This window comes from Tamandua tetradactyla, chromosome 12 (genome assembly GCF_023851605.1).
Source record: "Tamandua tetradactyla isolate mTamTet1 chromosome 12, mTamTet1.pri, whole genome shotgun sequence".
Lineage (NCBI taxonomy): Eukaryota > Metazoa > Chordata > Mammalia > Pilosa > Myrmecophagidae > Tamandua > Tamandua tetradactyla.
Genome location: NC_135338.1, coordinates 40837437 through 41106480, shown reverse-complemented (window position 1 = coordinate 41106480; position 269044 = coordinate 40837437). Strand labels below are relative to the sequence as shown.

Here is a 269044-nt window from a genome sequence, read left to right as displayed (position 1 = left end):
TAGTAACTACCAGGCTTTCTATGCCTACTGACCGCAGTCTGTTTGTATTAGCCTGCAGAACCTTTTCCTGTAACCCATCATCTGCCAGAAACTTGAAGAGTTTATTACCTGTAGAGTTGTAAGGCTTTGGTTTTTGAAGTTGAGATTGTATTTAGAACTATATTTAATTAGTTTGTAATGAACATGAAGGCTTTAAATGTGAAATTGTATAATTTTTTGAGTATTATGGGGAACCTGGTAAGCAGACTTTCCTTTCAAATAAATTGCTTCCATATTTGAAGAGGTGGTCACAGAGAGAACTATATGTATAAATTATAAACATATCTGTGAAGGGTAGGAAATTTTACCCTCAAAAGTATTGCTCCGGGCAGCTCTTGTAAATACGAAGACTTGTGTGATCTCCTGTTTGTAGAGATTTTAGTGCAGTTGGTACAATATGTTGGTATCTTTCCCACTGCCTCCTCTCCCTCCCTTCAAAAAAGTATAATCCACGTTTCATTTAGAAGGAACTGTTTTAATTTATTTAAAAGTTAAAAAACCTCTAAGAAGACTATCAGTGACTATTTCCTTTCCTTTTCCATCCATCTAATTTTTCTTTGAGCAGCATTTTTATCTCTGTATTTCCTCCATTAGTACTTTGAAAAAAAAAACATTTATTAAAACTGTGCACTACCTAAGGCCAGATGGGAAAGTGTAGTCATGTTCTTCCTGCAATAACTAACTTCCTATTAGTTTTGCCATATCCTTTTTCTTACTGTTAGTCAAAATAACAATTACTTGTTTTTTCCCACCTCCTATTTTACCCTGGGGTCATTTGTTACCAGAAATTTGAATGGAACATTTAAAATAAACTTAGTTCCTGTGACTTCATTTAAAGAATGTCTCAAAATACTTTGCTCCCTTTTTCTTTTTGTTCTTGGGACATGGTACCTAGTAAAAGGAACTGAGTTTGGTTTTTCTCCTAAAATAATGCTCAATACTTAGCTAATCAAATGGCATCCATTTGAATAAAGCCACAGTTACAAAAGCTAGTTAATGTCAGTGACATTAAACTAACTCAGGGATTCAGGAGTTTTAAAGTTAGAATTTATAGTTAACAGATAGAGTGCGGCTTCATTTCTTCACAGTAGCCCATATCCTCCTGATCCCTTTTATAGTCCGTCTTCCTGCCTTAGAATGCAATGACGGTAGTCATCTGTTTCGCTTCTGTTCTCTCACGCGTTTGGGTTGTTGGTTTGCCAACTGTTTCTGAGTCTTGAGATTATCCATTTTACTTCCGTTTTATGTTACAAAGATAGCATTGCTTATTGCTTTTCTCTTTTTGTGCTTGAAGTTTTTGCTATTTTTCTAGATGGGATTTATCTTAGTTTTGGTTAATATTCAATGGCACAGAAAAGGTAAATAAAAAGCCTTTCTTTTTTTCCCCCAAACTTCATTATTTAGCATTTCAATTAGTTTATCTTGTGAATCATTAAACTTGATATTTGTTACTCTCCTGCATATTAGGATAATTTGTGAGCTTTTTCTTCTAAACTGTTTTATCTCTGTACTATTGGGAAGTTTTAGAGACTTCCACCATGACCTTTTGATCATCTGATACTTATTTAATTAAGGAGCTGCTGTTGCCTCCAGGAAACTTAAGTATTTTGTATAGAATTTTTTTGCTTTTTGTTTTCCCTTCCCTTCCATGCTTCTCATGTTTGTTCTTCAAACTAGTGTTTTGGAAGTGTGCATATAGGCCTATAAATGAATACCACAACTCTTCTCGTGTGTATCATGTACACTAATTTCTAACTATATCTGCAGAAGACATCTTTTACAGAGCAGAGGTTTTTGACTAACATTTCACATGCACCTTTCAAAACAAGATGCTTCAGGTAAACAGCCCCTTTACCTACCAACATGGCAATGTGGATGTTTGCTCCAATGACAGCCGGTATTGTTTGTTGTGAAAGTGAATTTAATATGTTGCACAATATTATGACTAGAAGTGTGCAGGAAATAATCAGAGCAAAATAACACTTATATTTTCATGTAAATGTTTTAATCAGTCATTGCTCTCAAATGTGCATGGAAATACAACATTTTGAATGCCATATTGTCTGAGGCACAGGTTTTTAAATATGTAGTATCCATTGAAAAGAAGCTAAATTTCTCCTTCCATTTGGCATTTCAAGAAGATTTTAAATGATCCCAAGTAAAAATGATTCATATTTTAGAGTGACTATTTGCTCAAGTAAAAATCCTATTTTTTGTGCATGAGAAGATCTCTTGGGTATGTGCAGGGAATCATCTCACATGCACTGTTTTTTCCTATTTGGATTTACAAACAGGCAGACACTATTCTCTGAGTTAAAGAAAAAGAATTCATGTCATTGATATGATCAAGGTCTAACCACTATATTGAAAAGGAAGTTTTAAAAGACCATATACAAGCATTGTGAAAAAAAGCCGTGGTAGACTTTTTGTAAATTTATTTTGTATTTAGCGAAATGCCATATAAAGGCTGGTGAAGTGTAATATAATTGTGTAAACAAACAAATCCTGTTAATAGAGAGCTGTACAGATTCGTTTTGTACTGTATCTTGAAACTTGTGAAATAAAGATTCCACCTCTGGTTATCCTGTATGCTGTAATATACTATGGCAAACCACCTTTCTGTTTAGACTTTTTTTTTAACCCAAATGCTTCATCTTTAAAATGAACTTGATTGGAATATCAGAAGCTTCTGGAAGGGCATTTATTTGAGGCAGTTTTAATCCATCTTTCATTTGTTTTCAACTCCTAAAATTCAGATTCTTGTAAGTAGACTGTTACCCTAGGCAGAAGGTGAATGTGCTAAAAATTGTTGCCATTTTTTTATCCATGACATCTTTAACCTGAATCAGCCTGCAATATAAATAAAATATAATTCACGTTCGCCTATTATAGTATAAATTATCTAAAGTTTAATTTATTTATGCATTGCCTTGTCCCAGAAAGTATTTGAGGAATTAGGGATGCATAAAAATAATGTGAAAGTGAATTTAATATGTTGCACAATATTATGACTAGAAGTGTGCAGGAAATAATCAGAGCAAAATAACACTTATATTTTCATGTAAATGTTTTAATCAGTCATTGCTCTCAAATGTGCATGGAAATACAACATTTTGAATGCCATATTGTCTGAGGCACAGGTTTTTTAATGTGTAGTATCCATTGAAAAGAAGCTAAATTTCTCCTTCCATTTGGCATTTCAAGATTTTAAATGATCCCAGGTAAAAATGATTCATATTTTAGAGTGATTATTTGCTCAAGTAAAAATCCTATTTTTTGTGCATGAGAAGATCTCTTGGGTATGTGCAGGGAATCATCTCACATGTACTGTTTTTTCCTATTTGGATTTACAAACAGGCAGACACTATTCTCTGAGTTAAAGAAAAAAAATTCATGTCATTGATATGATCAAGGTCTAACCACTATATTGAAAAGGAAATTTTAAAAGACCATATGCAAGCATTGTGAAAAAAAGCCGTGGTAGACTTTTTGTAAATTTATTTTGTATTTAGCGAAATGCCATATAAAGGCTGGTGAAGTGTAATATAATTGTGTAAACAAACAAATCCTGTTAATAGAGAGCTGTACAGAAATATATAAAACAAATGAGAATATCTAAGGAAAAATAAAAAAGAAAACAGTATTAAACCAGGAATGAATTTTGTCCAGAAAACGCATGTTAGAAGTGACTACAGATTTGACCCTAGGGTGCATAGGTGGTTCAGTGGTAGAATGCAGGGGAGAGACCTGGGATTCCCAGCCCATGCAACCAAAAAAAAAAAAAATTGACCCTAAATGTCCAAGCAGCCAACTCGAAGGACTTCAGATAAAATGTTCCAGCTTAGAAGCATCACTTCCTTGTATAAAAAGTCTGGAGATTCAAATTGTGGCAAGTGGGAAATTGCATCTCAAATTTTACTTCTGGGAACATAGCCAATCCAGAGTCTGGTGTTGGCTAAAAAAAGTTGTGGAAAGTCAGATGTCAGAGCTATAACTTCAGCAGTTTGACCTTTCACCAAAAGCTGGGTGGGGTGCCTGATACCACTTGCCCTGTTTCTGACAATTCGTTAAATGAGTCCTCCATCTGGATTGGCTGTGGCTTGATGATGAGAAACAGCCTTTCTCCTTTAACTTTTCTTAGGATACTAATTTTGATTGGTTATATTTGCCTTGAAATTTGCTTATACTAAGTTACAGCATATACGTGAATATATGCAAGTGAAAATTAGAATATCTGCAGTAGAAACTATGAAAACAGAAAATGGAAGATTTTAAATTTTCAGGTATTTTTCTGTGAATACATAAGTAAAAATGAGCTTTGGGCAAAAAATGTTTATTTGGTACAAAATTTATATTTTGACTAGTGCATTTCCTAATATAAGTTATGTAGACAGCTTAATTGAACACCATAAGTACATGGAACCTTGAGTAGGACATGAGATTTTGTGGGTTTGTCCAGAGTGATGCCCTGATGAATCCCAGAGTGATTTGAACAGTGAATTAAAAAAAAGTATTTGCAAAGTCCCCTTCGAGGAATGGTGAGAAAGGGAGAAAATTCAACTTCCCCAAGTTGAATTCTTGGTATTCTCACAAGCAGTGTGGACAACCAAAGCTATAGGCTGAGCCCCCAGTCTTGGGGGTTGTTCATATGAAACTTAACCCCACAAAGGACAGGTCAAACCTACTTAAAATTAGGCCTAAGTCTCACTGGTATGAACTGACATTAGTGAATAAGCTTGGAATATTTCACTGGTAACAGAGACCATCAGGAGATAGAAATAGGGTAAGATATTGGGTAATTGGAGCTGGAGGGATACAGACTGTGCAACAGGACTGAATACAAAAACTCAGAAATGGGCAGCACAACACTACCTAACTGTAATACAATTATGTTAAAACACTGAATGAAACTGCATGTGAGAATGATAGAGGGAGGAGGGCTGGGGACATAAATGAAATCACAGAGATAGATGTTAAAGATTGAGATGGTATAATCTAGGAATGCCTAGAGTGTATAATAATAGTGACTAAATGTACAAATTTTAAAAATGTTTTTGCATGAGGAAGAACAAAGGAATGTCATTACTGCAGGGTGCTGAAAATAGATGGTAATTAATATTTTAAAATGTCACCTTATGTGCGAGACTAAAGCAAAAAATGTTTGTTACAAAATTTGTATTTTGACTAGTGCATTTCCTAATATAACTTATGTAGATAGTTTGATTGAACACTATAAGTACTTGGAATCTCAGGTAGGACATGAGATTTTGTTGGTTTGTCCAGAGTGATGCCCCGAGGAATCCCAGAATGATTCGATCAGTGGGTGGAAAAGTATTTGCAAAGCCCCTTTCCGGGAATGGTGAGAACGGGGAGAAATGCAACTTCCTCAAGTTGAATTCTTGATATTCTCACAAGCAGTGTGGACAACCAAAGCTATAGACTAAGCAGTCTTGGGGTTTGTTCATATGAAACTTAACCCCACAAAGGATAGGTCAAGTCTACTTAAAATTTAGGCCTAAGAGTCACCCCCAAGAGAGCCTCTTTTGTTGCTCAGATGTGACCTCTCTCTCCAGCCAAAACAACAAGCAATCTCATCACCCTCCCCTTGTCTACACGGGACATGACTCCCAGGGGCATGGACCATCCTGGCAACGTGGGACAGAGATCCTAGAGTGAGCTGAGACTCAGCATCAAGAGATTGAGAAAAATCCTAGAATGAGCTGAGACTTAGCATCAAGGGATTGAGAAAACCTTCTCAACCAAAAGGGGGAAGAGGGAAATGAGACAAAGTGTCAATGGCTGAGAGATTCCAAACAGAGTCAAGAGGTTATCCTGGAGGTTATTCTTACGCATTAAGTAGATATCACCTTGTTATTCAAGATGTAATGGAGAGGCTGGAGGGAACTGTCTGAAAATGTAGAGCTGTGTTCCAGTAGCCATGTTTCTTGAGGAGATTGAATAATGATATAGCTTTCACAATGTGACTGTGTGATTGTGAAAACCTTGTGTTTGATGCTCCTTTTATCTACCTTGTCAACAAAGGAGTAGAACATATGGAACAAAAATAAATAATAGGGGGAAGAAATGCTAAAATAAATTTAGTTTGAAATGCTAGTGATCAATGAAAGCGAGGGGTAAGGGGTATGGTAGGTATAATCTTTTTTTTCTTTTCTGTGTTCGTTTTATTTCTTTTTCTATTGTCTTTTCATTTCTTTTTCTGAATTAATGCAAATGTTCTAAGAAATGATAAATATGCAACTATGTGATGATCTTGTGAATTACTGATTATATATGTTGATGTTTTATTTGGTTTGTTAATTTTTTTAATTAATAAATAACTTTTTAAAAAATTAGGCCTAAGAGTCACCCCCAAGAGAACCTCTTTTGTTGCTCAGATGTGGCCACTCTCTCCAGCCAACACAACAAGCAAACTTACCACCCACCCCCTGTCTACGTGGGACATGACTCCCAGGGGTGTGGACCTTCCTGGCAATGTGAGACAAATCCTAGAATGAGCTGAGACTCAGCATCAAGGGATTGAGAAAACCTCGACGAAAAGGGGGAAGAGTGAAATGAGCAAAGTGTCAATGGCTGAGAGATTCCAAACAGAGTCAAGAGGTTATTTTTACGCATTAAGTAGATATCACCTTGTTATTCAAGATGTAATGAAGAGGCTAGAGGGAACTGCCTGAAAATGTAGAGCTGTGTTCCAGTAGCCATGTTTCTTGAGGAGATTGAATAATGATACAGCTTTCACAATGTGACTGTGTGATTGTGAAAACTTTGTGTCTGATGCTCCTTTTATCTACCTTGTCAACAGAAGAGTAGAACATATGGAATAAAAATAAATGATAGGGGAACAAATGTTAAAATAAATTTAGTTTGAAATGCTAGTGATCAATGAAAGGGCCGTAAGGGGTATGGTATGTATAATTTTTTTTCTATTTTCGTTTTATTTCTTTTTCTGAATAGATGCAAATGTTCTAAGAAATGATCATGATGATGAATATGCAACTATGTGATGATGTAGTGAATTACTGATTATATATGTAGAACAAGTGATCAAAATAAGAATGTTTGCGTTTATTTGGTGTTTTTTGGTATTTAAAAAAAATTTTTTAATTAAAAAAAAATTTTAAATGAGCTTTGGAATCTACAAATTCAAAAGGAGGTACTGCTTTATCATGGGCCTTACTTATCCTCTTGTCATTTCTGCCACCACTTAGTCATCAGATTGAACAGCCTTATATAATCGGTTCCTGAAAATTCCACCAACCTTGTACCAAAATGTAGTATGACTTTTTGAGCAAAACCTTTATTTTCCTAGAGGCCGAATTCTTTGTCTGGATTAATTTCTTTTACACATGGCCTGCCTGATGTTAATGCCGAATTGTGGATTAAATCTCACTTCTAGAAACCCCACAGATTTTTTTGTCATGTTGAGTAGAATGTGGTCAGTTAACTGACTTCAGAGTATTCACATAAGTATTTTTCGTTGTTGCTCAATCCAGTTTCCTTGTTCCTTTTCTACCTCAAAATAGGACTCTACTGAAAGTAATTAGCCTCTTGAGATTGAAAATAAGTTCTTGTAAGTCTTGTATTAGATATGAGATTCAAGCATCCTAAATAAGTATTCTAACCTTGAAAATGAAGACGTCATTTGGGTTTACATAATTCAAGATTTACATGTAAACAACAGAAATCTCCATTGCTTGGAAACAGACTTATTTCAAGATGTGAAAGTGCAGCTGTGAGTTTCAGGGTCTGTCCATCTGGGTTTCCCCATTCTTTACTCTTGGCCTTGCCCACAGGTATTTTTCTTAGGAATATGCAATTAATTTAGAACTTTTCTGTTCTAAATGAAATCTTTTAAGACACATTAGAGACTAATAGTGGTTGGGGGGAGAGAGGTGCCATCTGCTGGTCTTGTTCCCTTTATATGCTAGTAGAGAATTTGCTTGAATTTTCCCAACCTTCACGTGTGTGTTATTTTACATACTCTTTGGAGAGTGTTCTTTGGCTGGTGATATCTCACACAAGGCACGGAAATTTGCATTCAGAGGTGAGTACGGCACAGTATGTTCCCTACAGTCCTATTTTGACTGATGTTCTGCAAGCAAAACAACGGCCTATATTATTTCAAAGGCAAGCAATAAGGTAATTGAAGAAGCCCTAAGTTTGTTTATTTGATATCTGTATTTCATCACTCATTTTGAGACTTTAACCTCACAACTGGCTGAACCGATGCTTTGTGCACTTCTCAGGTTGCCTAAACCAAAAAAGAATCTATTGTTTTTTAGTGTCTCACCAAACCCAGTTAGGTAACCCAGTCAGTACATGTATGCCTTAGAGCTGTAAAACAGAAGAAAGTTCTATGAACTGGGGAAACTCCAACCTTAACTGCAGAAAATTAAACTACATCCATCCCGTTAGACCTTTTTCCACTGATGAAGAGGGTTTCATAATTGCAAGTGAGTCACTATTTCAGTGTACCATGTGACAGGCACCAAGTGCTCTATGCGCATTATTGAATTTGAGCTTAGATATTCTAAGATGTAGGTACTAGTAAGGTCATTCCCATTTAGCAGACAAGGAAACAGAGGCTTAGAGCACAAAGCCACTTGCTCAAGGCACAGAATAAATGAGGCTTAAAACTGGAATTCAAATGACTGTCTTGAGTAGAAAACCCAATTTCTTAACTACCATGCTAGGCTATCTCTTTAACGCAACATGGTAAAGTCTATTATAATGGAGTTGTGAACACAGGGCTAAGGGGGGGAAAGGAAAGAGTAATAGCAAAAATCTCAACGTTCTTGAATTTACATGTCAACCTTGTTCTGGCCCGTGCTAAGGTGCTGTTCTCTCTTTGGGATGTACCACTATGGCAGTGTTTACAGTTACCTAATGCTGCTTTAAATTTTTAGAGGCATGAAAGCAACCTCTAGGGCACACCAGTTCACTGGTCTCCACTCCACCAAGTCTGAGGCCTCCACTGGCATGACTTGAATGGGTTGAGAAGCCAAGCAGCTAGGCACTTCCCCCCGTTTCCTTCATTTGGCAACTGCTGGGTCGGGGCCAGAATATCTAAGATGACTCCTTCATCCACAGGGCTCTGTCTGGTGTGGGCTGGCTGAAACAGCTGGGAACGTCCAGCAGTACCCTCTCTGCGTGCAGATCTCAGGGTGGGCAAAATTCTCTCAGAGAGCAGTCCAAGAGAGTGTGTTCTAAGAGCCCAGGTGGAGCTGCAGGGTGTCTTAGGATCTAGTGTCTGAAGTCCTAAAGCATCATTTCCACTGCATCCCACTGGTCAATAAGTCACTTAGGCCAGCCCAGATCCAAGGTGGGCAGGGCAGAGAAAAAATCTCCACCTCCTAGACAGGGAGGGAAGGAATTGACGGTGGCCATCTGGGAGACAGGCTGCCATAATCACAAATTCATTTTCCTCTGTGTCATCAGTAACCTTTGAAGCTAAAAAAATAATTGGTTGGTTAGTCATGGAAATCATCAGTGCTTGACTTGCTTCTAGATAACTTCTCCACATACATATAAACTTGTGCTATTAATTGTGAGACTACAAAGGGGACATAATGAATCGGACATGAGCCCAAACTCAAGGACTTCATAAGCAATGGCCTGCAGGAGCTTTTCAAGACCAAAGCCATTTCTGTGATTTCGATTTTTAAAAACTTCTACTCTAACTCTGACTGCTACCAAAACAGTTTAAAAGTTTAAAGCGAGACCTCCCACGTCTATTTTCCTAAAATAGCTGAGCTCGTTGAAAAAGATTAATAGAGCTAATCGGGGAGGATGTGCACATGCAGTGCTAGTCATACCTAACCGTGTGCAGTTCCTCAAACTGCTCCTGGCCCATCGGCTGGGCTCACGCCCTTCCTTCCCTACCTCTGCCTTTCGACCAGGCGCCCTCTTCCTCCTCCAGGTCTCTGCTCAGCCTTGCCCAACCCCACATGAGATCAGGTCCACCTGTACAACCATTCTGTGCTTTTCCTTTTCAGCACTGCTCATCATTGACTTGTAATATTTGTTTACTCTTGTTCTCCTTACTGGTAAATCTCAAGCATGCAGGCACTGCATCTAACTTACTCATCTGTGTTTGCACAGAGCATGGCACGACGTCCGACATATGAACATTGACATTTCAATTAGTGGATGGACTTTCCAGCAAATAGCATAAACATTATGACATTATAAAAGTGGGTAAGTTTGAATCAGTTCTTGAAAAACCTACCTAATTGTAAATGTAGTTGTAGGATTAGTGATATTGTGTGCCCCACCCACTCTGTGTAGGGTTTCTACAGGGAATGAACTCCATCCCTTATGCTTCCTATTCCCCCACAAGGAGGAGAAATGTGTTCTGGGAAAATACCCCCAGAGAAGGAGAGGAAGGGGAGTGCATCGGGGGTTTGCTGCCTTCACAGAAATGGCGGCTCGTGCCCCTTAGAGCCATGGCAGAAATAGGGACAGGAGATTTCAACATCAAAGGCAGCCCCTCGAACTGACAAACGACTTTACAAAGTGAAAAGCAGGAAACATTTCATACTTAAGATAAAGCAAGTTACAATAACTGCCTCTGCCCTTCGGCGTGACAGCTCCATTCAGTACTTCCTGAATGTTCGTTATGTGCCAGACCTCATGCTGGACAGGAGGGAAGGGAGAGATGAGGATGATGAAGTCAGAGGTCAGGGACTGCTACCTGAAAATGCTGTGGCATGGTTAGGTGTGTGTATAGTTATATGGAAAATGGGCCTCCCCAAATAGATCATTCCTCATCCCGTATGTTGATACTGTCATAAGAACATAATGGCCAAAACTTCCAAGGAATAGAATATAGTTGGAGGATTTGCTTGATTTGGTTTTTTTTTTTTTTTTTCAAAAAGTCTTACCAAGTATTGATACACTGGCCAAAACACTATTAAAAATTTTTTAAATTTCAGTATCTCTTCATTACTAGAAACATCTCAATCTTACCTTAGGACTTCATGTCTGAAAGAGATATAAAGCTGTCTTCATCCTATCCCCTCTTCCAGCTAGCCTCCTTCCAGATTTGTTTTAAGGGCAGGGGCAGGCCATCTCCTACAACTCTACCCATCATCACTTCTCTTGAGGGTTAACAGAAAATTGTAGTGGGTTATAGTATAGATTTTCCAAGCTCCTTTCTTGTTTAATTTCTAGCTTATGTGCCTCATACCTACATGTTTTAAATTTGCAAATACTGAAAAGTATGACTTGTAGCTGCCACAGTGTCCACTAGAGGACAACAAAGGGCCATTGTGGAGGGAGCATTCAGGTGAGGGGGGAGGGCTGTCCTGGAGGATGACAGAGCTCTGAGGAGCATTTGCCTCGGGACAAGAAAACTGGTTCTCGGGGCAAAGAAAGTCAAATATTGCAATAGTTTGTGTGCCTCCAAAGGCCACATTATTAGGGGAATGATAATTTTTAAAAGTTGAGGAATATTGCCCAAACATATGATGTATAGCATCTGGCACTACTTTTCTTTAATTTTTAAGATGATATGAAGAAAAACTGTAAGAAAGAAAGGGAGGGAGGAAAGGAAGGAAAGAAGGAGGAGAGGACAGAAGAAGGGGGTGAAGATAGGAAGGCAGGAAGGAAGGAAGGAAAGAGAGAGTAGTGAAAAACAGCTGGGATCTATGATTTTTTTTTTAATTTTTATTTTATTTCTCACATAAAGACATTATCTACTTCTTCCTCTTTTCTGGCCCCATAAGTATAACAAACTTGTGTGCTCGGTACACAATACAGAAATGAAGAACCACACTTATTACCCCTAAAGAGGGGGCAGACCTGACCATACTTTCGACACAATAGGTAAGAGCTAAGATGGAGGGATGCCCAGGATGGGGTACAGAGGGGGCCCTGCCCCTCCTGGCTGGTGAAGGGGAGACTTCTTAAAACAGGAGTCACAGTGTGGAGGACAAGTTGGAAAAAGCCAGGCAAAAGAAAGGCATGGGTTGCAGGCAAAGAGAATATTTTCATCTGAAAATAGAAACTGTGTTCTCAGATCCTTCCATCCCTCCTCATTTCTGCAATTACCTCCTGGGTTTAGATTTTCCGATCACATCACACCTAAGTAACAGTCTCCATGTCGTCCCTGCTCTCATTCCCATCTTCATAACTTACGACATGCATCTCCACTGCTCAAGAACCCCTAGTGGCTCACCATTAGAGGATAAAATCCTCCCCAAGCTTGCTACTCAAGATTTAACAACCTGGTCCCTTCTTTCTTCTTCTCTACTTCTTTCCCATCTAGCCAATCCTGTGTTTTACCTCGAGACATCATCATGCCAGAGGTGAAAAATTATATCACAGTGACGGTAGCAAAAAGGTTATTTCTTTGGCTCCAACTCTAACACCCTGAGAACTCCGGACACCTCTCAAATTCCCAGTTAGTTTTTGGACTCTGCAAGTAGGCTCAGACACGGTCTTAGAATCTCCTGCTAACTAAAGTAATGTCCTCTCCAGTGGGTGGTATTTCTCTTGTGTGATGGACCCAGTACATGTATTGAGAAATACCGCCCACACCCATGCTGCATACACATCAGTACTAATTTTTAATTTTAAGATGACATGAGGAAAAACTGTAAGAAAGACAGAATGAAAGGGAGGGAGGGAAGAAAGAAAGGAAAGAGGGAAGGCAGAGCGCTCTGACGTACCTCAGTGGGGAATATACCCATCAGTTCCAAAGTGCCCGTTCCATTAAATTGGTTCCAAAGCGGCATCACTGTGTGTTTGCCACATTGGAGAGAGGTGTTAATGAAGCAGCTCTTTTAGTTTTATTGTTGCCCCTCCAACTCCTGTATGAAACCTAGGCCAAGGGACATAACAACACAGTCTAAAGTCCAGACCCTAAGCCGAACTTAAGTTTGTCCCCTCTCCCATCTCTAGCCTATTGTCCTTGGAATATATCTTTGGGCTTTGTCTACTAACTTTCGGTGTGTCCTTTCCGAGAAAGAGCCTGAGATAAGGCTGGATCCTCCACAAATCAGCTTCTGGAATTGAGATCCTCCTGCACCTGCATCTTACCTGGCATTAGGGGCACAGTGAAAGCATTGCCTGACCCTTCAACACACAGGAATTTTTCCATCCTCTGAATTCATTGCATTGATCATCTGAGCCTTTATCTGCATCATCATTGCTCCCTCATGACACATCATGGGTTGTTCTTTGTGCTTTGTTTTGTCTTGTTTTTTAACCACTGGGGTAGCAAACGCTCATCCACCAGATGACCCATCCCTTCCACCCGGTGGTGGAATGCAATGGCCTTAGAAACAAAGATCCACAAGCTATGTACCCTTTCCCCAGAGTCCCATCCAGGCCTCCACTTCTCCCATCTTCCCATCTTACTCCTTCCCCACATCTGAAAAACAGACACAGCAAGCAGGCACTCAACGTGGGAAACTGACAGTGCCAAGAAGTGTCTTCAGCTGCAGAAAATTCAGAGATGGGGGTGGGGGGAACATCTACTGCATAAGGTGATCCCATTTTCTCATAAAGACCCCCAAAAAGCTCTCGGTGCTATTTTGATTTGCATTTCTTGTATGAGTGAAGCTGATCATCTTTGAGGTATTAGAAGTCATATGCACGTCTCTTTCTCTGAGCTGCCAATCATGTTGTTTACTCACTTTTCCTATTCAATTGCTGATCCTTATTAATTTCAATTAGCTTTTCATGTATTTGGGAAATGACCCTTTGTTGTGAAATAAGCTGCAAGTGTTTTCCCAGTCTGATGTATGGTTTTTAAACTTGTACCATAGTGGGTTTTGTGATGAATACTTTCTTAGTAATACAGTTGTTATGGGTTGTACTGCGTTCTTCAACAAGATATGTTGAAGTCCTGACCCCCAGTATCTCAGAACGTGACTGTATTTGGAAATAGGGTCTTTACCATGAAACTGGGCAAGTTAAAATGAGGTCCCACTGGAGGAGTATGGGCCTTTAACCCAATATGACCCGTGTCCTTATAAGAAAGTGAGAGGACACACAGAGGGGAGATGGCCACCTGCCAACAGAGGCCGCAACCAAGGAAGGCTGAGGACCACCAGCCAGGGGGGGCCCACGGATCAAATTCTTCCCTACAGACTTCAGAGGGCAAGCCCCCCTTCCCTAACCTTGGTTTGGGACTTGTAGTCTCCAGAACTGTGAGCAGGTAGTTTTCTGTTGTTTCAAACCACCCAATTGGTGGAAATTTATGGCAGCCCCAGGAGACTGTCAGTAGTCAAATGTATCCATTCTTTCCTTTACGGCTCCTGGGACTTGAGCGATAACTAGAAGATTTTCATCTTTCTAAGGGCATGTTCCCAACAAACAAAAGAGGATATCTAAGGAAATATGAAACGGATTAGGGCTGCATCGAGACACGTGGATGCCCGAGGAAGGTTAATGACGGAGACGTTTCAAACGACCTTTCCTTAAACACGTGCTCAAATTCATTTCCCGAACGTGGAGCAGGCAAGAGGGAAAGGCCTCTGCTCTGCTTTTCTGAGCGGTGCGGCTCTGGCCTTAAATGTGCAAAGCTCATGCGGGACAGAAACGCTCTTAAGTTAGTAGCAGCCAAGCTCCTGAGAAGGCAGCAGGCCCTTGGGGGGGGTGAAGGGCCCTCGGGACCTCGGGAGATAAAGGATCCCTGCCCTCCCCCTCCCCCCTCCCCCACCCGAAACGGCCCTAGCGGAAGATTCCTGCCCGTCGCGCAGAGCCTTCTCCCTGAAAGGAATTCCTATAAACCCCTTTCCTTCTGGTTGTGTTTGGGGGGGGCGGGGGGGGGCATTGGTCATTGGTTGCCTCTCACGCCCTCAGGGAGCCTGAGCTGGGCGGCCCGGTGGGAACAGCAGCAAGTGCTTCTCGGAGCGGACGCAGGCGCAGCCGTCCCCAGGGAATGCTGCGCAAGGGCTGCATCGGGAGGAGGAAACCAAGTCTGGTGGGCTAGAAGGAAGTGGCTTCCTGGCCCTGGGGTGGGGGGGAGCAGAGAAGGTTCTGGAAAGGGCTTGGCACTGGGGTGACCCCCATACAGCTCCAGTGCATACAATACTAATTAAGTCGCGTGGCTTATCAAATCGGCTGTTAATTAGAGAAGGACTGCAAATCATTTTTAAATGACTGTGTTTTGGTCATTACCCCCTCCATCCCTCTTTTTCCTTACAGAATGTCAACTGCAGTTAAAAGACAAGGGGAATTAAGAATTGCTTTAAGCTGTTTTGTAGCTAATGAGAGGGAGGAAGGAATAGAACTTGATCAAGTGGCAGCATTCGCTTGTTTTTTTTAAGACGACAAACTCTAAAACCAAGAGAAAACTGTTAATACTTCAAACGTTTTTTAATAAGTCCAGAAAGAAAAAAAGATTGTCTTTGGAAAGCTATGTTCACTCGTTCCTTTCCTGTCCTGCTCCACACACCGAGAGAGTCTGGGGGAGGCTCGGGGTCCCCGAGCTCCTGGTAAGGAGAGCACCCCTGGCCCAGCTGGCCTCAAGACCACACCTATTCATCCTACAGGTCCCACTACAGAATCTGCCACATCTGAGCCAGTCACAGCAATCCTGTATCCCCCTGAAAGCGGTAATTGGGCTGGGGCAGCATTTCCCAACTTGATTTCATCATTGGGAGCCTAAGGAGCCATTGGAGGCAGGCTCCTGCTGACCGCCTCCCTCTTTCAGGTCTCAGAAAATAAAACTTAACATACGAAATGGATCCTGTGGCATAGGGGCACTTTCAGTGTCTCTCCTCAGCAGCTCGTCTGACAGGACCTGATGTGACAGCAAAATAGTGAGGACAAATGTGCCAACACCCCACCGCCCAGAGGCCAGACCAGATACCCACGAGCATGAAGTGCTGACCTGCACCAGCCTGACATCTCCCGGTGACGCCTGAGGCCACATGTCACCCCCCACCCCCCTCTTGACACGGTTTTTCCTTTAAAACCACAAGCTGTCAGGAGAGTTGGAGCCATTTTTCCTGGCAAGTTTTGCTACTGGCATCTCCCTGCTTTACCTTTGCTCTCTGTCTATTTCTTTCTAGTAATAAACCATTAAGCTTTAACTCGCTGTCTCATGTGGCATCCTTCAGCGACCCCGTGCCTAACACCTTTGTGAAATTTTATTACCATAGACATACTGTACTTTCATGTACTGTACATTGTATACTGTGTTTTATCAGTTAAAAAACTAATATTTTTTTGCCCCTCCAAAGAACCAATTTCCACCACCCCCCCAGGGGGGGCGCAACTGTCCCTGTTGAGAATGTCTGGCACAAGGGTGTTGCAGGACCGTTTGTAATGGCAAAGGATTGGAAATAATTTAAATGTCCATCAATAAGGGCTCGTTAAGTAAATTATGCTACATCCAAGGAATATGGGGCTATGCAGTCACAAATGAAGAATGAAGAGTCTATCTTTTATGAATCTGAAAAGATCTTCCAAATATATTAAGTAAAAACTGTAAGAAGCAAATGTTTACAGAATGGTGCCATTTTGGTAAAAATAGAGAGGAAAAATTTATATATGTATTTGTATGTACCTAAATTATCACAGGGATGATACATATGAAATTAGTGACATAGGTGTGCTTATAGGAAAGAAAACTGAGTGACAGCAGGACTGAGGTAGAAGATAAGCTTCTGACTGAGTACCCTAAATCACGTGATTGTGTTACCTATCAGACATTAAGTTAAAAGTAAAAGACCTGAATTTAAAGTTTACATTTATGCTTTTTGGTGCATTTTCTTAAAATATTATTGCAAACAAAATTAGTAGTGTTCTGTCTTTATATTACCAATTTAAAGTTCTCTCGTTAGCTGAATTTAATAGAAAAGCAAAGGAGTTTTGTCTCCATTTTCTGCTTCTACATTGAAGTAAGGTTTTATTGCTCTGGGTTTTTTCCATGACACTTCCACAAATGGAAGAAAACTCTATGCTGAACTCGAAACTGGAACTTCCCTGAATCCTCATTTTCATCTCTTTGCCCACATAAGCGGTTCAACCTTGTCAGTCTAGCTAAAGTTTTGTCAATTTTATTGATCTGTTCAAGAACCAATTTTTGGGTTTTGTTGATTCTATTGTTTTTCTATATTTTATTTACCTTAGGTCTGATATTTATTATTTCCTTCCTTCTCACTTTGGATTTACCATGCTTTTCTTTTTCTAGTTCCTCATGTATGTTAGGTTATTGATTTGAGATCTTTCTCCTTTTTTTAACTTTTTATTTTGAAATACTTTCCACCCTACAGGAGAGTTACAAAAATAATACAAACCCTATACATACAACTCCAATACCCCCCGAAACCTCTTCAAATACTCAGAGCCAACAATTTTAACATTTTACCTCATTTGCTGTATCATTATTTGCTGTATCATTCTATTTATCCATCTCCTTGTCTATCAATACATATTCTGAACACTTGAGTGTAGTTGTATATATCATGCTCCTTGAACACTTAGTGCTGCCATGTACATTTCCTAAGAACGAGGGTGTTCACTTCCATAAGCACCGTAAGTGCAATTATCAAGTTCGAGAAATATAGCATTGATATAAAACTTGCAGCATATATTCTATTATGTCCAAATAATTTCCTTATGAGCCTTTTCTCTTTCCTTGCCTAGAGCCCATGCAGGATCATATGCTGCCTTTAGTTCTCTGTTTTTTTCAGTTGCGGGAACCTATGACGTAAACTTTCCCATCTCAACCATCACCGAGCATACCATTCAATTGATTAATCACATTCACAATATTGCAGTACCCTCACTACCTTCCACCACTAAAACTTTCCCATCAGAAGCCCTACATCCATTATACACTAACTCCCCATTCCTCCTGCCTGCCCTCCTGCACCTGGCAATCTATACTCTAATCTCTCTTGCTGTGAGCTTGCATATTCTCTACTATTTTCTTTGTAGTTATCATAAGCCTTAAATTTCATATCCTAAATAATTAACAATTTCATTTGCTTTGATAACAACTTAACTTCAACAGTATACACAAGCTACTTTCCTATATGCCTCAGTGCCCCCACTTTTATGTAGATCTTGTCACAGGTTACATGTTTGTACAATATGAGTCCTAAACTACTGATTTATCATTACATTTTATGCGTCTGCCTTGTAGATACTGTAGGAAGTAAAAATTGAGTTAGAAACAAAAATATAAGAGTACTGGCATTTATATTTACCTGTATCATTACACTTATAAGAAATCTTTATTTCTTCATGCAGCTTTGATCTATAGTCTTATTGTTCATTCCCACCAACCTGCCAAACTCTCTTTACCGTCTCCCGCAGGGCCAGTCTAGTGGTGACAAATTCCCTCAGATTTGTTTATCTGGACATGTTTTCACGTCTTCATTTTTGAAAGACAGTTTTGCTGGATACGGGATTCTTGATTGACAATTTTTTTTTTTTGCTTTCAGCACTATAAATATGTTATCCCACTGGCTTCTTGCCTCCATGGTTTCCAATGAGAAAGCGACACTTAATTTTCTTAAACCTCCCTTGTACATGACATGTTGCTTCTCTCCTGAGGCTTTCAGAATTCTCTCTTTATCTTTGGTATTTGACAGTTTGATTACAATATGCAGTGGTATGGGTCTATTTGGGTTTATCCTGATTGGAGTTTATTGGAATTCTTGGGTAGTTGTATATATCATGCTTTTCATTAAATTTAGCAATCTTCAGCCACTATTTCTTCAAATGTTCTCTCTGCCCCTTTCTCTCTTTCTTCTCCTTCTGGGACTCCCACATTGTGTATATTGGTATGCTTGATGGTTTCCCACAGGTATCTCAGACTCTGTTCACTTTTTTCATTCTGTTTTCTTTCTGCTTCTCTCATAGAATCATTTCAATTGTCTTATTTTCAAATACACTTATTGTTTCTTCTGAAAGATCCAATCTATTCAAGAACACTTTCAGGAAATTTTATATTTGGGCTAACCACGACCCCAGCTCTGTTTTTATGATTTCTATCTCTTTATTGATAATCTCTTTTTGTTCCTCTATAATTTTGTTTAATTCTTTGTCCATGTTTTCCTTTAGCTCTTTGAGCATAACTACAATGATTTTTTTAAAGTTTTTGCTGTGTCCCAGGTCTTGTCGTCCTCACTGAGGGTTTATAATACTTTATCTTGCACCTTTGCATGAACTATCGTTTCCTTTTTCTTTTCTTACCTTGTAATCTTTTGTTGCACACTGAACATTTTGATATTTTAATGTATTATCTCTGGAATTTTTGTCTCTGAGATGTCTTTTCCTCAAACTTGTATCCAGCTAGCATTATGACAGATTTCCTTGAATGCCAGGAGCGAAAAAAAAAAAAAACACACACAAAGGAAACACCTTTTCCTTTCTTTGCAGGTTGGCAAATGCCTAGCAATGAGTTTAAAAACAGCCCCACCCCACCTGTGGTAGTTAGATTCAGGTATCAACTTGGCTAGGTGAAGGTGCCTAGTTCTATTGCTGTGGACATGATCCAATGGCATGTGAACCTCATCTGTTGCTGATTACATCTGCAGTTGGCTAGGAGGCGTGCCTGCTGCAATGAATGATGTTTGATTTAATTGGCTGGTGCTTAAATGAGAGAGCTCAACATTGCACAGCCAAAGCAGCTCAGCATACCGCATCTCAGCACTGGTAGCTCAGCCCAGGCCTTTGGAGATGCAGAAAGGAATCACCCCAGGGAAAGTTGTTGGAACCCAGAGGGCTGGAGAGAAGGCCAGCAGAGATCACCCTGTGCCTTCCCACATAAGAAACAACCACAGTTGAAAGTTAGCTGCCTTTCCTCTGAAGAACCAACTAAATAAATCCCCTTTTATTAGAAGCCAATCCATCTCTGGTGTGTTGCATTCCAGCAGCTAGTAAACTAGAACAGCACCCCACTCTGAGCCCAGACTATCGGCAGCCCCTTCCAACATGAAAAAGTTAGAATGGCTGTAGCCCAAATAGCCCTAAAGAGTGGGAGAAAGATCAAAAGTGATAGTGGAGTTATACAGGGAAGGTAGGGTTTAACAAATGAATATGTTTGCTGAATCCCTACATTGATATTTCTTTTAGTCTCCAGTGTTTTAGAGCAAAAGTTAACCTAAAATTGTGGAATTGTAACCCATACCAAACTCTGGAATCTGTTCTACAACTAATTGTTGTGCTGTGCTCTGAAATTTATTGCTTTTTTGTATATGTTATTTTTCACAAAGAAAGAAAAAAAGTTGATTGTGATGATAAAAAAAAAACATTTATTCCTTCTAGCCTCCTATATTCTGGAGCAACTAGAAGGAAAAATCTGAGAAGACTGTATGGTGGCCCATGACAAACTCTGGAACCTGTCCTGTAACTCCTTGTTGACGAGTGCTCTGAAAATTATTGCTTTTTTCTTTCTTTGCTTTGTATGATATGTTATACAATTTAAAAAGTTATACAATTTAAAAAGTTAAAATAAATAACTAAATAAAAAAACAGTCCCCTCCCCCCCAAAAAAAATATAGAACCCATTATTTGAATTCTAAAACATCTTTTGTCAGCAAATAATATATTTACCTTTGGGAATTCTAAGAAGTTCTGCAAAATAAGACAAGAATGCAATCTTGCAGAAGTATGGAAAAAGAGCAATTATGTTTCAGAATAAAAAAAGAAATTGTAAATCTTTTGTTGGAAGAATGCCAGAGCATTTAATAACTATTTAGTAAATACACCAGCCAACAAAACACAGCTCAACCTCAGGCGGTAGCTGGATGGGGCTACCTCCCTATCTGTGTCCCTTGCTTCGCAGGTCAAATCTGAGCTGCAGTCTAAAGAATGAAAAACAATAGACAAATTGATTGACAGTGGGAAGGAGGAAGGAATGGAAATTGGCCTCATCCATGGCAAAGGCAGGGGACTCATTGCCACCAAGCTGTTCTCCGGTGTGAGCCTGGAGGGTGAAATACCAAGGGGAACTTACCGAGATTCCCTTCGCCAGGAAGCAGGCGGCTCTGTATGCCCAAGACGCCTCCACAGGCTACCACGTGGACCGTTTTTCGGTATTTGAGGAAAATCTACGGCGTGGAGGCAACGAATCGCCTGGGAAGACTGTTCAACCACAGCAAATATGGGACCTGCCAGACCAAACTGGCGGACCCTGGCTGTGTGCCTCCCTCCTGTTCACCGCATCCGGAGACATCGAGGCCGGGGAGGGGCTCCCCTAACCCGAGGCGGCTTCCGTGGAGCCTCCCGCGGCCGCAGCAGTAACCGGCCCGCCCTCTGCCCCACGCTGCACACACCACCCCCTCCCACTGGACAACGTGCCCTCATGGGGAATTTCTTTTTTTTTACACATTTAACCTTAATGGATTACTTCAGATGTTTTTAAAACGTATATTAAGATGCCTTTTCATTGTAGTATTTAAATATTTGTTACAGGTTTCCAAGGTGGGCCTGAATGGACTTGTACTTCCAAAAGTTTTTGTACCTTTTTTTTTTTTTTTTTTTTTGCATACACTGCAAAAGTCTGTGCTTCTGTGTGTAAAGAGGAAAGATTCAGACATGGAAGCGGACGCTGAGCGATTCTCCAGCCTCGCAATGAAGATGTCCAGGCCAGGACGTCCCCCCACGCCCCAGTGTCGGAGGACAGGGGGGTGCGAGGAGCACGCTGCCCCCCGCCGCCCCGTCGGGATGTCTCCACGCTCTTGCTCAGCTCACTTCTCCACCGGCACACGTCTACGTGAATAATTTTTCATAAGGTTTAGCAATAAGGTAGCCTTCCCCTCTGCTTCTTCAAAAGCTTTCTGACCCCCTGGCCCGTGAATGTGGACCAGCATATGTTACCCCTCGGCAAGGGCTGCCCTAAAGCATCCGGCGGGAAATCAAGTTAGATGTGGTCAGGGAAAAGCATTGCTTACCTAGTCCGCTGGGGCAGGGTTTTTCTGAAACTGGGTAATTCTTTATAGAAATGTGAACACCGAATTTATTTATTTTTTAATAATTAAAAAAAAGAACAAAGCCACAGATAATAACTTACATGTATATAGGTCTTGACATGAGTGAATTGGCTGTGCTTTTTTTTTCCCCTTTCTTTATTTCATTTTCTTTTGTAGAAGATATTTGAGATGGCCCTCTATTCTAACCAAAAATAAAGTTTTGTGGTGGGACCAGAAATTACTTACCCGATACCCCCCAGCCTACCTCACCTCCCACCTGTTTTGCTGGGTTGAAGACTGGAGACCTGTTTGTCACGCTCCCTGGGTCCTTTCTGCAAACTGGAGCCACGGTCAGCCTCCAAAAGGCTGGGCAGCGGGCAGACTCTGGTGTTCAGGGGTCAAGGATAAAGCTAAAAAGCTTTTGCCTTGATTGTGATGGAAGGAGGAGTAGGTGCTTTCCTCCTCCCCCCCAGGGAAGCTGAGTCTCACTCCCTGTCCACCTTGGGCTTGGGACCGCCCCCCTGGTCCCAGGTACACATGAATGGAGTCAGGTACAAGAGCCTGTCCTCATCCTTGCTTCCCCCACCCCGGGCCTTGCGACAGTGCTGCCTAACAAAGTCCCACACCCCATACCTCCACCTGAATCAGAGGAGCATCCGGCAGGAGTGTACAAACATGAGACAAAATGTCTTGGTTGCACCTCTGTGTGGTTTAGCTTTGTATTTAAAACAAAGGTAATAAACTTGAAAATTGTCATCATAACAACAAAACAAAAAATTAAAATATTTATTGCCAGGTGTAAAACCAAACCAAACGAAATACATAGAGAAAGAAATGAGAAGTGACTCAAAATGGTACAATATATCCACAAGGGTTCTAAGCACTAGAGTAACTTGCCAGAAACCTACAAACTCCAGATGGGTCCCTCGTCCAGATAAGTCCTGAAACCTAGCCCAGCCTCTCCAGAACATCAGAGAGTTCCATCTCCCTACCCCATATTAGTGACGCACCCTTCCAATATAAAAAATTTAGAACTGCCATAGCCCAAACAACCCCAAAGAGAGGTATGGAAAGATCAAAGGTGATGGTGGAGTTACACATAGAAGATAGGACTTAACAAATGAACATGAATGCTGAATAATTAAATTGGTATCTCTTTTAGTCTCCAATATTTTAGAGCAGCTAGAAGTAAAAATCTAAAATTGTGAAATTGTAACCCATGTCAAACTCTGAAATATGTTCTATGACTAATTGTGGTGCTGTGCTTTGAAATTTCTAACTTTTTTGTATATATGTTATTGTTCACAAAAAACGAAGGAAAAAAAAGTCGATTGTGATAATAAAAAATATTTCAGCCTGCTAGCTTCCTATGTTCTGGAGCAGCTAGTAGGAAAAATATGAGAGGATTGTATGGTAGCCCATGACAACCTCTGGGCTCTATCCTGTAACCACATTTTTTTTTTCTTACATGGGCAAGAACTGGAAATCGAACCCTGGTCCTCTGGCATGGCAGGTGAGCACTCTTGCCTGCTGAGCCACCGTGGTCCACCTCTATAACCACTTTTTGAAGAGTGCTTTGAAAACTATTGCTTTTTTATTTCTTTGCTTTGTATATGTGCTATACTATACAATAAAAAAAGTTAAAAAAAATAAGAAAGTGGAAAGACAACCCACAGAATGGGAGAAATTATTTACAAATCATATATCTGATAGGGGACTTGTATCTAGAATATATAAAGAACTCTTACAATTCAACAATAAAAAGACAAGCAACCCATTAAAAAAAGGTACAATATATATATATAAAAAATCAAATCAATATGAAAGTAGACATTAACAGAAGAACTGAGAGAGAAAATGGTACAAAACCAAGCAGCCCAAGGTGAAAGCATAATTCCTCCCCAGTTGTGGTGAAGCTGTATGTTCCCCAGAAAAACACTTTCTTAAATCTAATCCAGTCCTCTGGGTAAGTAGGCATTTTTGAGGTGGTTACTTCAGTTAACAAGCTGTGGCCCACCTCAATTAGGATGCCTCATAATCCTGTTACTGGAGTCCTTTATTAGTGGAGTGAAATTCAGAGAAAGAGAAAGCCACAGGAAAGAAAAGGCTGGACATTAACGGAAACCTGAAAGAGAAGGAAAGACGAGGAGATGCCACCATGTGACTTGCTATGTGACAGAAGAGCCAAAAATCACTGCAGCCAGCCTCAGAATCTAAGTCTTCAGGAAGAAAGCATTGCCTTGATGGTGCCTTGATTTGGACTTTCTTTTAGCTTCAGAGCCATAAGCCAATAAATTACCATTGTTTAGCCAGAAAAAAAATTCATGGTATTTGCTTGAGCAACCCAGGAAACTAAAACACCCCTTCTCTGAATATGTATCTTTTCCTGGGCATGTATGTGTGGCCCTTAGAACTCTCCCATTTTCGCATATCTGAATGTATGCTTTCCTCCTAGGGAATAGTCTTTCCTCCAAGTCTTAGGTTCTACGCTGTATATCCCACAGCTGGCAATCCTTTGCCCCAGGCAGCTGCAATTTGACTGTTGTACAGCATTCCAGCCAGCAGCATTCTAACCACCTACATGCAGGGCAAGTTCTGGGGCAGTAAGCCTGGCACAAACGTCCTGGTTCAGTCCTGCAGGCTGACACCAGACAGGCTGGTACAGACATACGTGCATCCTAATATGTGCACAAAAGTTACTCTGCTCCTTCCGGAAGATGGGCCAGGAATCTCCGCTGGGGAGGGATTCCTTCCTTTTTCTGTCATTAAGATTGTCACCCAATTGGACGATACTTTATACTTGCCTGAAACTTGGGCTCTTGTCTAAATTTAGTCACTAAGTTTCCATTAACAAGTATTAAGCAAGTGCCAACTATGGACTCAGCCCTGGTACCACTCGTAGTAATGACCCATGGGCTACTCCAAAAGCCCCTGTGAGGGCTTTTGGGTGATGTTTAACTTGTATTCATTGTGGGCTAAACACACACACACAAAACTGTGGGGGATAATAGACATCATTTTCGTAGGGTGTGGAAGCGCTGTGAAATGGCAGCATGTCCACAACTATTCACTGTCAACAATGGGCATCACTGTGTTGATTATCATTGTTGTTATGACACTGAGAATTCATCAATATTTAGTTTTTTCAAGCTTGCAAATATGACCTTTCCTCAGAAATAGCTCGGTCAATAACCCTGGCTTTGGCGATCCAACTCAGACTTCTCTTGGGTCTGCGTGGTCCTGGAAAGACAGCGGGTGCAGCCTGGGATGTATGTGTAAAGGGCCATTGGTGAGGTGGCCCTTCTTATAGAGGTATATGGGGTGGGGGTGGGCCAAGAGCATGGGGCTGGTAAGGAGTGAGGAGTGGGAGTGGGTGAGGAGGGGTCACGGGGGTCACAGGAGTAGCTAAGGGGTCCTTTTGGTTGTGGAAAATCTAGTCCCTCAATTCGACCTGCTGCAGCCATGGATGATGGCTGAAAGGGGTGCAATGAGGGACTCCAGCAGATTGGCTGGCTTGAACAGGTGCTGATTTCAAGCTGTTCCAGATTCTTCACCAAGACCACCAAACTGAAGTATAAGATTTTAAAATCCAATTTTTACCAAATTGGTTGTCAGTTTTTCATTTGGCCCTCTAGAGCTGTACACTTAGCAATGGGAAGTTTTCCATCTCTTTAATATCTGTGAAAACCTTGCTTAAACTTCCACATTGAAGTAAAATTAAATAAAGATGTAATATACTATATTTTAGATTTAGTCTGGTATTAATGGAAAAAGAAGTTATTAGGATGTGGGGTTGGTCTCTCTATCACGCAAAAGAGTAAAAAAGCAGCAAACTCTGATAATCAAGGTAACTGAAATTGCTAACCCTGCCGCACTGCTCCTTGTTACTCCATTTCAAATTCCAAACTCCAGGCCAGCCCTTACCCAGGGAGGGGCAAGGAACTTGACTGATAGCTTCACTAAAGCTGCCTGGATTGGTGGAGGGAAAGAGAACCCTGGTGCTGCAGCTCAAAGCAGGGAAAGGGATTCTGAGTGGGGCAAAGTCAAAGTGAAAAGATTCTATTACAAACACCATGTCTATTTTTTAAACCATTTTTCCAGGCAGTCACCAGTACTCATTCACGTGCCCAGAGTGTCCAGAGTCTTAAATTACGGGTTCAAGTCTTTTCTTTTGGATAATTGATCATATAGCTAAGGAGTGGACGCGCTAGCAAGCCCACAAGTAGCCTTTGAAACTGAGATATAGCCAAATAAAACCGAACACGCTTCCAAAGTAATGACATAGCTGCAGCAGAACCTGTAACTCGTATCTGTCTGTGACTGTCCCTCTTCTGTCTGATGCAGAAGACTCTAATGAAATGATTACCTCCATGTAAGAATGGTCATATTTTCCTGTCTTCAGTTAACGAAATAAGGTCCACAAATCGCAATACCCCAACTTCCACAAGGGGTCCCCAGCACACAGGTTTTTAACTAAGTCTACAGAATGGGACAACACTTAGATTAGTTCCACTTGTGACATCTGATAATTTACTTAACTTGCTGACAGCTGGATAGCTGCACCTCTGATGTAAGGACAGACTTTGAATAATTGTCTTGGAGACACCAACGGGATACAATCAACAGTGTAGGCTATGCTTATGGGCTATGAGACCCCGGCAAATCACATAAGGCTCAATCTCAGGGTGAGGCAATGGACATAACAGAACCCATGCTCTACCTTCTCATGGGATTGTTCTGCAGGGAAATTGAGTTCAGACATGTTTTTGCAAAATTTTATTCAGTCAAATCACGGGCAAACATTGCCCCCCCTCCCCCAAAGCTTCACCTGTAAACATTATCCCCACAATGTGGGAGCTCGGACTTCAGTGCTGATCCCCAGCTTTCTCCCTGCACCCTACCCCACCCTCACTTAATATTACCTCTCAAAATCCTAAATTGTGGGCAAAGGATAGGAACTCAGGACGTCAACATGGTACATGAAGCGGCTTCCTTATAAGCAGTTAATGGCAATGGATGTTAAATGTTGGTTCAAGGACAAGACATTTCAGTTGCTCCACAGCTTTAGTTTTCCTGTCTCCTATAAATATCCTCCAAGCAGAGTGAAAGCTCTACATCTGTGCCATCCAATACAGTAGTCACCAGCCCCATGTGGCTATTGAGCGCTTGAAACGGAGCAGGTCTGAACTGAGATGTGCTGTAAATGTAAACTCCACACCAGTTCTCAAACACTTAGGAAAAACAGGTGTAAAATATCTCATAACTAATTTTTTAAACTTTTTAAATTGTATAGTATAACATATATACAAAGCAAAGAAATAAAAAAGCAATAGCTTTCAAAGCACTCTTCAAAAAGTGGTTACAGGACAGATCCCAGAGTTTGTCATGGGCTACCATACAATCCTCTCATATTTTTCCTTCTAGCTGCTCCAGAATATAGGAGGTTAGAGGGCTTAAATACCTTTTTATCATCACAATCAACTTTTTTCCTTCATTTTGTGAACAATAACATATCTAGAAAAAAGCTATAAATTTCCGAGCACAGCACCATAATTAGTTGTACAACGAACATATTTCAAACTTTGACATGGGTTACAATTTCACAATTCTAGGTTTTTACTTCTAGCTGCTCTAAAATACTGGAGACTAAAAGAGATACCAATTTAATTATTCAGCATTCATATTCATTTGTTAAGTCCTATCTTCTATGTATAACTCCACCAGCACCTTTGATCTTTCCATCCCTCTCTTTAGGGGTGTTTGGGCTATGGCCATTCTAACATTTTCATATTGGAAGGGTCTGTCACTAATATGGGGTAGGGAGATGGAACTATCTGATGTTCTGGAGAGGCTGGTCTAGGTTTCAGGACTTATCTGGACCAGGGACCCATCTGGAGGTTGTAGGTTTCTGGCAAGTTACTCTAGTGCCTGGAACCCTTGTGGAATCTTATAAATTGCCCTAGGTGTTCTTTAGGATTGGCTGGAATGGTCCTGGTTGGGGGTTGGCAGGTTATGATAGGTAGCAAGGTCTACCTGAAGTTTGCATAAGAGCAACCTCCAGAGTAGCCTCTCGACTCTATTTGAACTCTCTCTGCCACTGATACTTTATTAATTACACTTCCTTCCCTCTTTCAGTCAGGATGTAATTGTTGATCCCATGGTGCCAGGTCTGCATTCATCCCTGGAGGTCCTCTCCCACGTTGCCAGGGAGACTTTCACCCCTGGATGTCATGTCCCATGTAGGGGGAAGGGCAATGATTTCATTTGTAGAGTTGGGCCTAGAGAGACTGAGGCCACATCTGAGCAACAACAGAGGTCCTCCAGAAGTAACTCTTAGGCATGCCTGTAGGTAGTCTAAGCTTCTCCACTACCTACATAAGCTTCACAAGAGTAAGCCTCGTGATCGAGGGCATGGCCTATTGATTTTGGTGTCCCTAAAGTTTGACATAGTATCAGGGGATTCCCTGATGGTAGTTCCATATTCTTTCTCCCTCCCTCAGAGGACTTTGTCAATACTTTCTGATTATCTGATTAATATATTCTAAGATGTTTCCAGGCATTACAATAGTCTATACAGGATTAAAGGACCTCTTTCTCATTCTGTGCTGTCTGTGTTTCAGTTGTTCAAATGAGCTATACAGATAGGTTGAATTAGATTATGCACTACAGAAAGTTTCAGTTCCAGATCAAATAAAACTTTCTTTCATTGGTCTCAAAGAGTATGTGTGGTTCTAAAATATAGACACTGTCTTCCTTACCCCTATGTTCTGAATTACGTTAACCCCAACCTGTTTGGCTTCATGCTTATCCCTAAATATCAGATTATATATATAAAACCACCTTTCAAAATCCAGAAATAATAATCACCACTCCAGATTTATGGTGTCTGCTCTAAAAGCTTATAGTCTAGGTCCCAGTTTTCTTATAAGCATTTTCTAAAGGTGACCATACCATTGTTTTTTTGTTTCTGGCTTATTTTGTCACACCAAATGTCCCACATGTTCATTAACATCATTGCATGCCCATGACTTTGTTCCTTTTTGTAGCAGCACAGCCTTCATTCATAAGTATACACCATCGTTTGCCAATCTACTTCTCCATCAGTACATCCTTCAGCCACCTGCATTCATTGGGCATCATGTAGGGGGCCCAAAGTCCACAGTCCATCAACCTTCTCAATTTTAGATAATTTCATTGTTCCCAAGAGACAGAAAACCAATAAACACACCCTCACCAAATAGGAGATCTAAACCTCCTCTTAACTCTTGGCCCTTCCCCCATTATTTACCTCTGCTGTTGCTGTGGTAGTGCTGATGGTTTCCTTTTGAACATAGCTCATAGCATGCAATAGTGGTTTTCCCTCTGTACCCTGGACTTAAAAATTCTTTATACAAGAATCATATCTTTGAAGTAATTCTTACAAGAACTCATTCATACTTCTAGTGTGAGTCAGTGGGACACGTAGTTCTCTACAACCCCTTTTAATCTTGTTCATCTTCAATATGGTAATATTACTTCTACACCCACTAGAGAGAATCACCTTTGCTCCTATCTATTCCCTTACATTGGAGTTCAACCTCATTAGTTAACAGTTCACCCAACTCTAGTTTCTATGTATCTCTAAATCCCCTGTACTCTGTGCTCTGTATTATAAGTCTCTGATTATACCTTTATGCTGGTCATAAGAGTGGAATCATACAGTATCTGTCCTTTCGTGTCTGTCTAATTTCACTCAGCATTATGTCCTCAAGGTTCATCCATCTTGTCATGTGCTTCAGGACATCAATTTGTCTTACTACTGCATAATATTTCATAGTATGTATATACCACATTTTGTTGATCCACTTGTCTGTTGATGGGCATTTGGTTTGTTTCCATCTTTTGGCGATTGTGAATAATGCTGCTATGAATATTGGTGTGCAAATCTCTGTATATGCCGTTGCTTTCAGCTCTTCTGGGTATATACCAAGTAATGCTATTGCTGGGTGTTCTAGTTTGCTAGCTGCTGGAATGCAACACACCAGAGATGGATTGGCTTTTAATAAAAGGGGATTTATTTTGTTGGTTCTTCAGAGGAAAGGCAGCTAACCTTCCACTGAGGCTCTTTTCTTATGTGGAAGGCACAGGATGGTCTCTGCTGGTCTTCTCTCCAGGCCCCTGGGTTCCAACAACTTTCCCCGGGGTGACTTCTCCAAAGGCCTGGGCTGAGCTGCAAGTGCTGTGATGAGGAATGCTGAGCTGCTAGACTGTGCTACATTGCGTTCTCTTATTTAAGCACAAGCCAATTAAGTTAAACGTCACTCATTGCAGCAGACACGCCTCCTAGCCGACTGCGGATGTAATTAGCAACAGATGAGATTCACCTACCATTGGCTCCTGTCCACAGCAACAGAACTAGGTGCTTTCACCTGGCCAAGTTGACAACTGAATCTAACTACCACACTGGGTCATAGGGCAGCTCAATATTTAGTTTCCTAAGGGACCACCAAACAGTCTTCCATAGTGGCTGCACCATTGTACAGACACAGCAGTGTGTAAGTGTCCCAGTTTCTCCATATCCTCTCCAACATTTTTAATTTCCTGATTGTTAAATAGCAACCATTCTTTTTAGGTGTGAGGCGGTATCTCATTGTAGTCTTGACCTGCATTTCCCTTATAGCCAGTGAACATGAGCATCTCTTCATATGCTTTTGAGCCATCTGTATTTGCTCTTCAGAAAAATGCCTATTCATATCTTTAGTCCATTTTATAATTGGATTGTTTGTTCTTTTGTTTTGAGTTGTATATTTCTTTGTATATACAGGAATCAAACTTTTGTCTGATATGTGATTTCCAATATTTTCTCCCATTGAGTTGCCTGCCTCTTCACCTTTTTCACAAAGCCTTTTGAGGTGCAGAAGCATTTGATTTTGGTGAGTTCCCATTTATCTATTTTTTTCTTTTGTTGCTTGTGTTTTGGGTGTAAAATTTAGGAAGCTACCTCCTATTACTAGGTCTTGAAGATGTTTCTCTACATTTTCTTCTAGAAGCTTTATGGTGCTAGTTCTTATATTTAGCTGTTTGATCCACTTTGAGTTAACTTTTGTGTAGGGTGTAAGGTAGGCGTCCTCTTTCATTCTCTCAGCTATTGATATCTAGTTCTTCCATCATAACTAATTTTTATATTGAGTATATGTTGAAAGGATAGTATTTTGGGTGTATATTGGGTTAAATAATTATATTATTAAAGTTAATGTGGCTATTATAAAATTTAAAATTATATATGTCTCAAATTACATTTCTTTTGAAGACGGTGGGTCTCGACTGCAGGTTTCAGGTTTCTGTCTCACTATAAGGCTACGTAATTCAAATAGGAACATTCGTAAGGGGGAAAAGAAACTACCCTACAGAGACATATACACAGGTACGTGTACAGAGTATATATATTTGTAATATTGTTTATGACAGAAAGAAAAAAACTGGAAACAATCTTAATGTCCAAAAGTAGGGGACTAGAGATTCTGATTCAGCCAGTTTTGGATGAAACCTGGTCATTTCTGTTTAGTAAATGCCCCCAAGAGATTCCTATTTCCAGACAAATTTGAGACAAACTAAATTAATTTACAATTAATTTAAATGCAATTTCATGGAAAGATACCCAAGATAGTTCAGAATATCATTGGGTGCATTTTTGTTTATAAAATAGGATGTACATGTGCATAACGTACATATTTTTGCAGAAAGATATTTGGAAGGGTATGAACCAAACTTCTAAGTGTAGTTGCATCTGGAAAGTGTAAGGGAATGAGGACTCATCATTTTTACTTACAGACGTCAATGTTTGTTTGTTTACACAACTTTTAAAGAGAGGAGGAAGAGAACCCCCTAGCGATTTCATCAGTATGTGAGTGTTTGGGGCGGGTGGGCAGGGGAGGGAGGCAGAGGGCTGGGCACAGCCTGGCCCACGTACCCAGTGGAGACCCCGGATGGGGCTGGGGTCCCTCCAGCAGTCGGAGCTCTGACCTTGCCCAACTGCTCCTCTGCAGTACAGCTCTTCTCCCTCCTGCTGCCCTTGGCAGGCGCCCCGGGGTAAATCCTAGGCAGACTTGAGAAAGTGACTTGGGAAACCAACTTCCCAGATCGTAGCCTGGCTGGCGGCAAAACGATGAGGTCACCGTGCACAGCTGTGAACTATTTCAAGGAAACAGGTGGCCGCTCTGGCCTCTTCCTAAGCTTGGGGTTTGCTGGGAGAGGCCTCTGCAAGGGCGACCTCAGAGCCCCGCCATAGACGTTTCTGCGACTGGGAAAGGGGAGCACAGGGTAACCCAGCTTTCTTAGGAGCCTGCAGACACCGCCTTTGGCCACAACAGTCTCAGCTCCGTGGCTGCCTATTTTGTTGTCACCAGGGGAGCTTTAGACATCCCGTGCCCCCGCTGCTCCCCAGACCTATTAAATCAGAATCTCCAGGCTGGGGCCCAGGCACCAGCATTTTAAAAGCCCCCAGGCGATTCCAATATGCAGCCAAGATGGCGATAACGGTATAACCCTTGTAACTAAAGCCAAGTCCCCAGAACAGCAGCATTTCATAGGAGCTTGTTAGAAATGCACAAACTCAGGCGGGCCACGGTGGCTCAGCAGGCAAGAATGCTTGCCTGCCATGCCAAAGGATCCAGGTTCAATCCCCAGTGCCTGCCCATGTATTAAATAAAAAAAAAAAAAAAATGCAGAAACTAAGAATCTGAACCTGTGTTTCAACAGGATCCCCAGGAGATTCGGGTACACAATAGGATAGAGAAGAGCTGCTGTGGAGGAAGGGTGCAGGCTCTGGGCTTGCCGAGATGGAGTGCTGGCGAAAACTCCTGACTCCCATACATCCAGAAAGACTCCTTAGCTCTCTGTACTCACTTTCCTCATGTAATAAGGGTAAAAAACCTTCCTCTTGGATTGCTGTGATGATTAAGCTTGACCACGACCCCTGTAAAGAACCTGGTGTTTAGGCTCCATAGATGTGCTATTTCATTAGAACCGTCACTGTTATGAACTGAATAGCAGCCTGTGCAGTTGGTTGGCCCATATCCTGTGTGGTGGCCGTGCTCCTTGTCCCACTCAGCCCCATGTCCTGCCAGCATCAAATGTCTTCTCTCTCCAGGGACTCAGACATGGGAACCAGAAAGCCCATGGCTCGATCCAGATCGTCTCCGGTTCCAGAGTTGTTTTTCCTGTTGAAATCATGTGATTGCTCCATCATTATGAAAAGAAAAACAATAAAAGGGTGTAGGTTCTCGTAATTGCCGTGAAAGCTGCAAACATGGAGCTTTTCTGTGCCAGCTGGAGAGGAGAAGGGTTTGCGGGGAGACAATTGCCAAATCCCCGCCTACTGGCCTTCTGATTTCGGATTAACTCCAGGTTGACAGACTGTGCAGCTGTGTGAAGGCGGCCGTCATGATTTGGGGAATGATTTTCAGATAAGGACAAAAAGAGGACAACGCTGAGCCATGCTGTGCTTCACCCAATAACGGTCGTTTTAAAGTTGTCTTCATTCAGTTAACAAACATCAATTAAGCATTGTCTAAGCACCAGGTTCTGTGTTCCCTTATTTCATCATCCTTTGAGGCTGGGATCAGCTTCATTTTATAGGTGAGAAAACGAACTCAGAGATGGTTGATCCCAAGGTTAACTTGCTGTTGAATGACAGATCTGGGGTTCCAGCACAGTGGTTCTGGGGGTGGCCCCACATAGGGTCACTCTACCACACTGATTCTGCCCAGTCCTTCTGGACATGTCTTTGGGGCTGGAGCTCTTTCCAGTCCAAGACTGGATTGTTTGCTATTCTTTGCATTTTTCCCTCCTAGTGTTGAGAGCCCATCTTCCTAAAGCACTCTGCCAATCCCTTCATCATTTGGGGAAGGCCATGAACTGCAGTGCTGTATTTATCTGCAAACTTTAAAGTTTAGTCATTTCCCTTTTTCTTTCGCTTTTGCATTCAAGAAACATCTGTTGAGGATGTCAAATTCAACGGGCGCTTGAAATGAGCAAGTGAGTGAAAAGGAAAGAGAAATGAATCCCATTTGAGGGGAAGGAGAGGGAAAGGAGCCCAGCTGCCCGGGGATAGGGAACACCTGGCAGCTTTGGTGGTCAAAAAGGAGGGATTTCAGGCAAAAGAACCTGTTCAGGCAAAGGCACAGAGGCAGGGGTTCTATCCCTGTGCTCCTCTGCTGGAAACCACCTAAACAATCTGGAAGGGTCGCTAGAATGCAGGCCCCTGGAAATAAAAGCCGATTGGAATTTTTAAGAACAAACTACATTTTGAATTTTACATGCATTCAAATTAATAGTATTATCTAGTAAGTTCTAATATTATGCACCCAGCACTGTCCTAAACATTTGATGTACATGAACTTTGTTAAATTCTCATAAAAGCCCAATGAGATGGGTATTATTAGCCCCAATTTAGGGGATAATAGAGGTATAGAGAGGCTGCAAAACTTGCCAAGGGTCTGCAGAATATTTAGTGACTGAGGCAGGATTCAAACCCAGTCTGCCTGGCTACTGAATCTGCTCTTATCCATACATTATATTCCTTCGAAAATGTCAAACTATCTAGCCTACTGTTGCAGCCTCTGGCAATTTCACTTTGAAAGGTTTCCCCCCTCCCTACCCCCTCATAACTCATTTCTGATACAGAACAATGCTAAGGGTCAGGAGACTGTAGATAACCCTGTTACAAATATCTGTGTAATAAAATAATAATACTTCATATTTATTGAATATTTACTATGTGCCAGGCACAGTACTAAATGTTTGACATGCATCTCATTTAATGCTCACCAAAACCCTCTGACTGGGTATGTTATTATTCCCACTTGATAAATACAGAACTGGGGCTCAACCCTGACCAACATCATGCAGGTAGGAGGTGGGAGAGCTCGTCAGTCCCAGGCCATCTGAAGTCAGAGTTTACTTCCTGTAAACTTTCCCAAGGTGCTTCTCTACCTTGGGAAGGCATTTAACTTCCCTCTTCCTTAGTTTTCTTTTCTTTCCTTTTTTTTAATCTGTCAAATGGGACTAATAAAAATAAAGTAGTATATGCAAAATTGTGTAGATATAAAGGACTTTCAGGTGTATAACCTCATTTGGATCTTCTAACAACCTCATCAAGATAGGCAGAGCTGGAATTATGACCCCTGCCTGTCCCTCCCTGTATTTTACAAAAGAGCTCACACAAATTAATGACCTACCCAAATCCATGTGTCTAATAAGTATTTGCATTAAAATTTTTTTAACTTTGAAAAGTTAAAATTCATTTTACCAATTAAATACATCATGTAAGGACATGGCAGATGGTTGGTTGTCTTTCAAAAAGCCCCTTGTAGTCCTTTTATCCCTTGCCCAGGCTGGCTGAGCTAGAAGTACTTGCCAGTATTTGGGTTCTTCTCTTTTCCCAAGCACACATCTTGACTGCATGTTCCAGCCTTCTGGCAATTAGAGGTGGCCCTGCTCCTGGCCAGTGATGTACGTCACCCCCTTGCCTAGCCCATAAAACCTTCCAAGCACAGTCCTTCCTTCCTTTCTACTTATACTGACTTAAAGAATCTAGAGGAGTCAGAGGTACAAGAGGAAGGAGCCTGGGTCCCTGAATGTCCACATGGAGCAATGCCTGCCACTATGCCAGCCCTACGCCAACCCCTCACCACCTCAGCCACTAGCCACATTGGAGGGGACAAAGTGAGAGTAAGAAAATACTTTTTTGTTGCTGTTGTCACTTAGATTTTGTTTACCTTTTGTTATTTAAATTTTATTGTGTTGGGTCTAAGGTAATGTTATTTATATTAAATAACAGTAATCAAGGTTATCCCCAGGATGTGCAGGGACCTAAGCAAAAAGATTTTTTCCAGGGTCCCTGTCCATATAAATAATTTAATTAAAAATTAATTTCAAAATTCATGGGCCCATTTGAGGAATGGTTATTTATCATCAAAGATTTAGAAAAATGGGTACAAAAGAATTGCTTACTATTTTTTGTGTGTGTAAGGAGAAGAAAATAATTTATTCACGATCTTGCAAGAACAGGTAGGCAACCCAAAAATAAAGCCATTATTTATTCCCTAAGTCTAGCAGGCTTACAGGTTGCTTACATTTTTGTTTATTGTTCCATTAGTGTGTGTGATGATTCTTTGTGGTGTCCATGCACTTATTTGGGTCCAGGAACCATCTCTTCATATTCTCCATCGTCCAATACACCATTCCTGGCTAATTTCACATCTGTCCTTGCAAGATAAAGGCAGCAGTGCCATCATTACTCACAGCCTATGGCTCTTCAGAATCTGTTTGTACTGAAACACTGTAAATCTTCTTGCCTCTACAGTTCTCTAATACCATTTTAAAATATGGTAGCATGAGTTATGGCACCAAATTATCCATCTTGCTGCTTGTGAATACTGACTTCCAATGACTCTCTTGAAGGTTGTTACCATGCTTCATTAATGATTATCACAAATGCAAGCCTTACTCACAATATGCAGGAAAACGAGGATGATCATTGGTTTTCTAGCCATGTTAAAGTTGCTGTTGGGAATTTTATAATATTAAGGTAGTACAAAACTTCTTCCAACCAGGTCTTCTCTTGAATTCTTTGGGACTTAATTGTTGCACTCCTAGAATGGGATTTCTTTCAATGCTGACTGCACCCTGCCTTCCACACACGATACCACTGGAGAGGGTAAGAGAGGAGCCACGGGTGAAGAGTGGTCTCATTCACGTAGGAAACATCCATCCCTCACCTGCACAGTTAAGACTAACCAGGGAGATCCTGGTGTCACCACACTGATTGGAGGACATGAACCAGAAGAGCCTGGATTGAAGGTACCAAAAAGATCCCATACGTGCAAGTCTAATTGCTTACTGGGGCCTCTGGTCATCTCCATGTGCAAGATAAAGTCTCCAAGAGTGCTCTAAAAGAAAGAAGAAGAAGTAGGCAGGCACACTTGGGTTCTGATTTAAGCTCAAGTTATGACATCTGAATAGCAGTCAGCTCCAGCGAGTCTGAGACATCAGAGCAGAAAATCATGAGGGAGGTACTCCAAAGTTGGAAGGACCTCTGAGGCCCAGGGCCTGGGTGAGTCAAGGTGTGGCCCAACCGAATCAGGCTGTACTTTAATCCAATTACTAGAATCCTTTATAGGTAGAATAAAATTCAGACACAGAGAGAGAAAGTCCCAAGAAGAAGCAAGAAATCAAAGGAACCCAGAAGAGAAAAGAGAAGACATTATCATATGCATTGCCTTGTGACAGAAAGGTCAAGGACCAAGGATCGTCAGCAGCCATCCACAGAACACCATGGTCTTTGGATGAAAATATGAAAGCATCAATTTTGGAGTTATCCTAGTTTCAAAATAATGAGTCAATAAATTCCTCTTACTTAAGGCAACCCATTTATAATATTTGTTTTAGCAGATGGGAAACTAAAACACCGATATAAAGGAAAGCCTCTTTTCCATCCCAGTCTACTTTCTTCCTTCCTTGAGTATTGTTCTAGTTTGCTAGCTGCTGGAATGCAATATACCAGGAACGGAATGGCTTTTTAAAAGGGAAATTTAATAAGTTGCTAGTTTACAGTTCTAAGGCCAAGAAAATGTCCCAATTAAAACAAGTCTATAGAAATGTCCAGTCAAAGGTATCCAGAGAAAGACCCCTTGGTTCAAGAAGGCCGATGAAGTTCAGGGTCTCTCTCTCAAGTGAGAAGTTACATGGCGAACATAGTCAGGGCTTCTCTCTCACCTGGAAGGGCACGTAGCGAGCATGGCATCATCTGCTAGCTTTCTCTGCCTTCCTGTTTCATGAAGCTCCCTGGGAGGCGTTTTCCTTCTTCATCTCCAAACGTTGCTGGATGGTGGTCTCTCTGCTTTGTGGTGCTGCAGCATTCTCTGCTCTCTCCGAATTCCTCACTTGCTCCAAAATATTTCCTCTTTTATAGGATTCCAATAAACTAATCAAGACCCACCTGAATGGGTGGAGACACATCTCTACCTAATCCAGTTTAACAATCACTCTTGATTGAGTCACACCTCCACATCTCCAGGGAAATGATCTAATTACAGTTTCAAACATACAGTATTGAATAGGGATTAGAAGAAATGGCTGCCTTTACAAAATGGGATTAGGATTAAAATATGGTTTTTCTAGGGTACATACATCCTTTCAAACCAGCACAAGTATGCTTTTTTGAAAATATGATATCTGGAGCTGTGGCAACTATCTTGCAAACATGAGGCAACAAGCCCGAGATGAAGAGCTGAAAAGCTAAGAATGTGAGAACAGAAAGCCTGGGTTGTTTAGCCATTATAGCCTGGGACGGGACTGCCAACATCCAGACTATGTCAGAAAATTAAATATGTTTATAACTTCAGCCATTATAGCTAGTTAATCTGACACTTACAGCTGAAAAGCATTGCTAACTTACATTAGGGTAAAAGCATCAAAGTCCTACTCAAGAGTAGGCTAGATTCTGATTCTCGTCCAAGATGCCCAACATGCAACCATTAGGAAAAAGTATCTCTTTTCTCAATGAGCTTCCAGTCTAGAAATAAGAAAAATATGCAAACAGATGTAACTTCCCTGGCATGTCAAGGAGCAATGGAAAGGGTTCATATAGGTACAACCAATTACCCCAAATAATTCAACATTATTTAGCCAAGTAGTATTCCAATTGGAGTCCATGGTAGTAGAGAATATTTACTTTTCTCATGGAGTTGCCTTTTAATTCACAGAGATTCAATGCAGCTCAATTCACAGAACTGCTTTTCTTTCAGATATCCCTTTTCCCTCCAGCTCTCACTTCTACATGTTCTTCAGTGTTTTCGACCTTTCTCTTCTCATCTCTATGTACTGGCTCCATCTTTGGCTGCTCTCTGTTGAGTCATGGCCAAGGGCATCTTCATTTCTAGGTTTGTCCTGGAAGAAGAGCAGAGGAGAGATACTTATAGTTGGTAGATTCATAAAGTTCTTAGAATTAAGCTTAGCTAATTCTAGCGGAAGCAGCTAAAACAAACAAAGATTTTTTATTGCTCATTATTAACTTTCTTTAGAAGATGTTGTCAATAGGTTGTTATGCTCTAAGACTCCCTTCCCATCAGAGATAATAAATGGAACAATCAAAATAGTCCATAAGGACAGAATACTCTGTATTCTACTCAAAAACTGCCAAAATAACATCGATGATTGCTAAAAAAAAAGGGTGGGGGTGGGGGTGGGGGATACCCAGGATTACAAAATACAGAAGGTTATAAGAGAAGAGGCAACTTTGTCAGCTTTAAGAAGTCAGGGAATGTTGGGACTTCAAGGGCTATGAGGAATATGCTAGGACACTTGGCTGCAAGTGACAGAAACTTAATTCAAACTAGTTAGAAAATGAGACTTGATTGTGAGGTTACTGGAATCTCTTTCACAAAATAAAAGGAAAAGTTGAAGTTGAAAGACAAGAAAAAAGGAAGAGCAAATAAATAACTGTCTACCTCAACAAATGGAATGGCGACTCTTTCTGCATCTCAAAAAAGAGAGTCAGAGGCTCCAATTTTCTGTTCCTGTTATGAAAAACTCAAGGACTCTGATTGGTCCACCTTGATTCAATTGCCCACCAATCAACTGAGATCAGAGATATGAAATTGTATAAGAACTTGTCGGTCCCTGCTAGAAACATGTGATTGAAGGCAGAGGATGAAGATTCCTCAGAAGGAGGAAAAGATAAGGATCTAGAAGGAATGTTGTTGTTGTTGTTGTTACTGTCATAATTGTTGTTGTTGGGTGTTTGTGTATGTGTGAGTGTGGTTACAGAGAAGATGAGACATGAATGAGCAGCAAAGGGAACTGGAAAACGGGAACAGGGGTGGAAGGAAGTAGCTGAGGAACAGCATACAAGGAAGAGGGAATACCATATTTAAAGGCACAGAGACACGAGAGTACCTGGTACATTTAGGGAGTTACAAATAGTTCAGTATTAGTGGAATATAAAGTTTCTTTTTTTTCAATTTTAGACAATTTTTATTGCTCTCAAGAGAAAAATAACATACCCTCACCAAATAGAACATCCAAACCTGCTCTAAACTCTTGTCCTCCCCCACCTCCACCAAATATTTACCCCTACTATTGTGGTACTGTTGACGTCCTCCTGTTATACATAGACCATAGCATGCAATAGTATGCTACACCCCTATACCATGATATTATTTACTTTCTAAAATTTTATTTATTTGTTTATTTTTAATTGACAAACCAAAACAACACAAAAACATGAACTTTAAAAAAATTTATTTATTAATTAAAAAATATTACTAATGAACTAAAACATTGACATATATAATCAGTTATTCACAATATCATCACTTAGTTGCATACTCATCATTTCTTAGAACATTTGCATCAACTCAGAAAAAGAAACAAAAAGACAACAGAAAAAGAAATAAAACGAAAACAGAAAAAAAAAGATTATACATACCATACCCCTTACCCCTCGCTTTCATTAGCATTTCAAACTGAATTTATTTTAACATTTGTTGCCCCTATTATTTATTTTTTGGAATATGAAGTTTAAGAGAAAAATGTGAAAAGTTGAGGATGCAGATATAGGTTAGTCCTGATCAAGGAGGACCTTGAATCCCATGTTAAGCAACTAAGATTTTATCCCTTAGGTAATGAAGAGCCATCAAAAGGTTTTGAGTAGGAGAGAAAAAGGATGATATTTGTGTAAGATCATTCTGACGTCAATGACCATGAAGGATCAGAACAGTGTGTGGAGTTGTACATAGAAAACCACAACATTGCTAAAAGACATCAAAGAACACCTAAATAAATGAAAGGACATTCTGTGTTCATGGATTTGAAGACTAAATACCGTTAAGATGTCTATTCCACCCAAGGCGATTTATAGTTTCAATGCAAGCTCATAAAAATTCTAGCAATCTTCTTTGCAGAAATGAGAAAGCCAATCATCAAATTTACATGGAAGGACAAGGGGTCCCTAACAGCTAAAGCCATATTGAAAAAAGGATTCATACTTACCGATCTTAAAATGTATCATAGAGCCACAGTAAACAAAGCAGCATGATACTGTATAAGGACAGATATATAGATCTATGAAATTGAATTAAGAGCCCAGAAATCAACCCTCACATTTATGGCTAATTGATTTCTGACAAGGGGGTAAAGATACTTTGTATTAGTTATGGTTCTCAGGGAAACAGAACCAACAGGAGACACCTAATATGAGATTTATAAAAGTGTCTCACGCAACCATGGGGATGAAAAGTCCAAAATCTGTAGGGCAGACCGTGAGCTGGCAGTTTCAATGAAGGTCCTCATGAGAACTTCCCAGGAGAGGCTGGCTGGCTGAAGCAAAGAGAAAGAGATTTTCCCTTCTGAATTCTTCTTAAAAGCCTTCAGGTGATTAGATTAGGCATCACTCATTGCAGGAGACACTCCCTTTAGTGTAGATGTAATCAGCCATGGATGCAACCAATGTGCACATGATTTAAGTCCATAAAATGTCCTCACAGCAACAGATAGGCCAGAACTTGCTTGAAAAGACAACTGGACAGCATCACCTGAGTACAGACTTAATTGGGAAAGAATAGTCTTTTTAGCAAAAAGTGTTGGGAAAACTGGAACTCCATTTGCAAAAATCAACTCAAAATGGATCAAAGAACTTAAATATAGAAGCAAGAACCATCAAACTCCTAGAAGAAAATGTAAGGAAGCATTTTCAGGACTTCATGTCAGGCAATGGTTTCTTAGACTTTACACCCAAAGCACAAGAAAAAAAATAGATAAATGGAATCTCATCAATATTAAAAACTTTTGTACTTTAAAGGACTTTATCATGAAAGTAAAATGACAACCTACACTATGGTAGAAAATATTTGGAAACCACATATCCAACAAAGGTTTAATATCCAGAATATATAAAGTAATCCTTCAACTCAACAACAAAAAGACATACAGTCCAATTAAAAATTTGCAAAAGACTTGAACAGATTTCTCTCCAAAGAAGATATACAAATGGCCAAAAAGTACAAGAAAAGATGCCCCATATCATTGGCCATTAAGGAAATGCAAATCAAAACCACAACGGGATACCATTTCATACCCATTGGAATGGTTGCTATTTAAAAAAAGAGAGAGAGAGAAAATTAGAAGTATTGGAGAGGATGTAGAGAGATAGAAACATTCATTCATTGCTGGTGACAATGTTAAATGGGGCTGCCACTGTGGAAGACAGTTTGATGGTTCCTCAGAAAGCAAAGTACAGAACTATCATATGACCTGGTAAACCTACTCCTAGGTATATACCCAAAAGGACAGAAAGCAGAGACTTGAACAGATATTTACATACCGATAATCATAGCAGCGTTATTCACAATTGCCAAATGATGGAAGCAATCCAGTGTCCATCAAATGATGAATGGATAAATAAAATGTGGTCTATAATATAATGGAATAATATTCAGCCATAAAAAGGAATGAAGTCCTTATACATGCTACAACATGCATGAACCTTGAAGATACCATGTAAAGTGAAATAAGCCAGATACAAAAGGACAAATATAGTATGATTTCACTGATTTGAAACAATTAAAATTAGCAAACTCACAGAGTCAGAATCTAGAATATAGACTACCAGGGTATAGGATGGGGATAGGGAATGGGAAGTTAAGTCTAAAATGTACGGGGGTTCCTATTTGGAATGATGAAAATGTTTAGGTAATAGATGGTAGAGATGGGTAACAAGACTGTGAACACTATTAACAGCACTGAAATATATATCTGAATGTGATTCAAAGGAGAAATGTTAGATTGCATATATGGTAACAGAATACAAATCTGTGGACTTTAATTAACAGTACATTTATACAAATTTGCTATCATCAATTGTAACAAATGTCTCACACCAATGCAAGGCGTTGGTTGTGGGATGTATACGGGAATCCTATATTTTATGCATGGTTTTTCTGGAAACCCACAACTTCTCTAAGAATAATAATAAAAAAAAGTGTGTGGTATCCAGGATGAACTGATTTTATTTGGTATAGGAGTTGGTTTTAATTGGTAGTCAAAGAAGGCAATAAATATTATTGATTCACATAGTGAGAGTGTTTTGTCTGTGTGTTATTATTATTATTATTATTATTTTTGCTTTTCATTTTCTTTTAATCTGATTAAGTCAGGGAGAAATGATCAATCTGGGACCAGTATGTCTTTTATACCTCTGTTGAGACTTGCCAATCTCCATTTTATCAAAGAACGAGTAGGGTTTCTAACTCAGAATCATCAGTAGCCAACAATATCCAAATAAGAGTAAATAACATTGTTTGATTTTCACATGTATTATTTTTGTGGTTAATGCTCTACTTATGGCAAGTGACATGGATTTTTCATTGATGAAAATGATATGAAACTTCTTTATAATAAATCTGAGCAAAATTAGAATCAATTAAATATACAATTGGGTGGGTCACGGTGGCTCAGCAGGCAAGAATGCTCGCATGCCATGCCAGAGGACCCGGGTTCGATTCCCAGTGCCTGCCCATGTTAAAAAAATAAAATAAAAATAAAAATAAACAATTACGTTTAGTAATAGTATAATAGTATAGGTGATATAAAATTCCTTTATAATAAATCTGAGCAAAATTAGAATCAATTAAATAAACAATTAAGTACGTAATAGTATAGGTGATACATGGATTGGTAAGAGTGGTTATGGTGAGACAAAAATGACTGAGATTTTGGTACACTGGACTATAAGAAAATAAGACACCAGTAAGAAATAGATTGCAATAGTACAGGTGCAAGATTCTAAACTCCTTGAGATTAGAGAGCCTCATCTTATATCCACTTTGCTTTCCTCTCACGATAAGTCTTGCAGGCAACAGGAGTGACTCTCCAGTTAGCACCCTTGACAGAAAGGTGAAGCATTGTCACAGGTGCTGAGCTAGGCCTTGATGTTAATGCATTCTTTCCAATATGGGGCCCAAGACTTCTCCTGACACACCACCTTAAATTCAAGTTTGGAAGGCAGACTGTATAGGGGAACTAGATAAAAATAACTGAATAATAAAAAATAACTCATTCATCCTTCAGTTCAAATGTCACCTCGTCTTGGAAGCGTTTTCTGATTTCTCCACATAGGAGATCATACAGATCTCCCCAGCAAAGCAAAGCTCTTATAGAATTATTTATTTATGTGTCTCCTCACCAGACTGTAAGTTGCACAGTGACCCCATCTTTCATTCTTTTGATCCATAGCACCTAGCACTGTCTCTTGCACAAAGCAGGCTAGAGCTTGACAAATATAACGTTACAGAAAAACACTTAGAAAGTCATTCTACTCTGTACAATCGATTTCAAGTTCAACAAAAGTTCTTGGAAGGGAAAGCGCAGTATGAACTGGAAGATGTATTGAAGATGTTAAGGTTATTACAAAGCTTGAGTTGGCAACCAGAAATCTAAATAAAGCCTGTTCAACTACACTTTGGCATCTTAATGGCAAGATTTCCCACTTGGAAGAGCACGGGAGGGTGGAGAATGGGGAGGGAAAGAGGCGGTGGAGGGAGAGGCTGGCGGAAGGAGCCAGTTCCTCATAGGAGGTTCCTCTTTCCCTTCTTCCTCTCACACTTCCCAAGACCAACTTTTGGAATTGTCTACGTTGTCTGCACTGATCATAGTCCCTGACTTCACACAACGTGCAACCTATAAACATTTGCATAGTGGAAGCACCTTGCCACAAAGACAAAACTGACGTGCAGAGAAAGCGTTCTGACCCTGCATTGACTGCAGGTCACTAAGAGTTCATTGAAGGGAGAAGGCTGGATACAGGGAGAACTTGTTGAAGAGTACAGGCTTGAGCTGGGCTGTGGAATTTAAGACATAGACCCCTCCACCCTCACACCCTCCACTATTCTTTCCAAACTGCCAATTAAGATGGCTCTAGTCATCTGAAACATCTAAAGCTGCCCTGCCAATAAAGTCACCGCTAGCCACATGTGGCCTTTTAAATTTAAATAAAACTGAAAATCCAGTTCCTCCATTGCACTAACCAGATTTCAAGTATCCCACAGCTACGGGCTTCAATATTAAACAGCTCAGATAAAGAACATTTCCTTCACACAGAGTTCAATTGAACAACACAGATCTAAGACGTAAATATCCTCTGGGTGGCTGAAGACAGGATCTGGAGGGGGAGACAGGCTGACTTTAAACTATCTTTCAGGGGCTTTTCTATTCCTCCACCTTTTAGCTCCTATCCTTTAGGATTTGACTTACATTTCCTTTATTGACAATCTCCACACTCTCAGAATGGAGGCTGTGTACTGTTTTAAAAAATAATTCGGTGGGTTTTTTTTAGTGTATTCACAAAGTTGTGCAACTGTTACCACTACCTAAATTGCAGAGTGTTTTCATTGCCGCAAAAGGAAACCCCATACCTATTAATCAGTCATTCCACATTTCTCCCTCCCTCCCACCTGGCAGCCACTAATTTGCCTTCTGTCTTTATGGATTTGCCTATTCTGGAAAGTTCATATAAAAGGAATGATACAATATCTGGCCTTTTGTGTCTGTCATCTTTTACTTGCATAATATTTTCAAGGTCATCCGTATTGTAGCATCTATCGGTGGTTTATTCCTTTTTCAGGATAAGTAATATTTTATTATATGACTATACCACATTTTGTTTATCCATTCATCAGTTGATGGACATTTGGGTTGTTTCCACTTTTTAGCTGTTATGAATAATGACACTATGCACATTCATATACAAATTTTTTTGTGGACATACTTTTTCAATTATATTGGGTATATACTGTTTTGATTTGCTAAAGCTGCCAGAATGCAATATATTAGCAATGGAATGGCTTCTAAAAAGGGAATTTATTACATTGCAGTTTACAGTTCCAAGGCCATAACAATATCCAAATTAAGGAATCCAGAGAAAGATACCTTAGCTCAAGAAAGGGCTGATGATGTTCGGAATTTCTCTGTTAGCTGGAAATGCACATGGCAACTTCTACTAGCTTTCTTTCCTAGCCTCTCATTTCAAACAGCTTCCTGGGTCCATTTTCTTTCTTCATCTCTAAACATATCTCTCCATGTCTGCTCTGAAGCTTTTTCCAAAATGGTTCCCTCTTAAAGAACTCCAGTAAGCAACCCCACCTTGAATGGGCAGAAATACATCTCCATGGAAACCACCTAACCAAAAGGTCCCACTCACAATTGGGTGGGCCATATCTCCATGGAAATGACTTAATAAAAAAGATCCCACCTGATGGCACTGGAGAAAAGCTACTTTGATTAACTTAATCTTATCCAAAAGATTGGTCCCTCAAAAATCCTTATATAAATGAAGAAAGTGTTTTATGTGTGGTTTGTTTTTTAGTTATCTGTTAATGAATGCAGTGAGTCTAGTCTTTAAGAGGGATAATACTAAAGTTGTCAGTTAAGGCTAATGTCACAATAGTCACTATTTATCTTGAACATCGTTTAAATCACATGTGAAGTCCAGTTGTTTTAGTCAGCCAAATAACAACACACCAGAGAAGGATTGGCTTTTAATAAAAGGGGATTTATTTAGTTAAAACATATAGTTCTTCAGAGGAAAGGCAGTTAACTTTCATCTGAGGTTCTCTCTTACACGGGAAGGCACAGGGTGATCTCTGCTGGCCCTCCCTTCAAGCTTCTGGGTTCTAGCAGCTTTCCCCAGTGTGATCCCTTTCTGCACCTCTGAAGGCCTGGGCTGAGCTGCAAATGCTGAGATGAAGTATGCTGAGCTGCTTGGGCTGTGCTGCATTGAGTGCTCTCATTTAAGCATCCTGCTAAATAAATCAAACATATTCATTGCAGCAGGCACTCCCCCTAGCCGACTGCAGTTGTAATCAGCAACAGATGAGCTTCACATACCATTGACTCATGTCCACAGCAACAGAACTCGGCACCTTCACCTGGCCAAGTTGTCACCTGAACCTAACTACTACACCAGTATTGAACAATTTCTCAATGTATCCAGTTTACCACCAGTATTGAAATAGAGCATCTGTTTGAGCACCAGAGGAAGTGAGTGAAAATCTGAAAAAATAACAGAAAAGAAGAAATAATAGCAAAAATCCACATTCCCACCATTCAGAAGTCATAATTGTTAATATTTTATTGTATTTGCTTTCCTTTTTCTATGAAGATATAGAACATCAAGACAAAAAGTCCCCTTAACCAGTTTAAAAAAAAAAAAAGATGCCACCCAGCTACATTGAATCAGGATTAAAGAACATGGCTTCTCTGGGGTACGCAACAGTTTCAAACCAGCAAGTGTACCTAAAAGTGCAATTTCTGGGTTATATGGTAACTCTTTGTTTGATCTTTTATGGAGCTGCCGAGCTGTTTTCCAAATCAGCTGCACCATTTCATCTTGTATACATTTAAGAAAGGGCTTATTCTTCTCTTTACCTGACGGTGCCTGACATATAGCAACTACTGACATATACCATGTTGAACTAACTGGATATCACTTTGACTCACACCAAATGTCCATCCAGCCTGGAACTGGAGGATGCCTTAATGAAGACCTGTAAGATAAGAGTGTGAACCCAGTCACTTTAATCCCTCCTCATTAGCTCATCAGGACTAGAGTCAGTGAATTCATGTTTATTGGGTTCCAACTGTATTCCACGTATTAGTTCAGGCGTTGGGGATGCACAGCTGAGTAAGGTATGGTCATTTCGCTGGAGTGGCGGCTGTGCTCACTAACATTGCCTGTGAGAGTTAGTGAAGGACTCACAGTAGAAAGGATAGAGTCTTGAGGGCTGGGTAGAAGTTGCCAGAGAAGAAATGTGATACAAGAAGCAGAACTAAGCAAAGCATTTTGCTGTGAGATAGGCAGATATGTAAGTAATTCCTGTGCACAAGAATATTCCACAGAGGATATGGCGGGATCCACACTCTTCTTTCACTTGTTATCTGTCCAGAGGGCTGCGTTTGGGAGATGCAACCAATTGAGCAGTTGGAGAAATTGCCTTGGGTCAACCTGGTTCTTCAGTCACATGGTGCTGAAGCAGCACTTCTCTGGAGTGAAAGAGTGACCAATTCAAATGGAACTTCTGCTTTGGCAAAAGCCACAGCTATGGCAAGTGAGCAGCTAGAGTTATGGGCTGATTTCTTCATGTGCTTCTGATGTTTAGGAGAGGAATGCCTGTGAAAGAATCCTCCCCACACCCTGTTCTGTTCTGGTGTCCTACCAGAACACTTACTTAGCAGGGTACAGCCAGGAACGTTCCCAGTGGGTCAAGATGGTTATCATCAGGTTCTTTAACTACTTTAGCCATGTCAAATTTCTCACACAGCTTCTGTCATAGATAATAGAACTGAGAGAAAATACCTATAGAAAAATGGTTTTTGTATCCAAGATATCAGTGCAAACAAGTTAAAGATCCTTAAGTACATTCTGTGCTATTTACATCCTCTGTTGCCTATCCTTGTATCTAGAGGGGGCCCTTTTATGAGCGGTGGAACAAAAGTGCTGGCATCTGGATTTATAGTGGTGGTTTTTATTACTTAGAAAGGTTCAGTGCAGGTGGGAGAAAATGTCTGGAGGACTAAAGGATCATGGGAGAAGAAATGGAACAATTAATTCCCAAAAAGCTCTCTTTGTTCTGACTTGTCTCCCCAACCCAGTCTATCTAGTGGTATGTTTTTCAGATGAAAATTTCTCCATACTGAGAACTGATGCTACTTGTTTTTACGGTTCACAGGACATTACGGATGCTCTTATGACAGCCTTTTCCTATATGTGTGTGTGTGTGTGTGTGCTGTGTTTGGCAATAATATGGGCTGAACAAATGTTGGGGTGATTACAATTATTATTTTATTTAGCTTCATTTCTCTAGCTAGATATTAAGCTGCTTGTAAATAAAGATCTCACTTTTCTTTCCCCGTCCCCACTCCCCGCCCCCAACACCTGGGGCAGTGTCCTTGAAATTGTGAGGACCTTAAGACCTTAGATAAGTCGCTTCCCCTTTATGGGCTCGGGTCGGACCACATAGAATAGAGATTATGAGTGTAGTACAACCTGAACCCACCAACATTATTGGGCACTCGCTGTTTTACAAGCCCCACGGCCCCGAGCCCTACGTCCTATACATAGCAGATAAGTTTCAAAATGAGGTAACGAGTCAAAATCCCACGTAGGAGTGACGCCCGGCAGCAACGGTTCCCATGCCTCGGAGGCCCCCTACCCCAGCGAAGAGCGTGAGTGGGACCCCAAGGCGATTTCCCACTCCCCGCCGCCTGCCTTTTACTCTCAGTGACGCTCTTCGGGCGCCGGGTGCCTGGACCGCCAGCCTCACTAGGCGCGGAGCGGGCGGGATCGCGATGTCAGCACCTTGATGCGGGTCGCGGGAGGCGTGGGGAGCAGGTCCCCGCAGCGCCCGGCCCATCCCTCCGCCCCGCTTCGGGCGCCCAATCAGCGCGCGGCTCGGATGAGTCCTGCGGCCAATCAGCGGCGGCGGGAGCGGCGCCCAGGGCTGGCGGGCGCCGGGCAACCCCGGGAGTCGGGAGCAGGGAGCCGGCGGCGGCGCTGCGCCGGGGAGGGAGCGCGGCGAGAGCGGAGCGGGCGGCGGGGGAGCCCCCAGGCCTTTAGAGGAGGCTCTGCCGCTGCAATCTTCCGGCCGACGCTCGAGACCTGAGGGAGGCGTCTCAGGTAACCGTGCTTCCGTTAGCGAGACCCCCGAGAGGGGCCGGGAGGGCCTCGGAGCCCCGCAGGTGGAGCGGGCGGGAGGTGGCCGGCCGGCCGTGAGGTCCTAGCGCCGCGGGGCTGCTCGCACCCCTCGCCCCGCGTCCGCCTTGGCCGGAGCCCCCGGAGAGGCGCGGCAGTTCGGCGAGCCGCGGGCGCTCCGGGCGCCCCGGGCGCCCCGGTACGGTAAGGGGTGAGGGGAGGCTGCCCAAGGTGGGGATGGCCCCCAGTGCACATGCACTTCTTGCCACCCGATGCCTTCCCCCGTGATCCGGAGCGCTCTGGGCGGGTAATGAAGAGTGAGGAGGCGACAACAGGTGTCCCTGGAGACTGGTCCCTTCTCCCCACCCCCCCAAATCCTGGTCTTGGCGATCCTCCCCGCCTCCAGGAGACGGGACCCCAGACTAGCCTCGCAGGCTCGTCGCCCGCTGGACAGCGCCCAGGAGCGGCCGGGACCCGGGCTTTGGAGGCTCCTTCAGCGTTGCCAAGCAATTTGCTGGACACCGCCTCTTGCTGGGATGGAGAGCGTTGAAGATGAGACTGTGTGTGTGTGTGTGTGTGTGTGTGTGTGTTGTGTGCAGCCTCTACTGAAGGGAGCTGCCTGAGGGCTGTGAGTGAATCATTAACTATGGTCTTGTACAGCTACTGGCCCCTGCCTGTCTCCCTCCTTCCCTGCCTCCCTCTCCCACGCGCACACACACTCCCTGGACAATGTGCTGTGCCCTGTTCACATTCCTGCCAGGAAAACCCAGGCGCTACCCCTTTCTTTCAAGCAGAATCTACATTGTAGAGGAAGTGCTTTCTCACACCAGAGAAGGGAAAGGTTGAAAACGCATTTTGTCGACTGTTCTATAACAATCACACACACACACACAAAGATAGTATTTTCTTGTCTCTTGAGCTCTCCCACATGCTCCACCGCGGCCTGCTTTCAGTTGAGTAGCTGAGTTGGTTGATGCCCGCTCCCCAGCCTCCTACTCTTCGGTGTGTGTATTTGTGTGGAAGTGCGTTTCTGTTTCTCTTGTAAAGTCTACAGGTCAAGGTTATGAACTTGGGCTTTGGAAAGCCAGTGGCCTGGTTACAAATCCCAGTGTGGCCTTTTATCAGCTTTGTGATCTTAGGCAGGCTGCTCATCTCGGTGCCTGGCTCTCCTCACCTGTGATAACGATTGCACTTGCTTGATAGTGTTGTTTTGAGGTTTAAATGAAGGAATGTTTGAAAAACGCTGAGCACAGTGCTAAGTGCATGATAAATCCTGGCCCTTCTTATTTATTTTACGGGCAGCTTTACTCTGAGTAGATGGTCAGTAAATCAGACACGTCCAGACTGGTCCAACAACAATTTGGCACTCTGAACAGCTTTCTACACTTGAAGGGGAAAAATGCCATTTTAATGTTGTTGATGGTATGATTTAAAGTTAATATATTCTTTTGGGGGAAAATGCACGTTTGGAATGGTGTGAGAGATAAGTGGATTCCAACTAGTAACTGAGAAAAGCCTTGTGACACTTGAAAAAATTGATATGAATGTTTTGTGAAAAGAATTTTGTGGCACTTTATTAATAATGTAATGCTGGTCTTTCATTTGTATGGAGGGAAATATTTAAGGATTCTTACATTTTCTTCCCCTCCCTTAAACACACAAGTAAAATTTAAAAGAGAGAGAAAGAAAGAAAAACAAACACCCCAACTACTACAATAAAATGCCAACAAATCATAGAAACCTAAAATTGCAGTAGCCACTTCCAGTGTTTGCTCCCATCTGACTTGGGATTGTTTGATTCATTTCTCTGCCACTGTGTCACTTTCCTTTCCTTGGGTTTTTTTTTGAAGTCTAACATAATATATAGCAGACTTGCTTGGAGTTCTTAACCTTTTGCTACTTGTCTTCTACCCTAAAACAAACCCAAACGACCTCCCTAAAGGTCTGTTCTTGAGGTTGATGTCAGTAGGAATCTTAGTGTCTTATCACCGAACACTACCCGCATAACCTGGGACCTGGGAAAGGGACACAGACAAAATACTTGCTCGCTTAGGGTCTTCAGTGTCTTTGTCAGGAGCCTTAAAATAAATGCATCCACGTGGAGAAAATAATTATCTTCTCAGAGGGTAAGAAGCCCAATTCCAGAGGAAAATGTTTAAAGTCTCAGATTAATTTGATAGCCCTTTCAGTTGTTGATGTTGATGAAGAGACTTTTACTGTCTCCACTAGCGTGGAAGGACCTGAAATCTCTCTGCTGAGGGAGAGTGAGAGGTGTGTGAGTCAGTGGAAAGATTCCCGAGTTCAGAGCCTGCCCCACACCTGGTGAGTACTCTGTGGCTGATGAACTGGGAAACTTGGACGAGTTACTTTGCTTTTCTGAGCCAATGTCTCCCTCTCTATAAAATGAGGACTTGAATATCTTTTTAGAGAGGTTTTCTAAAATAATGCTGATGAATGGAAATCCCCTAGCCCAGTTCCAAGGCATAGTTACAGGTCTACAGATGTATATTAGATTCAGAGAACTTTCTAATGGTGGTGAGAGGGATCAGTTAGTTATACCTGGGGAGGAAAAGAGGCTTGATTGAGGGAATGACACTTGAGCTGGCTGTAGAATGATGAGCAAGTGTTTATGTGCACACAGCAGGAGTGAGGTGGGATTGGAAGGAAGAGTAGAACAGAGGGAAGAAGCCATACCAGGCAGACCGGATACGGGAAGTCAAAGGTGCTGTAATAGCTTAGGCTAAGTTACCATGCAGTAAAAATAACCTCAAGTCTCAGGGGCTTACAGCAATAATGGTTTATTTCTCACTCATGCTGCAGGTCCAGTGTGGGTCAGCTGTAGTTCTGCTTCTCATCTGTTATGCTGGGGTCTACTGAGCCTAATGAAATGGCCTCTGGGATGTTGCTGATCTCATTTATGGCAAAGAGGAGAAAAAGAACATGGCAGAACAAAACTGTGGCTCTTAAGATCTTCAAATTACAGATGTTACTTTAACGCTCATGCTACTGGCCAACGTAGGTCTCATGGCCAAGCCTGATGTCTGTGGCGCGCGGAAGTGTTAGCCTTCTGCAGACCAGACGGTGAGGCATGGCCGAGGAGGAGGGAAGGTGCCAGGGTAGTGGGGCATGGGGGCTGGGGGGTGGGGGCGGTGCCTCAGAGGCAGGTGATGAAGGGCCCTGGGTTCTGTGTCAGGAATCTGGACAGCCAGAAGAGTTTTAAGCAGGGGCCCGACAGGCACAGTTTTTCAGGCCAAACATACATCTCTAATGTTATGTGGAGAAAAAAGTGGAATTAGAGAGGCTAAGGGCAATAATGATGAGAGCCTGAATTAAGACAGCACCCTTAAATCACTCTCTCTCTCACATCCCCCTTTGTCATGTGACTTGAAATGCCACTGTTAGAAATCGATTCATTTGGCATTTGAGTGGTTCTTCTTGGCACGTCCTCTTCTAAAATGCGTGTGCTTTCCAATCTTGAAGTTGTTGTTTTATGCACCTAAAGCAGCTGTTCTCCTACTTTTGTGTGTGTCAGAATCACCTGGAGGGCTTGTGAAAACACAGATTGCTGACCCCTACCCAGAGTGTTTGAATCACTAAGTCTGGGGGTCGGGCTTATGAATTAGCATTTCTGACAGGTTCTCAGGTCATGCTGCTGATCCAAGAGCCACACTTTGTGAGCCACTGAACTAAAGGGAGGAATAAAAATGCGCTGGAGGAGAAGAACTGAATGGAAGGAAAAGCAAAGCTGGGAGGTCTCAGGCAAGCATTCTCTGTATGACAGTTTTGCCAAAAGCTTGCTCTGACTTGAGCACTGGGGTCTAAATGAGTGAATTGGTCTTTAGATTTATATTAAATTGTAGATGCAATTCACATCAGTGAAGAAATGTGAGAAAGGCTGGATTTGGAGAAGCGTACAAGTACTGCCTTATCTTCTCCCTTTGTAATTCTGCCCAGACTCCCCATCCTGTCATGAGCATACACCCTTTTGTCTGGCTCAAGACCTCTCACTCAAGCCTGTCAACATACTCCAGTCCTGATCCATCATAATTCTTGTCATTCCGTTTTAATTTTTTTTCTGGAGTTGGGTTTGCCCACTGGGTGGACATTTGGGTGAATTTTAATAAAGTCAGACCAAGAAATTGCTCGATTCCCTTGTCGTCACCTTCATTAATCAGCATCACTACTTTGTGGTTACTTTAGCTTTCATGCTGTTGGCCAAGATAAATACCACCCCCTCTCCCAAGATATCTGCTCCCTCTTCCCCCAGGAACCCAGGATCATCCATGGGTTGGCTTATGATAATGGGTGGAGCAAGTCGGTGGAGCAAGTCAGAGCAATTCCCCTAGCTGTGACTCACCAGTTCTGCAATGACAAAGCATTCCAAAGGAGGAGGTTAAAGAGAAAATATGTTGGGGCGTACAACATGACACAAGAAAATAAAACACTGAGGTCTTGTTTTCCTTTTGCTATATTTTTCTCAATCCTTGATGTGGCAAAATTTGGACTCCACCAGGTGTCCACCAGTGTGCCTGGCCAACAGGCAGTATGTAAGTGCATGAAGCACTTACAGGGTCAACATTTTGAGTGCTGTCTAGCAGGTTAGAATATTTGTTTCAAGATGAGGTGAGTATAACATGGTCCATTGGACTGTTGACAAAAAAATAATAGAAATTTTATGCATATAAAATTTGTATAAAATAAGAAATAACCTGTTGGGTCAAAATTATAAAATAAAATGAGTGTTTGCAAAGACCCTTCTCGCAGTTTAACTTGACAGAGAAATGAACACCTGAAAGTGTGCTTTTGGAGACAAGAGAATTTTCCCAGGATTCTGTGCACCTCTAGATGTGGATGAGAGAGCTGGGAACCATAAGCTCTCTCCAGGAGGCTTGAAGCCAGCTAGGTTTGGTTAGATCTATTTCCCGTTCCAGGTAATTTCGGAAACCCAGCCGTTTCCCCTCCTTTTGCAGGCTTGACCTTGGTACTGTCTGTCCTTGGTTTGTTCCACAAAGAATTACGGCAGTTTGTTCAATCTCAAGTTTCCAGGAAACACGCCCTAAAATTTCAAAGGATACAGCAAGCAACCCTAGGCATAAGAGTGAGAGCAAGTGAGAAAAAGGGCACTTAAACTAGCCAGGAGGGATTAAAAGCCTGAACAACACATTCATGGTTAAGTGTTAATATCTCTGTTGGATTGTATTTATCTAACAATTGTATATTTAAGAAATGCAAGTTTCAAATCGCTAGGTAAATACTCTCCTCTCTGTACATTTATATTGGATAACTGCTGTCATATCCGTCATATACATTTTTTCCGATCTCTAGCAATCTCAGGACATAGGTTTCTAGTGTTAGTACTGTCTTTCTGAAATGTGACAATTTAGAAGCAGTTGGCTAAAATTATATAGATAAGAGCAAGACTAAAAACTCAAGGTCCCTTGACGTTTTAATTTACTGTATACTCCTCCATCGTCCCAGCTGGCCCCACGCTGACATGAACTTGTGTTAGCCTAACCAGCAAGAGATGGTCAGCATTCCGTGTGAGGTTTACTCACAGTGAGGAGTGTGTGAAGCTACTTTGCAGATTGCTCATGTCCCAGTAAAACCTTTTGTCAGGTGGCTCCATGCAAATGGAATTAATATCTTCTAGATGTAAAGAGTGCAAACACTCATTTTATTTTATAATTTTGACCCAACAGGTTATTTCTTATTTTCTACATATTTTATATGCATAAAATTTCTATTATTTTTTTGTCAACAGTCCAATGGACCATGTTACGCTCACCTCATCTTGAAACAAATATTCTAACCTGCTAGACAGCGCTCAACATGCTGACCCTGTAAGTACTCCATGCATTTACATACTGCCTGTTGGCCAGGCACACTGGTGGACACCTGGTGGAGTCCAAATTTTGCCACATCAAGGATTGAGAAAAACATAGCAAAAGGAAAACAAGACCTCAGTGTTTTATTTTCTTGTGTCATGTTGTACGCCCCAACATATTTTCTCTTTAACCTCCTCCTTTGGAATGCTTTGTCATTGGCAAAGATGGCATTAGGATTTCAGAGAGGTGTAATTGCCTCCTCGTGTAGCCTTGAAGCATAACATTTGTATAACATTCAATAGTAGTTTGACATCAGTGAAGCGAATGGTAAGCAAATAACAAAAGCATGCACTCAGAGCTGTGAATTCAGAGAATGGGAATCTTTCTGAGGCTGTGCTGATCTGGGAAGGTTCACGGAAGAGCAGCTGCGCTGGCTGGGAAATAGAAGTAGAATTTGGCTAGGTACAAGCATTGGTCTTTAGGGTCTGTGACTGGACGGGTATATCTGGAGCAAAGGAACAAGCAGGAGGAGAGAAGGGACATCTGAACCAGCTGACTTCTTAAATTCTGACTGCTTGCATCACCTCCCGACAAACAAAGCCATTTGATCTTTTCAGTAGTAGGTGAGTAACACCGGACTCCAGTTAGTCTTCTTAATACACTCGTTTTATTAATAGAAAAGCACTCTGAAGCTGAGGATATCAAACCTCTTTATAAATACAATCTAGTCTTGTTATATACTCTGACAAACTGGCAGGCAGTAGGTGTCTTTCCACTTTCAAAATGACCCAGAAAGGTCAAGTGACTTGCTTGAAGTCAGGCAGGAATTCCCTGGCACCTTTGTGTTAACTGACCCCAAGTCTCCTGACATTTGGTGGTGTCCAGCTTAAGTTGCCTCACAGACCTCCAGAGGGAAGGTGACACCAGAAACTTAGGGCCCTGTCATCTAGTTAGGATTTCCTCAACTAGTATAATACCATACGGAGCCCTCCACTGTCACCCTAAAATAGTCCTCGTTAATTTTGATTTGGGGGTGAGGTAATTACACTCTTTTCTTTCAAGCTTAACTCTGCCTCTCATTAAAAGAAGGCACCATTTTAGTACCGTGGGCCTTTGCAGGCAAACCATCTAACTGAAATGGGTGTTCTCAGCGTTTTTTACTCCAGATGCCAACAAGTATAGCAGAACTATCAGTGCCTCTCAACCTGCCTAAACTTTGAAGCAGGACACCAGAACCTCACCCACTTGATAGAGTCACTTCATTGGCTGCCTTTTAAAGCTAGCTAATTGCTTAAAAAAAGAAAAGTGAATGCTTTAAATGAAAACATTTTATTTCAGTTTGCTTTAAAACTGAGTATATTTGTCAGCCTTTTCTGATGTAAGCTTTTAAAAGAGAAGAATTATAATGTCATGGGCTTATTCACTTATGCATTGTTTAATTTTGTCTACTGTATGAACCCAGAGCTATAAAAACAGTTTACATGTGTATTTCCCTGCCCTTAGCAATTATAAAGTATTAATTTATGCATCACTCCTTGTCCTCACATTTCCCTCCATTTTGGACTCACTTTGACTGTTGAAGGGTGTGAAAATTTTTATTGTTATTAAGATTATCAAAATCATTATCAATAGTTATCCTTCATTGAGTTTTACTATGGGCCAGGACCTCTGCTAAGCAGTTTATGCCATATTTTTGTATGCAGTTTCTACCCAGCTCTCTAAGATCTGCAGTAATATCTCCATTTTTACAGATGAGACAGAGGCTGGGGGTTAGTAGCTTGCCAGAGGTCGTGTCAGAGCTGGGCTTCAAACTCACATCGCTTAATCTCTTGCAGCTAGAAGCTGTGCCCTTAGTCACTGTGGCATCTGGAAAAAGCATCAACAAATTGGTCTAAAGAGGAGTTAAAAGTAGCTCTCCATCCACCCTAGCCACATGAAGATAGTGTAGAAGGAAAACTGTCCTTGTTTTGGCCCTGCCATTTGGCCTTATCAGCAAGGCACTTCATACTTTTCTTATTCCTATCTCTTCCCCTTTAGTATTTTTGTAGTAAAGTAACATTTAAAAAAGGGTGAGTTGGGGATGGGGATCGATTTGAGTAAATGGAGCACATCTTTCAGTCGCTTACCCATCCACCTAATTGGCCCATTCAGGTCCCTGTTTGCAGCAGTCAGGCCTGGGGTTTACTGTGCCATCCACTACCGTCAGGGGCCCTGGAGCTCTTGTGCTCTGCTATTCGTTGGTTTTAAAGTTTCTGTCCTCCAAGCAGGCCTTGGAGAGGCAGTTCCAGGGAGGCAGAGATTGTTTACTGTAACCTGAGGGATGTGACTTATCAGAGCTTAGTACTAATGGGACCAGATGGTTTGATTCACCATCATTTGGTTTCTCTCCTGTGAAGGTAGCAGAGAATATGCATCCAGTCCCAGCCAGGCAGTTCTGCAGAGGCGGGTCCAGGTCATATGCAAACTAAATAAGTGTGTAGGTTGATGTATGCATATTTGACCTACATACAGGAAAAGAACCCTCCATTTCATGGATGGAGCATGGCCCAGTGGTTAAGAGGCCAGACTGTCAGGTTTGAATTGTGTGGCCTTGGGCAAGTAATTTAACCTCCCTGTGCCTAGGTTTTCTTAACTCTAAAAGGGGATAATTATTTGTACCTACTTCGTAGAGTAGTTAGAAGGATTAAATGAATTATTATTTGTAAAAACACTTTCAGATCAATGGGAGTCAGGAAGTATTACTAAGTATTTATCAAAAAGCATTTAGGATTAAAGTGGCAGCCGAACCTCACTGTATGTTGGTTAGACAGTGCCGTGGTGGATGAAGCTTTCCTAACTGCTTCAGCTGAGGTACTTTTGATGAGTTAACATGCAAATGAAATCTTATGTGTACTAGAAGAATTTGCCATTTCGAAGAATCCTATGAGAAATATGTTCGTAAAATACCTTTTTTTGTAAAACGAATGTTAGAGAAAGGTGTAAGAGATAGAGTTAAGTAAAGGTTGGCTTAGCCAAAGCTACTGAAAAAATGGAGCCTCCATCGGCTTGGGGGGAAGGGGAGGCTTTTGGTGGGATTGGTTTGGGGGAGGAGGATTAGTCATCCAGTTTTTAAAGTGTTAGGTTTGAGAGGCCTATTAGACATCGAAGTGAAGATGATCAGTGGGTGTGAGGTGGGAACAAGGTTGGCTTACAGATGGGATCCAAAGCCTTGAGAAGATGATTGTAGACTGAGAAGAAAAGGATTCAGTTCTAGGGCTGAACCAGGGGGCATTCCATCTCTATGGAGAAGTCAATCTGGCTTTAGTTTTTAAGATATATTAATTTGCCTTTGTTCTTTTTTGCACTTGGAAAGTGTAAAATGAAGTGTGGACCTGTTTGATGAGATTTTCTTTAGAGAGTTTATCATTTGAGCTCTCTCAAGTGTCTCCCTTTGTTTTAAGTCTTCTCTTAGACCTAGAAGAATTATAATGCCTTGGCTAAGTACATGGACTTTAGACTGAATAGCTCAGAGTTGGAAACCATTTGACCTCTTACTGGCTGCATGCCCTTGGGCAAATTGCTTCTGACATTCAGTTTCTTTCTCTGTGTGATAGGAATCTGTAATAGAAATGCCTGTCTCTTATGTGAATGCTCAGTGAATGTAGCTCTAGTAATGCTATGAAGCTTTCATTGCTCCATCCCTGTAAAATTATCGCTCTTCATGCCAAAGTGTTAAAAGAGGAACAGTGACAACTCGACAACATTTTTAAAAGCCCTCTGAATTTTCCCTGAACTGAAAATCACATTTTAATTTCACTCATACTGCTACTAATTTCTTTTTATCAAGGGAGATACTGTAAGAAATTTTGCACACATATGTCATCCACTTCTGTTTTCTCTGTAATGGAAATGCAAGGTCCAAAGATCAAGTCTGGTCTATATATGTGGCAATTGCTACATGAAACACTGATGGACACACCTTCAGAGGACTGATAACTGAAACAAAAAAATTGATGTCCCTGGCAATGACAACCTCAGACTTTCTATTAACCCTTGTGAGCCAGGTAAGAAGGTACCCTCTCATTTTGAACAAACTGTGATGGTTAGATTTATGTGTCAACTTGACCAGATCATGGTGCCCCCCTGTCTGGTCAAGTAAGCGCTGGCCTAATGGTTACTGTGAGGGCATTTTGTAGACTTAAATCATCAATAAGTTGATGGCATCTGTCATGGTTAGGGACAGGTGTCAACTTGGCCAAGTTGTGGTACCTGTTCATCTGATTGGGCAAGCGCCGGCCTGTCTGTTGCAATGAGGATGTTTCATAGGAATAGGTCATGATCACGTCAGCTACATCCACAGCTGATTCCATTTCTAATCAGCCAAAGGGGAGTGTCTTCTGCAATTAGTGATGCTAAATGCAATCATGGGGAGCCTTTTAAGGAGGACTCAGAGGAGACAGGTTCCATTCCTGCTTTGGCTGGTGAGCCTCCCCTGTGTAGTTCATCCAGGCCATCCATCGGAGTCAATGGCTTTGCAGCCTGCCCTGTGGATTTTGGACTCTGTGTTCCTACGGTCACGTGAGACACTTTCATAAATTTTATATTTGCAAGTGTTCCCTCTTGATTCTGTTTCTCTAGAGAACCCTAACTAATACATCTTGGTACCAGGAGTGGTTCTTAAGGAACAGAATCTTAAAAATGGGTTTTTATGAATGGTTTTCTACTCTGACTGGACTCAGAGACACTAAGGACTCTGATTCCCGTAGTCAGAATGACACTCCCAATCCATGGACTGAGTTGGCAAAGGAGATAGTCAAAATATCATCATTCGTATCTCCTAATGCTTCACTTGTACGAAGCCAGACTCTGGGGGATAATGTTTTTGACACCTTTACAGAGTTTTGTAGAAATAAGAGTTATAGAGATGTTGGTTGGTTGTTGTTAGATACACTGTCTACATTAAAGGGTGAAAGGGATGGGCTTAAGGCTTCAAACAAGAAGCTTAAGTGCCGTCTGAAAGATGTAGAGGTTTCTATGAGTATCCTGAAGGAAAATTTTATTTCCTGTAGCTGTAGACTTGAGATCTCTGAAAACCAGACTCAGAATCTTATTGTTAGAGTACCAACTTTACAACATAAACTGAAATCTCAGTCTTGCATGGTGTCTGCCGTTAAAGTGAGGACGTTGATTGGAAAGGAGTGGGACCCTGAAAAATGGGATGGTGACATATGGATTGATAATGATGTTGGGGGTGAGGTTGAAACCCTAGACCATGCTGAGCCTTCTTTAGATAACCCTGTAATAGTCTGCCCTGAGGACATAGCCGCCCCACCTCCAGCCTGCCTTGAGGAATTGGCCACCAACCTCCTCCTGAAGGGATTAGCCCTAGAGTGATTAATCTTGTTTCACCAGATGAAACTGCAAATGAAAGCCCTGAAGCAAATGGCTTGGAAGATATTTCTAATTCTTTTCATGACCCACCCCACCACCCCTCATTTCTTCTAGACCTATAACTAGACTAAAGTCCCAACAGGCCCCTAAAGGTGAGGTACAAAGTATCACACATGAGGAGGTACATTATACTCCAAAAGAACTGTGTGAGTTTTCCAATTTATATAGACAGAAATCAGGGGAATATGTGCGGCAATGGATTTTAAGAGTGTGGAATAATGGTGGGAGGAATATAAGGCTGAATCAGGCTGAATTTATTGATATGGGCCCACTAAGCAGAGATTCTGCATTCATTGTTACAGCTCAAGCAGTTAGAAAAGGTGTTAACAGCTTGTTTGGGTGGTTGGTTGAAACATGGATCAAAAGGTGGCCAACATTACCTGAGGTTGAAATGCCAGAACTGCCCTGGTATAATGTAGATGAGGGAATCCAGAGGCTTAGAGAGATTGGGATATTAGAGTGGATTTATCATGCAAAGCCTGCTCTTACACCCCAGGAATGTCCAGAGGATATACCTTTTACCAGAACAGTGAAAAATAAGTTTGTGAGACTAGCACCATCATCCCTCAAGAGCTCTGTGGTTGCACTTCTCTGTAGGTCAGATATTACTGTAGGAACTGCTGTCACTGAGCTGGAATCCTTAAACACAATGGGGATGACAGGATCCCGAGTTGGCAGAAGCCAGGTGGCAGCACTTAATCACCAAAGACAGGGTAGACGCAGCTATTATAATAGACAACAAACTCAAAGGAGGCATCAAAATTATATGACACGCAGAGATTTGTGGCATTGGCTAGTAAATCATGGGGTGCCTAGAAATACAATAGAAGGGCAGTCTACTAAATTCTTGTTGGAGCTGTATAAACAAAAGGGTTCTAGGTCAAGGGAACAGAAGTCTAACCTGAATTACAAAAACACGGAGTCACAGCCCCTTAATCAATTTCCAGACTTGAAACAGTTTACAGACCCTGAGCCCCTTGAATGAAGGGGAGGCCAGGTCCCTATGGGGGAGAAACCTGTTACACTGCCACAAATTTATACTGTTAACCTTCCTCTAAGTCTTCCCCAAGGAGACCGACGGCCTTTTACCAGGGTAACTGTGCATTGGGGAAAAGGAAATGATCAAATATTTCAGGGATTATTAGACACTGGTTCAGAAGTGACATTAATTCCAGGGGACCCAAAACGTCACTCTGGACCACCAGTCAGAGTGGGGGCTTATGGAGGCCAGGTGATCAATGGAGTTTTAGCTCAGGTCCGTCTCACAGTGGGTCCAGTGGGCCCCCGGACCCATCCTGTAGTTATTTCCCCAGTTCCGGAATGTATAATTGGCATAGACATACTGAGCAACTGGCAGAATCCCCACGTTGGTTCTCTGACTCGTGCAGTGAGGGCTATTATGGTGGGAAAGGCCAAGTGGAAGCCACTAGAACTGCCCCTACCAAGCAAAATAGTAAATCAAAAGCAATACTGTATTCCTGGAGTGATTGCAGAGATTACTACCACTCTTAAGGACTTGAAAGATGCAGGAGTGGTGATTCCCACCACATCCCCGTTCAACTCTCCTATTTGGCCTGTGCAGAAAACAGATGGGTCTTGGAGAATGACAGTGGATTATCATAAACTCAACCAGGTGGTAACTCCAATTGCAGCTGCTGTTCCAGATGTAGTGTCATTGCTTGAGCAAATCAATACATCCCCTGGTACCTGGTATGCAGCTATTGATCTGGCAAATGCTTTTTTCTCAATAGCTATTAGTAAGGAACCAGAAACAGTTTGCTTTCAGCTGGCAAGGTCAGCAATATACTTTCACTGTCCTACCTCAGGGGTATATCAACTCTCCAGCTCTATGTCATAATCTTGTTCGCAGAGACCTTGATTGTTTCTCCCTCCCACAAGACATCACACTGGTCCATTATATTGATGATATCATGCTGATTGGACCTAGTGAGCAAGAAGTAGCAACTACTCTAGATTTACTGGTAAGGCATTTGCGTGTCAGAGGATGGGAGATAAATCCAACAAAAATACAGGGGCCTTCCACCTCAGTAAAATTTCTAGGTGTCCAGTGGTGTGGGGCATGTCGAGATATCCCTTCTAAGGTGAAGGTTAAATTGCTGCATCTGGCCCCTCCCACAACCAAAAAAGAGGCAAAACGCCTAGTTGGTCTTTTTGGATTTTGGTGACAACATATTCCTCATTTGGGTGTGCTACTCCGGCCCATTTATCGAGTGACCAGAAAAGCTGCTAATTTTGAGTGGGGACCTGAACAAGAGGAGGCTCTACGACAGGTCCAGGCTGCTGTGCAAGCTGCTGTGCCACTTGGGCCATATGATCCAGCAGATCCAATGGTGCTGAAAGTGTCAGTGGCAAATAGAGATGCTGTCTGGAGCCTTTGGCAGGCCCCTATAGGAGAATCACAATGCAGACCTTTAGCATTTTGGAGCAAAGCCTTACCATCTGCTGCAGATAACTACTCTCCTTTTGAGAAACAGCTTTTGGCCTGCTACTGGGCCTTAGTAGAGACTGAACGCTTAACCATGGGCCACCAAGTTACCATGAGACCTGAGTTGCCTATCATGAGTTGGGTGTTGTGTGACCCACCAAGCCATAAAGTTGGGCGTTCACAGCAGCACTCTATTGTAAAGTGGAAATGGTATATACGAGATAGAGCCAGAGCAGGTCCTGAAGGCACAAGTAAGTTACATGAAGAAGTGGCACAAATGCCCATGGTTTCCACTCCTGCTGCCACATGACCTTCTCTTTCCCAGACCAGAGCTATGGCCTCTTGGGGAGTTCCTTACAGTGAATTGACTGAGGAAGAGAAAACTCGGGCCTGGTTTACAGATAGTTCAGCACGATATGCAGGTACCACCTGAAAGTGGACAGCTGCAGCATTACAGCCCCTTTCTGGGGTGTCCTTGAAGGACAGTGGTGAGGGGAAATCCTCCCAGTGGGCAGAACTTTAAGCAGTGCACCTAGTTGTTCATTTTGCTTGGAAGGAAAACTGGCCAGAGGTGCGTTTGTATACTGATTCATGGGCTGTTGCTAATGGTTTGGCTGGATGGTCAGGGACTTGGAAAGACCATAATTGGAAAATTGGTGACAAAGAGGTCTGGGGAAGAAGTATGTGGATAGACCTTTCTGAGTGGGCTAAAAACATGAAGATATTTGTGTCCCATGTGAATGCACACCAGAGGGTGACTTCAGCAGAGGAAGATTTTAATAATCAAGTGGATAAGATGACCCGTTCTATGGATACCAGTCAGCCTCTTTCCCCAGCAACTCCTGTTATTGCCCAATGGGCTCATGAACAAAGTGGTCATGGTGGTAGGGATGGAGGTTATGCATGGGCTCAGCAACATGGACTTCCAGTCACCAAGGCTGCCTTGGCTACAGCCACTGCTGAGTGCCCAATCTGCCAGCAGCAGAGACCCACACTCAGCCCCCGATATGGCACCATTCCCCGAGGTGACCAGCCAGCTACATGGTGGCAGGTTGATTACATTGGACCACTCCCTTCATGGAAGGGGCAACGATTTGTTCTAACTGGAATAGACACATACTCTGGATATGGGTTTGCTTTCCCTGCACGCAATGCTTCTGCCAAAACTGCTATCCGTGGGCTTACAGAATGCCTTATCCATCGTCATGGTATTCCACATAGCATTGCTTCAGATCAAGGAACACACTTCACAGCAAATGAAGTGCAGGAATGGGCACATGCTCATGGAATTCTCTGGTCTTACCATGTTCCCCATCATCCAGAAGCAGCTGGATTGATAGAACGGTGGAATGGCCTTTTGAAAACTCAATTACGGTGCCAACTAGGTGGCAAAAACTTGAAAGGCTGGGGTAATGTTCTCCAGGAAGCTGTATATGCTCTGAATCAGCGTCGGCTGTATGGTGCTGTTTCTCCCATAGCCAGGATCCATGGGTCCAGGAGCCAAGGGGTGGAAATGGGTGTGGTGCCACTCACTATTACTCCTAGTGATCCACTAGGAAAATTTTTGCTTCCTGTCCCTGCTACCCTAAGTTCTGCTGGTCTACAGGTTTTAGTTCCATAATGGGGTGTGCTTTCTCCAGGAAAAACAACAGTGATACCACTGAACTGGAAGTTAAGATTGCCACCTGGTCACTTTGGGCTACTTATGCCTCTGGATCAACACACCAAGAAGGGGATTACATTATTGTCTGGGGTAATTGACCCTGCCTATCAGAAGGAAGTAGGACTGCAACTACATAATGGAGGTAAAGAAGAGTTTTCTTGGAATATAGGAGATCCCCTGGGGCGTCTATTAGTACTACCATGCCCTGTGATTAAAATCAATGGAAAACTGCAACAACACAATCCAGGCAGGACCACTAATGGCTCTGAGACTTCAGGAATGAAGGTTTGTGTCACCCCACCAGGCAAAGAACCACGGCCAGCTGAAGTGCTTGCTGAGGGGAAAGGGAACATGGAATGGGTAGTGGAAGAAGGTAGTGATAAATATGAACTTCAACCACGTGATCAGTTACAGAAACGAGGACTGTAATGCTGTTTTGTTCGTGTTATACTATTTAAGTTGTAAGATATCAAGTTTAAGAATGAATGTTGCCCAAGGATTTGCACCCTATTCTGGAGAGATTTAATGTGTTTCCAGTTATATGCAGGACAGTTGAGTATTGTCAGGTAAAAGAAAAAATGTGTGCTTATTTGTTTTCATTTGGAAATTAAGTATGGTCTAAGGTGATATATATATATAGGTGCCAAGTTGACAAGGGGTGGACTGTCATGGTTAGGGACAGGTGTCAACTTGGCCAAGTTGTGGTACCTGTTCATCTGATTGGGCAAGCGCCAGCCTGTCTGTTGCAATGAGGACATTTCATAGGATTAGGTCATGATCACGTCAGCTACATCCACAGATGATTTCATTTGTAATCAGCCAAAGGGGAGTGTCTTCTGCAATTAGTGATGCTAAATGCAATCATGGGAAGCCTTTTAAGGAGGACTCAGAGGAGACAGGTTCCATTCCTGCTTTGGCTGGTGAGCCTCTCCTATGGAGTTCATCCAGGCCATCCATCGGAGTCATCGACTTCGCAGCCTGCCCTGTGGATTTTGGACTCTGCGTTCCTACGGTCACGTGAGATACTTTCATAAATTTTATATTTGCAAGTGTTCCCTTTTGATTCTGTTTCTCTAGAGAACCCTAACTAATACAGCATCTTTGATTGATTATAGCTACAGTCAACTAAGGAGAATGTCTTCAGCAATAAGAGGCATTTAATCCAATCAGTTGCTGGCTTTAAAAGGAGAAGTCAGAAGACAATCTCTCTCTCTGGAAATATATGAAAAACCCACAGCTGATATCATCCTCAATGGGGAAAACCTCTCTTTCCACTTTAGCCAGCCAGCATCTTCTGGGGAATTTATTGAAGACCTTCATTGGAGTTACCAGCTTGCAGCCTGCCCTACAGAATTTGGCCTCATGCATCCTTACAGTTGCATGAGACACTTTTATGAAATCTCATATATACAGACATTTCCTCATGGTTCTGTTTCCCTGGAGAACCCTAATTCGCTAACTGATCTTCCTTACTGTTTTACACCCAACCTTTATACTTGGTGTTTTAGTTTGCTAGCTGCCAGAATACATCACACCAGAAATGGATTGGCTTTTAATAAAAGGGGATTTATTTTGTTGGTTCTTCAGAGGAAAGGCAGCTAACTTTCCACTGAGGTTCTTCCTTATGTGGGAAGGCACAGGATGGTCTCTGCTGGCCTTCTCTCCAGGCCCCTGGATTCCAACAACTTTCCCCAGGGTGATTTCTTTCTGCATCTCCAAAGGCCTGGGCTGAGCTGCTAGTGCTGAGATGAGGAATGCCAAGCTGCTTAGGTTGTGCTACATTGCAATCTCTCATTTAAGCACCAGCCAATTAAGTCAAATGTCACTCATTGCAGCAGACACACCTCCTAGCTGACTGCAGATGTAATTAGCAACAGATGAGGTTCACGTTCCATTGGCTTATGCCCGCAGCAACAAGACTAGGTAAGCTCACCTGGCCAAGTTGACAACTGAATCTAACTAACACACTTGGATACAAAAATGTGTCTAAGATACTTTATTTCACTCAGCAAATAATATTATTCTGCATCTTTTTTTTTTAAGTCTCTCCAAGCTAAATAAAAATCCATACACTTGGAGAATCAAATTGTAAAGTCTTGTCCCTCAGTTCCCTAATATAATGTCTGCTGTGTTGGCATTTATGGTCTATGTGCTTTGAATTTGTGGTTTTTCTGCTTTACAAGAGTTACTGCCAATGAGACTTCTACCAAAAGAAAAACTACCGTTAGTGGTGGCATGATCAAATCTGTGCAGCGGTGTGGTTTGTTTCTAAATCCCGACTTGACTTCTTGACAAACCAGATGGAGGTGGGTGATGGGAGGACAGAAAGAAGAAAACATTATAATTACCAATGCAGAAAAATTAATAGGAAAGGTTTTCCAATGATTACATTATTCTCTCTGGTCTTTTATAGATGGAGGAAGTAAAGGGATTAGGCATAGATTGTAGGAAATTCCCATGAACTTGGAAAAAACAACAGAATAAATAATTTTTAGCCTTCAAGGTGAAAGCCCAGTGAGTCACAAGGTCAAAGAATCTTATCCCCATTTTTCTGTGGTGACAGCTTCACCGTTAACAATAGAAGTATCCCTGGGAAGCTGAAAAGGTACTCACAGATAGATTTTTGTAAATCAAACCATTTTAGAAACACACCAGTGGTTGTATTTTCCAAGTTTTCTTCAGGGAGAGTGTATTCTTTTTTCTAAGAAAAAATACGTAAATTAGAAAAAGAAATGTAAAAGAAGGGGATATACTAGGCAGGTGAGAATAGGTGGGCCATCAGCATTTGAAGTCACTATGTTTGAGAAATTTTGTGTGAGAATTTTTTTTTTTTTTTTTTTTTAAAGGAAAGACAGAGAGAAGGAAGGAAGGAAGAAAGGGAAACATCTTTAAACATTTTCTTGTTTTATTGTATTCTGTTTCTCCGTTTTTGTTACATGGGCTGGGGCCGGGAATCGAACCGAGGTCCTCCGGCATAGCAGGCAAGCACTTTGCCCGCTGAGCCACCGCGGCCCGCCCGTGTGTGAGAATTTTTTTGTCCTGTAAGCTGTAACACTTCCTAACATTTATGCTATCTAAATTTAAAAGTGTTGGGTATTCCATATAGGAGTTGTTTAAAAGTTGGAAAAGTGATCAGACTTTGAGTAGTGATATGAATGAAACTGATCTGGATAGGACTAAGGTATATCAGAATACAGGGTAAAGGATGATATCGTCCATATTTTAAAACTTCATCTTCTGTGTGAGACTAAAGGGAGAGATGTTTATTGGGTACAAAATTTTTATTTTGGGCAGTGTATTTCCTAATTTAAACTTTATAGTCAGTTTAGTTGAACACCATAAGTACATGGAATCTTGAATAGGGCGGGAGATCTTGTTGATTTGTCTAGGTTGGAGTGATGCGACTATATCCCAGAGTAATTTGGGCATCTAATAAAAAAGTATTTGCAACATCCCCTTAGGGGACTGGGGAGAAAGGAGGAAATATTCAACTTCCCCATTTGGAGAATTTCTGATATTCTCTCAGGCAGTGGGGACAACCAAATCAACAGGCTAAGCCCTTGATCTTGGGGTTTGCCCCTATGAAATTTATTCCTGTAAAGGATAGGCTAAGTCTAGTTAAAATTAGGCCTAAGAGTCAGCCGCAGCGAACCTCTTTTGGTGCCCAGATGTGGCCTCTCTCTTCAAGCCAATGCGGCAGTGGACTCAATGGCCTCCCCACCATGTGGGCCATGACTCCCAGGGGTGTAAATCTCCCTGGCAACGTGAGACAGAACTCCTGGGATGAGCTAGTACCCAGCATCATGGGATTGAGAAAGCCTTCTTGACCAGAAAGGGGAAGAGAGAAATGAGACAAAATAGAGTCTCAGTGGCCGAGAGATTTCAGAGTTGAGAGGTTGTCCTGGAGGTTATTATGCATTATATAGATATCCCTTTTTAATTAATGGTGTAGTAGAGTGGCTAGAGGGAAGTAACTGGAACTCTTGAGCTGTGTTCCAGTAGTAGCCTTGATTCTTACAGATGATTGTATAAAAATAAAACTTTTACAATGTGACTATGGGATTTTGAAAACCTTGTGTCTGTTGTTCCTTTTATTCTGGGCATGGACAGATGAGTAAAAAATATATGGATAAAGAATAAATAAATAATAGAGGGACAAAGGGTAAAATAAATGGGGTAGATGGAAATACTAGTGGTCAATGAGAGGAAGGGGTAAGGGGTATGATATGCATGAATTTTTTTTTTCTTTTTATTTCTTTTCCTGGAGTAATGGAAGTGTTCTAAGAAATGATCGTGGTGATGAATACACAACTATGTGATGATACTGTGAGCCACTGATTGTATGCCATGTATGGAAAGTATGTGTGTGGAGATTTATCGATAAAAATATATTTTTTAAAATGTGTGGAATATCGGTAGTGCATTGATATCAAATTACAGACCCTGCTCTACCAAATCAAGGCCAGCTCTCATTCAACAAGTATCTATTTGACTCTCGTGCAGTACCGGGCCCACCCAGTGTGTCCTGGATTCTGACTGCTGTCTCTGGCAGGGACCCTGCCTAAGTGAGCAGACATGAACTTGGGATGTTTTCTGTTTGTGGGGAGCCTGGTTCAGAAGGATAATGTATATAGCCAAGGGCCGCTGCTGCAGCTGTAGCTGATAAAGCCAAGGGCTATGACCTGCGTTTTAACTTTTGGCTGTGTTGTTTTAGTTTTATGCCTGTGCTTTTGTTTTATTGGGGCAAGAGGGAGGGAGGGAGGGGAGAGAGTCTTAGAAAAGGGAAGGAGATGTCCTCCACACTGCTGAAAACGGAAATAAGGAGTTATCAGTTCAGGCTCAGCAGAAGCCACAATGCCTAGCTTCCTTCTGCTGAACTCCTCTGCAAAGACTTTGTTTTGAAAAGCCGGAAAGCAGCTCGAGATAGATAAATTGTTCTAGGGTGGGAGTTCCTAACTGAGAGGCCAGAGAATCCTAGAGGATTTGTGGATGGACTTTGGGAAGAGTGTCTGTGAAGCATCTTAAATTATAACTTATATTGTATACATGTGCATTTTCCCTGAGATGGGAATCTAGGGCTTAAATTATTCTAGGGAGTGGCCCTCTACCTTGAGTTGTCCAACTAAGGCCTTGGCCCCAACTGGTGGACTATTCCTCTTGGCTGACATGTGAAAGTGTTGTTATGAATGTGTAAGTCCATGATGCAAAAGAATGAAGAAGATTTCACTTCGAGTGCTGGGAAGCTGAAACTCCTCAAACCTTGGGGTTCTGTCCTAATACCTCCTGTTCCTCTCCTCCACCCCCTCACCATCCTGTGTGCTGATAGAATTATTGGGTTCTCCTGGGGTGGTGCTGATCACACTGTATTGTGATTGTTTATTTGCCTGTCTTCCTCTCCAAGACAGGGGCTAGGTCTTAGACCTCTCTCCATCCCTAGATTCTCACATATGTCCAGCAATAGGAGATGCTCAATAAATGCTTATTGAGTAAAGAACCAGAAAAACAAATGGGTAATGCTCTGTGATAATCAGAATTCCATAGGTCTGTAGCTCAGTGAGCATGAATAACTCTGACTCCAAAAGACCTACTGGATCATCTCTTCTATTTTCAGTTTATGTGAGATTGCATAATAGTATTGATTGTGTTCTAGGTTTAAGCTTCCTGTATTGGCTATCTCTTAGGCACTACCTCATACCCTCTTATCCCACTGCTGGACTGCTGTGGTGACTGACTCTATGGGTCTGTACCATTCTGCTATCTGAGGCCACTGCTGGGTACTTCCCAACACTTCATGCGTTGCACTGTAGGGTGTGGGACCTGGCTTCCCATAGGCTACTGAAGGTGTCAGATATTGTTTGCCAAAAGTATGAGGAAGTTGGGTCACCATAGAGTGAACTTTGACTAATGGGGAATAAGAAATGGGAGGGGGCTAGAAGATACAGTCCTACTTCTAGTGCCAGTCCTTCTAATGGATGCTTTTGAGATGCAGTAATTCTTATGGCTTCTTTGGAGATGTTCCATATAACTAAGCAACCTGCTGTGTTTTTTGTGAAGCCATGGCCGGCTCAGTCCCCCTCCATCTTATATTTGCTTTCCCTCTGTGGTAGTTAGGTCCAGGTGTCAACTTGGCTAGGTGAAGGTGCCTAGTTCTATTGCTGTGGACATGAGCCAATGGCATGTGAACCTCATCTGTTGCTGATTACATCTGCAGTCGGCTAGGAGGCGTGCCTGCTGTAATGAATATGTTTGATTTAATTGGCTGGTGCATAAATGATAGGACAGGATTTATCTGGGAGTCTTAGCCTTAAATTGTGCATCCCTGTGCTTCTTTGTGCAGCGCTAAGCGATACCGCCTACCTTCATTTAGTGGAGCTAGACAAATGGGTCCAGCAGTAGAAAAATATCCATCATATGGAACCTGCGAGCTGGGCCTTATGTGGACTGGCTATGTCCATGTTTTCTGTGCCAGTTTGAAAGTATTATGTACCCTAGAAAATCCAAGTTTTAATTTTTATCCAATCTTGTGGGAGCAACCATTTCTTTTAATCCTGATTCAATACTGTAGGTTGAAAATTTTTTATTAGATTATCTAATATGACATACCCAATTGTCGGTGTGACTTTTGGTAAGATGGAGATGTGACCTCACCCATTCCAGGTGGGTCTTGATTAGTTGCCTGAAATTCTTTAAAAGACTAACTATTTTTGGAATGACAGAAATGATAGAAGCCTCAGAGCCAACAGAAACATCACAGCAGGGCTGACACAGATGTGGACACGTGGAGAACAGAGACACAAATGTTTGAAGATGCTTGGAGCCCAGCAGACATTGCCATGAGATGTTAAGAAGCCAGAACCTGGAAAGAGCCAAGAGAAACCAACAGATGAAAGCCAGCCCTAGAGAAGTAAAGTGAGGAATCCCCACAGGAACAGAGGCTGAAAGCAACAGAGTCCAAGAGAAAGGGACCAGAAAGGGACCAGCGTGACTTCCCAGCTGACCGAACTGTTCCAGACCCATCAGCCTTTCTTGAGTGAAGATCACCTCTTGTTGATGCCTTAATTTGGACATTTTCATAGGCTTAGAATTGTGATCTTGTAACCTTATTAAATCCCTCCCCCCTTTTTTTATTTTGGTAAACAGCTTTTAATTTTGAAATACTTTCAAACTTACAGGACAGTTACAAAAACTGTGCAAACCCTACAGAGAACTCCAACCCACTTCTATTCCCCCGGGGGGGGGGGGGCAATTCACCAATTTTAACATTTTGCCACTTTGCCCTTTCATTCTTCAGCTATCCATCCATCTTTCTGGCTATCTACTTATCAATCCATTTTTCTAAATACTTGAGCATAGGTTGTAGGCTCCTTGAACACCTAATACTTCTTTGTACATTTCCTAGAGAAAGGATAGTCACTTAAGTAATCACATTGAGTGCAGTTATCAAGTTCAAGAAATTAAACATTGCTATAAAGTTTAAATTCTGTATTTTAAATTTTTCAGTGTTTTTCTGGTTCAGGGAATTCAAGCAGCATAAGTGGCTGCCCTCCTTCAGGGAATTCAAGTTTCCCTCCTTCAGGAAAGCAGAAGCAACCTAAGCCCACCTTCTACGTCAGACTGTCTCAGCCATACCACTGGCAGGGAAGAAGCTGCTGAGAATTAAAGGCATGGCATCACTTTTCACTGGTGGGGAGCTGTGGGCAGACAAGCACCACATGCTGACCAGGATAGGAAAAGCACAGAGTCTAACGGCTTCATAGGAAAGTCTAACAACCTGCTGGGTCACACCCTCAGGAAAAGTTGGTACTGTTTATTTTTTCCACCTGAGATGTGGGCCTGTGTGGTCTGGGAAAATCTGACTGGGGTCGATTATATCTGAGGAGACCCTCCTCAAAAAAGGTTTCATACAGGCAGGGCAAGAACCAGAAAAACAAGAGCTGAAAAATTCCGATCAGTTACACAGAAGCTATGCTAAAGGTCTAGAATAATTTGAACTGAATGTCAAAGAACATATAGAAAACAAAACCAATCAACAGAATAAACAAGTTAAGGAAATCACATACTTAAACACCAGCAAAAAAATAATGAGTCATACTAGGGAAATCAAAGATATGGTCCAGTCAAAGGAACAAAGCACCATTTCAAATGAGATACGAGAGTTGAAACAACTACTTAAGGATGGTCAAACAGACATGCAGAGTCACATGAAAAATCAAACTAATAAGTTGAGAAAAGATATGGCAAAAGAGATGAAGGATAATAAAGAAGACATGGGCAAACATAAAGAACTCAGAAGTTTGAAAAAACAAATGCAGATCTTATGGGAATAAAAGGCACAATAGAAGAGATGAAAAAAAAAAAAACAATGGAGACCTACAACAACACATTTGAAGAGGCAGAAAGGATTAGTGAACTAAAGGACAGGACATCTGAGATCCTACATACAAAAGGAAAGATAGAGAAAAGAATAGAAAAATATGAGCAGGGTCACAGGGAATTGAATTACAATAGGAAGTGCACAAATATATGTGTTATGAGTGTCCCAGAAGAAGAAGAGAAGGGAAAAGGGGCAGAAAGACTAATGGAGGAAATAATCGCTGAAAATTTCCCATCTCTTATGAAGGGCATAAAATTATAGATCCAAGAAGTGCAGCGTACTCCAAACAGAATAGATCCGAATAGACCTACTCCAAGACACTTACTAATCAGATTGTCAGATGTCAAAGACAAAGAGAGAATTCTGAAAGCAGCCTGACTGATGCAAAAAAGGCATTTGATAAAATTCCACATCCTTTCTTGATGAAAATTCAGAGGATAGGAATAGAAGGAAACATCCTCAACGTGATAAAGGGATATATGAAAAACCCACAGCTAATATCATTCTCAATGGAGAAAGACTGAAAGTGTTCCCTCTATGAACAGGAACAAGACATGGATGCCCACTGTCACCATTCTTATTCAACATTGTGCTGGAAATTCTAGCCAGTGCAATTAGACAAGAAAAAGAAATAAAAGGCATCCAAATTGGAGAGGAAGAAGTAAATCTCATTGTTTGCAGATGACATGTTACTATGTTGAAAATCCAAAAAACTCTGCAGCAAAGCTACCAGAACTGATAAATAAGTACTGTAAGGTGGCAGGGTACAAGATCAGCACCACAGAATCAGTACTGTTTCTACTAGTAATGAGCAATCAGAGGAGGAAATAAGCAAAAAATTCCATTTACAATATCAATCAAAAGAATCAAATATTTAGGAATAAATTTAACTGAGAACACAAAAGACCTATTATGCATAGAAAATTACAAGAAATTGCTAAAAAAAAAAAAAAATTGTGGAAGACCTAAATAAATGGAAGGGCATACCGTGTTCATAGGTTGGAAGATGAAGTATAATTAAGATATCAGTTGTACCCAAATTGGTTTATAGAATCAATGCAATGTCAATTTAAATCCCATCAACATACTTTGCAGAAATAGAAAAAGCAATAACCAAATTTATTGGGAATGATAGGGTGCCCCGAATAGCTAAAAATATTTTAAGAAAGAAAAATGAAGTAGGAGGTCTCATATTATCTGACTTTAAAGCATATTACAAAGTTACAGTGGTCAAAATAGCATGGTACTGGCATAAAGATAGATAGAGATACTGACCAATGAAATTGAATTGAATGTTCAGAGATAGATCCTTTCATCTATGGACAGTTGGTTTTTTTTTGTTTTGTTTTTTTTTTTTTTTTGGCATGGGCAGGCATCAGAATCGAACCCGGGTCTCTGGCATAACAGGTGAGAATTCTGCCACTGAGCCACCATTGCACAATTGCTCTTTGATAAGGCAGTCAAGCCAACTCACCTTGGACAGAGCTGTCTCTTTAAATGGTGTTTGGAGAACTGGATATCCATAAGCAAATGAATGAAAGAGGATCCATATCTCACACCCTGTACTAAAACTAACTCAGAATGGATCAAAGACCTAACCATTATAGCTAAGTCCATACAACTTTTAGAAGAAAATATAGGGAAATGTCTTATAAATCATGTGATAGGAAGTGGTTCCCTAGACCTTAAACCAAAGTGTGAGTAATGGAGAAAGAAGTAGGTAAGTGGGATCTCCTCAAAATTGAACACTTTTGTGCATCAAAGAAATTTTTCAGGAAAGTAAAAAGGCAGACTACGTAATGGGAGACAATATTTGGAGCCCACGTATCAGATAAGGATTTCATATCCAGAATAAAGAGATTCTGCAACACAACGACAAAAATACAACTCAGTTTAAAAATGAACGGACATTTTCCAAAGAGGAAATGCAAATGACTAAAAGACATGAAGAGGTGCTCAACTTAAGTGGCTCTTAGGAAAATGCCGATCAAAACGAAATGAAATATCATCTCACATCCACTAATGGCCGTTAAAAAAAGAAACAAAAACGGAAAATGACAAGTGATGGAGAGGATGTTGAGAAAGAGGCACTATCAGTCTATTCATTGCTGATAGGAATGTGAAGTGGTACAACCATCTGGAAGGCTGTTTGGCAGTTCCTCAGAAAGCTAAGCATAGAATTGCCATATGATCATGCAATCCTATTACTAGGTATATATCCAGAGGAATTGAAGGCAGGGACACAAATGGACATTTGCACGACAATGTTTATAGTGACATTATTCACAATTGCCAAGAGATAGAAACAGCCCAAATGTCCATGAACAGATGAGTGGCTAAACAAGCTGTGGTATATACATGTGATGGAATACTACACAGTGGAAGGCAGAATAAAGTCATGAAGCATGTAAAAACGTGAATGGCCTTGAGGACATTATGCTGAGTGAAATTAGCCAGAAACAGAAGGACAAATACTGTTTGTCCTAGTATGATCTCACTAATATCAACTAACATTAATGAGTGAACTTCAAGAGTTTAAGAATATAGGTTATCAGGAGATAGAGGGTAGAGATTGGGCATTTTGTGCTGAAGGAGTAAAGAATGTGCAACAGGACTGATTGTAAAGATTCAGAAATGGATAGCACAATACTGTGTGATGGTAGTACAATAATAAAAGTACACTGAATGAAGCTGAATGTGAGTATGGTTGAGGGAGAAGGGCTAGGGGCATATATGACACCAGAAGGAAAGATAGAGGATAAAGACTGAGATGGTCTATCTTAGGAATGCCTAGAGTGGACAGTGATGTTGATTAAATGTACAGATATTAGAATATTTTTGCATGAGGGAGAAAAAAAGAATGTCAATATTGCAAAGTGCTGAAAATGGGATGGTATACAGGAAAAAATACAATCCATGCAAGCTTGAGTCTACAGTTAACAGTAACATTGTTACATGCTTCCATTGCATGTAACAAAGGCAGTATGCCAAAGCTAAAAGTTAATAAGTAGGGAATATGGTGGAGAGGTATAAGATTCTTTGTGGAAGAAAAGAAGTGTCCACCTTTAGATTGTGGTGGTGAAGACATGGCTATGTGAATATACCAGGAACCATTGATTTTTTATTAGGTTGGATTGTATGATGTGTGAATAAAACTGTTTAAAAATGAACAGATACAAGTCCTGGAGGAAATGTAGAGAAAGAGATGTCCTATTCACTGTTGGTAGGAAAGCAGAGTATTGCAGCCCCTCTGGAGGCAGTGTGGTGGTTCCAGAGGAGACTAGGGGTGGGGTTGCCTTATGAGCCTGCAACCCCATTGCTAGGTATATAGCTGGAGGAACTGAGAGTGCGGACACGAATGGACATTTGCACACTGGTGTCTGTAGTGGTAGTGTTCACAGTTTGCAGTTGATGGAGGTGGCCTAAGGGTACAACTGAGGAATGGAAAGGGGAACTATGGTGTATACATACAACAGACTGCTGGGTGGCTGCAAGAAGTAATGAAGAGGAAGAAGAAAGGAATGTCAATAATGCAGGATGTTGAAAATAAATGGTAATTAATATTTTAAAACTTTAACTTATGTGTGAGACTAAAGCAAGAAATGTTTATTTGGTACAAGATTTATATTTTGACTAGTGCATTTCCTAATATAACTTGTGTTCAGCTTAATTGAACACCATAAGTACATGGAACTTTGAGTAGGGCATGAGATTTTGTAGGTTTGTCCGAAGTGATGCCTCCATAAATCCCAGAAGAATTTGAACAGGGAACAAAAAAGTATTTGCAAAGTCCCCTTGGGGAAATGATGAGAAAGGGGGAAAATGCAACTTCCCCAAGTGGAGAATTTTTGATATTCTCACAAGCTGTGGGGACAATCAAAGCAATAGGCTGAGCCCCCAACCTTGGGATTTGTTCATATGAAACTTAACCCCAAAAAGGATAGACTAAGCCTACTTAAAATTAGGCCTAAGAGTCACCCCCAAGAGAACCTCTTTTTTTTTTGCTCAGACATGGCCTCTCACTCTCAGCCAACATGACAAGCAAACTTACTGCCCTTCCCCTCTCTACGGGGCACATGACTCCCAGGGGTGTGGACCTAGAAATCCTAGAATGAGCTGGGACTCCGCATCAAGGAATTGAGAAAACCTTCTCGACTGAAAGGGGGGAAGAGAGAAATGAGACAAAATGAAGTGTCAATGGCTGAGAGATTTCAGAGGTTATCCTGGAGGTTATTCTTAACGCATTAAATAGATATCACCTTGTTAGTCAAGATGTAACGGAGAGGTTGGAGGGAACTGCCTGAAAATGTAGAGCTGTGTTTCAGTAGCCATGTTTCTTGAAGATGATTGTATAATGATAGAGCTTTCACAGTGTGACAATGTGATTGTGAAAATCTTGTGTCTGATGCTTCTTTTATCTACTTTATGGATAGATAGGTAAAACATATGGATTAAAAAAAATAAATAATAGGGGGAACAAATGTTAAAATGAATTTAGTAGATTGAAATACTAGTGATCAATGAAAGGGGTATGGTATGAATGAATTTTTTTCTGTTTTCTTTTTCTGAATTGATGTAAATATTCTAAGAAATGATCATGATGATGAATATACAACTATGTGATGATATTGTGAATTACTGATTATATATGTAGAATGGAATGATCTTATGGTAAGAATGTGTTTGCAGGTTGGTACATTTAATAAATAAAATAAATTAAAAAAAAAACAAAGTATTAAAATCTGATTACCCCATGGATATGAATATATATAAAAAAAGAGGTGATGGAGCTGTGAGGCCTGCAGCTAGGTGAATGAACCTTGTGGACTGTATGTTGAATGAAATGTCAGAAGCAAAAGACAAATATTATCATGTCTTCCTCATATGGATTACCTGTAATATTCAAACTAGGAGAATTGAAGTCGAGAGTGTACACTATCAGGTTGGGGCTTATCGTAAAGGTTCCCGTAGTGTAGGCTCTTATAGAATTACATCTATTCCAGAGTTGTAGCTCTTATTTCTGAATTCTGAGATACTGAGCTATTTGTTTATAATTTGGTCGTTCCCTGGAACTTCAAGTATTTGTGTGGTACCTGAGACTCAGAATTAGAGCTCTGAAGTTATAAAAGTCAGCATTATTCCATACGGCAACTGTTAAAAGAGTTGAAAAAGTGATCATATTTTGGGTAGAGATATGAATGAAGCTGATCTGGATAGGACTTAAGGTAAATCAGAATATAGGGTAAGGGATGATATGGTCTATATTTTAAAATTTCAACTTCTATGTCTAAAGGAAGAGATGTTTGGTGCAAAATTTGTATTTTTGCAAGTGTATTATCTGATTTAACTTGTATGGTCAGTTTATTCGAACACCATAATTACATGGAATCTTGAATCGGGCATAAGATCTTGTTGGTTGTACAGGTTAGTGTGATGCTCTGATACATCCAAGAGTAATTTGGTCAGAGAATTTTAAAAATTTTGCAAAGTTCCTTTGGGGGAGCAGGGAGAAAAGAGGAAATATTAAACTTCTCCACCTGGGGAATTCCTGATATTCTTGCAAGCAGTGGGGACAACCAAATCAATAGGCTGAGCCCTCAAACTTGGGGTTTCCCCTATGAAACTTATTCCTGCAAAGGATAAACTAAGCCTACTTATAATTATGCCTAAGAGTCACCCCCACCGAACCTTTTTTTGTTGCTCAGATGTGGCCTCTCTCTCTCTCAGCCAATTTGACAGTAAACTCACTGCCCTCCCCCCATGTGGGACATGACTCCCAGAGGTATAAATCTCCCTGGCAGCGTGGAACAGCACTCCCAGGATGAGCTGGGGCCTGGCATCACGGGATTGAGAAAGCTATCTTGACCAAAAGGGGAAGAGCAAAATGAGACAAAGTCTCAGTGGCTGAGAGGTTTCAAACAGAGTTGAGCGTTATCCTAGAGATTATTATTATACATTATATAGATATCCATTTTTAGTATATGACATAGTGGAGTGGCTGGAGGGAAGTACCTGAAATTCTTGAGCTGTGTTCCAGTAGCCTTGATCCTTGTAGATGATTGTATAAAGACGATTTTACAGTATGACTGTGGGATTGTGAAAACCTTGTGTCTCATGCCCCTTTTATCCAGGGTATGGACAAATGAGTAAAAAATATGGATTAAAAATAAATAAATAATAGAGGGGATAAAGGGTAAAATAAGTTGGATAGATTGAAATACTCATGGCCCATGAGAGGGAAGGGTAAGGGGATCTATGAGGTGTTTTTTTTTTCCTTTTTATTTCTTTTTCTGGAGTGATGCAGATGTTCTTAAAATGATCACGGTGATGAATACACAACTGTGTGATGATATTGTGAGCTTTTGATTATTTACTTTGGATGGATTGTATATGTGTGCAGATACCTCAATAATATATGTTTAAAAAAAGAATCTATTGCTGAATCCCAGGCCATAAAGATTTATTTCTGTATTTTCTAAGAGTGTTACTGTTTCAACTCTTACATTTAGATCCTTGATTCATTTTGAGTTGATTTTTGTATATGATGAGATGTATAGGGGTCTAACTTCATTTTTCTGCATGCGTCTACATCCACTTTTCTCAGTACTATTGTTGAAGAGACTGTCCTTTCCCCACTTCAGTACCCTTATCAAAAAATCAATTGGATTTTCAATTCTGTCCATTCATCTGTTTGTCTATCCCTATGCCAGTACCACATTGTTTTGATTAATGTAGCTTTTAATACAGTTTGACACTGGGAAGTGTGATTTCTCCAACCCTGTTCTTCTTTTTCAAGATTGTTTTGGTTATTTGTGGCCCTGTGCAGTTCCATAGAATTTGAGGATTGACTTTTCCATTTCTTCAGTGAAAGGCTGCTAGAATTTTAATAGGGATTCCATTGACTTTGTATTTTATTTTGTGTAATATTGAGACAAATATAGAAAATATAAATTTTTTCAAAAAAAATTTTTTGTATTAGTAACCACAGCTATACTGAATTTTTTTTAACTTTTTTTATCGTATAGTATAACATATTTACAAAGCAAGGAAATAAAAAAGCAATAGTTTTCAAAGTACTCTTCAACAAGTAGTTATAGGACAGATCCCAGAGTTTGTCATGGGCTACCATACGGCCCTCTCATATTTTTCCTTCTAGCTGCTCCAGAATATAGGAGACTAGAGGGCTTAAATATATTTTGTTATCATAATTGACTTTTCTTTTTTTGTGAAAAATAACATATGTATACAAAAAAGCCATAAATTTCAAAGCATAGCACCACAATTGGTTATAGAACATATAGAATTGATTGTAGAACATATATAGAACATATAGAACATATTTGACATGGGTTAAAATTCCACGATTTTAGATTTTTACTTCTAACTGCTCTAAAATACTGGAGACTAAAAGAGATATCAATTTAATGATTCAGTGTTCATATTCATTTGTTAAATCCTATCTTCTCTGTATAACTCCACCATCATCTTTGAGCTTTCCATCCCTCTCTTTAGGAGTGTTTGGGCTATGACAGTTCTAAATTTTTGATATTGGAAGGGTCTGTCACTATTATGGGGTAGGGAAATGAAACTATCTGATGTTTTGGAGAGGTTGGGCTAGGTTTCAGGATTTATCTGGACCAGGGACCCATCTGGAGGTTGTAGGTTTCTGGAAAGTTACTCTAGTGCATAGAACCCTTGTGGAATCTTATATATTGCCTTAGGTGTTCTTTAGGATTGGCTGGAATGGTCCTGATTGGGGGTTGGCAGGTTATGATATGTAGTAAGGTCTAACTGAAGCTTTTGTGTAAGAGCAACCTCCAGAGTAGCCTCTTGACTCTATTTGAATTCTCTCTGACACTGATATTTATTAATTACACTTCTTTTCTCCCTTTTGGTCAGGATGGAATTATTGATCCCATGGTACTAGGTCTGGATTCATCCCTGGGAGTCATCTCCTACTTCACCAGGGAGACTTTTTTTTTAACATAACAACATACAAACACAAACATTCTTACCATATGATCATTCCATTCTTGCTGTATAATTAAAAACAGTCTCATTGCAGTGATCATTTCTTAGAACAATTGTATCAATTCAGAAAAAGAAATAAAAAGAAAAAAGAAAAAACCTCATAAATACCATTCCTAGCCAGGGAGACTTTCACCCCTGGATGTCATGTCCCATGTAGGGGGAAGGGCAATGATTTCACCTGCAAAGTTGGGTTTAGAGAGACTGAGGCCACATCTGAGCAACAAAAGAGGTCCTCCAGAAGTAACTCTTAAGCATGCCTATAGGTAGTCTAAGCTTCTCTGCTGTCTACACAAGCTTCACAAGAGTAAGCCTCATGACCGAGGGCATTGCCTATTGATTTGGGTGTCCCTAAAGTTTGACACAGTGTCAGGGAATTTCCTGATGGTAAAGTTTCATGGTTCCATATGCTTTCTCCTATCCCTCAGGGAACTTTGCCAATACTTTTTGATTATCTGTTCAGTGGTATTTTAAATATACAAATCTTTTATATTTTTGGTTAAGTTTATTCTTAGATATTTTATTTGTTTAGATGCTATTGTAAATGGCATTATTTTCTTAATTTCCTCTTCAGTTGTGCATTTCTAAAGTATAGGAACACGAATCTTATTTTTGTATATTGATGTTGTACCTTGTTGCATTGCTGAACTCTCTTTTCTTGTTGATTGTAATTTCTTCTTTTTTAAGTACAATTTGGGAGTGCTAAAGTTTTAGTTCCTCTGTAGAAAACAAACTTTGGGTGAGAGGTAGTCCTTAGAGGTTGCGAGAAGTATTTTTGGGTCTGAAATATTTTTCTAGGGAATGAAAATCTCAGGTCCGGTTTTAATCTTGCTAATACAGGTAGAAAGGCTTAATAAGAAGTCCTTCCTTGGAGGTACTGTTTACCTGCTGAGTATTTATTTTCTCACCTCTATTGAAAACGAGTAAGAATTACATAAAGTTTGAGACTAATTAATTCCATTTCCTATATTCCAGGTGTTTTCAAGGTCTTTGCAAATAAGTTTATATCAATCCTAAATTATAAACATGGAAACAAAAGTAAAATGATTTTGCAATTTTGCTATGGTCATTCGAAGAATTTGAGGCGGACAGGATCCCAGGAACTAGCCTCTTGCCCCTCACCTGAGGTGTTTCATTTTGTGCCAGGCAATTAAAAAGTGCTTCCTCCATAGGAGCAAGTAATCAGGATTAACAGTATGTACACTGGTAATTTATTTGCCTTCTTTTACAAAGCTGTTTTAAGAGTCATTAAACTTTAAACTGTAATCACAGTTTTTTTAATTAATTAAAAAAATTTTTTTAAATACCAAAAAACACCAAATGCAAACGTTCATAATTTTTGATCATTCCGTTCTACATATATAATCAGTAATTCACAATGTCATCACATAGTTGCATATTCATCAGCATGATCATTTCTTGGAACATTTGCATCTATTCAGAAAAAGAAATAAAAAGAAAACAGAAAAAAATTCATACATACCATACCTTCCACCCCTCCACCTCACCGATCACCAGCATTTCACTCTAAATTTATTTAACATTTGTTTCTCCTATTATTCCTCTTTATTCCATATGTTTTACTTGTCTGTTGATAAGATAGATAAAAGGAGCATCAGACACAAGGTTTTCACAATTACAGAGTCACATTGTGAAAGCTATAGCATTATACAATCATCTTCAAGAAACATGGCTACTGGAACTCAGCTCCACATTTTCAGGCAGTTCCCTCCAGCCTCTCCACTACATCTTGACTAACAAAGTGATATCTATGTAATCACAGTTTGATATTAACTCTTTGCCATCTAGCTGCCAGTCAAGTTGCTATTCTTTATTCCCCAAATGTCTGTGGCTTTCCTAACGTGTAGCTGGCCCTAAGCATTGAGAATACTGTGAGAAAGGACTTACCCCTTAAGGAGCTAACGTTCCAGTGTTCTTTTCCAGAGTCACCAGTGACCAAGCCCCCTTTACTTCTCACTACAACATTTGATACTAAGGAAACCCACTGTTCTAGTTTGCTAGCTGCTGGAATGCAACACACCAGAGACGGATTGGCTTTTAATAAAAGGGGATTTATTTTGTTGGTTCTTCAGAGGAAAGGCAGCTAACTTTCCACTGAGGTTCTTTCTCATGTGGAAGGCACAGAATGGTCTCTGCTGGTCTTCTCTCCAGGCCCCTGGGTTCCAACAACTTTCCCCGGGGTGATTTCTTTCTCCATCTCCAAGGGCCTGGGCTGAGCTGCAAGTGCTGAGATGAGGAATGCCAAGCTGCTAGGCTGTGCTACGTTGGGATCTCTCATTTAAGCCCCAGCCAGTTAAGTCAAACATCACTCATTGCAGCAGACACGCCTCCTAGCCGACTGCAGATGTAATTGACAACAGATGAGGTTCACGTACCGTTGGCTTATGTCCGCAGCAACAAGATTAGGTATGCTCACCTGGCCAAGTTGACAACTGAATCTAACTAACACACCCACCATCCTGGAAATCCTTTTGGCTTCCATAACCACGGAGGCCTCTGGTTTTTCTCCATTTCTCCAGCTTCTGACTCTGTCACTTTAGACTCTTCCTTTATTCCTCCTCATGCCCCCTCCTCCATATGTAGGCATGCGATATCTTCTTTTGCCTGTCTTTTAGCTCCCTCTGTTGATAACCTTTTCATTCCCTTGGCTTCATATATCATCTTTTCTTGGATCACTCCCAAATCTAACTTTTTAACCCAAATTTTTCTATAGGCCCCAAATCTAATTTTCTCCATCCACCTTTTGTTTCACAATCCTTGTACCGCAACCAAACAAAACTAATTTTCCACCTCCACCCTCAATTAATTCCGGACTTTAACATACCACTTCTGAATTCCTTAGGATATTTCTTGGAAACTTCTCTGCCCTCAATTCAGTTACTAGTGGCACTACCATTCTCCTAATCACCCAAGCTTAAATGATATTTCCTATCGATGTTGTTTCTTTTATTTGGTTGAATGAAGAATAAACTCAAGGATTCCCATAGTTGTAGTTATTGATAAAAATTCAATATTATCCTGATTCTTCTAAAGTGTGGATGCTGGTATATGAGCTTTGTGCCTCTTTGCAGGGCTGCTGGGCTGTGCCACTCCAGGAGGCAGGATTCAGATAAGGGGGCAATATTCACATTGCATTCTCTGTGAATGGGGTCTCCTGGAGTTGTGCAGCACAGCAGGTGTGAGAGTTTTAGGGTGGGAGTGGATGGAGTGTGGTGGGAGGGAGGGATGCTGAAAATTTGAGTTGCAGGAAAAGAGTTGAGTGCAGTTGGCAATTGAGCCCAGGAGGAAAGTCTCATTTCTATGAAAGAAAGAAGGAAGGACAAATAGTTTCTCTCTCTGTCATCCATATGAGGGAAAATAGCTCTACTTTGAATTGAGCTAAGTGCAAAATAGAGTCACCCAGGAACCTTGTGATGTGTGGTCTGGAGCTCTATTTTCTTCTAATCCTTGTTATTCTTACTTATAAGTACTTGTAGGAATTTCTAAAATGAAGGTCTCATGTTCCTATAGTAATACTGATAAATTGGAATTATCCCAGACTTCCATCTTACAACTGGACACCTTTAGGTTATGGTTTTGATATGGCCCAAAGAGGTTGGTATTACCTCAATGGAATCATTGTATCTCCAGGCAGGATCACTCCTCCTTTTGGAACTAAGACCTGTAGACCAGCAGAGCTTAGGTTTTCAGGGACAGGAAGCAAAAATTTTTCTAGTGGATCACTAGGGATGATAGCAAGTGGTGCCACTCCCATTTCCACCCCTTGATTCCTGCACCCGTGAATCCTGGCTATGGGAGAAACAGCACCATAGAGTAGACACTGATTCAGAGCATGCACAGCTTCCTGGAGAACATTGCCCCAGTTCAAGTTATTGCCACCTGGTTGGCACTGCAAATGGGTCTTCAAAAGGCCATTCCACTGTCCTATCAATCCAGTTGCCTCTGGATGTTGGGGAACATGGTAAGAGAATTACATGAGCATGTATCCATTCCTGAACTTCATTTGCTGTGAAGTAAGTTCCTTGATCAGAAGCAATGCTGTGTGTAATACCAAGACAGTGAATAAGGCATTCCATATGTCCATGGATGGTAGTTTTGGCAGAAACATTGTGTGCAGGGAAGGCAAACCCAAATCCATAGTATATGCTTATTCCAGGTAGAAGAAATTGGTGCCTCTTCCATGATGGAAGTGTTCCAGTGTAATCAGTCTGCCGCAAGGTAGCAGGTTGATCACCTCAGGGAATGGTGCAAATAAGGGACTGAGTGTGCGTCTCTGCTGCTGGCAGATTGGCCATAGCCAGGTTGGCTTTGGTGAGTGGAAGTCCATGTTGCTGAGCCCATGCATAATCTGTATCCCTAGCACCATGCCCACTTTGTTCTTTGGGCAATGGCAGGAGTGGTGGGGAAAGAGGATGACTTATATCCATAGAATGGGTCATCTTATCCACCTGATTATTAAAACCTTCCTCTACTAAAATCACTTTATGACAAGCATTCACACGGAACACAAATATCTTCATGTTTCTTGCCTGCTCAGAAACGTCTTTCTGCATACCTCTGCCTCAGACTTCTTTGTTGCCAATTTTCCAATCATGCTACTTCCAGGTCCCTGATCATCTAGCCAAACCATTAGCAACCTCCCATGAGTCAGTATTCAGATGCACTCTAGCCAGTTTTCCTTCCAAGCAAAATAAAAAACCAGGGTGCACTGCTCCTAGTTCTGCCCACTGGGAGGATTTCCCATCACCACAGTACTTCAAGGACATCCCAGAAAGTGACCGTAGTGCTGCCACTGTCCTCTTTTGGGTGGTACCTACATATTGTGCAGAACCATCTGTGAACTAGGCCTGAGTTTTCTCTTCCTCAGTCAGCTGACTGTAAGGAATTGCCTAAGAGGCCATAGCTCTGGTCTAGGAAAGAGAAGGTAATCATGCTCTTGGAGTGAGAACCATGGGCATTTGTGCCACTTCCTCATGTAACTTACTGGTGCCTTCAGGAACTGCTCAAGCCCTATCTCTTGTATACCATTTCCATTTTATGATGGAATGCTGCTGTGCATGCACAACTTAAAGGCTTGGTAGGTCAGGCAATATTCAACTCATGGTAGACAACTCAGGTCTCATGGTAAATTGGTGACATGTGGTTAAGCATTCAGTCTCTGCTAAGGCCCAGTAGCAGGCCAAAAGCTGTTTCTCAAAAGGAGAATAGTTATCTGCAAAGGACGGTAAGGCTTTACTCCAAAATCCTAATGGCCTGTGTTGTGATTCTCTTATAGGGGCTTGTCAGAGGTTCCAGACAGCATCCCTATTTGTCACTGACACTTCCAGCACCATTGGATCTGCTGGTACATATGGCCCAAGTGGCAGGACAGCTCGCACAGCACCCTGGATTTGTCACAGAGCCTCCTTTTGTTCTGACCCCCACACAAAACTAGCAGCTTTTCTGGTCACTTGGTAAATGGGCCACAGTAGCACACCTAAATGAGGAATGTTGTCTCCAAAATCCAAAGAGGCCAACTAGTAGGCATTGTGCCTCCATTTGGGGTCATAGGAGAAGCCAGATGCAACAGCTTATCCTTCACCTTAGAGGGGATATCTTAACATGCTGCACACCACCAGACACATAGAAATTTCACTGAAGTGGATGGTACCTATATTTTTGTTGAATTTATCTCCCATCCACTGACATATAAATGCCTTAACGATAAGTCTAGAGTAGTGGGTACTTCTTGCTCACTAAGTCCAGTCAACATGATATAATCAATATAATGGACCAGTGTTATGTCTTGTAGGAAGAACTATCAAGTTCCCTGCAGACAAGATTATGACATAGGGCTGGAGAGTTAATAAACCCCTGAGGTAATACAGTGAAGATACACTGCTGGCATTGCCAGCTGAATGCAAACTGTATCTGATGGTCCTTACTAATAGCTATTTAAAAAAAAAGCACTTGCCAGATCAAGCCGCATGGTACCATGGGATGTGTTGATTTGCTCAAGCAATGATACCATATCTAGAACAGCAGGTGCAATTGAAATCACTACCTGGTTAAGTTTGTAATAATCCGCTGTCATCCTCCAAGACCCATCTGTTTTCCACACAGGCCAAATAGGAGAGTTGAATAGGGATGTGGTGGAAATCACCACCTCTGTGTCCTTCACGTCCTTAAGAGTAGCACTAATCTCTGCAATCCTTCTAGGAATCCAGTATTGCTTCTCATTTACTATTTTGCTGGGTAGCGGAAGTTCTAGTGGCTTCCAGTTAACCTTTCCTACCATAGTAGCCCTCACACTATGAGTCAGGGAACCAGTGTGGGGGATTCTGCCAGTTGTTGAGTATGTCGATTCCAGGTATGCATTCTGGAGCTAGGGAAATAACCACAGAATGAGTCCAGGGAACTACTGGACTCTGAGATGGACCTAAGTTAAATCTCCTTCAGTCACCTGACCTCCTGGTGGACCAGAGTGACATTTTGGGTCTTCTGGAATTAGTGTCACTTTTTTTTTTTTTAACATGGGCAGGCACTGGGAATCGAACCTAGATCTCCGGCATGGCAGGCGAGAACTCTGCCTGCTGAACCACCATGGATCGCCCTAGAGTCACTTTTGAGCCAGTGTCTATCATGAAATATCTGATGATTTCCTTTTATCCGGTGCACAGTTACCCTGGTAAAAGGCCATAGGTCTCCTTGTAGAAGGCTGGGAGGAAGGTTAACAATGTAAATTGTTGTGTCCTTCCCCTCATTCAAGGGGCTCTGGTTCTGTGAACTGTCTCAAGTCTGGGAATTGATTAAGGGGCCGTGACTCTCTATTTTTGTAATTAGTTAGGCTTCTGTTCACTTGACCTAGAACTCTTCTGCTTATACAGATCAAATAAGAATTTGTTAGACTGCCCATCTGTTTTATTTCTGTTAGCCAATGCCACAAGTCTCTGCAAGTCCGATTATTTTGACTGCTGCTTTGATTCTGCTGTCCATTTTGATAGCCACACCCACCTAGTCTATAGCAATTAACTGTTGCCACATGGTTTCTCCTAATTCAGGATCTAATCATTCCCATTGTGTTTTAGGGTTCCAGCTCAGTAACAGAAGTTCCCGCAGAAATAGCTGACCTACAGAGAAGGGTGACTACAGAGCTATTCAAGAATGATGGACCTAGTCTCACAAATTTATTTCTCAAAGTCCTGGTAAAAGGTGTGTCCTTTGGACATTCCTGGGTGTGTGAGCAGGTCTTGCATGATAAAATCCACTTTAGTATTCCATTCTCTCTAAGCATTTGGATCCTCCCATCTACAATATACCAGGGCAGTTCTGGCATTTTGACCTGAGGTGATGTTTGCTACCTTTTGATCCATGTTTCAGCCAACCGCCTAAACAGTTAACGCCCTCTCTAACCCCCTGGCGCTACAACACTGAATGCAGAATCTCTGCTTAGTGGGCCCATATCATCTTCATCCAACATTATATTCCTTCTACCATTATCCCGTTCCCATACATATTCCCCTGATTTCTGTCTATGTAAATTGGAAAACTCATGCGGTTCTTTTGGAGTATAGTATACCTCTCACAGGTCAGACTTTGAACCTCACCTTTTGGGGCCTGTTGGAACTTTAGTCTTAAAGAAAAGAGGGGGTTGGGTGGGTCATGTAAAGAATTAGAAATGTCTTTCAAGCCAGTTTCCTCAAGGCATTCCGTTGCAGTTTCATCTGGTGAAACAGGATTAATCACTCCAGACAGAGGAGGGAGGGCTGTTTCCCCAGGGGAGATGGTTACAGGTTTAGCAGGCACTAAAGGATTAATCTATTTAGGTGGAGGTTGGATGGCAGACTCTTCAGGGTGGGCTGGAGACTGGGAAGCTGTTTTCTCAGAGTAGTCTCGAGGTGGGATGGCTGTTTCCTCAGGACAGACCATTACAGATCTACCTAGCAAAAACTCAGCAGAATCAAAGGTTTCCAAGTCCCCACTTCCATCATTATCAACCCACATGTCCCCATCCCAAGTTTCAGGATCCCATTATTTTCCAATCAAAGCACTTACTTTAACAGCAGAGACCCTGCAAGGTTGAGAGTTTAGTTTACCTTTAAATCTGCTACTTGCGCAATGAGACTCTGGGTCTGGTTTTCAGAGATCTCATGTCTGCGACCACAGGTCATAAGATTTTCTTTCAGGGCACACATAGAAACTTTTACATCTTTTTTTTTTTTTTTTTTTTTTAAAGGAAAGACAGAGAGAAGGAAGGAAGGAAGGAAGAAAGGGAAACATCTTTAAACATTTTCTTGTTTTATTGTATTTTGTTTTTCCGTTTTTTGTTACATGGGCTGGGGCCGGGAATCGAACCGAGGTCCTCCGGCATAGCAGGCAAGCACTTTGCCCGCTGAGCCACCGCGGCCCGCCCAACTTTTACATCTTTAATATGGTATTTAAATTGCAAATTTGGAGCCTTCAGCTTATCCCTTTTCCTCAAAACTTAATCTAGCATATCTAAGAACATCCAGCCAACGTCATTATATCTCTTAACGCCACAAAACTCCATTTAAGTGTCAAAAACACTCTTACTTAGAGCCTTTCCTTACATAAGCATACAATTAGCAGAACTAAGTGGTGATAATTTGCATATCTCTGTTGCCAACTCATGCCATGGATTGTCAGTGCCATCTTGATTATTAGAAATAGAGTCATTAGTGCCTTTGAGCCTAATCAGAGTAAAAAGTCATTTGCAAAAACCCATTTTTTCTTTATTTTTTAAGTTTACTTTTTCATATTTTTACTGAGAAATCTTCACACACATACAATCCATATAGTGAACAATGACTCACAGTATCATCACATAATTGTGTATTCATCACCATGCTCACTCTTAGAACATTTGCATCACCCCAGGAAAAGAAATAAAAAGCAAAAAGGAAGCACCCATACATCCCATACCCTTTCCCCCTCCCTTTCATTGACCACTAGTATTTCAGTGTGCCCAATTTTTTACCCCTTATCCCCCTATTATTTAATTAATTAATTATCCTTGGTTTTTTTTTTTTTTACTCATCTGTCCATACCCTGGATAAAAAGAGCATCAGACACAAGATTTTCACAATCATGTGGTCACATTGTAAAAACTATATAGACATACTGTCTTCTTCAAGGATCATGGCTACTGGAACACAGCTCAAGAGTTTCAGGTACTTCCCTCCAGCCACTCCAACACTCCTTAAACTAAAAAGGGATATCTACGTAATGCATGAGGATAACTTCCAGGATAACCTCTCGACTTGGTTTGAAATCTCTCAGCCACTGAAACTTTATTTTGTCTCATTTCTCTCTTCTCCCTTTTGGTCACGAAGGTGCTCTCAATCCCGTTACGCTGGTCCTGCGAATCCTGGGTGTTCTGTCCCACACTGCCAGGGAGATTCACACACCTGGGAGTCCTGGCCACATAGGAGGGAGGGCAGTGAGTTCACCTGCTGAGCTGGCTTAGAGAGAGAGGCCACATCTGAGAAACAAAAGAGGTTATCTGAGGGTGACTCTTAGGCAATATTATAAACAGGTTTAGCTTCTCCTTTGCAGGAATAAGACTAACCCTTTTTTTTCTTTCTATTAATTTTAAAATTAAAAAATATATATGTAACAACAAACAAATGCAAACATTCTTAATTTTTGATCATTCCGTTCTACATATATAATCAGTAATTCACAATATCATCACATAGTTGCATATTCATCATCATGATCATTTCTTAGAACATTTGCATCACTTCGGAGAAAGAAGTAAAAAGACAACAGAAAAAAATTCATACATACCATACCCCTTACCCCTCTCTTTCATTGATGACTAGCATTTCAAACTAAATTTATTTTAACATTTGTTCCCCCTATTATTTATTTTTATTCCATATGTTTTACTCGTCTGTTGATAAGGTAGATAAAAGGAGCATCAGACACAAGGTTTTCACAATCACACAGTCACATTGTGAAAGCTATATCATTATACAATCATCGTCAAGAAATGTGGCTACTGGAACACAGCTCTGTATTTTCAGGCAGTTACTTCCAGCCTCTCCATCACATCTTGACTAACAAGGTGATATCTATTTAATGTATAAGAGTAACCTCCAGGATAACCTCTCGACTCTGTTAGGAATCTCTCAGCCATTTGCCCTTTATTTTGTCTTATTTCGCTCTTCCCCCTTTTGGTCAAGGAGCTTTTCTCAATCCCTTGATGCTGAGCTCAGCTCATTCTAGGATTTCTCTCCCACGTTGCCAGGAAGGTCAACACCCCTGGGAGTCATGTCCCATGTAGGCAGGGGCAGGGCAGTGAGTTTGCTTGTTGTGTTGGCTGGAGAGAGAGAGAGGCCACATCTGAGCCAGAAAGAGATTCTCTTGGGGGTAACTCTTAGGCCTAATTTTAAGTAGGCTTCACCTAGCCTTTGTGGGGTTAAATTTCATATGAACAAACCCCAAGATTGGGGACTTGAGCTATAGCTTTGGTTGTTCACACTGCTTGTGAAAATATCAAGAATTCAACTTGGGGAAGTTGAATTTTCCCCCTTTCTCACCATTCCCCAAAGGGGACTTTGCAAATACTTTTTTATTCACTGTTCAAATCACTCTGGGATTAGAATACCCTTTTTTTAAAAAAATTAGTTAATTAATGAATTTCTTTACATGGGCAGGCACCAGGAATCAAACCCGGGTCCTCTGGCATGGCAGGCAAGCATTCTTGCCCTCTGAGCCACTGTAGCCGGCCCAAATAACCCATTTTTAAGGTTCTGTTTTTCCAGAACCATTCCCCATACCAAGCAGTATTGGGGTTCTCTAGAGAAACAGAACCAACAGGTGATATCTAAATGTATGAGATTTATAAAAGTGTCTCATGCAACCATGAGGATACAAAAGTCCAAAATCCATAGGGCAGAGTGGCAACTACAATGAAGAGTCTTAACGAACCCCACAGGAGAGGCTTACTGACTAAAGAAGGTGTGAAATTCTCTCTTCTTCCTTAAATGTCTTCAACTGATTGGCTCAAATTCAACTGATTCTCTCGTTTGTGGAAGACATGCTCTTAGATGATCATAGATGTAATCGGTCACAGGTGGAATCAAATGACCGATGATTTAATAAACCAGCCTTCTGGTTTAACAACCAGCCACGAAATATCCTTGAAGTATCCTTGCGGTAACGGTTAGACCATTGCTTGCTTGACCAGACATCTGGGCACCATCAGCTGGCCAGGTCGACACCTGAACCCAACCGTCACAGCCCTGAGGTTGTACCTTAGGGCCTGTCCCTGATACCTTCTATCACTACTCATTTCCAGGCTAAGCCGTGCCTCACATTCCGCTGACCAGGCTGATTCCTGTCTCAGGCTGAAGCTCACGCCACTACTTCCTTTTTCCCCCAAATTTCTCAAGGTCTCCCCTTTCTTCCACTTTCACTTCCTGAATGCCATGACCGCAGGAATGAAACTAGCAAGTTTTTGCAACTCTTTCTCTACCAGGCTAATTCCTGGTCATCCTTTACTAGTAGTAATAATACTTCTAACAGAGAATGTTTATTGAATACTTATTCACTATGCTAAAAGTTTTATATCCAACATCTTTTTTTTCAGCCTTATAGGAATATCTGAGGCAGACACGATTATATGAAACTCAGAATTTGAGAGTTTAAGAAACTTTCCCAGGATTGCAGTTAACTACTGGGGGTGAGGGTGGGAAAACTTGGCCTACTACAAATGATGCATTAATGTGCTGGTATCCTCCTAAGGACTCAGGTTAGATAGCTCTTTCAGAAAGCCTCCCTGAAATCCTCACACCCCACCACTGTGACCTTTGGTTATCCTCCACAGTAATGTGTGCACTTCTCTGTCATATAAGTTCAGGGCCTCTCAGAGATGGTAGAAAGTGAACTATACTTTTTTTGAGCTTCCCAGTATATTAAAAACTGAAGAAATGCTAAGATAGGGTTAGAAAAAATTATTTATTTTCTATATTTGCATTTTACCAAAGAAAACTTTTGACATATGCTCACACACATAGAATCTCACAACATAATATACCTTTGCTATGTACAAGGCAACTGTGTTAGTTAGATTCAGTTGTTAACTTGGCCAGGTGAGCATACCTACTCTTGTTGCTGCAGACATAAGCCAACGGTACGTGAACCTCATCTGTTGGTAATTACATCTGCAGTCAGCTAGGAGGCGTGTCTACTGCAATGAGTGACATTTGACTTAATTGGCTGGTGCTTAAATGAGAGATTGCAGTATAGCACAGCCTAAGCAGCTCGGCATTCTTCATCTCAGCACTCGCAGCTCAGCCCAGGCCTTTGGAGATGCAAAAAGAAGTCACCCCGGGGAAAGTTGTTGGAACCCAGGGGCCTGGAGAGAAGACCAGCAGAGACCATCCTGTGCCTTCCACGTAAGAAAGAACTTCAGTGGAAAGTTAGCTGCCTTTCCTCTGAAGAACCAACAGAATAAATTCCCTTTTATTAAAAGCCAATCCATTTCTGGTGTGTTGCATTCCGGAAGCTAGCAAACTAGAACAGCCTCTATAGGGGTTATATAAGATATTCACCGTACCTTATACACAGAATGGTCAAGTAATGGATTGTGAATTTAAGGTTATAGGAGGCATGTGTTCTTTCAGTCCTTTTGGTGTATTCCTGTGATTAAATGTATGCCTTCATTTTATTTGAAGTCCTTCATGAATAAGAGGCCCTTGGCTAATTGTTCTTCTGTATTCCATTTTATTTATTTCTCTATCCCAGTATCTGGCATAGGGCCAGAGCTTGGCATGTTGTAGGCTCTTAACCATTATTGGTTAGTTGAATGAATAAGTCAATGAGTGATTGAACTGGAGAGGGAGGGGGAGAAGGAGTTAGAGGGAAAGAGAGGATATCCATGAAATAAGCAACTGTTTGCTTAAAAAAGTGGCCATTGAGTAGGTGTTGTTGTGGGTTTAAGGGAAGCATCAAAGGCAGTCTGAGATCGTGGAATAGAGCACATTTCCAGCAGTCAGAAAGTCTTGAGTTGGAATACCAGCACTATTATGTATTAGCTCTCTAATTTTGAGCAAGTTGCTTAACCTCTCTCTGGACTCAGGAGTTGTCATTGCTAAAAAGGGGATAATAATACCTACCTCATATTGTTGGTGGGAGGAACAAATGAGATAATCACGCAAGTCACTTCACATCTCACCACCTCACCTATGGCATAACAAAAGTGATTCTACACAGGATAGTTCTTGAGTCGGGGGGGCAAATTGGTAGGAGATAAATTGGTGAGCATCATTGTTAATAAAGCTAGAGTCACTCTAGCTGCTTCCCTTCCCTGTGCCTCTGATTTCCTGGTGACTACTGAGTTTGGTTGCCACAGGAGAGTCTCCAGAGCACTTGATTGTTCTTGGAATCCTTAGTCCCATTCCACATTCTACCTACTTGATTGAAAACAATATCCAGACCTTACTCTTTGAATAATAGTGTGCAGTCTAGAAAGCACCCTCACTCATGTTATGTCTCTTAATAACTATTCAGAATTTTAAAATTACCTGTGGTTTCAGGAAATTCCTACCCTTGTTCTAACATCTCTGGCACCTGCCCCTCTCCTGATGGCAGACTTTTCACTGAGTGTGTATGTTCCTATATTTACTGGGTTCTCTGGCAGCATTTTTGTTTTCTTCAACCCTGGGATACAGGAGATCTCATGGAAAAGAGCATGATGTCAAACTCCTCTCCCATGTCCAGTGGTCAGATCAAAGAGCAGCCAGCTTGGCCCATGACTCCTATCTCCAGCGTTCCCTTGTGTTGAAGAGTAGAGCACAACAATGCTCCCTGATTTAGGCTCTCTGGTCTTTTCTGACCATTTCGAGTCACAGGATACTAGGACTGTGATGGGCTTCAAAGGCCCACACCCACACAGCCCCAGGCATATGAGTGCCGCAGCACATCTCCTCTTTTGTTCTAGCTTCTTCCTAGATGACCTGATCCACTTTATATGAGGATGACTTCCCCATTTATGTCTCTAGCACCAAGCTCCAGACTCACACATTCAACCACCTAGTTGAAATCTCTCTTGGATGTCTAATAAGCAGAACAAATGCATCATATTTCAGAAGAAATGCTTATTTACCCTCAAATCTTGACTCTCCCCTCATGCTCAGTTAGTGGCCCTATTGTCTAACCACTAGACAACAAGCCCAGGAGTCACTGTTCCACCCTTGCCCTCCCTCCAGTACAGCATTCATCAGTAAGTACTATTGACTCTACCTCCAAAGTATATCTCAGATATATCACTTTCTCTCCACCTCCATTGCCCTCTCCTAATTCTGGCTACCATCTTTTGTCTCAGCTCTTATAACAACTTCCTAATTGTTCTCTCCTTTTCCTACTCTTACCTCTTCCAAGCCATTATCCACCCAGCTTCTGAAAATGCTAAACAGATTTTGTTGCTCTTGTTTAAAATCCTTCACTCATTTCTCATTGTGCTTCGAACAAGCCCAAGCATCTTAACCTGGCTCACAGAACTCCCTATTTCAGACAACTTCCTAGCTTTATAACCTGATCAGGTACCCCCTCGTCCTTGTCCACTCTGCTTCCAGTTCAAGTGCTTTCTTTCTTTTTTGTTTGTTACTCCCATTTCAGACTCTTTGTGGTTTTGGCTCCCTTTGTTTATAAAATGCTTTCCACTTCTCACCCTGTCCTGGTTGGTACCTTCTTATCCTTGAGGTACTAGTTAAGTACCTTCTCAAAGGTACCTAAGAAGTCTTCTCAAAGAGGTCTTCTCTTAACACTCTAAGTATAAGACCCCCTCCATTATTCTTTGTCATAATCCTGTATTTATTTGCAGGAATTTTATTTATTTGCAGGTTACTTATTTCTTACCTGTTTCTGTCCTCTTGTATGTAAGCACCTAAAGTCAGGGATTATATCCATTTACTATCTCACAGTTCTTTAGGCCATAAGTTGGGACAGCGTAGGTGACTTCTCTGCTCAGAGCATCACTAGGCTGAACTCAAGGAACAGTGAGCTGAATTCTCACCTAGAACTCAGGATCTGTTCCAAGCTCTTGCCTGTTGACAGAATCCAGTTAGTTCCCTGTATTCGTAGGATCAAAGCCGTATTTTCTGCCAGCTCTCTGCTGCAGACTTCTCTTAGCTCCTAGAAACTGCTACCAGGATTGAGAATTGCCCTCTTGTCAAATCAGTGTCACAATTTGAGTTTCTGACTTATTCTTTAATTATCAGCGAGAGAAAATGCTCTGCTTTTAGGGCTCGTGTCATTAGGTGGGTCTTGCCTGGATAATCTCCGTATCTTGAAGTCAACTGACTGGTCACCTTAGTTCCATCTGCAAAATCCATCTGCCCTGGGGGTGGGGGGTGGTGAGGGTATTTCAGTGGTGGAATTCTCACCTGCCAAGCGGGAGACCCGGTCTGACCCATGAACTTCCCAAACAAACAAAGAAACCAACAGAAACAAACAAACACATATTCAACAAATGGTGCTGCAATAACGGGATACTCACATGGAAAAAGAATGAAATGTGACATTCTTATATACAGAAGAAAGAAGAAAAAAATCCGTTTGCCCCGAAACATAACATACTCATGGGAGTAAGGGTGGGTGTGTAGATCGTAGAGGCCACCTTAGAATTCTGCTCACTGTAATTCATCTCTCCGGTTTTATCAGTGAGGGCTGCATTCATCCGCATGTATCAGAAATATAGAGATTGTTGGTCCGGTGGTTCCATGACATCGGGGCCAATGGCTCTTATAATTCTTTCACCCTTTCTTTCCTGACTGTAACCAACTTATTGTTGCTCCAGCCTTCAAGACCATATTTGAAACAGGAAACAAGGGAAGTGAGAAGGACTAGAGCTGCATGAACTACATCTACTTCCTTTATTGGAAAGTAAAACAAGCAAAAAATAATAATGCGCTTCTCCGCCAGCACTCCCGCCGCCATCTAGCCCTCCTCTTCCTCTTTCTTCACCGGCGCTCCCGCCGCCATCTTGCCCTTCCCTTTCTCCTCCAACTCCAGCAGCTCTCCAACCACCACTGTGCCCTCTTCCGCCTTCACCGGCTGCTCCGCCACCGTCCTCGAAAGCCTTGCCATCCTCAACTTTCCTCCTCCAGAACAGCTACTAGGGGAATAGAAACGATACAGAACAGCTCCCAGAGCCACGACAGAGATCAAAAAGACAGCGTACCCCATCCTGGAACGGGTGACTGGCTGGGAGATCGCCGAGGGGCATGGGCTTCCCCGGGTGGGGCGACAAGCGGCCGGAGTCCCTCCCCTCCTGCTTCCCGGGCAAGCTGGCAGAATTGGGTAGGCAGTCCCCTCAAGCCGCGGCGGCTGGCGCCCCCACCACGCGCGCCCCCCCAGACCAGCTGAGAGAATTGGATCGGAAATCCCCAGGCCATGGAGAACGGTGACCGGGGGGGTCCCTTCCAAACACGTGACTCCCCGGTCCGGCTGGGAACGGTGCACTCTCCCGGGCCACGGCAGCTGGCGCCCTCCCGCCACGCTTGGCGCCTGGGGCCAACTAGGAAATTCGGACGGGCGCTCTCCCGGGCTGCAGCGGCCGGCGACCCTCCCCGCGTTCGGACCCCCGGGCTGGCTGGCACTCTTCCAAGCCGCTTCGACTGGCGAACCTCCCCCACGGCGAGAGTTTTCCAAAGTTCAAGGACCCATAGCACCTTTTACAGGTGGGACCCGCAGACAAACGTGTGCCACGAGCACCACCTACTGGGAAGGATAAGAAAAATAGAACCGAGAGATTTCACAGAAAAATCTTTCAACCTGTTGGGTCCAACACTCAGGGAAATCTGACTAAATGCCCAGATGCCAGCAGAAGATAACGGACCATGCTCAGAAAATTGAAAATATGGCCCAGGCAAAGGAACAAACCAATAATTCAAATGAGATACAGGAGCTGAGACAACTAATGCTGAATATACGAACAGAAATGGAAAACCTCTTCAAAAACGAAATTGATAAATTGAGGGAGGACATGAAGAAGACATGGGCTGAACAAAAAGAAGAAGTAGAAAAACTGAAAAAACAAATCACAGAACTTATGGAAGTGAAAGATAAAGTAGAAAAGATGGAAAAAACAATGGATACCTACAATGACAGATTTAAAGAGAAAGAAGATAGAATTAGTGATTTGGAGGATGGAACATCTGAATTCCAAAAAGAAACAGAAACTATCGGGAAAAGAATGGAAAAATTTGAACAGGGTATCAGGGAACTCAAGGACAATATGAACCGCACAAATATACGGGTTGTGGGTGTCCCAGAAGGAGAAGAGAAGGGAAAAGGAGGAGAAGAACTAATGGAAGAAATTATCACTGAAAATTCCCCAACTCTTATGAAAGACCTAAAATTACAGATCCAAGAAGTGCAGCGCATCCCAAAGAGATTAGACCCAAATAGGCGTTCTCCAAGACACTTACTAGTTAGAATGTCAGAGGTCAAAGAGAAAGAGAGGATCTTGAAAGCAGCAAGAGAAAAACAATCCATCACATACAAGGGAAACCCAATAAGACTATGTGTAGATTTCTCAGCAGAAACCATGGAAGCTAGAAGACAGTGGGATGATGTATTTAAATTACTAAAAGAGAAAAACTGCCAACCAAGACTCCTATATCCAGCAAAATTGTCCTTCAAAAATGAGGGAGAAATTAAAACATTCTCAGACAAAAAGTCACTGAGAGAATTTGTGACCAAGAGACCAGCTCTGCAAGAAATACTAAAGGGAGCACTAGAGTCAGATACGAAAAGACAGAAGAGAGAGGCATGGAGAAGAGTGTAGAAAGAAGGAAAGTCAGATATGATATAAATAATACAAAAGGCAAAATGGTAGAGGAAAATATTATCCAAACAGTAATAACACTAAATGTTAATGGACTGAATTCCCCAATCAAAAGACATAGACTGGCAGAATGGATTAAAAAACAGGATCCTTCTATATGCTGTCTACGGGAAACACATCTTAGGCCCAAAGATAAACATAGGTTGAAAGTGAAAGGTTGGGAAAAGATATTTCATGCAAATAACAACCAGAAAAGAGCAGGAGTGGCTATACTAATATCCAACAAATTAGACTTCAAATGTAAAACAGTTAAAAGAGACAAAGAAGGACACTATCTACTAATAAAAGGAACAATTAAACAAGAAGACATAACAATCATAAATATTTATGCACTGAACCAGAATGCTCCAAAATACGTGAGGAATACACTGCAAACACTGAAAAGGGAAATAGACACATAAACCATAATAGTTGGAGACTTCAATTCCCCACTCTCATCAATGGACAGAACATCTAGATAGAGGATCAATAAAGAAATAGAGAATCTGAATATTACTATAAAGGAGCTAGACTTAACAGACATTTATAGGACATTACATCCCACAACAGCAGGATACACCTTTTTTTCAAGTGCTCATGGATCATTCTCAAAGATAGACCATATGCTGGGTCACAAAGCAAGTCTTAACAAATTTAAAAAGATTGAAATCATACACAACACTTTCTCGGATCATAAAGGAATGAAGTTGGAAATCAATAATAGGCGGAGTGCCAGAAAATTCACAAATACATGGAGGCTCAACAACACACTCTTAAACAACGAGTGGGTCAAAGAAGAAATTGCAAGAGAAATTAGTAAATACCTCGAGGCGAATGAAAATGAAAACACAACATATCAAAACTTATGGGATGCAGCAAAGGCAGTGCTAAGAGGGAAATTTATTGCCCTAAATGCCTATATCGGAGAAGAAGAAAAGGCAAAAATGCAGGAATTAACTGTCCACTTGGAAGAACTGGAGAAAGAACAGCAAACTAACCCCAAAGCAAGCAAAAGGAAAGAAATAACAAAGATTAGAGCAGAAATAAATGAAATTGAAAACATGAAAGCAATAGAGAAAATCAATAAGACCAGAAGTTGGTTCTGTGAGAAAATCAATAAGATTGATGGGCCCTTATCAAGATTGACAAAAAGAAGAAGAGAGAGGATGCAAATAAATAAGATCAGAAATGGAAGAGGAGACATAACTACTGACCTCACAGAAATAAAGGAGGTAATAATAGGATACTATGAACAACTTTACGCTAATAAATACAACAATTTAGATGAAATGAATGGGTTCCTGGAAAGACATGAACAACCAACTTTGACTCAAGAAGAAATAGATGACCTCAACAAACCAATCACAAGTAAAGAAATTGAATTAGTCATTCAAAAGCGTCCTAAAAAGAAAAGTCCAGGACCAGACAGCTTCACATGTGAATTCTATCAAACATTCCAGAGAGAATTAGTACCAACTCTACTCAAACTCTTCAAAAAAATCGAAGTGGAGGGAAAACTACCTAATTCATTCTATGAAGCCAACATCACCCTCATACCAAAACCAGGCAAAGATATTACAAAAAAAGAAAACTACAGACCAATCTCTCTCATGAATATAGATGCAAAAATCCTCAATAAAATTCTGGCAAATCGTATCCAACAACACATTAAAAGAATTATACATCATGACCAAGTAGGATTCATCCCAGGTATGCAAGGATGGTTCAACATAAGAAAATCAATTAATGTAATACACCATATCAACAAATCAAAGCAGAAAAATCACATGATCATCTCAATTGATGCAGAGAAGGCATTTGACAAGATTCAACATCCTTTCCTGTTGAAAACACTTCAAAAGATAGGAATACAAGGGAACTTCCTTAAAATGATAGAGGGAATATATGAAAAACCCACAGCTAATATCATCCTCAATGGGGAAAAATTGAAAACTTTCCCCCTAAGATCAGGAACAAGACAAGGATGTCCACTATCACCACTATTACTCAACATTGTGTTGGAGGTTCTAGCCAGAGCAATTGACAAGAAAAAGAAATACAAGGCATCAAAATTGGAAAGGAAGAAGTAAAACTATCACTGTTTGCAGACGATATGATACTATACGTCGAAAATCCGGAAAAATCCACAACAAAACTACTAGAGCTAATAAATGAGTACAGCAAAGTAGCAGGTTACAAGATCAACATTCAAAAATCTGTAGCATTTCTATACACTAGTAATGAACAAGCTGAGGGGGAAATCAAGAAACGAATCCCATTTACAATTGCAACTAAAAGAATAAAATACCTAGGAATAAATTTAACTAAAGAGACAAAAGACCTACAGAAAGAAAACTACAAAAAACTGTTAAAAGAAACCAGAGAAGACCTAAATAGATGGAAGGGCATACCGTGTTCATGGATTGGAAGACTAAATATAGTTAAGATGTCAATCCTACCTAAACTGATTTACAGATTCAATGCAATACCAATCAAAATCCCAACAACTTATTTTTCAGAAATAGAAAAACCAATAAGCAAATTTATCTGGAAGGGCAGGGTGCCCCGAATTGCTAAAAACATCTTGAGGAAAAAAAACGAAGCTGGAGGTCTCGCGCTGCCTGACTTTAAGGCATATTATGAAGCCACAGTGGTCAAAACAGCATGGTATTGGCATAAAGATAGATATATCGACCAACGGAATCGAATAGAGTGCTCAGATATAGACCCTCTCATCTATGGACATTTGATCTTTGATAAGGCAGTCAAGCCAACTCACCTGGGACAGAACAGTCTCTTCAATAAATGGTGCCTAGAGAACTGGATATCCATATGCAAAAGAAGGAAAGAAGACCCATATCTCACACCCTATACAAAAGTTAACTCAAAATGGATCAAAGATCTAAACATTAGGTCTAAGACCATAAAACAGTTAGAGGAAAATGTAGGGAAATATCTTATGAAACTTACAATTGGAGGTGGTTTTATGGACCTTAAACCTAAAACAAGAGCACTGAAGAAGGAAATGAATAAATGGGAGCTCCTCAAAATTAAACACTTTTGTGCATCAAAGAACTTCATCAAGAAAGTAGAAAGACAACCTACACAATGGGAGACAATATTTGGAAATGACATATCAGATAAAGGTCTAGTATCCAGAATTTATAAAGAGATTGTTCAACTCAACAACAACAAAAAGACAGCCAACCCAATTACAAAATGGGAAAAAGACTTGAACAGACACCTCTCAGAAGAGGAAATACAAATGGCCAAAAGGCACATGAAGAGATGCTCAATGTCCCTGGCCATTAGAGAAATGCAAATCAAAACCACAATGAGATATCATCTCACACCCACCAGAATGGCCATTATCAACAAAACAGAAAATGACAAGTGCTGGAGAGGATGCGGAGAAAGAGGCACACTTATCCACTGTTGGTGGAAATGTCAAATGGTGCAACCACTGTGGAAGGCAGTTTGGCGGTTCCTCAAAAAGCTGAATATAGAATTGCCATACGACCCAGCAATACCATTGCTGGGTATCTACTCAAAGGACTTAAGGGCAAAGACACAAATGGACATTTGCACACCAATGTTTATAGCAGCGTTATTTACTATTGCAAAGAGATGGAAACAGCCAAAATGTCCATCAACAGAAGAGTGGCTAAACAAACTGTGGTATATACATACGATGGAATATTATGCAGCTTTAAGACAGGATAAACTTATGAAGCATGTAATAACATGGATGGACCTAGAGAACATTATGCTGAGTGAGTCTAGCCAAAAACTACAGGATAAATACTGTATGGTCCCACTGATGTGAACTAACATTCGAGAATAAACTTGGAATATGTCATTGGTAACAGAGTCCAGCAGGAGTTAGAAACAGGGTAAGATAATGGGTAATTGGAGCTGAAGGGATACAGACTGTGCAACACGACTAGATACAAAAACTCAAAAATGGACAGCACAATAATACCTAATTGTAAAGTAATCATGTTAAAACACTGAATGAAGCTGCATCTGAGCTAAAAAAAAAAAAAAAAAAAAAAGAATTACTGATTGCATATGTAGAATGGTATGATTTCTAAATGTTGGGTTAATTTCTTTTTTCCGTTAATTAACAAAATAATAATAATAATAATAATAATAATAATAATAATAATAATAATGCTTTCTCAGAAAGAACTATACTTCTCACAATACCTCCATTTGTTTTATTGGCCAGAACTTGGTCAGGTGGACGCTAGGTGTAAGGGAGGCTGGAAATTCAGAGAATAGGATTGTTGTATTTGGTTGAAACCTTTGGAGCTGGAAGGTGAAAGGAAGCAGATGCTGGGGATGCAGTTATCCCTGTCTGCTATATACCTATTTTCTGGAAAGCAGAATGCAGAGTAATAGAAAGAGGGTTGAATTTAGAGTCAGAAGACTTGGGATCTTGTCCCAACTCTATCATTGGTTATCTGTGTGACCTTGAACTAGTCACATAACCTCTCTAAGCCAGTTTCCCTCTTATCAAATGAAGAAAACATCTGCCTTAGTTATCTCAGGGTTTTGAAACAGTCTCTGAAGTTCTTTGCATTCTGTAGTTTTTGGCAAGCGTATTGTATAAAAGTAAGTCTATTACATTGACTTTATGAAGTGTCCTTTTCGTGTTTTAACATCTCTAAAGTTAGATGCATTTTACTATTTGTGGCCTTTTAGCTTCAGTGAAATATAATAGTAATATATTAAGTTTTTTGGAAGGCCTTAGTGTTATGCCAGGGAATATGGCCACTATTGTGATCCAGAAAACTCGTGTAAATTCCTAGGAAACTGATAGTCTTGTGTTAGAACAATCAAAGCGATGGATTTAAAATATTGATGAAAAGAAATAATCCATAGCTACCTTTCATACAGGGCAAAAAAATCGTATCTTCAGCCTAACATTTGAAACAAAGGTAAGCCAAGAGTTTACCAAGATGCAGTTCGTTAAGTACCTTCTAAGAATTTAAAGTACTGGAAAGTGTTCTGCAAAGCTTGACCTCCTGTGAGGACCATTAATCGAATGTAGCAAACAGTTCAGGTTCCTGGGGATGTCATTCAGGGCCACGACCTTAGGAAAGTACCAAAGATCAGAGGCACTGCCTAACCTGTTTTTCTAGCCAAAGGTAACTTATATCCTTGACTCAGGGGCTATGGAGTTGTTGGATAACACAGCCTTCAGGGTTGTTTATTTTGAAGAAAAGTCACACGATAGAATATGTTGTAGTCATAATTTTGGGATATATGTATAAGTGTGCATGTACATACATATGGGTGTATCTGTATGTATGTGTGTATGTGTATATGTACATTAACACATACACGCAAGTAATGTGACTTTAGAGGTGGGAAAGTGTATTAGTTAGGGTTCTCTAGAGAAACAGAATCAACAGGAAATATCCATAAATATAAAATTTATAAAGGTGTCTGACATAACCTTGGGAACGTAGAGTCCAAAATTCATAGGGCTGAGAAGCTGACGATTCTGATGGAGGGTCTGGATGAACTCCACAGGAGTGGCTTGCTGACCGAAGCAGGAAGAGAGAGAAAATGTCTCTTCTGAATCCTCCTTAAAAATCTTCCATTGATTAGATTAAATGTCACTCATTGCAGAAGACATTTCCCTTGGCAGCTGTGGATGTAGCCAACGTGATCATGGTTTAATTCTATGAAATGTCCTCATAGCAACAGACAGGCCAGCACTTGCCAAACCAGACAAATGGGTACCACCACCTGGCCAAGTTGACACTTGAACCTGACCATGACAGAAAGAGTCAAGGAGAGCTAGGAAATTGTAGTGTAGTGATTGAAAGAGAGAAAGAGGAGGGAGTATCATCTCTATATTATGGAGAATCATAGACAAATGCTGACTATAGCAAAAACATGATACATGTTCCTTTTGAAATTCTTTCTCTAAGAAAGAACTTGATTTGAGGTTAGGATGTTCATTCTGTTCCCTCATTTCCAATGGAAATTGGAAGAGGAATGATCAGTCTCCTTTTGTTTTTAAAGAATGAAATATTTAAATGAAAGAATAAAAGAAAGAAAAAGTGCTAAAAAGATAGGAAGCGCAAACAACCAGGGTCACTAACCTCCTTTCTTCTTCAGGAGTATCAAGGCACCTGTTGATTAAAAATAGTAATGAAATGTGTTTGTGTGTGTATATGTTCTCCAGTGTTCTAGGTCCATAATCTGATTTAGAACTTTATCAAAGGATAATAGGACCTTCTAGGATTCTGTTTATTCTAATAATTTTTAAGCAAAGTAGCATGATTACTTGAATTCCTGATTAAGCTTTTATGATTTCTGTAGCCCACTGTGACAGAGGTCTCAGAATATAAAAGCACACTTGAGATGATTATGTATCATCATACTGTGCATAATTCTGAGTGCACAATACATGCTCAGTAAGTTGGTCAGTGATGTGGCTTGTAATTCTTTAGAGAAAACCATAAAGAAATACAGAGGATCCATGCAGTCTTTTACTTTCCAGTTTTCCTCTGACCCTTAGATGATTGTCCTTGAAAGGAAGAAGCTGAGGCCTTACTTGGAGTTTGAAATTAGCACCAGGTACTAGCTTAAGATGGTTTGGTGTCTCAATGACAAACAGATGGCTGGATAGCTTTTCCAGTAGCCTCAAAACCTAACTAGTAGATGCAGATATTTTTCAAAGAAGCTGTCTAGTTGAATACATATGACAGAAGAGATGTAAGAGGAAGATAGCCAGATTCTCATATTTAAGTAACCTCTTTTGGATCACTAACCAGGCAAGAATTATGTTGTGGTTGTGATATTATATGGTGTGTTGAACCTAGCAAAATAAGGCCTTGTACCAGCTCTGGATGGATGGAATTTACCCAAGTGACTATATGAAACCTTCCTTTCATTTTCATGATTTATAAAAAGTTTTATGTAAGTTCTAATTAATATTTGCAGGGCATCAATAAAAAAAGTGCCCTTATTTAGATGATCTGAACTGGTCTCTTTTTCTCTTTTAAAAAAGCAAATACAATTCAGAAAGAAATGTTTCAGGGGAATACATCCAGTTCTGGCTATGACTGGTAACAAACTAGCCCTTCTGCAGTAAACAACCACAAAACTGTACAAAATGTATGAAGCAACTGTTTTTAGGAATGGGTCCACAAGCAGCACAAGACTTGGATCCTGAGAGAAGGAGATCTTATGAAGCAAGCCCTGCAATCACCTGGACTTTCTCCCAGCAGAGAATTTCCCAACTGCAGTGCAGTAAGCTAGAGTCTCAGCAGAGCCCAGCAGGAAGCCATGAGAATTTGGGGCCATTGAAGCAGCTGGAATCTGCAGAGCAGGGCACCGGAGATTAAAAAAAAAAAAAGAGTAGCATGGGGGCAAAGAAGGGCACAGAATTCTGTTTGGGTGTTCCCAAGAATCCTTGGGGAAGGCTGGAGTGCACATGTATGAAGTGAAACCTTATTGAAAGTGGCTGCTACACTGTTGCAAATGGAAGGGACAAACAAGGTTAGGTAGCACTGCTGTTAGAACAAAGATCAACACTGCAGAGGAAGATCAGATCCAAAGTATCTTTAACGTATCTTTCGCTATTGCTAGGCATGTAAAGAATTAGGAAAATACTACCACAATCAAGGAAAAAAATATTCAGCAGAAATTAATACAAAGATGGCCCAAATTTTGCATTTAACGGATAAAGACTTTTCAAAGAACTAAAAGAAAATGTGGTCATTCATCGTGTCATCTAGGGCATCTCAGCAGAGGAATAGAAACTATAAAAGAGAATCAAGGGTGGGCCACAGTGGCTCAACAGGCAGAGTTATTACCTGCCATGCCGGAGACCCAGGTTTGATTCCCGGTGCCTGCCCAAGCGTGAAAAAAAAAAAGAGAGAGAATCAAATGAAAATTCTAGGATAGAAATGTCAAATAACTGAGACGACAAATGCACAAGATGACCTTAAAAGAAAAGAGTTGGCAGAAGAGTCTGAACTTGAAGACAGATCCGTAGAAGAGACAAAGAAAGGGACAGGAAAATGTTTGAAGAACTAATGGCTGAAATTTTTCCAGATCTGATGAAAGAAAATTGCTGTACAGATTTAAGACTTCACAAACCTCAAATAGAATGAGTACTAAAAAAAAAAAAAAAAAAAACCCAGAAGACATCATAGTCAACTGTAGAAAACCAAGCATAAGGAGAAAATCTTGAAAGAAGTCACAGAAAAAAAGACACATTATATGAAAGGAAAATAAGAACTATGACTGACTTCTTGACAAAAACAATAGAGACCAGGGGTGTATGGGTGGTTCAGTGGTAGAATGCTCGCCTTCCGTGCGGGAGGCCTGGGTTCGATTCCACCACCACCCCAAAAATAAAGTAAAACCAAAACAATAGAGACCAAATGACAAGATTCTGAAGGAAAAAAAGTCGACTTCTATGTCTAGTGGAAATAACTTTCAAAAACAAAGATGAAATAAAGAATGGGTTGTTTTAGATCAGCACTGTCCAATAAACACATAATGTGAGCCACACATGTATTATTTAACATTTTCTAGTAGCAATATAAAATTATTAACTAGGTAGTTATATATTTTTGTACTCTTTGAAATATGGTCTGCACTTTACACTTAAAGGACAACTCAATTTGGACTAGCCACACTCAATAATCACCTCTGTCTAGTAGTTACTGTATTATAATTGGATAATGTTGCTTTAGATTAAAGAGTGACTATATCAATGACCAGTTATTGCAGGGTACTTTGAAATTTATTGCTTTTTTGTTTATATGTTTTCACAATAAAAATTAAAAGAGTAAATATATTGTCCTATATTCAAATTAACCTTCCTAAAAAATTTACCTGCTCAAAGACTTGAAGAGACTACCTATTAATGTGTTAAAATTAATTAGTTCATACATGATGTCATGGAGACTTCAACATAAAGAAGAGCCTTTTCTCAGGAAGCTCACAGACTAATAGGCATGATAGATATATTAGCAAACAGTTTCATTAAAATTTGGTAAATAAGTATAGGTACGATACATTCAACATATAGAAGATATGGGGAATAAAGAGACAATGAGATTAGCAGTAAAAGAGGGTAGCGTATACCAGGGTTGTTGGTTGCAAGCAACAGAAACTGACTCTGGCTAACAAAGCAGGGAAGGAGTTTATTGAAGGGTAATGGAGAACCGTTTGGATTGGCAGATGGCTGTCAAACTTGATTAGAAAATGGGTAAGAAACATAGGACCTAGCTAATAGTGAACATAGCCAGGGTAATGCCATGAGGCTGGTTAGGATGCTGCACTGACATAGTCCCCACTGAAAATGGGATGTGACTGCCCTGGGCTTGCACTGAAATCCCATTTTCTACAGGCTGCCCTTGTGCCTTTCAGCACCCCCTCATGATTTTGATATCCATTGACAAAGCCTAGATTGATTATCAGGGGTGATGGGAAGGGTGGAGTATGCCCCCCCACCAAAGGAAAGATTTTTGATTATTGAGTGGACAAATAACATGTCAATTATAAGGGCTTCATGGCAAAGGGATTTGTCTCTTTATCTTTGGATTTTGTGATTGCCACTTGGTGTTTGTAGTAAATGATTGTTGAACCACCAGAAATAATGATTGAGCTAAAACTGAAGTTGAGTAGGAACTCATGAAATAAATATGTAGGGAGGATGTAGTTCAAAGAGAATATTTAATAATATTAAATTAAATTAACTATATGAACAGAATGAATAAATAGGGCAAGGTATATGCAAACTATCAGAGAAAAATAATTCAGCTCAGGATAATAAATAATAGGTTTCATAAGGAAGATAATAGCAAATGAGATTAGAAAGGTAGATGAGGCCAGATCACAACTGCCTGAATTGGATGAGGCCAGATCACAACTGCCTGAATTGATTCAGCAACGTTGTTGAGTTCCTACTTTGTACAAGGTAGTATGCTCAACGCTAAGGATTTAGCCGCCCAACTCGCTAATGAGACTTTCCTCTCAGGAGCTTTCATTTATTTCTCATACCCGACTTTATCATATGATGAGTCATTGAAGAGTTTTGACGCAAAGCCATAGCACGGTCATTTTCATGTTTTACAAAGACCATTCTAGCAACAGTTCACTGGTGGATTGGAGGGGGTGATACTGAAGGGAGGGAGACGGGTAAGAGACTGTTATTGTCTGATTGAGAGACAATGAGGGCTAAACCAAGGCACTGGCAGTGGAAAGGGGGAGGGTAGTTCCAAGATTTGAAACTCATTTTGAAATTTAGAGCTGTCACCCCTATTTTTCTAGTGCATTCCAATGACTACTCCCCATCCTTCTCAGAATGTAATTCCCTGTTGGCTAGACATACTAATTCTGTTCCCCCTTCCTAAAATGGCTTTGCCCTTCCATTCTATGGCTCAGGGCCCTCCCTCCCAGTTTAAAGAGCTCAGGACCATCCACTGGCCATGCCCTCCGTGGTTTCTTAATGCTTTTGGTCTCTGCCGTCACTGTTTTAATGGCTGACTGGTCAGAATAGGTTAGAGAGCAGAGGCTATTGTTTTAAGGTTGTTGTCATACCTCTCTGCAAGCAACTGAAAGTTCCTTGAGGCAGTAGCCTGTCTTGCTTCCTCGCACCTCAGGCCCTAGAATGCACCTAGTACATTCTCTTGATGGCTTCTTTCCCTGAGTGGAACGTGCTCAAATACTGTTGTGCCACTAACTTCTCTGACCAGGCTCCTGCTCGGTGCAGGATGAGAAATGTAACTCTCCATGTTTAAACACTTCAATGACTTCCCATTTCCCACCAAACTCTTAGCTTTTTAAAGTAAACTTTATAGTGATAAAATAGCTGCAACATAAAATTTGCCATTCTAAACATTTTTAATTGCACAATTCATTGGCACTTGTGTAACCATCACCACTATCTATTTCCAAAACGTTTTCATCAACCCAAACAGCAACTCTGTACTGATTAAGTAATAACTCCTCCTTCCATTTTCCCTTATCCCGTGCAGTCTCTAATCAGCTTTCTGTCTTGAATAATTAGCTTCTTCTGGATATTTCTTGAAAATGGAATCATACAAGGTTTGTCCTTTTGTGTCTGACTTATTTTGCACACCATGATGTTTTCAAGGTTCATCCATGTTTCAGCTTGTGTCAAAACATCGTTCTTTTTTTACAGCTGAATGATTCTGCATTGTATGTATATACCACATTTTTTTTATCCTTTCATCTGTTGATGGACACTTGGGTTTGGCTATTATGAATAATGTGGCCATGAACCTTGGTGTACGAGTATCTGTTTGAGTCCCTGTTTTCACTCTCTTTAGGTATATTCCTAGAAGTGGAATAGCTGGGTCATATGATAATTCTATATTTAAGTGTTTGAGGGAGCATTGAACTGTTTTCCACGATGGCTGCAACATTTTACACTCCCACTAGCAATACATGAGCATTCCAATTTCTGTTTATCCTTGTCAACATTTGTTAATTTTCATTTTTTTAATGATAGTATATGTGAAGTGATATCTCATTGTGGTTTTGATTTGCATTTCCCTAATGACTAATGCTGTTGAGTATCTTTTCACGTGCTTATTGGCCATTTGTATATCATTTTTGAAGAAATGTCTGTTCAAGTATTTTGCCCATGTTTTAGCTGGGTTGTTTGGTTTTTTAGTTGGAATTCTTTATGTATTCTGGATATTAAACCCTTATCATGTGATAAGTCCTACTTGGTCCTGTCATGTAATTCTTAATATACTGTTGGATTTGATTTGTTAGTATTTTCTTGAGAATTTTTACATCTGTATTCATAATTTTCTTTGCTTGTGATATGCTTATCTGAATAATGCTGGCCTCACAGAATGAGTTAGGAAGTCTTCCCTCCTCTTTACTCTTTCGAAAGAATTTGAGAAGGATTGGTTTTAATTTTTCTTTGAATGTTGGCAGCATTCGCCAGTGAAACAGTCTGATTCTGGACTTTTCTTTGTCCAGAAAGACAAATCCTTTATTATTTATTACGGATTCAATATCTACTTATTATTGGTCTATTAAGATCTTCAATTTCTTCCTTTTTTTTAAAAGTTCATAAGCAGATTTTGTTCATATTCATAAGCAGGTTTTATTCATTGCAACAAAAGCAGTTTTATTTATGTTTCTATGGGATTGAGGTTCACATGAGAACAGCTATTTTTTTCTAACATTAAACAGTCTTAATTATAAAATATTTATAAATGAATATTAAATAATGGATTAGAAAAAACAATATTTGTCAGTAATGATTGTTTTGAAAATGAAGAATTACTATTAAAATCTAACAAAAATACATGCAAAATTTATTGCCTTCTAAACTCTTATTTTGATAGAAACATATTTTAAGATTTACACTAATGTGAAATTGAAAATTTGTTTCCTTTTTTCTCAAAATATTACAAATTCACTGTAATTTTTTATGATACCATAAAATTACTTCAAAGATAGTGAAAACTAGAAATTGTAACCATAGCCTGAAAATTGATGATTTTTCATTTTATAAACAAATCAAATTTTTACTCTAATAATGCCTGGATGTGAAAACTATTTTTAAATGTCTTTGGAAAGAATTGCCAGTGTTTGAAAGTCCACATTCGTTGCCTTAAACAGAAATATTACAAAATGGTGTTAGCTACTGGATATAAGAAGAGATAAAGTTAGACAATCCAAATATTCACCAAATGGTAAATGAATAGATTGTAGTATTCATACATTCGAATCCAGTTAGTGATAAAAATCAATGAACTGTAGCTTCAATCATCTACATGGATGAATCTTAAAAATTCTGAACAAGAGAAGTAGGTCATGGAAGAAAACAGATGGCATGATTCCACTTAACATAAAATTCAGAGGCAAAACTATAAATGTAAACAGTGAAATGATTGACAGAATATTAGGCATAGTGGTTAGCACAAGAGGGAGAAGAGAATGTGATCAGAGAGGAGCCACAGTTGGTATCAAAGTATGGGCAATGTTCTATTTGTTTTTTTTTTACATGGGCAGGCACCAGGAATCGAACCCGGGTCCTCTGGCATGGCAGGCGAGCATTCTTGCCTGCTGAGCCACCGTGGCCCACCCTGTTCTATTCTTAAGGTAGTGGGTGAGTACATGGGTGCTTTTTACTATGTATCTTTAGATTGTCCATATAATTTATACACTCTTAAGAACATGAGAGGTAGGAAAGTGGAGACTGTAAGTAGACAACTCTTTTGAGAGACTTGACCTTGATTGGGGCATAAAGAAATAAAAGTAGTTGGGGAGGAATGTGAATGTTCAGAGGTTTTACCTTGCTCTGGTCCTTTTTAAGATATGAAAATGAGCATGTTCGAATGCCCTAGAATTCTCTTTCTTCTTGAAGGATTTAGGCAGTTTGTATGTTTCTAGGAATTTACCATTTTGTTTAGGTTCTATAATTTGTTGGCATACAGTTGTTCATTGTATCCTTACTATCTTCTATATTTCTGTAAAATCAATAGTAATAGTTATCGTTTCTGGTTTTGTTATTTGTACTTCTTTTTTTCTGTTAGCCTACCTAAAGTCCTGTCAATTTTATTGCCTTTTTCAAAGAACTTCTTGTCTGTCATTTTTATAATCTCTACTTCATTTATCTCAGCTCTAATATTTATTTCCTTCTTTCTGCTAGCTTTGGGTTTAGTTAGCTCTTCTTTTTCTTGTTCCTCAAGGTGATTAGAAATTTTTCTTCTTTTTTCACATAGGAGTTTACAGCTATAAATTTCCCCCTGAATACTACTTTTGCTATGTTGAATTTTCGTTTTTATTTGTCTCTGTGTTTTTTAATTTCCCTTGTGATTTAGACTTAGATCCATTGGTTGTTAAGAGTATGTTGTTTAATTTCCACATATGTGTAAAATTTCCAGTTTTCCTTTTGTTATTTATTTTTAGCTTCATTCCATTGTGATCACAAAAGGTACTTTTATGATTTCAATTTTTAAAAATTTGTTGATACTTTTTTTGGTAGCTTCACCTATGGTCGATCCTGAAGAATGGTTCATATGCACTTGAGAAGAGTGTGTTTTCTGCTGCTCTGGGGTGGACTGTTCTTTATATCTGTTAAGTCTGTTGTGTTTTAAGTCCTCTGTTTCCTTTATTGATCTTCTGTTTAGCTGTTCTATCCATTATTGAAAATGATGTGTAGAAGTCTCCAATTATTATTGTAGAACTGTATCTCTCTTCAGTCTGGTAGTGTTTACTTCACATATTTTTTGGCTCTTGTGAAATGCACATGTATTTATAATTGTTATATCTTCTTGATGAATTGACTCTTCTATCAATATATAATGCTCTTCTTTGTCTCTTATAACAGTTTTCAACTTAAACTCTGATTTTTGGTATTTGTGTAATCTACCCAGCTCTCTTTTTGTTACTGTTTGCATGGAATATGTTTTTCTGTCCTTTTATTTTCAATCTGTTGGTGTCTTTGAATCTGAAGTCATCTCTTGTGGACAGCGTATAGTTGGGTCATTTAGAAAATGTTCATTCTACCAATCTGTGCCAATTGTGAGGTTTAATCCAGTTACATTTAAAGTAATGACAGATAAGGAAATACTTCTGCCATTTTTGCTCTTTGTTTTCTGTGTATCTTATACCGTTTTTTTTTATCTCTCATTTCCTCCACTGCTGCCTTCTTTTGATTTTTTTTTTTGTAGTGAAAATTTTTGTTCTCTTCTCATTTCTTGTGTTTATTTTTTAGATGTTTTCCTTTTGAGTACTGTAGGGATTACGTTTAACATTCTAAATTTATAACTATCGAGTTTGAATTGATAGCAATTTAACTTCGATAGCATATAGAAACTCTGCTCCCATATAGCTCTGCCTCTCCCCTGCTTTTATGGTGTTGTGACAAGTAACATTTTTATACATTGTATGCCCAATAGCAGAGACTGTGTTTTTGAGTTCTGACAAAGTTGGTTCTGACCGTTTCTACTAGTTTTTCAGTGTTTCTGTGAGAAATGAGAGCTTGAAACTGCCTACTCCACTATTTTGCTATTTCTCTTTAACTTTTAAAGTCGTCAATCTTATGCTCTCACATTTCCCAAGTAGACACCTTTGTTTTATCAGCTTAGTTTCTGCACTTTCCCAGAAGCAAGGTAAAGTATAATGCTTAATCTTCACTCATGCTAACCCTCTGTCCCAAGAATTTCCTTTCTCCTCCCTTCCAGCCATTCAGAGCCCAGTCACCATTCAGATCCCAGGGGCTTCGAGAAACTTGCCAGGTCCCTTGTGGTTCCAGCTGTCACATATCTCCCTTATGGCTCAACTACCACAGCTCTTCCTGTGTGCCCATCAGCAGCCAGTCATTCTCAGTTTGTTTGGTTTGGTATTGTTCCATGCATCTTCATCTCACCAGCTAGATTGTGAGCTTCTCAAGGGTTGCTATCTCACGTAGTACCAGGCATATTTCTGGAAATACAGGACTCATATCTATTTCCAAGAGTCCCACCTTATCAGCCAAATTCCCTACCCCCAAATTTTAGTGTCTAAAGGAGGCAGAAAGCAGTGTCTTTCTGAATTGGCACCCGAGAGACTTCAATGTAGTTTTTAGTGTCTCGTTCAGTCCCACGGATGATACTGAGTCACCACTCATTTGTGGTCATTCTGAATATCACTTTATGATTCACATTCTAAAAATGGGGTGAGGTTTTTACCAAGAAACCAATTCCAGTATGAACATAGCCTCATAATTGTTGGGTTCCTCTGTGGGTTTTCAGCTGGCACAGCACTCCCCAAGGCCTAGTGTCTTAGGGTTTGATAGATGTGGCTGTTTCATGAAAAACACCTAGAATCTATTTTACAGGTTTATGATAGGGGGTTCCCTATGATAAATTTGTTCTTCCAAACTTTCTTGGACTACCCATTATCTGTAAGCAGCCCATACCTAGATCTGGGATGGACAAGCTAAGGAAGGATAGGTAAATCTTTGGGGTTCATCTTTCATTCAGACTTTCTGAGTGATAGGCTTGTTTTCTCAGACAGACTGTGCCTGTGTCTGAAGAGGGGGTTTCGGAATCCACCTTCCAGTCCCTGTTACTGAGAATTTGGCATCTGGGAGAACTGTCCTAAAAACTACTGAAAAGGGAAATCACTAAAACCAGAATGTGTATATGACAGAAATGGGATATTGTAATTTATGTTTGCAAAGTACTTCGGTTCAGTGATAGTTTTTATATATTCTGTAGTACTTTTTTTGCAGGTATGACCCAAAGGTTACAGCATTTGGCATCAGAAGGCCTGGGTTCAAGGGTACATCTACCACTTCTTAGCTTAATGAATCTGCAGTACCTGCTTATTATGGCATCTAATTGATCGTTCTTTGGGTAGGATCTTATTTTGGAAAAAAATAATTCCGTTTGTTACTCAACATGTGTAAATTCTTCCACTTAGAAGCCTGGAGAAAGCATCTTAGGAACCGTAGGGAGAAAGACGTGGAAACACCAAAATTGTCACATAAGTCATTTAACTTTTCTCAGTTGGTTCATGAAATCTACATTCTAGTCCCAAGACTTCCACTATCTAACTAACTGTGTAACCTTGAGTGAGGCATTCAACAAAAGTAGTGCTGGCTATAGCTGACATTTATAAAGGTCTGGAATGGAACCTGGACCATTGTAAACCCACATAATGGGTCACCTGCTATTATCGCTTGATGGTTTATCAAGCCCAGTGCTAAGTGCTTGGTGTAACATATCTCACATAATCCTTAGAATTATGAAGAGTTTTGTCATTATCCTGGCACACAGGAATAAACTGGGGCTAATAAATTGGGGGGAGGTATGGGGGAGTAGACTATCGATCTTTAAAAGATCTTTAAAACATTCCAGCTCCAATGTGTCTAGATGCTCTTCCTGTTACCCTCACCCTTTTTTCTTTTCCCTCCCCTCCCCCTTTATTTTCCCACCTCCCACTCATCCAAGAATTTCGCTGGGTTCATCATCACCATGGGATCAGCAGGATGTTTTCCCCATTGAGTTACGACACTGCATGTGTCAGCACCTGGACTTGTATTGTGTATTGTGGCTTTTTTTTTTTCTTTTACTTTTTTGGCCTGGTTTATATGCTGCTGTTGTGGTGAGAGGAGGAATCTGACGCTTTAATTTACCATTTTATCTTGGCCTCCAGCTCTTACCACATTGAGTGACACTAACATTTGATGGGGCTTGAAAAACCTTTCCTGGACAGAAGCCCTGGGATCAGCCCTTTGGGTTTATGGGCTCTGCTTTGTTCTCTGGCAAGATCTAGTTTATGAGCCCTGCATTCTCCCAGCTGTTTGCATGTCTGATCTCTTGGTGTTAAGAACCTCAGGAGAGAGACTTTGGAAAAGAGATTTCTGGGCTTTCTACCTTCCACGTAGCTTGGGTTATCCTGGCATGTTTCTACCTGGGGAGTTTCCCCAGGACATCTCATTAGGAAATTATAGCTCTATTGTAATTTACGTTTGCAAAGTACTTGGTTCAGTGATAGTTTTTATATATTCTGTAGTACTTTTTTTTGCAGATATGACACAAATGTTACAGCATTTGGCATCAGAAGACCTGGGTTCAAGGGTATATCTACCACTTCTTAGCTTGATGAATCTGCAGTACCTGCTTATTATGGCATCTGATTGATCATTCTCTGGGTAGGATCTTATTTTGGAAAAAATGATTCAGTTTGTTACCCAAGATGCGTAAATTCTTCCACTTAGAAGCCTGGAGGAAGCATCTTAGGAACCGAAGGAAGAAAGACCTGGAAACACCAAAATTGTCACATTAGTCATTTAACTTTTCTCAGCCCTTATTTCCTCATCCGTAAAAGAATTCTGGTAATACCAACCAACCCAACTACAATGGTTACTGAATGAAGTGAACATGCTATGAAAATGCAGTTCTGAAATTTATAAATTCTGTGTAAGTATTAGTTGTTTTGAGGATGTGCCATACAACAAAACTAATTGCTTCATCACCAAAAAAAACCCAAAAACAGAAGTTTTAAAGTGTTTCTACTCAGAGTTTTCCTGCTGCAGATAATAACCTGTGATAAAATTTCCTTAAATTTTTTTTTATTGTGTGTCTGTTAAAAGGCTATGAGATATAGCTTTCACAATGTGACTGTGTGATTGTGAAAATCTTGTGTCTGATGCTCCTTTTATCTACCTTGTCAACAGACGAGTAGAACATATGGAATAAAAATAAATAATAGGGGGAACAAATGTTAAAATAAATTTAGTATGAAATGCTAATGAAAGCGAGGGGTAAGGGGTATGGTATGTATAATCTTTTTTTTCTGTTTTCGTTTTATTTCTTATTCTGTTGTCTTTTTAATTCTTTTTCTGAATTGATGCAAATGTTCTAGGAAATGATGAATATGCAACTAAGGGATGATATTGTGAATTACTGATTATATATGTTGATGTTTTAGTTCATTTGTTAAATTTTTATACTTAATAAATACATTTTTTAAAAAAGGCTATGAGATGAGTTGTTTTAGAAATTAAAGTGAATGTTTGAAGTATTCATTTAACAAGAATTGATGCTGTTCAAGGAGGTTAGGCACGCTTCTGTGTATTAGACTGATTTTGTATTAATTCATTAGTAGATCAAGAGCTTAATTCAAATAACATAAACAAAATTATAAGTCAATTAAGTAGCCTTCTGTATATGTAGAACATAACTGCAATGTGAATGAAAGCTAGACTTTTATATACTAATTCAAATTGGCATAAATTGGAAATGTTTCTTAAATTTAGGTATTTCACTAAAGTCAATATTCCCCACCCCCTTACTCCACATCAACTATATGACTTCATTTCTGTTTCCTTTGCTTGGTAAACCGTGCTTGGAGATACCATCTGCAAATTGTTGGATTTCTGCCAGAGATTTAAATCAGACTTACAAAAAGCTACCTGCTTTAGGCAAGAAACTGCACTGATTAAATTGAAAAGAGTATGATTTTATTTTACCATCTGGCAAAGGAGAGTGAAAGTACTTTGAAAAGTTTTATTATTGACTTTGCAATAAGAGCATTGTATTACAAATAAAAGTATTTCTAAAAAATATTAATTGGGGGAATTTAGAAGATCTAATTGGTAACATTTGTGTGACTATTTACATCTGATGTAAAGGATTACTCCATGATGATGCTAAATAGATATTTCAGTATGAGAACTGGGGCAACACATGAGCAGAGAGAAGTAAGGCAAGTTAGAAACCGCCTGAGGCCCCCTGTGGATAGTATTGATATCCTAGACCTGTGTGAATGGGATTTAATGCAGTAGCTGCCATTTAAAATTTTTATTATTTTTTAAACAGGTTTCTGGTTACCCTGATGCAAGAAGAGCTAATCTGGCTACATTCTGAGTGCTGTCCTTTCCAAGGCCCCTGTGAGAGACCTTAGACCCAAGTCTGCTGCGCTACCAGACCCCCACCCCACTCCAGACATTGCTCTGGGGTCCGCCTGAGGCCAGCCGTGTGAAGATGACCAGTGCCTTCCTAGCATGACGACCCTGGACCATGTGATAGCTACCCACCAGGCGGAGTGGGTCTCCTTCAGTGAGGAGCTGCCCTTTCCTGACCCTTCTGAGGGTAAGGAGCGCCTCCATTTCTTAAAGTGCAAAGACTGACAAACACCCATACCTGCTTATTAGAGCTTCTATTTGATCATTCTTCATGTGGGATCTTATTATGGGAAAAAACTCAGTTTGTCGATTTCCCGAGATGCATGAATTCTTCCACTTGGAGGAAGCATCTTAGGAACAATAAGTAGGGACAATGGCCTGGAAACACCGAAAGTGTTGAATCTTTCCTTCCAAGGAACATAAGCTTCATATTTACAAAGCATTTCACTCTCAGCCTTCTGGTTGTTACTCCCAAAAGAAGTTTGGGTTACTCAGTTTTTAAATATTTTTTTGTTGGATTCAAATTGTTGAATTCACCTCCATCACAGGTGAGTAGAATGCCCTCAGGTAGATTATTTCTTTAACCTTTCTGCATATTGGTTTCCTTACCAGTGTGGTAAGGATCATCATAATACCTACTCATGGGTTGTTAGGGGGGTTAAATTAATCAGTATATGTAAAGTGCTTAGAGCAGTGTCCAGCACATAGGAAGAGCTCAGTAATTGTCATCCATGATCATGGTAAAGATGAATATATTGACTTAGGGAACTAGTACTTGAGGATAAAGGTCAAGGTGGGATCAGGTAGTTATTTGCAGAGTCAGGTCGGCTGGTTCTGTTCTACTGCAGCCACTTCTGCCAACCTTCTAGCCCTACTGTCTGAACTCATGCCAGCTCCATTTACAGCTTCTGGAAACTGTGAGTCGGTGCACTGGCCAATATGGTAGCCATGTGGCTACTGAGCCCTTGAAATATGGCTAGTCCAAACAGACATGTACTGTAAGTGCAAAATTCACACTGGATTTCAAAAACTTACTAACAAACAAGTTAAATCTCCTGAATAATTTTTCTATTGATTACATGTTGAAATTGTATTTTCAATATATTGGATTAAAATATGTTATTAAAATTAATCTCATCTGGTTGTTTTTGCTTTTTTGTTTTAATAAATATGTTTATTATTTTGCTTTTTTGCAAAATAATATGTTTATTATTTTATGTTTATTATTTGCAAATAATATGTTTATTATTTTGCTTTTTTGTTTTAATAAATATGTTATTAAAATTAATCTCATCTGGTTGTTTTGCTTCCATGTGGCTACCAGAAAATCTAGAATGACATGTGTGGCTTGTCTTTTCTATCTATTGGCTAATCTAAAGTCTCAATTACCTGGAGGTGGGCCAATTTCTTTGGCTAGTGATATGAGAGAACAGCCTTATCGTCTTTGCTTTTTTTAAGTTATCATATAGTAAAATTACCCTTTTTTGGTACAAATTGATGCATTTTGACAAATGTAAAGATTAACATAACTACTACCATAATCAATACAGTTCTTTTATTATTTTACTGGTTTTTTTTTAAGTGTGAAAGCTTTTAAATGTTCCAGGACCAGGAAAGTGGTACAAGGCTACAGGAAGAGCTTCTGTCTTGCATCCAAGTGCTCATTAGTGCAGGGGTTGCACTTGGTAATCTGCAGACCTGGGTACTTTAGGCTACACTATGCAGTTGTAGTTTGAATTTGAATGTCTTTCGTCCAGGCAGAACTTCTCCTGTTTAGCCTGAGCCTCCACCATTCCCTATTGCCTTTCATTGTCCCACTTGACTCAGTTACGTTTCCTGCTTATCTCCTATAGGTGTTTCCATTTGTGATCCCCAGCACTGGAATAAATTCTGGGATAAGAATAGTGAACAAGACTCCTGACCTCCACCTGACTAGATGTTGATCAGGGGACACACTGAGATTATGGTTTCTATACATTACTAGGCAGACAGCCGTTTAGCATAGAGGTGGGATGGGCATGGCTGCTTCTTCTCCCATGCCCACTATAATGGGGAGTCCTGCATTCACCCTTTCTTCATCCTTCATTTTTGCCTCCCACGAAGAAGAAGAAGAGTGACCTTCCTCACATGATGGCAGTGTTTGATGTTTGTTTCAGGGGGCACGGAAGAGCACCTCCCAAGATTGTCATCTTCCTCAGACCAGTCTGAGGACTCCTCCAGGGAGAGCCATGCGCTGGATGGAGGTTCTCAGGACCTTTCCCACTCGGAGCAGGATGACTCCTCTGAGAAGATGGGCCTCATCTCGGAAGCAGCCTCCCCTCCCGGGAGCCCTGAGCAGCCCACACCTGACCTGGCCTTGGCCATCAGCACCTGGGTTCAGTTTGAAGAGGACTCACCCTGGACTAGTACATCACCACCTCATAAAGAAACAGGTAGGACAGGTGGGGAGGTTAAGAAAGGTCCTGGCTTAGGTTTTTGATCACCAGGGATGCTTTCCCATGAAAAATCTATAGGGCCACCAGGATTCTGTTTTACTTACTCCAATGCCCTGAAGCTTCGGCCACATAGGAGAGAGTGCAGGTAGAGATTTCATCTGGTTTAATTCTATTCCTAGTTTTGATAGATAGAAGTTTATGAAGGAATTTGTGTGTTCTGGGCTGTTTTCAACCTTTTACCCTTGCCACTGGCTACTGATCTGTCTTTGGAAATATGTATGCATATTTGTTTATTAAAGTTTGGAATTATGTTTAGTTAGCACCTGTTCTAGTTTGCTAGCTGCCGGAATGCAATATACCAGAAACGGAATGACTTTTTAAAAGGAGAATTTAATAAGTTGCTAGTTTACAGTTCTAAGGCCGAGAAAATGTCCCAATTACAACAAGTCTATGGAAATATCCAATCAAAGGCATCCATCCAGGGAAAGATACCTTGGTTCAAGAAGGCTGATGAAGTTCAGGGTTTCTCTCTCAAGTGAGAAGGCACATGGTGAACACAGTCAGGGCTTCTCTCTCAGCTGGAATGGCACATGGCAAACATGGTGTCATCTGCTAGCTTTCTCTCCTGGCTTCAGGTTTGACAAAGCTCCCCGGGAGCCATTTTCTTTCTTCATCTCCAAAGGTCGCTGACTTGTGGACTCTGCTTCGTGGTGCTGCAACATTCTCTGCTCTCTCTGAATCTCTCTCATTCTCCAAAATGTTTCCTCTTTTACAGAACTTTAGAAACTTATCAAGACCCACCCAAATGGGTGGAGACATGTTGTCACCTAATCCAGTTTAACAACCACTCTTGATTAAATGACATGTCCGGGGAGATGATCTGATTACAGTTTCAAACATACAGTATTGAATAGGGGTTATTCTGCCTTTACGAAGTGGGATTTTGATTTAAAACTTGTCTTTTCTAGGGGACATACATCCTTTCAAACCAGCACAGCACCTAAATTTTAAAATCCTTATATGTACAAATGAATGTCAAAGTGTGGATCACAGACCATCTCCAACAGAGTTAGCAATGGGACCAGTTAAACCTGGAGATTCTAGGCCCCCAGATCTTCAGGGGTGAGGACTGTCATTAATGTTAAATCCCTTACTGTTTGGCATTTAAACAGCCAGAAACTCGACTGGGGAACTTAGTGAAGCCAGAAGAGTTGTTTGTTACCACCCTGGTGACCTGGCTACTTATCTTATTGCATGCTAAAGCTTACCAAGGCTAATTGGATAATCTTTGAGACTGTGTCAGTTTTCTGTTTGCTATTTTAACAAATTACCACAAACTTAGTGTCTAAAACCCCATACGTTTATTGTCTTATAGTTCTGTAGTTCAGAGGTATAACACAGATGTCACCGGGCTAAAATCAAGGTGTCAGAGGCTCTACTAAAAAATCATTCTTTACCCTTTCCAGCTTCTAGAGGCTGCCCATTGTTCCTTGGCTTATGGTCCCTTCTTGTTTTTAAAGCCAACATTGGTGCATCTCTCTGTGCCTTTTTCCATAGTCGCATCTTCCTTTCAATGGTTTCTGCTTCCCTCTTCTACTTTTAAGGGTCCTTGTAATTTCGTTGAGCCACCCAGATAATCCTAGATAATTTCCCTCTTTCAAGGTTCTTAACTTAACCATACCTGCAGAGTCCCTTTTGCCTTTTTGTAAAGTAACATTTTCACGGGTTCCAGGGATGAATTAGGATCTGGAAGTTTTTCTGCCTACCATATAGACATACTAGTAAAAGAGCTGGGCTGGTTTGTTTTTCTTTTGGTGAGTTAAATGTTTTGCTAATTTTACTTTTAAATAACAATTCCTCTGTTTTTCAAACATTTTTGACACCAATAAAAACGATTTTTAAAAAGTAAAATACAAGGCCTGTGGTGCTGGGCTGTGCCCTGGCCTAGAGTTCATTTTGGAGATGAAATCTGCAGTGAGATCAGCTGAGCCCAACACCAGGGCCTAACAGGTACACTGCATGCACTGCCGCGGGGGGTTGCTCCCTCCTGTCCCCACGTGGAGCTTTGTCGGTGTGGCTCTTCCAGCTCCCCACACCCTGTCAGCCACCTTTAGTCCTTTCCAAGCCCTCTCCTTCCCCTGTCTCAGCATCAGTTGTTTTCTATGAAAACAATGGATTGGTTGGATTTCATGCAGGGTCTTGGGTTAGAGCCACAATGGATTTGAGGATGAGTAATTTTTTTCTTTTAGTTTTGTATATTTTGTACTTTAATAATAAACAGTGGGAAGAGAAGCACCTTAAAAAAAAGTAAAATGCATAATTCTTTCACTTTTGCTTTTAGTTTGCTAGACTGTTAAAAGCAGATACCATGAAATGGGTGGGCTTGACAATGGGAAGTTATTAGCTTACAGTTTTGTGGCTGAGAAAAATGTCCAAATCAAGACATCATCAAGGCAATATTTCTTCCTGAAGACTGGTCACCAGTGATTCTTGGGGCCTCTGCCACATGGCAAGACTTCTGGGTTTTGTTGCTTTCAGCTTCTGGCCTCTGTGACTTTCTCTCTGTCTGAATTTCATTCTTTTATAAAAGATGCCAGTAAAGGTAAGACTCACCTTCGGCCACACATTTACAGAAGTAACTTCATCATAGGTTACTGTGGGTGTAAACCTACTTAAAATAGGTTTACACCCACAGAAATGGATTAGCTTTAAGAGCATGATTATCTGGGGTACATACAGTTCCAAACCACCGCAATAACAAACATTTCCATTTATGCATGATGACTTGCACATTTATGGATGCTTTTCATTTTCAGGTATCTTATTTGTCAGTGAATTGCTGGTGAGAGAGTTCTGACATAGCAGCATGGACAAAGTGATAGGTCCAGACAGGCTCCCCAGTCAGACCAGAATGGGGGGAAGTAACACTAACTGAACATCTAACACTGGCAAGATGCTGGTCTAGGCATTTATACATGTAGGGAAAAGTTACTGAAGAGTGGGCAACGAAGTGGGGTGAAGTATGTATCTTATCTTTAATAGGATACACTTACTAAATACTCTGTCAGGCACTGGTCAATGCTTTAACTACATCATCAACTACAACAATGTATGAGGAAGTTATTAACTTTATATTCATTTCACACATGAGAAGTCTAAGGCAAACAGTGGTTTGGGAACTTGCCCATGTTCCAAGCTCCAGGGACTCCCTCTGGTATGTTTGCCTCCCTATTGCTGCTACTGTGGTACCCTCTGCTCCTCATTTCATGAATGCAGGGAGGGGATGGGGCAGGGCAGGAAGGGACAGGTACAGGTGAATGGGGCAGCATTTCTCCACTCAGTTTTCTTTAATGGCAATACCTTCACTGGTTATATTCATGGAATTCCGTCTCTTTCACATCTTGTTCATACCTTACTTTAGCCTCAAAGATTTTCTGATTGCTTGAAACTAGTTATCTGGAAAATGGTTCCTATAATTTATTTCACTTATTTTTACAAAATTAGTTTTGGAGTTGACCATAACCGTGTTGGTCCCATCTGATTGTGGATCTTAGTTTATTGTTCACGATGGTTTGACATATTCTTAAAATGTTATCCTTTAAGGCAGCAGTTCTCAAAGTATGGTCTGTGTACTTCCAAGGCCTCTTTGAGACGCTTTCCGAAAGGTTTCTATTTTCATAATAATGCTAATATGCTTTTTCCCTTATACACTTCATTGACGTTTGCATTGATGGTGCAAAAGTAAAGGTGAGTATAACTTCTGGCTATCACATAGTCGCAATTTAAAAAAATCATTTTCACTTTAAAGTATCCTCGTTGAAGCAATAAAAATTAGTAATTTTATTAACTCTTGCCTCTTGAGTACATGGCTTTTTAATATTTTCTGAAAAAATGGGAAATATATATAAAGCCCTTTTGCTGCATACTGAAGTGTAATGCTTGTCTTGAGGAAAAACACTTGTGCAACTGTTTGCACTGCCAGCTTAACTTGTGCTCTTTCCATGGGCAGCATTATTCCTTGAAGAAATGATTGACAGATGCCATGTTGGCCCAGATTTGGGTATTTGGAAAACATTGTCTTGTGAGGGAAATAAGCCTATCATTTCAAGGAAAACGACTGGCAGTATTTTAAAGTGATTTAATAGCAATAAATATTTTTTTAATTTCCAAGTTTTAATTTTAAATGCAATGTTAATTACTAAAACCCTTACATAAACAAAAGCTCTTTTCAAAGTCCCCAATAATTTTTAAGAGTGTAAAGTGGTCCTGAGATGAAAATGTTTAAAGAAACCCTGTTATAAGACATTTGGTCCTATTCTTCCACCAAGATTGACTGACTAATGTTATCTGTCCAAGTCTTTAGTCTTCCAGAAAATTATAGCTTGGGTTTAAAGAAAAAAATTATATTTAAAAAATCAATTAAAAAATCAAAATTATTTAAGAGTTATTTTAAAAAGTTGAAATTAATGGAGAAAACCCATGATGGACAAACTATCGATATCTTAAAGACAAGACCCACCTAGCACTTGCATGACTGTGCCTCACTTGCCCCACCGTAATTCTGGCACTAGTTACAATAAAATTTTATTTGAGCTTTTTTAATATTACATTAAGATATTATCTTGTTTGAGTTTCTTGATACCCCCTTACATTTAGCATCCAAGGCCAGTGCCTCTTGTGCCTTGCCCTAGTCCTTGTCTTACATTGTAATAAAGATATGAGATTTATTGATATTACAAGAGAACAGAATTTTAAAACAACAACTTTGAAATGCATGAAAGCAAAATTTTGGCTTGAAAACTGCTCAAGCATTAATACTTCCATCTATTTCTACATGTGAAAATTTAACTAGGCCCTGTGGAGCTGGGGCTTTCTGCCTCAGAAAGAGTCTGTAGGATGGTTTCCCAACAGATTTGATGCCTAAGCTGTAGGCAAGAAGCAGAAATAAACCATGTGTAGGGCCAGTCCTGTTACAAGCCATATTTCTAATGTAAGGACCCAGGAACTATGAGGTCTCTGCAGAGCCTCGGGGTGGTAAATAAAATGGTAATAAATGCAAGGGTAGGATTCAGTCACTCCTCTCCTATCAATATCCCAGCCCATCAATGAAACTTACTGCAGGGTTACCAAAATTAACCTCCCTCACACAGACTGTGTTTAAGAGTGAGGATGAGTGGTTTGTAGAGCTAAGGCCAGAGAGACTAGCTTTAGCCCACTCAACATGGATATTGCAGACATATCCCAAGTTGGACAGTCGTTCCATTCTGGAGGTTGTCGGGCAGCTCAGATTTTAAGTTGAATCTAGAATGTTTGCATACATATGATATGTCAGCAGTATCACATGTGTCAGTGATGTTTGCAGCCAGCATCCTCATAGTGATAGAGACAGGGTAAAACTTTTTGCAGTCACTGCTGTTTGCACTGTTCCTTTGGTAGCACTACATTTTCCTAGTGTCGTAGGCTGAATCATGGCCCCAAAGATAGCAGGTCCTGATTCCTCTTATGTTACCTTATGTGGAAGAAAGGGTCTTTGCAGATATGATGAAGTTAGGGATCTTGACCTGGGGAGGTTATCCTCCATTATCTGGGTGGATGCTAAATGCCATCAAAAGTACCTGTATAAGAGAGAGGCAGACGGAGATTTTACTCACACAATGGAGAAGGCGATGTGAAGTTGGAGCAGAGAGACATTTGATGATGCTTGCCTTGAAGACTGAAATGCTGGGTGCACAAACCAAGGAATGTGAGCAGTCACCAGAAGCTGGAAGAGTAAAGGAATGGGTTCTGCCTTTGCACCTCCGGAGGAAGTATGACCCTGCTGACACCTTGATTTTGGGTCAATGGTATTGATTTTAAAGTTTTGTTGTCTTACGTCATTAAATTTATGATTGTTTGTTACAGCAGAGTTAGGAGATTAATACATTGAGTGTCTAAATTCTTAAAATAGAGCCATTTGCATAAGGCTAAAAGTGAGTAAATCTAGCCTGAGGGCACCTATAAAAGGTTAGGCCATTTCTTAAGCAGATGTTGTGTGCTAGACATTGTGCTTTATTTCCACACCTACAGTGGGCATAATTTATTCAGTGTGTCTCCAAAGATTTGTTAAGCACCTCCTCTCTGTAGTTTTGCTAGGTGTGGATATTCAAAGACAAAGTATGTTGTATTACTCAGAATTTAACCAATATCCATTTAATTTCTTCTTCGATCCTCTAGTAGGAAACCAGAGCTAACCTGTGCTACTGTGATTTCCCACACCTACACCAACTGATTGTCTTTCAACTACTGTATCTTTTTTAAAAATAAAAAAATGCTTTCCATTTCATAGTAACTGAAAATGTGGGGCTGGCTCTGAGGGGGCAAATGAAGAAATGGATGTGGAGAGCACCGTTTGCCGAAAGGGTTCATTGCACAGGCAGGCCATCTACCATGTCTTCCTGTGGGGAATTGGTGTCAGAATTTAAAGCAGCTTCCCTTGACCATTGTCATTTGCTTGTGGGCCTTCCCCAAAGCTGTATTCATTTTTTCCTGCAGATTTAGAGGAAACTAGGGGAGTTACCTCATAACTAGGTGGCCAACTTATATTATTATGAGTGGCCATCTGGTGCTTTTTAGTCTAATCTATTAGCCTAGAAATGCTTTCCATCAATGTCTCATTTATCCATACTAAAAAAATACATTGTGTATTAATTTATTAATTTATATCAGAGCTTGGATCTTTTTGGGGTGACATCTTTTCCCAGGTGTATCAATAAGCTTCTTTTTTTTTTAGTATGGATAATACACAAATGAAATGGAATTGGGGCAAGGGAGCTATTTAATGTGCTGTATTTAAACATTCAAAAATTTGTAATATTTTGACAAAAGGTGGAGTATTTAAGGTATCTCTTTACATGCAGGAGGCAAAGTCCATCCAGTAAAAAGAATCCATGGAAACTTTCAGGCTTTGGCCTTCTTCCCATTTGCAATAGTATCTCCAAAGAAAACTAACTCTTTTCTGTAATGCATTTGCCGTTTCTCAGTTTATTCCTACTTTCTTCCCCGTGTCCTGTTTGCTTCTGAAACTGAATACCCAGCACTTTCTGCTCAGAGGTCTTTGTGCTACGAGAAAGGGAAGTGGCCACAGCTATCCTTTTTTGAAAAGGTCATGATCTTGGCTAAAGAAATCGATGGGAGGATGAAAAAGGAGTAAAATGGGACCGATGAGCACTGTTCGTAGTCTGGGCTTCTGGAAACAACAGTTGGAGCCTTACTTAACAGCTGTTCTATACTTTAACATCCTGGCTTGCAAAAGAGAAGTTGGCAGAGAAAGGATGGTGCACATGCAGGGAGTAGCTGGGTGTAGAAATGTTACCTGGGATACTGCTTTCCCACTAGCCAGTTCCAACCCTCCACCCTTTACCACCATTTTTCTTGCCGATGAAGAGCAAAAGACAAAAGAGCGTATCTTTTAAGCTGTGCCCACCTAGAATAAAGCCAAGTAGGCATTGGATTTCAGCCTGTAAGGGAAATGTACTATTTGTGCTAATTAAAATGCAGGGAGACTGTGGGCCTGGTGGAATTTGGGACAAAGAGACTGTCATTAATGGGAAACCTCTTATTTTTTGTGGCATTTAAATGATCAGAAGCTGCACTGAGAAGTTTAGTGAAGCCAGGGAGTTGTCAGTCCCCACCCTGGTGACCTGGCTACTTACTTTATTGTGCACCGAAGCATACCAAGGTTGATTGGGTATCCAGGAGCAACAGTGAGGTGGGGAAAGCAACTCCGGAAATGCTTAAGTCCATCAAGGGAACAACTTTCTTCAACTAAAGTGGGATTTGAAGTGAATAAATGCCCTCATGGTTGGTCTGGGAAAAACGAGATGCACAGTCTCCCTTAGAAAAATAAGATGAAATTGAATGTAAGTTCAAAGACCTTTTTACAACCACATAGACGAGAGAGAGCTGGCATCAACTCTTTGGACCTTAGGATACTAAGAATGAAGGAGCATGTAATATCATGCCCCTCAAACCTATTATAAAATAGTTTCCTCTATTAAAAACATCTGAAATGTTGTGGAGGGCAAATGTGGGCTATTATTTCTTTGACTAATGAGATTCTTCTAGGTCTGGCCATGTTGATAAATGTTCTCTTTAAAGACAATTTTGCTAAAACCTCAAATGTCAGATACTTAAGGCTTAAGTTAGCCATAGGAATAATACTGTTCACATCTCCAATTTGAAGATGCTTTATAAAGGTACAAGCAAGACGTAAGATTACATGATGAAAAATGTCAAGAAATTTAGCTAACTTATTTGCTGGGTCCTGAACTGTATGCATAGATATTCTGCTAAGCCATGAACAGAATCAAAGTGTTAAAAAAGAAATATGAGCTTCTGGTGAATCTTTTCAAATCTGAAGAGAATCTTTATACTGTTCTCTAAAGAAGTATGTTAGAATCTGAACCTACACCCAGCTGAGTTCACTTTGGGTTCTTTACAGTAGTGTTCCTGAGTTTCCCTAGCTGCAAAAAGTTTAACTAACGTATGTAAGGTCTACTCTGGCTTTAAAATTCCACCATACACCAAGAAGAATGGAGCAGCCAGCTCACCTCTTACGTAAACTCTTTATAAAGATTTTCTCAGAATAAAGGCTGAGTTCAAGTATGTGCCTTGTACAAGTGGGTGGGGGCTGGGTGTTTGGAATATGTTTGCAAATCCATGCAGACAAATCGACTGAAAGAGCAGAGTTCACTCTCAAAATTAAAAATTCAGGCACTGTTATCAGTATGAGGCTTCCTATTCACTTGTCATGTTATGCACTGCCATTCTTCCTTGCAATTTTGCCGCAAGCCCAGGACTGAATTGGACCCATTATCCAGATACTGCAGGATGTGCATAATTACAAACATTAATTTTTTTTTTCATTTCCGGAACGTTTGTCCCATAGCCCAAGCAAAACACTAGTATTTCCTTGTTCTTTAAATGAAGGCCTTCCCTTTGTGTCTGGTGAAGCTAATTATCTAGACCCGGAGAAAGAGCCATTTGTTTGGGGAAGGACCGGCCGTTTTAGAGAGAGGCAGTGGTGACAGCTGAGATACTTAATCCCAAAGATTAACCCAGTGGTTAATTTCTGTTGTGTTTTCGTTCTGGTTCCTGTGGGTGGGTGGGGGTGGGGGTGGAATAAGATCCTAATCATTTGGTGCACATGTAGGCAAGGCCCACTGCATTTTGCATGCGTATGTATTTCCCTCCTCAACAGAGGAGGTCTTATTTTTTTTTTCAAGAACAACACCTTGAATTGTTCTTATCTGCTACTAGATATAGTTAATGATGTTTCTGGAATCCTTCTCAGATGGTGATGTAACAGGAATGAATTTTAACAGAATTCTTTTCCTTACGGCCTGATGTCATCTCTTACCCTCTCCTCTGAGTTCTATTCTGACCTAGCCCAGCAAGTGGGTCCTGTTCTTTGCTCTTGCTATTCCCTTTGCCCTATGACCTCTCCCCCCGCCACGTTCTTCATTCAGATCTCTGCTCAAGCATTGCCAACTCAGGGAAACCTTTCCTGACCTCCCAATCTAAAGCAGCACTCCTCCTTAACCTTTTCTACTTTATTGTTCTTCCTAGCCCATGTCTCTAACTAAAATTAGGTTATAGATTTATTAGGTTACGTTTATTGTCTGTCTTCCCCACTGTAGAAGAGGGACTTTGTCTATCTTATTTACCCTCTATCTCAAGCTTCTAGAACAGAGCCTAGAACTTAGTAAGTTCTAGTATTCGCTTAGTGTTTGTTGTGTTAATGAACAAAAAGATAAAAGATGAAATAGACTGCAGAATGAGTGACTCCAACTTATGGGGCGAATGAGTTGTTCAGTAGAACTTGAAGGATGGCTTCCTCAGTGAAGTGGATTTTTTTTTTTTTTGACAAAATAGATGAGGAAACTAGGCTAACTTCTTACCTATCATGTTATCATGCAGCCAGCTGATTATCATCCATCAGTTTATGATTTCCCATTGTTATACACATATATACACGTACACACACTTATATGTATACATACTTATATGTATGCATACACAGACACATTTTTTTCCTGGAGGCTGCCTTAAAAAACATACTTAAAACTGTTTATTCTATTACTGTTATATTTATAGCTATTAGCAAGCAATGAGGGAGGAAATGAGCTCCTAAAGATTATCCAATTTTTTGGATTAATCCTTTTTCCAGTTATCTAAAAAGGAACTTAAAATATTTTATTAAAATTCCACTATTGGATTTTCTCGACCAAAAGAGGGAAGAGTGAAATGAGACTGTGTCAATGGCTGAGAGATTCCAAACGGAGTTGAGATATTATCTTGGAGGTTTTTCTTATGCATTATGTAGATATCACCTTGTTACTCAAGACGTAATGGAGACGCTGGAGGGAACTGCCTGAAAATGTAGAGCTGTGTTCCAGTAGCCATGTGTCTTGATGATGATTGTATAATGATATAGCTTTCACAATGTGACTGTGTGATTGTGAAAACCTTGTCTCTGATGCTCCTTTTATCTACCTTGTCAACAGATGAGTAGAACATATGGAATCAAAATAAATAATAGGGGGAACACATGTTAAAATAAATTTAGTTTGAAATGCTAGTGATAAATGAAAGTGAGGGGTAAGGGGTATGGTATGTATAATTTTTTTTCTTCTGTTTTCGTTTTATTTCTTTTTGTGTTGTCATTTTATTTCTTTGTCTGAATTGATGCAAATGTTCTAAGAAATGCTCATGATGATGAATATGCAACTATGTGATAATATTGTGAATTACTGATTATATATGTAGAGTGGAATGATTCTATGTTAGGAATGTTTGTGTTTCTTTGCTGTCATATTTTTTTATTTAAAATTAATTTTAAAAATTTAAAAAAACTCGAATATTCTCCTCTTTCTGACAGTATACTGGCACCTCAGGGGTCCTTGTGACATATCTCACCCCGAGTGTTGAACACAAACACAATGAACTACCCAAGCAGGCATCAATGAACTAGTTCATTCATGCAAAAAATATTTAGGTGCTGGGAGTACAATTATGAGAAAGTTGGACACAGTCCCTCTTCTTCCCAAGTTCCAGCTACTTAACAATTGGTCAATCTGTTACTGATGAAGCCTTCTGGTGGTGAACAAGAGCTCCTCTGAATCAGTCCTGGAGACAGCTGTTTCCTATTTCTGCCTATGAAATAGCAGGGGAGCCACAAATGAAGAATGGAATTAAATCTATTTTGTGTTCACGGATGGGCACATTTACAGCATTGGAAAATCAAACGGCCCTAGTGATGAGACACAAAATATGAATAAAGGACATGACATCAGAACATACATATATATTTGAAATTTTACTCTACCCAGGATCCCAAAGTTATAAAAAGAGGAAGAAGTATTGTATTAGCTTTATGAACTGTATCGGCTGACAACTTATACATTTATTATTCATTCAACCAATGTTCAGAGCTCCCACCATGTTCCGGCCACTGTCTGAGGCACTGGTGTTACAGTTGATTATCCGTGCCCCGTGGAGCCTGCAGTCTGCTGGGGGTGGTGCACCAGAAACGTGGGAAACAACTGGATACAGAGTAAAAGAGTGTTAGAGGGTGTGGTAAGTGAAAAAGAGAAAAGTTTGGAAAGGAAGGAACTCCTGCTGAGAGAGGGTGTGAAACCTTACATAAGGGCAGGGAGCGACTCTCTTGAGAGATGGCTTTTGAGTGAAGACTTGAAGGAAGCAGTCCTGATGAAACATGGAGTAGAAGCTTTGCAGGCAGAAGGAATAGTGAGGGGCAGCTGTGAGCCCAGTGCATGGCTGGAGTAGAGTGAATGCTGGGGAAGCACAGGAGATGAGACAGAGAGGTCATGGGACTCAGATCCCTTCCTGGAGGTCCTTGGAGGTCACGGTGCTTTGACTTTGGAGGGAGATGGGAATTTGTTGGAGGGTTTTGAGCAGAGGTGCAGTATGATCGTACTGACTTTAAAAAAAAAAAAATTGTGAGAAATTATACTTTTATTGATCAAAAGCGTAATTGTCCTTGAAACAACATTCAAATATTTGTAGACATGACATATATATTTTCTGTGTGACTTCACAGGCTTTATATAAAAGTATTATAAGTTCAAAGCAGTCTTATACTTATTAATAATTACCAATATTTTCAATTAGCTGTATTTTTATCAGAATTTCTGGGACACATCCAACATTAGAACTATTAAGATTCTAAAAAAATAAATGATGGCAATAACCCTTTAAATAAAAGCAATTTGGAGGTGACATGCAGCTCTCTAGCAATGTAAACCAAACCACAGTATGCATTCAAATTAAAAATGTTTTCTAGTTTAAGAAGACTTTTAGAATTTCCTTGTGAAAACATGCTGATCATATTTTAGATATATATCTTGAATACCTAAAACAAATATTTTTTCCGTTTTACCAAAAAGGAAATTCTAGTGAAACTGATGGTGAGTGTGTGGTGACAAGGCATTTTGAACATGTGATGGTTAGGTTCTGGTGTCAACTTGATCAGATGATTATGCCTGACCATTATGCAAACCCTGGCCTGACCATTGCTGCAAGGCTGTTTTGTGGCTGGTTGATTAAGTCATCAGTCGGTTGATTGCAGCTGTGGCTGATGACATCTTAGATCTACTAAGGCGTGTCTCCCACAATGAGATAATCCAATTGTTTGGAGGCTTTTAAGAAAGAAGAGAGGCTATTTCAGTGCTTTAGCCAGCGAGCCTCTCTTGTGGAGTTCATCCAAACCCTTCATCAGAGCCACCTGCCTGGCAGCTTGCCCTCTGGACTTTGGACTCATGGTTGTGTGAGACACCTTTATAAATCTCATATTTACAAATCTCTCCTCTTGGTTCTGTTTCTCTAGAGAACCCTGACTAACACAGCTTGGTATCAGGAGTGGTTCTTGAGAAACAGAGTCTTAAAAATGGGTTTTTACAATTGGTTTTCTGCTCTGATTAGACTCAGAGGCACTAATGTTTCTGTTTACAGTAATCAAGATGGCACTGATAGTCCAGGGGGTGAGTTGGAAAAAAGATATTCAAAATATCACCATTAGATTCTGCTAACTGTATGCTAATACAAGGCGTGGCTCTGGGTGATAATGCTTTTGACATCATTAAGGAGTTTTGAGAAATTAAGAGGTATAATGATGTTGACTGGTTGTTGTTAGAGATGCTGGATACAGTGAAGAGGGAAAGGGATGAGCTGAAGGCTTCAAATTTGAAATTTCAGTGCCGTGTGAATGATGTAAAAGTTTCCATGTGTGCCCTGAAAGAAAATTCTATTTCCTGTCGTTGCAGACTTCAGATCTCTGAAAACCCGACACAAAAACTAATTGTACGAGTAGCAGATTTACAGTGTAAACTAAACCCCCAACACTGCTGCACATCCGCTGTTATAAAGGCTTTGATTGGAAAAGAATGGGATCCTGAAATGTGGGATGGTGATATATGGTTTGATAATGATGGTGCTGGGGAAATGGGCTCCCTGGAATCTGCTAAGCCTTTGCTAGATCACCTGTAGTGGCCTGCCCTGAGGAAAAAGCTTCCGAGCCTCCAGTTCCCTCAGAGAAGTCTGCCATTCTGCCTCTGCTAATGAGATTAACCCTTCACTGCCTGCTAACCCTGTAACCTTCACTGCCTCCTCCCTTGGGGAAATAACCCTCACTCTTGTCAGAAGGACTAATCCTGTCTCACCAGACAAAACTTGCAATAGAATGCCCAGAGGTAACTGGCTTAAAAGACACTTCTATTTCTTTTCATAACCCACCCCCACCACTCCTCTTTTCTTCACAATCTATAACTTGACTAAAGTCCCAGTAGGCCTCAAAAGATGAGGTACAAAGTGTGACCCATGAGGAAGTATGCTATACTCCAAAAGAACTGCTTGAGTTTTCCAGTCTGTATAGATAGAAATCAAGGGAATATGTGTGGGAATGAATATGAAGGGTGTGGGATAATGGTGGAAGAAATATAAGGTTGGATCAAGCTGAATTTATTGGTATGGGCCCACTAGCAGAGATTCTGCATTAAATGTTGTAGCTTGAGGGGTTAGAAAGGGTATTAACAGTTTGTTTGGATGGTTGGCTGAAACATGGATCCAAGGTAGCCAGCATTAACTGAGTTCAAAATGCCAGAACTACCCTGGTATAATGTAGATGAGGGGATCCAGAAGCTTAGAGAGATTGGAATGTTAGAGTGGATTTATCATGGATGAGCTGCTCACACACCCCAGGAGTGTCCAGAGGACACATCTTTCACCAGAACCTTGAGAAATAAATTTGTGAGACTAGCTCCATCATCTATGAAGAACTCTGTGGTCCCCCTTCTCTGTAGGTCAGATATTACTGTGGGAACTGCTGTCACTGAGTTGGAATCCTTAAACACAGTGGGGATGATCAGATCTCAAGTTGGCAGAAGCCAAGTGAGAACAGTTTGCATTCAGCGGGCAAGGCCAGCAGTGTACCTTCGCCGTCCTGCCTCAGGGGGTTATCAACTCTCCAGCCCTATATCAAATCTTGTCCTTTCAGACCTTGATCATTTCTCCCTCCCATAAGACATCACACTGGCCCATTATATTGGTGATATCATGCTGATTGGACCTAGTGAACAAGATGTAGCAATTACTCTAGATCTATTGGTAAGGCATTTGCAGGTCAGTGGATGGGAGATAAATCCAACAAAAATACAAGGGCCTTCCACCTGAGTGAAATTTCTAGGTGTCCAGTAGCATGGTACATGATGAGATATCCCTTCTAAGGTGAAGGATAAGCTGTTCCATCTGGCCCATCCTATGACCCAGAAAAAGGCACAGCACCTAGCTGGTCTCTTTGGATTTTGGAGACAACATATTCCTCATTTTGGTGTGCTACTCCAGCCCATTTACCAAGTGACCAGAAAAGCTGCTAGTTTTGAGTGGGGACTGGAACAAGAGGAAACTCTGCGACAGGTCCAGGCTGCTGTACAAGCTGCTCTGCTACTTGGGTCATATGAATCAGCAGATCTAATGGCGCTAGAAATGTCAGTGGAAAATAGAGATGCTGTCTGGAGTCCTTGGCAGGCCCCTATAGGAGAATTACAATGCAGACCTTTAGGTTTTTGGAGCAAAGCCTTATCATCTGCTGCAGATAACTACTCTCCTTTTGAGAAACAGCTTTTAGCCTGCTGCTTGTCCTTAATAGAGATGGAACGCTTAACCATGGGCCACCAAGTTACCACGAGACCTGAATTGCCTATCATGAACTGGGTATTGTCTGACCTACCAAGCCATAACATTGGGTGTGCACAGCAGCACTCCATCATAAAATGGAAATAGTATATTAAAGATAGGGCTCGAGCAGATCCTGAAGGCACCAGTGAGTTACATGAGGAAGTGGCCCAAATGCTCACAGCCCCCACTCCTGCCACATTACCTTTTCTTTCCCAGACCAGAGCTGTGGCCTCTTGGGGAGTTCCTTACAGTCAGTTGACTGAGGAAGAGGAAACTTGGGCCTGGTTTACAGATGGTTCTGCACAACATGCAGGTACTACCCAGAAGTGGACAGCTGTAGCACTACAACCCCATTCTGAGTTGTCCTTAAAGGACAGTAGTGAGGTTAAATCCTCCCACTGGGTGGAACTTCAAACAGTGCACCTGGTTGTCATTTTGCTTGAAAGGAGAACTAGCCAGCAGTGCATTTGTATACAGACTCATGGGCTGTTGCTAGTGGTTTGGCTGAATGGTCAGGGACTTGGAAGAAGCCTTATTGAAAAATTGGTGACAAAGAGGTCTGGGGAAGAGATATGTAGATAGACCTTCCTGAGTGAGCAAAGAATTTGAAGATATTTGTGTCCCATGTGAATGCTCACCAGAAGGTGACTTCAGCAGAGGAAAGTTTTAATAATCAAGTGATCAGATGACCTGGCCTGTGTTTGCAAGTCATCCTCCTTCCTCAGCCACTCCTGCCATTGCCAATGGGCTTATGAACAAAATTGGCATGGTGGTAGAGATGGAGGTTATGCATGGGCTCAGGAACATTGACTTCCACTTACCAAGGACAGCCTGGCTATGGCCACTGCCGAGTGCCCAGTTTGCCAGCAGCAGAGACCCATACTCAGTCCCTAATAGGGCACCATTCCCTGAGGTGGTCAACCTGCTACCTGGTGATAGGTTGATTACATTGGACCACTTCTATCATGGAAGGGGCAGCAATTTGTTCTAACTGGAATAGATAGATACTCCCGGTATGAGTTTCCATTCCCTGCATGCAGTTCTTCTACCAAAACTACCATATGTGGACTGCAAAATGCCTTACCCACTGTCATGTTATTCCATGCAACATTGCTTCTGATCAAGGAACCCACTTCACAGCAGATAAAGTGTGGGAATGGGCACATGCTCATCTCTGATCTTACCATGTTCCCCATCATCCAGAGGCAGCTGGGTTGATAGAACAGTGGAATGGCCTTTTGAAGACCCAATTATGGTGCCAATTAGGTGGCAATACCCTGCAGGGTGGGGCAGTTTCCTCCAGGAGGCTGTGTATGCTCTGAATCAGCATCTACTCTGTGGTGCTGTTTCTCCCATAGCCAGGATTCACAGGTCCAGGAATCAAGGGGTAGAAATGGGAGTGGCACCACTCACTATCACCTGTAATGATCCACTAGGAAAATATTTGCTTCCTGTCCCTGAAAACTTAAGCTCTGCTAGCCTACAGGTCTTAGTTCCAAAAGGAGGCATACTCCTTCCAGGAAACACAGCAGTGATTTCATTGAACTGGAAATTAAGACTTCCACCTGGCCCCTTTGGGGTTCTCATGCCCTGAATCAACAGGCATAGAAGGTGATTATTATTTTATCTGGGGTGATTGATCCTATCAAGGGGAAATAAGACTGCAACTACAAAATATAAAGAAGAGGCTTTTTTATTTTTATTTTTTTTAATCTCCTGGAATATAGGAGCTCCCCTAGGGCATATCTTAGTGCTACCATGCCTTGTGATTAAAATCAATGGCAGGGCCACGGTGGCTCAGCAGGCAAGAATGCTCGCCTGCCATGCCAGAGAACCTGAGTTCGATTCTCGGTCCCTGCCCATGTAAAAAAAATCAATGGCAAGCTGCAACAACCCAATCCAGGCAGAGTACCAATGACTTAGAAACTTCAGGAATGAAGGCCTGGGTCACCAAGAACCACGACCAGCTAAAATGCTTGCTGAAGTAAAGGGAACGTGGAATAGGTCGTAGAAGAAGATAGTGATAAATATGAACTACAACCACATGACTAGTTACAGCAATGAGGACTGTGACTGTGTAAATGTTTCCTCCCTGTTTCGTTATGAGTATGTTTGCATATGTACATAAGCAAATATCTTGTTTTCCTCTTATCATATGAGGTAAGTTGTATTGTTCATGTTATAGTATTTAAGTCATAGGATATGAAGTGTAAGAGTGAATGTTACCTAAGAACTGCATCCTATTCTGTAGAGATATAGTGCATTTCTGGTTTTATGCAGGACAGTTGAGTACTGTTAGGTGAAACATATGTCTGTTATTATGTTCCATTTGGAAATTAAGTGTGTTTTAAGGTGATGTGTGTAGCTGGCACGTTGACAAGGTTAGGTTCTGGTGTCAACTTGGCCAAATGATTATGCCCAGTTGTCTGGTTGGAAATACCCTGTTGTTGCAAGGATATTTCATGGCTGGTTGATTAAATTATTTGTCAGTTGATTGCAAAAAAAGTCGAAGGCTTTTAAGGAAGGAGAGAAACTCTTTCACTGCTTTGTCAGCCAGTGAGCCTCTCCTGTGGTGTTGGTCCAGGCACTTCATCAGAGCTGCCAGCTTCACAGACTGCCTTACAGATTTTAGACTCTCCCATTCCCACAGTTGCATGAGACACCTTTATAAATCTCATATTTACAGAGATGGAGTTGTAGCTGAAAGGGTGGAGGAGTTAGTTTGGAGACATAGCAAGAGCTTGGTTTCAGATATATAAAGTTAGAAATGCTTGTTAGATATCTAAGTAGAGATTTCTAGTAGACATTTCCAAATCAGGCTATATATGGAAATAATAACTACCACAACTAACCCTTTTTGAACCACTTTCTATGGAACAACACTTTTCTAAGCACTTTGTTGGTATTAGCCTCATTTCCTTATGAGGTGGGTACTATCAGTAGCCCATGTTACATGTGAGAAAATGGATGTACAAATAGATTGTCACTTAGCCCAGGCTGCTGGACTGGATCCAGGGTGTGTGACCCATGGCCCTTGCCCTTAATCTCATAGGAAAGGAGAGGAGACGGAGATTTCCATCTTTCTTTTGCTTTCCTCCTTGCGGCTGGATATGGCTATGAAGCGTCTCCTGCTGACAGCAGCCTACTGCTATCTGGCTCAATAATCAAAAGTCTGGTGTCGGGAGAAGAGTCAGCTCCAAGCTCAATTCTTCCTTTCGACTAATCTTGTGGCCTGGGGACAAACAAGAACCTAAATGAAATAACTCATTCAAGATTTCTAAGCTTTTATATATAAAGTGTGTTAGACCAAACAAGAACAGTTCTTGAAATACGGGGGCTTTGGCTCTCCCAGTTTCATTATCCTTAGTTTCTCCTATAAGGGCAACATTGGCATTTTATCTAATAAATGTAAAGGGCCCATGTGAAAATACAAATAATTAAAATAGCTTTCTTTATGAACAATTGGGTCTTTTTTTTTGAAGTATGGTTTTAGTAAATTTTATTAACAACTGAATAATACAAAGGAACATATTTAAAATGTACATTCAGTGATAAAGAACAACAGAATAGCCGTCATCCAGTTTATAAATAGAATAGTGTCATAACCACAGAAGCCCCACATGCTTCCCTCCGGAGCACATCCTCCTCCTTCATCACATTATCACCTTCCTGAGTTTTGTGATAATAACTGCCTTGATTTTTTTTGACAGCTTTATTATCTACACATGCATCAAGAATAACATCATTTTTCCTGTTGTTGAACTTATATAAATGGAATAAGTATTATTTTGTATGTATGTATGTAAGTATTATTTTGTGGCTTGCTCCTTTAACTCAGCATTATGTTCCTGAGTATTTTCCATGTTGTCACCTGTAGCTGGTGCTCCCCTCTTTTCTTTTTTACTGTGTTCCCTTATAGTAATACAATACAGTTCATTGACCCTTCCATTACTATTGGCCGTTTGGGTTGTTTTTACTTTTTGGCAATCAAGAGCAGTGCTTCTATGATCACTTTCTTTTTTTTTCTTGTGATCCTTATTAATATATTCTGGTGCATGTGTGTATGTGGTTCTCTTGTATATAGAAGGATGAGAATTGCTGTGCTGTAGGGTATGCTTATCTTCAGCTGTATCGGCCAACAGCAAGGCATTTTCAAAGCAGTTCCAGTGTACTCTCCCCCTAGCCATATATGAAAGACCCCGTGGACCCACAACCTCACCCACACTTGAGAATGTCATATTATTCTATTTTTGTCAATTGGTTGGATGGGGACCATGGTATCTCTTGTGGTTTTAATTTGCGTCGCCTAGTGTTCTAGTTTGCTAACTGCTGGAATGCAACACACCAGAGACGGATTGGCTTTTAATAAAAGGGGATTTATTCTGTTGGTTCTTCAGAGGAAAGGCAGCTAACTTTCCACTGAGGTTCTTTCTTATGTGGAAGGCACAGGATGGTCTCTGCCGGTCTTCTCTCCAGGCCCCTGGGTTTCAATAACTTTCCCCGGGGTGACTTCTTTCTGCATCTCCAAAGGCCTGGGCTGAGCTGTGAGTGCTGAGATGAGGAATGCTGAGCTGCTTAGGCTGTGCTAAGCGTGCGTAAGCGTGCGTTCTCTCATTTAAGCACCAGCCAATTAAGTCAAACGTCACTCATTGCAGCAGACACGCCTCCTAGCTGACTGCAGATGTAATTAGCAACAGATGAGGTTCACGTACCATTGGCTTATGTCCGCAGCAACAAGACTAGGTATGCTCACCTGGCCAAGTTGACAACTGAATCTAACTAACACACCTAGGATCACTAATGACACTGAGCATCTATTCTTTTATTTATTAGCCATTTTGGAATTCTTTTTCAAAAATGTCTATTCAAGTATATTTCTGTTGGGTTCTCTGCCTTTTTCTTGCTGCTTTCTAGGCCTTTTTGGATTCTGTGTAGGAATCTCCTACCTTATGGATGATCTTTTCATTCTTGATGATGCCTTTTGGTGAACAGATGTTCTTAATTTTCATGTTAGAAACGTTTTATGTTTAGTACTTTATGTTTTGGCTAAGAACATCCTTTTCTACCCCAAAGTTGTGAACATATTTAGCTATATTGTCTTCTAAAATATTTCTTTTTAAGCTTCTCACAGCTTAGCATGCAGTCTACCTGAAATTGGTTTCTGTGCGTGGCGTGAAGTAGAAGTCCAGTTTCATTTTTCCAAGTAGATACTCAATTTCTCCAACAACGTATCATTAAAAAGTCTAAATTTCCACATTCATATATAAATATGTGTGATTCCTTTCCTGTGTTCTCTGTTAGGCTTGTCACTATGTCTGTCACGGAACCAGTATCCCTTTACATGAATACCTTAGCTTACTAACAAGTCTGAGGTTCTGGTAGGCCAATACCTCACACCTTGTTCTTCCCCTTTAAAAATATCTCTTGGCTGTTAGGGGGGCTATATTTGAAGTAACACTTCCATATAAGTGTTAAAATCAGCTTTTTAATGTGCAGGGAAACAAACATGCTAGGATTTTGAGTGAGATTACAATAAACCAATAAGCCAATTTGGGGAGAATTAATATCTTTACACCATTATATCTTACAATCTCACCATTATATCTCTCTAATTATTTTGGTCTTATTTACTATCAGTTAATAAAGTTTTATAATTTTCTCTATTGAAGGCTTGCACATCTTTTGTTAGATTTGTTACTATATATTCTATATATGCTTCATGTTTTTTGTTGCTATTATAAATTCTATCTTTTTTTAATTTCCATTTCTAAATAATTCTTGTTGGTCTTCAGAATGCAGTTCAGTTTTATATATTGATTTTAATTACACATACCTTGCTAGAATCTTTTATTACTTTGATAATTTGTCAGTAGAGTCTTATAACTATTTTACGCACACAAAAATATCATATGCAATTAGAGTTTTGTTTCTTTCATATCATTCCTGCCTTACTGTGCAGGCTGTGACCAAAATATGATGTTGAATAAAAGTGTGGTAATGGGCACCATTATCTTCATCTGGATCTCAGAGGGAAAGCTCACCAATATTGCTTGATGTCTACAGTTTGGTGTTTTAGGTTTACTGTAAGGTTTTTTTTTCTTCTATTCCTAGTTTCCCCCAAATTGCTGCCATCAATAGATATTAAAATTTATTCAAATACTTTTTCTACATCTATTATGGTGATAATACGATTTCCCTTTGATATGTTATGGCAAATTATATTAATTGATTTTCTAATTTTAACCCACACATTCTCAGCAGGGTGATATCACCTCTAAGGGGACAAAAATTTTTTACTTTTTTTTATGTATAAAGCATGGCTGTATATACAGTACATAAAAGGGTATACAGCATATCTGTGGTATTAAAATTTCAAAGGAAATTGAGAAATTGGACCTCATCAAAATAAAAACTTTTGTTTCTAAAAGATTCTTGTAAGAGAATGAAAAGACAAGCTATAAATTGGGAGAAAAAAATTGCAAGCCATGCTTCTGACAAAGTACTAGTATCTAGAATATATAAAGAGCCAAAACTCAACAGTAAAAAAATCCAATTGGAAAATGGCCAAAACATAGACATTTCACTGAAGAGGTTGTAGTGATGACAAGTACATGAAAAGATGTTCAACATCATTAGCCATTAGGAAAATGCAAACTTAAACCACATGAGGTATCACACTACACCTATCAGAATGACTAAAATAAAAAAATTAGTGACAACGCCAAATGCTGACTAGGCTACAGAGAAACTGCATCACTCATACATGCTAGTGGGAATGTGGAAAACGTACAGTCACTTTAGAAAACAGTTTGGCAGTTTCTCACGAAACTAAACATGAAATTGCCATATGACTCAGTGGTTGCAGTCTTGGGTATTTATCCCAGAGAAGTAGAAAACGTCTGCTTACACAGAAACCTGCACACAAATGTTCATGGCAGCTTTGTTTATAATAGCTAAGAACCAGAAACAACCCAGATGTCCTTCAGTGGTTAGATGGTTGAACTGTTATATCCATACCGTAGAATACTACTCAGCAATAAAAAGGAATGAAGTACTGATACATGCAACAGCTTAAATACATCTTAAGGGCCTCAAGGGCATTATGTTGAGATTATGCTGAGTTTTTTTTTTTAAAGCCAGTCCTAAAAGGTTGCATACTGCCTAATTCCATTTATATAATATTCTTGAAGTGACAAAATTATAGAAATGGAGAACAGATTAATGGTTTCCAGAGCTTAGGGATGGGATGAAGGGATGAAGTGGTTGCGCTTATAAAAAGCAGCATAAGGGGTCCTTGGAACAACATGGAACCGCTCCATATCTTCACTGTGGTAATGGATATATGCCCTGAGTGTGTATTAATGTTGCATAGAACTAAACACAGACACGCACACACAGTGAACACATACATGTAAAACTACAGAAATCTGGATAAGATGGGTGGATTGCATTGCCAATTTCTTGGTTGTGATGTGGTACTAGAAGGAGAAAAATTCTAGAGAGAGTGCATTTAGGAAGAATAATGGGTAAAAAAAAAAAAAAAAACTCCTTAGGGGAACAATAATGAAAAAAAAAAGATTAGGAAGCTTTGTATAAAACCTGCCCTGCTTTTAGTGGTTAAACCTAAATTTAGTTATGCTGTATTACTTTGCATAAATCACTAGGTTCTCCTTGATAACTTGAAATATTTTACGTTATGTCCATGATTGAAATTGGTCTGTGATTCTCTTTTTAGAGAATGTAAGTATGAATTTTATATACTTTGTTAGATTTTGGTATCAGGGTAGCCTCATAAAATGAATTGGTAAGTGGACCTTTATCTATACTTTGTAATAGTTGGTAGAACTTGTCAGTAAAACCATCTGGCCTGATGGTTTCTGGTTGGGAAGGTTCTAACCACTGACTCAGTTTATTTCATGACTATTGGACAAGCCAGTTTTTAATGTTGTTGAATCAGTTTTGGTAAGTTACATTTTTCTAGGAATTCTGTAATTTTATCTAAGCTTTCAGATATATTGGCATGAAGATGTTCATTATTTCCCCTCATTGCCTTCTCAGTATGTATAGCATTTGTAATTATATATCCAGTTTTCATTCTTAATGTCCTTTATTTTTGTTGTCTTTTCTCAATTTTTAAAAAATAATTTTTCCATTTTATTTGTCTTTTCAAAGAATCAGCTTTTGGGCTCATCTTTTTTTCTATGTGTTGTATTTCTAAATTTCACTAATTTATGCTTTATGTTTACTATTTCCTCCTTTCTAATATACTTTGAGTTTCTTTGCTGCTGTACTTTTGTAATATAGGCAATAAGGCTACAACTTTTTCTGATAATACTTCTTGTCTGCATTCTAAAAGCTTCCCCATATAGTACTGTCATTTCTGCTTTGTTCCAAATATTTTCTAATATTCGTCAAGATTTCTTTTTTGACTATTAAGTCATTCAGAAATGTATCTTGACTTCTGAATTTTTCAGATTTGTCATCTATCGGTTTGCCTAACCTAACTGAATTGTGGTCAGTGTTCATGATCTATGTGATGCCAGTCTTTTGAAATTTGCTAAAACTTGCTTCATTTCATAGCACGTGGTTGTTATCATAAATGTCTTCGACGTGATTATGAAGAATATGAAGACATACATTCTCCTCTCCCTGTTAGATGCAGTGTTTCTATATATGTGCACTAGATCAACTTGTTCGTTTTCTTTAAGTTTTCTGCTTACTTGCTGGTTCTTCTGCCGTTTGATCTTTCAGTTACTAAGAGAAGTGTATTTTAAAATCTCTCATGATGATGATGGATTTTTCCATCGTTTCTTGCTGTTCTTTCAATCCATTTTTTGTATTAATAGCTGTGCAGCTATGTTATTAAATATATGCAAGTTGAGAATATTATGTATTTCTGATGAATTAAACCTTTTATCATCAAATTATAACCCCCTCTGTATGTCTAGTAATGCTTTTTATCTTTAAGTCTGTTTTTTTTCTGATAATAATGTAGTAGCCACTCCAGCTTTCTTTTTGTTAGTATTTTGTCTTGTCTGTCTTTTCCCATTCCTTTACTTTTATCATTAATGACAAAAGTTCCTGTCCCCCAAGTAGTTTGAATTGTGGTGGGGTAGTCGCCCGATTTGGGGTATGTTAGAAGTGATAATTCTAAGGAGAAATATAAAGTAGAAAAGAGGACTTGCACCCTTGGAGGGAATAACTCAGGGTTACCTCACTGAAACAGTGCCGTTTTCTGAAGGAAAGCATGGCAACTACTGCCAGCACTTCAGATGCAGAGAAGACTGAGGTATCTTAGAAATGCCTAAGAAAATGAGGAATGAAATTGTCTCTTCAGTTTTGTATTTATAACATGTCACAAGTGTGCCTTTTTACTCGTCTCTCTTAAATCTCAATTTTATGCTTTTTATCTTTTTACCTAACTCTGTAATTTTGACTCTCCAGTCAGCAGAATTGATTCCCTGTCTTTTGGGCAAGTTACTTACCCTCTGTGGTCTGTTTCCTCTGGGTAGAGTATGACTACTGTGTCTGCCTCTCAGTACTGATGTGTAAAATGATACAGCATTTGTAAAAGTGCCTGACATTTAATGGATACTCAATAAATGTTAGTTTCTTTCCTTTTTATTCTTTCCTCCCTTTGCATATGTCTTAGCCTAATGTTTTTCAGCACATTGTCAGTAAATTTGCGATGATAAAATTCATATGCAAAACCACAGGAAAGCACGAAGTAGGCAGTTAACTAAAGACCAGTCTGGTCATTTGGAAAGTTCATATTAAAACTTTCCATACCGGTTTTGAAAGACCGAATTTGTTGCTTGGCCTCTAATTTTGCAGTACAAGTAGGTGAGTTTTCTTGAGATTGTTGGTGTGCCACTCACAATGGAGGAAATGTGAAGTATATCAGTGAAACTGCTAGACTCATATTTGGGGTTTGAACGAAGCTGGAATGTAAATTTAGAAATCAAATTAGATCCTAAAACCACTCATCTCCCTTTAATGAGATTGTCTTTCATTTGAGTGTCGTGAGACCTTTGTTTTAATACTTGTTCTAGTAACTGACTCACCATGGGGTCTTGGTCAGTCCGTTTTCTGTCTGTATCATGATGATATTGTTCTGTATGTCCTTGTTTTGCATGGCTGTTGAGATTTCATAGGATCTGAGCAACATCAAAATAAGATAAGCACTAAAGATAAAGATGATACAACTATTCATATTGTTTTATACATTTATGTTTTCTTTTTATTCTATCCTCAGCCCTCCCATTGACCATGCCCTGCTGGACGTGCCCTTCCTTCAGCTCCCTGGGGAGATGCCCTCTGACTTCCGAGAGCAGCTGCACCACCCATTCTGAAGACACCAGCAGTCCTAGCTGTGGCCCGTTGTACACAGACCTGCAGCTCACCAATACTGAGGAACTGACAGGTGGCAGGACTTCTGGGGCTGACTCAACTGGTAAGATGGGACACCAAGCCAAATGGCTTTGCAAATCACTTCTAGTGATCTGTTCCCAGTCCTAAAATCCGTACAGCCAGCTCTGTTTGCAGAGTGAGCTCAGATGTGCTCATCTCATCAAAAGGCTGGAATCCAGAGTGGTTTGAAATTACACTGAGAAAAACATGTAAAAGATCTGCTGCCCATTTGACAGTGTATCAGCCTGTGTTATTTTCTGAGTTTTCCATATGAGTGCCATTCTTTGTCAATTTATCTTCTCCATGGATAACTGAATTATATGTAATATGCACAAGGCTGAATCTTTCATCCTGTCTGCTACCACCCACACGTCTTCCCTCTTCAATGAGAGGGGGGTAGATTTAAGCAGAGAAAAAGCAAATGAAAATCAGAACTGAGCCACTATGTTCAGACTACAAATCATTTTGCAGTTATATTGTTTATTTGATTTATTATGCTTTAATTGATCTGCACACCGGTCTTTAAAGTCTCATAATCTTGTTTGTTTAACTTTCCAGTAGACGTAAGATGGAATGCTGGCTTACTTTCAGATGAGTGAGCCCTGTCAACAAGCAATGTATCATGAGCTAGATTTTGGAAGGAATTGGAAAGATACTGTGTATTCTTGATGTTTTAGTTATTTGGGCGAATGGATAGTTTTCCTGTGAAAGTGATGAAATTACTCCGTGTGGGAACAGTATTTGTTTTTCTTTCTCAAGAATGTTTTTTAAGAATGTGTCTCTGGATCATTTCTCAAATTCAGGTAATTTTTATCCTCATGTGGTCCGGTTCCACAAGTAAAAAGAGGAATCCCTCTTGCAGTCTACATGGTTCAGACAGGATTCAGTCTGGTGTTTGATATTATTGCAAATAATCCTGGTTTATTAGATTCCTTCTCTTCACAAACCACAGTTCTTCATAACATTTTGTTTATAAAAACATTCCCCAAACTCTGGCTGATCTCTGGCCAATGATGCCAGTCAGTGGCTGGAACTCTCCCTCTCTGGGGAGCATTTCAGGGGTGGGAAGGCACATCAGAAGCTGCTGATGGCCCCAGAGTCAGCAGACTGAGGCGGTGTGGAGGAGAAGCCGTGCTTGCCTCCTACCCGTGCTTCTCCTTGCTCTCAGCCTCCTTCCCAGGCCTGCCTGTGCAGGGCCATAGAGTGCATTGATTAAGAGCAGAGACTTTTGGAGTCAGACAGCTCAGGTCCCAATTCCAGTTCTGCCCTTTGACAACTATGTGTCCTTATATGAGCTCTTTAATACCTTTATGCCTAAATTTCCTCTTCTGAAAACGGGAATAATCATAGTCCTTGCCTCAGCAGGTTATCGTCAGCTCCAACTGAAACAATTTGTATTGAAAAACTTAAACAGAATCAATGAGCAGCAAGGAGGTGTGGGATGGGGTGCTTCTTTCCCTTTCCTGCCCCAGGCTTCTTACTGCCTTAGAAGGGTGAGAACTGGCCTCTCACTGAAGGACAGTCAGGTGTCCAGTTTCAGGCTGTTTTCTCCATGGCTGCTATACTTTATTACAGGAGAATTCCTTTAATTCCTGGAGGTTCAAATGACGAAAATCAGAGTCCTTCCCTAGACAGATTATTCATCTGTCTCTGTATGAGTTACCAGGGGTTGCACAAACTTGGTGGCTTAAAACAAGAATTTGTTCTCTCATAGTTCTGGAACCTAGAAGAACAAAGTCAGGGTGTCAGCAAGGCCATGTTCTCTCTGGTGGTTCTAAGGAAGAATCCTGCCTTGCCTCTTCCGGCTTCTGGTGGCTCCCTGCAATGCTGGCGTGCCTTGGCATACAGCTGCATAGCTATGGCCCCTGCCTTGCTGTCACGTGGCGTTCTCCCCTGTGAGTGTCGGCCTCTATGTTTTTTTTCCCCTTCTTATGAAGATACCAGTCAGAGAGGATTAAGGCCCCACCCTACCCCAATATGACCTAATTGTAACTAATTACATCATCAAAGACCCTATTTCCAAACAAGGGCACATTCTGAGATACTGAGGTTTAGGACTTTGACATATCTTTTGGAGGGACGCAACTTAACCCATAACAATCTCCAAAGCTTATAACTTATTTTTAGCACCTCGCTTTTCTCTAGTCATTCTAATAGTGTTTGTTACCATTTGCATTAGGAAAACCTCCTCTCCCGTTGTTGCGGTTAGGACCCTGGCATGAAGCAGATGGTGCCCTCAAAATCTGTTATCTGAAGGGAATTTAATGAAGGGATTGCTTACAGAGGCATGGATGCAATTAAAAGAACCACAAAGGATTATGAAGCTCCAGGGTCTGGGAATAGTGGGAGCCATTAGCACCCCTCGGCCTGCAGTGTTGTTGGAGGCAGAAAGAGATGGAATCATTCAGGAGGGGTTATCCAGTCGGTGCCATGGCATAGAAAGGACAGAAGCACTGCCAGAGATTTGGAGAAGCAGGGAGAAAGCTTGTAATAAATACCCAGATACCCCACCCTCAGATCTGTACTTCCCACGGACATCAGCAACCAGGTCAGGCTGCACACAGAGATCAGTGGCCAGGGCACAGAGCAGGTAGAGAAGAGCAGAGAATTGGTCTTGGGATGGGGGCTGAGGGTGGGGCACAAATGGAGAATAACCATTCTACAGGAATTAAATGGCAGCTAGGACAGGGCTCACTCCAGGGATTACATGCAGAGACCAGGATTGAGGGATGATAAGGGATGCTCTTAGTTCTCTCCTTTAGCAGGAGCAATTGCTAGGCCTATAGGGAGAACTGAGATACAGCCTTTCTGCAGGCATCTGTTTTTGCAGAAGTAGTAATAACCATTGACATTGCCTGTTGACTGTGTATTGTGTGCTAATATGGCATGTATTATCTCTGGTCTTTACAGTTTTCCTGCAATGCAGATATCACTTTCCTTATTTTCTATTTGACACTGAATCTGAGAGGGGTTAAAAAACTTGTCTAAAATTTAAAAATGTTTTTGCATGAAGAAGGACAAAGAAATGTTAGTACTGCTGGATGTTGAAAATAGATGGTAATTCATATTTTAAACTTTAACTTCTGTGTAAGACTGAAGCAAAAAATGTTTATTTAGTATAAAATTTATATTTTGACTAGTGCATTTTCTAATATAACTTATGTGGACAGTTTGATTGAACACCATAAGTACATGGAACCTTGAGTAGGGCATGAGATCTTGTAGGTTTGTCCAGAGTTATGTTCTGGTAAATCCCAGAGTGATTTGAAGGATGAATAAAAAAGTATTGGCAAAGTCCCCTTGTGGGAATGGTGAGAAAGGGGAAAAATTCAACTTTCCCATGTGAATTCCTGATATTTTTACAAGCAATGTGGAAGACCAAAGCAATAGGCCGAGCCCTCGATCTTGGGGTTCTTTCATATGAAACTTATCCCTGCAAAGGATAGACTAAGCCTACTTAAAATTAGGCCTAAGAGTCACCCCTAAGAGAACCTCTTTTGTTGCTCAGATGTGGCCTTTCTCTCTCAGCCAACATAACAAGCAAACTCACTGTTCTCCCCCTCTCTACGTGGGACATGACTCCCAGGGGTGTAAAACTTCCTGGCAGTGTGGGACAGAAATCCTAGAATGAGCTGGGACTCAGCATCAAGGAATTGAGAAAACCTTCTCGACCAAAAGGAGGAAGAGAGAAATGAGACAAAATGAAGTGTCAATGGCTAAGAGATTTTGAACAGGGTTAAAAGGTTATCCTAGAGGTTATTCTTACGCATTATATGGATATCACCTTTTTAGTTAAGGTATAATGGATAATGGGGAGCCTGGAGGGAAGTGCCTGAAACTGTAGAGCTGTGTTCCAGTAGCCATGTTTCTTGAAGACCACTGTATAATGATATAGCTTTTGCAGTGTGACTATGTGATTGTGAAAACTTTGTGTCTGATGCTCCTTTTATTTACCTTATGGACAGATGAGTAAAACATAGGGATTAAAAATAAATAAATAATAGGGGGAACAAATGTTAAGATAAATTTAGTAGATGGAAATGCTAGTGATCAATGAAAGGGAGGGGTAACGGGTATGGTATGTATGAATTTTTTCCTTTTTTCTTTTTATTTCTTTTTCTGAATTGATGCAAATGTTCTAAGAAGTGATCTTGATGAATATACAACTATGTGATGATGTTTGATTATATACCAAGAACGGAATGATCTGATGATCTGGGTGGGCCATGGTGGCTCAGCAGGCAGAGTTCTCACCTGCCATGCCAGAGACCCGGGTTCGATTCCTGATGCCTGCTCATGCAAAAAAAAAAAAAAAAGAAGAAGAAGAATGGAATGATCATATGGTAAGAATGTTCGTGTTTATATGTTGTTATTTTTTTAAATTAATTAATTAATTTTAAAAAAGCTTGTCTAAGGAAACACTACTAAGAAATAAATGATGCTGGATTTTAGTCAAAGTTTCATGAGCTTCAAAACTTGCTTCTTTTCCAGTGGTGGCCCAACTTGGCCCCAGTGTCACTTGGAGCTTGTAGAAATATAAATTCCCAGCCTATCCTAGACTTATGAAATCAGATTCTCTGGGAGAATAGCTTAGGAATTCACATAAAACTCTCCAGATGATTTTCACGTAAATGATCCAAGGAACAGAATTTAGGAACTACTACATAATATCATGTGGCGTTTTGGAGAAGAATCTGATACATTTGGAGAAACAGGAAGCTAGAAAGGAACACAACAGTGATTCTCCTGATTTCCCAGAGATCTATAGAGAAGAGTGAAATTTTCTTTCAGGTAGAGTCATGGACAAATGGTTAACAAATGGCTAAAATTAATAGTATGAAATTCACCTTGAATATGAAAATATTAATAAAAATAATATTAACATATTTGTAACGTGCTTATAATATACCAAACACTGTTCTAAATTCTTTACATGAACTATCTAAATCAATCCTTACCATAAACCCATGAGTAACTTATTGTTACAGCCCCCTGTTATAGATGAAGAAATTGAGGCACAGAGAGGTAAAGAAATTACTCAAAGTAACATAGCTCACATGTCACATTGATCATGAGTCTCAACTGCAAGTCCCTTCTACCTTTCATTGTGCAGTGAAACCCTGACGAACTGCTGAAGCACTCTGCCGTGTTCCCTGCACTGCAAGATTTGAATTACTGGGATTGGCTAAAATCTGCTAAATGATGTCTTTCACAAAAAGGGTGGTTTGTTTGGAGATGTTGGGTTCAAGTGCTTTCACACAGGAGGCATATAGAGTATTAGTGCAGGGTATGGGCTCTGCAGTGAGAAAGGACTGAGTTCTGGGGGAGGTGGAACACATGGCAGTCGAGAGCTCCTCTATGGCGGTCACGCAATCTGCGCCCACGTTGTGGCTGATGGCACTCTTTACCCCTGGTCTGAGCTCCTCCTCTGTAAAATGGAGGCAGTCTCTGCCTCCTTGGGTCATGTGGATCAGTAGAAATTACCCAGGTAAAGAGCTTAACAGTGCCTGGGTTGTAGTAAGCTCAGTCATATTAAACCGAACATTTCCTCAAACATAGGTTTGCTCATGTCATGCTCTGTATGAGAAATGTTTACAATACATTTGTAATACATGAACACCCATCCACTGTTTTTTTTTTTTAAATGGAAGTAATACAATAGTATAAAAGCAAATCTATTCCATAACCTCTCTTCTCTATACCATCCGGAGGTCACCATCGTTATCGGTTTACTGTGTTACCTTGCCAGACCTATATATATAAGTATGGAGGATGCATATTAATATATAGCATACTTTAGCATTTATTTTTAACATGAATAGGATCAAGAAGATTTTAAATAAGAGATTTAGCAGGCAGAGCTTGAGAATAAGCTCATATTTCCTTAACAAATATGAATCCTTACAGATGACTGCTGCGTTTCATCAGTATTTTATATATATATATATTTAACTTTTTTATTGTATAGTATAACATATATACAAAGCAAAGAAATAAAAAAAGCAATAGTTTTCAAAGCACTCTTAAACAAATGGTTAGGATGGATCCCAGAGTTTGTCATGGGTTACTATACAATCCTCTCAGATTTTTCCCTCTAGCTGCTCCAGAATATAGGAGGCTAGAGGGCTTAAATAGCTTTTTTTTATCATCACAATTGATTTTTTTCCCTTCTTTTTTTGTGAACAATCACATATATACAAAAAAGCTAGAAATTTCCAAGCACAGCACCACAATTAGTTGTAGAACATGTTTCAAACTTTGACATGGGTTACAGTTTCACAATTTTAGATGTTAAGGTTTAGGTTCTAGCTGCTCTAAAATACTGGAGACTAAAAGAGATATCAGTTTAATGATTCAGCATTCATATTCATTTGTTAAGTCCTATCTTCTATGTATAATTCCACCATCACCTTTGATCTTTCCATACCTCTCTTTGGGGTTGTTTGGGCTATGGCAGTTCTAAATGTTTGCTACTCAAGGGTCTGTCACTAATATGGGGTAGAGAGATGGGACTATCTGATGTTCTGGAGAGGCTGGGCTTGGTTTCAGCACTTATCTAGACCAGGGACCCATCTGGAGGCTGTAGGTTTCTGGCAAGTTACTCTAGTGCATGGAACCCTTGTGGAATCTTATATATTGCCCTAAGTGTTCTTTAAGATTGGCTGGAATAGTCCTGGTTGGGAGTTGGCAGGTTATGATAGGTAGCAAGGTCTATCTGAAGCTTGCATAAGAGTAACCTCCAGAGTAGCCTCTCAACTCTACTTGAACTCTCTCTGACACTGATACTTTATTAATTACACATCTTTTCCCCTATTTGGTCAGGATGGAATTGTTGATCCCACGGTGCCAGGTTGGGATTCATCCCTGGAAGTCATCTCCCAGGTCTCCAGGGAGACTTTCACCCCTGGATGTCATGGTCTGCATAGCAGGGAGGGCAATGATTACACTTGCAGAGTTGGGTTTAGAGAGACTGAGGCCACATCTGAGCAACAACAGAGGTCCTCCAGAAGTAACTCTCAGGCATGCTTATAGGTAGTCTAAGCTTCTCCGTTACCTACACGAGCTTCACAAGAGTAAGCTTCCTACACGAGCTTCACAAGAGTAAGCTTCATGATCAAGGACATGGCCTATTGATTTGGGTATCCCTAAAGTTTAACACAGTATCAGGGGATTCCCTGATGGTAAGGTTTAATAGTTCCATACAGTATTATATTTTGTAAACAATTCTCTGAACACTCCACTTGAGGGAAGCGCTCAAGATAATTGCTTTTTGTGCTGAGGGCTTCCAGGCTCTGGATTCTCTGGAGGGATTTAAAGAAATCTTTTTCTTTAAAAATTAGGAAAAGGGGCCACGGTGGCTCAGCAGGCAAGAACGCTTGCCTGCCATGCCAGAGGACCTGGGTTCGATTCCCGGTGCCTGCCCATGTAAAAAATAAATAAATAAAAATTAGGAAAGGGTCCAAGCTGGACCAGGTGTTGGGAATGCCTCATCTACTGGATGCTGGAGCAATCTCCCTTCACCTCTCACCTCTCTCTGCTCTTCCAGGCATAGACATGGTCAACGGAGTACCTCATTGTCCTCCTTGGGACAATGAGGTACAGTAAGGGGAGAAGGTGAGCAGATCCCCCAGCTATGGGGATGGCGTCTGGGCACAGGCCAAGTTGTGCGAATCCCACAAGGCTCTTTCTAGGCTCTTCCTAAACATCCTGACTTGTGCAATTACGGTGAGATTCTTGCTTTGAAAAGCCTTTAACCCACTATCCTAGGTTGTAGAGGAGAAGGAAGTTATCTTAGTTTCCTATGGCTGCTATGGCAAAATATCATAAACTTGGTGGCTTAAAACAACAGAAATTTATTGTATCACAGTTTTGGAGGCTAGAAGTACAAAATCAAGGTGTCTGCAGGGCCACACTACCTCTGAAATTTGTAGGGGAGAATCCTTCCTTGCCTCTTGTAGCTTATGGTGTTTGCTGGGCTTGTAGCTGTATCACTCTAATCTCTTCTTCTGTCTTTATATAACCTTCTTTCTTGTCTCCATATTCACATAGCATTCTTCTGCCCAAATTGCCTCTTCTTGTAAGGGATACCAGTCATAGTAGGTGGGCCAATCTAGGGTGGGCCCTAATCCAGTTTGGCTTCATCTTAACTAATTTTACCTTCAACTGTACTCTGTCCTATTTCCAAATAGGGTCACATTCGTAGTACCAGGAATTAGGACTGGGAGTTACTATCTTGGGGGTTGGGGAGGAGGCAGGGGAAGGGCACAGTTCAACCCATAACAGAGGGTAAGGAAAAATTAGGTTGGGGAGTATGATCAAGTATTTCTAAGCCTTTGATGTTTATCTAACTACCCCAGCAGTAGAGAATTCAAAAATTGTTTCAATTGAGCTTATTGAGAGCTTCAAAGAAGTCTCAGTGTGCTAGAAAGGTCCACAGTGAGGTGGCTGACCTGCTGTCCTCCACCTGGCACCAGGCCTGGGTAGGGCCAGTCCCAGAGAGAGCTGTGCTTGGAGGCTGGAACAGTCCAATCTGGTTGACCGAGTCCCTCTGGGGCTGGGGAGCAGAGTTCATCTGACCTTTTCTCCCTCATGCATGTCACCTCCCCAGAGCTGCACTTCCTCATCTGGGAAGCGGGTTGAGAGTCCCTGCCCAAGCACTGACTCATGTATTGGTGACAGGCTATGTCCGATGCAAAAGTGCTATAGGAATAACGGAACAATTCCTCATTTAAACTCTCTGTGACTCATTTCCTTTGATATGAGAAATAAGGATAATTACTGCCTGCTTCTTTATTTCTCCAAAGAGGAATGTATGCATGGTGAGATGAGATGGAGTAGGGCTCTGCATTTCTCAGAAGCCAGGGATAGGTAAATACAAAGAGGCACTGTTATTTGTGCTCAGGGAAGTGCTCAAGATAATTGGTTTCTGTGCCGAGGGCTTCCAGGCTCTGGATTCTCTGGAGGGATTGCTTTGGGGAGACTTTTGTCTGTCAATTCCCACCCCTCACCACTTGACCCCCACCTTGTGTCCTTCAGCATTGTGAAAAGAAGTAGGTGGTGACGGGAGCCATGGAATGGCAGCCTCAGTCTGGAGCTCCCTGCCCGACCTGGCCTTTCCCTGGCAGCACTCTGTATGGGGTGGATGGCTGCACCGTCTGTAGGGATGATGGCTGTGGGAAGATGCTCTGTGCTCCGTGTCTTGTGAGGATAGGGGTTACGGCAGCCAGGTCCAGCCCATTTACATTGGCTCCCCCTCCCCACCCCCACCCCGCCCGTAGGCGTTGCTCTGTAAGGGCCACTCCCAGGCAGGAGAGCTGCAGGGATTTGCAGCCCCCAGGGCAATCCCAATTCCAAGCAGGATTGTGGAGGGAAAGAGTCTATGATGAGCCTACACTTTCTTCTCTTTTTCTCACTGAGGGGATAATTAAGGAGAGAAAGGCAAGCAAATCCCGTCAGCTTGGTGAATCATGGTGTTTATGTTTGTCCAGAGTAAATGACAGGAGAGCTGGGAATCGGCAAGATCCTTCCGGGTACTGGTGTCCTCTCTCACCCCCATCTCCCCGGGACGTCCCTTGCCCTAACTTGAAACGCAGGCACCCCCTTCCACCTGGCCAGGGAGAGGAGCCCTATAAAACCCCTAGTTATACATGGCTTGATAAACAGCAAGAGGCTGGAGGGAATAAAAGCGAGCCTTCTAACTTTGAAGTTGATTCTAACCAAGGGAGAGAAAGCACAAAAATATTTGCAGTTGCACGAGCTGCTGTTAAGTGGTGGGCTTCAGTTTTGGTTTTCTTTTACGCACAAGAAAAGTATAGATTTCTTGTGGATTATAGTATTTCAGGCATGTGTGTGAATTGAGGGGTGTCCGGGATGGACCTGGCAGTTGTTTAATACTTGTCTGTTGAATGGATGGAGCGAGTTTACTGGTCTTCTGCTTCCGAGACATCTGAATCCCATTTGGACTTAAAAACCCAGCATTTCCCAAAGTGTGTCCCATGCAGCAGCCCAGGGAAAACCAGGATGCTAGGGAAGTGGGGATGGTAATGTGTTAGGAGATGTACAATATGGATTAGATTATTGAAGATGTCGAGAAGTCCTGAAATACATATAATATTATGTATTATATAATAACATGTATATTTATATAATATTATTAGCTTCCCAGTAACACCCACTATACAGAAACCCACACATACATAAATTGACTGTTTGGTTTGGAAGTACATGCCATTGCTAAAGTGCTGGGAAACCAGAGAAACCACAGAGAAATATTTTGATGAACTTGCCTGGATTAGTTAACTTTATACAGTGACTCCTATTTTCTTGCATGTTCTGCTTAACCTCTTGGTCTTTTATTTTTTTTAATTCTATATTTGGCTGACCCGAAACTACCTTTTGCCACACTTTCTTTGTTTTTAAACCCTTATGGGCTTTTAAGAGAAATTTAGACCAGATGGTCTTGATTCATTTACATTTAGCTGATCAGAATGGAATTCTGCCAGAGTAGTAAGATGTCCTCAGCGATTTCGTGGGTTTTTTTTTTTTCTTTCTTTCTTTCTCTAAAACAAAGTTTATGCTTGGAAGAGAGTTACAGAAGTGAAGCCTCATATTCATGGCGAGAACTTTTTTTAGATGCTCAGGAAAGTTCCCTCATTATTTGTTAAGGGTAGAACAACAGCCTCACCTGGGCTGCATGTGTTTTTATAAGATGCAGCATGTTTCTCCGTTGCCTGTTTTTTCATAATCCTGCTGCTCCTGGAGAACACTAGACCAGAATCAGGGTCAACAGTGATCATGTGTGGCAGGGATTTTTGTTGTTCTCATGGCACATTTGTATTTTATGATTTTTTTTTTCACCTTAAATATATTTTACTAAGGCAAAACCAAATTGACTTATTTTTTAAAATTCTTTCCCCCTAGCTTCACATTTCAGAAAGATTCATATTCTCCCCGGACAACAGTCTCCTCCAAAATGGAAGAATTATGGAACATTTATTTTTCGAATCAATTACTTCTTTTCTCTTTCTTTAACATATGAATTTGACCACATTTCTGTTCTTGTATATTTTTCTCTTCATTTTTTTTTTTTTTGGTATTTTGGCCTTTAATCAGTATTAAAAAAAAAACTCAGATGGAGAGGGGAACTTTCCTTGAAAATTTCTCTAGAGAGGCTCAAACCATTCTCAGAAATGCAAACATTTACGGGGTTGCTACAGTTTGCCCATCACTGTAAACACAAAGACCGTTAAGTTAGATGATATCTCCTTGTGAAGAACTGTAGTCTACAAACAGATTTCATACCATTAGAAGGATCTTTTATATATAATTTTAAAATAATGTTATTTATAAAGCATCAGCTATGTAGCAGAATGTGCTATACACCATTTATGTGCATGTATGCATAAATATGTATGTGTGTGTGTATATAATCTCTTAATCGTCACAGTCTTGAAAGTAGGCATGACTACCCCATTTTATCAATGCAGAAACAATGACTAAAAGAGGTTAAACAATTTGGCCCAAGCAACACAGCTAAAAAGGTAAGAGTTGGATTCAATCCAAATCTCTCTTTCTCTGGCTCATCCTGCCTCTTGCCTGGCAATGTGCGAGGACTGTGTTTGTGAATATGTTGAGTTCTGGAAAGAAGGGACTGTACAGAACCTTCCACAGACCCTGTCCTCCTGCATTTCCCAGGAACTACATACAAACCTCCTTTATGTGATTGTCTCATTGAATGGCAATAATGTGCTTGAGTCCCCCGCTAGACTGGAGATTTTTGGACACAGACGTCCAAAATTCTCACAATTGATTCACTTTGTATCCCCCTGCACACTGCCTAACACATTGAAATTCAGGAGTGGAAATTTGTGGAATAAATCAGTGATTCTGATATAGGTTTAGGAGACTGTATGAGTTTCCTGGACTGCTGTACAAATGACCACAAACTTAGTGGCTTAAAAAATGTAAGTGTATTCAGTCACAGTTCTGGCGGCCAGGAAGGAAGCGGCGCCATGCCTCTCACCAGCTCCTGGCGGCTGCCGACCACCCGCGTGTTCCTTGTTTAGTGGCTGTGCTCGGGTCTCCGCCTCCATCCTCATGTGACCTTTTCCTCTGTGCCTCTGTGTGTCAGGTTGCCTTCTCCTTTCTTTTTTAAGGACACCAGTCATTGGATTTAGGGCCACTGTAAGCCCAGGATGGTTGCATCCCATGACACCTTCATTCCAACAAGGGCACCTTCACATTACCTGGGCTTAGTCAGCACTTGGACATGCCATTTGGGGACCACTATTCAAACCACTACAAAGACCCTTATCCCAAACCTGTTGTTAGTTAGCCAGGCTTGATTGTGCTTTCTAATTGTAGTGGGACTTCATGACAGAGAAGAAATAAAGGAGAACAAGGATGTGTGACTTCTGTGGAAATCGGGCTCATTTTCTGTGTTTTCAGATGTCAGGCTATTATCTAGTAGCCTCCATTTGTTTTGTTTTTCCTGTTCTTACTTGGGTTTTACTATAACCCTTTGAATATCCAAAAATTGATAAATATGAGTTGGGAAAATGCTCTTTAGCAAAGTTTGGGTATTTCAGAATCTACCTTGTCCTATATATTCTTTACCCACAGCAGACATATTTTTCTTACCAGTTTTATTCACCTCAGAGAGTACAAAGAAAATGACTTGTGGAAAGCTTTTCTGTGATATTAAAATGGATTCCTGTGGTTACTGAGCCATGTGAGTGGAGCAAAATGTGAGAAAGAGGGGCATGGTTTAAGATGCTGTGTTTTTTTCAGTACCACATGGATGATCTATTTAGATCATGTGTTTTCTCCAACACAGGTCACTTTTCAAATTGCAAATGCACAAATCCTGAAGAGGAGGTGACAGCAATAATGCCATTTACTCATTACCTTCTATGGTATTCTACGTCATATCCTTAACCCCCTTTCACATAGGAGAACATATTTTTCTTCCCAGTTTTGTTCACCTCAGAGACTACAGAGAAAATTAGTTGGAGAAAGCTTTTCTGTGATATTGAAATGGGTTCTTGTGGTTACTGAGCCATGTGAGTGGAGCAAAATCTGAGAAAGGACCCCCTGTTAGTGATAATTAGGATTGGTATTAGGCACATCTGTTTAGCCTACGTAGCTCTGCCTCTCGTTGGCACCGCCCTTCTGCTCCAGCTCTATAGGGCAGGGACCAGTAACTAGAATCCAGGGTCCATGAATTCTGATTATTTACATCTCTATTGTTTTTAATCTCAAAGGAAGTCAGTGAAATGAACATTTCTCTCAATATGAATGTAGGCCGCAAACCACAATGCTATTAGCAGGACTTAACAGGAGAAATCACAGATGTTTCCATTTATAATTGTGGCTGGTATCTCAAAATATCATTTATCTCATTGCTACTTTGAAATCATGTTAGTTTTTACACTACTGTTAGATCTTGCTATTTAGTGTGTTGATAAAGAAGTACAGATATTGCTATCATAGATTCATGAATTTGGTTTTTAATATTTAATAAGTGTTCCAGTAAAAGTGCTCCTTTTCAAGTTTAAGTTCTATGTACTTTTAATGCATTTAACACACTTTTCCTGTGATGGAATCCCCTGGGCAATATTTGACTGATAAAGAGTGTTTGGCATAAAAACTTAGATAGTTCCTTGGTCCTTGCACAAAGAAGCCCAGACTCTTTGTGATTTAATGCCAGTTATTTTATTTAATAATCAACGAATAAACATAGTCAATGAATGAGTATATTCATATATTCATTCAACATATGAGAACCTACAGCACGCCAGCCGCAGGGCTAGCAAACAAGATGGACATGTCTCCTGCCTTTTGATGGGCTTACGTCTAGTGGGCCTATGGTTAGACTTGCGTAAGCAAATGCTATCAGAGCGAGAGAAGTGCTTTGATAGAGCAGGTCTCACAAGTTAAAGGGAAAAGGCAGAGGGGAGCTGACTCTAAACCTGCAGGACAGGGAAGATTCTCCAGAGATTTGATTTAAAAACTGAAACCTGCTAGCTGAGGTTGGGTTATTTCAGAAGGAACATTTACTGAGGCCCACAAGTCAGAGGCAGCCTGGTGAGTTCAGAGGAAACTCCGATGATATTTTCTCACAAAACATCCTTTCTTTGTGCCAAGCATGGTCCTAAAGACTGAGAGTTGAAGAAAGAGTGAGCCACCCCAAGCAGATTCCCTCCTGAGCTTGACTTTAGGTCATGGTCCCCTTTGCACCCATTCTACTTTCGGTAAGAGAGTTCTTTGCATAGATGTCATCTCCCTGACCAAACTATTAGCCCCACCAGGGCAACGGTGATGTTTTTATCTTTGGATTGTTCCCACAGTGTGATCTCCAGCAGAATGCTGGGCTAAGAAAATTTCCAGTGAATGTTTTTCCGGTTACATTTCCTCTTTTTGCTGTAATACGTCAGCATTATACCACTGCCTCCCACCTCAGAAAAAAAGAGAAGCTTGCCTCAAAATGCTCAGTCCCAAGTACTGTAGTATAGAAAGAGAATTGAAAAAAAAAAAAATAGAAATTCGTTCATCTGGTCATAATTTTGAATTGTTTTGCTGAATATTTTAAACGTGGGTGGCGTTTAGGCTAGTCATCCACTTCACCTGTGAAGTATAGTGTCGCTTGCTGTAACTAGCTTCCCAGGTGAATGGTATAACACCACTTATTTAAATGAGATTAAAAATCGCTCATAGTCGAGCTCTTCTGCAAACCATTGGATGCCCAGAGAATTCAGGCTTCAAAGAGAATTATGAGCTATGTTCTTTTCAGAAAATAAAATGTTAGCTGGAACTCAACAAAATTTCAGTGGATGTACAGTGCTCTATGCACAGTGGCTGGTACGTAGGACCCTGATTATTCCTGAAACCTTTGTAAACAGATGCCTTCTTATTTGGATTGGGATTTTAATGATTGGTTACGGATCTTAGACCTTTAAAGTTAGAAGGGATTTAAGAGGTTATTTAGTAGAATTTCTGCATTCCACAGATGAGAAAACTAAGGCCTAGGAAGTATTAGCAGCAGAGCCAGGACTTGTAATTCTTTGTCCTCCACCCTTTCTGTGAATCATTAAGAAATCTAAACGATTGGCCAGGCACACCGGTTGTCATTTCATTCCTCTCTGAAAGTCATCTTTTTTCTTCTGAATTAAAAATTGATCACCTTTCTTGAGAGTTCTGTTCATTCATGTAAAAAGCTAAAAGCAGTAGCGCCACTGGGGATAGAAGCTTTCAAATTCAAGAAAACATATTTTTTTTCCTTAATTGCAAGCTTGACATCATAATGAGATCTGGCGTGCTGGCCAGAAGAAAATCTGTTGCCTCCCAGGCTGATGTATTTTAGATTGTGCATTCCTTTCTTTGGTCACATCCAGAAGGGCAGGGTCTGAGTTAATGCAAGTCTCTTCGGGGGCAGTGACCTGCAGTCTGTCTTCTTATCAAAGATGTGCTTGAGTAGTTCATTTTTACATTAGAGATCCATTTTCACCTACCTGACCTTACTTCAAGGTCATCTCTTCCTTCTATTCTCAGAGTATTCAAATCTTAGAAAAATTCCTTGTTACTGTTATATTCATATAGGTTTTCCCCAGAATGGGAGTTAATTTTTCATGGTTGTTTCAAAGGAGTGAATGAGTTCACAGCTCAGTCTTGGGTCAAATGAAGAAATGGATCATAAATTGTTCCGAAGGCTGAACAACTACAAAAGAGGCTGAGCTGAAAGAAAAGTGTCTTTGGTTAGAATTCAGCGATGTTGAGCCTATCAGCCATGTGAGTCAGGAACTGATTTATGTCACCACCTTGTGGTGTGTCTGGAAACGCAGATAAGTACGAAAGCAGGGTTATAAACATTGACAAGATGTCAGTCCTTTCCAGTTGCAACATCGAAGTTGTCTGTCAGCTCTTTTTTCTCTGAAATGGACACTTGACTTTTCCTCAATCTTCTATGGAGTGCCAGGCAGGCAAAATTTAGGAAACATTTCCCCTTCCCTCCCCTACCAAGATAACCAGAGTGCCACCTATAAGCCTGTCCTGTATAGGTTTTGTCAGCCATCAGTAGTACCACTGGATTTTGGAACTGACACTCCATTTATAACCTACTCTCCAAAGCTGTGATAAGGAGAAAAGAATTGTATTATGCTTAATAAATCCTTCCATCAGTCCTCTCATTTGCGTTCCTACAAAATGGCTTGGTGGTTCACCAAAGGGCCTAGTTTATAGTACTGGGCTCACTGACTTACATGCCAATGCAAAATTAAATATAGTCACAAAGAAGCAATATAAAGAAATGATATGAAAAGATGATTCATCCTAAACATCAGATATGCAGATTAGACAGTAAAGCCTATGGACTTGTCAGAGACTGAATGATTGAAACATCCAGTGTGGGGGTACAGAGATGGGCATTCACTTGCAGGGCTTGTGGAAAAGCATTTCTGGAGGGCATTCTAGCAATAGCTGTCAGTTTACATGTCATACTCTTTAATTATTAGTTTATCCCAAGGAAATAATTAGAGATGTGCCTAGGTTGCAGTGCAGCACTGTTTTTCAACAAAACCTTAAAAACAAAACCAAATATCTAACCAATTACCAAATAAACCATGGTATATTCATACTGTGGAATGTTATGCAGCCATGGAAAGTTACACTGTTAATTGACAAGTGTAGGTTACAGGACAGAATGTGTAATAGTTTTGTTATATTTGCTTATGTGTATGCATGTGTGTGTGTGTGTGTGTATATATACACACATATACATATTTAAGTTTATAATTGTATAGAAAAAAAGCTTAAGGTATATCCCGAATTGCTTATAATGGTTATTTTGGAGGTGGAGGAATTTTATTCTTTGCTGCATTTATTTTTATAGGATCTGAATTATTTATAATAATCGTAAAACACGCTAAAAGTAAGAAAACCTAAGAATGAATATTTCAATTTAGAAAAAAATCAATGCATTACTGGAGCTATTTAAATTTTTTTTTTTTTTTTTTATAAATGGAGGCTGGCCTATTTGCTTGGGGAGGGGGGTGCTAGAATTCAATCTTTAAAATATTGGTGGGTTTTCTGTGTAAAAGAGTGTTTCTGTTTAACTTTTCACCAGCACAATGCTACTTCCGTATTCTCTGGAGGAAATGGATAAAGTGTAATGAAAAGGCAGTCTTCTGAGACACCAGCTCTGTCCTTCTCAGCTGGGGTGACATTGGGCAAATTATTAAACCTCAATGACCTTTTGCTTCCTCAGCTGTAAAGTAGAAGTAATAGTGAGGACGATGATGGGGGTGGGGTGGGGATAATGAGGAGGATGATGATACTGAACCTGCAGGTTTGTTCTGAGGGTTACATGAGACCGCGGATATAACCTTCTGGGAAGTCATAAAGCGTAACCATTACAGTGATGGCAATATACTGCACCTTTTCAGAATTCCTCATGTTTTAAAGCTTGGTCTTGGTCGGTGGGAAGAAATATTAAAAAGTGGTGGATAAACATCTAAGTTGTGCTAAGAAGTTCCATTTTAAGGCCTTGACCTTTCTGCATTTACAGAATGACGGTGTCTGTTCTTTTCGGTTCTCACGGACTAAAGGGTTTGGCTTAGGGAGAAAGGCCTTCCTTAGAAGAGGTGTGGAGAAGGATGAATGGGAGGGAGGCCTGGGACGGGGAGGGAGCAGCTCCCATGATTATTTTCACCAGTTGTCTCCCTCCTCCTCCTCAGGATTGGTTTGTTTGTACAAATTGGTTACCTCAACAACACCGTATTAGTAATAGCTGGAATGGATCCCCAAAGAATTTCTGCATTCCCTTTTGCCAAGTAATTGTCCCTTTCCCACAGAGGATGCTGGGATTGGGGGCCTTCTTTCCACCTTGATGTATTTCAGTCCAGTCCCCCACCTTTCACTGAGTGCCTGCTGTGTGCAGGACTCTGTACCATTTCACTGCTGTTAGAAAGCAACCAATCTTGAGCTGAACTTCTGAACTCTTTTGTCCCCCCTTAAACCTTCCTTGCCCGTATCTAAAAAAAGAATTATATTGTTCAAAATATTCATTGTCTCTCCTTTAGTGTAGACATCCTGACAACAGGATGATGCATGGCTGTGCCATGTGACTTGCAACTTGCATTGCCCGGTGAAGTGCTAGTGGAAGTGACTGTCTTGGCACAGACATCCCTGCGCTTCTGCCACCACTCTTTTTTCCTCTCTGCCAAAGACGGCGATACTCCCCGCCATGCCGCCCTCAGGTCCTGGCCTGAACCTTCGTGCTCCTCCGGCTCCACCCTTCCCCAGGTCCCATTTTTCTAGACCGTACTCTGCCCTCCGTACCAGGACTCGAGCCCCCTGCCTAGGTGGTCACAGGCCCACTTCCAGACCTCTTCCTGGGTCTGTGCACCCACGTGTGAACCACACTGCTGGTGAAGGTGCTCCTGGGCCTGCAGGAACTGGGAAAGAGCTCGGACGTGTGGACAGCAGGGGCCACATGTGTCACAAAGGAACCTCGTGCTGCAGAAGGGAGTGGGGCAGGTAGGAGGGAAGGGGAGCAGACCTCAGGCCAGGGGCTGCCTTCACAAGAACAAAATTACACAAATTGTGCCTCTCCCCGCACTGCCATGTTTCTGTGTAGCACTCCACGGAGTCCACAAAATCAAAATTTGATTTTGACCTTCTGGGCTGTCAAGGAGGATAGAACATATTTTAATAGTTTTTAGGTTGGTTTATTCTTCTGAATACTTAGACATATGTTAAGAGCCTGTATCTGAACTCTTAGGCCGTTGCCTGGCAATGGTAGGGATGGGTCTGACGTTCTAGGTGGGGGCTGTCTTTCTGCCCAGACCCTGGAATAAAGATGAAGTGGAACAGAGCTGGGACTCTCCAACAGTGGATACAATGGGAGAATAAATATTTGTAACTGTAAGCCAGCAAGATTCTGGGATTGCCTGTTACTGTAGTACAATTTACATTAAATTGACTAATTTCAAAATGAAGAGGTGACGTTCATTGAAAAGTATCTGAGTTCACTCACTTCAAAATGGTATTGGCAGAGCTGTTTGTTACTATATGCATAGTAGCACTTCCCCCAAAGAGTCTGGAAGAAATCCAGGAGTTTACTAGTGTTCTGTGGATGTGTACGTGTGCCACCCCCCACCCCAGATGCTCTCATTTGCTGCTCCTGGAGGATCCTTTTCAATAGTTATGGTTTAGTTTTCAAGATACCTTGTCTTGCTTCACTTCTCTTGTGACCCTCTACAATTAAAATTAAGGTAGATCTTTGAAATAACTTACAAAATGAGAAAACAGAATAAAACTCTTAATGTGAAGAACAGCTGATAGTATTTTTATTTTTAAAAAATATATTCATTATTGAATGTGTCCATCTATCCATCTCCCATCTCATTCCAAAAAGAATTGGCCCAATACATGGTTTTCAGATCTTATCATGAAGAGTTGCTGGAGCTAAGAGTAAATCTTTCTGATTAGGAAAAATGAAGTCACTTGGTCCTCCCAAATCAGATACATGGATATCTGTCATTACATTTGTAATGACAGTTATGATTGTATCTTTTATGTGAAAAGCACATTCATTTTCAAAGACTTTCAAATGCATGATTTTCTTCATCCTTGTTACTGTGAGATAAGCAGGAAATGCCCCCAGCTCTTTTGCCCTTGGTTCTGCTCCAAGTTAAGTAGCAGGTTTAAGCCTAAAATTCAAGGTTTTGCTGTCTCTCATTAGAAAAGTCTTTTCACTCTAGGCTGCTGCTTCCTCACAACAATATTAGTACTGGTATTTGGTATATTAAGGTATCAATTAATATATCAATATATTACATAAAATAATATATTAAGCTACATTAACAATATTTGTGTAATTTTGTTCTCGTGAAGGAGTCTAACTGCTATAACCACTCAAGATTTCAGTGGCTAAACGCAACAAAAGTTTCTTTCTCACAGCGCTGTCCAGTGCAGGTTGGTGACAGGGTGCTTTGCCCCAGAGTTCAGAGACCCAAGTTACTTCTTGCTCTGAGAGCCTCCTGTAGTGGAGGATACAAAGGAGAAGAGTCCTTTCTGTTGGCCAAAATGCAGGCCTTGGCCAGCCTTACTGTCAGAGAAGCTGGGAGATGTGGTTTGGCTGTGTGCTCCAAAAAGAGAGGAGCCAGATATCCATGAGTGCAGACCATCTGTCCCGTAAAAGTCCTAAGAATAAGCTATGGTGTTCCTTTCTTCTGATTATAAGATCCTAAGATCTATGGAAGCAATATGTCTTCCCCACCTTTATTAAGGTATAATAGTTACACAATAAGCAGCACGTATTTAAAATGTGCAGTTTGAGTTTTCACACATGTATACACCTGAGAAAGTCGTGATAATGAACATATCCACCATCCCCCAAAGTTCCTGGTGCCCCTTAGTAAACCGTACCTCTCCCACTTGCCACCCCCCAGCCCCGGCATTCATTGATCTGCTTTCTGTCACTATAGATGAGTTTGTGGTTTCAAAAATTTTATAGAAATAGAATCATACAATAGATTTTCTATTTTGCCTGGCTTCTTTTACTCACCATACTTATTTTGAGATCCATCTACTTTGTTGCATATATCCCTTTCTATTGAGTAGTATTCCATGGTGTGGATTTGTTTTATTTTATCTCATTTTCATAAAAGCAAAAACAAATACAACTTTTTAATATTTGAAGAATAATAAGTTCTTTCTTGATACTTTCTTTTATAGTCTGAAGAGGCTAAAAATGCCCAGCCTTCTTTGGGCAGGTCAGAAAGAAGAGCCCTGAGTCATACATTACTCTGGTCACAAGAAAAGTGATAGAGGGGGATGAGATTGAGCAAATGCCAAGCTTTTCTTGGTTTAGGATTACAAATTAGATAAACCACTAATTAAGTATTGGCTACCTAATAAAGACCTAGCAATGTGCCATGTAGCCTGGAGATACAATAGAAACAAGACAGTTAATCCTGAGAGTTGATTGTCCAAGATCTGCATAGTCACCTGCTGGTCTGTCACCCCTGGGGCTCCAGTCCATGCTGTGTACCAGGTTAATCCCAGGGCGACACGGTTCTGTGTCCCTGCTGCATTTGCAAGTCCCAGATGATTTCCCCTGCCCAAGCGCTGAACTCCTTATCCTGACATCCGTGACTCACTCTCAGTTTTAATCTTTCTAAGCCTCAGTTTGTCATCTATAAAATGGGAGTAACACTGCATTTCAGGCTACCTGTGATTATTAAATGAAATAATACAAAATACTTAGCACTGTGCCCAGTGGATAATACATGTTCAAAACTTCCAGGTTTCCTCTCCTTCTGCCCTTTGTCCCTCCCTCCATATTCTGGTCTTAACTTACCTGTCCTGCCTCATTTTCAATCACTTTCCTCTGCCTAGTATACTCTCCATCCAAACCTCCCTCTTCTTTGTTCCTCACACAAGCCCTTTGCTTTCCTCCCTTCAGCTCATATGCCAGCTCCTCCAGAAACCCACCTTTGATTCTTCATCCAGCCCCCCACCCCCATGACAGAAGAAGTGGAGTAACTTCTCTGTCATAGCAGCTCCCCCACATCACTTACTCCTTTCATATTATGAGGGTCATACAGAACTGGCCTGCTTATTGTTCTTTGCCTCAGGGCCGTGTCTCTTGCTATTCCCTCTGTCTTGAAGGCTGATCTTCAAGACCTTCACGGCTCGTTCCTCCTTCCATTCAGGCCTCTGCTCGATGGTCACCTCCTCACAGATGCCTTCCCAGACTGCTACATCTAAAATAGGGCCTCCTGCAATCTGTTTACTGTCTATCTCCTTATCCTGATTTGCCTTTTCCCATTGCACATAACCGCACCTGATATTATTTGTCCATTTCTTATCGTCTGCCTTGTCCGTTTGAATGCCATGCACATAGGGACTATTGTTGCCAGTGTTGCCTGGCTCACAGTAGTTGCTCAATAATTATTTGATGGACAAGTGAGTATATATATTTACTACCAGCTTATACTGTAATCTGTACTAGATGTGCCTTGAGGGCACATGCAGTGTTAATATGTGGTGCACTCTTAGGTCATGCTTGGCATGTTGCCTGTAATAGTGTGCATCGTAAGTAGTTAACTGAAAGACAAAGGTCAACCATGAGGAGCAAGTTTTCCATTATCCAACATGAGTTTAACCAAAGGTTATTGAGTACCTCCTATTTGCTGGGTATCATTAGTACTTTTACACACATTGGTTCATCTAAAGTTCTCGGTGATTTTCGCACACTCAAGCTAGTATTCCAGTTAGAACATTCAGACTAGGGCTAGGAGCCTTGAAAACATTCTACAACTCCTCCAATAGCTACCTCCTTCCCTTTCACTGATATAACCCCTATGGCTCTCTTGACCCAGTGTCTCCCTCATCCCTGCTGCCAGTGACCAGTTGCCCAAAGTCAAAGACATTCAGGCCCAGCAACTCTGGCTTTCATTCATTCACTCACTTCATGCTGAGCCATCCTGTATCTTCTGAACCCTTGTGATGTTGAGAAAATTGTTCTGCATTCTCTACCAGGTTATTTGTGCTCTGTATAATTTGTTGCCCTGTAGTAATCCAGCTTCCCCTCCTCTACCATGACCCAGATTTCCTGAACCTTGGAAAGAGTGGCATACTCTCCTTTTGCCATAGTTCCCCTCTTGTCATTGTTGAGCTGCCATCATTCCATATTTTAAAATAAACCTCCAGTGTCGTCTACTATTCCCTGCTCAAGTATGTATTTCACATTGTTAACTTTGGCCCTTGACTTAAGTCTTCTCCAAACCTGTCTCTCCCTCGATGATATTTCCAGTTCTCTCAAGTGATGAAATAGTGAAACAAGCATAATCCATCTGGAGGCCTCACATTCCCACTTAAGCAGCTTAGTTTCTTCATCTGGAAAGGGATAATGGTGATACCCTTCTGTGCCAGTTTGAAATTGTTGTATACCCCAGAAAAGCCATATTCTTTAATTCTCATTCAATGTTATTGGGTGAAGGGTGGGCCATGGGTGGCTCAGCAGGCAGAGTTCTCGCCTGTCAGGCCAGAGACCCGGGTTCAATTCCCAGTGCCTGCCCATGTCAAAAAACAAACAAACAAAAGACAATATTATTGGGTGGAATCTTTTTGACTAAGTTGTTTCAATGGAGATGTGACTCACCCAGTTGTGGGTAGGACTTTTTGATTAGGTGGTTTTCATGGAGATGTGTCTCTACCCATTCAAGATGAGGTTATCTACTGGAGTCCTTTAAGAGGGAACCATTTTGGAAAAGTCATTAGAGCTGACACAGACAGGACCTTTGGAGATGAAGGAAGAAAATGCCCCCAGCGGAGCTGTTTGAAATGAGAAACCAAAGACCCCAGCAGATGCCAGCCACGTGCCTTTCTAGCTGACAGAGGTGTCCTGAACCCATCAGCCTTTCTTGAGTCAAGGTACCTTTCTTTGGATGCCTTAGTTTGGACATTTTAATGGCCTTTGACCTGCAAACTTGTAATAAATTCCCTTTTTAAAAGCTGTTCTATTTCTGGAATGTTGCATTCCAACAGCTGTAACAAACCAAAACACCATCCTACATAACTATCTCACAGGGTTTATTGAGGAATAAAGTGGGGCATGCAAGGTCAAGTTAACTTAAAAATCATGGGTATTATCTAGATGTCAGGTATTAGATATTATCTTAACCTTCTGTCAGCTAGTCTTTGACATACCAAATTTTGGATCTTTCTTTCACCTAGAACTTCTTTCTCGGTAATCTTCTGGCTTCACTCACCTTCCAACCCAGCCTGGACCCCAGGGGAAGCTTTTCCTTCGGTACAGTACCAAAAGCCTTAGAATCCTTTGATTCCTTGATCTGCTGCCATATCCCTTTGGCCAGTTCTCAGTCCTAACTAACCCCTGCTAGATACTCATAACCTCTATGCTGTTGAGTTCTAATAAAAACCAGAAGGCCTTGAATTACCGCCTGTTCAAGAACCTTGTTCCTTCAAATAATGTGCCCCCACACACACCTGAATTCCTAAATATGCTCTACTAATGCTTACTTTTAACAAAATAAAACTTTTGGTCCTGCTTCCCTTCATGATGATATTTCTTAATGACTTTCCTCAATTAAGTTTCAAGTTTTAGTACAGATTTTGGTGGAACTCTTGCCACAATAAATTTGAAAATAATATTTATGAAACTTATGAAATCCATAGCCATGGTCTGGCATCCAGGTCATCCTTCAGTTTGGATCGTTGTCTCTTGGATCTTGAAGACTCCCTTTGGGTCTCTCCTTTGTCTCCCTGGTAGATGCAGGATAGTCCAGCTTTTCCACAGAACCAAAAGAGAGAAAAACAGCTCTTGAGAGAGAGACAAAGCAATAGGAGTTGTTTGCTCTCCTAATGTATCCATCTTACACAGCTCAACAGGTGGAAACGGAAGTGTTTGAGGTAGTGGAGGCATAGCCTCAGTTGGAGAGGGTCATGATTAGAACTTGCACTGAGACCATTTCTGTCTACCACTTCCTCCTAGTACTTTCTTCCTGTTTTCTTCCTTCCCATTCCCATACAGAGTCGGTTCTTGGATAGTGTTTGGGGGGAATAGAATGTCTGTGGTCCATCTTAAAAAAGAGAATGAATCACTATTTCTAGCACTCTTTTTTTTTTTTAATATAACAGGATTCGTTAAAAACAAAATTGATAAAGGATGTTAGCAATTATCACAGAATACAAGGCAAACGTATGATTTTTTTATTCTATATTCTTGTTAGAAAAAATGAAATTTGAGAGCTATGGTTTCCACCAAAATAGAAAAAGCAAACATCTTGGAATAATTTTTTGTTAATGCATAAGACCTCTATACAGGAAGCTACAAAACTTTACTGAGAAAAGTTATGGAAAACCTAAATAGTGAAGGGAAATAGCACACCCATGGATCAGAAGATTCAATACATAGAAATGTCAGTTCCACCCTCAGACTATCTGTGGTCCCATGCTGTCCCAGCAGATTTTCATTTTATTAATTCTTTCAGAGAACTGACTTTTGGCTTTGTGTTTTTCTCTCTGTTACACTGAGGACAGAGTGCTGGGTGCTGTTTGTGCAGAGGACAAAGACCAGCAGAACTGGCCTGAGTGCTGAGCAGCCAGGCTGGCGGTCAGCTGAGTACAGTGACTGGGTAGCACCGACTCTTGTAGTTAAAATTGGCAGCACTTCTTTGCTCAAAAGAGTTGCTGGGCTGTCTGAGATGGCACACCACGCTACTGTAGGATGTCTCCTCTCCATTGTCTTGTCATTTCCCAGCCTTCCTTCTACTCTGTTTATGCCTTAGGTTTCCCAGTATTTCTTGGTCAGCCTCATTCATGGAAGTAGCAGCAGCCTGAAGAACTTCAGATTCCAAGAGGACCGTGTCCTCTCTTTCCTCCCAGAAAAGGCAATTTGGAAACAGTTGGCTAAGAAGAACCAGAAGTGGAAAGAAAGGAAGATAATGACAAATTTGCCTGAGACTTAGTATTCTAATTGTTGGCCCTCAGAATAGTAAAAGGGGGTGGCTGTCGCCTGTTAGAGAGGCACTAGAAGCTTGTTCTGTTTATTCTAGGCTGAATTACCCAGTTTCCCTGAAAGCTCCATAGTGAGTCATGAGACTTGAATCGCATCCTAATATTTAAGTAAATGCAAAGAAGGAAAAACGTAGCGAAGGCAAAATGAACAACCTTCAACAAACCTATTATTTCTCCCTTACAGATGAACCCAGTACTTGTAGTACAGAGGAAGTGAATATTGCTTTTGGCCCATTATTAATGCTCTGAGAGTAGGCAGTGATTCCAGAAAGCTGGTTAAGTCGGGTCTCACCTGGCACTTAAGTGTCAGAGTCACCTCAAGCCTCACTGCCATCTTCAAATCTTGACGTTCATTCTAATTGGGACTTGCTTACGAAGCAATGTGAGCGGCAGGTGCTATGTGGCATCTGTCTCACTGATGGTCTTCCTGGCAGTTTCATGGAGCTCTCACAAGCTTTTAAACAGAAACGCTGGCAGAGACATATTTTGCCATCTGGTTCCAAGAGTGAAAAACGGACACAGTTTGGGAACAGCTGTACAAACCTAAATCTTTTCTTTAGACCAAAATATGAATATCAGGGATGCAAGAGTAGTTCATTTGTAGATTTCTTGCCTGCCGTGCGGGAGACCCAGTCCATGCACTTCCCAAAACAATAAACAAGTAAAGCAAACAAACAAACAAAAATCAACAAATTGTGCTGTAATAACAGGACACTTACATGGAAAAATAATGAAATGTGACCCCACCATATAGCATACAAAAAAAATATGAATTATCACCTGTGCTGACAAACTAACATCCCACCAAAGGTGGAAAATGTAACTATAGAATCTGTTCAACGCTAGAAAATAAACTCATAGTAATAGTAAGTAGCTTAGTATAATGGAAGGTGAAGAACCTGGCATTACCAGAGACCTGAGTTGTCAAGGTCCGAAGTGAAGCTGAAGTTCCTGCTATAGCAGTCACTGCCCCAATACCTCTTGTGTTGAAGGACTCACTCTCTGGAAAAGCAGCCCTTTCCATCTTCTGCAATGCTGCAGTGAAATAGGTATCACTTTACCAACTACCTGCCAATTCTTTGGAAACTAACTATTTGGTTTGAATATAACCTTCTTATTGTTTGACCTTGAGCACAACACTTCACTTCTCAGAGGCTGAAGTTCTTCGTTTACAAAATTAGAACAATAGTAGTTATAGCTTCCTAGGGTAGTTGTGAAGATTGGAGAAGAAACTTCACTTAAAGCCCTTAGAATAATGCTTATTATAATAGATGTGCTTACAACAAAATATAATAATGGCATTATTATTGTTATTATTATTATTACCATTTCTTGGATCCATAAAGAACTAATCTAATTTTTCCCATGTGGCAATTTCTTCCCTATTTGAAAAGAGCTAAGCTTCCTCAGTCTCAGAAACATTCTACTTGTCAACTTAGTTCTATGAAGATGATAAAAGCAGTTTAAGCTACTAAGATAGGTTTAATAAATTCACTCTCATTTGGAGAAGTCAACAGTAAAATATTTTTAATATCTAAGTGATGATGATTTCTTCCCAGGAATTTCATTCCCCAAAAAGAAATATTTTAAAGAGCATAAATAAAATAAATCTAGGGCAGGCCATGGTGGCTCAGCAGGTAGTGTTCTCGCCTGCCATGCTGGAGACCCGAGTTCGATTTCCGGTGCTTGCCCATGCAAAAAAAAAAAAAAAATCTAATAGAGAAATGGCTGGGATTTCCCTTGCTGAATTCAAAGATAGTGCTTGCTTATGATGTATATAAAGTACTTACTGATTTTTTTTTGTCATTTATATGATAGAATTGTGAACATTTTCGAGTTTGAATGCCACTTTAAAAAATAATCTGCCCAGACCTGAAAAGCATTCTAGATAGCCTCACTGCCAATCTTGGGTAACAGGCGAACATAGCAGTAAATTCTGGAGACCAGAGGATGGCATGGAGTGACCAATCTGTAACAGCCACATGGTGAGAGCCGTGACCTCCAGAAATCTTCTCATTCCTTGCCGGTGAGGACGCTGGAGAAGCATCTTTAGGAGTTTGCCTTTGACAAGCAGGAGAGCTGGAGAGAAATCCCATCCGCTACTCTAAAGGGGTTATAACCCCATGGATATACTTATGATCCATTTTATTGCTGACTTTTGGCTTTAACGAGGATCTGCTGGTTTGTTTGAGAATAAGTATCAGTCTCTCGCAGACAGCTGTGGAGCTTGTTCCCTGGGAGGTGACAGGCCAAGTCTTCATTAAGCCATTGAGGAGTGGGAGAGGGGGGGCTCCCTTTTTTCCCTTCCCACAGAGGCTGACAGCAGTTAGGCTAGGATGTGTGGGCTCTTTGGAGCCTTTTGTTTGGTTTCTATGGCTCTAACTGCAATTAACCGCTCAGCATGGAAGGGAGGAAGGATGCAGCTTTAACCCTAGCTTGGCTTCTGATTCTGTTTTTCTCCTCTGTCCAAGGCTGGATTTATACATCAAGGCATATGTTTATGGAGTGATTTGAGTGTTTCTGGTCAAAGTTCATTGCTTATATCTGGTAGATGATAGATGGGGGTATGAGAGAGAAATGGTTAAGGACTAACAATTTTGCTTGACACTAGTTCTATTGCTCCTTTCTCTCCCTCCCAGTAGTATTGTACTCTGGTTTTATACAGTGTCTATGTTGGAGTCACCCAGAAATGAGACCAAATACTGCTCTGCCTTTTCTAGCAGATTCTCAACTTGTGGAACAAGGCTGGTACTAGCTGATAGAGTCTCTGAATGGATTAAATGAAAGAACAAATGTGAAGAACTTAGCATAGTTTCTGGTACATAATATTCAGTGTTTCCAAAGATGTATGGGACTGAATTTTCCTTATTACTTCCAGCAAGCACCAAAGTATCTATGGCAGTCATGAAGGAACAATAAATTCTAGAAATCAACAAGAAAGGCTGTTTTGTTTTGTTTTTTAATTGCACTTCAGAAGAAAGCTTTTTAGTTGCCTTAGCCTTGAGGTGTTACACGCAGGCCAGTGCATACGTACACTTATCATAAACACATCCCTGTTTCGCAGGTGCTGGTTTGCTCTTGCTGGATCTCTTAGTTCTACCTGCTTGTTTGCCCTACATTCTTGGTGATGCTGTTTTAGGGTGAGCCAATAGGAAACGATTAAGCAGACCCCAAATTAAGCAGCATGCTACTCATACTCTCTACCACTTCCTTCCTTCCCCTAAAGGTAATTGCTAGACAGCTATTATGGCTATTTTCCCAGAAAAGTAGGGAGAAGTATATTGCACAGTTCCATCTGTAGGGCTGGCTAATCCTGTGGCAAGGTGGGCTTTGAGTGGGTGCTCAGAGACAGGAGGTAATTCCTACCCTGGGGGAGCTGAACTGAGAAAATAAAACCAGCACACCTGAAATAATTAGCCACCAATTAAGTGCTAAATCATATTCTACTGTCCCAGTGTTAAGAGTTCAGAGTGGGTGAGGGTAAATTGGAGGGTGGATGCTCTCTCACTCAATACCTGGAGCTGTGCTTTGAGGAATAAGGTTGAGCAGTGTTGTAAAAGTATACTTTTAATAAGTGCAAGTAACATTCTTTCCCTCTTATTTAAAAATTAGATCAGAGTTTTAAAAATTAAGCCATTTCACTATAGAACATTATCATATTAACAGTCATTTTAAACAAGAAAAAAGAAACCCTCCCTAATCCCCTAGCCCTAACATAATCTATTTATCAAAGAAGGCATCTCATTCTTTGGCTCTCCAGTGCCTAACCCAGTGCCTGGCTCACAAAGGGGCCCAGCAAATGGTTATGAATGGCCATCACTGCTATCTACTATTAGGAATGTCCAGACAATGCCTTTGTAGAGTGCCAAGCGAGCACCTCTTGCATGCCCGCAGTATTGCTTTGAATTGTTCTCAGTGCTGAAAGTGGGTAGTGGTCTGCTGAGAATCAACAAGCTTAGATAACTAGCCAAAAGTCACCAGCTGGGCAGTTCTTAGGAGCATCTCAGTTCAGAGTGTGTGGATGTTTCCCTTGACTGTAGACTCTTCCTGAGATGCAGTAAGTATAGAGAGGTGGGTGTCCAGGAGAGAGTGCTTCCCCCACTATGCTTGGACAATGTTAACGTCTCTCCTTTCCCTTCCACGGAAGAGGATGGAAGCTGCCAAGTTACACAAAGAGCATTCTCATCCCCACGGCATCGGTACCAACAAGTTCTGTGGCTTCTGCCCACCTGCTTTTCAGGTAAAGCAGGCTTACCTGTTGGTACTTGTGCAACTTTAAAGATTCGGCCCTGGGCCCTGCTGATGTAACACAAATAAAAGCTGATTCAGGTTTTCCTATCCCTGAATCCCCTTCTCTGGCTCCCTTTCCCTCCTCCTCCCCCTCCCCATGTCTTTCCCGCTCCCTCCCCCCACCTCTCTCCCTTTCTCCCTCTCTCCTTTAGGCTTAAGCCACATGTAGGCTGACTTTCACGTGTATTTGGTATGGATTTGCTGAAAGAGCCCTGAATGTGTCTCAGGAACAAGCCAGAGGGTATAGCTGTACTAATACAACATTCTTTTGGAGAAAACTGATGTCTTCTCATGTTTCTGGTGATGGAGTTGGGTTGATTCTGCTCCTTTCTCTTGCCCTAATCCTGTGGGTAACCAACAGTATTCATTTTCAAAATAGCTGGCTAGGATACATTGAACCTGGGATCAACTAATGTTCTCTTCTGTTTCCTATATACCATAAATTTAAGTTCGTGAGCAGAGACTTTATTTTGTTCACTTCTAAAAATTCTGCACTTTAAATATTAAAGCAGTCATCAGCTTGGAACAAAGTAAAGCCATTTGACCCTTGAGCTATTCATTTAATTGAGCAGCTCCTGTCTGCCAGGCACTGTACCAGGCGTGGGGGAGACACTGGTGAAACTAGTGTTAACTACAATTTATTGTTCATTTTCCATTTGTCAACATTGTATCAGGCTGTTTGCATACTCTATCATGAATCCTCACAAGAGCCATAAGGCAGGCATTATTATCCCCATTTTATAGATGAGAAAACTGAGGCCAAGAAGATTAAAACCCTTGACCAAACTCAGAGCTCAGCAGTGGCAGAATCAAGTTTGAACCTGAATGATGTGCTATGGACCAGTCCTTCTCCACCCTTTGACTACAGATTTTTAAATAATGTTTCCCACTTTTATTTCCCTCAGAAATCTAATTGAGTAGTCCTTTATTAAACCAAATGATCTTTTCAGGTTAATAGATTTTAATGAAATATGTAAGTTGAAAACCGTTAAATTGTCTGGTATAACATTTCATGTCAATAAAACAGAAATGGGCAATATATCCATTTATTTCAAGCAAATTAAAACATTTAAAAATAGAAGCTATATTTTGACTAGTGCATTTCCTAATATAACTTAAATGGACAGGTTAATTGAACACCATAAGTACATGGAACCTTGAATAGGGCATGAGAATTCATAGGTTTGTCCAGTGTGATGCCCCTGTAAATCACAGAGTGATTTGAACAGTGAATAAAGAAGTATTTGCAAAGTCCCCTTGGGGGAATGGTGAGAAAGGGGAGAAATTCAACTTTCCCATTTGGAGAATTCCCGATATTCTTGCAAGCAGTGGAGACAACCAAATTAATAGGCTGAGCCCTCAATCTTGGGGTTTGTTCATATGAAACTTATCCCTGCAAAGGATAGGCTAAATCAACTTAAAATTAGGCCCAAGGGTCACCCTCAGACAACCTCTTTTATTGTTCAGATGTGGCCTATCTCTCTCTCTCAGCCAACAGGGCAAGCAAACTCACCGCCCTCCCCATCTCTGCATGGGACATGACTCCCAGGGATGTAAACCTCCTTGTCAACATGGGACAGAAATCCTAGAATGAGCTCGGACTCAGCATCAAGGGATTGAGAAAACCTTCTCGACCAAAAGGAAGGAAAAGAGAAATGAGACAAAATACAGTGTCAGTGGCTGAGAGATTTCAAACGGAGTTGAGAGGTTATCCTGGAGGTTATTCTTACACATTATATAGATATCCCTTTTTTTTAGTTTAAGGTGTATTAGAGAAGCTGAGGGAAGTGCCTGAAACTGTAGAGCTGTGTTCCAGTAGCCATGTTTCTTGAAGATGACTGATTGTATAATGATAAAAAACTTCTGCAATGTGACTGTGTGATTGTGAAAACCTTGTGCCCGATGCTCCTTGTATCCATGGTATGGACAGATGAGTAAAAAATATGGATAAAAAATAAATAACAGAGGAAACAAATGTTCAAATAAATTGAGGAGATTGAAATACTAGAGATCAATGAAAGGGAGTGGTAAGGGGTTTAGAAAAAAATAGGGGGAACAAAGATTAAAATATATTGGGTAGATGGAAATATTAGTGGTCAATGAGAGGGAGGGGAATATGGTATGTATGAGTTTTTCTTTTTATTTCTTTTTCTGGAGTGATGCAAATGTTTTAAGAAATGATCATGGTGATGAACGCACAACTATGTGACGATATTGGGGGACCCATTGATTGTACACCAAATATGGAATGTGCATATGTTAAGAGTGTTTATGTTTGTATGTTGTTTTGTTTTGTCAATAAAAATACAAAAAAAAGAATATATAATAATAGTAGCATCCCAGTTAAAAAATTAATAAGGAATGGAAGAAAACCTCGTTTTCCATTTGTTAAAGCAGTTGACCTAGACACTGATTCTCAGTGGCTGCTAAGAGCACAAACACTAATTAGACGTTGAATGGTTCCTGATGGAACTACGAACTTATTCTATTAAAAAAATCAGGTCTGAATTTGAAGTAGCCTTTACTCTTATCAATTCACAGGAAATACAATGGACAGAGGAAGATGTTAAATTTTCCACATGGTGGGTCAGTCCTCAAAATGTGGATTGTAGGTCAATCTACACGACAAAGAACTTCATTCAACAAATTCCAAGGAAATCATAAAGGTGGAAGGACAACCTCGAGCTTAAAAGAAACAACATATGTCAGCCAATTGCTGGATTTGAAAAATGTTCCACATCTTTGAAGCATTTGGGAAAATTTGAATACTGACTGGATATTGAATAATGTTTAGTAATTATAGTTCAATTTGATGTATAATAATATTTTAATTGTGTTTAAAAGCTGAATTCTTATCTTTTAGAGATACACATTGAAATGCCTACGAATGCAATGATATAATGTTGGAAATTTGTTGCAAAATAATCTAGAAGTAGGTAGGCATATAGATGAAACAAGATTTGAAGTGATCATTGCTGAAGCTGGATGATGTGTATATGGGGCTTTGTTATACCTTTCTCTCCACTTTTATATACCTTTGATAGTTTCCATTACAAAATTTTGTTTTTCTTTTTTAAGTTCCTTAAATTTGCTAAAAAGGGGGTAGTTGAGAAGATCTGATAAAGTATGAGGAATAGAGGAAAAGGTCTGTGTCCCAGTTCCATTTTCTACTTGATTATGCCCACCTGCTAGTTCTCTTTCTGCCAGCCCTACTTTGAGCCAGCAGTTGAATAGGCTGGAAACAACTCAGTTCCTCTCCAAAGGCAATTACTATGGCCATAGCTAACACACTGAGAGAGCCAGGAAGCAGTCATAGCTGTTACTTGACATTTGCAAGGCACTGTGTGGTTTGCAAAATGTTACCTAAGTACTTTGTACTTTGTTTCGACTAATCTTCATTACAGCCATAGGAGGTAGATATATTATCTTTACCTGTGGGACCCAAGTCCTTTCTTCAGGTGCCATTTTGCAATGCTGTTTCTACCCTCCTACTGCCTCAAAAAATAGCTACAGCAAGCATTTATGTATTTCAAATGTGTGCATATTTCAGAGCAGGACTTGGTGTCTATACCAAGTATAGACTCCTTTCTGGAGGGAGAGCCATCACCGAATGTAACTGAGAATAAGAAGCAGTGTTTGTCTTTTTACCAGTGATCCCAAATGAGCAAGGTGATGTTAAACTAGAGTACAGGCAGGAGACAAATACCCAAACAAATAAGCACCTCCCGTATTCTATTCTAGGCACTGTATTAGGTGGGGTCAAAGTTGAAGGAGAGAGAAATTCCTTTCTCTGGTGTGTGTTACTTTTTATTTTTAACCTTAATGGTAAAATGCATAGTAGCCACTCATAACTATAATCCTTCTCTAAGTCTGCACTTTTGTGACTCACTTTACCTTTAACCCTTTCCTTATTTGGGGAGGCATGGGGGGGGGAGGAAACAGAGAAACTGGCAGGAGAGGCATGTCAAGGTACCAATACCCCAAACCACCCTAGGGCCCTGAGTGGTATCTCAGAATAGGTAGATGCTTCTGTAATTGTTTTAAGGAAGGGAAAAAAATCCAGTGAACTGATTTTGAATGCCTCTGTTTTTTACAGGAAAAGCTATTGGGAGAATAAGAAGGTATTGATTCACATTATCCCTGGACACTTTTTTAAGAGAAATGAGTCAGTCAAAACTTTCCCAGGTGACCTTTTAAGTTCTAATGAGGCAGGGAAAGCTATTTCTAATTAAATGTTTAATGCTTATTCTAGCCTGCATTAATATTCTGCCAAATTTATGATACAATATGTTCTGTATGTATACCATAGAGTATGTTGGAGTCCCTTGTGCAATTAATATGGGTTTCACATTATGTAAATTTTTAAATTATATCATTACTGAGACAGCATAACAGAGTATATTACCTTGGAGAAGAGTCACACATTTTCTGGACTTTGTTTTTTTCATCGGTCAAAAGAAAGGGTTTATAATAACTAACCTCTCAAAGTCTCTCAGTCTTTGAATGCCATTTTACCATCTAAATGATTATGAGATTTGCTGTTGTGTCTCTATTTTTACAAAATCTTATTATGTCTGGGGTTTATAGGGAGCCAAGGTGGCTCTTAGAATAGAACAGAACCCTGATTACAACATTATTCCTGTGGGAAAATGGATCCACTTTACGTTGCCACTTTTAGGAGCACAGGGTGGCAAAGTCAGGGTTGTCAATATCGAGTTTGCTTCATTGATACAAAAAATTCAAGCATTTATCATGTACTAAGGTGGCTCTTTCAATCTGCAAAGTGGCGATAGTAGTAGCACCCACTTTATAGGATTGTTGAGGTTAAGGCTTAATTAATACCTACAAAGCTTTACGGAAATTGCCTGGTAAGTGCTGGCTGAGGTTGTTGGCATTGTTATCATCATCGTTACTGATCCGTTCAGGGAGTTGCAAGATGGGTCTTAACTGCCGGAGCTGTTCTCTACCGGAGCATCAAGTATAGAGCTTTCACAGCCAGAGCCCCAAGGGGACCCCAAAGGTCTAACATTGAGTCTGTGCTCCCAGCCATGAACCATATTATAACCCATGTAAGGTTTTTATAAAGCAGCAATCCCACATCAGAGACCCAGCTTTTTACTTCTCTGGACTCATAGAATTGCCAGTAGCCATATACTCATATGGAAAATCTCAAATATATCATTGTTTTTAAAAAAATAAATAAAAAATACCTTTTTAAATCTCAGTTGTATTGTCTTTGAAAGGGTACTCACATATGCTTTACGTGCATAAACCCTTCTAAAGAGATGCATGAGAAATTGCTGACAGTAGTTACCTTGGGGGAATGAGGCTGGTTGTTAGAGAGTATAAGGAAATTTTTACTTTTCATTTTATACCCTGATATAATGTTTGAAATTTGTCATGAACTTTATAAGTGTAAAAAAAGGGGGGGGGGCAGGGGGAAGAAAAGCACAACAGTAACCTGTATCTATCCAAAAAATAGCAATAATAAATAAAAGTGTAGTCTGAACAAAGAGCTTTAGGAAACATGGCACAATATAAGTCCCAGGCTTGAAGATTCACAACACATAGGAGCATATCAAAGGCTGTGAGAAGCTACAGCAAAGAAACCTGAATATAACCTTATTTCACTTTTATTGCACCATTGAATATGCCATACAATTATATTCCAAGATAAATCAATTTTAAAATGCCATTAAAAGCTTGAGAAAAGATGATCTATACTTAGGTCAAATGTGAAAGAAAAGTGAATCTTTCTTCAGGAGTGGAGGGGGACATCCCTGGTATGGTAAAATGACTGGAATTCAGGCAAACCTGGGCTCAAATTCTCTGTCTTCCATTCCCTAGCTGGTTGAGCCCTTGTCAGTTTACCTGCTCTCTGAGTCTTAGTTTGTTCATGTGAAAGGAATACTATCCTTCCTTCATAAAGGCATTTTGAGGGTTATACGAGTTAGCCACTGGTATGTAGTTCAGTGCTAATAAAAGGTAGTTCCCTTCTCAGCTTCTACTCCATCAGCTCCATCTACTTCTTTGTAGCACTGCACTTGTTTTTGAGACCCACCCAGTTACCAAAAGAATTCCCTCCATTTAAGAAAGACTTCATTTCAGGATTTATTAAAGGCCAGGCCATCAGGTAACAAGTTTTTGCATTTATAACATGATTCCATTCCTAAAACCTTGATATCCGGATACCATTTCAAGAATGTGAATCTTGTACAAGGCAAAGTTCATAGGCCTTGGGAGGTTGTTTAGATCCTGTTTCTCTAACATTCAGAGTCTGAAAGTTAGAGAAATTCAGAATCTGAATTGCATCCAGGTTTGCTTGTACCAGACTCTTGCAAGCCCCTGCACTACAGTAGCCCCTCTCTCAATTTCCTGTACCACTGTTGATGCTCTCTAACACCGAGGAAGCAAATTTCAAGGTTTAATTAAAGGCATGTGGAGGAAAGCATTGCCTTTTCAAAGTAACCTTTGCATTAAGCTCTTGGAATCTAATTATCCCCTGTGTTATTTGCCTCCCCAAAGTACCCACGCCTGTGCAGACTGAGTTTAAAGTTCAGGAAGCATTAACAAAAGCAATCCGAGGCAAGCTCAGGGCACAGCCTCTGAAGAATCTCCCTGTCTGCCTCTTGCCTCTCCCTCCTCCTGGGTGTGCCTGCCCGGGAAGGCCAGTGAGTAACCTGCACAATTTTTTTCATCTTGGCCCTTCCCACCCAGACGAGAGAACGGAGTGGCAGACAGGCAGGCAGGCAGACAGTGGCGAGTCCCGTTCAAGCATGCAAGGAACACGCCTCCACCAGCACCTCACCCCAGAGGAGCCAGAGCCCCGGCGCGGGTCTGCAGGGTGCTCGCCTCCCAATGGTAAGGGCTGCCAGCCAAGCGCCACGCGATTCATCTTTGTGCTTTGGTACTGGCTTTTCTCTTTGGTTATGTTTAGGTGGGAGAGTTTCTAAGAGTATTGAGGGTGTTGTGTTTGTTTAATTGGTTCATTCTTGGTGGTCCCTAGACAAAGAAATGTCTTTTCCCAATAGGGTTTATTAGAACTTGTAACCTGATAGCCTGGCCTCAGTAGGGAAGTTAGCAGATTAATTACCTTTGTGTAGTGCAACTTACCCTTTGGCCTGGTAGAAAAAAATGGCTTGGCTTACCAAATAGGTTTTGAGGAAGAAAAAGTGCTAAGGCTTGTGAGCATTTATTTCTATATGGAGCAACTCTGACTAATTGAAATGTGGCTTAACTGTCACCATAGCTTTAAAATACAGCAAGGCAATATTTTGCCTCAAAGCCAAAACAGACAAAAGACTATTTGAAAGGTTTCATGTTGAAGGAAAGATAGATGCTCGAGGTAGGATTTGAGGAAAAGAGTTTTAAAAAAAAAGATGAGTTGGTCTGGTTAAATACATATGCACATGGAAATATTAAATTAAGTCTTTGTTGCTCTGGGAGGAAAAACATCTGACATTCAGTGTGGGATTCATCTGGTATTTGTGGGAGAAAACTGAGATCTTTGTATAGTATGCTGACAATTCCTTGAGGGGAGGGTCTGAAGGCAAAAGGGGAAGGCTGGGAAGCAGGTTTTTGTTTTGTTTTGTTTTGTTTTTGCGTGGGGCTAGTGCCAAGAACTTCTCTCTTCGACTGCTGTGGGTGAGAGAGTAATTCACAGTAATCAAATGCTGCATTGTTAACAGACTTCTGTGTTTCAAATATTTATTCTAAACACAAGCCATTAATCGCACTGGCATGCAAAGGAATAAAACTGCTGCCTCTGGTCCATGGCCTAACCTAAACTTTAGTTAGTAGCTAGAAGATTTCAAGAAAAATGTCAGGGGAAGATAAGGCTATGTTGAAAGTTAATTTAATGCTACACACCTGTAGTACATTTGCGGCAGCCACAGGAAATTACATTGTGATTACATTTAAGTGAGAAGATGCTGAGCTAAGGGTTTTATAGGAGGATGTCGCAGGTACGTCCGACATGTGAAAGTTTGGTCCATGTGCCTCTGCAAAGGCAGCGCAGATTGTACCTTTTGGGCACCGCTGTGCAGGCAACTTCAGGATTCTCTATAAGAAACATCTGTAGGTTTTCAGAGCAGCAGTGTACAGCATCCTGCAAAATTGTGTACCAAGTTGGCACATCTGAACTTTCTGGCATTTAGGAAGGGAATGAAATATGTGTGTGTGCATGCTGGAGCTGGGAAGGGTGCAGGCAGAGTGAAAGTCCCCTTAGAGTGTGCACCCCTCTTCTATGTTTCAGGAGAACACCCTATCTTTTGTTGAAAATAAGTCAGTAATTCCTCATCATTTTCATTATCAGTGTTCCTGTGGTGATGATGCCCAGCAGTTTGCTTTCTTTGAGCTTTGGTTTTTAGCTTTTCGCTTATGAATTAAAAGCATAGGTTGACTGCAACCTAATTAGGCAGCTCCTTGAAAGATGATCCAAGAATGCTGCTTACTGTGTTGCTGAGTGAATAAGAGGTGGTGGTAAGACTTGTTATGATGATTTTACCTGATGATGTACAGTTAGTTGTAACTTTATGAATTTTTGGTTATGATTGCAAGACCAAGGGATGCCACTCCATCCTCCCACAGAGTTAACAGCACTGAAAAACATTCTGGCCCTCAAAAGTTCTTAAAAGAAAAAGAAAAACATTCAAAAGAAAAACATTCTTAAGGCCCTCTTAAGAATGGCTGCTGTTTCAGTTTGCTAAAGTGCTTGCGTTTTGGATACTACCTGTTTCCTCTTATCATTTAAAAACATCACTATCTCTACCAAACCTACTTCTTCCCCGATCCAGTGCTCAGGGATAGAATCCAGTTTAGAAGAACATGGCAACATCCCCACCCCCACCCCCTGCCCCCTCCATTAATGACCTGTCCTGCGCGTTTTCAGAACTTCCTGGGCTACCTCATAGATGAAATGCAATGCATTATCTGCTTGAATTAGTCTTTTCTTAGGCATCTTTATGATGAATTTAGCATTTATTTTTATTTCATTGTTAGCTTTCAAACAGAGATCCTACCAAGCAGATTAAAAATTTACCATATCAATAGGAAAGGAACTTTGCACTTACTGCAAACCTAGACTTTGAGCAACTGTACTTTCTCTCCTCACTTTGCAGAGGCCCTCCAGAGAGCCTTCAGGCACTACTTAGCCACCTGGCTACCAGCTTTGTGTTTTCTGGGATTCTTCTCTCTTCTACCCTCTATTGTCATGGACTGCACAAGTGTTTAGGGAATTTGGGTTGGAGCTAACCAAAGGAGCATGGTGACTTTTCTAAAAAATGGAGGGGAGCACCCTAGATATAAGGATTTTATAATAACTGTTGCTATATCCCAGACAAGATGCATAATTCCTAGGGCCTGGGTCAGGGAAAAGATTTGTGGACCAAGTCCTGGTAGTAGTAGTGCATTTCCTAAGTCATCATCACAGCTGGGACAAGGGTGATTGAAATGGGAAGATGGAGAGAAAAGGGCTTAGCCAGCAGCTGGCAGCTAAAATATAATTAGCATCAGCCTGTAGACTTCAGGGAGCTCATATCCTGCTCTTAAGGTCTTCTGCTGGTCTTTTCTTTTTCCCCTATAGTATTTCTTCTTTATCCATCAGTGTTCCTCATATTTATGCCATGCGGCCCTTTTGTGACTGTATTCCTGACAACCATTTGGCTACACTTCGTCTGTAGGCATATCCTAAGCCAGGGAGAGGGGCGCACCCTTCACAGAGAAATTTGACCTGAACAAATCCTCTTAAGAATGGCTGCTGTTTCAGTTTGCTAAAGCTGCCAGAATGGAATCTACCAGCAATGAGTTGGCTTTTTCCATTGGGGGTTTATTAGCCTACAAATTTACAGTTATAAGGCTATGAAAATGTCCCAGTTAAAGCATTAAGAGGGAGTTACCTTCTCTCAGGAAAGGCCATTGGCACCCTGGGGTTCCTGTCACATGGGAAGGCACGTGAAAATGTTTGCTTGTCCTTCGCTGAGCATCTCTGGGTTCTGATTTCTCCTGGGTGCTGATCTCAGTGGCTTTCCCCAAAATGCCTCTAATGAAGTATTAAGACCCACCTTGAATGTGCTGGGTCACATCTCAATTGAAATAGCCTAATCAAAATTCCCGCCCACAATAGTTCCCCCCTCAAAGGGATGGATTAAAAGAACATAGTCTTTTATGGGGTCATCATCCACGTCTTTTTTAAATACCCTAAATGGTAATATTGAATAGTGCTGAGAATAGTTTGCTCTTACTCTACTTCAGACAGGCATTTTAAAGATTCAGGAAGATGAACATGTACAGTGCATGTTATGTGCAATAAAAATGAGGAATATTTGGATGAAGCTTTAACCTGAGAGTAGGGTGAAAATTCTGGCTCTTAGAAAACTACACTTAGTTGGAGGTGGTATTTTTCTCCCATTATGTTGTGTGGTCAATTGATTGCAAAAATATTTCCTCTCTCTAAATCTGTACTCTTGTCGCATGATTTTGCAACTCCTCCCATCAAGAGGCGGAGTCTGTTTCTCTAGCTCTTGAATCTGCCCTTAGCCTTGTAAACTACCTTGGTCAAAAGAATGTGAAGTGAGACTGTGCTGGTCCTGAGCCTAGGTGTTAAGAGGACTCTCACACTCCTGCATATGCTCTTAGAATGCAGCCCAGTAACCTTGAGAGGGAGCCTGGGTTCACCTGCTGAGAGACTCTTGTCACCCAGCTGGGTGTCATCTGGAGGAGTGAGACAATTCTAGGCAGCCAGCTGACTGCGGACACTTGAGCCACTGCAGACACAGTGCTCAGGCAAACTGGTCCAGACCTTCAGACTTGTGAGCAGTGATAAATGCTTGTTTTGAGCTACCGAGTTTTGGAGTGGTTTGTTGTGCTAGCGATAACAAACTGATAAATGTGCTCACCTGGACGTGGTCCCTGGGCTCACTTTCAGGTCTATTAATGTCATCACAAATGCTTAGTGTAAGTCTGCAAAAGAGATCCCATCACAGGATGGAGGAGTTCTATTAGATGAACGCAGGGGTGGGGAGCTGAATGTTAAAGATTCCTTTTTAACAACACAGGTTCTTAAACCTCATGCCAGAGTATCTGATTTAATATTTATAGATGGGAACTTAGAATTTGTAATTTAAAAAGCTCTGGAGATTGGGTCAGAACTGAAAACCGCTTATGTAATTGTGTTGTTGTTGTTAGTCCCTTAACACCTTCTACCACTGAAAGATGCTATGATTCCAGCTTATCTGTACTTAGATAGCACTCAGGTGTTTAGTTCATTACTGACTTGATGTCCTCTCAGCTGCAGAAGTAAACTTTATAATCACCTCTGGGCAAAAACACAATACCCTGATCCTGGATGGGGAAAAAACAAATCACAGGTGCAGTTTGGTTAAGATTGTAAATTGTTTACCATTGCATCCCGCAAGGTTTACAATATGATATGCATTACATAAATAAATCGTAGGCATTGTGGCAAGATAATAGGACCCTGCTTTGTAGGATGTTATAGCCTAATAGGGGAAAACTCAGATCCATCATTTGTTATGTGTTGAGACAAAGCAACCAGTGTTTAATCCTTAAACTATAGGCCTCACAGGTGAAATTTACTATGATGGTTGTTGTATCAGTTGTTATTACAGTAATGCAATGTGATAAACTGCCACAAAATCTCAGTGGCATAGAACAATATGCAGTCACCCCTAAGTCTGCAGACTGGCTATGGTAAGGGGAAATCAGCTGATCCAGACAAGGCACAGATAGGAGTGGCTTCATTCCTCAGGTCCCTCCCCCTCCTGGGACTAGCTGGTAGTCCTGGCGAGCTCTTCTCCAAAGTGATGATGGAGGCACAAGAATACAAGCCTCAGGGAACAAGTGCATTTCATGTGTTTGCTTATGTCTGTTGACCAAAGCAAGTCACATGGCCCAGCCCAGTGTCAAAAGGCAGGTAAACATACTCTACCTTTTTAGTAGGAGGAGATAGAAAGTCATGTGGCAGTGGACATGGATGCAAGGAGAGATGAAGAATTCATGCCGCCAAAGTAGTCTACCAGAGAGGGGAAGACAGGCTAAGGAGTTGCACCTTTTTCTGCTTAAGAAGGCTCATGAAGTCATAACTGGACCCCAGATTAGCCAGGAGGCATATATTATAGGCACTGCTATTAGTCATTCTATACCACTGGATTATATGGCATATCAAATTTACATCTGAGGAAACTGAGGTCGAAGAACTATATTACTTTCCTGTGCTCACATCTTCTGACCAACCTTGGTTTTCCAGTTTTCCCTTGGAGATCTGGTTTCTGCCACCTTATTTCACAAAACACAGATCAGGATATTGTTGCCTACTTAGTTTATCCTCCTGAGAAACCCTGCCCTCCCAGTACCTGTGTGCCATGGGAAGCAAGGGAGTATAGCAGGGAGGGGCTTAACAATATGAGGTTTCCACAGCACAGCGTTAAGGAAAATAAACCAGATTATAGCACGTCGCTAGACTGTATTTCCTGAGCTTTCTTTGTTACTGCCTGGACTACAGAAATAAATTGGGGTGGGGACTGTTTCAACACCCTGCAGGGTCCTCATGAGAGTTTTATTTTTATTGCTTTGAGTCCTCACCTGTGGTCTCTGTTGCATGGTGACTGACCGGAAACGAGTGATCCTAGCTTCCTATTCGACTGCTCGACTGCTCGCAGTGGTGCTGACAGGCAATGCCGTTTCTATTTTCTGTGGGGGAAAAAATGGTTTAATTAAATAGCTTATTTAAACATTTGATGCTTTTTAGGAGGCATGATATCAGAGCAGGCATTCCTACGGGTGCTTTTGTCAAATTAGCACATACAAGCAGTCTTAAATATTTGCAGTGCCCAAGAACATATAAGATCTGCTACAAGCTGTTTATCTTGGATAGGTTCTTTCCTTCCTGCTGGCTTTGCTGAAAATCTCATGTGTCTAGCATATAATGCTGACACTACATAATATATTGTCAATTGTTATTTGAGCAATGATTTAATCCTCTTGCTCAGTGCCAAGGGCCATGTCTGCCTTGTATATCACTGAAAATCCAGGAGCTGACATAATGGAATCTAAAAAATAGTTGTTGGATGAATAAATGAATATTTAAGACTGTAACATTCAGTTTCTAAGAAAAGTTCGGAGTTTCTCACAGGTGTTTCTGCCCCTGGGCAGAAAGGGTTAATTAAGCATTAAGGGGTTAATGTTTTCTGTTTGCCAGAGCCGCAGCAAAAAAGGATCTGGATCTCAGCTTAGCTACTTGAATCACATTCTTCTTGCTACTATAGCAACAGGTTGAGAATTCTGCAGGCATTGTCCCCTGCCTCCCTTGGAAATGCTTAAATGCAGGTGATTTCATTGTCGGGGGGGGGGGGGGGGGTGCGGACAACAGGCTTTTTCTATGAGGTTTCAATGAAGCAGCATCTTTGCAGAAGCAGAGAGGCCAACACAAAGCAAGGGTTAAGAATCAAGGAAAGGTAGAGAGAAATCTTATGATTGGAGAGACATTTCCGATCTTTTGTCCCCTGAAGAGGTATGAAGTGGAGAAGGAACTGAGGTTGAATCCATATCAGTAGCACTTTTTTCTCTTTCCTTAATGAGGTCTCTCTTGCAGACACCCCCTGGCAACTTTTACTATCAATTTAACAATAAAGTGATAATTAGCACTCTTGGATTTTATTGCCCATGCTCACTGTCAAATTTGGAGATGTCAGAGTGGACTAGGATTAGTTTTTTTCTGCATTTATCAGTCCTTTCAATCACCTCTGTACGTGCATGGCTTGTTAGGATGGAAAAGCTAACCAAGAGTGAGAAATGGAGGTGGTGTTTTTTACTGAGTGTTCAGTATTGTAAAGACAGAAGAGAACATGGAGAAGCCACTGAGGAAAGTTGCCTTTTACTCAGGGATTCCTCTTGTTATCTCCGTGAGGGGCAAGGAGGTCTCAGGTGTGGTGGTAAGCAAAGTTTAGGGCTTTTCCTATGCCTTGCTGGCTAGTGGATGAAATAAAAAGATTTTTAAAGTTATTTCAGATGGATTTATCACCTGACCTGGGTACAACTATCACTTCATCTTGCTTTCACTTTGCATGCAGACGAGAAAATCTGCCTGGGTCACTTTTTGTTCCTCGTTTTACAAATACATTTTGGTCAAAATATCTGAACATGTCGAGCCTTTCATCAGAAGCAGTGCTGAGTCATGTTATTAAAAGTTTAATTAAAAAAAAACTTCTCTCCAATCTGCTTTATAACATTCGAATATGGGATAAGCTCTGCATCCTTTATAAGTTTCAGAGTCCCATCATCGCTGCCTTGAAGTCCTTTGTGGCCACTGAAACTGTCGTTTTGTTGCAGTATAGTTAAAAGAGCATTGCCTTAGGACTCTGAAGTCCTAGCTAGGAGTAGCTCTGGGCAGCTCATATGGAGACTGAAATTCTGCTATATGCTGAATGAAAGACTAGGTCAAAATTTCTAGGATTTCTTCCACATCTCTCCCCACACAGAAATAGTGACATTCCAGGTGTTTTGTAAGTAGAAAAGGTGCTTTGCTGAGCATGTTATAACTTGCAAAGCTCTAGGATGTCCTACCTTACCCCTTAACTCCTACTCACCCTCAGATCTCTGCTTCATTGGAGGTGCTTCCTCCGGGAATCCTTCCCTAACCCCTGGGCTAAATCAGGACTCAGGTATTTGTTCCCTCATAAATGTATTCTTCTCTTTCATGGCATTTATTACAGTTTGTAATGATCTACTTCGTGGGGTTTTTAAAAATCAGCTTCCCATGTGGACGACGTTGGCTCAGCAGGCAGCGTTCTTCCTGCCACACTGGAGACCCAGGTTCAATTCCCAGCGCCTGCCCATGCAAGAAAAAAAGGGAAAGAAAAAAATCAGCTTGCCGTAAAACTGGGAGCTTCTTGAAGCAAGCACTCAATCCATTTTGCCATCATTGTACCTTTTGGAGCCACTCAGTACACGTTTGTTGAATGATTGAAAGTACTGCGTTAGGCTTTACAGGAGGGGGCATAAGGTTGAGTAGTTCACAGTTTCTGCTTTCAGGGATCTTAAGGTTTACTTTTCCTGTTTCTCCTCTCTTTCTCTCCTGTCCACCCTCCAGACACAAAATATGTCAAACCTTACTGACAAGAGGCTGCAAGAAATTAAAGCAAAACAAAACCCTGGGTTTTCTTTATTGATCTGCTCTTTGATTTTCCTTGATTGGACTGATTCATCTTTTGTGACAGAATCCATGAGATGAGATCAGGCCCTGGAAAGAGATTATAGAATATGGTGTATACAATGAAAGTGGTGGACAAAAAAAAAAGGAGGGGAAAGAAGGGAGGAAGATAAGGAAGGGATAAAAGGGAGAAATAAAAAATGGAAAAAAAAATAACAAGAAGAGCATTGAAAGCCTAGGGCTATCTATGCCTTGCTCAGAGCTTGTGGAATGTTCCCTTTTTAATTCCCTTTTAAGGGTCCTCTAACTTGAAGCCAGGCTTTACAAGCAAGGACATGTTTTGTTTTTTTTTAAGGGCATGTTTTTAAATAGAATTGCTGCCTCCAGTTTTGAGTCATGATACAAACACTTTGCTACCAAAGGTGATTATATATATATATATATATACACACACACAAAGTTAACTGACTGAACTCCAGAAATCTCTTTACTTTAAAAAACCAGGAAGCTACTGTTTTTTTTTTTTTTTTAAAGACTGGCAGGTTCATGTAAACTAGGATAGATTAGAGCAATATAGACAAATGCATTATGAAACCAGAGCCAGCAGTTAGAACATTTAAACACTGAAGGGTAATTTGATGTCAGGCAGCTTGCCTAGTCAAGATGCAAGAATTCCTTAGATTGGAAGGTGTGATGGATGCCCAGGGGCCAGGTGTTGGAGGTTTGGGAGGTGTGCTAGTTAGATTCAGTTGTCAACTTGGCCAGGGGAGCGTACCTAGTTTTATTGCTACGGATATAAGCCAATGGTACATGAACCTCATCTGTTGCTGATTTACATCTGCAGTCGGCTAGGAGGCTGCAATGAAGGACGTTTGACTCAATTGGCTGATGCTTAAATGAGAGAACGCAACGTAGCACAGCCTAAGCAGCTCGGCATTCCTCATCTCAGCACTCACAGCTCAGCCCAGGCCTTTGGAGATGCAGAAAGAAGTCATCCTGGGGAAAGTTATTGAAACCCAGGGGCCTGGAGAGAAGGCCGGCAGAGACCATCCTGTGCCTTCCTACATAAGAAGGAACCTCAGATGAAAGTTAGCTGCCTTTCCTCTGAAGAACTAACAAAATAAATCCCCTTTTATTAAAAGCCAATCCGTTTCTGGTGTGTTGCATTCCGGCAGCTAGCAAACTAGAACAGGAGGGGTGCAGGGAGTTGATGGAATTAGAATTATACCATTCCTTTTGGTCCCACTGAGTTTGTAGTTTGCAGGGGAAATCGCTGGGGAACTTGTACTCAGTAAATTTTCAGTAAAAAGCCTGGAATCTCCAGTTTAGGAAAGCCAAAGCAGTTCCAGTTTATCTTGATACTAGAAATAGACAGGAAAATATGGTCAGGCAAGGTGTGTACAGTTTTTCTTTCGGCTCCTCTAGGAATTCAGCTATAATGATAAATGACAGCCTTTCTCTGTATAACTGTTTTCTTACCAACACCCACAGGCACAGATCATGTCAATAGATTGTTTTGTACTCATACCAATTGGGCGCCTGAACCCCAGCCAGAGAGTCTCTCTCCCAAAACCATTTCAGCGAGAGAAGGGGTAACTAAAGCAATCACACAATATCTCTGCTTTATTGGGAGGAAGGAATTTGAGGCAAGAATGCAAGACATACCTGTGGGCTTTGCACCTATGCTGCACAAATGTTACACACACACACACACCAGGCACACATCTGTTCTGCTTATTCACTTACTCAGGTGGAGACAGTGTTGTACACCATGTTGACCAAGCAACCAGGAAAGAACTGTGTTAAATTGACATGTAGCTGAGCCATAGGCTCATATGTCTTAGCAATGTTAACTGGTCAGTCCTTCATTTACAAAAAAGTATATAACAAAGAAAATATGTCGGGGATATGGTGCTTTCCTATCTGATGTTCCTTGACTAGTTCCAGAGAAGGTCAACTATAAGCCATCTCTTGGTTTCCTAGGGATTTGCCTCTTTATAGACCTGTTTGAAATAAATAATATTTAAAAAAAATTCTTTACCCAGCAAACCCCTTTCTTATATCAATGGTAAGCACCTCTCTTGAATCTTGGCTCTGCTACTTCCCAACTGTCTAACTTGAACACGTAATTTAACCTGCCTACCTCATTTCCTTCATCTTTACATGAAGATGATAATATTTCTTTCATAGGATCCTTGCAAGAAAAAGAAGATAATTGTGCTCTTTTTGCACTCTGCTTGGCAAATAGTATGAATTATAAAATTGTTGCTGTTTTTAATAGATACCTCTCAGAGATATTCAGCCTTTTCTTCTTTGCCTGTCCTGAATTGGAACCACCCCTTGATAAAATGAGAAGAGATGGAGAGGAGGCTGGGAAGGAAGGGAGACAGTAGCGCTCTGCTGCCCACATTCCTCTATTGCCTCCTATCTCATTGCTCATTCTAGTATATGGTACTTACCTTACTGGTTGATGGCTCGATACCAACACCAGGTGTGATTCACAAAGGATTAATTCAGCTCTTTCTTCCAGGAACAGGTAAGCTAAGTTTCAAGCTCATTCTCCCCTGTTCCCTGAGTCCTTTTCATGTCCTTCCTCACCAGCTCAAGTCCCTGTAACCTACCACATGAACTAATAAAGTTAACACAGAATAAGCACTCAAGCAGTGTCAATGGAACCCAGTTGATTTGATCCTGAAAGACAGAGGGTAGTCATGGAGCCATTTGGTACTCAGAGGAAAATGCTTAAAAAGAGCAGATCAATGTCAATCTTTCTGAGCAATTGGATCTCTCGGGACTTTCAGGCTTAAGGGAAGGGATGTGAATCATTGGACTTGGGAAGAGGGCACAGGGGAGAGGAAACAGATTTCCTGTCCTTCTCTTGCTCTGAAAGAGCTGCCAGCACAGTGCAACTGAGCGGCATGACCAGGACCCTAATCTTCCACACCCTTAATTTCCTGATCCACAAAATTGGGGTGATAATTGGGTATTAAATGAAGTAATATAATTAAAGCACATAGCTTAAAGCCTGGTATATAGTAAGCACTCAATAATGTTAGTAGCCATAATTAGCTCATGAATAACTTAGAGGCCAGTTAGACTTCTCAGGCTTATATACCTTAAACGGCACCTGCTGCTCTTTGTGGTGCCCATGAGCATCAAAATGAGTGGGGAGGAGGTGCCGTGCATGCTGGCCCATCTGTCTGCAGCTCTGCTTAGTCTTGACAGTTCACATGCTGGAATTAACCCATTTGAGTTCTAGTGCTAACTTCAAAGAGTAAGAGAAATAGTATGTCATGTAATAAGGAGGTTGCTTTCTTGGTAATGACTGCAGGATGGCACTATATATATTTTCATCTTTTTAAATATGAATTTGTATTTTATTGTTTCTCTCTCTGATGTCTCATGAAAAGCAGTGTCGTATTCTTAATGCATGCTGGGGAAAGTGAGGTGGTTTACATTGTCATCTCTCATGGTAAAAAGTAAAAGAATAGATATGAAGTATAATTTTAAAGACAGGACAAATTCAGGATTATCACATCAACCCCTTCACTTGACAGATGTGCTGGATGAAATGAGCTCTCCCAGTGGTAGAGCGGCAGGTCTTCCACCCCCAATCCAGGGTCCTCCACACATGGTCTGTTGGTCTAATGTACTTCCCAGATGACCAGAGGACAGAAAATAGTTCGATAGCCATTGTTCTCAAATGTAAGAGTGATCATCTGTGTGGAGGATTCTCAACTGAGATAGTAGTACCTTTGACCCAGTCTCTTTCCGTCATTGGCACATTATACTTGACTCTCCATAGGAAGTACAAGCCTATCTATTATGTGAGAAAGGGAATGATGACAGAATGAACAGTTCCTGTTTTTCCCCTCCAAGAGATAACTCTTGCACAAACTTTGTGTCCTTAGATACTCAGTTATAATCAAAACAGCATCAGATTCCTGAGCTTCCTACGTGGTCCTGTGGATTGACTAAAAGAATGCTTCACAGTGGAAGCTTAACTTCTAACTCTGCGACTCTAAGGAAGGGTCCGATCTCCAGAGCACAAGAGTAGTGTATTTATTAAATAGATTTTTTTTCAAGGATAATGTAGTGATTTTTTTTCTTAAAGAAAAAATGTAAGAGATGTGAAGATAAAAGAGAAGGTATAGAGGAAATATTTGGAGAATATAACCATTCAAGATATAATAGCAGTTGTTCAAAGAATGAGCAAATTCTAGAATTTTCCAAACTAGGCTAAATTTTTCTCAGTCTATATCTTCTTAGTAGTTTAGATACTGTATTTGGCATCTCCTTTGTAATAAAATCCAATAAAACAACTATTATTTATCGAGCAATTGTTCTATGCCAGATATTGTAATAAATGCTTTTCATGAGATTTCATTTAATTTGCCTAGTACTGTGAGGTAGCTATGATTTGCCTCATTTTGTTGTAAGGAAACTGAGGCTCAGGGATCAGGGGAGCCAGACCTCTGGTATGTGATGACCTATTTCAGCTCCTCCAGAGGCAGAACAAGCAAGGCTTTAGGCAAACACCAGGGAGAGATGGTTAATCTAGTTGCTGAAGCCAGTAAAGCCCACTTACCAGTGCTACCTAGCTAGCATCACCCCAGAAATTTAAAAGACACAGCTTACTACAGCAGCCTTCTTGTCCCTCATTCTCCTATAATCCCTCAGTGTATTTGTCTGTGGGTAGAACCATGTCCTCTGGTTGTCTCTTGAAAATATGTTTCCTCCACTAGTTCTTTCATTTTTCCCTGCATCAGAAGCCACCATCTCTTCATTATCCCCCTCCACCTCCCATAAGTTGCTAGGTATGGACTTACCAACAGATGACTATTGGTCCCTTCTTAGGCATAAGGAAATTAAGGCTCAGATAGACAATTCTCCTGTTCACAATCACACACTAGCAAGTAGCAGTTGGAATCCAGATTTCTCAAGCCCATACTCTCAGCTGCTATGTTTTAAAAACAAAAGGAAATATTTGGTTTTTCTTTTGAGAAAAGGAAATAGATTTACAAAAATTTATTCATGGTGCAGAGAAGGCATTTGACAAGATTTAACATCCTTTGCTGTTGAAAACACTTCAAAGAATAGGAATACAAGGGAACTTCCTTAAAATGATAAAGGGAATATATGAAAAACCCACAGCTAACATCATCCTCAATGGGGAAAAACTGAAAACTTTCCCCCTAAGATCAGGAACAAGACAAGGATGTCCACTATCACCACTGTTATTCAACATCATGCTGGAAGTTCTAGCCAGAGCAATTAGACAAGAAAAAGAAATACAAGGCATCAGAATTGGAAAAGAAGAAGTAAAACTATCACTGTTTGCAGATGATATGATACTATACGTCAAAAACCCTGAAAAATCCACAACAAAACTACTAGAGCTAATAAATGAGTACAGCAAAGTGGCAGGTTACAAGATCAACATTCAGAAATCTGTAGTGTTTCTATACACGAGCAATGAACAAGCTGAGGGGGAAATCAAGAAACAAATTCCATTTACAATTGCAACTAAAAGAATAAAATACTTAGGAATAAATTTAACTAAAGAGACAAAAGATCTATACAAAGAAAACTACAAGAAACGGTTAAAAGAAATCACAGAAGACCTAAATAGATGGAAGGGCATACCGTGTTCATGGTTTGCAAGACTAAATATAGTTAAGATGTCAATTCTACCTAAATTGATTTACAGATTCAATGCAATACCAATCAAAATCCCAACAACTTATTTTTCAGAAATAGAAAAACCAATAAGCAAATTTATCTGGAAGGGCAGGGTGCCCCGAATTGCTAAAAGTATCTCGAGGAAAAAAAACAAAGTTGGAGGTCTCATGCTGCCTGACTTTAAGGCATATTATGAAGCTACAGTGGTCAAAACAGCATGGTACTGGCATAAAGATAGATATATCGACCAATGGAATTGAATAGAGTGCTCAGATATAGACCCTCTCATCTATGGACATTTGATCTTTGATAAGGCAGTCAAGCCAACTCATTTGGGACAGAACAGTCTCTTCAATAAATGGTGCCTAGAGAACTGGATACCCATATGCAAAAGAATGAAAGAGGACCCGTATCTCACACCCTATACAAAAGTTAACTCAAAATGGATCAGAGATCTAAACATTAGGTCTAAGACCATAAAACAGTTAGAGGAAAATGTAGGGAAATATCTTATGAAACTTATAATTGGAGGCAGTTTTATGGACCTTACACCTAAAGCAAGAGCACTGAAGAAATAAATGAATAAATGGGAACTCCTCAAAATTAAACACTTTTGTGCATCAAAGAACTTCATCAAGAAAGTAGAAAGACAGCCTACACAATGGGAGACAATATTTGGAAATGACACATTAGATAAAGGTCTTCTACTCAGAATTTATAAAGAGATTGTTCAACTCAATGACAAAAAGACAGCCAATCCAGTAACAAAATGGGAAAAAAACTTGAACAGACACTTCTCAGAAGAGGAAATACAAATGGCCAAAAGGCACATGAAGAGATGCTCATTGTCCCTGGCCATTAGAGAAATGCAAATCAAAACCACAATGAGATATCATCTCACACCCACCAGAATGGCCATTATCAACAAAACAGAAAATGACAAGTGCTGGAGAGGATGTGGAGAAAGAGGCACACTTATTCCCTGTTGGTGGGAATGTCAAATGGTGCAATCACTGTGAAAGGAAGTTTGGCGGTTCCTCAAAAAGCTGAATATAGAATTGCCATACGACCCAGCAATACCATTGCTAGGTATCTACTCAGAGGACTTAAGGGCAAAAACACAAATGGACATTTGCATACCAATGTTTATAACAGCATTATTTACAATTGCAAGGAGATGGAAACAGCCAAAATGTCCATCAACAGACGAGTGACTAAACAAACTGTGGTATATACATACGATGGAATACTATACAGCTTTAAGACAGAATAAACTTATGAAGCATGTAATAACATGGATGGACCTTGAGAACATTATACTGAGTGAGACTAGCCAAAAACTAAAGGACAAATACGGTATGGTCTCACTGATATGAACTGACATTAGTGAATAAACTTGGAATGTTTTGTTGATAACAGAGACCATCAGGAGATAGAAATAGGGTAAGATATTGGGTAATTGGAGCTGAAGGGATACAAACTGTGCAACAGGACTGGATACAAAAACTCAGAAATGGACAGCACAATACTACCTAACCGTAATGTAATTATGTTAAAATACTGAATGAAGCTGCATGTGAGAATGATAGAGGGAGGAAGGCTGGGGACATAAATGAAATCAGAGAGAAAGATAGATGTTAAAGATCGAGATGGTATAATCTAGGAATGCCTAGAGTGTATAATAATAGTGAAATGTACAATGTACAGACTTTAAAAATGTTTTTGCATGAGGAAGAACAAAGGAATGTCATTATTGCAGGGTGCTGAAAATAGATGATAATACTTTAAAATGTCACCTTATGTGTGAGACTAAAGCAAAAAATGTTTATTTGTTACAAAATTTAGATTTTGACTAGAGCATTTCCTAATATAACTCATGTAGATAGTTTGATTGAATGTCATAAGTACTTGGAATCTCAGGTAGCACATGAGATTTTGTTGGTTTGTCCAGATGAATCCCCGAGGAATCCCAGAGTGATTTGATCTGTGACTGGAAAAGTATTTGCAAGCCCCCTTTGGGGAATGGTTAGAGTGGGGAGAAATTCAACTTCCCCAACTTGGAATTCTTGATATTCTCACAATCAGTGTGGACAACCAAAGCTATAGGCTGAGCCCCCGGTCTTGGGGTTTGTTCAAATGAAACTTAACCCCACAAAGGATAGGTCAAGTCTACTTAAAATTTAGGCCTAAGAGTCATCCTCAAGAGAGCCTCTTTTATTGCTCAGATGTGGCCTCTCTCTCCAGCCAACATGACGAGCAGTCTCAGCACCCTACCCCTCTCTGCGTGGGACATGACTCCAGGGGTGTGGACCTCCCTGGCAACGTGGGACAGATATCCTGGAATGAGCTGAGACTCAGCATCAAGGGACTGAGAAAAACCCTAGAATGAGCTGAGAATTAACATTAAGAGATTGAGAGAACCTTCTCGACCAAAGGAGGAAGAGTGAAATGAGACTAAGTGTCAATGGCTGAGAGGTTCCAGAGTCGAGAGGTTATCCTGGAGGTTATTCTTATGCATTAAGTAGATATCACCTTGTTGTTCAAGATGTAGCGGAGAGACTGGAGGGAACTGTCTGAAAATGTAGAGCTGTGTTGCAGTAGCCATGTTTCTTGATGATGATTGAACAATGATATAGCTTTCACAATGAGACTCTGTGAATGTGAAAACCTTGTATCTGATGCTCCTTTTAGCTACTATATCAACAGAAGAGCAGAACATATGGTATAAAAATAAATAATAGGGGGAACAAATTTTAAAATAAATCTAGTTGAAATGCTAGTGGTAAATGAAAGCGAAGGGTAAGGGGTATGGTATGTATAATCTTTCTTTTCTCCATTATCGTTTTATTTCTTTTTCTGTTGTCTTTTTATTTCTTTTTCTAAATCGATGCAAATATTCTTAGAAATGAATATACAACTATGTGATGATGTTAAGAATTACTGATTGTATATGTAGAATGGAATGATATCTTAATGTTTTGTTTGTTAATTTTTTTAATTAATAAAAAAAGTTAAAAAGATTTATTCACTGCTTTTGGCTCCAAATTAAATCTAATTGACTTAAGAAAAATAGGTTTGCTACCACTTTGGTTATGCTGAAGATAAAACTCAGGTTCTGAAATCATTGTCAAAAGGTGCAATCCAGAAATGCCTAATGTCACAATAGAACTAATGCAATATGCATAAGGCCTCCCCAGCTTAGACTCATTTGAAAGCATAACTTCTGGTTTTCAGGAAAAAGATGTTATTACTGTTGGTAATATATTTCGTGAAAGGGTTAGAAGAAAGGGCTGCTGAGATTATTCCCCAGTTAAAACAGTCCTTGTTTCTGTAAATGTCCATCCGCCTTGTGCTTGTTAAGATAAATTTGGTATTTCAAAGTGCTTCGTGTTTAAATAAAAATCCACCCAAAGTGTTGCTTGATCTTCCATTTAAATAATCAGTGTTCTTTATTATAGTCATCAGCTAAGAAAATAGTAGTTATCAAGCTTAGGTACAGCTGCAGCACTGGCTTTGCATCATAACTTGTTAAGAGGTTAATATCCGGTTGTACCTTTTCATCATCTGCTTTATTGGAGAATGCCCAGTGTTAGCTAGATTTCCACTTCTTTTCCCTAAGAGCCAATGAAATGAAAATGCCTTTTTTTTTCCTAGTATGGTGAGGGTCAAGGCAGAGCCAGCTCTGGAATATCTGAAAGCTTGTAGTTTTTTAAAAAACATGCTGAAACCAGGAAAGTATAAGGACAAAGTTATGAGAAGGTAGATTTTCTTATTTGCACTGATCAATGATTAGACTGTGTTCAGTCTATATTCAGCGTCATATACAGAGTTAATATAAGTTTAGAAAGAGCAAATAAGGAATTCAATAAAGGTCCTTTGGCTGCAAAAAATAGAAATAGATTCTGATATTTGTAATAACTTTCTACTTAATATGTTAAAACATTCACAGTTTGGGCAGCTGATCAAACGGTATTTAAGTTAGTGTTTAATATTTAGAATATAAGAAACTCCGCTTTCTGAATTTGTAGTTTTTTTTCCTTGTTGCCTTAATTTAAATTGGTTTATGAAACTTACTGTGCAAACACAGTTTTTACAGTGATTATTTGGATACTTCATTTAAATATACCTAGGGTTAAGCTAACGAAGATATCCATTTTTTGGTGGTTCTAAGTGTAAATTGTTTGTTTTCTTAAATAAAAATATATAAGATTTAAAAAAAGAAATAGATTCTGGATAATTAAAAACAAGAACAAACTAAAGTTATTGGAAGAGTGGATGTGGAGGTGTGCTACAGAATTAAAGGGAAAGCTGAACATTCAGGCTGAGAAACCAGACTCAGAAAAGGCAGGAGCTAACGCAGCTCATGGGTCTTTGGTGGGGACTTACAGATGCTTAAGAGTGCCACAATCTTGATGAATAAGTGACAACCAACCAGTTTTTCTCTTTCGTTTTCATTGGGTCAAATTCCAAATAAAAAGCTCTGCAGTGGCCTTAGCTCAGCTTCTGTGTCTAGAACAGGGCAGGTCCCTAAAAGACAGTACTGGGAAATTCCAAATAGGTGGTATCAATAGGAAAATTTTGGAAATCAAGGGAAAAAGAGGTTACTGTAGGCTAGAGTGTTCTGAGCAAAACCCATGCATGTTTAGAAGCCCTGAAACAGTGGGAGGACTCATTGGGGACACAAGAGGACTTGCTTCTTGATCTAGGTGCTAGTTAGAAGACTGTGTGCAGTTTTTGAAAATGCATGGAGCTATACACTATGTGCCTTTCCTGTCTGTGTGTTATACTTCAAGTAGATGGACAGGACACTGCCTTTGAAACCTGCTGATATTTAACTTTAGGCAAGTTACTTAACCTCTGTGGGTTTCATTTCCTTCACCTATCAACTATAAATAACCTCCTAAAGGGTTGTCATGTGGCTTTAGTAAGGCAGTATATACAGAACACCTAGTACAGGATAAGACAGTAAAATATTGCATGCACCTTATCTTGCTCACGGGGGTAAAGGGTGGCAAACTGAGGCACACCTTGTGTGTGTTAAGATTCAGAGCCTCTGTCTGGGGTTTATTGCTTTGCTGCGGAATGATCTCATGGCACTATTATTGCTGCAAATGGAGCCTGTCACCATGTGTCAGTGTGGTGGTGGGATGACTCAACCACTGGGGCAAAGGGCACTTCTGCTTATCAGAACCACTGTTTGACACTTGTCCCGTGCCACTGCTGTTGGTTTCCTTTCCCTGTGTTTAGTCACAGCCACACCTTTAAGGGAGGCCAGTGCTCAATCCAGGGTGCACTCAATAAATATTTATGAAGTGCCTGCTAGATGCCAAGCATTATGCTAGTCTCTGGAGTGTATGATGGTGACTAAACCAGGGTAAATGTAAAATAAAATAAAACGTAGATCTTGCCTTCAAAGAGCTTGCAGTCTAGTAAGAAGATATACATGCTTCTTCTGAAAGCTACTTTTATTTCCTTCTCCCCAGTCTTTCTCTTGCCTAATCCTCCACTCACCCATACCCCACCTTCTGTCATATTCTCATTCTGATTCGCTTTTCTCTCTCACACACACACATGCATGCCCACCACACTGAACTTCATTCCATATAAGCAGACTAAAATCCATTTAACATGGCCTCTATCTAAGTTAAAGAATCAGCTCATCATGTACTTTCTTCTCCCCACCAACCAAATTATAGGTGGTGTTGCCTTACATTAATGTTAACAGATATTTAATAAATGGCTGTTTCATTTGTTATGTGCAAGATACCACGCCAGGCACTTGCCTACATTTTCCATAACCCTCACAACCTCCTGCACTGACCATTATCCCCATTTTACAGATGAGGACTCTTAGGCTTGGAGAACTTAAATAATGTGCCCCCGATAGGCTATTTGTGGCAGAACACAAGCCCACTCTCTCTCCTTGAGTCATGCTCCTTGTAGAGATGTTTGCAATATTTGCTCTGATGGCTAAATGATGTCAGCAACCGTAAACAACATTCTGCTTCAATTTGTCAGTCAACTGCACATATAAACCCACATTGTTAGAAGAGATTGACGCAATACTCTCTGGTCACCATGGTCCTTCTTTCTTACTTTAATGATTCTAGTTTGACTGGAAATGTCATTCAAGAGCTAAGTCAGCTTTGCAAATAAACTCTGAGCTCTTATTTTGTAAATGCCTTTATATTCAGCATCACTAACCTGCTGTGCCATCTGAAGGGTTGCTGAGCCTATCGCCTTATCTATATTAAAATCTCGGATTCAAGCAAGCTTTACATTTGCTACAGGAAGAGCTTTGGTGTATTCAGAAAGTTCTGCCATTTTGGTTCTATCTTACTGGGCTATCTGTCTCGATTAATACTTATTGCTAGCCTTTACTGTCAAAATTTTTAGGCAGATAGGGTTTTGGGATGCTGATTAAAATTGTTGCTGTGAGCTGAATACAGAGGAAGTAGCTGATAAGGTTCATGCTCCCTGAATGGGTTTTTACAAGGAGGTACAGTGCAGAGTAGCTGCTATTCTCTCTTGTCTTAATATTTTTGGGATCCAGCTCCTAGCCTTCATTCATGTAGCCTCTCAGTCTAAAGACAGCCAACTCTACTTAACCCAACGGTGTCAGTGTCTTCTGGGGCTAAAGTTATGTTCAAGTGAGAACGGATATCAAAAGCCAGCTTGTCACTGTAGGTTTAGGATCTAGTCTCAGGCTTTTCAGCCTCAGAAACTTAATTATATCATTATATTGAGAGCTAAGCCTTTCCGGAAATTGACACAAATTTACAATAGGAGATGTATGTTGGCAACATAACTAACACCTGTTACTCATTCAAAAACTAAAAGCTACCATATATTGAGTTTCTTCTGTCGGACAGGAAATGTGTTTGGATACAGTTCTCACAACAGTCCTTCAAGTTGTTAGATAATTATCCATGTTACTGAGTGAGGGCTAGTTGCCTGATGCACACAGAAGTCAATGCTGTGACATCAGGACTTCAAGGAAAGGAGTTTTATTGTAAGTCAGCCAAAGAAAGAGGCAGGAGAAAGCTCAAATCTGTGTCCCTGAGTCTAAAGAACTTAGGGTTTTAACAGGTGGAGACAGTGACGTTATTTAATATTAATGTATATTAAATATATTGGAATATATTGATTGGTTATGCTTTGGTTGTAGTTAATAGAGAATGTACAGGCACTGGCCCAGGAAATCCTTGAAAACTGACAAAGCAGCTGGTGTAAGCACATACTGCCTATAAGCAAGGGCTGTAAACGAGGGCCAATTCCCTGGTTATAGCAATGTCATAAATCGGTTTAACTTAAGGTAACTACTGTAGTAACAAATAAAATAAACACACTAAAATAACTACAGTTACAAAACTTCTGTAGTTTTGTACACCTACAACCTGCCCTTTATTTTTGCTCATTCTTCAGTCTTGAGGAATTTGGAATGATGACCACTCTGTCTGCTTTAGGCTGGACAGATGTATTATGGGGCCTAGGAAGGAAATTGTCTTGTTTTCAGAACAAGGCTGGTGCATCATTATTATTCTGTTAGTTGTCCTTACTTTATAGATAGAGACAGAATTTAAAGAATAGGATGCCAAAAATTGTTAAAATAAAGATAGATAATCCTATTTGTAATATAGTTCTAAGCCAAGATTCTATTCCTGGAGGGAGCCAACTGAGTAAATCAGATGAGGGGGAATTTGTGTCTTTGGCACTAATTTGATTTTTCCATATGAGTTAGTATTACAATATTAGCAGATTCATCAGATATAAAGGTACAGTGTTCAGTTTTTATCACAGCACAGGTTCTTCCCTGATAGGCAATGACAGTGTCTAATGCCATTTGGTTTTGGAGGACTGCTTTGCACATTAGGGCGACCTACAGGTTTAATAGAGAAATACAGTAGAGACTATCATTTAAGAATTGCCTATTAAATTTAATGGCAATGGGATCTCAGTACCTAGTGATGGAATGAATAGAGCTGTGAGAAGATCATACCAATGGAATGATGCTTGTGTCCAACTTGCTCTTAATAGGGGCATATTGGCAGTGGTGGGGGTGGGTAGACTGTTGTGAGTGGTTCCTTGGGTCTGTAGCAAACCTAATGTACCTCACACTATCCACCCTGAGAGCAACCAGGGCCATAGATCTGTACTACGTATCCACTGAGTTCTATTTGGAGCTACCCAATAAATGCCAAGTCTTCTTTTTTTTTTTTTTAATATTTTTATTGACACGTCTTCACACACATGTATTCCATGCATGGTGTATAATCAGTGGCTCACAATATCATCACATAGTTGTGTATTCATCACCATGATCATTTTTTTAGGACATTTGCATCATTCCAAAAAAAGAAATAGAAAAAACTCATACATCCCATACCCCTTATCTATCCCTCTCGCTGACCACTAGTATTTCTGCCTACATGATTTATTTTACCCCTTATCCCGCCTATTGTTTATTTATTATCCTTGGTTTTTTTATTCATCTGTCTATACCCTGGATAAAAGGAGCATCAGACACAAGGTTTTAATAATCACACAGTCACGTTGTAAAAGGTGTATCATTATACAATCATCTTCAAAAATCCAGGCTATTGGAACACAGCTTAAGTTTCAGATACTTCCCTCCAACTGCTCCTGTACAACATAAACTAAAAAGGGACATCTGTATAATGCATAAGAATAACCTCCAGGATAACCTCTCAACTCTGTTTGAAATCTCTCAGCCACTGAAATTTTATTTTGTCTCATTTCTCTCTTCCCCTTGTTGGCCAAGAAGGCTTTCTCAGTCCCTTGATTCTGGGTCCTGTCTCATCCCAGGATTTCTGTCCCAGGTTGTTAGGGTGATTTATACCCCTGGGAGTCATGCCCCATGGAGGGGGGAAAGCGGTGAGTTCACATGCTGAGCTAGCTTAAAGAAACAGGCCACATCTGAGCAATAAAAGAGGTTCTCTGGGGGAGACTCTTAGGCCTAATTATAAGTAGGCTTAGCCTATCCTTTGCAGGAATAAGTTTCATAGGAGTGAATCCCAAGATCTAGGGCTCAGCCTGTTGATTTGGTTGCCCCCACTGCTTGTAAGAATATCGGAAATTCTCCAGATGGGAAAGGTGAACATTTCCTCCTTTCTCCCCAATCCCCTGAAGGAACTTTGCAAATACTTCTTTATTCACTGCCCAAATTACTCTGGGATGTATCAGGGCATCATACTAACCTGGATAAAACAACAAAAACTCACACCGTATTCAAGATTCCATGTATTTACGGTGTTCAATTAAACTGACCATACAAATTAAATTAGGTAATGCACTAACCAAAATAAAAATTTTACACCAAATAAACATCTCTCCCTTTGGTCTCCCACAGAAGTTGAAGTTTTAAAATATGGACCATATCTTCCTTTACCCTGTATTCTGATTTACATTAGTCCTCTCCATATCAGCTTCATTTATTTATCTACTTTTTCAACTTTTTAAACAGTTCCTGTATGGGATACTGTTGACTTTCATAGCTTCAGAACTCTTACTCTGAGTTTCAGGTGTCACATAAATACCCAAAGTTTCTAGAAATAACTGTTATATACAAATAGCTCAGTATCTCAGAATTTGGAAATAACAATAACAACTACTGAATATGTGACTGCTGTAAGAGCTTACAATCTAGGACCCTTTACAATAGGCCCCAACCTGATAACCCATTTTCTTGACTTCAGTTCACCGAGTTTTTATATTATAGTTAGTCCATATGATTGAGGCATTATAATATTTGTCTTTTTGTTCCTGACATACAGTCTTTAAGGTTCATACACCTAATTGTATGCCTCACATCTTCATTCCCTCTTGCTTCCGCTCAGTAGTCCACTGTATGTATACACCATAGTTCCCCCTTTCAGTCATCAGTCATTGTACCCTTAAGGGACCTCTACTGCAGACCAGGAACACTGCTGCCTTAAATACCAGTGTGCGAATGTCTAGCGTCCCCATACTCAGTTTCTCCAGGTATGTATTGAGCAACGGGTTTCAAGATCATATAAGGCCAAGTCTTCTTAACCAGTTATTAGGCACGGGTTCACTAAGGATTCCACATGAGACAGCGAGTTCAAGCTTAATAGTTTATTGATAAAGAGAGAAACAAATTGACAGCAAAGGGAGAACAGGCAGGTGGGAGCCAACAAAACCTGCTGGTGAAAGAAAGAGGAAAGATGGCTCCAACTCTCCTTCTGACAGCTTGTGGTTTTAAAGGAGAAACAGCACCAAGAGGGGTGGGGGGTGACATGTGGCCTCAGGCGTCACCGGGAGATGTCAGGCTGGTGCAGGTCATGACTTCATGCTCATGGCTATCTGGTCTGGCCTCTGGAGGGTGGGATGTTGGCACATTTGTCCTCACTATCTTGGTGTCACATCAGGTCCTGTCAGAAGAGCTGCTGAGGAGAGACACTGAAGGGGCCCCCACGCCACAGAATCCCTTTTATATGTTAAGTTTTATTTTCTGATACCTGACACCAATCGGTCCCAAACCAAGTTGCCTCCTCACAATATAATGGTTTGTTGGCATAGTCAGAGGGTATCCAGCCTACTTTTCTGCTTTAAATGGATTGTGCTGTTGGGAATGATTCCTTTGCTCCCAACAAAAGGGGGGCCTTTTTGTTTGTTTGTTTTGTTTTATTTATTAAACATAACCACATACAAACACATTCTTACCATATGATCATTCCATTCTTGATATATAATCAGTAACTCACAATATCATCACATAGTTGCATATTCATCATCATGATCATTTCTTAGAACATTCGCATCAATTCAGAAAGGAAACAAAAAAAAAATCATATATACCATACCAAAGAGGAGCCCTTTGACTTAAATGACCATATCCAGGGGTTAGCCAGACTATGCCACACATATTTGTAAATGTCCTCCTTTTTCCCTGACAGTTAAGTTTTTAAGCTTAAATAATTGCTTATTGAATGGCTACTTGTCCAATCATTATGAGAAGTTAATCATATGTCCAGAGCATTAATATTTATAGGCCAGTTATCTGGGCTAGCATTATTTATATCTGCAAGTGCTGAGGATCAAGCTATGTGCTTGTTCTTTTTTAATAAGGTTTTTAAGACTATCCAGTCTGCTTCCTGGAGAGGTGGAACTAGGGTTGGCCAGAAGAACCAGAAATGGGAGTTGGCCACACACCCCACACTCAGATCTGTTCCTGGAGAAAGCACAGGAATGTGCCCACTGGAGGAAGACATTACTGCCTAGGACTTCTTGGGGAAATAGTGCAAAATCCAAAACAGTAATAGCCTCGGTTTTTGTTCTTAAAACAATTAAGGTGGTTTTGGCCCTTAGGAAGCTTGCAAAGATCAACCAAGGTGTGTAAGTCAGTAAGTATGATCCAGGAGATAATGATATGAGAATACATGGCTAAGCAGAGCAATTAAAATTTAACATGACCTTAATTTTTGCTTTTGTATTTCTTATGTAATTTTAGATCAGTTATTGGTTCACAGGTATGACCTGGTAGTAAGAACTATTCTCTGTGGGTGTAGTTATGTTCAGAGTTGGGTCTTCAGAGTCTGTCTATTTCTATGCATCCATGAAGATGGTTACTTGTTGAATTCCCCAGAACTGGTTGAGGTGAGTCAATAATATAAAAAGGAACCATTTTCACCTCAGAATGATGATGTATAGGGCTTTGCACCCTGTAATTTAACAAAAAAGTGAGTGACAATCAAAATTTCGTAAGGTCCGTCCCCATTGAATGTTTATTTAGTTAGCTATATGGATGCTGTCTTTTCCAGTTTTTGAGAAGTACACCCAACAAATTTGATGCAAAGGCCCATAAAAGTAGGAAATAGATGACACCTAGAGGCATGTTGGTGTGGAGCTGAGAGTGTAGCTCCTAGCAGCTTTATAGATTTTATAGTTTCTGATTCTTTAGCTGCATGATTATCTGCAAGACTGCAAGCCCAGGGAAGCTTAAGAAAATGTCTCCCATACACATTTCATATGGGCTCAAAAGAAGCTTGCCTCTGGGACCATTCTTACCCTTAGCAGAACCATTAGCAACACCTCCCAGGTAAGGGTGGTTTCTTGGCAGATTTTTGCTATAGTCTTTTTCAAGCTGTAGTTCATTTTTTTCTGTCTCTCCTGCAGACTGAGGCATGCAGTTTCCAATTTATGCCTGATAAATCTCGTGAGACTTTTACTATAAAAGCCCCTCTGTTGCCACTTTGAATAGAAATTAGAAGCCCAATTCTAGAAATAATTTCTGCGAGCAAGGCTTTAGCTACTTGAGAGGCTTTTTCAGTTCATCAGGGAAATGCCTCTGCCCAGTCTGAAAGTGTGTCTACGAAAACTGGTAAGGGTTTGAAGTTTTCTGTTGCTTTTGGCATCGTAGTAGAGTCTGTTTGCCACTCTTCTTCTGGCATTGGACCGCTAGCTTGTGCTCCTGTAGCTGGTGGTGGTGGTGGTCCAGCTTTGGGGTTGGTTTTGGCATCATGTAATAAACCGCTTTGAGTAATCTTTGGGATGATTTTTAACATGTTTGGTCCAATAATATAATCTTTTAGCCATCAGTACATGTTGTCTTCTCCATAGTGAGTACTTTGATGGAAGTCGTTCTCCCCCACTTACATTAGGTGTCCAGGGATTAAGATTTTTCCTTCTCTGTCATAGATCCCTTCCTCTTTGGTGTATATAAAGGGACCATCTTGACTATCGTTTGGGTATCCTTTCCCACTTGGGAATCCCCATTCCTCGGCTTGAGTTAGGTCCACTGAGGAATAGGTGGGGTTAAATTCCTGTAGGTCTATGTGGGGTATTAAAGCCATTATTCGTTGAGGAGTTTTAGATTTCACAATTTTTGCTCCTTGATTGGTTTTCTAATTTCCTTTTATAGTATGTGCATCACTTGTATGATACCCAAAACTGTGAATTATTGCTGGCTTTTCTGGTGACATAACTGTTTCTAATAAGGCTGGGGTTATATCTGCATGTTTTATTTCTTTTCTCCCTGAGATGAGGAAACCTGTCTCTTTACATATAGTTCCATGTGCATGTACTATGTTAGAGGCATATTTTGAGTCAATATATTGGCTCGGAAATTATTTCCGGAGTGTAAATAATTTTTACACTCTTCTGCCCATTGTACAGATGTACTATGGAAAGACTTCACTTTTTCAGAATTTCTTGAAGGGTCACTACAGCATATCCAGCTTTTTTGATTCCTGCTCTATGAAGCTACTCCTGTCAATATACATCTCCAGGTCTGGGTTTTCTGAAGGCTGATTAGTGAGAGCCAGGCCGCTGGAATATACTTTGTCAATTATTTTAATACATTTGTATCGGTTCTCCATCTTCACTTAGGAGTGAGGTGGCAGGATTTAGGCTGGAGGAAGCTTTTAATGTTATGTTTGGGTTGTCTGATAAGATGGCTTGATATTTCCGTAGTCGACCAGCAGGTAGCCAATATCCACCTTTTATTTTAATAAGGGCAAAACACTGTACGGAGTATGGCTGTAGTGGGTGGCCCTACGGTGAATTTTTCAGCCTCTTTAAGGAGGTTACATATAGCTGCAACTGCCTTTAGGCACACAGTCTTCTTCGGTGGTAGTGTCTACTTATTGAGAAAAGTATGCTACAGGATGCTGCATGTTCCTAGATTCTGAGTAAGAACTCCAAATCTAATTCTTTGCCTCATGTACAAAAAGATCAAAAGGCTTCCTTGCATCTGGGAGTACAAGGGCTGGGGCCATCATAAGTTTTTCTTTTATAACCTGGAAAATATTTTTACATTCAGGAATCCAATTTAGAGGCTCTTGGCCTGATGCTTTTAGAGCCTCATATAATGGCTTGGCTATGAGCTGGAAATTTGGAATCCAAATTCAACAAAGCCCTGCCATTCCTAAAAATCCTCTAAGTTGTTTCCTGGTGGCTGGTTCTCCCTTTCTAGCCGGAGCCTCCCTGTAGTCAGGCATTAAATTCCTTTGTCCTTTTGACAGTTCAAAGCCTAAGTTACTTGTGGTTGCAAAATTTGGACTTGCCTGTTGGAAACTTTATATCCCTGGTCTGCTAGGAAATTTAAAATGTGAATCCTATCTAAGGATTATTTTGATAAGATGTTAATTAAGATGTTATCTACACATTGCAGTAAGACTCTTAGCAAGTTGAGCTCTTAAGTCTGCAGCTTCTCCAAAGAATGTAGGAGCAATTGTAAACCTTTGTGGGAGAATAGTCGAGCAATATTATTGCTTTAGATGGAATTAGGATCTTCCCATTCAAAAGCAAGAAGGTTTTGAGACTCCAGACTGAGAGGTATGCAGTAAAAGCCACCGTGTAAATCTAGAACTGTGCCCCTACAGAGATCTCTGAAAGGATGGAGAGCAAAGGATATGAATTTGGAACTACAGGATGAATATTTTTTGCAATCTGGTTAATAACTCAGAGATCATGTACAAACTTTTATTCATTCAGAGTGCCTGGCTTCCACACTGGCAATATTGACATATTATATGGAGATTGACTAGACTGTATTAGCTGTTATTTTAAAAATGTCTTAATTAGCAGCTCATTCCTTCCCTTGATTCTAATTTGAGTGGATACTGTTTAACTTGACGAATCATATTTGGCTGTCCAAGCTTTACCTGGAGTGGTTTGTGCTGTTTTTGCTCATCCTGGCTTTTCATCTGTCCAAGCTTCTAGTTTTACTGATGACAGGATTTCCTCCAGAATTGTAGAGTTTGTTTCTTTAGTAGCTCCTGCAAATAGCAGAGCAGCTTGTAGGGCACAGGCCTGTTCTGAAGGTACTTCTGTGGTTAGATGTTTTAGCGAAAAGGTTATTTGCATATTTAATTTGGCTAGTAAATCTCCTAATAGAGGCACTGGACATTCAGGCACGTATAGAAACTCTATGTTAAGTTTTTAGTCCCAATTTGACACTCAGACAGTTTCAGAAAGGGCCAGTGGGCGCTCTTCCAAGATATAATGGTTATGGCTACTGTTAGATAGAGGCCGAGATTGAGTGATGCTACCACAAGCCAAGGAATGCTTGGATTGCCAATCACTCACCAGAAACCAGGAGAGAGCCATAGAATTGATTCTCCCTTTTAGGAGGAAGCATGGCCCAACCAACACCTTGGTTTTGGACTTGTAGCCTCCAGAACTGAGATGATAAATTTCTGATTTATCATTAGTCTGCAGTACTTTGTTATAGCATCCCTGGCAAACTAAAGACATATGTGGAGGAGTCATAAAGTAGGTGAATGTTTAAATTTATTAGAGACTGCGAAATAGTTTTTCAGAGTGTTTTCACTGTTTTATACTCTACCAACAATATACTCCAGTTCCACATTCTTGTTAATGCTTATCATGTTTTCTAATTTAAGCCATTTTGGTGGGTGTGTGCTATCCCATCATAGCTGAATTTACATTTCCCTGGTATCTAATGGTATTTCACACCTTTTTATGTGCCTGTCATTTAGCTGCTTTTATGAAGTGCCTATTTTTTATTAGGTTGCTTATCTTTTTATTGTTGATTTGTAGGAGTTCTTCATGTATTTTGAATATGGATTTCAATGGCTTCCTTTTAACTTTTTAAAGAGTGCCCTTTGAAGTGAAGTGCAGTTTTTAAGATATTTTCATATTGTGCTTGGTGTCTTAAAAAATTATTACCTACCCCAAGATCATGAAGATATTTTTCTTTGTTTTCTTCTAGGGGCATTATAGTTTTGACTTTCATATGGATCTATGATCTTTCTCAGATTGATTTTTGTATATATTGAAAGGAAGGGGTTAAGATGCATTTTCTCCCTATTGATATCTAGTTGTATCAGCACAATTTATTGAGAACTTTCCTCACTAAATTCCATGAAACCTTTGTTAAAACCCAAGTTACTGTATATGTACATATCTATTTCTAGACTCTCCATTCCTTTCCATTAACCTATTTGTCTTTCCTGTTATAGTATTTTTATTACTGAAACTATAGCAAATCTTGAAATTTGATCATGTATATCCTCCAACTCTTCTTGCCCTTCAAGGTTGTCTTGGCTATTGACAGGCTTTGACGGAAGTTGAGAGCTTGTTCATTTCTACCAAAAATTTTTTTGACTGGGATTTTGATTGGGATTGCATTGACTCACTAGATCAATTTCAGGAAATCATCTTAATCTTGAATTTTCAAATCCATGAACATGAAATCTCTCCCTTTATTTAGAAATTTAAAAATTTCTTTCAGCAGTGTTCTCTCATTTTCAGTGTAGAGATATCTTATACATCTTTTATTCAATTAGCTTTTATGTATTTGATATTTTATACTATTGGTAAATAATATTTTAAATTCTTTTTTTAGTTATTCATTAGTATTTAGAGATACAATTGCCTTTTAAATATTGACTTAGTACTCTGAGACCTTCTGTATTAGTTTAGAGCGCTGCTGTTACTGCAGGCTGTGCCAGAACCACAAATTGGGTGGCTTAAAACAACAGGAATTTACTCTCTTACAGTTCTAAGGGCCAGAAGTCTGAAATCAAGGTTTTACCAGGGCCTATTCTCTCCGAAAACTGTAGGGAAGAATATTTCCTTGCCTTTTCCTGATTTCTGGCAATCCTTGGTGCTCTTAGGCTTGTGGCAGCATAACTCTAATCTCTGCATCCATCTTCACATGGACATCTTTCCTTTGTGTCTGACTGTCTACATGTGGCATTCTCTTCTCTGTGTAGCGATCTCTTCCTGCGAGAACTGGCTGTGTTGGATTAGGGCCCGCCATAATTCAGAACAACCTCATCTCAACTTGATTATATCGGCAACGACCCTAAAGTCACATTCATGGGTGCCTGGGGTTAGGACTTGAACATATCCTTAGTTGGGATACAGTTCAACCCATAACACCTTGCCACATTCACTTATTCTATAATTTTGTTGATTTTTTTTTTTTGGAGGGGGAGGGAATTGCTAAGTACATAAAGTCAACTGTGAAGAAAGATTTTATCACTTTCTTTTGATTTTTATTCATTTTCCTTGTTGCAATGACTTAAGGACTCCAGTACTATGATAAATAGTAGTAGTGAGATTAGAGGAAGGTGTACACTATTTCATCATTAATTACATTAGCTGAGTTTCCTAGTACATGTCCTTTAACAGTTTGAGGTAGTTTGCTGAGAATTTTTTTCTTTAATAGGTGTTAAATTTTATCAAATACTTTTTCTGCACTTATTAAGATGTCACAATATATTCTTCCACTGCATTCATTCTATGCATGATTGGATAATCTCATTATATCCTGGTGGTAGCAGATGGGAGTTGCCTAAGAGAACAGGAATCTAGGCATTTATCTTAAAGCCATCACTTGCTTCTGGTACAGCATACATATTTTGGTGTCTCCTGGCCACCATCTGAGTCCTACAGTTAAATTATAGACGCTTAAGGCTGTTGTTAATTTCAGTTCCTCCTCAGCAAGCTTCTTAACAGCACAGATGTCTCTTTCTTTCCTTTTTCTTCAGAATCCCCATTTTTTTCCCTTCTACCTAATTAATCCAACCATTACATATGACAGGGGTCTTTTAGCATCAGTATTATCCCCTGGGCTATGCTGGAATCACATTCAAGTGCTTCTATCTGTACATAGTAGGGAAAAAGGTATTTAAGGATATTCCACCAAACCAAGGAATGGTGGAAATTTGGATGGTTTTGATTTTCTCTCACTTATCTATAGTTGCTAAATTTTCTTCACCCCATAAAGATTACTTGTGTGAAAAAAACCAAATTAACAATTCTATATAATTAAATGATACATTATTATACTGTAGGTGTGCTCCCATCATCATTTAATTCCAGAAGTTGCTCATTTTTTCTGTGTTCCAACTTAAGATTTGGAACATCTTAAGTTCCGACTTAAGATTTCCCACTGGAAAATCACAGTACAGTTTAGTTCAACAGGTGTTTATTTGGCCTATCTCCTTGTTTTAGTGTCTTGTGTGCTAAACAAATACCATACAACAGGTTGGCTTGAACAATGGGAATATATTGACTCGTGGTTTTGAGGCTAGAAGTCCAAATGTATCAGTAAGGCAGTGCTTTCTCCCCAAAGACCATGGCATTCTGGGACTGGCTGCTGACCACCCATGGTCCTTGGCTCTCCTAACATGCAACAGTGCGCATGGTGATGTCTTCTCCTTTCTCCTCTGGCTTCCACCGACTTCCAGCTTCTGACAGCTCCCCTCCACCACCACCTCCCAACCCCAGCTTCTCTCTGTCTCTCTGTGACTACTTTAGTCTACCAAAGCTGCCAGAATGCAGCACACCAGAGATGGATTGACTTTTTTTTTTTAATTTATTTATTAACTAAAAAATTAAGAAACCAAATAAAACATCAACATACATAATCAGTAATTCACAATATCATCACTTAGTTGCATATTCATCATTTCTTAGAACATTTGCATTAATTCAGAAAAAGAAATAAAAAGACAATAGAAAAAGAAATAAAACGAACACAGAAAAGAAAAAAAAAGTTTATACCTACCATACCCCTTACCCCTCGCTTTCATTGATCACTAGCATTTCAAACTAAATTTATTTTAGCATTTGTTCCCCCTATTATTTATTTTTATTCCGTATGTTCTACTCCTTTGTTGACAAGGTAGATAAAAGGAGCATCAGACACAAGGTTTTCATAATCACACAGTCACATTGTGACAACTGTATCATTATTCAATCATCCTCAAGAAACATGGCTACTGGAACACAGCTCTACATTTTCAGGCAGTTCCCTCCAGCCTCTCCATTACATCTTTTTTTTTATTTTATTTATTTTATTTTTAATTTTAATTTTTTTTATTCTCCATTACATCTTGAACAACAAGGTGATATTCACTTGATGCATAAGAATAACCTCTAGGATAACCTCTCGACTCTGTTCGAAATATCTCAGCCATTGACACTTTGTCTCATTTCACTCTTCCCCCTTTTGGTCGAGAAGGTTTTCTCAATCCCTTGATGCTAAGTCTCAGCTCATTCTAGGGTTTTTCTCAATGGATTGACTTTTAATGAAAGGGGATTTATGTAGTTAAAAACTTTATAGTTCTTCACAGGAAAGGCAGCTGGCCTTAATCTGAGGTTCTCCCTTACACAGGAAGGCACAGGTTGAGCTCTGCTGGCCTTCTCTCCTGGCTTCTGGGTTCCAACATCTTTCCCCAGAGCAATTCCTTTCTGCATCTCTTAACATCTGTGCTGAGCTGCAAGTGCTGAAATGAGGTATGCTGAGCTTCTTGGGTTGTGCTGCTCTCTTCTGACCTCTCTTTTAAGCCTCCAGCTAATTAAATTAAACATCATTCATTGTAGAAGCCACTGCCCTTAGCTGACTGCAGATGTAATCAGCCATAGATGAATTTCACATGCTACTAGTTCAAGTCCACAGCAACAGAACTACATGGCATCATTACCTGACCAAGTTGACACCTGAACCTAACTACCACAGTGACCTCTATAAGGACTCCAGTCATAGGGTTAAAACCCATCCTGGTTCATTTGGGCTATACCCTAACTGAAGTAACCTTATCAAAAAGTCCTACTGACAATTAAGAACATGTTTTTCTGGGTACATAACTCCAAACCACTGTACTACTTTAGGAACTTACTGACCAGAGTGGTAAACAAACATGGATCATTCCTGTATGTGGTCTTAAGTGCCATGATAGAAGTAAAGATCAGCCCTGCTTGGGAGCTGAATGACTCCAGAGAGATTGAGTCTGAGTCCAGGATGACTGCTTAGAGATAATTCTTTCTAACCTTGGCTTTTAAATTCTGCCATTTCGTCTGTCTGAGGCAGTTGAAACTTCAGTTGTGAAGCCTAGAAGAAGCTTCCTTCTGACAAGACTGTGGATGTCAACCAAAGGATGTGACATAGGGATTGGAGATAAGCATTTATTTCCAGCTGCTGTGTACTTTGTTTTTACGGGGCAGGAAGCACAAATCCTCAAAAGACAGCTCATTTCTCCTTTTCTGGAAAGGGAAGCATCGCTCACTGGTCAGCTGTCAGAGCAGCATTATCACTAGGTTACAAAGGCCCCCAGGAGCTGTTCTTGGTTACTGTCTTGTCAAAATAATCACTCTTTTCCTTTCTAATGATAGTTTCCTGATATGGGGAATGTTTTCTGCTTTTTCTCAATTCTTAATATGCCTACCGGTGAATATCCGTTAATTTCATGGACCTGTATTGATTATTAAAATTATTTTTATGCAGCAAAGGAAGAGAATAAGTGCCCTCTTTCTCTTCTTGCATCAGTAATGATGAAAATAATTTAAATTGTGTGGCGCATCATATTTTACAAATGGTATTCACATATCTTGTTTGGTCCTCAAAACCGTACTAGGCATGGTATGGTAGATAAGCCTGATACTTATCATCCTTTTAAACAGTAAGAAACTTGTGACTCAGAAATCGAGTAATTTACTCAAGATTAGATGGTTCTAAAGACATTGAGCTGCAAGCTTAATGCACTGTATCAAAGTGGTCCAGCCTGAGGATTGTGAATGTGGATCCCCTGGGTTCAGATCCTCATGCCGCCTCTTATAGCTCTGTGACACCATCCAAGTCATGTAACCTCTCTATGAGTTGGTGTTCCCATTCCCAAAATAGGGCCCATGACAGGACCTTGCTCATGTGGGTATTGCCATTATCAAGTGGGATAGTCGTTGTGGTGGTTTGGAGCCATGTTCTTTTAGCCATGTTCTTGCGGAGGCAGACCTGTTATGGGCAGGACCTTTTGATTAGGTTGTTCCCATGGAAATGTGACCCAGCCCATTCAAGGTGGGTCTTAATCCTTTACTGGAGCCCTTTATCAGAGGATAAAGGACAGAAAAGTAGAGAGAGAAAACACCCAGGGAGTTCTGAGAGAATGAAATGCCCCAGAGATGATGAGCGAGGACCTAGAGACACTCACAAAGAAAGCCACCAGATCAGAAGCTGAACCTGGGAATGAAGGACCAGCAGATGCTGGCCATCCCATGTGACCGAAGTGTCCCAGATGCTGACACCCTTTCTTCAGAGGAGGAATCTTTCTGTTGATGCCTTACTTGGGACATTTTCATGACCTAAGAACTGTAAATTTGTAAACTAATAAGTCCCTATTGTAAAAGCCAACTCATTTCTGGTATATTGCATTCTGGCAGCTTTAACAAACCGTAACAATCATACTGTAAGCAGACATCCAATGAATGCTAAGTGGTTGCTGAGCACCAGCTATGCTGCTGCTGTATTGGCCATAGTGGTATGTGTTATTATCTTTTCCTTTCTCCTACGTCTTCCACCCTAAAACCTGCATGCTACTCCAGAAGTCACCACAGAGCATACTCTAGAAGCCACAGGACTCTGTGGGGTTAAACAATCCAATCCCAAATGAAATATTTTGAAGAAAAACTCATACCATAAAAATCTCCTTCCTAGGGTCAATTTTGCCATGATGCTGAAAACAATATCTGGCTGTCACCTCTTATACAACCCTTGCCATCTTACCCAAATCGGTAATCTTCAGGTTTTAGATAAACTAGTTACATTCTCCCTCTCTAAATATTTTAATGATTGTTTATTTATTTGCTTAACCTTTAGCAAATTCATGCTGACTCGTGTGTTTGCCACATTCTGTTCTTGAAGATACGATAGACATTCATATGCTATACAGTGAATTCTCTTAAAGTCTTTAAGGAAACTCTGATGTGTGCAAATCATAGGTTGTGATTTGTAACCCGTGCTTTAATGTAACTAAGGCTCTTGCTTTATGTAGGCAGGGGTGTGGACCTTCCTGGCAATGTGGGACAAAAATCCTAGAATGAGCTGAGACTCAGCATCAAGGGATTGAGAAAACCATCTCAACTAAAAGGGGGAAGAGTGAAATGAGACGAAATTAAGTGTCAATGGCTGAGAGATTCCAAACAGAGTTGAGGGGTTATCCTGGAGGTTACTCTTACACATTAAATAGATGTCACCTTGTTAGTTAAGGTGTAGTGGAGAGGCTGAAGGGAACTGCCTGAAAATGTGGAGCTGTGTTCCAGTAGCCATGTTTATTAAAGATGATTGCATAATGATATAACTTTCACAATGTGACTGTGTGATTGTGGAAATGTTGTGTCTGATGTTCCTTTTATCTACCTTATCAACAGACAAATAAAACATATGGAATAAAAATAAATAATAGGGGGAACAAAGGTTAAAATAAATTTAGATTGAAATGCTAGTGATCAATGAAATGGAGGGGTAAGGGGTTAGTATGTATGAATTTTTTTCTGTCTTTTTATTTCTTTTTCTGAATTGATGCAAATGTTCTAAGAAGTGATCATGATGATGACTATGCAACTATGTGATGATATTGTGAATTACTGATTATTTATATAGAACGGAATGATCAAAAGTTAAGAATGTTTGCGTTTGTTATATTTTTTTAAAAAATTAAAAATTAACTTAAAAATGCAAAAAAAGTCATCACCACAAAAAAGAAAATGTAGGTTACAATGTTTTTTGAAGATGATTGTGCAATGATATAGCTTTTACAGTATGACTATGTGATTGTGAAAACCTTGTCTGATGCTCCTCATATCTACGGTATGGACAGATGAGTAAAAAGTATGGACAAAAAAAAACAGATAATAGGGGAACAAAGGTTAAAATAAATTGAATAGATTGAAATACTAGTAGTCAATGAGAGGGAGGGTCACGGGGTATGGTATGTATGAGTTTTTTCTTTTTTATTTCTTTTGCTGGAGAGATGCCAATGTTCAAAAAAAAGATCATGATGATGAATACACAATCGTGATGATATTGTGAGCCATTAATTGTGTACCATGTATAGAATGTTCATATGTCAAGAATGTTTGTGTGTCAAGAATGTTTGTATGTTCGTTAAGGTTTTCAATAAAATTTTTTTTTCTAATGTAGACTCCAAGACTGTATATGCAGAATAATCCCTACTTTATAAATATGGGTGTTTAGAAGTGCGTGTGTGCAGTGAGACAACTGGAAGGAAAAACTATGATGTTGACTTTGATCATCTCAGGTGGCAGGGTATTGGTTATCTTAATTTCCTTTATACCTTTCCATACCTTCCAAATTTTCTAAAATATAGCTTCCTCCCTAAAATCATCAGAAAGTTGAATTGCATGGTATTTCTAGCCACTCAATATTTGTTTTAGAACTTGGTGACTAGGACATTTATATAACCAATGTTCTTCAAAATGAATTCACATATGAGTGCATTAGATTCTATATGTCTTAAATCCTGAATCGTCCCCATTCTAGGCAAAGAACACTCAACTGCATGGTCCTGGGGGGACAGTTCAGATCAACTGGGGACAAATCAGATAGGTGGTGTTCTAGTTTGCTAGCTGCTGGAATGCAACACACCAGAGATGGATTGGCTTTCAATAAAAGGGGATTTATTTAGTTAATGTATAATTCTTCAGAGGAAAGGCAGCTAGCTTTCAACTGAGGTTCTTACGTTGAAAGGCACAAGCTGATCTCTGTTGGCCTTCCCTCTAGGCCTCTGGGTTCCAACAACTTTCCCTGGGGTGATTCCTTTCTGTATCTCCAAAGGCCTGGGCTGAGCTGCTTGGGCTGTGCTTCGTTGAGCTCTCTCATTTAAGCACCAGCCAATTAAATCAAACATCATTCATTGCAGCAGGCATGCCTCCTAGCTGACTGCAGATGTAATCAGCAACAGATGAGGTTCACATGCCATTGGCACATGTCCACAGCAATAGACCTAGGCATCTTCACCTAGCCAAGTTGACACCTGAACCTTACTACCACAGGTGGCATCTGTCAGTTTAGGATATATAAATATAAAGTATTTTTGCTCTTCTGCTTTCCCCTATTCTCTGTTTACTTGATTTCCTTTTCTTCTTAGAGACTCTTATGGTTTCTGGGAGACTTTTGAAAAGGACATGGCCTCTTTGACTTGACATGTAACCAAGTCTCTCAACACAGATCCGTAGTTGTTTCAGGCAAAAGTTTTGGTTTAATATGTCTGTAAATAATTCCTTATTCCAAGACCGCTTTCTGCATTTGTACAGTTACCTGTCTCTCAAATGCACCAACTGTACCCACTTAAACAGCATGAGAAATTGTAGGACTCATTTGGCACCTAAAGCAACCTCAATATCTGAATAAAAATTATAGGTCTTACCATTCAGTGGTTGAGCACTTATGAACATTTAGAAGCATGTTCACAACTGTTATTTCATTTTTGCTTCCAGACAACCTCCACAGCTCTAACAGTGCAGCTAGAACAGAGGTTAGGACTGTTCAATGTTACAGTGAGGGAATAGCACAAAGAGGCTTGCCCAAGACCACAGCAAGTTTGTGGTAGAGCCAAGACTAGAAGTAAAAGCTTCCATTTCAGGACTTTAACAGAAGCCCTACAATGCCAAATATCTCTTTCCAAGATCTTCAGAGGGTACGTGGATTTTAAGGAATGAACATGAGAATAGTAAAAGCAAATATTATATGATGTTTACTATATAATTTCATATATATTAACTCACTTGTTATTACCACAACAAATAAGATAAGTACTATTTATGTCTATTTTACAATTGAGGGAACTGAGGCCTAGAGAGCATTTAAGTAACTTGTCCAAGGTCACAGAGCAACTAGGTAGAATGGCCAGGATATGAACCAGCCTGGACCCCAGTCCATGATTTGACCCCTTCACACCACTGTTAGAGGAGGTCAGGGCCCATCTGCTTCCAATTTGTTTATATATGGGGTGACCCAGGCCAAAGACGGAACTTCTGATGAGTCCTAAGATCCCTTTCCTCCAGGCATACAGAGTTCCCAGTATGTCTTATACTACTAAAATAATAAGGAAACTGTTGTGTATCCTTGTGGAAAGAACAAGGGAGAATAGAGAGAACCATTAAAACTGTAATATTTTGGGTGAACAGACGAGATTGGAAGATGTAGGAATTTTTATCTGACCATGGTTCCTACAAGGATCTTTTATCTATTTCCTGTTTGACTGCTCAGGAGCTTAGATTGTAAAGAACAGATGCCAGCTTTACTAACTTTAAGCAAAAGGGATTTATTCTAAGGACAGAGTAGCTTACAGAATCAAAAGAAAAACCAAATACTCAGGCTTTGCAAAGTTGATGTATCAGCATTTCCTGTGTAACAGATCACATAAATGGCTTGAAAAATGTCCATTTGTTTAGCTCATGATTCTGTAAATTAGCAGTCTAAGCAGGGCTGAGCTGGGCAGTCTCCATTCTTTGCTAGGCATGGCTTATCTCAGGTGCTTACTCATGGGTTTACACTCAGTTCAGTTGCCTGGTTGACTAAGGTGCTTATTTTCCTCCAAAGAGTCACATAACCCCCTGTGGGCTCACTCACCTGATGATCTCGGGGTTCCTGGTACAGCAAGAGAGGGCAGGCACAAGTGTTCTTCGAGTCTCTGCTTGCAGCTTGTTTGACCTTGACTAAAGCAAATCACATGGCCCAGCTCAGAGTCAGTGTAGGAAAGACTAGCCCAAGAGCCAGGAAGATGGCGAGGAAGACTCCGAGGACATTTTTACCATCTCCTTCAGAGACAATGGCAGCTATAAGGCTCAAGTCTGCAAGAACTAATGTGCAGGATCTCCAGGAAGCCTCAGTAGGAATAACTCGGCTCCCACCATTTTTCTGCCCTTGTGTCGATCCATTCAAGATTTCCGAACAAATCCAGCTTTGCTTGGGTCATACTCCTCCTGGATAGGGCACCTTGATTGACAATCCATGACGACTTGAATGAGAAGGGAAAGGTTCCAAAGAAGGTGAGAGGGATGCAGGTCAGGCAATATGATATGATGTTCACTGTATTGACCTTGTCCTTCCCTTCTGAACCACGTGGATTGACTTTTCCCTTTGAGAGTTTATTGAGAGCAGTAATAACAATCTCTACCTGTTACTGAGCAATAGGTGTTTTAAACTTTTAACTCAAAAGATGCTTTATATAAAGATAAGATGGCCCTGGCATGAGTCTTGCAGACATCCCCTCTCCTTGCTGTTGTTGTGTATTCATTGGACACCAAGAATATAGCTAAGAAAGGACATGAAAAGACTAGCACTCTGATAGCAAAGTCACATAATCCTTGACCTGGCAGCCGCTCCAACAGTTATTTGCTTAGGTTTGTTTCATAATTTCTACAGAATTGGAAGGCTGGTTTTAAAACCTGCTAGAAAACAAAGAAGGGTGATGATGAAGTCAGTGTTTGGTTGAATTTCAGGCAATTGGGAAACCTGAGAGAGTCTATTAACATTGCCACCAGGGAACTAGGGGGGTTAACATTGACTTATTGCCCAAATGATAGAAGGACTTAAGGGAATATTAGATCCTCCGTATTTGCCAAAAAATCCTTTCTCTTTGGACTGACAGCTAAGACCATTTTCCTGGTTAAAATAACCCACTCTTACAAAGAACAGGGAGGAGGTGCTATCTTTGCGTGTGAACCTACATGCCTTGTTAACTAAACCACTTTTCTCCAAAAGCTTGATGATGTTTCTTTAAAGGTTTGATCATAAACACCTTACACTACTTATCTGCCTATCTAACTATATCTCACTGTGTGTATACACTATAATTTACTCTAACTTTATAAATTACAAAAATATCGTATCAGTCAGGATTCTTCAGAGAAACAGAACCAACAGTTGTGTGTGTGTGTGTGTGTGTGTGTGTGTGTGTTTTATAAGAGATTTTATAAGTACTGGCTGGCATGACCATGGGGACTAGCAAGTCTGAATTCCATAGAGCAGGCCGCAGTCTGTAAAGATTATGTTGAGGCCTGACACAGATATCCCCACAATAAGCTGGCAGGCTAGAAATTCCAGCAAGAGTCAGTGTTGAAGACTTGATGCAGAAATTTTTCTGACCTCTGGAACCCTCAGTTCTTGCTATTAAAGACCTCCCACTGATTGGGTGAGGTCCACCTACCTTGTTGGAGGGTAATCTCCTTAATTACTTAAAATCAGTTAACTATAGATGCTAACCCAGTCTGCCCCACAGGAACAGCTAGGAAGCGTTCAGCCACGTAACTGAATACTATAACTTACCCAAAGTTGATACATACAATTAAACATTGTACATACTGTATGTATAGTTAATGATTTCCATCAGATAATAAAAGATAGAAATGATTAGAGGATGAATGAAAAAGTGAACACAAATAGAAGTTCTAATATTTTCTTCCCACACCCCAGCGGATCACTCTGTACACCCTCTGTGGAGTGAGTTGCTACATGGTGTGTCATGGGAACCAGCCTCATGACAGAATAGAAACTCTCAGCGAATGTCCGCTTTATTACTAAGCACAAAAGGTCCAAATGAGCAGGGAAAGAGATCCTATTAGGGCCAGTTTCCTTGAGTGGCCAAAATTGCTTGGGTTGGGGTCAGTAGATAGTTAGCTCTGCATGTCCGCTGCACAGAAAAGAGAGAAACATCAGTGCCTTTTGAATGGGATATTTATCTATACTGGGGGGAGGCCTACCACGGAGAATTTCTGCCTTGATTAGCATCTGGACTGCTTGTTCCTGGTTTCCAGGTTTAAAGTCTGGCTGGGTCTTTTTGTTAGACTTTACATCTCCCTCGGGTGGTTTCCATATTGCCTGCCATATGGAAACAGACCTAAATGTCACTGCAAAATAGTAGAGGAGGTGGGGGGTAGGTGAAGGCTGGACAATGGTTGCTGAGCATGTGTCCGTGACTTCCCCAGCAACTCCTTTGGGGATACTCCCCCACTTTGGGAGCTACTTGTCTACACTACTAAACTGATCTTATACCTTCCTAACAATTATAAAGGCATCTGTTAGTACCAGAGGAACAATTGAAATTTGGATGTTCTGTCTTAAAATATACTCGTGACTTACACTTCACACATTTTATTCAGTGGACTCTAGTGTTTCTTTGTTCTACCCACAGAAGGTTTTGAGAGTGTATGTACCTGGACTACAGACTTATTCCTTGCAGACTGGGCCTACAGTTCTAGAACATTTTAGGATTTAAATCTGCAGTAATTTTGGAAAAGCTCAAACTGATAGAATTATAACCTGAGATATATACCTCTTCTTTCTCCATCTCCAATTCCCTTCCTTTTTTTCATTCTTCCTCTCCTCTTTCCTTCTTCTCCTCTTTCCTTCTTTCTCCATCAGCTTGATAAATATCACTTCAAAGTCATTCTCTCTCCCCACGTTTTCCTCTTTCTTTTTTTTTTTTTGCTTCCTTAAGAATTCTGAAATGATAATACACACATCTCTTTTCAATTCTATTTTATTTCTATTTCTGTTCTATCATTTGAGCTATTGACCAAATTCAATGCCCATTAATTATTTCATTTAACCTTCCAACAACCCTATGAAGTGAGTATTTTCATTATTACCCTCAGGAGTTGAGAAATACTGACGGTTAGAGAGGGTTAAGTAACTTGCCCAAGATCTCACACTTTTCAGTGGCAGGGCCAGGTCAGTCTAACTCCAGAGGCCAAGCTTTACCCTCTACTGCCTGTGTTGACACACACAAAAAAGTGGTGGATATCAGCCCAGGGCCAGGAAGTCAAACCAGCATCAGTGTATGTGCCACTTTTAAGCTAGCCTTTCCCTTATGTGCCTTGTGTCCACCCAGGAGACACTTGTGCATATATGCTGAGCAATGTGGATGCTGTAGCAAGTCAGAAATAGTATTATGTGAATGAATCATTTGGAAACAGTTTTTCACTTTCTGTTTGCCCTCAGATTACCTTCAAATGTCTTCTGAAAAATTTAGGATGTTCAGGAGTGCAAATGGATCTCTACCTGCTAGAAGGAGTTGGTTTTGGGATTTAGTTGGTTTCCTATTTTTCTAAGAGATTATTTTAACTTGATATGTTTACAGTTTTATAAATTGCATCTGTCCTCAGTCTGTGAGAATGTCTCCTTTGATTTTGGTAACTTAAAGGGAGTTGGAGAAGTACTGAAATTAAATCAAATTATCAACACCAAACTCAATTGAAGAGAAGTGGCTTATTGCATTCATAAGCTGTTTATCTTGTTTTTGTTGTTGCTGGAAAGTCCACATAAAGATCGGTAAGCTTTGGGTATATAAGTGAAAGGTAACCCTGTGCAGAGATCCCTTCAGCTTGCAAGAATTGTTGCCATCCTTGCAAAGGGAGATGCTGGCCCAGCTGACTTCTTGAATTTCTCCCGGAAGCTGCATTGTAGCCTAGCAAAGGTGACAAATGGAAGATATTCAGGCTTGATGCAGACTCAGTCAGGATACAAGTTCTCCTTCTCATCCCCAATGCACATATCCAAACAACCATATGTGCAAGAGCCCCCAGCTCTGTTCCTTAACATTAGGTAGCCCCTTGATCAAATTTACAAAATCAAGTTTGGAGAAGCAGCAATTTCTATCACTACGGTTCAAAATGATCAGTCTTTGAATCTGATCTAAAGTGGAATGACTATACTGTATGACTGTTTAACTGTATAACTGAAGGAAGGGAAAACATTGTTTTGTGCTCTTAAAATATGTATGTCCACCAGGGTCAAACACTTCCATGCAGTTGAGACTGCTGCAATAAGGTGTGTGTGCATTTGAGGGCAGGAGAGAAGAGGATCACAAGCAGTACAGTATTTCTAGAGCATAAAAACTGAGGTAGGGAGGGGGAGAGTGAAGTTGAAATGGTAGTTAGGGCATAGTTAGTTGGGTTAAAGGGCCACAACTACAAGTTCTACTTCCAGATGGGATGACTGATGTAGGTGTGGCCCATGGCCCTCATGATGGGAATCAAATCTCAAAATCTTATATCTAAAGAGGATGATGAGGGGTACATGGGTGGTCAGTGGTAGAGTGCTTGCCTGCCATATGGGAAACCCTGGTTCAATTCCTGTCCCATGCACCAAAAATAAAAATAAAGAGAATGAGCATCAGCTCTACAGGAGCATGCATTGATTGATAGGACTTAAATTGGTACTGGTTAAAAGCAGACCATAGTGTATTGAAGGTTGCAGAGAGGGAGCCATTGCTGGGATGTTTATAAATCACATCTGTCCTCAGTCTGTAAGATTTCAGTTGGTCACTTTGACATCCTCTCCAAGGTATAGCTTTGTTTTCCTGTTACTCATCAACATATCCAGGAAGATGATGAAGCCCTTATCCCTGATTTCCTAATAAACCTGGTCCTTCTCTCTGTCTCTTCACTATTGCAATTAAGAGATAGTCAAGCAATATAAAGCAAAGATTATATATGTAGAACAGAATGATCAAAATAGGAATGTTTGAGTTTGTTTGGTGTTTTTTGGTATTTAAAAAAATAAAATTACAAAATTGAAAAAAAAAAAAAAGAGAGAAATAGTGAAGGGAGTAAGATGTGTCTTTACCTTCCTTGGCTATTCCAGGATCTGGGGATAGCTTTACAAAGCCTGAAGCCTGACTTTACCTGCTTACCCAAGAGTGATGAGGTTCTGAGAAGTCCGTATACCCAACCAAGTGTAACAGCAGAGTTCAGTTGCTTCTAACCACAATTCAGGGTGTGCTAATTGGCCCTAGTCCTTCAGTAAAGTCCAGGAACATGGGTGGTTCTCCACCCTTAGGGGTCCAGGTATTCCTTGGAGTTTACAGATGTCCTGTGTTGTTGCTGGGGTATGTCCGCACATGGGGACCAGACAAATAGTGAGTGAGGTTTTGGAGGCATGGGTGAGTGGATGCCACTGTGGCAGTGGGGCAGACAGTGAATCACCTGTCCTGTCCACAGTAAGGCATGAGCACTGTGGTCTTGCCATTGCTTCTGGGACTTCTCTAATACTGCTCTGAATAGTCCTTCTCTTGGGACTTAAATCCTGGGAATGAGGACTACACTCAAGTCAGAGTCAGGATGAACACTCCTTTTCTTTTCGCCCCTACCATATGTTCTCCCTTACAGGAACTTCTGGACCCATGCTTTCTCTTTTAGGAACCTGAACCAAGAGCCAGCCCTTTCCACTCTTTTCCCCTTAGAGAAGAGTGTTAGCCCGTACAGCAGAGCCTCACAACCCATCCAGAAGGGCTTTGAACCTAGAAACTCCTCTTAGTTGGTTTTTTGGGTTTTTTTGGTAAGCTGGTAAATAGTTAGGGTACTTTTTGCTGTGGCAATAAAAAATAAAACATAGGTTAAGACCACTTTAGGTCTTATTACTAGTTAAGTCTTTTTGAGATACCCTGGCATATAAAATGCTCAGAAATTAGCTTATAAAGCACAATGCTGATTCTTCAATCTACCGTACATGTCAGGATCCAGCTCTGCCCCTGCCAATGATCTCTGCTGGGATTGGCCCTGACAGGAAATAGCAAGGTGCTCGAGTTGGGTCTCTGTCCAGGCTGGGATTGGAGAATGGAGCCCTCATATAAGACAGCATAAGAAGCTAACATCAGAAAAGCAAATTAACTTCAGGAACCAGTAAGAAAGTTAAGTCAAAGTTTAGTAGTTAGAGGAAGAAACCAAAAGTAGGGGTGCAAGAGTTGAGTATTGGGGATGTGGGCAATGTAAAACAGAGGCAAATGTTTAGAACCAAAGAGACAAGATTGTGGGGATATCCCTAGGCCATTGAATAAGCTTAAAGTTTGGTATTTACTTTTCTGAGCCAAAAAAAAAAAAATAGATGAAATATGTTGCATCAACCCATTTTGATAATTAGGGAGGGAGCCAGCATGGCAAGCTGAACCAATCATTTGAAATAGATGCTCAGTACTGCTCCATTAACAAATAAAAACCAGAATGTAGTGTAGAAAGTTCTTGCTAGAGATTTTCATGATAAGTGGTGGCTTGATGAATTGGCTTCTTCATTCACTTTTGAGATATCTCTGACCAGGTAACTATCACCATCAGGCATATTCTCTCCTGAGCAACGTGGAGGTGCTTGAATGGCCTCACAGCACCTGACTCTTCTTTTCTGTCGCAGTGGATTGAGATGACTAAGTAGGGCCCAGCTTATTGTATCTGTTAGAAGCTCCTTTGAGACGTTATCCTTTGATAAGGTTCAGAGGACTAACTCCCTTCTCTTACCCCTGCATTTTTACACATTATAGGATGACAATTTCTGACCTTATCCCTAAAGACTTCATATAAATGTTAACTGCTCTTTAGTTGACTTTTCTCCATTGAAAAATGGTATTTAAAAAGGTGCGTGTTCTGTAGCCTTTCCCTGATAGCTTCTGCACCAGCCAGTTTTATTGACTGCCCAAATCAAAACGGACTCAAGCCAACTTATATATTGCAGAGACCTATATTGAGAGGTTATCTTACATAATTCACAGAATCCACAGGAAATCTCGAGAACCTGGGTCAGAATATGGAAATGCATCAAGAAAGTCTACTTAGCAGAAACCATGACCGAGGCCATGCCATGCGGACATTCTAATTAGGATGTCACACCTTGAGTTGCCACTTCTGGACACTCACTGACCCCTAGACCTGCATCTTTCAATCCCAACGCAGAACCGTGAAGTGTCTTTGAACTCTGTGTTCAAAGTCTTAGATGAAGTTAAAAAAAAAAAAAAAAAAGTGCATGTTGAGATAAGTCTTGTTAATCACAAAGGTAATTGGGGGTAAAAAATCACTGACAGATTTTTAGCACAGTAAACAAGCAACGAAGAAATACTAGAGTTAATGAAAATGAAAAGCAAGTCCTAACTTTAACCTCACTCAGGTTGCACAGTTCACTTAAACTCGCTGAGCCTCATTCTTAGCAAAGTGAAGGGGTCAGGTTTTATTATTTCCAAAATCTCTTCAAGCCCTAAAACTATATGCCTCTTTTCAGTTTACAGATTCCTCCACAAATATATTTAAGTGCCTACCATGCATCTGGGGCTAGTTACACTGTTTTAAGTATGTACTCATATGTAACACTAACTGCTGTTTTTTTTGTTGAGAACTACAGTAACGTGAAAATGTTTGTTCTTGTCCTTCCAATAAATTCTAATATCAGCTCAATAATTTTTTGCATTTGGCAATGCATTTACAAGCTAGGTTAACAAGTAGAGCAAAGAAGATGGCATAGTGTATACTATGTTTAAAACTTTGCAAAAACTGTTCATTTTCTCCCCTGTACTTCTTACTTTTTCTTCAGTTTACGTGACTTTCATTACTATGAAACACTTCATTTAATTCAGTCTTTTGAGAGTTAATTTTAAAATAGGTTGTTTTTAAGGTCAAAAGAATTTACCCTTTTTTTTTTAGTAAGTATCTGTAAGGACTTAGGAAATACATGTGTGCTGGACATTTTCCCTCTGGTACAGAATGAGAACCTAACCTTTATAAATGGCTTCTGTGTGGCAGCAGCCCAACTCATAATAAAAGCAATTTAGAGGTAGCAAGTGGAAGAGCAAATAATTAAAATAATGCCAGAATTTTGGTTTTGGTTTTATTTTAATAAGTAAATTGAATTGTGGACGGCGGGCCACGGTGGCTCAGCAGGCAGAGCTCTCCTTTGCCATGCTAGAGACCCGGGTTCGATTCCCAGTGCCTGCCCATGATGGGGGGGGGATGGGAGCGGGGAATGTGGAAAATAGTTAACTTTAATGTGAAGATAGTTTTTGCCTATTTCTTACTGGAAAAACTTGTCGGTCTCTCTCTTTTTTTTTTTCTTCTCTTGATGTTTCTGATACCAACCATACCAGTCATAACTGTCTTAGGAAAGATCTAATTGCTGCTGTATCAACAATGACTACAGCTAAGCTGTTTGTTTCCCTTCTCTAAGAGTAATTAGTAGAAATGATAAAGATGATACATGTTGAACTTTTAAATTTATTCTGTAAGAATATAACTTTTTTTTTTGGCTTTTACAATGCAGATTTATTAATTTACAATTTACAGTGCTAGGGCCATGAAAATATCCCACTTAAGGTATCAACACGATGATAGCTGGACCCTGAAGTCAGGCCACCAGCATCCAGGACATCTCTGTCACATGGTGTTGGCATTGAAGTCCTAGGTTCTTTTTTCTTTTTAATTATGACATGTGACATATATACTAAAAAGCAATAAATTTCCAGGTACATTTTAACAAGTAGTTATAGAACAGATTTTTTTAAGTTTGGTATGTGTTACAGTTCCATGATTTTTCATTTTTCCTTCTAGCTGCTCCAAGACACTGGAGACCAGCAGAAATATTAATATAATGATCTAGCAGTCATACTCATTTGTTAAATCCTATCTTCTCTGCTATACTCTTCCTTTTCTTTAAAAATAACATATATTCTTAAAAGCAATAAATTTCAAAGTACATCACAACAATTAGTTGTAGAACAGATTTCAGAGTTTGGTATAGGTTATAATTCACAATTTTAGGTTTTTATTTCTAGCTTCTCTAAGATACTGGAGGTTAAAAGAAATATCAATATAATGATTCATCGCTTGTACTCATTTGTTAAACTTGACCTTCTCTGTATAACTCCAGCATCACCTTTGATCTTTCTTCTACTCTTTAGGGATATTTGGGCTATTCCCATCCTAATATTTTCATGTTGGAAGGGGCTGTTGATAATATGGGATGGGATGATAGGGGGGCAGAGCTAGTTGGAATTCTGGAAGGGCTGACCCCTCTGTATTTCAGGACTTATCTGGTCTAGGGACCCATCTGGAGGTTGTAGGCTTTGGAAAGTTACCGTAGTGCATGAGACCTTTGTAGAATCTTATATAATACCCTAGGTATTCTTTATTATTGTCAGGAATGGTTTTAGTTGAGGTTTGACAAGTTATCATAGGTAACAATATCTAACTGAAGCATGCATAAGAGTGACCTCCAGAGTAGCCTCTCAACTTATTTGAACTCTCTCAATCACTGATACCTTATTTGTTACACTTCTTTTCCCCCTTTTGGTCAGGATAGCAATGTTCACCCCATGGTGTCAGGGCCAGGCTCATCCCTGGGAGTCATCTTCCATGCTTCCAGGGAGACTTTCATCCCTGGATGTCATATCCCATGTAGGGGGGAGGGCAATGGTTTCACTTGCAGAGTTGGGCTTAGAGAGAGAGACCATGTCTGAGCAACAAAAGAGGTCCTCCACAGGTGACTCTTAGGCATACCTATAGGTAGGCTAAGCATCTCCACTACATACATAAGCTTATTTTGTAAGAATATAACTTTTTTAAGCAAAGAATACAGATTTAAAACTTTGTTGCCTTACTTTATCTAAAACATTTTTCTCACATCAAAGCATTATGAAATAGTATATTCCAAAGTTTTTATACATATACACAAATGTATATCCATATTTGGACATAAACATACATTATATAAAAATGAAAATGTATCATGCTAGTAGTAGTAATACGTAATAGCAGCTAACATCTACTGAACATTTATTTGCCAGGTACAATTCTAAAATCTGTATTAAATTTACCCAACAATTCTGTCAGGGTAGAATTTAATATTTTCCTGAGTTTATAGATGGGAAAACTTAGACACAGAGAAATTAAACAGTACCTCCATATAGCTTATTCACATAGCCAGTAAACTGAATACAATAGAAATCAAATGCAGGCGATTTGATTTCTATTATTATTCATTTAACAGTACATCACTGTCATTCCATGTGAAGAAACGTGTCATTAAAGTTATACCAATATATATAACAAGTTTCCCATTGTGAACATTTAGGTTGTTTCCATTTTTTCTATATTATTTACATTGCTCTGATAAACATATTATTGTTACCTGAGTGTCTAGTTATTTCTTTAGAATACATTCCGATAAACAAAATTCTTGATTTTCCCTTTTTTTGAGACTTTTCATAAACATTTTCAAATTGTCCTCCAGAAAGATTTTTTAACACTCCCATCAGCAGTATATGAAGGTTTACATTTCCCTGCATGTCAGTGTAACCAAGAGCTAAGAACTAGCAAAATTCGAGTTGACCAGTCCTCTGGGCAGAAACGGTCTGCACAGCTGGGGAAGGTTAAAGATAATAGTATGGTGTTATTAGCATTTTAAACTAAATTCATTTTAACATTTGTTCCCCCATTATTTATTTTTATTCCATATATTCTACTCATCTGTTGACAAGGTAGATAAAAGGAGCATCAGACACAAGGTTTTCACAATCACACAGTCACATTGTGAAAGCTATATCATTATAAACAAGGAAGTTTAATTAGGGGGCTTTTACAAAGGTTGACAGTGTCCCATTATCAAAGTTGGGAACAGAGAGACCTAGTTGCAGGAGATTTCTCAAAACCTGATTCTATGTGAGCTGAAACTGAGCATCAAGGGATTGAGAAAACCTTCTCCACCAAAAGGGGGAAGAGTGAAATGAGACAAAGTGTCAATGGCTGAGAGATTCCAAACAGAGTCGAGAGGTTATCCTGGAGGTTATTCTTACGCATTGAGGAGATATCACCTTGTTATTCAAGATGTAAGGGAGAGGCTGGAGGGAACTGCCTGAAAATGTAGAACTGTGTTCCAGTAGCCATGCTTTTTGAAGATAATTGTATAATGATATAGCTTTCACAATGTGACTGTGTGATTGTGAAAACCTTGTGTCTGATGCTCCTTTTATCTACCTTGTCAACAGATGAGTAGAATATATGGAATAAAAATAAATAATGGGGGAACAAATGTTAAAATAAATTTAGTTTAAAATGCTAGTTTAAAATGCTAGTGAAAGCAAGGGGTAAGTGGTATGGTAGATATATATTTTTTTTCTGTTTTCATTTTCTTTCTTTTTTTATTGTCTTTTTATTTCTTTTTCTGAATGGATGCAAATGTTCTAAGAAATGATGAATATGCAACTAAGTGATGATATTGTGAATTACTGATTATGTTAATTTTTATTTCATTTGTTAATTTTTTAAATTAATAATAAAAAAAAACTGATTCTATGAAATCAAAGATCAGTGCAATGCAAGATGGTGGCTTAGTGAGATGTGGAATTCAGTTCGTCCTCCAAAGCAGTTAGTAAATAGCCAAGAAAACTGCTTGGACTACATCAGTGACTGGACAAACAGCATTCACCAGTCTGGACCAGCTGAGACCCCACACAGAATGGTAAGTCCCCCAAGCTGTGGAGGCCAGCACCCCTCCCCCATGCACATGGCAGCCTGGTTCCCTGAGGGGGAAGAAAACAAATTTTACTAGCATCAAGGGCTTAACTCAACCAAGCTCCAATTGCGGAATTAACTAAAAATTTTAATACTGAAATTAGGCCCCCAGCACAGATAAACCTGGAATAAGCTTTTGCCACGGCAGAGAGGGATGGGGCTGATAGAAAAAGAAAAAAAGCTAGGCTTACTGAGTTGGATAGCACAAAATACTGGAAGAGGACTGGACGGTGAAAAAAAAGTGTGTGTGGGGGGTGCACATAGCGCCTGGAGATACATAGATCCATATACCAACTTAAACTCTTGATTGAAAAATCCAAGGAGCCCAGGTCCTGCTCTGAAAAGGATTTTTTGTTGTTGTTTTTGTTCGTTTTTACTACTTAATAGCTCATTAGATAGAACTGGAAGCCTTCTCATACTTCAGCTCTGCCCCAGGCAAGGGTGGAATTAAGCTTGTCTGAGAGACAAAGTGACTAGTCAGGTGAAAGGAGGCAACTCCCTGGAGGCTGTGCCTTCCCCCAGGAGAGGGGTGGACCCAGCTTAGGTGGAATCCCTCCCTCAAAGAATTCAGGCCCCAAGGACTGGAAAACTGAAGCAATTCAAACCAGTCTACAATGTCTCCTCTGTCTCAACCACAACTCCCACCATGGAGTCTGCTGAAGTTAAAGGCACTGCACCACTTATACTAATTGGGAAGCCGGAGACAGATAAACGCCACATACTGGGCAGGACAGGAAAAGCACAGAGTCTGGAGGCTTTCTAGGAAAGTCTGTCAACCTGCTGGGTCCCACCTTCAGGGAAAACTGATGCAGGTGACTCCTCCTGAGAGGAGGTCTGTCCAGTCCGGGAAAATCTGACTTGGGTCTATAATATCTTAGTAGATCCTCCTTAAAAAAGGCTCCATATAGGCAAGGCAAGAAACAGAAAAGCAAGAACTAAAAATTCTGATCAGTTAAACAAAACCTATGCTAGAGATCTAGAATAAGCTGAATGGAATGTCAAAGAACAGATAGAAAACAAAGCTGTCCAGCAAGAAAATCCTAGGTAAAAGAGTGAAAACAATCTCTGGAATAAACTAATTAAGGAAACCAAATGCCTAGATGCCAGCAAGAAATAACAAGTCATACTAGGAATACTGAAGATATGGTCCAGTCAAAGGAACAAACCAGTAATTCAAATGTAATACAGTAGTTGAAATAACTAATTCAGGATGTTCAAACAGACATGGAAAATCTCATCAAAAAACAAATCAACGAGTTGAAGGAGGATATAAAGAAGGCAATGAGCAAACAAAAAGAAGAAATTGAAACTTTGAAAAAAATATAGAACTTACAGGAATGAGAGCACAGTAGAAGAGATGAAAAGAACAATGGAAACCTACAACAACAGATTTGAAGAGGCAGAAGAAAAGATGAGTGAACTAGAGGACTGGAAATCAGAATTCCAACACACAAAAGAAAATATAGGGAAAAGAATGGAAAAATATGACAGGGTCACAGGGAATTGAATGACGACATGAAACACATAAATATGCGTGTTGTGGGTGTCCCAGAGGAGAAGAGAAGGGAAAAGGAAGAGGAAGACTAATGGAGGAAATTATTGGCAGATGAAAGACATAAAATTACAAATCCAAGAAGTAAAGTGTACCCCAAACAGATATACTCCAAGACACTTATTAATCAGACTGTCAGATGTCAAAGAGAAAGAGAGAATCTTAAAAGCAGCAAGAGAAAAGCAATCCATCACATACAAGGGAAGCACCATAAAACTGGATTCTCAGAGAAAAACATAGAAACGAGAAGGCAGTGGTATGATTTTAAGATTCTGAGAGTGCTGCCAACCAAGAATTCTATATCCAGCAAAATAGTCCTTCAAAAATGAGGAGGATATTAAAACATTTTCAGACAAACAATTACTGAGAATATTTGTGAAGTGATACATATTCTAAAACATGATCATGGTGATGAATGCACAGCTATGAGATGATAGTGTGAGCTGTTGATTGTGCATTATGTGTAAGAAGTATGTGTGTGAAGATTTCTCAATAAAATTTTTTAAAAAGTTAACAAATAATTATGATTATAGAATCATTATATATATGCTTTTCTTACTTTCTCATATATTACAAAACAGCCAAAAGGAAATGCCTAAAATTATTGAACTGATACCCCAGCTGCCTGATCTTTAATAATAATTGTATAACTACATAACCTTTATCTTGTGATTGTAAAAACCTCGTGACTGGCCTCATCTATACCCCCTCACCCTGTTTTACAATTTTTTAGAGCATTATGATCACAAAGACAGCCCTTAATGTTCATTAATGAAGGAACTTGAGTCATCCGGGAACTAACAGTCCCCAATTCCTAAACTCTCTTACTAGACAAAGCTTATGTAATCAGTCTGTGCATGGTCAATAATTAGATCATCTTGAGCCATTTTACTCATTATCTTAAATCTTACCCATCTTTTTGTTGTCGTTGTTTGTTTGTTTGTTTTTACATGGGCAGGCACCAGGAATCGAACCCGGGTCCTCGGGCATGGCAGGCAAGCATTCTTACGTGCTGAGCCACCGTGGCCCGCCCTTGCCTATCTTTTAATACTATAAAACTATCAGAGTTACTGCTGTCCAGGTAGACACATATTTTAGGTCAAGAGGCTCCTGCTTCCTGCTTAGAGATAAACTCTCCTTTTGAAACCTCAGTGTCTCAGGAATTGCTAACTTGAGCGCAGTCAGGCAGAGAACCTCCCCCACCACACACCCTTTTTTGGGGGTATCATCACCAGTAATGGCTATTGTTCTAAACCGTTTCCCTCTAATACTTGGAGCATTATATTTCATTGCTATAAAGTTCATTTTTTTCCAAGTAGTTATTAGATATTTTTATTTCTTCATTAGTGAATTATCTGTTCTCCTTATTCTATTTGTTTGTTGGGGTATGTCTGCTTTTATTAAGGATACACCCTTATGATATATTAAGGAAACTAACTTTTGCCATATCTGATGTAAGTACTTTCTCCTAGAAGTTTTACTTACAGATACATTGTTTTTAAATGAGAAAGTCTCAGAGGAGATCCTTTCACTAAAAAAGGACTCAGAAAATATGACCTATCCTTCGTAAAAACAATTGAAGACATCTTTCACTCAAGCTAGAAATGAGCAAAATTAAGCTCAAATATGAAAGTCATTGTTAATAAGGGACAATTTTTTTTATCACTTTTGTGAAATATAGCATATATACAAAACAGTAAATCTCAAAGTACATTAATAAAAAGTAGTCATAGTACAGATTTCAGAGTTTGATATGGGTTATAGTCCCACAATTTTAGGCTTTTCCTTCTAGCTGCTCAAGGACACTGGAGACTGAAAGAAATATCAATATAGTGATTCAGCAGTCATACTCATTTGTTAAATCCTGTCTTCTCTGTTATGACTAATAACAGTGATAATTTGAAACTAATAAGGGATAATTTTAAAAGTGATATTGACAGTCCTTGGGTTCACCTCAAGAAATGGTTTATTTTCATGTACAGTATGGACCAACTTCTGCTTTTCATCTGTTACAGCGTCTTGAATTAAGATTTAAAAAAAAAAAACTTCATAGAAAAACAGGTTGTCATTTTCCAGAAACTTGACCAATATCCCAATATCATCCCAAAGGACGGACTTTTTTTCTCCTTTTTTTTGGTACATGGGTTGGGATTTGAATGGCAGGCAAACTATCCATGCATCCAAGGGTAGACTTTCAAAACAAGGCATCCGGGGAGGAGAGAGAATTTTGTAAGTCTTTTGATACTTTTTAATACTGTCAAGGAGAAAATTGAATCTCTAGAGATTAAATTAAAAATTTCTCCTTCCAAATTTAAAGAGACTTCATTTTTAAATTGTATTTTGAATCTAATGTTTTAATACTGTCTAGGATTTCATGTGATTTTAACTATTTGAGAAGGAATTAGTTGTAAGAAAATTACCTTCAGTAGAAACAAAAGCTTTTTTTTTGGGGGGGGGGAGGGTCATTGGAGGAGACAAGTTTCCTAACAGAAGGGAATCCTTTGGCATCATATCTAAACAGCTTTGCCAAAAATCAACCCTCCAAAGGAAAAAAAAATTCACCTTGTCTGAAACCAGGGAGCTCCAAGGCAAAAAAAAGATATTCCTTATACAAGGCATGGACAAGTAGAGAACTGTTTGAGAGGAAACATTATATTACAAAAGCTCCATAGAGCTGCCTCAGTAGAAACTGATGAGTTATAAGATAGACCCCTTACCCAGTTATCTAGACAGTTTAAGTGACTGTTCCAAGGAAGTGTTTATATTTTACTTCTGGCTGCAGTGTTCCCTTTAACCTTCATTACAAAAAAAAAAAAAAAAGCAAATAATAACAAATAAAATAAAAATAATCCTATAAGCCTGGGTTATTTCCTGACCCCTTTCCCTTAATTTTTTGGAAAATGTCTACTAAAATGGACTAATGAGTGCATCAAAGGAGAGTCTCAACTTTACTTTTAAAAGGCTTTGAAATCCTTCTGTGACACTGTACATATAGAAAATACTTTTTGTGCCTTTTATTTCTGGGATGGGTGTGCTCATATGTGTTTATGCTCATGTGCTTAACCTACATTTTCACACTACTGAGGGGGTTGTTATTTGTTTGAGTAAATATACCTGGAAAGATGCATGGCAAGCCAGCCACCCCATCCATGAGTAATTCTCTGTGCAATTATGGGTGGCACTGCTGATTTGGAATGGTTGATAATCATAAGCTTGAAGGTATAGTCAGTCAGAAAACTCAGCCTTTTGAGTATCCATTTCTCTTTGATTCCAAATACATGGCAGTAGAAACCACGGCTGGAATGGTGGCTGAGAGCTCCATACGCATCCCTCCAAAGGCATAGCGTAAAGAATGGAAGAACTGCACCAAAGCACTGTTTCTTTACCTCATTCATTCAATCAACAAATCTTTACTGAACATATGCTATCTGTCAGACATTTGTTCTCTGAGCCATTCCTTTATCAGACTCCATTCCTCCTTTCTAAGGCCTCATTTCCCCCTCCCTTCCCACAACCCCATTAGGCATCCAAAGTCATTGTGCTACTTAAAAGGTTTGGCTGTTTTCCCTACCAAACTCATATCCCTCCCCTGTTTTAGGGGAGTGTTTTATTTGTAATAACCTTTTTATCATAAAATAAACTCCAGTATGTAAAAGTATTTTAGAGAAAGAAAAATTATAAGCACTTTCTCATATCATTGCATACTTTGTAAACATTTTAATGACTGGGTATTAGTCATTGTGTGACTTAATATCTTAATCATTCAACCAACTCTCAGATGTTTAAAATCTTTTCTCTTTTTTATTTATTATAAATAAAGCTAAAATGAACATCACATCTCTGTTCTGCAAATTTTAGTTCACAATTTTTGGGGGAGGGTGGTTTGGGGTGGGGGCAGTACATGGGCTGGAAATCAAACCTGGATCTCCTGTGTAGTAAGCAAGCATTCTACCACTGAACTGCCTGTGCACCCCGGTTCGCAATTTTGATTCATTTCCTTAGGGAGATAACTTAGAAAATACTAAGTTATGGCTTATGACCATTTGTAAAACACCTAATATAAATTGCTAAGCCACTTTTCAGAGTTTGTAAGGATTTAGTTTCATTAATGGTCTATTTGGTGTCCCTATTATAGCACCCTTATCTTTGTTGAGTCCTAAAAACATTTTAAGTCTTAACTGTTTTAATTTGCATTTCTTTGGTTACTAGTGAGGTTGGACACTTTTTTCATCTTAGAAATTTGTAGTCTCTCTTTCATGAATTGTTCTTTGACCATATATCAATCAGATTTTTTGTATTTTTATTTGTATGGGTTTATATATAAAGGATGTTCATATTTTGTCTTTAATATTTATTGATCACATTTGGGCAAAAACCCACATTATTACAATCATATTATCACTTAAAGCAGATAGCTTGTTTCTTCAATTAGATGAGCTTTATATCATTTTATACAGGAGATGATTTTCAATGTTTGAAAATTAAGAATCCATACCGTAGAACAGAGTTTTAAAAAAATCAATTCCAGAAACTTACATAAAATAAAAGGAGAGTATATATTCCTTCTAGCCTCCAGTGTTCTGGAGCAAGAATGTGAGATGATGGTATGGTAGCCCATGACAAACTCTGGGATCAGTACTGTAACTACTTGTTGAAGAGTGCTTTTGAAAACTATTGCTTTTTTCTTTCTTTCCTTTGTATATATGATAGTTTATACAATAAAAAAAGTTTAAAAAAATAAAAAATAAAGGGAGAATATTTGAGTTAAATTGCAAGTGATCTTCCTACAAGTGCATTTCTGTTGTATTCTTACTGCATTTAATGTGATGGCCCTTCTGGTGTGCTTATTACAAAATTATGAGATCGGTGTCCAGATTAAGCACTCAAGAGAGCTGCTTTGGAGTTTATTGGATTCCAGATAAAATTCCATTAGTGCATTCACATATGCTTTCAGTTTCCCATATCTCTAGAAGCCCTAAATGACAGCCTCTCATGTGTTCTCCTTTTCCTTTTAGACAATTCTTCCTCGCTCCAAGAAGATGAAGAGGTAGAGATGGAGACCATCAGCTGGCAGGCAAGCAGTCCAGCCATAAATGGACACCTTGCCACTCCAGTGACGTCTGCTCGTTTCCCCAGCTGGGTCACATTTGATGACAATGAAGTCAGCCGCCCTTTATCACCAATCACCTCTCCCCTTAAGTCAAATATACCACCTATTGCATCCGTGATCCCAGATGTACCCTATAACTCTACTGGATCCTTTAAGAAGAGGGAACGTCCCAAGAGCACTTTGATAAATGTCTCTAAAGTTCAGAAACTGGACATTTCCTCCTTAAGCCATCCACCTTCTATAAGTGAAGCTCCACCTTGGAGGGCAACTAATCCTTTCCTAAATGAGACTCTGCAGGATGTGCAGCCCTCCCCTATCAACCCTTTCAGTTCTTTCTTTGAAGAGCAGGAGAAGCGTTCCCAAAACAATTCCATTTCTAGTACTACAGGCAAAAGCCAAAGAGACTCCCTCATTGTCGTCTACCAGGATGCCATCAGTTTTGATGACTCAAGCAAAAATCATTCACATTCAGATGCTGTTGAAAAACTCAAACAACTCCAAATTGATGATCCTGATCACTTAGGTAATGCAACACTACCTGATGATGACCCAATAGCTTGGATTGAACTAGATAATCACCACCCTGGTTTAACACTATCCCAGCCCAGGGATGGTTGGGCAATGATGCTAAGGATACCTGAGAAAAAAAACATCATGTCCTCCAGGCACTGGGGACCAATCTATATCAAACTGACAGACAGTGGTTACCTGCAGCTTTATTATGAGCAGGGCTTAGAAAAACCATTCCGTGAGTTCAAGCTGGAGATCTGCCATGAGATTTCAGAACCCCGCCTCCAAAACTATGATGAAAATGGTAGAATTCACAGCTTGCGAATTGACCGTGTCTCCTACAAGGAGAAGAAGAAATACCAGCCCAAACCTGCTGTTACCCATACAGCAGAGAGGGAACAAGTGATTAAGCTGGGCACCACCAATTACGGTGACTTCCTGAGCTTCATCCATGCAGTTCAAGACCATCTTATGAATCTGCCAGTGTCGTCAATGGATTTGAGCACAGTTGGCTTGAACTACCTTGAAGAGGAGATTACGGTGGATGTTAGAGATGAATTCTCTGGCATTGTGAGCAAAAGGGACAACCAGATTCTCCAGCACCATGTCTTGACACGGATCCACATTCTGACTTTTCTCTCTGGGCTTGCAGAGTGCCGCTTGGGCCTCAATGATGTCCTTGTCAAAGGGAACGAAATAGTCTCCCGGCAGGACATCATGCCTACCACCACTGCAAAGTGGATCAAGCTCCATGAGTGCCGTTTTCACGGATGTGTGGACGAGGATGTATTCAGCACCTCACGGGTGATTCTGTTCAACCCTTTGGATGCATGCCGGTTTGAGTTAATGCGATTCAGAACAGTATTTGCTGAGAAGACCTTGCCTTTCACACTCAGGACGGCAGCGAGCATCAGTGGGGCAGAGGTGGAGGTGCAGAGCTGGCTTAGGATGTCACCTGGCTTCTCCTCTAACTGTGACCCTCTTACTCAGGTTCCCTGTGAGAATGTGATGATTTGTTACCCTGTGCCCAGTGAGTGGGTAAAAAACTTCCGCAGGGAAAGTGTCCTGGGGGAAAAGTCTTTGAAAGCTAAAGTGAACCGGGGGGCAAGCTTTGGTTCCAGTAGTGTATCTGGCTCTGAGCCTGTTATGAGAGTAACTCTGGGAACTGCCAAGTATGAGCATGCTTTCAGCTCCATTGTGTGGAGGATAAACCGACTGCCTGACAAAAACTCAGGTAGGTAGAGGTTTCTCTTCTGTGAAAAGAACCACATGGTTGGGAAAGAAATAGGATCAAAGCTCTAAATCCTGCTCCCATATAAAATGCTTTTTATGTTATGTGGTGGGAGTGGTGATAAAGGGAGAAAAAGACCATAAAAATTTAAATATTTGAGCAAAGTTAGTAACTAATATAGATGACCCTGTTCACCTCATCTATTGCCCCCTTATTCTCATACTTCTTTCATTGAACTCCATGTTATTCTTCTCACCTGAGCTGCTAAGCAGCTTTTTAGGGCAGTTTATGGATTTTATTTTTTTTCTGACTCATTAGCTGTGAGAGCTGCAGCCCTGGAAGCTATCCATTTCCCCATGCTGGAGGCTTCTGGTTCTGAAGAGGAATCTTTCTAACCATCCCCTGAATATAGTGAATGGGCCAGTTCATGGTAAATCATCCATTTAATACATGAGGAATGTTAAATTTCTGACTCTAGTTGCCCTGAGCAAGGCCCATCAATCCAAGCACCTGCAGTGCTGGGGGTCTCTGGGAGTTGGTGTGGGCAGAGGAGAAGTGGCCTCTGATCAGACTGAAGATCCAGCCAGGACATGAAGGTCCAAAAGATCCTAAATTCTGACAGATGGAAAGAAAGGAAAGGAATGAGTGATTTAAGCAAATAAAGCTTGCCACCCTTAGCTGGCTTGCACATGGCTATCATAAAGCAGGGGTGGGGTGGGGTGGGCGTACTTTTGTACCTGACTGTACCTGGAGCACAGTGCTTTCCTCACGAGCCCATGAGTTGTAGTGAAATGGCTAAACTAGGGAGCGATCAACCCACCTCTAGCAGCCTCATTTCTTACGGTATGTCTGGGTGACAGACAACATGTCCGTGATCACGTGAGCCTTAAAACCACTTCTCGGGCGGACCACGGTGGCTCAGCAGGCAAGAATGCTTGCCTGCCCTGCCAGAGGACCCGGGTTCAATTCCCGGTGCCTGTCCATGTTAAAAAAAAAAAAAAAAAACCACTTCTCTTGTTTTTGTAATAACCTTGCATATCTGTTAACAAAAGCAGATAGCTCTAGTCAAGTAAAAAGAATAGGATGTGTAAAAACTCTTGGTTGAAATGCCTTTCTCTTGTGTAGACTTCCTTCTCCCTATTCTCACTATGAAATCATCACAGCGTGTTTAGGGTCTTTTCCTGTTCTGAGTGTGGATAGGCTGTGTTACCCTAAGTGGATAATGATGTGAGGAGAAGAGGCAGAGCGATCCGGCCACCTCTCCAGGCAGTGGGCACACACAGCGGGGCCTTCTGTGTCAGACACTGGCTGTAGCTGTGCAGACCGAAGAGACAATTGAACCTCTGTGTTTGAGGCTCGGTTTGCCACCCGGATGCCATACTGACTGAATTTCCACAAGTCTTCCTTTCTGTGCTTGCTTTTCTCTTCCCCTGGAATCAGCACTGTTTTTTTCCTGGTGATAGCACTATAATTTCTATCTCAGCCACAGGGCCTGTCTGACTTGACAGAGGAAAAGGAGAAACTCTAAATTCTCCTTCGGCACAGCAGCCCTGGGGAAGAGAGGACCAAAGTGAGGGGGAGAAAATTACTGCTTGACCTGTTAAAGAAATGACATGGGCAAAGGCAGGTTGGCCTCGGGTTTATGTGTATTGGATTTTTTTAGCTCTTCAATAATAATATAAGCATGGCTTCAGATAACTTCATTATGGACTCATTGGATTTTCAAGCTGGAAGGGACTCTAGAGATAACTTAGTCAAACCTCATCATTTTACAGATGAGAAAATTAAGGCCCAGGAGGGTAAGCGACTCATCTAAATTCATACAGCTACATCCAGGATCTTTTAACTACCGCATGCTCCCTCATAGTAAATGATACTGAACAGACACAAACTTGAAATAATTCCACCACGAGCACAGAGACTTGCTGTGTTCCCATCATGTGCACATACATTATCTCTTTTGTTTCAAAGTGCTTTTCCTTAAATTCTTTAAACTTCTGTAGGAACGGTTTTTCTCTATAAGCACTGACTGGCTACATAAAGAAGAAGAAGGAAAAAAAAAACTGGGATAAAGAGGAGATGTTGAAAAGATATGGGTGGCTCGCCAAAAGGAAGGAAAGGTTGAATTAGTCAGCTTCAGAAGGGATAGCTCTGGTAGCAGAACTAAAGGATATCTCCTCGAGGTACAACCATTGAAGCAATCATCACACACCATTTTCTGCCCTTATATCCCTCCCCTGGACTCTTAAGCCACCAACTAACATGTCCACCAAGATGGCATGCTATGCTGGGAAAGATTAATTCACAAAGGAGAAAGAAGAGATTTGCTGTTCTAAGAAAGGGGGAATGGATATGAGATGGGAGGGAATAGCAGCCCTTCAGCACATACTTTCCTGAATGCTTCCCTATGGGTAGTGTTCAGAAGGCTCAAGGCCAAGTAAGTGCAGCTTATAAATTTGCTATGTCTTTACAGATTACTGGACACTTAGTGTGGAAGGTTTTTAAAACACAAGACGGCATAAGGACATCTGGGGATGTTTCTCACTTTAACACCCCATTACTGCTTTTTCTGTCCTTATCATATATGTTTAGTAGTGAAAACCCCAAAAATGGGGCCCTTGCCCTACTTCTGATTAATGGTGTATTTCTTTATCAGTTCAAGAAATTGATAACGCCCTTTTCTGGAAATTCTTGAGGGGGACAGAATCTGAATTCAGTCAGACTGAAAGTCCTTTCCCATTACTGATATTCACTGTATCTCATCCAGTGCTCATCTTTTCTGAGCTCTTCTTTTTTGGTCTTCAGGCAGCCTTGGTAAGGTGCCTTTTACAAGTTATCCTTCAGCATCCTTAGGCCCCCATTGCAGAGAAGGGAACTGGGGCCAGCTGAGGTCAAAAGACCCAGCAGGCTGGAGGCCTGAACCCCCACACAAGTACCTCCTGAGCTCAGGGACCCTGCATCCACGGCCCCCAGTGGACAGTGGGCACAGACGGCAGACAGAGCAGTCTAGCAGGTCACACCCCTGGCTTTGTTGGCATCCCAGGCCGGCAGCCACAGAAGTGTCCCCAACCCGGTCATCAAGAAATCAAGGAGCCCCTGTTGAATTCCATGCTCCCGCTAGCAGGGCCCCAGCCCAGTGCTGCACTTGCACAGCTCTCTTCTCTCCAAGGATCTGTCCCATCCTGGACAGGAAGCTTTTCAGAGTTAAGGTAGACAAACCAGTCCAGCTGCTTCCAGATCCTTTGCTAGGAAGTAAAACGTTGTGTCTTGCTTAGGCAGCTTTCTTTGTTGGAATTCCGGTTCTCGTTAGACCAGGTAAAAAGAGAACTGTCCCGACATGATTTGCCTTTTATGGAAAATAGAAAACTGAATTTTAATGTTAAATTAAAATGTTAAATTTTAATGTTATAACTTTAGGAAAGATGACATAATGCATGACTTATTTATTTCATTACCATTAACTAAACTATACCAGCTTTTAAAATTATATTTCCCTAATTGTCCACCAGTTCTTTACATCTAATAGTTGGTGCAAGGAATCTAGAAAAGAATATTGCTTTCATAGACTTCTGTGAATAAGAAAAAAAAATAATACAAATATAATAATTAGATAAAACTGTTGCCCAAGGCGCTATTGAATTAAAATAAAAAACTTCTCCTTTGTGTGTACTTCGTAATGATCTTACTCTATAGCAATGAGAATTCTTTAGGACCATAAGATCTGAGTTTTATTCCCAGCTCTACCAGGCAATTTCCAGCAAGACCTCAGGTAATTTAAACTCTCAGAGAATCCCCATTTTTATCATCTGTTAAATAGGATTATTATTAATTCTTAGCTCATTAATGATGAAATTAGATAATGCTTTTAAATGTTTACACACTACTGATGTATAAAATAAATGCTTAATAAGTGATAGTTATATAATTAGTATTTATGGTACACAGTAATTTGTTTTTTTAAATATTGGATGGGTTCATTTTCGTGTAGCTTAACTTTTACTGTTTTATCTTATTTAAATTCTTTTCCTAAAAACCAGTGCAGAGATTTTTGATTAATTCCCCAAAGAATTACTCTTTAGTAATGCCCATTGTGATACATTAAATTTGTGAAACAGAGCAAAACAAATACTTCATTCTGAAATGTTTTCCTTGGAGAACGGGTGTGTATGTTCTCACTTTCTGGGATTAAAAAGCTCCTCCCAAGCCAAAAAACAGAATTGGAATTGTTCATTTGGGGACATTCAGATAACTAACAGACTGTTTCAGTTACATAATTAAGTCAAAGCCATTTTCATATTGTGTGTTCATAGCTTGTTGCTGTATAGGGATTCTTACATCTTATTCCCTCTCTCCCTGCAAAACTTATCTTGGGGTTTGCAGACTATGAGACTGATTCACAGCGGTGAAGAACATTCTAAAGTCAGACTGCTGGGCTCATTTCCCAGCTCTGCCACTCTCTAGCTGTAGGACCTTGGGTGGTTTACTCTATCTCCTGTCTTAGTATCCTCATCTGTAAAATGAGGGTAATGTTATGACCTTCAGGGATTGTTATGAAGATACAGTTAGAAAATCGATATAGAGCATTTAGCGCAGTATCTAGTAAGGGTGCTCAGCAAATGGTTCCTGCTTTGTCTGATGAATGGTTAAAACCACAGAAACAAACTTTAGCTCTTTTTTCTTAAAATTCTAATAACAATCCTCCCATGAAAATTGTATCTTGAGTCTGCCGCCTAACCATATAACCACTTCTGACTGAGACAAACCTTCTGCTTGCTGGTAGGCACTTTGAAAGACCAGCAGCTGCTGGCTCTGCAGGCAAGCTTCCTGCCGCCTCCATCAGCAGTTTCCCAGAGCCTCTGGCCCCCTCTTCTAGTTCCTCTCCAAAGAACCTGATCCCTTGATTCTTTGTCTTTCATAGCATCTGGTCACCCACACTGTTTCTTCTGCCACCTTGAACTTGGTTCTGACCGGGAAGTGCCTTCCAGATTTGCCAATCACGTGACCGTTGAGTTCAGCATGCCTACAACCTCCGCTTCTAAAGCCGCTGTAAGATCCATCTCGGTGGAAGACAAGACTGACGTCAGGAAGTGGGTCAATTATTCTGCACACTACAGCTACAAGGTAGCCTCAGGAGATGTTTGGCAAATGTTTTCACGTCCATTTTTTCATGAAACTACCCTCCCTTCTTTTATTCCTTTTATGAATGCTTAGCGTAAGTACAGGGTATTCTCTTTCTGCCTTAGAGGAAGCTCTGGTTTAAATGAATAATCTCTTTTGCGGGCAAGAGAAAGACTGAGGGGAAAATAAAGAGGCTCATTAGAAAAGAGAGTATAATGCCTCTGTCATCATGAGCAAAAGAGAGAGCAATGTACAAAGGGATTATTATTATTCACTTATAATTTGTGATGCAGAGTAATAAACTTAGACAGGGAGGGGATGCCAGAAAAGTGCCAGCTCAGAGCCTGTATTTCAGCTCCAAGAGTTGATGAAGTGGATCTGAATAAAGTTAGAACACAGATGACCTAGTCAGCAGGCTGCAACAGGACAAAACTTTTTTCTTAATTTTTTTATTAATTTAAAAATTTAAAAAAAAAATATGACAAGAAAGAAACACAAACATTCTTAACATATGATCATTCCGTTCTACATATATAGTCAGTGATTCATAATATCATCACATAGTTGCGTATTCATCATTGTGATCATTTCTTAGAACATTTGCATCAATTCAGAAAAAGAAATAAAAAGACAACAGAAAAAGAAATAAAATGAAAACAGAAAAGAAAATTATACATACAATACCCCTTACTCCTCGCTTTCATTGATCACTATCATTTCAAACTAAATTTATTTTAACATTTGTTTCCCCTATTTATTTTTATTCTCATATGTTCTACTCATCTGTTGTCAAGGTAGATAAAAGGAGCATCAGACACAAAGTTTTCACAATCACAGTCACATTGTGAAAGCTATATCATTATACAATCATCATCAAGAAACACGGCTACTGGAACCCAGCTCTGTATTTTCAGGCAATTCCCTCCAGCCCCTCCATTACATCTTGAATAACAAGGTGATATCTACTTAATGCGTAAGAATAACCTCCAGGATAACCTCTTGACTCTATTTGGAATCTCTCAGCCATTGACACTTTATTTTGTCTCATTTCATTCTTCTCCCTTTTGGTCGAGAAGGTTTTCTCAATCCCTTGCTGCTGAGTCTCAGCTCATTCTAGGATTTCTGTCCCACGTTGCCAGGAAGGTCCACACCCCTGGGAGTCATGTCCCACATAGACAGGGGGAGGGTGGTGAGTTTGCTTGTTGTGTTGGCTGGAGAGAGAGGCCACATCTGAGTAACAAAAGAGGTTCTTTTGGGGGTGACTCTTAGGCCTAATTTTAATTAGGCTTGACCTATCCTTTGTGGGGTTAAGTTTCATATGAAAAAACCCCAAGACTGGGGGCTTAGCCTACAGCTTTGGTTGTCCACACTGCTTCTGAGAATATCAAGAATTCAACTTGGGGTGGTTGAATTTTCCCCCCATTCTCACCATTCCCCATAGGGGACTTTGCAAATACCTTTTTATTCACTGATCAAATCACTCTGGGATTTATCAGGGCATCACTCTGGACAAACCAACAAAATCTCATGTACAATGGGACAAAACTTAACAGAGAATCAAGGCTGTGTAGAAAATTATTGCATCCTGAAGAATTAGAAATTTGAAAGGAAGAGATTAAATACCAAAGATGAAGGAGGGGGTATTAAAGAAGGATATTACAAAGTTGTCTGATAATTTTCTATTCATGATAATATCTTTATATTTATTTAGAATTTATTTTTCTTCTCAATACTTCCATAGTTGCGAATGTAAGACACTTAACTACCAAAAAGAGCAAATGCCCCATCTTGTGGTCAGAGAAAAAGTTACACCTCCCTCAATCATGACCCTGGTCAATTGTACCGTTTCAGAAATTGTCACCCTTTAAATCAAGCATTATTAGTATCCAAGAAGGTGTTGAGAGGAGCAGCCTTAATTATGAATTCCCTTAGCTCAAAGGATTCCCTCCCTGATTTATCAAAGGCTTTGGTTAAGATGTGTCCTTTGTAAGGCAAGATTAAGCCATTAATCCCTTTGTAATTACAGCTGCAGTATCTTACAGAAGGTATAGGTAGACCTGTAAATACTTATCAACTTGGAGACTTTTTAAAGAGAGAGAGGTGTGAATACTCAATAACAAAGAAATTCATTCATTTTACAAACTTTTGTGTATTATCTACTGTATGCCTGCATTATTGGATGGCAGTGGTGGAAAAGATACTGCCCCTTTTCCTGAAGGAGCCAGAGGAGGCATATACAAGATACAGGGGAATCTTCACTGAGAAAAGCACCTACATCTGCCTGATGAGTCAAGGACAGCTTTGTATATGAGGCGACCTTTGATGTGTTGGTTGTGTAATTGTTACCACAATAACATTTTTTTAAACCTGTGGGATGTGAAACTGTTGAACTGTATACCAGTAGCCTTGATTCTTGAAGAAGATTGTATAGCTATATAGCTTTTACAGTGTGATTATGTGTTTGTGAAAACCTTGTCTGATGCTCCTTTTATCCAGGATATGGGCAAATGAGGGGGAAAAAATAAGGAAAAATAAATAGATAAATAATAGGGATTAAGAAGGGGTAAAAAAAATATATTGGGGTGGACTGAAATACTAGTAGTCAGTGAAAGGGAGGGATAAGGGTATGGGATGTATGGGTTTTTTCTTTGTTCTTTTTATTTCTTTTTCTGAAGTGATTCAAATGTTCTAAAAATGATCATGGTGATGAATACACAACTTTATGATGATATTGTGAACCATTGATTGTATACTGTGGATAGACTATGTGTGCGAATATTTCTCAATAAAAATATTTAAAAAAAAAAAACACCCATGGGATGGTATAACACAAACAGCAAACCCTAAGGTAAACCATGGACTGTAGTTCATAATGCAATTATAAAATGTGCTGACATAAATTATAACAAATGGATCACAGTAATGCAAGGAGTTAATAGGGTTGTGTATTAGGGTTCTAAAATTTTATTTATTAAAATAAAGAAAAAAGAGGTGACCTTTGAACAGCCATGCAAGGCAAGGAATGAGAATTTTGTAGATGGATTGTGAGGGAGAGGGATTTCCAGATCCAGCACATAGCATATGCAATGTATGTTCCAGTGGGGCATTAACTAAATGACAAGGAATCTCAAGAAGCTGGTAGTTATTCTTTTGGTTTGTTTATTTGTTTACATGCTTTTCTTTTTAATATTTCCAACTTTTATTTTTGGCAGGTGGAAATTGAACAAAAAAAGAGTTTAAAGCCAGACTTTGACGGAAATGAAATGGAAAATCCCAAGGAGTGTGGGGTCCAGTGACGAAGCCCAACTGCAGGGGACCCTGACCCAAGAGTAATGATAGGATCTCTTCCTGAATAGCCGAAGTTCAAGTCAGTACCTGCCACGGTTACTCCATGGTGGGAACGGTGCAGCGGACCTTCCTGTTTGTAGTTGCCTGTATTTTAACAGGAAACTCGGAGGCAGTGGCTTTGGAAAAGCTGGATAGCTCTGATCATGCTGAACTGTGGTTCACCTGTCTGTGGGAGCTCATTATATAATTAAGCCGCCTTGTGCTATCTCTACTTTCTTGCAACACTGGTGTGTGATGTTGTTACTGTTAGAGTCAGGAAATGACCCCCTGCCCCCCGTGCCACATCAGTGTTGGCATGATTTCCTCTCAATGTTCAGTTGTCACTTATGTGAGTTTCTGGGAAACAGTCTTGAGAAGTTAGTTCACTAAGAATCCACCAGTGTCACTCCCTCTAGTAAAGGTTCAGAAAAAGTGCAAAAAGAATTCCTCTTTATGCCAAGTAGTGCTTTTGTGATGTCTTCATTCTCTAGATGTGACACCATGCAGCAGAAGTTTACAAAATGTCTTCTCACCTGGTTTTAGATTGTCTAGATTAACATGTTTTTCCCATCTTTCTAAGGTTTCAGTCCCAGGTTAGCCACCCTGAGTCACAATAAACAATAGAAACAAAGGCACAATGGGACATTTTTCTGCTCTGTGATGAAGACCATATTTCTTCTACAAGAGAGCAGCTGTTGAAGGGAAAGAAAATGTTTTCTTCTTTGGGAAAAGGGATATTAATTATAAGATTATATTCACTTCAAGAGACAGCTTCAATCTCAGTGAATCCCCAAATTCACACGAAAAATATAGGCTGTTTCTAATTCCTGAAACAAACATTTATATTTCAGGCATTTGTGGGAGGCATTTTGGAGATCTCTTTATATCTCATAATCAAATGACAGTTGCGTTTCTCTTTAACTCTGACTTCATGGGAAATTTAAGTAGGAAAGATCATTTTAAAAACTTTTAAAACTATGCTTCTGATTACTTCCCCTCAAAATTCAGAGTTTGATAACCATTACATTGTAATAGATCTAGAAGGCAGAGATTATAGGTTAGAGATGGGGAAAGGCCAATTTTTCTAATGCTCAGAATATTAAATCCTGACAAGACTCTGGGACACTAAATCTTCTTTCCTTCCATCTATTCCTAGTCATATTCTGTACCTCTGCTCCTTATTTGAATCTTGGTGTTTTCTTACCATAAAAAGGAATTGCATAGGCCATCCTAAGGGGGATACCCACCTAACAATTTGAAGGCACATTCTATCTGCTCTTCTGGTTCTCCGGTGAAGAATAGAGTAGGAGTCAGGAAGCATGCCTAAATGAAATTGATAGATGACCCAGAAATAGATAAGAATCCCAATTTGTTGGCTGACAAATTTGGGATTCATTTATTCAATGAACATTTATTGAATTCTAACTCTGCATTGATAGTAGGATAGAGAAATAATTATAGTTTTTGAAAAGTATCTGAAGATAGGGCTGAAACTAAAAGAATGAGAAAATTCTGGGTTTTTAGAATACAACCTAATGGTATAGAATGAAGTGTGTATATATATGCGTTTGTGGATGTGTGTGTGTGTTGACAGAAAGGGTACTGGTTTAACAGCAGTTCATATAGAAATTTTTTCTTGGGGAAATGTGAGTTCAGTTTTAAGTCGGGAATATATTATGTTTCCCAAAGTTAATGAATCCAGCCTTCAGCCTACTACATTCATAGAATCCAGGGATCCTTGGATACTGCACTGGTTAGTCATTATGTAGATGGAGGGTTGGGTTCAATTCTGGGTACCATATTTTAAGAGAGAGATTAGTAAATTGAATGTTTTCGCAGGGAGATGACTGGGTTTTGAAGGATTTGATCACGTAAACAGAAGAACAGAAGGTATAAGGGAATGATATAATTTCTCTAAATTTCTGTTGAGCTATTAAATGGGAGATGAATTAGACTTATCTATAGCTTCGAAGGCCAAAAATATAACAGAAAATTTACAGATGACAGATATTTGCTACAATACAAGAAAGAATTTTGTTGGGATGGAAGTTGTTCTAAAGAAGAATGGGTCAAAGTAGGATAATTTCCTGTTGCCTCAAATGGCCAAACAGGTTTTAAATGAACATCTGTCCCAGATGCTATGGAAAGGGATAGGTTGACTATAGGTTTACTCTCAGTAATGGGATTCTCTATCTCTAGTTGCTCTTGCCTTAAGTGTTTTTTTCATGCTTTTTGAAATACAGTGGGATCCCCCAGGTCTTTGTCAAGTGAGGACTCCAAGGTGTGTTCCTTTCTCTGTTGTACTAAGGGCACTCAGGATCCCTCATAGAAGCATCTGGGTGGGTTGAAGAGTTGGCAAGGTGATGAGAGCATTTCCAGCACCTTCTGAACTTATTCAAGCTTAGGACTCCCTCAGATCCTCTGTCATGTCTGTTAGGTCACATGGGTATTGCTTTCCTCGGGTAATTCCTGCTGCCTTCATGCTTTTTCAAAAGGACATTTTCTTTTCTTTTTAATTAAGAGTGGGAAAAAAATCCCTTCCATGCTAGCTCCAATCAGCAACAGTATTATTAACAAAAATGTCCACCACCTTGATTCGTCAAATTTATTTTCCTGCTACTTTTGTCAGGCATCTGTTTAGATGTAGCATTTAGGAGTTTGGGGAATATAGTACTCTGTATTTTCAGACCCTTGCATTTTACTAAGAGCAACATAGAAAACACCGTTGGACGAATCACATTTTTGACACACAGGTTCAAATTTTGCCACCTTGGACCTGGATTTTGTGTATGCGTGTGTGTGGTGTCTCAACAAATGCTCATCTGTTACCAATAATGTGAAAATATTAAAAGTGAATTCATGTTACCATTATATAGTATTTATTAGATCGTAAATTAGTTATCGCATGATATCAAGAGCTTTGCTTTCTTTTGAGTCTTAGTGGCTTGGTCTGCCACTTTAAAAGAGGGTAAGAAAGGTGCTCAGGCTGATGTGTCAAACCAAGAACTTCAGATACCTGGTGGAGGGACCATTAAACCCCTCTTGCCTGCTCTTATACACTTACACTGGTTATTTATCAAAATTTTGATTATTATCAAATATTATAAGGACAATTAATTTTTTCGTATTTGGTTCTTTCCCCCTCTACTTTTCTACATTGTGGGCAGGACTCATAACCCTTGCAAACACTTTTATGTAGAATATACATTTGAAATGAAAGTAATTTCTATTCAAATCCAGTGGGTGGGAGCAGGAGTTTATTTCCCCAAAAGCTCATGTTCCTAAAGAATGTGATCCATTCTTATTCTTTGTGCTTCTAGTACCCAACACAAAAGCTTGGAGTATAATAGGTTTCACCCCTCAACATCCTTGATGATTGAGCAAAGATATATTCATAAAATAAAAGGAAAAGTATTAGGTACTCAATAAACATTTACAGGAAGAATGCTAACTCGGAGACATCAAAACTGCTTTACCCTTACCTATCATCAAATACATATACTAAAGCATGCAAGTATTTTATTTCATGGAGGACTTATACTTTTCCTTCTCTTTTATTCCTGCTTCTCCTGCCAACTAATAACTGTCAACACTTAATCACTTAATGTGCTGCTGAATTTAAACTACAGTGTACCTTATTCACATTGAAGAACATTTTTGTGCCCAAAGCTTAGGTGCTGTTCATAGTTATGATTCTTGATTCAGTATTGTTCTCGCAAGTCAAATCTATGAGCGTGAGCAGGACAAAGTGTTTGATAGAGTGCATAGCCAGCCTTGCTGTGCCAGATCTTTGTTTTCCTCAACATTAGGCAATTACCAATGTTACCGAGTATTTATTTTGTCACCATAGTAAGATGGAAATCTGACATGAAATAGTGATTTCAGAGCTGAGTTATATACTATAATAAATTTAGTGGTGGGAAAGCATAGGATGATCCAAAACTTTAAAAAAAAAAATGCCTTGAAAATATAGAATTGATATGAATAGGGAGCACCTACTTACAGAAATTCTCACAGTTGGGAATGGTAATTTCAACTCTGAGAATGATGCTTATGAGTTAATTCTAGCATATCTAGAACTTAGGTGAGTCTGATTTCAAGCTGAAGAATGGAATTTAACTAAAAATTCAAACACATTTGACAAAAAAAATAAATCCACAAAAACATCATCTGGTAAGTGAATCACCTCTAACAAGATTCATTGACAAATTCCATCCAAATCATGACAGTTCTTTATATAAAGTTAGCCATGATAGTCTCACCAAGTTTCTCAAGATTTTTTCCTGAACACTGATATTAGTGTCCAAGCGCCAATTCCCTACAAATCTTCATCTCTTAGTTAATGCTCTATGTGAGATTTGCTTTGGATATTGTGTCTTGTATTTATGTAAAATAAAGAATTAAAAATGAAAGATACAAACTCAAGTGAGAGATATGTAAGGCAGTCATATTTGTATAAAATGTGTATATTAGTAATATATACCCCTGTATTCACTAAAGCAGGACCATGAAATTTTTGCATTTCTCACAGTGTGCCTTAGCAAATCTGATTGAGAAAGTCTAGTCCATTGATTTTAAGATTTGAAAAAATAAATGTGACTCTGAACTTGCAATTCCAAGCCGTAAAAGCAGTAACTATCTATAGCAATGTTTGGTAGTTCCCAGAGAGTGGCAAGTAAAACTACAAAAGCTATTAAAGCATAGAATCAAAAGTCTAGAATTTCAATATGGGGGAAGACGAAACATAGAGAGATGATAAATAAAGAATGGACTACCAAATCTCAAAATACTAGAACTGGAGGTCATCCAATTAAGGTTAAAAGTGAGAAGTGATGGAAAGATAAAAGAATAAGTAGTAGGAATATACAGTAGAATTTCATTCAAGGTGCTACGTGAGCAGCCACTTCCCTAAAGGGAGCAAAGGCTAAGCACAAGGATCCTGTGGTTTGGTATGGTTTTGAAATAAAAAGTCATTGGTGGGGGAGCCATCATGGCTTTATTAAGGAAGATTAGAATTTCTATGAATCTTTATAGGACATAGTCATGGAGACATCACCATGTTAAATGACTTGCCATTTTCCCAATAGGACTTTGATTTCTTCAGCTAAATAAATGAGGAAGCTGGACTTATTGTTCCTCAGATTCTTGCAGGGTCCAGTTTTTTTTGTTTGTTTGTTTTTTACTTTAACTCCATGTTTTATTGTGAAATATATACAAAAAAGTGATAAATTTTGAAGCACATTTTAACAAGTAATTATAGATCAGATTTTAAAGTTTGGTATGGGATGCAGTTTCATGATTTTTTGTTTTTCCCTCTAGCTGCTCTAAGACACTGGAGACCAATATAAATATCAATATAATGAATTCAGTTATGCTTCTTTTTAGAAAATATCCCTTGGTGCCACTGTCAGTGATACTCACCTTGGCTCTTTATAGATTCTTAAGAAGCGAGAAATTTGAAATTTGGGAGTTGGGAAAATCATTTGGCCCATCTTCATCCTTTTCACATCTTGGTCCTTGACCGTATACACAGACAACAGAAACCTTGCAGTCTTCTGTTTTGTAGTTTCCTTCAGGACACAGAGGGTGAGATCTGTGTTTATGAAGGAGATTAGTGAAAATCAGTTGTAGCATTGTGCTGGAAGCTTCTCTGCCATCACCCAGGGGAAAGGGGTGAGTGTGAAGGGGAACAGGTGAGTCTCCAAAATGGATGTGAGCACTGGGTACTGCTTGAAGCAGAAGTATCTGTATCTATCCCTCCAAGGCGTTGAGGAGCCACATGAGGCTGATCAATCATTTGTACGTATGTCCTTTTATACAAAAGACCACAGAAATTGGGGGATGAAAAAACACTGTACATGCATGTAGGTTATAGTAAAACAAGGTGAAAGCGGCAACCCCCTCTATCCTATCATAGTGTGAAAATGTGTCTAAAAATTTTTAAGCGTAAACGTGTAAAAGCTACAAAACAGCATGTCTTCGTATCTTTGTTTCTTCTCTGGTTGTACTTAGAGTTGTTCATATGTACTGATTTGATCCCAACTGGACAGAGCAAGGAATTCCAGCATCCTGTGTATTCCCCCGTTCTTCCTCAGATCAAACCCTCAGTGGTTCTGGTCACCATCTTAGCCGCTCTGTGACTAAAGCCTTAACACCATCTCCTCATCTCCAAGTACTCTGCGATCAGCCACTCCATGCAGTGTTCTAAGGGAGCTGTTCTGGAAAGGAGCTGTGCAGCCAGACCCTATAGCAGCCTGTTAGACCAAAGAGCTTACAGGCATTGAAATATGGGAGTAGGGAAGGGAAATAGGTGAGCTCCTCTGAACCTAAACCAAACATTCATTTAACCTTTGTGTCCACTTGCCAACAGACCCTGGAGAGAACTTCACTATATTCCAGAGATTAATCAGAATCAGTATTTTGCCAGGGGGTGATATAGGGGCATCCCTTCACCATCTCTTTTGATAATATCCATAACTAATTCCAACATGTTAGGATGGTTGTGCCCAAGAGTTAGTGAGCAGTTCTGCTGATCCAAGGCTTGCATTTTCCTTCATCATCCATTCTCATTTGATATAGCTTTTGCACTAGTATGATTAATCTGATGTAAAACCAGTTTACTTTTTTAAAAAAAAATATGTGCCTATGTAATAAAGTCTATACACTGGCTAACTTTGTAGAGGTGAAATTTTGTTTTTCATAGTTCCATTGATAGTATGTAATGCCTTTTTGAGCTATGAAAATGAACTATCAATAAAATGTTTTACAAACAAAGTCTGTCACTGGGAGATGTAATCAGGTCAGACAGAAGAGTAATTGTTTTACGTTCGAAAGGCCCATCACCCAATTGACATGGTCGATGATGATAGCTGACAAGTTAACAAGTGACCTGTTGAGTCATCCTCATTAAAGTCATCATGTATATAATTCAAAATATATTTGTTGAATTCCTATTTTGTGCTCAATTCTGTGAGAAAACAAATGTAAGGTTTCCTTGAAGATACATAAATATGTAATAAGTGATTAGTATGAAAGAGCACTTAAGCATATTTCTGCCCTATTGTTAGCACTCAATAATTATCTAATCAATAAAGCAAAATTAATGTCAATGTAAACACAGGTGGGAAAAATCAATATAGTCCAGAATAGTTGGGAAGTTTCACAGGAAGGATGATATAGGTAAGGCCTGGAGATGGGAGTAAAATTTGGTGCAGTGGCAAGAGGAAGACAATTTAGGGTTGAAAGAGAGATGAGTAAAGATGGCCTGTTGGTTTATGAGGTCAGCCTGGCCTGGGCAATAGGTTCATGCACATAAAAATGAGATTGGATGGTGAGGCCAAGATAATGGTCAAATGAACATCCAGCTTGAGGCTGGACTCGGATTAGTAAATGCTCTGAAACCACTTTAAAATCTCACCAATAAAGCATTATTCTAGAAAGACTAGTTTGGGACTACAGGAAAGGTAAAGGCACGGAAAATAACTTCAAGTTTTTTGGCATAAATAAGGCAAGAATTAGTTCAAACTGATCAGAGATACTTATTGCAAAATGCAAGAAATTACAAGAAGAGAACTACTCATCCAGTTCAGTGGCCCCATGCCTTCAAGAGAACTCTGCCTAGAACAGAACACACAGATTTTATAGCCTATCTGGTTCCAGATTGGGGCTAGTAAACCATCTCACGGGCATGAAAGTGTTGATAGCCAAATAGCTATCATAAATAGCATAAATTTTCTTAACTTGGGGATTTGGGAAAATACTACTTCCCATCATCCTTCCCTTTCTTTCTGCCCAGAGTCCCCTTGATTGTGAGACTGAATTGTAGGAGGCACCACACTGTCACAAGATTTTAGCCCAGGGCCCACCTTTCCTTTACTATCCAAATGAAATAACCACTCAAGTAATTGTCGAAAGCCAAGCATGCTCCTCAGTGTTCCTCAAAATTTGATGGAGAGGGATTGGAGAGTGAGTGACGTGAAGATGACTATTTAAGTGTCCTCAGTGTCACTTGTCAGCTCTTGTTCCATGCTCTTCCCAACTTCTTGGTGACTTCTAACCCTTCCCTCTCCCTTCCTGCTGGGGCGGCTGTCTCTATCCCCCATACATAATAATGTTAGGTAACATTCATGTTGTGCTTATCCTGGTGCGATCACTTAAATTAAGAATTTTAGATGCTTAGCACGCTCTCTCCATTGTGCAAAGCATTAGTAATTCAAGGCTAGTAGTTACAACAGATGTTTAAGGAATCTGTGTTGCACTCCTCTTTATTATACAAAGGAATTTTTCATTCCACTTCATCCAATCCAGTCATGGGCCCATTAATGTATCTTCCAAACAAAAGAGAAGACGATCCCCAGGCCTCCAAAAATAACTTACAGAAATGCAATTTTTATTGAGGGACCTCAGAAGTTACAGATCAAATTTTTGGAAGGAGTAAAGGTCAAAATATCTAACTTTCCACTTCACCACCTTAGGTCAACAGAAAGGAGAAGGAAAAAATTCTGTTCACCTGTCAAGAGCAAACCCCAGGTCTCATGGCATTTTTTTCTTATTCCTCTTCCTGTCCTCTACCTTTACTTTCCTCTTGTTCTTGTCACTAACCAAGCATAAAGTCCTGAGACCCCAGACTAATCTGGTGGCAGTGACAGAGAAAGGGACCTATTTCAGAGATCTGAAACAGTCCCCAACTATTTCTGCCCATATTGACCTCTTTGTCCAAACTCCAATTGCGTTACATCATCTGCTACCTTTTTTTTTTTTTATTAATCAAAAAAAAGAAAAGAAATTAACACAACATTTAGAAATCATTCCATTCTACAAATGCACTCAGTAATTCTTAGTATCATCACATAGATGTATGATCATCATTTCTTAGTACATTTGCATCGATTTAGGAAAAGAACTAGCAAAACAGCAGAAAAAGATATAGAATGTTAATATAGAGAAGAGAATTAAAATAATAATACTAATAATATATATATATATAAAAAGGAAAAAGAAAAAAACAAAAACAAAAGATACAAACACACAAACAAACAAACAAAAAACCATATTTCAGGTGCAGCTTCATTCAGTGTTCCAACCTAGTTACATTACACTTAGGTATTATTGTGCTGTCCATTTTTGAGTTTTTGTATCTAGTCCTGTTGCACAGTCTGTATCCCTTCAGCTCCAATTACCCATTATCTTACCCTGTTTCTAACTCCTGCTGGTCTCTGTTACCAATGATATATTCCAAGCTGATTCTCGAATGTCGGTTCACATCAGTGGGACCTTACAGTATTTGTCCTTTAGTTTTGGGCTAGACTCACTCAGCATAATGTTCTCTAGGTCCATCCATGTTATTACATGCTTCATAAGTTTAGTCTGTCTTAAAGCTGCATAATATTCCATCGTAGGTATACGCCACAGTTTGTTTAGCCACTCGTCTGTTGATGAACATTTTGGCTGTGTACATCTCTTTGCAATTGTAGATAATGCTGCTATAAACACTGGTGTGCAAATGTCCGTCTGTGTCTTTGCCCTTAAGTCCCTTGAGTAGATACCTAGCAGTGGTATTGCTGGGTCGTAATCCATTCTGCCATTCTATGTCTTTTGATTGGGAAATTCAGTCCATTAACTTTTAGTATTATTACTGTTTGGATAATATTTTCCTCTACCATTTTGGCTTTTGTATTATATATATATCATATCTGATTTTCCTTCTTTCTACACTTTACTCCATACCTCTCTCTTCTGTCTTTTCGTATCTGACTCTAGTGCTCCCTTTAGTATTTCTTGCACAGCTGGTCTCTTGGTCACAAATTCTCTCAGTGACTTTTTGTCTATAAATGTTTTAATTTCTCCTTCATTTTTGAAGGACAGTTTTGCTGGATATAGGAGTCTTGGTTGGCAGTTTTTCTCTTTTAGTAATTTAAATATATCATCCCACTGTCTTCTAGCTTCCATGGTTTCTGCTGAGAAATCTACACATAGTCTTATTGGGTTTCTCTTGTGTGTGACAGATTGTTTTTCTCTTGCTGCTTTCAAGATCCTCTCTTTCTCTTTGACCTCTGACATTCTAACTAGTAAGTGTCTTGGAGAACGCCTATTTGGGTCTATTCTCTTTGGGGTGCGCTGCACTTCTTGGATCTGCAAATTTAGGTCTTTCATAAGAGTTGGGAAATTTTCAGTGATAATTTCTTCCATTAGTTTTTCTCCTCCTTTTCCCTTCTCTTCTCCTTCTGGGACACCCACAACACGTATATTTGTGCGCTTCATATTGTCATTCAGTTCCCTGATCCCCTGCTCAAGTTTTTCCATTCTTTTCCCTATAGTTTCTGTTTCTTTTTGGAATTCAGATGTTCCATCCTCCAGTTCACTAATTGTAGCTTCTGTCTCTTTAGATCTACCATTGTAGGTATCCATTGTTTTTTCCATTTTTTCTTCTTTGTCCTTCACTCCCATAAGTTCTGTGATTTGTTTTTTCAGATTTTCTATTTCTTCTTTTTGTTCAGCCCATGTCTTCTTCATGTCCTCCCTCAATTTATTGATTTGGTTTTTGAAGAGTTTTTCCATTTCTGTTCGTATATTCAGCATTAGTTGTCTCAGCTCCTGTATCTCATTTGAACTATTGGTTTGTTCCTTTGACTGGGCCATATCTTCAATTTTCTGAGCGTCATCCATTATTTTCTGCTGGTGTCTGGGCATTTGATCAGATTTCCCTAGGTGTGGGACCCAGCTGGTTGAAAGCTTTTTCTGTGAAATCTCTGGGCTCTGTTTTTCTTTTCCTGCCCAGTAGGTGGCACTCGTGGCGCTCGTCTGTCTGCACGGCAGTCGGCCCGGGAAACCGCGCGTGGAGGCGGGGGTCACTGGCCGCCGCGGCTTGGGAGAGTGCCGGGCCTAATTGCCCAGCTGGCCCGAAACGCCAAGCGTGACGGGAGGGCCCCGCTATCCAATGTTCCCAGTCAGACCGGGGAGCCACGTGCGTGGAGGGGACCCCAGTCGCCAGCCGCCCCGGCCGGGAAAACGCGCGCCTCTCGGGTATCTCACCGCAGCAGATTCTCCCTGCCCGTTCAGCTGTTCCAGAATGGGGTACGCTGTCTTTTTGGTCTCTGTCGTGACTCCGGGAGCTGTTTCATATTGTTTCTGTTTCTTTAGTTGCTTTTCTGGAGGAGGAACTAAGACCCGCGCATTTTACTAAGCCGCCATCTTCTCCGGAAGATCATCTGCTACCTTTAATACTTTTGTGCTGCCTTTTAAAGTTTTATATTTATTATATTTGTCCTCCTCATTGGAAAGCAATCATTGATTAAGAGAATTGGCTTTCTAAGTGTGTGACAAAATTGCTACAGAAATAACATGAATCAGCAAACATAAATCAGCATGCATTTGAAAATGACTTGAAATTCACCCTGTATTCTAGTTAAACTTTCTTGAAACGTTCCTCTCTCCACTGGTACAGTCTGGAAAGTCTTCTCTCTACCGCTGCTTTTTTTTCTCTTTGCAGCTCAGAGGTTATTGCCATCAAAGATGTTGCAACTGTATTTACTTCTCCTTATCCTCTTGCATAAAAATGTATCCCATTCTACTCATTAATACAATTCCAATAAGAGAATGATAATGGTAATGAAAAGGAGAGGAATCAGTGATATTTAGAACATTTAGAAATGTTGAACCCAATTATGTTTATTCTGCAAGTAGCCTATCAGAAACCCAATGTTGAAAAAAAGTCACTACTTCTTTTGATACTAAAATATCTGTGCTAGTTTGAATCTGTTATGTACCCCCAAAAGACTATGTTCTTTTAATCCATTCTTGTGGGGGCAGACCTGCTGTGGTTGGGACCTTCTGATTAGGTTGTTTCAAGTAGAGACTGGAACGTTGAAGCCAGTGTTTGCCTCATCTCTAAAACCCCAAACTAAGTTCTTTAAGCTCAGATACTTTCTCTTTATAAACCATTTGGTGCTTCAATAATGGCAAAGCTAATTCACCTTCTCTACCCTGTGCTCTGTCTGGAATCCCACCTTGAAGAAGAGAGAACCAGACAAAATGGTAACTGGGTATAAGAAACCCAGTAGATCTTGGCAGTAAAACATTGAAGTACTGGCTTCCAATGAAAAGTCGTTTTCTAATGTGCCCTGAGAGATGTGGAGACAGTATCTCCAAAAGTTGGCTCTGGAGAACAATAATAAGCATCATCACAATCATCATAGTAATTTATTGGCCCGCTTTTTACCTCTTCTCTCCTCTTAACACATTTAATTTCTATTAGCTACAAACATAAGATATAGAATACATATTTCCAATTAAAAAACCTCTTCTCAAATAAACTTCAACATTTAAACTATAAATTGCTTTGCTGACCCAACATGCTTCCCTCTACATTACCCAATAGTAACAACAGCACTGGCTAGCAGTAACAGTACCTCCTTTATATTTTTATTTCACTTAAGCCTCACAACAACCCTATGAAGTAGAGATTACTACCATCTCATTTTATAAGTATGGAAATGGAGGCACAGGGAGGTCACTTGGCTTGCCAAAAAGTCCATAAAGCTAATAGGAGCTGATAGCACATGTATGCAAACCTAGGTGTATCTGACTGGGGAGTCCAAGCTCTGAACCACGCTACCCTGCCACCTACAGGAGGGCTGTGTGCATATCAACTAGTTCCAAGTGACAGCAGTAACTAACATATCTCAAAGTCCTCTGTGCTCTTCAGGAGTAATTGCTAATCAATACAGTAATCATTCAAGGAACATTTTTAGGCCTCTGTTCTATCTTCTATTAGGTTCAGATTTAGAGGTAAATGAGACATGGTCCCAGAAACTCCCAATTCAGCAGATACAAATGTACCATCAGGGCATTTGAAACCAAAGGCACCTGGCTTTCCAGAACTTAGGGAACCTGTAAGTCAATCAGACACACCCTTCAGAAGAAGAGTTTTTCATGCAGTGTGCTGGTTCGAAAGTATTATGTACCCCAGACAAGCCAGGTTTTAATCCTGACTCAATCTTGGGTGGGGTGGGGGTGGGGGTAGCTATTTCTTTTAAGCCTGATTCAATATTGTAGGTGGAAACTTTTGATTAGTCTATCTCCATGGAAATGTGACACACCCATTTGTGGGTGTGACTTTTTGATTAGATGGAGATGTGACCCCCACCCATTCTAAATGGGTCTTGATTAGTTTGCTGGAATCCTTTAAAAGAGAAAACATTTTGGAGAGAGTCTGAAATGACAGAGCCCACAGAAACTTCAAAGTACGGCTGACAGACAGAGAACAGAGACAGGAATGTTTGGAGATGCTTGGAGCCCAGCAGACGTCAGCATGAGATGTTAAGAAAGCCAGAACTTGTAGAGAGCCAAGGGAAGCCAAGAGATTCAAGCTGGCCCTGGAGAAGCAAAGTGAGGAACCCTCACAGGTACAGAGGCTTAAAAGCAGCAGAGCAAAGGAGGAAGGGACAAGCAGACACCAGCCACCTGACTGACTACCCATCAGCCTTCCTTGAATTAAGGCATCTTTCCCTGGATGCCTTAGTTTGGACATTTTCATAGGTTTGTAACTATAAACTTGTAACTTATTAAATTCCACTTTAAAAAGCTGTTCCAGTTCTAGTATACTGCATTCTGGCAACTTGCAAACTAGAACACAGTGTAAAAGCTACACAGGAATATGTGACATCCTCAGTTCTATAGTTGGCACACAGATTATGAGCTTGCGCACAGCCAGTCTTTAAAGATAAGCATGAAAATAGCTGAATCCTAGAATTTACAAAAACATAAATCATGTGGAAGGAAATATAGGGTTAGTTATTGAATGCTTTCTGCTCTAGTTTGCTAGCTGCCGGAATGCAACACACCAGAGATGGATTGGCTTTTAATAAAAGAGGATTTATTTTGTTACTTCTTCAGAGGAAAGGCAGTTAGCTTTCATCTGAGGTTCTTTCTTACGTGGGAAGGCTCAGGGTAATCTCTGCTGGCCCTCTCTCCAGGCCTCTGGGTTCCAACAACTTTCCCCAGGGTGACTCCTTTCTGCATCTCCAAAGGCCTGGGCTGAGCTTGCGAGTGCTAAGATGAGGAATGCTGAGCTGCTTGGGCTGTGCTATGTTGAGCTCTCTCATTTAAGCACCAGCCAATTAACTCAAACATCATTCATTGCAGCAGGTACACATTCACACATGCTATACAGGACTATGGTTACACAAAGAATATTGTAAGCACACTTTTAAAGCTGCATTTGTTATGAGACCACAGAATAGTCTGTTCGCTCCCTGATATTATCAACAACAAAAACATCAAACTTACTATTAGCAAAATAATTGTCTTTGCTACTAAGTATATTCAACTTGAAAATATTGTTACTCTTGCCCTCAAAGAATTGTATGTAAAAAGCTAATGATGTATAATGCAAGGTATATAACACAAGTGTTAAATAAGTAGTGCTAAAATTACAGATTTTAGAAGTTCAGGGAGGGGATCAAATAAGATATTACAATCAGGGAAAAGCTATAAAGAAAAGGTGGGTTTTGAACCAGATCTAGAAGGAAAGAGTATCACTTCAAAAGGCAGAGCTGGGGCTTATTCCAAGTAGGAGAACACCCTGGTCCTATAAATGAGACCAAATTAAGTGTACATGATGGCTTTAGAGATAATCAGTACATCTACTCGATGAGAATAGTAGAAATAAGAATAATGCTAACTATGGAAGATTGTTTTCCAGTTCAGCATGCTTTTCCAGAACCTTCAACCAAACAATACAGTACAGTCAAAGTGATACTATTATACCATCCAAAGCTAGGCCATAAAAAAGATATAGCTCCTTCCTGGCACTCTCTTAGGACACTTGCCCTTGGAATCCAGGTACCATGTTGTGAGCAAGCCCAGGCCACGTGGAGAGATGGCATGAAGGAATTCTAGTCGACAGCCCCCTCCAAAGTCTCAGCTGATGTCAGCCCCAACCTCCAGATCCATGAGTAAATGAACCTTCAGCTGAGCCCAGTTTTCAGCATTCAGAACTTCCAGCTGAGGTTCCAGATGTCACAGAGCAGACACAGGACATCTGGCTGTGCCCTGTCTCAATTCCTGACCCACATAGTCCCTGAGCATAATAAGTGGTGGTTTTAGGCAATATATTTTGGGATAATTAAACAACCATAGTGGCTGGAACCTTAACTGATGATGACCTTATGCCTTGTACCGTGTTCAATGCGTTATCTTTTACATCAGTGAACAATAGTTGATTTATTGTTAGAGCTCACACATCTGGAAGTCAGCTGAGGGTTGGCTGTGCCAAGCTGGGCTCAATTATGTCTCTAAAGCTTGGCTGGGGTGCGTTAGCCAGAGGACAGCTTTGTTCCATGTTGTCTTATCCTCCTCTTGGAACAGTGGGCTTGCTGTGTATGTTTTCTCATGGGGATGGCAGCAGCACAAGAACAAGAGTGGAAACATGCAAGGCTTCGTGTGGCCCAGGCTTAGGAATGGCAGGCCATCTGCTATGTTCAGTAGGCCAAACCAATTTACATGGGCAAGCCCAGGGTAAGGGGTAGGAAAATAGCTTCCATCTACTTAATCAACTGCAGTCACATCCAAAGGGTTTGCGTACAGCAAAGGATAAAAATTTAGAGCCATTGCTGCAATCTCAACACACATTTAATCTTCATAATTATCTAACACTTCATGTATAAATAAACTGAGGTTCAGATTCTTTAAATAATGGTAGTTTACAGAGTTTCTGGGGCTCCTGGCAAGACAGCTGCTCTCCTGACTCCCTCATCTGTTGCTCATTACATCTGCAGTCAGCTAAGAGGTGTGCCACTTAAGAGACCAATCTCTCAGAAAATATCTTTGCTCATCCCTTTTAGCTACCACCACAGGCATGTAGGGTCATTCAGTCTTTCTATCTTGAACTGATTTCTGATATTCCTTTAATTGGCCTTCAAGATCACTGTACTAAAATGCCTCACATCTCCATTTATCTCAGGCACCACTAGAATTCCAAATCCTTTTCACCATACTACCCCTGATTCATCCAAGAATATAACCCCATTCTCCCACCCCTGCTGCCTTCCTGAACATTTGCAGTACTTTCTGAGACTCAAGATCTATTATCAGTACTCTTAATCTATAAGATCTCTGAGTATGCCCTGGGTGAAACCCAATTATCCCCTAAGGGCACTGCTTATTCTGCAGTCCTCTCAAAAGGATACCATTTTTCTCTTATATCAGGTATTTCTGGGCTGGAAATTGCTCTCCTCTATCCTTTTCCAAAACTTTGATTCATTGAAGTTCATGCTATCACACGCTATGACCCCAGATGCTGCTATCCTGCTTTTAGAAAGAAAACCATACCTGAAAGAGAATAAGTACTCACCCAATTATGGAGAAGAGAATTTATTAATGATCTTACAAGAACGGTGCTTAACAAAAATGTGGTGGCTGGCGCACCAAGCAATAAAATGCCATAGGTTTTATACCCTAAGCCTAGCACACCGGTCCCTTTCCTGTTTCTCCTCTGAATGGATACTCCAGAGGTCACAGCTTATCCAGATAGTCTAACTAATTCAAATTTCCCACCGAAGGTTCCCACTTTTGATTATGCTTTACATTTCAGTGACCTTGGTTGTTACTTATTTAAACTTATTTTTACCTATATAAGGATTTGATGCCAATTCTAGGCTTGCATCAGAGGCTCTCTCCTTCCCCTGCCTGCAAGACCAGTCTGAGCCATTTTGCAGCCCTTTGTTTAGTGAGTTCTGTTTCTCTCATCCTGCACCACCTTGTGTGAAAGCTAAACTTAATTTTATTTTATACCACTAACCTCCAAGTCTCCCCTCATTCATTGAAGATTTTAGCACCTGATTCTCTATCTTTCTTTCCATCTTTACCCTTGTAGTCATTCATGATATATAACCAAACCAGTGCTGAGGATTTTTAATTCCTTGACCTCCTCACCTCTTACGGTTTTTCTTTCTTTATCTCACTTCATCTGCTCATTCCAGTGGTCAGACGTTTGCCCAATAATAACAGAACTTGATTTCAAGCACCACACTCTCTGACCACTGTTATCGGACAAAGGCTGCCTAACATGCTCAGTAACCAATTCCTGAGACACTGGAGTTTCAAAGAGAGAAAGAGTTTATGACTAGGTACGTAGTAGGAGAGCAGATGACCTAGCAGCCCAAAATCTGTTCCCCCAAGTTTAGGGCGTTCAAGACTTTTAAGGACCTGAGCAAGGAGAGATGTGGTTATTTCAAATAGCAAGTTCTAAGCAGAAAAGGAGACAGTGTTCTTATTTCAATAGGAGAATGTTTAGAAAGGAGCAGGTGCAGAGCTATCACTTCAGTACTAAAGGTGTGAACTGAAAGGAGGGGAGACAATTTATGGTTCAATTGCAGCATCTAGCTAATATGATTTACAAATATCCGGGGCTGAAACTAGTTAATGGCAGCTTCAAATTCTTCATTAGCATTCGGGCTTTGCCCTACAAGAAAATGACCAGAAAAAGGGAGTAACAACTCTTGGAGTCACAAAGGCACAAGCTAGGGGCTTTTACGATCATTTCAGATATCAGGGCAGCTGAATTATAGTTTAGGGATTTTAGGTATTCCCCTCTGTCTGCTCAATATCCCAGAAAGCAAAAAAGGAATATGATTCATCCTAATTAGGAATACGATAAAT

At 40.2% G+C, this 269044-nt stretch overlaps 1 protein-coding gene and 1 long non-coding RNA gene across 10 annotated transcripts; one reads left to right on the top strand and one right to left on the bottom strand.

Annotated features, from left to right (window-relative positions):
* Positions 1-49517: 49517 nt before the first annotated feature.
* Positions 49518-258313, top strand: STON2 (stonin 2). Of its 3 annotated transcripts, none has more exons than XM_077123232.1 (7): positions 49518-49647; positions 118623-118895; positions 120865-121140; positions 146630-146827; positions 241106-242944; positions 247860-248062; positions 251272-258313. In XM_077123232.1, the coding sequence occupies exons 2-7, from the start codon at positions 118808-118810 to the stop codon at positions 251353-251355; spliced, it is 2688 nt and encodes an 895-aa protein (XP_076979347.1). In that variant the 5' UTR covers positions 49518-49647; positions 118623-118807; the 3' UTR covers positions 251356-258313. The 3 variants fall into 3 exon arrangements, with proteins under 3 accessions (XP_076979347.1, XP_076979348.1, XP_076979349.1); XM_077123233.1 differs by lacking the exon at positions 49518-49647 and adding an exon at positions 55421-55502; XM_077123234.1 differs by lacking the exons at positions 49518-49647; positions 118623-118895; positions 120865-121140; positions 146630-146827 and adding an exon at positions 181527-183477.
* LOC143652079 (uncharacterized) lies at positions 171078-189916 on the bottom strand. 7 transcript variants are annotated; one of them, XR_013160392.1, is made up of 8 exons: positions 189765-189916; positions 189217-189324; positions 188807-188910; positions 187512-187575; positions 186513-186655; positions 184486-184723; positions 181827-181930; positions 179121-179301 (listed from the first exon to the last, which is right to left on the bottom strand). It is a non-coding gene; the product is annotated as an uncharacterized LOC143652079 (long non-coding RNA). The 7 variants fall into 7 exon arrangements; XR_013160391.1 differs by lacking the exon at positions 181827-181930 and having other exon boundaries at positions 189765-189914; XR_013160394.1 differs by lacking the exon at positions 181827-181930 and having other exon boundaries at positions 184486-184677; positions 189765-189914.
* Positions 258314-269044: the final 10731 nt, after the last annotated feature.

Bases quoted from the DNA above. Each gene is read 5' to 3' on its own strand.
- STON2 (XM_077123232.1), top strand. From the start codon at position 118,808: ATGACGACCCTGGACCATGTGATAGCTACCCACCAGGCGGAGTGGGTC. The intron at 146,828-241,105 runs GTAAGATGGGAC...TTTTCCTTTTAG, and splicing joins TTCTGGGGCTGACTCAACTG to ACAATTCTTCCTCGCTCCAA. The intron at 248,063-251,271 runs GTAGCCTCAGGA...TATTTTTGGCAG, and splicing joins CTGCACACTACAGCTACAAG to GTGGAAATTGAACAAAAAAA.